This window comes from Aedes aegypti, chromosome 2, assembly GCF_002204515.2.
Source record: "Aedes aegypti strain LVP_AGWG chromosome 2, AaegL5.0 Primary Assembly, whole genome shotgun sequence".
NCBI lineage: Eukaryota > Metazoa > Arthropoda > Insecta > Diptera > Culicidae > Aedes > Aedes aegypti.
In genome coordinates, this window is record NC_035108.1 from 64339710 (window position 1) to 64628067 (window position 288358).

The 288358-nt window shown below is 36.7% G+C and overlaps 4 protein-coding genes across 18 annotated transcripts; 2 read left to right on the plus strand and 2 right to left on the minus strand.

Moving 5' to 3' along the window:
* Positions 1-50998: 50998 nt before the first annotated feature.
* Positions 50999-81350, minus strand: LOC5566358 (leucine-rich melanocyte differentiation-associated protein). Of its 5 annotated transcripts, none has more exons than XM_011494721.2 (4): positions 80860-81350; positions 61385-61483; positions 61179-61322; positions 50999-51691 (listed from the first exon to the last, which is right to left on the minus strand). In XM_011494721.2, the coding sequence occupies exons 1-4, from the start codon at positions 80883-80885 to the stop codon at positions 51193-51195; spliced, it is 768 nt and encodes a 255-aa protein (XP_011493023.2). In that variant the 5' UTR covers positions 80886-81350; the 3' UTR covers positions 50999-51192. The 5 variants fall into 5 exon arrangements, with proteins under 5 accessions (XP_011493023.2, XP_011493024.2, XP_021696746.1 ...); XM_011494722.2 differs by lacking the exon at positions 80860-81350 and adding an exon at positions 80646-80817; XM_021841054.1 differs by lacking the exon at positions 80860-81350 and adding an exon at positions 80646-80775 and having other exon boundaries at positions 61179-61313.
* Positions 81351-100847: 19497 nt separating this feature from the next.
* LOC5566343 (SAC3 domain-containing protein 1) lies at positions 100848-106063 on the plus strand. Its single transcript, XM_001650689.2, has 4 exons — positions 100848-101116; positions 104546-104725; positions 104782-105634; positions 105823-106063. The coding sequence occupies exons 1-4, from the start codon at positions 101058-101060 to the stop codon at positions 105907-105909; spliced, it is 1179 nt and encodes a 392-aa protein (XP_001650739.2). The 5' UTR covers positions 100848-101057; the 3' UTR covers positions 105910-106063.
* Positions 106064-118232: 12169 nt separating this feature from the next.
* On the minus strand, positions 118233-236160 carry LOC5566344 (carbonic anhydrase 1). 11 transcript variants are annotated; one of them, XM_021841067.1, is made up of 7 exons: positions 235751-236160; positions 222905-223158; positions 165489-165536; positions 148518-148682; positions 139735-139873; positions 138708-139041; positions 118233-119032 (listed from the first exon to the last, which is right to left on the minus strand). In XM_021841067.1, the coding sequence occupies exons 2-7, from the start codon at positions 222957-222959 to the stop codon at positions 118721-118723; spliced, it is 1053 nt and encodes a 350-aa protein (XP_021696759.1). In that variant the 5' UTR covers positions 222960-223158; positions 235751-236160; the 3' UTR covers positions 118233-118720. The 11 variants fall into 11 exon arrangements, with proteins under 11 accessions (XP_021696759.1, XP_021696757.1, XP_021696750.1 ...); XM_021841065.1 differs by having other exon boundaries at positions 222905-223176; XM_021841058.1 differs by having other exon boundaries at positions 222905-223249.
* Positions 172305-173252, plus strand: LOC110675608. The gene is made up of 4 exons (XM_021841069.1): positions 172305-172504; positions 172562-172653; positions 172719-172872; positions 172960-173252. The coding sequence occupies exons 1-4, from the start codon at positions 172369-172371 to the stop codon at positions 173109-173111; spliced, it is 534 nt and encodes a 177-aa protein (XP_021696761.1). The 5' UTR covers positions 172305-172368; the 3' UTR covers positions 173112-173252.
* Positions 236161-288358: the final 52198 nt, after the last annotated feature.

Below are 288358 nucleotides of genomic sequence, written 5' to 3' on the forward strand. Positions count from 1 at the left end.
CATGTTATGAGAATACACCATGACCAAAAGTCATGGAATCATGAAGCATTTTACCGTAACGCTTCATTTTCATTTTTACCGTACGTTACGTTTTCAATTTTTAGCGAAGAAAAATGGCAATTAAAATTCTCAAATCATGAAGCATGCATGCTGGAACCATGAATAAAATTCATGGAAACATAAGCACTATTCATGGATTTAGTCATCTGTCATTTATGATTCCTATTTTTGATACGAAAAGTGGAAATTTCGGTCATGAAATCATGAAGCAGGATCTAATATCATGAACACAGGTCATGAAAACATAAGCACTTTTCATGTATTCAGATGCCTGTCATTTATGATTCCAATTTTGGTGCTGAAAAGTGGCAAGTTGAGTCATGAAATCATGAAGCAGGATCCCTGAATCATGAACTCAGTTCATGAAAACGAAACATTATACAGTGGCCCAATTTCATATTCGTACAGGATACTGTTTTCACAGCAAGTTAGTAAAAAACTATTAAATGATGTAATGAGTTTAAAACACTTTATCCACATTGAAGGTAATAGGTGTCATCTATTGTTTGGCAATCACAAAATGTTTCCGTTTACATTCATCTTTGGATTAATGGAAAAGTATTGAATTTATGTCTAAAATTCACCCAATTTCATATTCGTACACCTACCAAAATTCAAACGTACAAACTTCAAAACTAAAATTAAAAGCTACATTTGATTGCTGAAGTGATTTATTATGATGTTCCGATGAGTGAAGTACAGTTGGACAATTTATTAGCGGACATATATAAAATTTAGGTAAAATTATGAGAAATTTCGGTTCTCCAATTATTTTTGCAATAAAATCCAATAATTCGAACAATAATGTTCATTATTGTCGTTGGATCCAAACTATTAATTATTACATGTAATTTGCAATTGGATAACATGGACAAATTGATGTGAAGATTTGCGAAAAAGTTACACGTCTTCTCAGTGAGAATCGAACTCACTACTCCCCGATCTCTAGTTGGGGCGCGTTACCACTACGCCATGAGAGGACTCATGAGCGCAGAAGTTAACCTGAATTCGATTTCAGCTCAATAATCACGTGGTCCTTTTTCGCAAAGTGCACCTCTTTCGGAAGAATTAGATGCCCATCCAAACACAACGCTTTCTATATATATCCAATGCCTAGCCCGAGAGCGCATTGTTTTTTAGGTATAGGAATAGCACACTACACTAGCCAGCAACTGCGCTGGCTGAGGTTTCTATTGTGTGGGCTTCCAATGGAACTCGGCCGGTTGGCCGTAAACCACGATTCATAATTAAAAACAAGTATTAATTATATTCGTGAGCTCTGATAGAAATTTAGTTGAAATGTATACAGCTTACAGGAATCATAAACAGCTTTTTCCCTTTTGAGTTCTAAAAATGTTGTCGCATAACTTCAAAACTGATATTTTAAATCAATGTACACCAAATTTTCATTCTAAACAACAGGTAAAGGTCAATTTTGAACTTGTCTGTAAAAAGAATTTGAACTACGAACTTCGTTTTACAATAAAGTACCCTACGCTGTACAAACCTCCACATAATTGATGTTATCGCAATATTCAATTATCTTTGAATGAATATTCATATTATATTTTGAATACCCAAGTAACCAACAAGCACTTAAACTAGCATCCATTCAGCACTATAGGTGTCCTTACAGCAACGCATTAAATCCTTATTAAACATATAGCTGCCATTAGTGCTTTGTCAATGCAGGTTTTGGCGAAATAACGTGCTGTTTTAATGCTACACCTTCAGGAACGTTGCACTCGATTGTCAAAAAAGTGTAACGCCTCCGAGAAGGAAGAACCAAAACAAAAATATTTTTCATCTCCTCACACTTCTTACCGTTGCTGACGCCGATACTTCTGAACTGTATTTTTTTGGCTACTCTGTCTTTAATTGCGATTCGAAACCATGACCCGTTGAGATATCGACATCCGATGGCAATGTATCACGCTGCAGGAGCTGCTGTATAGGATTTTATGCTGCGCAATAATATTATGGCCTACTTAAGGTACGTTTTATTTACATGAAATAATTTTGGTTGTGTACCTATGCGCAAACTATTTCGAGAGGGATTCGCGATAAGGGCCTATCTGACAAATCAATAACAATGAGAAAATAACCAATGAAATTTTTATGTGCAATTTTTAATCCCAATTGGAGAAAATATACTCCAACTTTAACTATTTCACTTTAATACACATTTCATAAACCTAGTTCCAAAATCCCCATCAATACCACACACATCTCCTTCAATTTTCCTAGCTATTTCGTAATAAAAAAAATATTATAAAGTTTCGCCTTAAACGCACTCAAGAATGCCAGTATCGCCCAATGTTATGAGCCTGTAATCGATATTATTTTCAGTGTCGCCTATTACTTTTACGCCGTGTTTTCATCAAGGGAGGTACTGGCGGCTCTTTATTGCTACCCCAACATGTCGCTGGTTCTAAAATGTAAACAAACATACAAAATAACGACCACTCAATGGTGGAGGCGTAATCAATTTTCTCGAAAACATCTATTTTGGGAATTTGGTGGAATTTTCTGATTAAATTGTCAACAGCGCACTGCAGTAGCACGTAGTGAATAACTGCTTGCAAACAATTTCTTTCAAGCGCATTGGTTACCTGTAATTCAGCAAATGATGATTTTTACTTTTCCTCGTTAAGCCTTAAAACTGGTTCTGGACTTAGGTTGGCGGTTTTTCAATTTTACTCCCAGTTGACAGCCGCCCTCCACCCTTGGTTTTCATTCTGGTTTCAATTAAGCCCGCCATGTACGCCTTGTTTATGTTTTGTTTGCAGTGTCGCCGTTTACTCTCGCCGTGTTTTGATTTCGATTTCAGATGCGCCCATCACTTTGATAAACAAAAACACAGGCGTAATCAATACAGTGTGTGGTTTTGTATGAGGTGAAGTTTCGTCTTCTACAAATTTGCGTTTTTTGAATAGTTAAATTGTCGAAAGGGGAAAAGTTCAAGTGCAGTGAATAGACAATCGAGCTACAATTTCACCGCTATAGTTACCTAAATTGTGTACATTTTGTCAGTTTCGCCTAGTTCGCGAATCTTTCTAGATTTATGTCTCAATTTCCTTATACACCCTTGAGTCATTTTAAATCGAAACTAAATGGTAATTTATCATATCGGGTGTTGAATAATTTTGTTTCCCCGTAGCTGTAACATCGGTTTATTGCATATTTTTATCTTTGTGATATCTGTTATCCTATACCTCTTCCTATTGCAATTAAAGAATGGCTAATTGTGCTGGCGTATTTCGTCATGACGGTCATCTTTCTCCTTCACTCGATAGCATCGGTTCAATAAATTGTCAAAGCAGCCCACACAAACGAAGAAGGCTAAGTAATGCCGTAAGAGAGGGGGAGAGACAAAGGATGTTGTCTTTTCAATAACATATCATCTGTACTCCTCTTTCATGACATTAACACAGCAGTAGAGAAGCATTTTGATTGCTCTGTTTCGAAAACATCCCGTGCATTTTTAGTGCTTATTAATAACCGAGAGGTTTTAAAAAGCACTGCTTCTGTCCATTAAAGGCAGCTAAGCAATCCAACTTCTTTATTAGGGCAAGCAGCAGTAAAAATGCTAAAAGCAGTCTACTGCGCGGCTTATTTTAATGCTTATTGGTTACCTGGGTATTTGCACCCTATTTTGCAATTTATTGATTTTATAAGAAAAATACAAAAAAACTTGAATTAGCAGATAGCATTGATATACTTTTTATTAGAATATATCCTTCTGTTTTCATCATTTTAAAAAGCGTTTGTGTTGCGGTGATGGCAATAATATTTATTCTATAAATCTCTGTAATCATGTTTGGTAGTGAAATGAAAATTAAAAATAATAATTATGCAATGATTTGATGGGATCATTAACTATGGATTTTGTATATCCATTTAGGAGCCAAACTGAGAAAAATTGACAAAAATTTTTGGTTTTGGATTTATTATAAATTTCCAAAAGTATAAGTTGTCGATGTCTACTCCTAGCTACTCTAAAACTGATTATAATTTTTTGAAACTTGTGCAATATTCGCAGTAACCATTCTTAAGGACGTGATGTTAGAAAAAATTAGGTCGAACAATAGACTTACCGAATTTTTTAGCAAAAAAATGGGAAAAGTCGAATTTTTCCTCAATTTACCTAAATTTCAAATATGTCCGCTTATACATTTTCCAAATGTACTCTACTACATCTAAATAACACAACGAAAAACTTAAGCAATCATCTAGTCCATTAAAAATTAGTTTCGAGTCTTTTTTGTTAGGTGTACGAATATGGAATTGAGTCAATTATAGACACAAACTCAATACTTTTCCATTATTCTAAAGATTTTAGCAAATGAATATAGTTTGTCATTGCCAAACAATAAATGACACCTATGACCTTCGTTATTGATAAAGTATATCGAAGTCCATGCACCATTTAATAGTTTTATACCAACTTGATATAGAAACAGTGCCCCGTACGAAAATGAAATTGAGTCACTGTACGTCAATTTAGAACTCAGTTTATGTTTGCCATTGGTAAACAAATAAGGCCGGAGCAAATCTTAAAATCTTCTTTTGTCACCTTCCACCAAATTGTGTCAAGGGGGGGGGACAAAAAATAATAAAATGGAAATTCAGGAAAAGTCATCATTTTTCAATTCATATATCCGTCAAATCAAAATGTTTGAATAATAAACACGACATTTTTTTATTCTTAACATCGATCGCATAACATTTTTCATAAAACGGCTTTCAAATTGTACTCTAGCTATTAACAATTTTAAGAAGACTGCGAAAATGTTGCACTTATATGCAACTTGAAATCATATTTAGATTATTTCAATTTAATCCAACATGTATGTAATATTCCTGGTCTTTGCGTTATGGAAATTTCCTTGACTTTCCTGGGCGTTAAAGGTCATCGTACCTGCCACATGATATTCGAATGCGAAAATGGCAACTTTGGCACTGAAAGCTCTCAGTTAATAACTGTGGAAGTGCTCCATAAGAACACTAAGCTGAGAAGCAGGCTCTGTTCCAGTGGGGACGTAATGCCAAGAAGAAGAAGAATCCATGTAAATCATAAAAAAAATCTATTTTCATAAGCCACACTGTTACAGTAAAACAAACAAATTGAGGACTTGTAATCGAATAACACATGTTATCTCATGTAAAACAGTAAAGACGAAAAACCAAACTAGCAAAAAACACGGAAAATAATGAAAATCAACACTGAAAATAAGATAATTTATTTATTTTCCCCTTCTGACTTTTCGAAAATTTTGAAGGGGGAGGGAGACACAAGTAAAATTTCAAATTTGTTCCGGCCTAATATTAAGATTAAAATTGTTACTGCTTTTGTGCCGATAGTTTCGTAATAAACCGTGAAAACATTCCACAAATGTCAACCTAACTAGTGTGACATCTTTAGCAGGAACGCGAACATTCGGTGGTTAGGTTTGTTTGTACGGAAAATGTTGTTTCGAGCATCAATTGAATTGGTAAATGGTCCCTGGGCTGGTGGATTGCATGAGTCATGGAACACTCCTTAACAACTCTGCGGATGTCGAAAGTAGAACGGGATCATCCGGCTGCCGAAGGCCTTTTGTGACCTGCTCTGTTCTAGGACGTGAGGTATGCATCACTTCCGAACAGTTAAAATCGCCGACGAGCTTGTCAATCACAATCTTCGCTCAAAGTCAAACATTGCCCGATTCTGCAAAGTCAGGACTAAGTAAGTACATTGATTGTGTCGTGAAACAATGTGGGAACTCACGAGAATTTCACCAAGAATGTCATCGATATGATGACAAGGTTCCGAAGAATTTAAACTTTTTCAAAACAAAACTTTGTTTATAATTTCACTAGAAAAGATCACCGATCGCCATGAGACACGTTGACTAAGGTGCAGAAAGTGACAGTTAGATTTGTGTAACACCCTGTGCATAAGAATTCTTGCATAATAGTCAGACGATTTCATGACTTTTAGTCATGATACCATGAAACATAAAGTTTTTTCCGTGTACATAGATAGATGATTGATGCACACACATAGATGAGATCTTTCAGAAATATTTTAAGTTAATATTGAGCAGTTCATGCAGTTAAAGGCAATTATGGAATTTCAGTTTTATCATAAGGAACTCCTGGTTAAATTCTAAAAACAAGTCCTTTGTAATTCCTTAGAAGAATTTAAGAATAAATTTCCGACGAATTCTTTAATATGATGCATAAGACAATTCATAAAGATGTTACTAGAAAATCTCTTTCAAAAGCAGAACAATCCGTGGGAGAGTTTCCAAGGAAATGTTTCTGAGCGAGTACCTGTTGAGATCACGATGGTATTCTAGGAGAATTTTCGGGGGGATTTGAGGAACTTGATCAGTTTTTGGAGGAATCTCGAAACCAATTCTTCAAGAATTTCTTGGAGAACTCACTGAAACAAATCATATAAAACTTTCTAAAGAAATTTCCGAAATAAGAAGGATTTCTCTCCACATAGAATCCTTGAAGAAACTTAAGCAAAACAGCAGTATTCTCGAATAAATACTCGGAGATTTGTGCAAACATTTATAATGAAATTGGTAGAGCTATAATGAGAAGGTTGTTTTCAGCTTTTTAAACGAATACTTGTACGATTTTTTAGAGAAAACATCTAGAGCATACCACGAATTATTGCTGGAAAATTTCATGAAAAATTGCTGGCATAATTTATGAAACATCTATATAGTAAAGAAAAACTGTTAGAGAATCCAGAACTCATTGGAAAGAGTTCTTGGACATATTCTGGAGAAATTCTTAAAGCAATATTTTAACCATTTCTTGATGGAACTCAATGAGAATTTTCCGACAAATTTCCTCAAGGAATCCTCAAGACGGGAATCCGATCATTCAATACTGATCAAATGTTCCTACGAACTCTTGGAGGAATCTCTTAAATCACTTTGGAAAAAATATGGTGGAATTTTTGAAACCATTTCTGAAGAAAATCTCAGAAGTTTTCATACATGAATATTAGGAGGATTACCTAGTGTATTTTTTGGGAGATCTCTGTTGGAATTATTTGAGCCATATGTTATAAGTGTTATACTAGGGCGGTTCAAAATTTGAAAAAATGTTTGCAAATGCAATCTCCCAAATGCTCCTTACTATCTTTACCATAAAAATAGTGTTCTGTGAAATTTTTAGCTCTCTAGGTGGGATTTAAACGTGTCCCAAAGACAATATAGGTTTGTATGGAAATTACCATGGAGAAATTTTGAGATATGTTCCAAACACGGTAGTTCTGTAATATTAATACAAACTTATTATCCCTTATTGAAACTCGTTCTTCAAACCATAATGAAGAAATTTGCTGAAGAGAGAAATTCAATCCGAAGGATAGCAGAAGAGATATCCATGAGTTTGTTTGCTATTTTTTAGCTTCATATGGGATTATCTTCCAATGCTCTTTCAGCTACATTAATAAGATAACAAGATTTGTTCGGAAAAAAAAAGGAAAAAAAAAACAGCAAGTCAAATTGTCCCATAATGAAAAGTAATCGCATATCAGTCCCACTATAGATTTCCGCACCGTGTAAAACAAAATTGAACCGTGTTTTGATAATCTTTATATTTTTCTCGAAAAGGTAGCATAGTGAAAAGCAAATTGTGAAAGTTTTATTAAGATTTGAACATGTTCCAATCCTCTGGAATTTCTTGAATATTCGTATGGAAAACGAGTTTGAAAACTTCACAGCCCATTTTCTCAATGCCTACTTTTTACAGATGGGACTGACTTGCGATTCACGGCAGTATAGCCCTGCAAACATGTAAAAAAATCCCAAACAAAATTAGCTCAAAAGGGATTTGTTTCTTCAGCAACATCCTTCATTAAGGTTTGAAGAATGAGTTTTCAATATGGGATGATATGTTTCTACTTACATTACAGTACTAGAGTGTTTGGAACATTTCTCTAAATTTCTCCATTGTAATTTCCATATAAACCTATATTGTCTTTGGGCCACCTTTAAATCACCACCTAGAAAGCTGAAAATTTCACAGAACACTATTTTTATAGTAAGGATGGTAAGGAGCATATGGAAGGTGTAAGGTGAGACTAGTCAAATGAGGTGACAATTGTCAATTCGCTCCCATTTGATTAACATCAGTTGTCTTACGTCACTTTTGACTCACACGCAACGCAGAATAATCACAAATAATTATTGAAGAATAGAAAACTTAACTGAGTAGCAGGCGTGGTTCCAGCGGGAGCGTGAATGTCACAAAGATTTAGAAAAATTATGTTTACAAATGTTCAGCAATGACAAAATATTAGTTTTAACATTGGGCTTATAGCTCACTCGATATAGATTCATAACTGTATTCAGTTATATTAAACGTTTGCATAGCTCTGATTTAGTATTAGTTGGTGATTGAATCTTGAAGACTATTTAGTTCATACATCATGTTAATAATAAAAGTTTGAAAAATAGTTGGGAACAAAAAAAAGTTACGTTATATCGAGGTATGACTGTACTTGTAAAGATTTTAATTTGTACGCAAAACATAACTGTTAGCTGTTGGACATGCCGATATAACGTCGATTTTAAGTCCTACGTTGAAGTAGGAACAATATTTTGATCTAAATGCTGAATACTGTGTTCATTCTGTCTCGTATTCCATACACCTTGATTCAAATTCCGAACAGTACGAATAAATCGTATTCAAATAAATAATTTTGAAAATAATTTATCTTAGCAAGTATTACTGACCTCGAACTTGAGGATCACAATTACGCCACATTAAAACTGAATTTCAATTGACTGCCATTTCCTGGAAATTTGGTGATATATTTCAGTGAAACATTTCAACCAAACCGCTTAACAAAAACCGAGTGTTCGGAATATGAGTCTGTTCGGAATTTGAGACAGAACTGTATGTGGCCTTTTCATGATTCTGGGTGAATCCACACGTTTGTCTCATATTCCGCACATTTTCATTCGAATTCCGGACAGCTCTCGAAAATCATAATTAGAAAACTCAAATAATTGATGGAACGCACAAAGCATTTATAGAGACGTCTAAGGCAGGCGGGCATTCTAAATTTGAACCTTGTTATTTACGTGACCATGGAAACAAGTGAATTCGGCACCGCGCAAACGTCAAATTCACTTGTTTCCATGGTCACGTAAATTACACGGTTAAAATTTAGAATGCCCGCCTGCCTTAGACGTCTCTATAAATGCTTTGTGAGTTTCATCAATTATTTGTGTTATCTAATTATGATTTTCGAGAACCCCTGGTCACCTAAATAACACGGCACTGCTCAAACGTCAATGAGTGAACTCGTTCGGGTTCACTAATTTGACGTTTGAGCGGTGCCGAATTCACTGGTTGCTATGGACCAATGCACGAGTTCACTAATTTGACTTTTGAGCGGTGCCGAATTCACTCGTTGCCATGGTCACATAAATAACACGGCACCGCTCAAACGTCAAATGATGAACTCGTGCATAGGTCCATTGCCCAGTACAACCTACTATGATCAGAATTTTTCAAATATGGCTAAGGACGGCTTTGTGCAAATTGATGAAAAAAAGTTTTGAAATTACTCCTCAAATAACCTTTCATGAAATTGCAAAAACAGTTTGAACGCGACTTGGTGCAGAATTCGTATTTTACAGCACTCGTCATTGACGGATTTCACGCCAACTCGACAAAGGGATTGGCAGCACCCCTTCAGAATTCAATGAAACTTTCTGGGTGTGAAGACTATGTGAAACTAAGATACTTTACATACTTTGTTTTTTCAAAATCGATCTAGACTAACATTTGGAAAGGATCAAAGTTTTTTTTAACTTTTTTTATAAACCCGTATAACTCAAAAACGGTAAGACCTACAAAAAAGTGTATGGAGGACTGTCGTGAAATTTCCTGACGTTTTAGAAAAAAATATTAAAAAAATAAGAACACATTTTCTACACTGAAAAAAAATATTCAAAACTTTAAAGTCGATTTAAAAAAAAACGGCCACTTCAGATTTTGATCATCCTTAAGCAAAAAGTTTCGTAATTAAATTTACTAAAAGTCGTCCATACATTGCAAATTGGGCATATTTTAGAGAAAAAAGTATTTCTAACATCGAATTTTTTAAGTCCAAAATGAATTTTTTATTTAATTTTCATTTCGCTTTAAATAGTCTAGTCTGATCATATTTTCAAGTGATAAATGAGTTTTAATCACAAAATAGATTATATTTGTTTTATTGGGAGTAGTTAAAAGAAATAAAACCAAATTATACAGTTTTTTTGATTAAATTCAATTGATCTCGCACCATACCGCTTTTGAGAAAATCAACTCCTTCTAAAAATCCGATGGGTTTTTTATGGTTGGAAAGATATCACAATAATATTTAATTTCTTATATGGTCAAAGCCAATTTTAACAGGTGTCTGGAAATATTATGCTTATGAAAAAGTCGTGGTTTGTTTTTATTTTTATTATTGCTATATATCCTAAAACGTAGTATCTGCACATGAATATTTACATTATTTTTGGGCTTTACTGAATAAATTGAATATTTTTGGTTCATCCTCTGAATTGGTATACCGTTTGGCTGCAATTTGTGTATCACTAATAGGCATAAAACAATGATATTTTTGGGTTCCAGGGACAGTTTTAACCTTATCAAACAATTCCACCAATTCCTCTGACATTTTGACATATTGTTCATTAGATTTATAACAGAAATTTAATATGGTGATACATGTATCAGTTTGTTTCACTGCCCAGTCGAATAGTTCTCGCGGAGTTGCGATTGTGTTTCCATAGTATTTTGCAAGACTTGCTCTTTTTGCCATTCGCTTGAGCGTGCCACCAATAGCGTCACAGGGGCCTTTGCCGTGGGATGTGGCAAAAAGTGCCACTCTGCTTCCAATCCAGCTGGCATTTTTTTTTTTATTTTTATAATGAGCTGCAGCTCCATCTGACTTAAAAATAACTTTTGATTTGTTCAACAAAATTTACCAATTTTGAAATAAATAGCTGAACTGCTACTGTGTCATGGGTCTGATATTATAATAAAACTAACATTTTCCAATTTATTATCTTTTTATGGTAAATCTAGAATTGGTGTATCACTGCTTGGGAAGTATTCCAGTGATATCCTTGAGCAGCGTTATAATTTTCAGAAAAGTTGCTAATTACCAGTATTTAACCTTCGTCCTTGACGCTTTTTTGTTTCGTAGAAAAGAAGACTGTTATTTTCAAATAAAATCATGAGTTATGAGCTTATCAACTTTTTTTAGGTAGATAACAATACAAACATATTCATTATTTCTTATTCATCTGGCGTTTAAGGCAGGTACGTTTAGTAAGTTTTTTTTTCACAACACTTTTTTTAGTTCTAGTTCTAGTTCTCTTTAATTTAATGGGATATGGATAAGGTTGTTACTTTTCAATGTTTGCAATACTGTTGTGATACCTTTCGAACCATAAAAATCCGTCGGATTGTTAGACGGAGTTGATTTCCTCATAGGCAGAGGCGAAGTCCATTGATTGCCTTCATTTTTAAAACATAATCAGTGTTGATAGACTCGCACTCAAATGTCAATCAATACGCTCTCCCGAGAGAGCAAACTCATTAGAGATCTGTTTCGCAAATCTCACGCTTGAGTTTTTGATGCAAAATCAACTCAATCAACTCAAACCTTAAAAAATGATTCAGTCGCAAAACCCGGCCAAAACTCGTGAAACCCGAATATTGTTGTTTACGTTAGAAAAGATTACTATAATTTTACCAGACTAACAAGAAATTATTGCCGTGTGTGAGTGAACTGTGGAAATACGAGACAATGAGTCAAAAAGGTGAGTCAACTCATCCGCGATTTTTTGAGTGCTGAGTTGCGTGATTGACAACTCACGCATGAATAATCTCAAGCGTGAGTTGTGAGAAATTGAGTTTTTCACAACACTGAACATAATCACTGTATAAATCCATTTTTTAACTATTCTCAATAAAAAATACAATTTATTTTCTGATTCAAACTCATTTATCACTTGAAAACACGATCATATTTGACAGTTTAAAACAAAATCTTTGAAAAAAAAAATTCAAAACTTTTTTCTCTAAAATATGCCCAGTTTGCAATGTATGGACGACTTTTAGTAAATTTAATTACGAAACTTGTTGCTTAAGGACGATCAAAATCTGAAATGGCCGTTTTTTTAAATCGACTTTAAAGTTTTGAATATTTTTTTTTTCAGTGTAGAAAATGTGTTTTGATTTTTTTCAATATTTTTTCTCCAACTTCAGGAAATTTCACGACATTCCCCCATACAACACTTTTTTGTAGGTCTCGCCGTTTTCGAGTTATACGGGTTTATAAAAAAAAAGTTTAAATTAACTTTTTTTTTTTTCTATCTTTATTAACGAGAGTTTTAGCCCTGGGCTAGTTCATCTCGGGACCAACGGCTTTACTTCCCTTCCGAAGGAAGTCGTCACTGAATTTTTTAGTGACTATCTCGGGGATGGGATTCGATCCCAGGTCCTCGGCGTGAGAGGCGTGTGTTCTAACCCCTACACCAGGTCCGTCCCAAAAAAAAAAAAAAAAAAAAAACTTTTGGACTTAAAAAATTCGATGTTAGAAAATTTTTTTTCTTTAAAATATGCCCAATTTGCAATGTATGGACGACTTTTAGTAAATTTAATTGCGAAACTTTTTGCTTAAGGACGATCAAAATCTGAAATGGCCGTTTTTTTTTAAATCGACTTTAAAGTTTTGAATATTTTTTTTCAGTGTAGAAAATGCGTTTTTATTTTTTCAATATTTTTCTCTAAAACGTCAGGAAATTTCACGACAGTCCCCCATACAACACTTTTTAGTAGGTCTTACCGTTTTCGAGTTATACGGGTTTATAAAAAAAGTAAAAAAAAAACTTTGACCCTTTCCAAATGTTAGTCTAGATCGATTTTGAAAAAACAAAGTACGCAAAGTATCTTAGTTTCACATACTTTTGACATCCAGATAGTTTCATTGAATTCTGAAGGGGTGCTGCCAATCGCGTGTCGAGTTGGCGTGAAATCCGTCCATTATTATCCAAATCGGCAAGCTTCGTTGGATAAACGTACGACTCATGCTGTAAAAATCTTCATTCTGCACCTTGTTGCGTGAACAACTGTTTCAATACAGTTCTTATTACCTGGACAATGCTTCATTTTTTACTATTAAATCTCATTATTAACTGCTCACTAAGAAAAAAATCATTTGAATTTACCTCATATATGCCCGACATATTCAAGCAAGTAAAATGTTGTTAATTTAAGGCAAAAATTACGGAATTCTCCGTCACATTGAATTTAATATTATTCTGATCACATTAATTTTCAGTCACATAAGACAGTTCACATTAATGACGTATCCTTAAGTGCAACTAATATTAATTTTACATCATTTCATTTTTCACATAAAGTATTTTGTTGATCATGAAATTTACTTCTTGTATGATATTAGTTTTGAAAAAAGCATTTTTTAGTAGTTAAAGTTTCTAAACATCATTGTTTATATGCGCGACCATCATAACAAGCGAACACAAAATTTATTATCATCTCAAAAAGTTTGTTTCAGCTTTTGAAAAGAATAAGAGCGTGATTGTTGCGAAGTGGCAACCCCGCCAGGGCAAAATTCGACACCCGAGCGAACTGATGACGAACTGCTGCTTCGGCACGGTCAAAAGGAGTAAAACAATAGTTCTCGAATGGTGATGTGGCGCATCGTTTAGTGCAAATTTACAATTATTCTATGCCAGATTGGAATTACAAACATTGAATTCGATACCGATATTAAGTACGCAGATGCCGATGAGTTATCTATGAAGATTATCTGACACTTGTTCTTAAATTCAAGCTCGTAGTCATAGTTAAGGATTAGATACAGATATCTAACCTATGTTCAGGTTAAAACAGCTTGTCATTCTCACAAGAGTAAGCCCTTAGGACTTCCAATCAGATAAAATAACTAAACCATATCATTCCTTGATAGTTTGACCTCACAATTACCGTTGACGATTCGTATTGTTTGGGAACATTTGATTGGTACTATTCCCGCACTGAAATTGTAAGTCAATTTACTGTTCAATTATCCATGCACTAATTCTCTTGAAATAAACTATTTTAGCTTAAAGCCTACGCTACAAAGAATCAGCGGCGTTTCACTAGTTCCCCAACAGTTATTTTATTAGGTTGTTAATGTATCAATAACTGACTTAATTTAAATTAAACAATATTTCGAACCTTTCTCCTCCGCATCTTTTGAATCTATACATCGACAGTCATTTTATTAACATGACAGAGTTACATGTTCTATCATTCAAATTAGGGTAGAATCATAAACATAACATCCTTCTAATAAGCTCAAATATACACTTACATATTTATGGAACATATTCAATGCATAAATTGTGATTTTCTTTCTTATTCTTTCTTTTTTTACTATTCATGAGCTGATAAAAAGTTAAGGTTTCTGAGAAAATAGAGTTTAGTTCAGGCGTAAATTTTTGAAGTTTCTCAAACAATGATTTCCATGAGATTCATGTCTCACATGAGTTCTGCAATTGATATATACCAGAAAAATACGGGTTTAACGTAAACGATTCCGTAGTCAAAATTTTCATAAATGTATTAAATTTTACAAAATTGACGAATTAATTCAAAGAATACAGAACTTTCATAGAAAATTGCATACATTGGTGCGTATTCCGCGCTTGACGGGATTTTTAATTTAAAAATAACTCAACAACTAAATGACTTGTAAGAGTTTGGCTTTCATATTTGGCGTCAGGGCTCATGATTTTAGTAAGTAATATCATTTGCAATATTATCGATCATTGTTTGCATGGATGATCGATGTTACCCCATATAAGCTCAACAAAAAATAACATAAAACTTGTTTTAAACATACTTAAAACTCTCAGTGAACTCAATATGGTATTTAGTCACAAGCAGTGGGTGCCTGTACTTGTTTTAAAAATTTAAAATGCAATTCCAACTGAAAATTTTAACAACAGTCCGAAAAACTGATCAATGTTACCGCGAATTACGGGACTTTCTATTATTTTGAACACCTCAATAAATGTAGGAATTTCAAAATATTCATTTTTTACATTTAACTGGGGAGCGTGCACATTACCTATAACTGCAACCAAAATAAAAAAAATGTGTAAGTTTACTTACTCTTCTCCAAGTATGAATAATATGTTTGATTGCTTTAACCTTATAATCTGAACTTTCACGAACAACCACTTTAATAGATTAACTGAGATAAATTTTCCGATGCTATCCGTTACAATAATTTGACATCACTAGTTTCTTCGGCTTATGCTGGGCTCTTTACATACCACTCATATGGCTCCTATTCGCGCGGTGCCTTTCATATACGCTAGGCTGACTGCCGTTGTTCCCAGCACGTACGAAAGAGAGCAGGCAAAGCCAAAGGCGCAGCGAGAAAATTCTAGATCATTCGAAAATGTTCAAGCATAATGCATATTAGTGGTTGCATCGAAACAGGCGTGGATGCTATGGATAATAAATTTAATGTGTGACTACAAAATTAGGAATGCTAACTATAGAATAAATAGTTCGCGTATTTCCAACAGTTATGAACCACAGATGTGAGTGAATTGAATATCAACAGGTTGTCTTCCATATAAGATTCCCCAGATAATGTCTTTTCCGATAGGACATTTTTCTTTCTAACTAGAACTCATTTTATTTCCAATAAATGATTTAACACCTTATTACATTCCATTTCCGTAGCAGTTCAGAATGTTTGCAAGTGAACAAAATTTATCTGTTTATGAGATAAAAAAACTCCTGTTTTTTTAACTTAATCTAATTTAACCTAAAGCACTTATCATGAGGATCGAAAACCAATTTGCTTTGCTGAAAATTATTTGTATTTTTTTTTTTCGAAATGTTCCTCAATGTTTCAACATGGCATATATCTATTATGGAATAAATTAGTTTATACCCGATAAATAGGTACAAAATTAGCGTGAAAATATCTTGAATTAACTGTAAAGCTTTCTTCGTCGTATTATAACAGCTAGCCCATATTGGAAAAGCACACAAAAGCAAGATTTCTTGTAAGTTTATCTCTACAAGTCAAATTCCGAATTCCAAATTCGAAATGACTTGAAATATCTCAAAGTGGCTTAAAATAAGTGAAATGTCTCAATATTGAATTAAAAGGCTGAAACTGTTTTACAACAATGTTAAAAATAGCTTAAAATGGCTTTCATTTGAACTATAGCCCTTTTTGGCGAATCAACACATTTGTACTGTAAATTTTCTTTTTCTTTTGAAACGGCTCATTCAGAACCGGAATAACTTAAATTTTCTATCCGTTTTTTTTATAGTCATTAAGTTATATAAATACCTAATGAAAAGTACAGCTCATTTTGTAACGTAAACACTTAGCAAAAAGAATTTCCGAAAGGGATAACGTAAACAAGAAGAATTAAAGACATTGAAAATCGTCAAAATATAGTTAATATACACTATATTGTACGGCTTGGACGCAAAAACTGCAACGAATTGCATGAGAGTTTTCGGAAATTCCACTTTATCGAAGACTGATCGCAAGTCTACTATGTAGATACACATACAGTCAAGTTTCCATTCGATATTCCGTATCTCGATATTAAGTTAGAGAACCATAGTAAAAGTTGTTTTCATGGATAACTCGATGGTCCCTTGAAACGCAGTTGCATTGGTTTTGTGTTCTCTAACTCGATGGTCCCTACAATATCGAGTTATGGAGAGTTGACTGTATAAAGAAAAAGAGATCGGTTATGATACACAGAACGATCGTGGTGATGTTCGATATGATCTTGAGTAAATTTTTTATTAGCAAATTTCTAGCCACTTATCACTGATTTTATACAAAAAAAACTCTTGGCACGAGCTAGAAATTGCCTCCGTAACCCATTTGTTTACCTGTTGATTCTTCTACTTTATATGTTCTGATTCTTCGGTCTTCCGATTATCATACTAACATTTTCTAATGCGTCAACGTCACACGATGTCGCATACGCCTGTAGAATGTCCAACAGCGCCCGCTAACCAATATTACACGCGTTTGAGCGGTTGCGTTTCATTCCGGTTGCGGCTGGAGCTAGCTGGCCATATTCTAAAGATTGATGCGCAATTGCGTTACTTGATGTACCATACCAACTCACACCCTTTTGTATGGGTCGAATTCCACTTGCAAATTTTCACTGTATTGTTCGACAAGTGCTAAAAGCTATTCACGTACGGATGTGTAAACACTGGATGGGCTATAGAGTGTGTATGACTGTCGCCCGGCGAATTAGCAGCACTGAGAATGTCAATTGTTTGATTGGAGCGATTATGGATGACGTACGCTGTAGTGGGATGAGTCGGGTTATTCTTGAACGATCCGTGATCTAAAGGTTGTTTTAAATTTACATCAAGATAATCACATCAATCTAGCTCGATTTATGTAATTCCTCCACGAGTATCAGACATCGTAAGCTCGTGTTCTTTATTGGAGAATGGCGATACTTTAGTTTGTGATCACTAAAAGTCCTCGATCGTGCGCTTGTCATGCCGATGAACTGACTGTATCGGTTCTCTAGCCGACCAGAAGCTCGATTTCACCTTCCAAGTCTTGGTTGGTTGGTCGGTTATTCAAGAGACACGGCTTTGCAGCTTTAACAGACATATACAGTGACTCATATTCAAATTGATACAAGAAAATTTTTTCACATCAAGTCGATTGAAATCTGTCAAATAATAAATCGACCTTGAAATACTTCATCAATAATTGAGCTTGTATGCTAATTTTTTTTGCAAAATTGTCTGTAGAATTTAGTTTTTAGGTGCTAACAAATACGAATCAACGAAGTTGATAATACTTTCGTAACGGACGTTGGGGGTGGAAATGTGCTCAAAAAGCCTATGTCTAATTTGGTTGTTGGATAACTCTCGTTATTCGATAAGAAACATCCTATCCCGTATAGAATTATGGTCGTGGGTAAAGAATTTGCAAATGTTGAAAATATTTGAAATTTGTTTATTTTTTATGGATCTATCAACATATGAAAATTAAACTATTGACCCCATCGAGGGGTGACATTGGGTCAAAAAAACTAAAATCATTCCGCATTTTTCCACAACTGAGCAGAAGACTCGTCCTCTTTCCAAGATTGATACTACCGTTTAGTCTCATATTCGGAACGCTATTACGACTTTGCATAATTCAGAGCAGGAAAGTAGGCCGTTTCATGCCAGATTGGCGTGATGAAAACAGCCTATTACAATGAGAAATTGCATGAAAGTTATTACACAACTGGAATGAGTTACGTTATGATGAAAAAGATGACAAATATGACCTTCGTTATTGATGAAGAAGGTATTTCAATGATGCTTCAATAGTTTTGCACCAAATTGATATAAAGCCAGTACACTGTACGATTTTAAATTTGAGTCACTGTAGATATGACCGCCGACGATGCGGTATTGTTTATCGTGGAGCAACGGATATGGTTCAACGGTAATTCAATGCCAAGGTTACCTCATCCGTGCGCCCATGGTTACGTGCTTTGCGCCAAGATGGTTTGGTGCTCCATCGTAAAACGGAAAGAAACCTCGAAACAGTCACGTGTTTCGACGAAGGAACTTGTTTGCCTGTTTTAGAACTCGGGTATGCTTGCAGATATGATAATAAGATTCGCAGCTGAAGTGACGATTATTCAATTGACATAAGAAACGATGCTAATGTACTTCTAAGGCTGCGTCCATAAATGAAGTAGCATTTTTTGGTAAATTCTTGACACTTCCGCATATGTTCGATATCTAATACATGGTTTGTCACAACATCGTACACTCCTCCCCTCTCTCAAATGCCACGTCATTTATGAACGAAGCAAGTAGTTGACTATCTAATGCGACTACAAGGATGGTCCATGATCATTACTGAGCAAAAGTATAAAATATTTTCATTTATTTATTTAACATCTAAACAGATAACACTGAATCAACAATTTCATGCCACAATACTTGGTTCGTGGCCATCTCTCCACGCCTTCTTGTACCAACCGGATCCGAACCGAACACCATCTTGGCAGGGTTGCTGTTCGGCATTCTTGCAACATACCCTGCCCATCGTATCCTTACAGCTTTGGCCACCTTCTGGATACTGGGTTCGCCGTAGAGTTAGGCGAGCTCGTGGTTCATCCTTCGCTGCTACACGCCGTTCTCCTACACGCCGCCGAAGATCGTCCTTATCACTCGGCGTTCGAAAACCCTAAAAGCTTGCAAGTCCTCCTCAAGCATAGTCTACGTCTCATGCCCATAGAGGACTACCGGTCTTATGAGCGTTTTGTACATCGTACATTTGGTGCGGGGGTGAATCTTTCTTGACCGCAGTTTCTACTGGAGCCCGTAGTAGGCACGACTTCCGCTGATGATGCGCATTCGTATTTCGCGACTAACGTTGTTGTCAGCCGTCAACAAGGATCCGAGGTAGACGAACTCGTACACCACCTCGAAGGTATCTCCGTCTATCGTAACACTGCTTCCTAGGCGGACCCTGTCGCGCTCAGTTCCGCCAACCAGCATGTACTTTATTTTCGACGCATTCACCATTAGCCCAACTTTTGTTGCTTCGCGCTTTAGGTGGGTGAACAAATCTGCCACCGTTTTAAATTTTCTACCAATAATATCCATGTCGTCCGCGAAGCAAACAATTTGTCCGACTGTTAAGTCCGGCTCTCCGCATGACACCTCCAAGCGCAATATTGAACAACAGGCACGAAAGTCCGTCGCCCTGTCGTACTTCCCGCTGAAACTCAAACGAACTGGAATGTTCGCTCGAGATCTTCACGCAGTTAAATTATCATTTTTTCTGTGGTATCGCATTACCTGATAGTTGCTCTAGATTAGTAATTCCCAACCCAAGTAACACAGCTTGTTATATAATAGTTTAAAATTAACATTTCATACTTATTCGGTTGTATTTTTTTAGTATTATTTATTTAATATCGTACACCTATATAGCTGAAAAAGCGCAAAAAATGGCGGCTTATATAACATCTCGAAGATTTTGCAAGATCGTTTCAATGGAGGATTCATAAACGTATTATCAACATAATGTAAGCAACATTGAATCAGAAATCATTATAAGTTATAATCAAGTTATTTGGCAGCTATTTGCGCTTGCGAAAAACTTGTATAACTCATCGGCATTTTTTAGTTGAAATCAAGCAGATCACAAGTGATATAACTTGTAAAATGCAGTTATATCACCATCTCATCAATATATAATTCAGTGAGTTGTATTGGTTGAAATATAGTTATTTGCAAGTGATTTAACCCACAAAATACTCTTGTATTACAAACATATCATTTGACAATACAATTTTATACAAAGTGCAGAGTCTCATAGAAAACTGACAAATGAACTTTATGCCTAAAATAATATGGCTACATTGACCCGATAAATTATTCACAAGTGGTGAAATAAATTACCACAATTGTTTTTCCTATAAATAATTCATTACCATGTATTTCATTCCATACCAGTAGTTATATTTTCATTGCGGTGAAAGATTTATCGTGAAACTGCTAATTATATTTCACTAAAATTCATGCGCCGGTAATGCAAATGAAAGACGATACATAGAAACAACAAAGATTCTATGCGAAGTATACAGTGCGTTCATAAATTGATGAAATGGCTAACGATTTAAGCAGAAGCTTGTGATGAAATCTTAAAATAATTTAAAAGTAATACATATATGAAAAAATATATTTAAATAATTTACAATAATCGGCCACATTGATTCTGACTCATACTATTGGTCCATTTTAAATATCACATATTTTCACCGCATCACCAAATTGAATGAAGATCTCCAACCAATAATATTCATCTCTGAAATTATGATTATTTCATAATCTTGGCCGGTACTGTGATCTATACGGCTTGCAGTTCAACAACAATAGTGGGTTTTGAAAATATTTGTAATATACGTTTAAAATACACCTTTAGAGCATACTCACAACTTGCTCTCAAATAAGCTATTATTTTGTTCTGCGATTACTAATATAACACAAAAATAACTTCATTACAGCTTCTTGTTTTAGCAAATCAAAATCTATCTAAACGTCAAAATATTAGTTAAATTAAAATGACGGGCGTACTAGCACAGTATAGTCTATAATTTGTTTAAAATTATATTCAAAGCAATTGTTTGAAACTTTAACGATTGGAATAAGCAAGCCATTAAATCAATGAAGACACAGGTATTTCATGTCTGGAGCCGAAATAAAACGATCAAGATTGTATGGATAAACGCGAATCGCCTGTTCCGATGGCTCTGAAAAAAATGCATTCATCGATCACCGAGCAAAGGTCAGTAGTGTATATTCTATCTCGATTTTAGTCTGACTATGACCAGGTATTCGCGTAAACGAACATACTTCTGTTATACTTCTCCAATCAGGATCTTGGATTTGACATGCATGCAAATTTGTGAGCCTCTAGCAGAGCTGACCACACAATAAAACTCCTGCAGAGATTTGAGTGTTTCAAAAATATTCATTTTATAGAGCTTGTACCAGCTTCTTCCTCGCAAAATACAGATAAAATTATCAGAAGTAGGGGGCCTTCACTGATGTTTGAACGTAGTTGGAAAAAAAACATTTTAAATACCTGTTTTGAACTTAAATTTTGTCATTGTTTACTGAAGAGGTTTTAATATTGATGAAGTTATATTAACGTTAATATAGCAATAAAAATACCTAAGAACCGTGTTAAATTGCGATCTAATATTTTGTCAAAACATGTTTTTCAAAAACTATTTTTTTGCTTTTATATTACACATGCTGTTATAGATTTCACCAATAGAGCTCTTATATAACAAGCTCTAACACTGCGGTTGATGAAGAAGTATTTGGTGTTACTTGGGAAAGTGGTTCCCTGGGGCGATTTTCAGGCTCAAGGGGGCGAAAATTTGTAAAATAGAATTTGGGGGCCGAAAAATTCAGAAAGGGGGCGAAAAGGCTAACACGGGAGCATTTGAAAATAATTACTCATAATTATTTTAGGACACACATCTGAAGGTTGATCAATTCTAAACTTAACTAATTCCAGGAACATTTTACCTTGGATCGATATATCTTCAATCAGGGTCGTTTTAAAATTACGATAGACTACACTTGATAAATGTCAAACAAGTGCATTCAGGTTTTTTAATTTTATGTGAGCTTTAAGAATGTTCGGTATTTTAAATTTTCACAAGGTCAGATGATTAGTCACAGATAACATTTAAAACACAACATATTTTGGATGAACAAAACATGTATCTGAGAATTTTTAGAACTTTTTGCAAATACCCAATATTTTATAGAAGGATTTTTTCATGTGGAAAATTTGAGGTTAGGAAGCTAATATTTCTTTCGTTGGCATCCAGCTTTTTTTACAGAAAAAAAGAAGATTCGCTTACACTCTTTCTTATCATTTATCATGGTACAAATCATTTTAGAGACTTATTTTTCTTGGTGTTATATTCTTTTTATATATTGCATTGAAATATGAGATGAAAAACACTCTCGATTGTCATATATTTGTTCAGTGTTTTTGGAATGAATGAAAAATCGTTCCCAGAAACGTCAAGCATATATTATTCACAATTTCTGAAAATTATTGCAGTAATTTTATAAATAAAAGATAAATCCGCATGTAACCACCATTTACAAATCATCTCCCAACTACGTCACAAGTAGGCGACTATGCATATATTAGATTCAAATAGTTTAAACTGGGCTGAACCTGTATCAAAAACTGATTCAGTAGCCTGTAATGCACGCAAAATATTGTTAAAATGGCTATTTTTTTTTTGAATTTCTTTATTAGTATCATTTTCAACATTACATTCATTTCTTATATCTAGGTGTTCTGTGTTATTAGACAACACTATCATCCTAATTTGGTAAAACAAATTTAAGATTTAATTAACATTTTGTTAATAACATATTACATTTCATTTGCCGTAGAAGTTCAGTTTTTTTTACAGGTGAGTTGATTTCACCTGCTTATAAGAGAAAAAAAACGTTTTTAATATACTTAACCTAACTTAACCTAAACATACAACGCATTAATCGTGGCAAAAGAAGATTGTAACGATTTTTGCCTTAAATTATTAATGATTGTATTTGACATTTGTTCCAATGTTTCAACATTGGATATTCTATGTAACTCATTGGTACTATACCAGGGAGGAAGCCTCAGAATCATTTTCAAAATTTTATTTCGAGTTCTCTGCAGAGCTTTCTTCCTGGTATTACAACAGCTAGTCCATATTGGTACAGCATACAACATGGCTGGCCTGAAAATTTGTTTGAATATCAAAAGCTTGTTCTTAAGACAAAGTTTTGATTTTCTATTAATAAGGGGATAGAGACATTTTACATATTTATTACATTTGGTTTGAATGCCCTCAATGTGATTTTTGAAAGTTAAATTCTTATCTAGCATGAGCCCTAGATATTTAACTTCATCTGACCAATTTATTGGAACCCCTCTCATCGTGACAACATGTCTACTTGAAGGTTTCAAATAAAGAGCTTTTGGTTTATGTTAAAAATGGCTTTTATAAATTGCATTCTAGTAAATCATTCTCATACATCAAGGTTACTGATACTCGCCTCGTGCGACTCGAAATCGCTTGCCGCTTATGAACGCGTTCGGAAAAACGAGAGCAAAGCATTATTCCCGAATGAATGAACCGATAGCATCGTCGGGAGGCTTGTGAGAGTCTTCTGCGGAGAGAGTGCCACTCAGTCTGGCTCGATTCTAACAACTCTTCGGGGAATGTTGCGATCGGGGAAGAGTGCAAGCAGCAATGAAAGCTCACTGCGAGTTTTGACTAACGCTCGCCGCGAGTCGTTGGGGACCGGCTCGTAGGATCTAGGAAAGAAAAATTGTTGCTGCCGTGGAATGAAGGATAACGCGTTGCGCATGTTGCGTGTGGGTAGAAATGCTGGTTTGTGATTAAACGTGCGGGATTACGCCTAGTCGGATTTGGTGTCTTCACCGCATTTGTTCAACATGAGATGACAAATAAGTACGGTGAGGAAACCAAACCGATGCGATCCCGCAATTTTATCAACTCCGCACGCTATGTCTAAACCGTTCGATTATAAAAATCGAACCTACATCGGTTTTTTTCTCACTAGAGCACAGTGTTTGAGTTGTATTTTCATAATCAAAAGGTTTTAAAATATTCTACTGGTGTTTTTTTTTTCACTTTTTAGTGATTTTTCATGCTAAAACCCATGGAAATCCCGTCTTTAGACGCATTTCAGCCCATACAAAATGAATGGAAACAAATTTACCGATAGGTTATTTTGAAACCTTCCTATCGTGAAAATATAGACCAAATACTGATCTCTAAAGAGAAAAAATTCGATGTACATGAGATTTTTAAAATCGTCTGACTCAGACATAGCGTGCTCCGCACTCTATAATATTATAATGTTAGCCTCTAAAACTCCAATTTGTTCAGCAGGTTCTGCTAAACAAATGTCTGAATTTAATCAGTGCACAGCACACCGTTTCAACGATGTAGCGGAGAGAAGTCAGCATTATGTTAAACCAGTATGAGGCATACTGAGTCCTACTTTTCACAGCAATCTTTTATTAGTCACACATCGGATTATTTTCTCGCTAGAGATCAATATATGGGCCATATTTTCATGATCGGAAGAAATAAAAAATTCTATCGGTGAAATGCGTCAAAATGGGTATTTTCTTGATTATAAGTATGAAAAATGAATAAATAGGGGGTAGGAGGGGGTACCAATGTGAACCATGCACCGTAGCAACCTCGATAGCAATCATGATGACTCTTTCTTGACCAGCGTTTTGAGACTCCTACACTGCACTATGGCATTTGTTACAAATTTCAATTTCAATTTCTATTATATTTTCATTTAACAATATTTCCTCCCTTATTGTTTGATCATTTTACACTCAGGATAAACAGTAGCGCAGCCAGGATTTTATTCCAAGGCCGTGTTATTGGAAGATTGAAAAGGACAGCAAGTTTTGTGGAATATATCTCGCTTCACATAAAGTCGTTTGGCATACGACCATTTGGCATAAGGTCGTTTGGCATAATGGTCGTTTTTCATAATGAGTTATTAAATAACCACCAGATCAAAACATAATATTTTACTTATTTAAAAATTATTTGATCGGTGTTCAGACAGACTGGACTAAGTGTTCTTTAAAGGTTTCAGGAAAACATACCCCAGGCAAGTGAAATATCTAAATATTTGCATCATTTGCAGTGATAATGGATCTTACTTATTTGATGACACATATTTATCGGAAGAACATCGTAAAAATCAGAATTGATGAAGCCATGCACGGGGCCCATATAGCCGTAGCGGTAAACGCGCAGCTATTCAGCATGACCATGCTGAGGGTCGTGGGTTCAAATCCCGCTGGTCGAGGATCTTTTCGTAAAGGGAATTTTCTCGATTCCCAGGGCATAGAGTATCTTCGTACCTGCCACACGATATACACATGCAAAAATGGTCAATCGGCAAAGAAAGCTCTCAGTTAATAACTGTGGAAGTGCTCATAAGAACACTAATCTGAGAAGCAGGCTTTGTCTCAGTTGAATGTAACACCAGAAAGAAGAAGAAGATGAACGTATCTTTAGAAGGCCAAAATACACAGCGCAACAAAATTGACATTTTTGGCGTGTCTCAAGGATCAAATTATGTGTCTCTAGATTTGAGATTGCTGCATCTGATGCCGTTCTCAGAAATGTTCCAGCACATCACAATGTTATGCTATAGGTCGCCAAAGTTGTATAAAACACTGTTTTTATTGATGTTTACATGAAATTTAAAATAAGATTTTTAGTGATCTTTTCCACCAAGCACTCCAGATATAACTTTACCTTTCGTTCCAGATTTAATTTGGTTGAAATTGCACGATTAAATAAATAAAAAACGATTTTTCGACATGCCGTCTTCATACAAAACTATTAGTTTCTCTCATATTGCAAAATACAATACTTTTCAAAACCATCAAAAACTAACTTTTGAGTATCGAAAATATTATGAACTTTGTTGATAAGTATTGTCATACACATCAAATTGAAGTTCTGTGACAAATTAAAGCAAATAAATTGTCATACAAGCTGAAAAACTTGCATACAAGTTGGCCGAAATAGTCAAATTTCACATTTTCAACCATCAGTATCTTAAAAAGTAGACGTACTATGATATTTTTGAAAACGGCCATGGATGTAGCAACCCTAAATTTAGTTAATAGCGGTATTTTGGTGCTTGAGACAAAAACGTGTTCCGCAGTGATATCATCTAGGCGTGTCTATCTGAACTCCGACCATTTATGCTGCACTTTCAATAACTAACACACTTTTGACGATATTGACACCTACGCATACATTTCTGACGAGATTCCAAGCGTGGTTTATTTTCAGAGATTTGTCGAGCACAAGTCGGTACCAACAAATGCCGAGCTCCACATAGATAATGATTTAACTTTACCAAATTGAAAATACATAAACACTACCAATGTTTAAAACAGTTCACTATAAATGCAAAATTTTATGAAAGCTTTGACGGTCAGGATTTTTCCGTGTCGTTTTTATTTATTTTTTGCTTTCTAGCCTTGAATGAAATTATAGACCAGCAATATTAAAAAGATGAAAATTAACAACAAAGCTTAACTAAATATTAGGTATTTTACAACAAAGAACAGTCTGTGTTTGACAGAAGGCAAAATATATAATTTAAACAGTAAAAGACGGACCGCCAAAAATATTGCAACATAAAGAAACTTAAAACATCGAATGTGATGTATAAAACCATTGGAGTAGCTGAAGTTATTGGTTTCTTTCATTTAGTTTGTTTTGCTAATAAACTGGACAGGTAAATTTGTTAGACTGTCACCATTATTAGAAAGTTAAATAAAGACCACAATTTATGCATAATGCATTGGGAAATCCAACAATCGACTGTGCTTCGAGTAATTATCCAAAGAAAAAATCGGTTAAGTCTTTTCGATCACTACAGTTACGATATACGAATACAATACTGAATGTGATAAAAGAAGGAATGTGTGTAATTAAAATATTTAACAAAATCCGACCATAATGTTTGCAGCATAACAGCTCGAGAGAACAATTTATGTTTGTTTGAAATAAAAAAAAATCAGATTAAAACCTTCCATAGCTATAATTACGAGGACAGTTTACACGTAGAAAAATAGTTAACCTAAATTTTGAGTTTACGTTACCCAAAATTAAGTATATCGATGATACTTAAACCTAAAATTCTCTTTCTTCCAATAGGGATACTTTGGCCCAGTAAGCCAAATTTGAGCAAAACAAACTTTTTTCAAGCTTGGGTTGTAAAAACTCAATTTTGCGGTAAATTAACACAAAATTGAGAATATTTTTCTAATGGAATTAAAGGCTACCTAGTTGGGACCTTGGAAAGTTAGCCAAAACTGAGTAATTGGGCTTAACTACGGAATTGCGTTGGAACAACCCAAAATTGAGTTGAGTCCTATCTCCGTGCATACGAAATAAGCCGAAGCATACCTCAGATAATTTTAGAGAATAGGATTGTGAGATAAGGTATCTTTTTTGTACCAATTCATTCCAAAATAAGCCTGAAATCGTCAGTGGAGTTCAAGAGAAACGTTGAAATGAATTCCACCTTAAAAACTGTTTTTTTTAGACTCTTTACGCCAAACGACTATTATGAAAAATGACCTTTATTTCAATATGCTTCATGGCATATGGCCTTATGCCAAACGACATCAGGCCAAATGACTTACCACCAATTTTGAGAATGTACTCTATATCTAGGGAATACAGTAAACCGAGCGGTTTTGATCTTGGCAAGAAAAACGGCGGTAACGAATGTAATGTATGTAATTCGACGGTATCGGTTGTTCAAATCAATATAAGTTGGCGTGAGAGGCGTGTGTTCTAACCACTATATCAGGTCCGTCCCCTTACCACCCCACATTGTCACTGCTATAAGTGTATAAATAAACCAATTTTTGTGGAACTGTTGCTGAATAAAAATTTTCAAAACGGAAACGAATTCACTTGGCGTTTTATTTCCCGGTCCTTCTATCTTCAAGGTATAACAAAATTTACCATGAAATGTGTTGTTCTGTGATAAAAATTTCATCCCAATTTTCTACTAACAAATTTACAGCTTATCATACAGACATCATTTGGTTGACTTCTTATTTAACGCCTCAAACCTATAACCATTTGAACGACCAGCCGCATCGCAGTGAACGCTCGTCGCGAGTGGTAAATTGCACTCCTGACAAACGGAACTCTTCCATAAGGAGTCATCGGGTAGATCGGTCATAGTAAAAATCATGCAATAACGAGCAGCACGCTGAGTGACGCATGTTCGGTTCGCCAACGGCGGTAACTCAAAGAGCAGCGGGAGAATGTGAAGGAAGCAAAAAACAGAATGATGGTTTCCCTTTCGCGAGAGAGAAGCTCTTGCGTACGAAAAGAGAACTGCTACCTTGTAGTACTTCTCCATCTCCGACGATGGAGCAACACAGCGATTTTCGCTTCGTTGTGATGATACGCAACCTTCATGAGTCATACTTTCACTACAAATTTTCTCAATTTTCGAAAACTATTGTAAAAGTTTTGTGAAAACTATTGATTCAAAAGCTACAGATACATTAAATGTTGACATAAAAAATGCACCAAGACACAATGTGTGATGTAGTAGAAAAACTACGCGTCGTAGCATCTTGGTGTCTTCAGCCCATTTGTTCATTGCGTAGTAATGACCAAATGCGCTGAAGATACCGAATGGATACTTTTCCTCTTGGTGTCAAAATTCAACCTATCTGTAACATTGAACCAATAGTTTTCATACAACTTTTTCAATAGTTATTAAAAATTGAGGTAATTTGTAGTTCATTACAGAAAAAAAATGAGAAAAATCTATTGAGAAGTTGACCATTTTGTATGGGAAAACGGCTTTGGTGCATTTTATATGTTAGTGTACATGTATCATGATTCTGTGGATATTTTTTTGACGTACAGTACTTAATTACATAAAATATTGAAATCACATATCAGGGTGGCGATTTCAGATAAATGTTGGCCTCAAGGGAACGAAAATTGAAAAAGTTTGGGAAGCACTGCTCTAGATGTTTCTAAATGCGGTTCGCAATATTAACAGTGAAAGCAGAACAAAAACAAACAAAGCAGTAATGTTTCCTAGCAAAGCTATCGTGGTCAGGGGTATTCAATTGACATTTTTATTTTCGACGTTCGTTTGATCCTTCGTGTTGTGCATGTTTAAGGAAAGCGTTGTCGAATATCAGTGAAAACGTGTCGACTACCGTGATTGCTTACAACACTGGTCGTGGGTTCGAATAGTAGAAGCATTAACCTAAGAATGCTAATGTCGCTGCTGTTTAGGGTTACCAGACGTACTCTTTTAAGAGTACAAGTACTCTTTTTTGCATTAGAAATTTGTGTACTATTCTTTTTTGCTAAACGGGCTCAAGTGTACTCTTTTTCAGTTATTACTCGATAATCGTCAAATCAAATAACCTGTTGAAGAAACCATATCAACCTTTTTTCCCAGGATAATACAGATAACACTGCGGAACACGTTTTTGTCTCCAGCATTAAAATACCTTCTTCTTCTTCTTTCTGGCGTTACGTCCCAACTGGGACAAAGCCTGCTTCTCAGATTAGTGTTCTTATGAGCACTTCCACAATTATTAACTGAGAGCTTTCTTTGCCGATTGACCATTTTTGCATGTGTATATCGTGTGGCAGGTACGAAGATACTCTTTGCCCTGGGAATCGAGAAAATTTCCTTTACGAAAAGATCCTCGACCAGTGGGATTTGAACCCACGACCCTCAGCATGGTCATGCTGAAAAGCTGCGCGTTTAACGCTACGGCTATCTGGGCCCCATTAAAATATCTCTATTTACTTAATTGAGGGTTGCTGAATCCATCGCTGTTTACAGAAATATCATAGCACGTCTCGTTTTTGAGATATTGATTGTTGAAAATGCAAAAATTTACTATTTCAGCCAATTTGCATGCAAGTTTGCCAGCTTGTATAGCAATTTATTTACTTAATTTGCCACAGAATTCAAACTTTATGTGTATAACAATACTTATCATCAAAGTTTATTACATTTTCGATACGGAAAAGTTATTTTTTGATGGTTCAGAAAAGTATTGTATTTTGCCATATAAGAGAAACGAAGAATTTTCAGGGTGTCTACTCATTTACAGAAATGAAATTCCCTGAGATTTCCAGGTTTTAAAAAATAATTCCAGGATGAGCAAATCCCTCAAAATACCCAAATAGTCAATTTTAGTTGTCAAAAAACTTTTTTTAAGTAAAAAGTATCCTTGAAAATAAATTTATTGAACAATAAATTTCAAAGTATTTTTCGCTTAAAAAATCAATTATCGGTTTTGTTTTTAGTATATACAGGAAAAAGGCGATTTTTATTTAAGGTAAAGATGAATCGAAGCCAAACCTCAAATTTTCAAGAGCACGAATCTGGAGAACCAAACATCCGTTTAAGCTGAAAACATAATCGATTGGTCACTAGCTGGTAGTGACCAATCGATTAAGTTTTCAGCTCAAACGGGTGTTTGGTTCTCCAGATTCGTGCCTTTGAAAATTTGAAGTTTGGCTTTGATTCATTTCCACCTTAACTGCCACGAAAATCAAGAATGTTTACAAATGATCTGAAAGTGCCTTAAATCATCAGTCATAAAAAATAGTCTATTCGATTTAAAGGAAAAATATTATTTCCCTTAAAATGGGATTCAGGATTTCTGGAGAGCGTTTCGGTATTTTTTTCTTTGGGGAAATCTGGGTTAGTAGTATGACCGTGTTACAAATAAAAGCTTTATAGACCTAAGGCCCTGTTTGGAATTTCTTATGACAATACGACAAGTATAACAGCTCGATTTAGTGTAGATTTTTTTCACATATTACTCCGCAGATCTCTTCATGAGTTTGTTTTGAGATTTGTCACGAACTTACTTAGTAATTGTTCCATGAATCTTGTTTTATATATCTTCAATAATTCAATCTGGATTTATTCCAAGGATAATCACATCAGGAATCATCCATCCAAAAGAATATTCCATTGATTTCCCTAGGATTTCCCTAGCAATCCCGTTCAGAGCATCTTCAAGAATGCAAAATTCCTTTTTTTTTTAAACATTCCTTAAAGAAGTCTTTAAATATTTTTTCATCCAGTGAAACATAAAGAAATTTTTTTAGATGTTTTGGAGAAAAAAATAAAAAAATCTGCGATGAATTTCGAAAGAAAATCCTAGAGTAACCTCAGATGAAGCTTATGTGAGTTCTAAGTACTCCTTGAAGAATTCCTACGAGCGTGTCTGGAAGACCTCCTAATTTATTGATAAAATTCATCCTAAAACATTTAAAACATAAATTAGAATCTTCAAATAATGTCCTACAAGACGTTTTGAAGCAATTCGGACCGAATCCCTGTATATTGACTAAAATTTTTAATAATCCATGGATATTTTATTTGAAAAATTATTAGAGAAGTGTTTGAACCGCAGCTACAATATTTTGATGATATGCTGGAGACATTCCAAGATAAGTTTCTGGAGCAACTTAATCCTATGTCAAATTTATCGAGGAATTCTTCGAGAAGTTTATAATAGCTATCATCGAACAATGCCTGAAGGATTTTTGGAGCAATTCCTGAGAGTAATAGTGGATGAATATTTGAAAAAATCCTTATGAAAATGCCTGGAATAAATGAAAAAAAACGACTTAGGAATTATTTTAGGATTTTGTAGGAAAATGTCGGAACATTTTTTTTTTTTTTCAAAAACTCTGGAACGAACTTTTGAGGAAGCGTTAGAGTTCTCTAGAATTTTTGGACCAAATTCTGAAGAAATGCCTCTAAGCATCCATTGAAATCGCTGGTAGTATCTGGGGAGACAGTTCTGAAAGTATTCAAGAAGAAATCACTGGAAAACTACTAGAATTACTAGAATGACTGAAGCATTCCTCGCGAGATCCAAGAACTTGTGGATTAGTCGCCTAAAAGCCTAATGGTTATAATATAATTTTGCATCAGAATTCACTGCAAGCAGATTAAAAAAGGATTTTAGAGATAATTTTTATTAAAATAGACTTTAGAGACCATAACCAAAAATAGAGACTTGCACAGTAATCTAGACTCTAAAAAAAATTTGCTTACTTGAGAAATGTAATATTTTTCGTGTCTATTGTAATTTTTGATCTTCCCTTACAAAGTTTATTATTTTGGTATAATAGACAAAAAAACATTTTTGTAATTTTTTTTGATTTTTTTCAACTTATCAACTGCTTATGAACGACACCTAATTGGAGCTGTACTTGCCTTTACCAATTTGGTAATCTTAAGTGTCCTTGTCTAAATAAGTTTTACGCTGATTAATGAAAAATCGTTGAAAAGACTGAACATGTCAACTAGCGTTTTTATAGCGGCGCAGCCGAAAATTTTTTAAATTGAGGACATTTTTTGTCACAAAAACGACATTTTATACCATCTATTACTGTTCCAAAATAATTTCCCTGAGTGGAGCCAAAATTCCCTGAGAATTCCAGGTTTTTCCAGGTTGAATAAAATTCCCTGATAATTCCAGGTTTTTCCAGGTAGTAGACACCCTGATTTTGTATGAAGACTGCAAGCATGTTCAAAGATCGGTTTAATCTAAATTTAATCGTGAAATTTCAACCAAAATATATCCAAAACGAAAGTTAATTCCTCTTTTGCATGCTTGGTGGATAAGATCACAAAAAAGTTAGATGAAATATACTTCAAATTTTAGGTGAACATCAATAAAACCAATGTTTTATACAACTTTGGCGACCTGTAGCTAAAAATTGTGACGTGCTGGGAAATTTCTGAGAACGGCATCAGATTCAGCAACCCCAAATCTACTAGAGACACATAATTTGATCCTTGAGACACGCGAAAATGTCATTCAACCTACTAATTATTTTCAATTAAAAAAAAAATCAGTCAAAATTCAAAATCACTTTGTTTCGAATAATGAAATCTTATTGAAGCAACTTTTTTTGTCATCCACTTTTTATAGAAACGTCATTTTGGCGATGCAATTTTTGATGAACAAAGATGTGGGAATGAATAGGTTTGAAGTGTAGTATGGAAGTATAAAAATAAACTATTAAATCAATCAAGTTTCTAAGTTCCATAATGTTTTAAAAAGTCCTTAATAAAACTTAAATCGAAAACAATGCTTGAGGTTCTTTTTACAGGTTTCACTCATCTTAGTTCTCCTGGTTCCTTCAAAAACTCAAATTGTTCTACATTTTCATAAGAATTTTTTCAACAAACCTCATTTGAAAGACAATAATATTAAAAAATCGAACGACTTGTGGTATAGTGAATATAATTAAAAAAAAATTGATAGACAAAATCGATTCACTTAGAGTCAATGTTCAAAATAGTAAGAGAGTATGGCATGAGAAAAATAAGAGTTAAATTTCGTAAAATATTTGATGAAAAGTTGAGAATAGTGTCTCCCTGAAAAACTTAATTTTAATTGAAATGTAGGAAAAGTGACTGTGATTAAAGGCCCAAACGCAATGATAGCGGAACGGCAACGGAAAGCGGAACCGGTTCGCCAGCATGAACTATAGAATGTTTGTCGACTCAGACTTGGTTCACTTTCGTTCGTTCAGGACGGTGTGTTTCATGCTTGCGAACCGGTTCCGCTTTCCGTTGCCGTTCCGCTATCATTGCGTTTGGGCCTTAAGAACCAAACATTTTTTTGCATCAAAAATGTCGAAATTATTTATTAGTAGTACATTTAAAATTTTTCAAGGTAGGCTAAGTGTACTCTTAAGTACTCTTTTACAGAGTTGAAAAAATGTACTCTTTTCAGTGAGAGCAAATATGGTAACCCTACTGCTGTTCGTGTTACCAACATCTAGTTTGCCACGAACTGACAGCGTGAGTACCGGGCCTCGAAGTGTCAGATTAATTTTAAAAACCAAAACAACGTCATGGTATTGAACAAACTATGAAAAAAGATAATTTAAGGATATAAAAATTAAAATCAGTTTTGCGACAACTATGCTACTAGCGTTCTACTACTAATATTTCTAAGGTTCGAATCCCACCGGTCGAGGATCTTCTCGGGTTGGAAATTTTCTCGACTTCCCAGGGCATAGAGTATCTTCGTACCTGCCACACGATATACACATGCAAAAATGGTCATTGGCATAGAAAGCTATCGGTTAATAACTGTGGAAGTGCTCATAAGAACACTAAGCTGAGAAGCAGGCTCTGTCCCAATGGGGACGTAATGCCAGAAAGAAGAGCTCAAATTTTGGGGGGACACTCAGAATTTGATCTAGAATCGAATGCGCGGTGTGGAGCAACAACGACATCGACACGACATTTACCTTTCGAATGATCGGTATCTGTAATTGCGTATGATTCAGTGAAAAGAAATGAGCTGCGGCAGAGTATGTCTAATCATGGTTTCCCGACGAAACTAATTGGGATGATACGTGCTACAGTGGATGGTTCGAAATCAAGATGAGGTCAGTGAAAGAGGCGTTCTAGCCTTTGAAGAGGAAGACAGCGAGGATAGGTCTTACTGTTAATTCTACCAAAACGAAATACATGTTTGCAGGAAGAGAGAGGTGGTGGTGTAGGTACTGAGGTAGTATTTGCTGGGGATGTGTTTGAAGTTGTTGAAGAATTTGTTTATCTTGGAACACTTGTGACATATGACATGGACGTTTCCCGCGAAGTGAAAAGACGTGTTGCGACTGCGAATAGGACCTTTCATGAACTACGCAACCACTTAGGTCCCGAAACTTGCAAACGGAAATAAAATTCACCCTGTATAAAACGTTGATTCTTCCGGTGGTTCTCTACGGGTATGAAGCATGGTCGTTGAAAAGGCAGACCAGAAAGCTTTCGAGCGTGAAGTGTTGCGGAAAATACTCGGTGAGAAGCTGGCGGTGTGGCACAGACGCATGAATTACGAGTTTTATCAAGCGTATAGACGCTGGTTTTACAAAATGAAATAGGACCTGGCGACCCTAAACATTCGGGGCAACTGGAGAAGTACCATCGTCGGGTACAACATAATCCAAAAAATCACAGTAAGTAGTGGAAAGATTAATATTAAATTACAATGTAGTATTCCTTGAACTTACCTTCTTCTTCTTTCTGGCGTTACGTCCCTACTGGGACAGAGCCTGCTTCTCAGCATAGTGTTCTTATGAGCACTTCCACAGTTATTAACTGAGAGCTTACTATGCCAATGACCATTTTTGCATGCGTAGATCGTGTGGCAGGTACGATGATACTTTATGCCCTAAGAAGTTCCATTTTCCAAGAATTTCCAACCTCGATCGGTGGGATCCGACCCACGACCCTCGGCTTGGTCTTGCTGAATAGCTGCGCGTTTATCGCTACGGCTATCTGGGCCCCACATTTACCTTCTTCTACCATAAAAATCTTGATTCTTGGAGCTGTTAGTTTATTTTTAATAAAAAATTAGAAAAAAAAAGCTTGAAATTGTCATTTCAAGGTTTCATAGAAAGTCCCCAGACAAGCAGAAGTCGCATAACAGTTTACGAAAAAAAGTCGTTTATTCACACAGTTTTCATCACACCCGCATTACATGCTGGATGATATTGTTTGATATATATTGATCGATGAATTTCCTCGCATAAAACGCTGTTTTGTGAGTTCATATGTACATCTCCTTTCGTACCGTATAATCGAACAAATCATGTCGGATCAATTCGTAGCAGCTGTCAAATCAACATTGTTATCATAAATTTAGTCGCATAAGAGTACAGACTGGTTCGCAATATAATTTACACATTCGCATTGCATGTTATTTTTCATCATATATTATATCGCCTCCACTTTTGTAGGTAAAAGGCCTTTTTGCAACATCATATACGTGAAACTTTGCGCAATACATCGCATAACGCATTCTGGTTGTCTGGTGGATGAACACTATTTTGAAATCCCATCTTCATGACCATCATGTCAATTGTTAATGGAAAACTCTAGAAAACTTAAGTGGAGCGGAAGACAATTCTCTTGAGTTGTTCTTATTGCCTAACAATTCCAGTTTGTTTGGTCTAATGTCACCACCTCGAAGGGGAGAGAATGGTCATTTTTCATACATATGCTATTCAAAGGAAAATAAACAAATTTCAATTATTTGCTCAGCATTTGCAAATGCATCAACCATGAACATATCCTCTTTTTGCGCAGAACATTTCAGGTCAAATTGCGAAAGTTGTTTGAAAATAAATCTTACCCTCAATGACGGTATCGTTCAAGACCGACGAAGATAAAGCTTTTTAAACATAAGAGAACCTGGTCTAATTCCGACCCTGTTCTAATTTGGACCACCAAGCATTTCACAATACTGGGGCTACGGTAAATATCGTGGGTACCGATTTTCTACCCACCATCTCATTTGTTCTGTTTGATTTTTATATTAGTTTGTTGTTTTGAAGCGCTCTAGTGTACTGTCGGTTAGATTTATTCCCAAGATCCTGTAAGTGACAATATTTCTCCAATCTTTCTGTGTCATTTTATAATCGAATCTCCCAAGCCTAAGCTTTCATCTGACCATATTGTTCTGATATCCGTACCTTTTGATATGGTTCAATACGGTCTTCTTGATTTCCAACTAGCACTCAGTCTATTCCAAAAACTCAACCCCGGGAAAGTTTTTTGACTATTTAGAAAACAACAGAAGTTGTAATATTTATCAATGATATCTTTGTTTCTGTTGCGGTCAAGAAAAAGTTTTCTAAAAATGCAAGAAATACGGTTGACATCCAAAATATAAAGGAATCAATAATTTAGTTACTTGAAAAGCACATCCATCAATACCACAGTCAAGCTGTCTCCAAAATATTTTGACAATACGATACAAAAAAAAAACATTTACAAGTGCTGAGAACATTACAGTCAACTTACACGATATTCAGTATTTTTGTTCCCTAGCTGGAAATGATGCGTAGTCCCATCAATATAGCGTACTTTGACCCCTAAATTTAAGTCGATACCTCTCCACCTTTATATCCCGAGACTCGATGCTGTCTGCTCCAGTTTCCCATATGCGTTCACCTGTTTAACCCGATATTTTCATGCAAAGTTTCGGTGTGTTGTATGTTCAAAGTTCAAATGACTTTTGTCGAACGTGTTTTGTCAAAATAACAAGAAGCTCCATAATTTTAAAAACACGTGCTTTTTTATCTCGATGTCTCCCATACATATCGAAATTGAGTTGGGGAGAGTTGACTGTACCCAATTTTGAACCAGTTACGGGTTTCACTGACTTTTTGTTTAATGAAATTCTCATTCTACTTAATATGTTCTCACTCGAATTAAATTGGAATCTATCTCGCACTGAATTTATGTTCATGCTTTACTTACAGAAGAATTTCAATAAGCTTTGGTACCAAACAAGTCGGAGTTGTATTTTATTACTATCAGTATATTCTATTCTATTCTAACCGCTTGCACAGCCTATATCGAAAAGCATCCTGGAAATATCAGAATTTCTTCTGGTATTTTCTTTAATATTTGCAACACATCGGTAATGTAATACAAATATTAAAATGGCTAGGCCCATTTTACAGACTTGGTGTTAGCGTTAGCGTTAGCGTAGTTACGGTATACTTCGTAGATTGGACACTAGCAACATTCACGTTTCCTTTGATAACCTCATCTAGACTGCTTTCAGGAACAAGGCAGGGGAGTAAGCCTTGACCCAGTCTTGGACAATATTGCCAAAATTATGAATATTGCTATTCCCGGCCACGCCCATCTTTACCGTAACTTGGGATAGGGGAAGGAAATGTTGATGTAGCACTTACTTAATGAGAGGCCACCGACTCAGCGACACCCTAATAAGTGCTACGGAGTTGAAGGTTGGGAGCGGTATATGGTCAAGGATTCGCCAGAAAAGCCAGCGATGGACCCAGAACATTTGTAGTTTCAATGTTTTTAATTTAATATTTTGAATGCCGGCAATCAAAAGTGAATTCATTTGTTTATTACTCATATTGATTATTATGTTTCGTTTTGTACTGACCGATGTACCATTTCTGGATTGTGATAATTTATATTTGAGTTTCTGCTCACAAAAAATAAGCAGAACCGATCCCTACATGGTCATCGGATTTTTTAAACAATACATGAAATTATGCTGCGCTCATAATACTTAGAAAAAATAAATAAAAAAAAAATATAAAAAAACACAAAGCAACCACGACGCACTGCTCGCTTTGTAGCAACCGACCGACCGGAACCGGAACCGAACAAAAATATCGAACTTTGTAATCAATCGCAATTAACGTTTGAAAAACGAGAGCACATGAACAGTTACGGGGCAACGGATCTGCTGAATTCTTTAAAACAAAGAACACAATACTCGTTAAACACATAAAAAAATCGGTTCTATGAGCCGCAAAGAGTAGAGAGCTTATTCTCTTCTCTATGCTAACCCCATTTTACAGACTTGGTGTTGAAGATAAATTAAAAACTGAAGGCGATGAAATTATTCACTTATGAATAACATGATAGACGACACTTTTTAAATTTTATGAAGGATGAATCGAAGACGGCCGTACCAACCGTTTCATTTTAAGGAATAGGTGAAATCGTTGGGAGAGGCTTTGCTAAGAATGTTAGTGCACACTCCATTGTTGTATGTTTTCCCTTCCTGGGATGGGACATAGGTATTTAGGCCTCATGTCCTGGCTCTAGAGTCTTGGCTTAAGCGCCATTACTTGCTCTCTGAAATGAAAAGGAAACTATCCCATTCCCGTTATGCAATATATGGTATGGAAAATACAGGGACCTGGGTTAGCATTCAAACATAGACAGAAACACAAAATTCAAGCTTACCATGAAGAATGAACTAGAATAATAGTACTCTGACTAGAACAAACCAGGGATTGAATCCTGAGAAAATTGAGAGAATCTCTCACGTATCGCTCTCTGTAACTATCATAACATGCTGCACATTATGAGAGACTGATTATCGTATACTGCTACAACTTTGATCAGATTGGGGGGACAGTAGTGCATGATAAAACCCCTCTAAACATGCTCCAAGCCTGGGGGACACTATTGCTATTGGAAGTTCGTGGATTGTTTATCGTGCCAGTAAAGAAAAACACCTATTCCCAACGGTAAACAAGCGAGAAAAATGGATTTTATCATCGCTCTCTCTTTGGGGCTCTCGCTCACTGCTTCCATTTATCAGACTTGTTACACCTTGCGATACAATGACGATCGTGGACCGCAACAGATGGGATGCTTTTTCTTTGCTTGCTTTGATCGTGCTTCATACTCAAATGAGAGCAAATTCTGCAAAGCCTGGAACAAACTACAGCCTCAGCAGTGAAATTTATATCGGCATAGTGCCTTTTTGAAAACATCCCATTCGATTTTAGTAACATTTGGGTTTTGCACCGTGCCAAAATGGAAAGGTTTTCCAAAATTTCTTGATTTCGGCATTTATTATCTACAATTTCTATAACTTGGTCAACGTTAATGTCGTAGGATGATTATCTTATTCAATTTACAATTACTGGTTTGGTAATAATGCTCAACAAAAAAGATCGTTCAATTTTAGAACGATTAGTTTTGTAAAACATGAAACTTTTCTATGTGTTACCAAATCTAACGGAAAACCTACGAAAATAATTAAATTGAACTATCTCACCAAATTTATGTTTAACGTCTTCACTATAAACGCAAATCCAAACATTTCCCCTCTATGAAGGTAGGAGGGCACTTGCTTCAACTCTCGTAAATCAAGATAACCTGCTTCCAAGTCCTGGTTCCAGATTCTCTCATCTCTTCAATTTACTACAACCGGAAATCTCCACTCAAAAGGAAAATCGTTCAACTTCACTTCCACTAGTCACTAGTTCGTCATTGTTAGAAAAATAAGGCATTTCGGCCAAAACTCGAATATATCAGGCGAAATAAAATATTCAAACACAAAATATATGACAGCCACACTTTTTTAATATCCATCCGCGTTCACAGATTGCTGCGATCAGTTGTGCTTTATTACTAACTACCTGGGAGGGAGGCACAGACACTACACACGAAATATGAACCAACACTTTTCCAAACTGCAAGATAATTTCCAGCTCATCAACGACAACCAAGGCAGGCTTGAGAAAAATCGCTTGTTTTCTTTTGTTGTGTACCTTCGATCTTTCTGGACAAACTTGTGATAATGGCCAGTTTTCTGTGCATTTTATTTTCATTTTTATTGGAAAAGAGTTAAAAGATGCGTGTTTCAATAGTTTATATTCAATCAAAATAAAAGGTGCTATCGTGACATTGCTTTTGGATGAGCAGGGTTTGATTTTCAACCGATTGTTGTCAACTTTGATAAAATGCAAAAATATGTTCAGATGAATTACGCGCTTTTCCCATGTTTGTCTACTCCTTAAGATCTGGGCTCACAGTGACAGTTCGTAACAGCGAAATCTCGGCTTACCATGATGTACAGTCACCCCACAGTTATGGATCAACTAAGGGTCATTTTTCAGAATAAACTACAATTAAAAAACATGATGAAGCTGTACAGAACAAAATTTCCTCCCTGGCACTGCCGAATATAGTTGTTTCTGAGAATACACCTCAAAATATCCGGTTATTTACGAAAAAGTGTCGATTTCAATAGAAATTGCAAACGATGTCCACCCCACAGATGTGGATCAGTGGGAGAGGAGGATCTGTATTATGGATCAAATCGACTCATATTATGGATCAAAACACTATAACAGCAATTTATCTGCGAGATAAACGAATGGTGTGATAGTGAAAGCATACGTTTTGGCGTTTGTTTCGGAATCGTCTTATCTTTGATTCATAACTGTGGTATGAGTTTCAATGTCCCACAGTTATGAATCAACGCATCTGGGAATACGCTTGACATTTTATTTCATACGGACGGAAAAAATATGAATAAGCATATTAAAATTGATTGTGATGCTGTACAGATTTATGGTTCACGTAGGTAAAATGTGTTCTGCGTAATTGCAACTCTATTTGATGAGATATTCCCGTTTTAATCCAAATCTGATCCATATCTGTGTGCTATCCATAACTGTGGGGTGACTGTACAGAAATTTTGTATTGGTTTCTCCCTCCCAGCTAACTACTATAACAAAAAACGATAAACTATAGGGTGGTCCGAAACAGAACATGGGGGTCCGAATTGGAACCGGGTTGGTCTAATTCGGACCTTCTGGATAATTTTGTTCAATCATGTCTAGTCATTTCCTGGTAGGAGATATCATTAGAAGCATTAGCTTTAGAATACTAATGTCGCAAATGTTCGTGTGACCAACATCTAGTTTGCCACGCTCTGACAGCTTGACTACCGGGTCTGTAAGTGTCAAATAAATTTTTCGAACCAAAATAAAACATTCTCTGCATCATGGCACTAAACAAACCATCAAAAATATCAATTAAAAGTACTAATAAAATAATTCATTTGCGGCAAGAGCGCCACTAGCGTTCTACTACTTATATTTCCATTGAGATATCACAAACTCTCTGAGAGAAAAGTGTGCGCGCTGAATTAGGCGTCCACGGATACATAAATCTTTTCACGTCGTTCATCGTGGTGAAAAGATATGGCCAAAAAACTGATACAAGACACGGTGTGCTGGAACACACATATTATCGAACTTGCATGAACCTCCGATCTTTTTTCTCTAAAAGTTAGCCTTGATAGTCAAAAAAGCTTGCGGAATATTTAAAAAATCTTTCATCGGCTAAAAATTGATAAAAATCGATTTTTGTATTTTTACCCTCCTCCCATATATGAGTTCATAGGAGAATATTAGAATTACACTAATTTTGATGCATTGCAATAGCTCAAAGACTTATTGGATATACCTTGAAGACGAATCGATTGAAAATCGTTTCAAATTGAGCATAATTTCAACCGACATTCACACAATGTGACCAGCCCATGGTGGTATGCCGTTTATTAACGACATCGCATTTTTACATAAATTTATTAAGGTAAGCATACTAAAATTTATCAAATTTCCATCAATGTTTCCTATTCTACTGAATAATTGAAATCATTGGAGTTCGTTATTGAACATGAAGCTTTCTTAAGATAACAGACAATTGTATTAAAATACACAGCCATACAATTATATAGGGCAATGTACTGTTTTAATTTTGTATGGCATGTTCACTCTAGCTGGTCTTGTTATTCACATTTGTTTTGATTGAAAGATGGAGGGAGATTTTACGCAAACCTGTATACGATGTGTCTGCATCCAAAACTAGAACGCATGCAAATTTTCTAAAAAAATCGTTACATATACATGATAGTCTTATATTTCTTGTATGAGTAACAATATTATAGAATATTTGTAAAGTTGTCATGCAGATTTATATTGAAATCTTGCAGCCGCTTGTTGGGTGCGTTTGCTAAAACCTCACATCATTAATATATTCTTAGTTACATTCACACTCTTAAAACTAAATACATACCATAAAACGGGGTAACTTTGATAGTTTTTTGAAAGAAAATCTAAATATATTTTTTTTTGTAAGACAAGCACTGGTATGTTAGTTATCGATTGCACATGAAAGATTGCATTACGGGTCAATAATCGAAAGTCAGTTTTTGGTAATGGGGTAACATTGATAATGAATAGATAAGCACATGAAAATCCACAACAAACTATTGTTCGACATCATTACAGTTCGAATTGGATTGGAGAATGTTAATAGAGAAACTGGATTAGATTTTATTAATTAAAGTACATAATTTATTGAACAAAAAACACCTCTAAAAGTGTTTTCAGTCAAAACAAATATGAAAAACACCATTATAAGTTGATAATAATGGGTATAAAATTATATCTCTGAATAGATATCTATCGATAATCATGTTTCGACATTGAAGAATTCACCGTAAATCAATCGTTTTTGGAACATGAATGAGTATAAATCGAATGAATCCCGTGATGTTCATGAGGCGTTGCATACCTCTAGGCTTTTTACTCTCGATTGGCACGAAAACAGCTCCGAGGTGAAGTGTCACACTGATACTCCTTACTTTCGAATTCGTTTTGCTTAACTGAATAACATATTTTTTGTTATTTTGTTTAGTACGTTGCGGATCCTGCACTATCAAAGTTACCCGCATTATCAAATATACCTCGTTTTACGATACTAAAATTTATGTGTCCATGTTGGTTATTGAAATTGTTGTGTCTATTTCGCAAAATGTGCCCTCCATAAGTGCAAAGTCGTGAATAAAAGTGCTGGATTACGTTGGACCGATTTGTCATCTTCGCCACATTTATAATTCATTTCATGACAAATAATTGGAGGGATGACATAATGTCGATCCGAAGTAATCCAGCCCTTTTATTCAAAATCAGGCACTTCAAACCCCAAATATCATGTGCGCATAGCATATGAGTAGATTAGTGACTGCACAAAACTTCATGTTAAAAGTGAACCCTCTTTCAAGACTTTTGCGCGTATAAGCACATGAATACAGCCTATACCACCATATGTATCCATTCCTGGGAATTCCTATTCTGATTAAAAAACTATGCCATGTACGTAAAATATTTCTGATTTGATTTATAAAGAAGAATACAAATCGTTCGTATGAGCTATTCTGAAATGAAAAGTGAAATTTCCATTATATAAAATACGGTATACCATCATGGGCTGGTCATATTGTGTGAGTGTATTGAGGAAATGATGCTTAATTTAAATTACTAAGAATTCATCCATGTTAACCCGTATAGGCCTGAGTGAAAGCAAAAAAATTAAAACCCTCACCGCTCAGCGAATTCTTAATGGATTCAAATGATTTTTTGTCAATATACTGGCACACATATCTAGTTTCTAGAAGTGGACAGAAAAACGCGGAAATATTCCTGTGGTCGGAGTTATTCCGGTGGATCACTGGGTCAGGTCGGGTGAGAAGGGTACTGTGCGTTTGTGCCCCTGGAAGTAGGCAAATTTCTAGTCACAGATTTTTGCCGGAATTGGTTATAATGTGGCCACTACATGACGGAATTTTAAGAAAATTGCATCAGTGTAAACCTTTTGAGAAACGTTTGAATTGGATAACTATGAGTATTGCATTTGATTAATCCTACAAATGACCATTTTCGCGTCCCGGGACGCCTCAAACTTACGATCAAGTAGCCAATTTGTATCTGAACATCTGTGCCATGCTTATGGGAATGCATTTTAGTGCACAATTATGTTTGATTTCTACTTTTCGAGAATTGAAACGAATTAGTATCCAACAAATCTATAGCCGGTTCTTCCAGGCATTAAGTCCGAATGGCCACAGCTGGTATATTTTAAACGGTGCAAAACTCTTCATTTATAATGTTGAATGTCAGATCTTAATGATTTATGCAAATTAAAATGATTGTCATTGCAAATAAATAAAGGTTACTTGGCATGTCCCAAAAAATAGCCCTTTTTACCCGACTTGACCCAGTGACCCACCGGAATAACTCCGGCCACAGGAATATTTCCGAGTTCCTTTGGCCACTTCTAGAAACTAGATATTTGGGCCAGTGAACTGACAAAAAATCCGTTGAGAATTCTCTGAGCGGTGAGGGTTTCCGAATTTTTGCTTTCACTCAGGCCTATACGGGTTAAAGATATGTTAAATTGATCATTAAGCCGTTAAAAGTCATCATATAAGTGTAACTTTAATATTATCCTATGAATTCATATATGGGAGAAGGATAAAAATACAAAAATCGACTTTTTTCAATTTTTTGCCGATGAAAGATTTTTTAATATTCCGAAAGCTTTTTTTGACTATCAAGGGTAACTTTTAGTGAAAAAAGATCGGAGGTTCATGCAAGTTCGATAATATGTGTGTTTCAGCACACCGTGCAACATTTTCAATTCGGACCATGTTCCCCTACTTAAAACATGAAAACAAAAAAAAACAATAAGGGTATTTAGTCACGAGCACATTTTTTTATTACACATCAATGCTTCCAGTGGACGATTTGCCCTTTGAAGGAAGCACCACACTAGACAACGGACTAGCATGCAATGCCCAGTGGCACAGTCGAAATACGTTCCTGACGCAAAATTTTCCGGACTGAAGCGGGAATCGAACCCTCACTCCTTGACAAGATGTGGCTAAATGCTTGGTAACACTAACCGTACGGCCACGAAGCCCACAATTACGCAATGAGGGTGGAATAAAAAGGTACTCCAATCTACATTTTTGTTTCTCAATTGGTATTCTGCTCAGAGGATTCGATTACATTAACCTTCCTAATGCATTAAGAAAAAGTTACACATTATGCATTAAGGGTCAAAAATGACCCATGACTTTGAAACGCTCTCAAAAATCCATTTCTTAACCGATTTTGGTTCTTTTAGCTTTAACTAAAGTAAATTTTTTCCTGGGATTCTTCCAGGAGTTTCTCTCAGAAATCCTCCAAGATCTGTTCCAGGAGTTCTTTCAGGAAAGCTGTGGAATTTCTCCAGATAATTTTAAAGAGATTTTTTCTGGTATTCTATCAGAGATTCCTCTAGGAAATCAAGGATTCTTGCAGGGAATCTTCAAGGTAACATATTTTTTATGAAGGGCTTGTTAGAGTATGTTAATGTTCATATCTTCAAGGTTTCCCCCAGGAATTTCTCTAAGAGTTACACTAGGACATTTTGTTTCAATGGTTACTCAAGATATTTATCTAGTGATTTCTTCAGAATTTTCTCTGATGATTCCTCCACGGAAACATACAAAGATATCTCCAAGTAGTCCTCTTAAGATGCTTCCCGGAATTATTCCGAAAATTTCTTCTTGGATTCCTCCCTGGATTACTCCAGGGATTCTACCAGGAATTTTTACAGGTGTTTCTCAACTTACAAATTCCTCAAGAATTTCTTGGAGGAATTCTCCCAAAGTTACCACAAGGAAAATCGCGACATGAATTTCATTCATTTATTTAGTTAACATCTACACAGATAACACTGAATCAACAATTTCACGCCACAATACTCGGTTCGTGGCCGCATCTCTCCATCCTCGGTTCTGCCCCACGCTCGCCAAATCGATACGCACTTGATCCGCCCACCTAGCTCGCTGCGCTCCACGCCTTCTTGTACCAACCGGATCCGAGGCGAACACCATCTTTGCAGGGTTGCTGTCCGGCATTCTTGCAACATGCCCTGCCCATCGTATCCTTCCAGCTTTGGCCACCTTCTGGATACTGGGTTCGCCGTAGAGTTGGGCGAGCTCGTGGTTCATCCTTCGCCGCCACACACCGTTCTCGTGCACACCGCCGAAGATCGTCCTAAGCACCCGACGTTCGAAGACTCGCGTCTTCGCGACATGAATTATTTTAAAAATTTCTCCAGACTAACTGGGACTCGTTCTGAACCACCAACAGGGATTCCTCTAAGAGTTCTTCTTTGAATTCCTTCAGTGATTCTCCTATGAATTCCTGCAGGAATTTAGTCATACATTATGCTAAGAACTACTTCAGGGATTACTTTACGAAAATCTCAACAAATATTCCTCCAGTAAATGCTCTACATTGATTTTTTTTTTTTTTGGTAAATCTCTCTATGGAATCCTCCAAAGATTTCTTTTGGGATTTCTTGAAGAATTATTCCAGGGATTTCTCCAGAAGAGTCAAAACAGGGGCTACAGGGTTTTTTCCTGGGATTTCTCTAAAAATTCTACCAGCATTCGTCTTGGGACACCTCCAAGGATTCTCCAAAAATCGTCCAGAAGCCCTTTAGAAATTCCTACAGGAGTATCTCCAGAGGCTCATCTAGGGATTTCTCTAGTAAAACCTCTACAGCGATTCATGCAGGGATTTCTTCAGCTTTTTCATCAGGAATATCACAAAGGATTGCTTTAAAAAAATTCTTTATGATTTCCTCTACAAATTGTCCAAGGATAGGCTGGTAGACAATCAACTGCACATTTAAGTCTGGTTTGCTACTGACAAGAAAAGGAATCGCCTATCTCGATGCGTGGAAAATTTCTTCCCAGAAATGGTCCAGAAAATCACATTTTTCTGATCGCAGTACGAAGTTGAGAAGTAATGTCAATTCAAATGGGACTCTCTGTAGGAAATTTCTTGACCCATTCAGTCAAGGAATTTCTTTACTTTTCTTGAGCGAAACAGCATACTTAGCTTTATAATGAAATATGCTTTTCGTCTACGCAGTCTTTATTATAAAAAAAGCCGGTAAAAAAAAATAAACAGCGGAGCCAAAAGGCATATTTTATGTTCCAGGGATTTTTTCATGAATTCCTCTAGAGAATTCTTCTAATAATCTCTCGATTGGCTCTTGCAAGAATTATTTCAGACATTTTTCCAGGAAATCAACCGGGGATTCTTCAAGGGATTACTCTATTTTTTTCTAGAATTACAACGCATTTATCCGCATCGACCAAGGAGTGCGGGTTCAATTCCCGCTTCAGTTAGGAAAACTTTTCGTCAGGAACGTGTTTCGATTGTGAATTTTTTTTTAAGGTTTCTTCAGGGATTGCTCTAGGAATCTTTTCAGGACCTCATCTAAGATTTTTCTTTCAAACATCTTCTTAAAAAAAAGGAGTTCCTAGAGGAATCTTTGAAAAAATCGCAGATGAAATTTAGGATGAATTATTATTCATTTTGATGAAATCTCTGGAGGAATTCATGGGTAAATCTATGTTGGAATTTATAGAGGATTCTCGAAGAATTGCCCGGAGGAGTTTTTGGAGGCCCAGAACGAGGCTCTAATGAAATTTGAAGGGTAATTACTGGAAGATTACCTGAAAAAATCCTTAGGAGAATTCATGTAGCGATTTCCTGGATGTATGCCTGAGGGAATTCCTAGAGTAAACTTTTGAGGAATCCCTATAGGAATTCAAGAAGTTTTTTTTATTGTAGAATCCCTAGATGAATTTCTCCAGGAGAATTTTGGGAGCGATCGTTGTATTGTAACTTGGAGGAAGCCTTAAAGACATCACTGCATAAATCCTTGTAGAAATATTCCTGGAGGAATGCTTAGAAGAGTCCCCGACCAGATAGAAGGAACAAGATTATAACAGTTTTGCGCTTATATGATTTTCTTATAAGACCAGTTGTTTTAAAAACATATACCGTTAGAAGTTGGAATAACAAATTTAACGCAAAATAAATATAGAATATGACAAATTCTATTAAAATTATACCAATATGATTACAGAACGTGTTACCGACCAGTCACAACAAAACAAACATAATTGCAAAAATTTATCTGGAGGAATCACTGGAGACATTCCCGCAGTAAGTCTTAGCAAAATCCCTGTACAAATATCCCTGCAGAAATTCCTGGAATAATCCTTGGAAAAATCCCTGGAGGAACTTCTGGCAATAGTCCTGATGGAATTGCTGGTATTTCTGGAGTTCTATCGGAAACGGTCTGGTAGCGAACAAAATTTGTTTCTTGGAGAAATCTCAGGGCATATTGTGGAACCCATGGAAAAATCGCTGTAAGGATTACTGTAGAGATTATCTTGGATCTTATGGCTCCTGCACATAAGGCTGCAGCACGTGCACAGTATGCAACCAGTAGATTACAACAAAATTGTATCACAATTATATCAAGATTAGTTACAAATATAAAATTTTATTTCATTTTTGTTCATGCACGTTGAATAGTAACTATGTCCTTACATAATTAAAACAAAATCAGTTATAATAACAAAGGCTATTTAAAATTTGTTTAAATTTATAACATAATTATAAAACAAATCGTGATAAAAAAAATCTGAGGGAAGTTACATATACATGTGCACTTTTATTCATGTAAAAACATTACAAATTTTGTTATAATTAAGTTATGAATAATGACAAACAGAGTTATATTTTTGTTTGATTTGAAACATAATAAGTTACATTTTTGTTTAAATTATATTATATTTTGTTTCAATTTTGTTTAGTATTAAGGAAATTGTATTGTATTTTTTGTTATTTTATCTACTACCGACCATTGGATTACAACAATATTGTAGCACGATTATATCAAGATTTATTACATATACCAAATTTTGTTTCATTTTTGAATTCATGGAAGAAATTTAAACATAATTGAAACAAAACCAGTTATATTAACAAAAGCTGCTTCAAATTTGTTACTAGTTAGAACATACTTACATACATACATACATACTTTTTTTAGAAAAAAACGCGCTAACGGAATAACAAAAGCTCTTTCAACTCTGTTGTAATCCAGTGGTCAGGTTACTCTAGCTTTTACTGTATACCTCCCTTATTCTCTGGTCCGTTCAAAATTCAGTTATGCTGAGTTGACTGTATAATATTTTTTTTCTAATTTGGCCGTAACGGAAATGATATTCTAATATAATATTTTTATGTTTGGGAAGCCCAGCGGTAAACACGCAGCTTCTCAGCTAGACCAAACTGAGGGGCATGGGTTCGATTCCCACCGGACGAGGATCTTTCTGGGTTGGAAATTTTTTCGACTTCCCACCCAGGCATACAATATCATCGTGCTTGCCAAGCGATATACATAGGCAAAACTAGTCAGATGGCAAACCTCTCCGTTAATAAATGCTGAGAAGCAGGCTCTGTTCCACTAGGTGCGTAACACCAGGTATATGGCATGGTGTCCATTAACATCTGGATGAAAAATCATGTATTTTGAGCCGTCGCATGATGGTACTATATGATGGTCTGAAAATGTCCACATCACACCCTAGCGGAACCGGTTCCGGAATACTCCGAAATATCGGCCAAATCTAAATGTTGGTCCTCTTGGTGCTCTTGTAAATCGGAATGAAAAACCATGAAATTTGAACCGTCATTATATACATGTGTATGAACTGCTGAATATGATATACGCCAGTTTCTTCTGAAACAGGTTCCAGGTTCCCTTGTGCCCTTGTGTCCAGAATGGCCATATTGACACACAATTTCCAGGGTTCCATTCTTGAGTTCCATATCTTTCATATAAAGCTAAAAGAACGGAAATCGGTTCAAAAATGGATTTTTGAGAGCGTTTTAAAGCCATGGGTCATTTTTGACCCTTAATGCATAATGTGTCACTTTTTTTGTAGCGCCGCTCCTAGAGGTCGCTGAAAGCTTCTTTTAGCACGAAAATGTTCATTTTCAAAAGTTAGGAAAAGTCAGAAAATTTCAGATTTATATCACTTTTCTCTACAAAGTTACAGCTTATTTACCGTACCGATTGGCCAAAAATGACCCCAATGCACAAGGAAGGTTAAAAAGAATTACGTCCTCACTGGTACAGGGCCTGATTCTCAGCTTAGTGTACAATGAGCACTTCCATTGTTATAAAATGAGAGCTTTCTTTGCCAAAGTTGCCATTTTCGCATTCGTATATCGTATGGCAAGTACAATGATACTCTATGCCTAGGGAAGTCAAGGAAATTTCCTTTACGAAAAGATCCTGGACCGACTGCGAATCGAATCCAGAGACCTTCAGCTTGGCTTTGCACAGTAGCCGTGGCCTCTATTCACTCTGCTAAGGAAGGCCCCAAAATAATCCGTTGACTCGTTCTAAAGCCATTTCGAAAGATCCATTTTTATCCATATGTATAGATTATTCGAACTTTTAAGATATGCTCATCTATCTTACTGCAGAAAAACTTCTACTTTGAAAAATCCACAATCCAGCCAAAACTTTCAGAATCCTTCGATATGTCCAGGCTATTTTTCTAATTTTTACCTCAAGCTCCTAGGCAACTCATGAGATGGGCGTTTTCTTCAAACGGAAATAAACGAACAAACTCAGCTTACAAATAACATCGTTCACATTTGTACTTAAAATTCGAGAAAATTAGAGATTTATCTCATCATAACTCAACAAATATATACACGTATACAAAGATACCAGCAGTCTCAAACTTAAGTCTAATATTTGAAATAAAACGTTTCAGTCGCATTCGCGAAACTTTGGTCACACCGCATCGACTTCCGGTCACCAGCCTCAGGAATCCGATTCGTTCTCCTTTCGATGCTGCAGTTCCTGTTCCTTCTTCCGCTGGCGTCGCTGCGAAGCCTTCCGGCTCATCTGCTGTCCCCGACCGACGCTCTCGAAGATGTTGAACGGCGTCTGCCCGATGTTGTAGGTGTGTTTGTACTGCTTGGCTTGGACCCGCTGGGCGGAAGTTACTTCCGCGTCGTCAAGATGGGTCAACTGAGGCAGAATACTGATCACCATCATCCGGTAGTCGTTGTGTTCTAGGGTGGAGTTCCCGTTGAAGGACGAAGTTGCTCCAGGGTTACCCATGAGGGAGAGGTACCGGAGTGATGGGCAACAATCGCGAATCCGGTAGACCCACTTCTGGACGTTGTCGATTTCGCAGTGGTTGAGCCACAGCAGCGAGAGGTTCGGTAAGGATGGAAGGGTTTTCTCGTCCGGCTGGGGGTTCTTGTCCAGGATAAGGGTGTTCAGTTGGCGGAAGTGACTCAGGAAGGAGAGGTCTCTGGGGGAGAAAAACGGAAAATTCAGAATTGATTAGTTATGGAGTAAGTGTGGAAAAAAAGAATTTAATTATATTATAGTTGAGTATGTGTATGTAACTACACAGAAGCTGAGAATAGAGCTGAAAAAAATACCTGTGAAATATCACATTAAGGATATTTAAGCCAAATGGTACGAATATGTAATAGTAGTTTCGCAACAAGTTGCAGAATAATGATTTTTACAGCACGGGTTGTTAATTTAGATAATAACATTTTTTTGCAATTCCGTGAAAGACCACTTGAGGGTATCAGGAATCACATTGGAATTCATTCACCATTATTTTGCAATTTCTAAAAATTAGTAGGTAATGATTCATTACGCAACTAAAAACAGTTGCGTAATGAAAAAGCGTTACGTAATAACCATTACGCAACTAATTTCAGTTGCGTAATGATTATTACGACACTGCAGAATTCAGTGCAGGAGAGTAGGCCGTTTCATGAAAGATTCTTGTAATGAAAAAAAGCCTTTTGCGATGATAAATTGCAAAAAATGTCTTTATCCATTCATTGATAGAAGATCAAAACTTTCTCTTAGGAACAAGCTTTTGATCTTCAGAGAAATTTTCAGGCCAACCTTGTTGTATGATGTACCAATATGGAGCTGTTATAATACCAGGATGAAAGCTCTGCAGAGGATTCAATATAAAATTTAGAAAATGATTCTGTAGCTCCCTCCCTGGTTTAGTACTAATGAGATACATGGAATATCCAATGTTGAAAATTGCGCTTCTATGCTTCAGGAATAATGGCATTTTTTTATTTACCACTCAAAAATGTTGTTCTATTTTATAAAATTACGGCCAAATTATACAAGAATAATGAAAAAAAATCTTCAACCTCCCGTCATAGAATACTACCATGATGTTATTGCACCCCTATAATCCATGATGTGTGGCAAATTTTCGGCCCATCTCCACTCATTGAGTTAAATCATCTAATGAAAATTACGACCCTTCAATTTAGGAATTATAACCCTTTTCCGCCAGCTTCCTCTTTTAAATTAATCATAAAACAGGAATTTCGCCCTTGTGATTCTTGAATTCGGTATTTTTTTCTATACAGTACTCAAACTTCTCCGCCCACCTCCTCAATGAACGATGTCATGAAAATTGCGCACCATAGGGCACCACATCTCAAGAATCGTTTCAATTGTATCATTCACATTTAATAAGGGTTCTATCATATAATGAAAACTGCACGCGCATCGTTTAGTTTTAGTGTCAATTTTTCCGCTCACCTATTCTTATTGAATAGTAAAGTATCATGAAAATTCATAAGGGTACAATTCTATAATAACGGTTCTTTAACCAAACTAAAATAACGCTCTTATGATCCAGGAATTATTACAATTTTCCGCCCCCTAGGGGCGCAATTTTCCTCTCATGAAGTTATACAATTAAAAACTGAGCAGAAAAATTGTGATAATTCCTAGATCATTATTTTAGTTGGGTCAGGATTTCTGATGATTTATTTCACTCACTTCTCAAAAGGGTACTCTCTTCTAATGAAAATTGTACTCCGTTAAGTACAAAACACAATACTGTCATGTAATGAGAAAAGCAATTATGAAGTTTTTTCCGCCCACTTTCTTTATAAACTTGTATCATATGATGAAAATCGCTCCAGCATGATTCTCTATTCATGACCTTTTATTTTATTTCACATACAATGTGGTTCATAGGCGCGCCTTTTGAGAAGTGAGTGGTTTAAAAAAGTTTTTTTTCCTCCATTAAATTTATTTAAAACAAATCATGTTACTTAAGTTGCGCTCAAATAATCCAGCAATCATGGCGATATTATCGCCCACTTTCTTATTAAGTAATATCATGAAATGAGATTTGCGCTCCTATGATTCGGAAATTAGGACGAATTTCTACATCTCCTCCCCTTATTGAAAATAACGAAGTTAAACCTTTTTTTCCGCCCACCTCAAGGAGTAATTTCATATTGTAAAATTTGCATACCATTAATTCAGGGATAATGACAAATTTTATCATCCAGTGCTCCCTTGTGATTAACAAAATCTATCATCTAATGAAAACTGCGCCTCTATGATCCCATCTAATCTAAAGAGAAGTGCCAACTTCATATCCAGGTATTATGAGAATTTTTCTGTTAACCTAATTTAATGAAAATTGCGCCCTATGCTTCAGGAGCAATAGTATTTGTTTCAATTCAATACTCAAAAACGTTCTGCTATCATATGAATTTTGTCCCAATTAAACACGAACTACATGAGAAAATTCTACTGCCTCCTTTTATGAAGCTCTACCATGTTGAAAATTTCGCACATATCGTTCGTGAATTGTAACAATTTTTCCGCCTATCTCTACTCACTGAGTAATATCAACCAATTAGATTTAAGGCCTTTGATTCACCAATTATAACTTTTTTCCACCCACTTGCTCAATTATATGATTGAATTTCAATCATATGATGGAAATTGCACCCTTATGATACTGGAATTCTGACACCTTTTTTATTCACTACTCAAAAGTGTTCGCTCAGAGAGTATAATCGTACGATACGCCATACGATATACGAATGCAAAAATGGCAACTTTGGCAAAGAAAGCTCTCGGTTAATAATTGTGGAAGTGCTCATAAGAACACTAAGCTGAGAAGCAGGCTCTGTCCCTTAAGTGAGGACTTAACGCCAAGAAGAAGAAAAAGAGATAAATAAGAAGAAGAAGATTTCAAGTCTATTGAATATATCTTCGAGATATTTTGTGGAATACCTATAAATAAATGAGAAATGGTAATGATAAATGGTATAGAACTGAATTCGGGTTTTCATTGAAGTCTATTGTTGCTTTAAGTCATCCAAAGACATCCTGGATATGTAGGTCTGAAGGAGATTTCTTATGCACCGTACAATTTATTTTTATTTTCATACAAAAAATCTTATCATGGGCGTTGAAAAATCCCAAAAATTGTCTTACATGATTAATGAACAGCCCCTAATTATATGCCTATGCTTAACGTTAGATATTTCAGTTCCGAACGTGGTTCCACGCATGTTTGGCAAGATTTGTTAGTTCCAAGCTATCAGCTATCAAGCTTTGTCAAATGTGAAAATATTTAGCCAGCGTTGAATCTACAGGCTAACATCGATTGCTTCTCTGAAAATATTTCTGCATTCGTTGTTGCCTCTGTATCAATCCCTGGTAACTATTTGCCAACGTGTACTGATAGCTTCAGGCAGTAGCGCAACCAGGATTTGATTCTTAAAAGATTTTTGCAAATTTTAAGATGCTTTTTAAGAAGATATTTTTTTTATAAAAGTAAACTTGGGTTAAAGAATGAGGGGTCAGAGCCAGTGTTGCGATGGATCTTCTTCGTGAACAATGATCGACGCATCTTCGCGATCCAACATTCGCCAAAATTCATTTTTCATTTTTGCGTCATGAAAAGCATAGGCCAGGAGAAGTGGATGAACTTGTCATTCATTTTTCTGTCAAATCTCATACAAAAACTACTTTTTCTCTGACAGAAATTCACTCTAGGTGAACCACTTCCCCTGGCCTATCGCAAAAAGCGAACGGATGCAACGCCGAAGAAGCAAAATGAACACACCGATAAGTGGTTCGTGAAGCCTTTCCACTCGCAGGATTCATTTATCCACGCGCTGTTCATTCTCGTTTTTCATTGCAAGGTTGCTTCTTCTCATAAAGTCAAGCAAACACTTCACGCTGAGCCAGCTCCACGCAGCGCATGTGTTAAAATTACACAGAATGAGACAACCAATGCAGAACTGGCTCACTGAGCGAAAATTCTGTGTAGGTCGCACTCATTTTGTGAGTTGCCGACGTGTTGACCTTCGGCTGTGCGGGGATCGATGGAAACGGAACTGTCAATGATCTCCCGCGTGGCAGCAAACAGTTGTCCGTTGGTAAGATGGGAAGTTTTATGAGATGTTTTCTAGCGAAAAGCCGGAAGATGGTCGCAAATGCGAAAGTTTTTTCCCCATTTGCTTCCGCTTCGGCTACTCAAATAAAAATAAATCCGAAAAACATTTAAATTGGAATGTTTTTTTTTTAATGTTTTCAGAAGCAAAACAAAAATGGAAGCGAATTCCGTATTCGGGATCATGCACAAATTACGTCACGCTCCGAGGGGGGGGGGGAGGGGGTCAAGCCAAGCGTGACAAGCCTTACAAAAATTTCGGAGGACTCATACAAGAAAACGTGACAAAGGGGGGGAGGGGGTCAAAAAAGTTGAAATTTAGCGTGACATAATTTGTGTACCATCCCTTCCAAGCGTTCCTCCTTTCTGCGCACTCATTCAGTTTTTTATACACAAAACTGTGTACAGCCCCTTTGCACAGAATTTGTGCTGCACGAAAAGAGGTCAATTTTGTGCGCTCGGCACTCATTTTTGAGCGGAGCAAGTTTAGCGTGATTATTAAGAGCCCGGACATATGGGAAGGAATCCCTGTCATGGCAGTGAAAATGGCTTCCTCACATATACAAACACATTTCCGGAAGTCCACATTATTTCTCAAAATATTTCACTTACCTACACTAAGTTCACTCCCAAATTGCTAACGAGACATCAGAACACTATTACCTTACGATTTCCGTAGGTTTAACACTAGTAGCTGGTAGAAATTTCATGAACCGTGCTAATTTTCAACACGGACGTTAAACTTTGCTACAATTGTTTACACTTATTCGCCTGCGAACGAAGAACACTTTTCGTCGAATTTTACACAGTTTACTTTCACTACTTGTTAATAAAAGAACAATTTCTGTTTGATTTTTGATGAAAATAACTTAAGATTTCACCAAACCGTGCTAAAAACAATCACTTAATCACAGCATTTCGCTTTTTTATTTTTCTAATTTTACGCCGGCTGCTCGCTTGCAGGGCTGTCAGATACGGTGATAGTTACGTATGACATCAAGCAATCTTAATTAGGTGAAGGGGAAAAGACTCAAATTGAAGTAGCAATTACTGGCAACAACGTCTTATCAATTATAATTTTACTATTACCAACAAATAGGAGAATATTTTTTGTGTACCACTACTTTTATACAGTTATTAGTGGATTCAAAGGAGTTTCACCTTAAGATGATCGAAACGAATATTTTCCTGCTCTTCGCGAAGAGCATTCTATCTCTTATCCTATTAACAATTTAGGGGTGCCGCATGCGTCTTGAAGGTGAATTTTCAAGCTCTAGGTTGAGTATTTATGAAAAATCAAGAAAACTACTTTTAACAAAAATTTGTATCGATTTCACACAAATTTGATATTTAGGGGGGTCTGTAGGCTTGAGGTTACGCTTCCGCTTCATAAGCGGAAGGTCATGGGTTCGATTCCCAGCCCCTCCACAAAAAAACCCGTCCAGCCACCAGAAGACGCCTCACGGAGGACCGTGCTTTGGGGAGCACATCCATCCTCCGTCAGTATCAGATGGTGACTGAGACAAACTGACTCTCTTCGCAGTCAGCTAGCCTCACTAATAGCAGAGCTCTCTCCTACCTGCTCGGTGTGAGAGTAAAAAGAGTAGGAGAGAGTGAAACTAGATGTAAATATAGATAAGTTGAAAATAGATCTGTATCGATAAAGAAGCTACAGATCAACTGAGTCCGGCACAGTAGTGGCCACGAGTACGGAGTGCCTATAAAAAAAAAAAAAAATATATATATATATATATATATATATATATATATATATATATATATATATATATATATATATATATATATATATATATATATATATATATATATATATATATATATATATATATATATATATATATTCAACAAAGTTTTCATAAATTTAGTTTTTAAGATAATGGTGCTGAAAATTTCAAAATTGGTTAGAAATGACCGAAGTTATGGTGACTTCACTGAAGGCCATTTTTTTATAACTTGAAAATTTACCTTCAAGACGCTTGCCCCTCTCTAAATCTCAATATTTTTGGTTCAAATTTTGAGGTTTCTCTTCTAATATGAATCGAATTCATACGAGTACAAGAATTTTTGGTTTTGAGAGGTTTTGAAAAATAAGCCGCACACTAATAAACAGTAGTGAGTAGCGAATAGGGACATGCATGTAACCCATTCAAACGCAACTCTGAAATTCAAGTAATCCGATAATCGAGTTTTTTGCAGAGCACAATGTTATGAATCAATTAACCATGACGTCACGCTGCAACTTCTAGGCTGGATTCGCACTTGCTGCAAGACCATGACATGGCAATTTTTACAGCCGAAATGCTGCCATAGTGAGATTGAATACAAAAAATATTCGATAAAATAAATGAAAACGAAATTAGGCAGCGTCCATTTATGACATAACGTTAGAATGTGCAATTTTCGACCATTCCCCTCTCCGCAACGGTCTTTGAATGAAAAAAAAAATGTGTTTGAGCCGCAACGTTTGAGCCTACTCCCCCTACCCCTAGAGCGTTACGTAATTTGTGGACGGTGTCTTTGTCTGCATAAATTTAGTGGCGTTGTGTATTCAATTTGACTTTCTGCTCTTCTATTTATAACTGCAATTCTGTTCTCAGTGTAGTCTGTATTTTTCTGCATTGGCCCTTTCAACGAGTAGAACATAATGAGTGACGTTTAATTTCAGGATTTGTCAACAAAAACGAAATGTTACCAATACATAAATTAGTTTTTGCACAGTTTTGGATTGCCGAAGTGAACATTTTTGTTGCCGACAATGGACCGATGCACGAGTTCACTAATTTGACGTTTGAGCGGTGCCGAATTCACTAGTTTCCATGACGACATAAATAACACGGCACCGCTAAAACGTCAAATAGTGAACCCGTGCATAGGTCCATAGTAATTGCATTGCCGATAAAAGAACAAGTGCCTCGTGACTTTGGTGAGGAAAAATAGAAGATTAAGAGAATAAAATAGTGTTTTGTGTATAATAATTAACAAATGAAGAGTGCTCAAGTGTAGTTAAGGTGTCTGCTGCTAATTGTTGTGCTCTATTGTTGCGTAAAATTGCCCTCTTAAAAGTTCAGCTGCTTAGGTGGCCGACAATACTTAAGTTCCCCTACGTTCCATTTCATTTTCAAGAGTTTGATGCTTCTTCATTACGTAAATATGATAACATATCTTAAATATCCGCGAAAAAATGATGTTGAGCATATTAGGTCTTTGAGAAGTGTAAACAACCAATTGTATTTCCAAAAATATAGAAAATCAGCTTTTTGTCGTAAAATTTGGTGTCCGACAAACTAGCCTCGTTGTAAATGAAGGTTCACTATAGACCGATGCACGAGTTCACTAATTTGACGTTTGAGCGGTGCCGAATTCACTGGTTGCTATTGTCACATAAATAACACGGCACCGCTAAAACGTCAAATAGTGAACTCGTGCATTGGTCCATTCTGCCAATGGATCAATGCACGAGTTCATTATTTGACGTTTGAGCGGTGCCGTGTTATTTATGTGGCCATAGTAACTAGTGAATTTGGCACCGCTCAAACGTCAAATTAATGAACACGTGCATCGGTCCATAACTGCATGTTTGTAACATTCGACAAAAGTAGGCATTGAGTAAATGGAATACCAAGTGTGCATTTTATGGCATTATGAAAGAAAACTAAAATTTCTAAAAATTACTGGGAAGTCAAAAGTGCTTATTTGAGACTGATATTTTATACAACTCATCTTGCATACTAGATGAATAGTCAGAAAATATTTCTATAGAAATTTTATTGCTATTACATTACGAGGCTCATTTAAAATCTCGATGTGACTGTTATGCGGTTATAATTACCAATGTGACAAAACAACCTGGTATTTTTTTTCGAATTTTCTAGAACAATTTCATAGATTTCAGTAAGTTGCTTGAAAGTATTTATCATTTGATGACTCTCCATGGTATTAACTCCATTTTGAGAAAAATGTCGAATGTGACTGTTATGCAGATGACTGCTAATGGATCCTTTTAAGCTTAAAAAGTGGTGGAATTCTCCTTGGAAACATTTCTACAACACCGTGGAATTTTTTCTAAGGGAGGGGCATATTGCCAGGTTTGTTTTGAAATGTCAAGATTTGGACCGTTTACAAAAAATGTATTGTACCCTTGTTAGAAGCTACTTGGCAAGAGAAAGTTGCATGCAAAGTTTGACCAACTAAATAATCAAAACCTTGACGTCAAAAACTACAGCAGTTATGCATTTGCTACTGCGATAGAGCAGTTTTTCCTTAAGGGGGGCGTATTATACCTGTTTACCCTACTGATGTTTCCTTCTGATCGGGTCTTTATTCTTAGTTAATTTCGAGGGATAGACGCTTGGAATCCAATAATTTACTTGGACCTCGCAAACATCTTACTGCGCTCAAGCTTTAGCCTCATGGAAAATCTGTTATGATATAGGGTTTCGTTCTACTTCGTCGTAAGAGCTACTGTTCGTCGTATCAAACTTAAAATGTTCCACTACGGCAGATATTCCAACTAACCTGCAACATAGATTCATTTTCCAAATGTAATTTTGTGAAAGCTTTCATGATTCGTCCACTTGTACACCAAAAATGCAATGAAACTACTGTATTTCGATAAATAACTTCAGTTCAATTATCCACTTTACACTTTTTCACCGAAATCGCATGGACGAACACGATTTGAGAGAAATGCTTAGCGATCGACATCAGTCACACCACTTTCCAACACAAGTTTCTTTCCGCCCCCGTGGGTGACTTACTTCGCCGGGCACTTATTTTCACTATGGAAATCCTTCGTACTTCTTCACTGAAGGATTTCATTCCAATCACACGCCGTAAAACTTTAATAAATCGCCAAATTTTACGAAATTTCCTCAACCGCCGCGTATAATTGAGAATGTAAACAAAGTTCAATCCGTCGTACTGAGAAAAAAAAGCTTGTGTGCATCAATGTGTGCGCGACGCTCGACGTAAAAATATGATTCCTTTGATTGTGTTGTTTTCGCTGTACTGTGAGCAAATGCCATAATTGTACGGTCAAAAGCAATTGTGTTCATATGTTTGGGCTGAATTTTGATGACGAACAATTAATTTTAAAGGAAATTAGTATATTCCATCATGCTGAAGAAATGGAGGGAGATACCCGTAGATCTATATATTATAGTAAAACATTTTATTATAGCGTTGATATGTTGTGTTTTAACCACTCAATACACACAGTGAGCCGTAAGTTGTGAAACGAATCTGGAAACTGATTGCGACGGAGTTGAAAACGATACGACGGATTGAGAATTCGATAAGATGCATTTTCTTTGCATTATTTCCAAAAACAGATCAAGATTTATCAACATGTTATTGTACAATGCTAAAGCCGTTTTAGGAAAGAATTGTTTGGCATCGGTTTGTATCAGCATCATTCACTGCAATACTGGGAAAATTGCAGTTCTCACTGATCAATGATTAATACGATGGATACTAGCACATCACCCTATGTCAACGCAAAACAATCAACTCGACTTACTTGATATCGTTGTAGCTCAGATCCAGAATGGTCGTCGTCTTGGAAAATTTCTCCGCGATTTTGCGCGGAATCTTCGACAGCTTCTCGTACGCCAACGATAGACGCTCCCCACTTCCGTCCGAATCCGGATATTGGCTGGAATTACTAAAATGGATTAAAAATAATTCACACACTTTCACGTATAGAAGTTTTGCGTGGAAACTTACCTCATATTGCTCTTGATCGACATCGAGTCCGATGACCAGTCGTAGTTCAGATACAGCTCATCGTCGTCGTCTACGTGCGAGTAGTTCTCGATGAAAAATCTACGGACGGAATGAAAAGAGGTTCGTTAGCTCATTGACAAGAGAGGCAGAGGCGATACGCTCAAGTAACGTCGTAATTTGTAATTATTGATTCGTGCATGGGTTCAGTGCATTTCAAAACCATCGGTGGCGATAAGGTAATGGCCGTGAATGCATCTCGGCCGAACAAGATGACGATCGTATGGAGACTTGAGTACGGTCTTCAGGCACTGAGAGAGAGAAAAGGAACGTTCGAGCACAAAGTTCCTCGGACGTTCGCAGTTACAATTTCCAGAGAAATGTTTGACTAGTAAACACAAACAGGAACGAGCAAACTAACTAATGGGGACATCTGGAAACAGTGAACTTTGTGGTACATGTGGTTGATTCGAACTAATGAACTACTAAACTATTGATAATTACATCATTTTCTTCCGCAGTACTACACCCACTCAAATCAACGTTCTTGACTAATCCCTAAGGAAAACTTCTCCGTTGTCCAAAACTCTTTTTCAAAAAGATCGACGACGACTTCCGACCGGACTCGAGGACAAAATGCGACTGCGAAACCTCCAGCTAGTGTATGGACTAACAGACTTCACCATCTCAGAAGATGTGACACAGATAGCGCGCTATCAGTCAGTCGCCACATTCTCGACTCGACAGCCGGCAGCCCGCTAGCGCTGTGTGAAATTGGCGACGCTTCCCCGAGAAGAACACGCATGATCACCTTTCGGGGTGTCACTTGAGTAAGGGTATGCGAAATACCGAATGATTCCGTCAAAAACGCTTCGAAACGAAATTCCGCGGAATTCCACGGAACTCGCACAGGCGAAATTTGTATTTTGCTATTTCGTTTCGTTTCGCCAAATTTTTAAAATATTTCCACGGAAAATTGAAAACAAACGGAATAAAACGGAATTTCTCGAAATTCGAGTTTAATTTCGAACAAAAAAGAGCAAAGCGTTCGCTTCTACTCCTAGCAGCTACAGTCAAAAATGGGTCCGTATTATGGATCAAATCGACTCATATCATGGATCAGAACACTATAACAGCAAATTATCTGCGAGGCAAACGAATGGTGTGCTAGTGAAAGCATACGTTTTGGCGTTTCTTTAGGAATCGTCTTATCTTAGATTCATAACTGTGGTATGGGTTTCAATGCCCCACAAATATGAATCAACGCTTCTAGGCATATGTATGACATTTTATTTCCTACGAATGGAACAAATGTGTTTAAGCATGTTTTTGTTGATTGCGATGCTGTATAGATTTATGGTTCGCGTAGGTAAAATGGGTTCTGCGTAATTGCTACTCCATTTGATGAGATATTCTCCGTTTAATCCAAATTTGATCCATATCTGTGTGCTATCCATAACTGTGGGATGACTGTAGTATTGATTGGTCCGCAGGATATGATAAACTGCACTGCCGTTGTAAAGTTTCCAAAAACGCCCATTTGCCCTAAATTAATCGCGGCGAATAGCCCAGGAAAGCAACAACTGCGTTTGATGAACTACCGCAATGTTATCTTCCATAAGAATGAAGAGAGCAAAACCACGGTTTCCTCCGGGGAACATCGCTTGTCCTTTTGATCAAATCCATTAATATATCGCAAAAAATGTTTGTACACAAATGTCAAAAAAAGCTGCGGAGCGTGAGTCCCTGATGCTCTGGATTTGCTCAGGTGGTGCAGATTATTGATGCGCGCATTAGTTCTCTCTCTTGCTTTCCCGCTATGACGTCACTTTTAACTCTGCATAAGAACAGCGGAAGAATAGAAGAGAAAACTAATAGCACGCATCAATGAGTTAAGGCTCTTCGCGATTTTGTTGTTGTGTCATAAAACACTACATGTAGCAACGAAATCGCAGCGATTGTTTGTCGCTGTCGCCGTAAAAAATCGCGTTGATTTGGGTGATCCAAAGCCAAACCTCAAATCTTCAAGAGCACAAATCTAAAGAACCAGACGACCATTCAAGCTGAAAATTCTATCGATTGGTTACTCGATGGCCAATCGATCAAGTGTTCAGCTTGAACCGCTCTCGGGTTCGTTAGATTTGTGCTTTTGAAATTCTGAGGTATGCCTTCGATTTATATTCACCTTAAACAAGGAAGATGCATACATTATTTTATATCGAAAAATGAATCTAGGTTTGTTCACGCTATACCACACCACCAACTCCTCTCTCATCTTATAACGTGGCATAATTTCCTCACGACCCCCAATTAAAAAAAAATGCGAATATTGATAATATATCGTTACAAGTATTGGAAGCCAAATGCCGCAAGGCAAAGGTCTTAACCTTTTCAATACCGACATCAAGTTTCAAAATTCTTTAGTTTCGCCGTCTTTCGATCGATTATGATGATTTGTTTTAGTAAAAATCACAAATCAGTTATTTATTTGATTCATGCATTGCAAGCACCATCAAAATTAATTCCGGATTTAGATTCAAGTTTGGTGGGGTACATAGGGTATTTCACAATAAAAGCGCAACAATTTTTTTCGATTTTCGCACATTTAGATCTCGAGAAAAAATAAATAAGTCAAACATTAAATTTAGCTCATTGAAAGACGTATTTTCTGAACGAACATGGGTGAACTTGTCAATCTTATTTGCGGTTCCTCTATGCTATGTAGTCCAGATTCAAAAATTTTGTTTCGAAATTTTCAAATATTTTTTAAAATACTCTCGAGGCTCAAAATTCAGTGAAAATGTGATTTTGTAGTCAGTTTTAAACAAAGAACCTGAAAATGAGATAATATCAACAATGCTTAATTCTTCCAGAAATCGTCCAGAAATTCCTTCACAGATTTTGGAAAAGGATCATTTCTCCAGTATTTGCTCTACAAAATAATAGAAATACCTTCAGTATTTTCTACAAGGTTTACTCCAAAAGTTTGCATTCATCCAAATTTGATCCCTCCAAGGATTAATTCACAGTTTATGCAAGGCTTTTCCAGAAAAAATATTAGGAACTTCTAAATTAACCCCAACAGGCAATCCTGGTTAAGTTGCTGTCGCAATATCTCTTGAAGTTTATTACTTTTGCAGTTCTTTTAAATTTATCTTGATTGATTTCTTAGGTATGTGTTGATGGATTTTTTAAATTTAATTTAATTCAATACTCCAGCAAATACTAAAGCAAATATTCCAGTGATTCCTCTGTTCTACTTATTTTTCTTCTTCTTTCTTGCGTTGTGTTCCAACTGGGACAGAGTCTGCTTCTCAGTTTAGTGTTTTCATGATCACTTATCGACTTGTGTCCCCAATCACATTCATTCAAGTCACAAAGCATAAAGTACATCAAAAAAATGAATATCATTACTCCATGTTTTATGGTATATATTAGCATAACATCACATCCACATGATTAAAAAAGTTGTAAGGCGTTTCTAAAAATCAAATAATTTTGGACTCCTCTCAATATTTTTGAGATTGTTTTGAATGTTTGTAACTGCTTTTCGACCCACTTCTTAGTTGTTACATTTAAATTAAACCTACTCATTTCCTTGTGTGAGTGTCAGATATGTTGAAATGAAGATTTCAAAAAACAGAAAAGAGTTTTACCAAAATATGTAAGGGTTCCGCTGAGCAACGCTAAGGTTTCCATATGGTAGAGGATTTAAAAAGACGTTTTATGCCTATTGTCGAATTTCCAGCTTTTGACAAGAAAAAAAAACTTTAACGTGTATTCCGCGAAACAAATTAAAAAAATTCGTTTCGTTTCGGAAAATTCCGTGAGATATTTGATTTCGTATCGAGTTACACGAAACATTTTTAAATTTCGTTTCGTTTCGTCATTATCAGCGCAAGATATTCCGCGTATCGTTTCGTTTCGTATCGACATGGAAAAAATCCATATCGCATACCCTTACACTTGAGAAGTCGCTCGTTCCAACGGCTGAATATGTTGGCCATCGCTCATCTCTATGAAGGCGCCTTGGCACATCGTTACTCTGCTTTAATTGGGTGCGTCGTTGATGATGCGTACGTGTTTCGCGCAGAGAGCCTGGATGAGTGACATGGGCGTAGTCAGAGGGGGACAGGGAGCATACGCCTATCAGCACGACATCAGAATTTCCACAAGGAAGTTCTTAAAAGAATTTCTTCATAGATTTTTCATGAAGATTCTTCAAGAATTTATCTATTAATCCCATCGAAAACTCTTCCAGAGATATTTTCGAAGATACCTCAAATAATTTTATCAGGATATCTTGTACGCAATCCTTCAGATAATACCTACAAGAGCATGATTGACCGCCCGCAGTTGCTACTCTGTAATCGCAAGAACAGCTATACTTACACAGGGAACCATCAGATGCTACTCAGGATCAGTAGCATCTTCAATGTGTAAGTACTGGTGCTCTCATTATTATTACAAACAATAATGGCTGCTTCCGAATGCAGGTCAATTTGGAGATGCGAGGGAAATGTTGACGTGTTACTTGCTTTACGGAAGCCAAGAAGTCTTCTGCACTTCCACAAGAAAACACTGGGAGTTTGGATATGACTCAAACTTTTGCCCCACTATGAGCCATAAAGTATTTCTGAAAAAAAAATACACCTCAAAGCGTCCTTATGGTAGGCCTAGAAAAAATTGCGTTTAATTCATGAATCAACTTTTGAGCTAGCTCGAAACCCCACCCCCACCCCTGATGGAAATCTTAGCAACGCCCATGAGTCTGGAAGAGTGACGACACCGGAGCAAACTTCTGAGCTTATCTTATCTGTCGTTCAGATTTGTCAGCAATTAAGCCGAGATTTTCACCGAAAGTGCGAATTAATATGAATGACGGGTAGCGCACCCGGCTATGCAGCCAGCCGCCGCCCGTCACCATGCGGATTGCGCTTTCACAAATTATCAGCTTGGGGCCGTTTGTTAAAATGCAATTAAGCAATCATCAAATGTTTCCCGAAGCCATTAACCTTCTGTGTCGGAGCATGCGCTAATGTCTTTTTGAATTTGGCTATCAAAAGCTGTGCGGTTTTATGGGTTTGTTTTCTAGCAAGGTTTTAGGTTCTAGATCTTGGGACAAACAATGATTCATGAAACTATGTTTCGAAGCGTTCCAATGATGGTAGCCTTGAAATGTAATGGAAGAATGTTGACTATTTGACAAAGTAGACTTAAGATTAGGACTAAAAATAGATTAGACTTGCTTTGAAAACAAAAAGACCAGTCAGTCAGCAAATATAGTTTTTCGTTTCTGGAAATTATGTTATAAATTTTAAGTGCTCTGGTGCTCGGATTCTTATCATTCGCATCGCTAAAAATTTCTTCAAATCTACGAGTAGGTGCAAAATTTTGCAATAATATAATGATGCTTGGTCAAAACCAGAATCATTTGAAGGCAACTCCTCTATAGGAATGAAATATGTTTCTGAATTTAATGTTCTATGGATACATTCACAGTTATTAGCTGAGAGCTTTTTTGTCAAAGTTACCATTTTCGCATTCGTACATCGTGTGTTGCCTCACAATGACACTCTATGCCCAGGGAAGTAAGGAAATTTCATTACGAAAAGATCCTAGAGCGACCGGGAATTGAACCCAGGTACCTTCAGCATCGCTTTTCATTGCTGTAAACGCGGACAAGTAAAAATGTTTTGCAAGAGCATACATTACAAAATGTTTCTTAATTATGTTAAAAGCACTCAACATTAAGTTCTTCCGATGGGATGTCTTATGAAGTTTTTAAAAAGTTTGGTGTTATTTGATCCCCGTTTGAACACATTTACTTAGGTTAGGGTAACCGAAATCGGAAAAATGTAATTACATTTTATTTTTAAACAATCTACCATCCGATGGATTTCCAGCTCTGACACTGTTTTGCGCAAAAACGAAATCCTTCAATCTAAACCAGAATTTTTATTCTCAATCAATTTTTATTTTGATTTTCTGAAGCCCTAATATAACATTTCGATTTTTTCATCATTATTCGTAATATAAAATGCGCGTCATTTTCCTTGTGTGCTTCATCGAGCACTGCATGAGCTTTTTGAAGATCAAGCTTGCACATGACATTGCATGAAGTTTACTTGAATGTTGTATGCAAGAAAATACTAAGTGTGCTATGATCTGGGAATAAGGCATTTTAAATAAATCTCACTGCCATAATCTGGAAACGTGACGTAAACTTTTGAGCAGATTTGAGAATTTAACCTCCAGAATGATTATTGAGCAAAAGTTTTTGTAACTTCATAATAGATAGTTACTTCGTTCATATTACGAACATTACTTCTGCAGATATATGCCAAATAAGCCGCTTGAAATGCCGCTTACGTCACTCCGTCAGATAACGGAAGTTCAGCTGTTCCAGTCGTAGGAGACCAAGTACAAAACATGAAAAAAACAAGGTGCAGAATTATGATTTTTATTCACAACATTTTTTTTTGTAATTTCGTTAAGGGCAATTTAAAGCTATCAAATATTATTTTAAGCTGCGTTCACTATTGTCTAACAATTTCTGAAAATAGGGTTTTTGAAGGGTGCTGAGATTATTTCATTTTCAGATTCTCCATTTAAAATTGATACCGAGACCATTTTTTTGATAGATAACAAGTCCCGGTACTAATTTAAAAATCATTTCTAAATTTGATTTATGAAATTTTGTAGAAAATCATTGGCTCTAGGCAACATGACATTGACAAATTGTAAACTGTTCGTTCAGACAATCTACACGGATAACATCGGAAATACTAATTAGAGTATGATCTATTATTTCTTAAACATTTTACTCTTTTAATCATCGAGATACTTACAAATCAAGCATCAATCTATGATATTTAGTATTTTTTGATGATTACCCAGGATTTATTTTTTGCTGTGCTTATGTGGTGGAAAACTCTTTCCTTGGGACTTATTCAAAATGTATTCTCGTTTTGATCGGTTATCTAAACTCTTTCTAACGAAATTACATCGCGTATTTCAGAATATCTTCAGCATTTTTACGACTGCTCAAGTTTTCGATCCAAGTGCAGTTTAAGTTTGTCTATCGCATTTATATTGGAACATCATTATGTCGACCGTTTTGAGATATTGTAGAGGAGCTCCATCCCGTTGGCAGGAAGTCGGAAGGATCTGCAAAAAGAATGTTGATTGTGACCAAAGCAGAACAAATGCATAGTTTGCAAGAAAAAATACTCATGGAGAGCAAATACAAACAAACCTAGATACAATTCGAGAGGGATTCGCGATAAGGGCCTATCTGACAAATCAACAACAATGAAAAAATAATCAATGAAATTCTCATGTGCAATTTTAAATCCCAATTGGAGAAAATATACTCAAACTTTTACCTTTTCACTTTAATACACATTTCATAAACCTAGTTTTAAAATTCTCATCAATACTAAACACATCTCCTACAATTCCCCTAGCTTATTCACACTCAAAAAATCTTTAAAGGTTTCGCCTAAAACGTACTCGAGAATGCCAGTATCGCCCAATGTTATGAGCCTGTAATCGATATTATTTTCAGTGTCGCCTATTACTTTTGCGCCGTGTTTACATTCCGGTTTCAATTAAGCCCGCCATGTACGCCTTGTTTATTTTTTGTTTGCAGTGTCGCCGTTTACTCTCGCCGTGTTTTGATTTCGATTTCAGATGCGCCCATCACTTTGATAAACAAAAACACAGGCGTAATTAATAAAGTGTGTGGATTTGCATGAGGTGAAGTTTCGTCTTCTACAAATTTGCGTTTTTGAATAGTTAAATTATCGATAGGGGAAAAGTTCAAGTGCAGTGAATAGACAATCAAGCTACAATTTCAACGCTATATTTTCTTAAATTGTGTACATTTTGTCAGTTTTGCCTAGTTCGCAAATCTTTCTAGAATTTGAATAAACATTAATGCGTTACTCGCAAAATACTTAGTTTTACTATGTCCTTGTTTTTGTTATGGATTTTGTTTGCAGCAATCAAATAAAATGGCTTATTTTATCAATTGTAAAGGATTTAAGAATATTAATCATTAGAGAGATAAATTCCGAAAAAGCATCTACCAATATAAAATCCATTTATACTAGTCAAGCTTAATTGGCTGAAATGCATCGCAATGAATAGAGCAAATATTGTTTTAGAATTCAAGTTATTTAGTATATTATTTTCTTATAAGTCATTCTTTGAGACGTTTTGAATCATATTTATGTTTTCCGTTGAAACGTCCTGGTGGACCCATTTATTTAAGTTTTTTCAATCGCCAAATTTGGAAGGGGCTCATTCAGCAATAACACTGGTGTCTATACAACATGCTTTTTAATTTGTGCATGTAAAATTAAAACCTGTAGGTGGAGAAGAATTTATTTAATCTGCTGGTAACATCAACCATGGAAACCGAGTAAAAACATGCCCAGAGAGAGACGTGAACGTCATGACTAACAAAAATGTGATCAGGGTCATTCATATGTCAAGCTAGTTTTTTGGACAATAACAATGAGCGGCCCGTAAGACTACGTCATTCGAACGTTTCGTAAAATAGCTCATAGGCCTTCTCATGTGACAGGTCCGTCTATGCATTTGTTTTCATTGGAAGAGGACTGGCGCAAACACGAGGCTGTCATTTCCGTAGAAAAACTTTCAGAAAGCTCACCGATTAGTTGATTTGGAACTTGTGACTAGGCCTATAGCCTACATTGCTATTCGTAAACAAAATGTGCACGATAAACCAAAACCACTCAGATTAATGGCAAAATGTGGGCTGTCATTATGAGCCTCTGTACGTACCATAAATTCTTTTGTTCTCATGACTTTTACTGTGCGCCGTGTGTTGGTGCTGTCTCGCTCTTTCTCACGGGCAACTTGAAAACAGAGCGCACAGTAAAAGTCAAACGTTTTATAGCATGCACAAGCTCATGTTATCCGTCTTTCAAATTATTTGTTTGTGATTTCTCGCGATTGGGGGGACAAACATTCAAAAATATATTGTTAAGCACAGAAAACGTAAAGCTTCTGTCATTAATTCCTCAATAGAACAGAGCAACCTTAGTGTCCAATGAGCATTTCCACAGCTATAAACTGAGAGCTTTCTTTGCCAAAGTTGTCATTTTCGCATTCATATATCGTGTGGCAAGTACGATGATATTCTATGCCCAGGGAAGTCAAGAAAATTTCCAGTACGAAAAATTCCTGGATCGACCGAAAAACCTTTCAGCATGGCTTTGCTTTTTATCCACTCGACTGAAGAAAACCTGAAGCTATCATGTGGAAAAAATGATTCATTTTTGAATAATTGAATAATGTTATTGTTGGGTAGTACTTGATTACACAGACAAAGAGCGGACTCGCTTGAAAAATATTGCTGCAGCACTCAGCTAGATATTGAATCACTCTTAAAAGTTAGCATCACCTCAAAACAGGAACATTCATGATGCTATATCTCGAGATGCTGATGATCTATAATGATGCGCTCTTCGGCAAAGTTAAAGGAAAATTCAAAAAGGAAATAATTTGGTTCGCAATTTTGCCGCTAGGTGGTGCTATCAAGCATAAAGAAATGAGCATCTATCCCATCATCTAGATAAGACAGAAAGTTCGAGTCTACCACAAATTTGTTTATGTTTGTGGTCAAGGTCATCCGAAATGCAAACAGTTTGATTCGAATTTTTTTCACTAGGTACCACTAGTAAGCATTTATGTAGAGATATGGAACATCCAGTTTTGGAGGGTTGATCATACCTAAATCTCGTGATTTTAATAAGATAGAATGTTGATTAAAAAGTTATTGGCTTTTGGAAGTGATCAAGGAGAGAATCATATCATATCCAAGTGATTCATGTCGGATGCACTGCATATTCAAGTGATGCAGGTCTTAATAACTTTCACCTCCTTTCAGACTCCTTTTTCTATCTTATCAGGGTCAGAAGATATAATTCGCTTGAAATCCTTAATTTTATTTGCCCACTAGTGACACTAAGCGGATTTTTTAATTTAAAGGTCTGCTCTCTACATGTCTTGACATCCTGAGCAACTTTGCCAAAGACTCGAGCTTTTTTCCTCATGTGGATCAAATAAGGAACTTGCTTTAAATATTAATTTTCCCATGCTTACTGTCTGTATTCCGAATGTCTTTGACTTCAAAACAACTTTGTCGAAGACTTGAACTCTAAATCTCATCTGGTTCATTAGTTATGTGCCTATTTCGTATGCTCACTAGCGCCACCTCACGGTAAAATTTAAAATTGAATTGTTCAACTCCCGTATATCCTTAAATTTCTAAACAACTTTGCCGAAGACTCGAACTTTCTATCTCGTATGATTCAAGCATATTAATAGAACATGCTTAAAATGTTCAATTTTACATGCATACTAGCACAACCTAGCGGCAAAATTGTAAACCAAACTGTTTTTCTTCCGAATGTCTTTAACTTTATCAACAACTTTGCCGAAGACTTGAACTTTCTTTCTCATGTTGATCACATGATAGAACTAGTTTGGAATGCTCATTTTTACATGCATACTAGCACAACCTAGCGGTAAAATTGCGATGCAAACTGTTCGCCTTCCGGATGCCCTTGATTCACGGAACAACTTAGCTGAAGATCACTAAGCAAGCGTCCATTTATTCTTCTTCTTCTTTCTGGCGTAACGTCTCCACTGGGACAGACCCTGCTACTCAGCCTAGCGTTCTTATGAGCACTTCCACAGTTATTAACTGAGAGCTTACTATGCCAATGACCATTTTTGCATGCGTATATCGTGTGGCAGGTACGAAGATACTCTATGCCCTGGGAAGTCGAGAAAATTTCCAACCCGAAAAGATCCTCGACTGGTGGGATTCGAACCCACGACCCTCAGCTTGGTCTTGCTGAATAGCTGCGCGTTTACCACTACGGCTATCTGGGCCCCGTCCATTTATTACGTAACGCTAAAATTGGATATTTTTTACCACCTCCCACCAACTCCCGTAACGCTTTTTGTGTGGAAAAATTGCAAAATTTTATATGAACCGTAACGCTTGAGTCATCTTCCTCCTCCCCCTAGAGCGTTACGTAACTTGTGGATGCCGCCTAAGACAAACAAACTCATATTCCAAACACTCGGATTTTGCATGGCGATCTGGTCAGAATATTTCATTGAAATATGTCTACAAGTTGACAGAGAATGGCAGCTCAATTTCAACGACTGTTAATCAATTTTATACCTTGGAATATGTAATGATTCTCTTCTTTAAGCTAGCAAAACCTAGAGTATCTGTGAACAAGAGTGACGCCATGTTCCAGTTTGAGCAAGTCTCTTTCACGATTAGAATGCGGATCATGAAAGGCTGTGAATTAAAAGTGAGTTTATTTGAAGGGCCCAAACGCAGAAGGATGTAAATGACATTTTGGTCGTTTTTCAGTTGAGTTTATTAAAAAAAACTGCGAGGATGGATAATGTTCGGCTGGATGTTTGATCTTTAGTTTGTTGACGGATTTTGCGATGAACGCACGCAAAAAAAGTATCTTGCGAAATTGAGCCGGCGAGTGTGGGTTATAACATACGGATTATAGAGATTTGTCTGTATCGCGATTTACTGTGGTGTCATGTTCGGAATTGTATCAAAAGAGAGTGATAAAAATGAAATAAATCATTGTCTGATCACATTTAATCTGGCGCTCAACCTAGAAGCACGTTATCTTATTTACTTTCCAAACCCGGAATAGTTTTATCGTGAATTAACTCAAACTATTGTAAAAACTTAAAAAAATATATATCTTCCTCTAATATGTTTCATATAATAAATAATATTGTTTAATTAATAGACCATACTGTTTGCCTTTACAACCAGTGAGATTGTTTCTAACTTACTGACCTATTTCTTGATATAGATGAACAGCAAACAATCTGTATATTTGCACAGTTTTTTTTGCATCGAAGTGACCGGCCAATCTTTAAAGTTTTCACGAGAAACTGAAGATTCTTGAGAAATATTTCATCACGCAGAAACGCCTTCATGTAGCTATTTTAATGGAATTTCTTCAACAATTCTGGAAACAAAAATCTTCCTGAAAATCTTCATAATCTGTTATGAATATTGCTATGAATTTCTATGCCACATTACATAAGTATGAAATTGATCAAATTATTTTTCAGGAACTAACTAAGAACAACTTCCAAAAATTTTGTATGACAATTCTTGAGAGTGTGTGTAGTGTGCAATCCGAGTACAGATCTCGCATACTCTGAGATAACGCCCTAAAAGCCATTGGTAGCCACGTGTGTAGCTCGTTGTTTCTGAGCAAATAAAAGAATAAGCATCCAAACCAACATCACGGGTAGGTAGATAATGATCCTTTCTTCCACATAGTGTTGTTAAATAACATGAAAATCCATTCAAATGCTCAGAAACAACGAGCTACACACATGGTTACCAATGGCTTTTAGGGCGAGATCAGAAGTTATGCGAGAGATGATAAATTAATCAATGATCAGTTATTGTCAATTTAGATACACGAGATGTTAGCACTGGTTGGAAATAGCGCCCTAGTCTATGACAAAACGAAACGCTTCAACGTCATTCCGAATGAACGGTAGACTCGGGCAGAAGAGCTTTACGAATTGAAGCACGGTTCAATGCTCGCATAAGTGTGCGTGAAGTATGTGAATGGAAAGTCAGAATTAGAAAAGCTTCGCTACGACGGAGATGATTAGAGCAGGAAAGCTAGAACGGCTGTGTGTCAGAGCAGGATGGTGATAAAACTCGGATTGGGTTCAAAGAAAAATATGCTTGACACATGATTCATTCTGTTGACGATTTTATCGGCAAACGGATGTGTATGAAAAAAAGACAGTTTTGATTTCGGACGGTCTAAATTACAAGGTTTACTACATGGCGCGGTTCGGTAAGGATTTGTTGATAACATAGCTGTCCAAGTGTAACTGAGTTTAACAGTGTTTAATATAGTAAAAACAAGGCAATTTTGAATGAGGATGGAATGTAAATAAAATCAGAAAAGTTGTGATTTGTAAAACGCATATGAATTGGAATCATTGCTTCAAAGGCAGAACGAGTGGGTATCTGCTCCAGAATTGGATACAAATTAAGCAAGAAAAAGCTGTTATTACAGTAATTAATGCAGGACGACTGGGTTCCTTGCTAAAAAAGCAGAACGAGTGGGTATCTGCTTCTGAGAAATGATTGAAATGGAATTTGCAGGACGACTGGGTTCCTTGCCTCAAACGCAGAACGTGTGGGTATCTGCGGTGATTTTTTAACAAATATACTATGCACAGAATATGAGCAGAGCAAATAGAGGAAGATTTTGATAACGTTAGACAATTGGAAGCTGGCCACATCCAATGTTGTCTACAAAAACCTTATATTGTACCAGTGTTGATGTTTTTTAAGTACCAAGAGTTGAAGTTTTTGTGAGTAATAACATAAGTTCATCAAATAATGGAGATCAATTTAATGTCTTCACAGACAAATGGATGCTGACCATTATTACCTGGTAAATGTTTTGAATGGTGTTATAAATGAAATAAAAATCATATATTCATTTTTCATAAATCTATTCATTTGTTATTTTAAATGTCAGTTTTATATGAACAATATAATGAAATTCTAACTACAGAAATATTCCTCGACCAGAGATCGTTGAACTCTGACTACAATCAACATTATTCAGATTTGCTATAACGCTCAAAATGATATTTTGCAATAACAGAGCGAATTTCTTTTCTACCTTGAAGTGCTGTCAGTTAACATACAAACAGAAACTAATAAACTTCAAGTATTGTCTCTTCAAATACTTCTGAACAGTAAATGATTTTTACATATAACTGGACAACATCCGCAACTGTGAAAGATTTTTTTAAGAAATTTTGGTTGGTGGATTATTTCTTTGATATCAAATAGCACATGGTGAAACATTGTTATAGATTATGTCAAAAGTTAGCAAGAACGAGAGTAATTTTAATTTAGCAATTCATGTTCCCTAATTGTGCATAATTTGGTTGTAACGAAAAGGGAAAAAGAGTTTTTTTTTATTATTAATAAGTGTATGGTGGATTTTGTTTAAAGAAAGTTTACTAATGTTATTGGATTAAATGGAAACGTGCTGAAGTGTAAAGAACAGAAATCTCAAGAAACTGTTGACGTAGTAGATCTCATATTTTATGCGAAATATCTCAAAAAAAGCATGTTTTGCTGATTGATGTGCTTATCTTATGATCACGTGAGAAATTTGTTTCAGTTTGAGTGTGCGGAACTGGTTTGCATGTAACATTGAACGATTAACACAAGGAAACAAATTATTTCACAAACAAATCCGAAACTTAATACTAACTGGCTACTTTGAAATTCTATGAACTAGAAAGCTAATCAAATGGAGCTTCAAAATTATGATGTTTTGGTAAAATAAGGGCAGAGAAAGAGTTTTTGTGTTTCGAAAGATACAACTCGTATTATGTCGAAAAATAGTTTAACTGTAAGGTGGTAAAAAATGAATATAATATAGTAGCTAACAAATTTTACTCCCCTATACGATTTACTAAAAGATTTTTTTACGATTAAAATTATATAAATTCTTTTAGATGTAAATTCGGAGATTTCATGGAAAGACTTAAAATTGACAAAAATACCATGGAAAGAGTAGAGAAGGGGACGAATGTAGTGTGCAATCCGAGTACAGATGATAAATTAATCAATGATCAGTTATTGTCAATTTAAATACACGAGATGTTAGCACTGGTTGGAAATAGCGCCCTAGTCTATGACAAAACGAAACGCTTCAACGTCATTCCGAATGAACGGTAGACTCGGGCAGAAGAGCTTTACGAATTGAAGCACGGTTCAATGCTCGCATAAGTGTGCGTGAAGTATGTGAATGGAAAGTCAGAATTAGAAAAGCTTCGCTACGACGGAGATGATTAGAGCAGGAAAGCTAGAACGGCTGTGTGTCAGAGCAGGATGGTGATAAAACTCGGATTGGGTTCAAAGAAAAATATGCTTGACACATGATTCATTCTGTTGACGATTTTATCGGCAAACGGATGTGTATGAAAAAAAGACAGTTTTGATTTCGGACGGTCTAAATTACAAGGTTTACTACAGTGTGCTGTGAGAGTTCTATATAAATTGCTCTGAAAATCGTCAAAATATTCAATAATTCTTTATTAATACCAAAAGCGATCGCACGTTCAAAAATCGCTTGCACCATTAAACTCGTGCTATGTATAACACGATGCGACTGGTCTTAGTTTAATCGATTACTTCTTTCAGAGATTTTTCAAGATTCTCTTGATAATTCCACATGGATGTTCCAAAAACTTTTCAAGAATTACTTCAAGGAATGCTCGCGGGAATAGTGCTAAAAGGATATGTCATATAGAATTGTCCCATTAGTTTTTCTAATGGTTGGTGAAGTTTTTGTCATTATTCTTACAGTGAGTTTACCATGATTTTCTCTAATAAGATATTCTCAAGAATTCATCAAACGAGCCAAACCTATTGGGGGTCATGCACAAACCATGTCACACTTCATTAGGCAAGACAAAACCATCGAAACCCTTATCGTGTCTTCCATTCTCTATAAGAATGAGTGCGACCTTGATCCAGTTTGTATGTAAATCGAACAGATGATAAATAATTGATTTCATTTCTTAAGCTTTCTGCGAATCTTTGTTTTTTTATGAATCTTTCGATTGTCCTACCCAGGTATTTTTGCGCGTAGTATGTACATGTCCTATCTGTCCAACCCACTTCCCGCGCCACTGGAAATGACAGTTTGTCACTGTTCCAATTATGAGATTGACGCCACTCTTATTCAGAGTGTCTTATTTCTCATGTATACCTGAATGAGCTAGTGTGCCATGCGATATTTCATATCGCAGCTCGCAGATTATGTGAGACACGAGATGCGGATACGTACAAAATATATCTTAGTGAGCGAGTCTCACGAGACATCTCGTGAGGCTCGTCACATGCGCTTACTAGGAATACTTTTATGCAGTTATGTTTGCCTACTACAATATCCCCAAGGAAGCATACGACTTCGGTCTATGCCTATGCTTCTTCGGTGGCCAGCCAAAGTTTTTCAATTCAAATTCTAGAATGTCAACCGCGTTGAACCACGTCAGTTCTTTGAAAGTGCCTACGGCAGATTGATCCATAGTTTAATCCCTTTTCCTTGCTTCTGAAAGCTTTGCCTGCGAGGCTCAAATGCACTGTCACATTGAGATTTTCTCATGAGACGGCGCATGAGCCAGTGCAGATGTGATCGTTTGAGCTAGTACATTGCTACATGAGATCTAAAAAAATGTGTCTCACCATAGCACGTGCTCAAGCGCGCGATTATTTTTGTGCGCTCATGGCAAGCTGATCTCAAGCTCTTGATATAAAGCGCGTATACATGATGTCTGCTCTTATTCTAATCTAGGGATGTTCCGATACTTCCGATATATCGGAATTTTGATATTTTGCTTTCGATATTCGATATTTTGGTATCGATATTTTCTATTCAATATATCGGTGATATCGATATTTCCTTCCGATATATCGTAAACCAATATATAGAAAACAATTGTAGCGTTTTAGCATTAGCACTAGCAAAAACGTTAAGCATTTGAAGGTGGTACAGCCCTAGGCCGCTATATGAGGGTTGCCTCCTTCTTTTCAGTTATCATAGACAAATATTTGAGATAAATCTGTCTCTTAGAAGAATTTGACGCATCCTTCAGCAGTCGGGAATTATCTTCGCGGTCTTAGCCATGTTCTTGCGAAAGCCGAGGGATAGGAAATGATAATTGACCGGATACTCATTTACACCCAGCAGAAAAATCGCTGGAATGTTTCTCAAAATCTGCGTACATAAAAATTATTAAACGATCTGACATTCTCTGAAAGCTTGCATGAAAGTTGCAGAGAACTCTACATGCTCTAAGTGAAAAAAATGTAGGGTTTTCTCTAAATATCATGTATTTCTTGTTTAAATATAAGATATAAATTAGATTTGGAGAAACCCCAAAGCAGCTTCCTTTCGAATTGTACTAGAATGTACGTTAACAGAATATATTTATGTAAATGTCAGTCAAAACAGCAATAATTTTGAGCAATCAAAGTTTTTTTTGTCGAATTTAAGGAAACTAAATGGCAGGTCACTAAGTGGTATGGGAATCTTGCTCCATTCAAATATATCATATGATATTCCGATATATCGATATTTTGAATCAATATATCGGTGGTATCGATACCTTGTTTCGATAACCGTATCGAATTTAATATCGATACTTCGCAGTATCGGAACGTCCCTATTCAAATCCACTCTGCTAAGACCAACTCAAATAAATTTATTTGCCGAATTCACGCGTAGGGTAAGTGTTCCCTTAGTTATTGGTGTTCCTATAGTTGCGGTAGTGCCGTTTTCACTGATTTTATTACATTAGCCACAGAACCGACACTGCCAATCGACGTATTGGCTTGTTGACACACGGAATAGTTGAAAAGAGCGTTCAAATTGCTTAAAAACTAATGAAATATCGCTAAAATTACTGAAATTGTTCTTGCTTGTACCAATAGTTGCGGTAAAGTGTTCCTATAATGGAGGATCCCATAGGAAAACCACGGATACCGCAACTATAGGAACACAAATTAAAAATTTACCGCAACTAAAGGAACAGGGTACCAATAATGGAGGTATTATTTTTCACTGACATGGCGTGGATTACTGCGATGAAATATTTTTTTTTCATTAAGTCAATGGTGGTTACTTCCCGTTACAACATTAACATGTACATAAATTGAGCTTCTTCAATTTAGGTGGTTACATGAAGTTCAGTAGTGCTTAGTACCTCCACTAATGGTACATCTACCCTACTTTCCAAAACATGTTATCTAACATTGAGAGGCTCTCTATTTTTACTTTTTTTTATTAAATAGAAGAGCCACATTAATTTCTTCCGTTGCGGTTTTGTAGGAAACATTAGCCAAGGACATTGTCTTTCGATCTGTGTTGAAAAACTGTCCAAAGTGTTATTTGTCATAGGTCCTTTAGTAAAGTTACGCGAGAATTATTCATTTGAATAAGATTCATTCGAGCTTGTCGGAATTTGAATCATACTGTTCGGAATATGAGACAGAATGAGCACAGTGTTGCTGAACTACAGGAACTGCATTGCATTATAGGAGTGTGTTTTTGTATATAAATATTATACCAAAGTCGTGGAAAAGACATGATGAAGGGTTAATATACCAACATTGATGATGTATTGGAATTTCTAGTGTTATTTCTAAATTGATTCAAGCTTTCAACGGAACTACTATCTTAAATTTTAGGAGAAGTACCGAACGAATTTCTGACAAACTTATTTTTTTTTTATTCGTTTGAAAACGTCTCTAACTTATCTTCCGGAGGAGTTTCGTTGAGTTTTTTTTATTTAGAGAGTAGGTAAAAGATTCCTTCTATAGTTGAAAAATATTTTAGAAAATTCACTAACAATTCATTCAACAGTCAGTCAGAAATTTCAATCCAGAGTCGTTTCCTATATTTTGCCAGATTGTCCTCCAAAATTGTTTCCCAGTGAAATTTTCACATGTTTAATTGGAAATGTCGATGAAATATTCATCTTCCAGAAAGTTACCCCAGAATCACTATCCTTTTTGACACTTTAATTTCCACATAATTTTATGTTAGTCTCTTGAACAACGAAGATCTATTTGTTGCTGTTTTTGAAGCCTGTAGTTGCTTTATCATGAGATCATAAAAAATATGACTTAAGTAACCAGTAGTGACTTTAGTGACACCATATCGACCAGGTCGAAAAAAGTGACCAAGTCATCAAGAGGTGACTCGCTACCAGTCCTGCATTTCGTGTGAAATTTTTCCCTTACAATAAGAATAAGAAGCTTTCCAGTATTTAAATCAGAACGCTATGTTCCTAATTGCGCATCATTATCTGTAAAACCAATATATTTAACTTTATGAAAACGTTAAATTTTCGAAGTTTTTCATTTTACTCAACCAAGACTGTGTTTTACTGTAGTATTGAAGGAAACAATTGAAAATGGAGATCTGATGCTTTTGTTCAAAACAAAAACTTTTGTTTAAAGACGTTAGAGAAAACGATTCTCCAAGTTGATTTTTCTTACAAAATTCTATGTGAAGAAGATGAAATAAATAGATTTTTTTTCAACCGGCTAGAATAAACTTCAAATTTCTGCTTAAACCTCGGATTGAATATCACACATTAATCACACCTCTTTCCCCAACATTCTTCAACTAGTGATGATTCCATGAAATCTGCACAGTCACAGCAATGCACTAGATAGCTATTATCCATAATAATATATGTTTGCAAAGTTTCTCCAGAAAATTATCACAGTCCGTTACTTTCACGTACTCTAAAGTAATCTTCACTTCTCCAACTGCACCCAACAATGTGCCCAACTCCCGCTCGCACTGAACACTTACTTGGCATTGTAGGCAATGGTGTGCATTGCTTTGGCGCGCCTCTTCCTATTGGCTCTGTAAACGAGCTTGTAGAGGTGAATCGAGTGATCCCTGTAGAGCGGAATTTTGGCGGCTTTTGTTTTCACTGGGGTCCCAAAAAAATTGTTGAGAGCTTTCCTTTCCCGAACAGGAGTCGGAGCTTACTTTCCAAAGCCAATCACGCTTCAAAGGCTCAAGACGTGTCCAGAAAGATCGGCTCGAATTCCACCGGCAGAACAATGAGCATCACTTTCCCAAACGAGTAGCACAAACACTGACCGGCTTTTGATGAACTTTCCGACACAAAATTGCGCTTTTCGCAGGAAGAAATTGCGCGCTCTCAATCGCCAAACTGTACTGTGCACTCACTTCCAAGAGAGATTGAGTGAAACTTAGAATATCGTCCCAACTAGTCTAACTGAAACGATCGACTGTATCCTCCCGTAGGTACGGAGATTCTGAACGACGTGACCGCAAGCAACGTTCTCTTCTACCTCGAGCAGTTGCACAGAAACTCTCGTATGGGAGGGGAAGGACGAAGAAACAACGCGCGCCGATAGATAGATTCCAGAACAACCGGCGAGCTATCAACTTTGTAACTGATAGTGCGCAAATGGCGTCTCTGTAGGCCCGCAGAAACCTCAGCACAGCTCGAGGACGGATGGGGAGTAAAAATATTAAAAGCAAAATCGTTGAAAGTAAAAAAAAAACAATCGATTGTTTTCATTACGGCATGTTACGCTACAAACCGGGTGGAAATCAATACGGATTTAGCAGTGGCGGTCGAATTAGGAAGAACAATTTGTGATAGAGTTTCAAGTGGCATGGTCGCCCTGTATAACATGCAGGGGGTGGTTTATCGTAAAGTGACCAGACGTCCCGCGCTGAAAAGTGTCCCGTAATTAACTCGTGGAAATGTCCCTCATTTCTAGTAAAGTTATTATTTATGCCTATTTTATTATCTTTATCTTTTATACTGATTTTATTGAATTAGCTATAGAACCGTCACTGCCAATCGACGAATGTTGATACACGAAATAGTTTGAAAACATAATTTAAATTGCTTTAAAACTAATGAAACACGACCAAAATTGCTAGAGCTTGTCTCTCTTGTACCAACAGTTGCGGTAAAGGGTTCCTATAATGGAGGGTTCCATTAGAATATCACAACTAAAGGAACAGTGTACCAATATTGGAAGTATTATTTTCCATGCTACTGTGATGAAATTATTTTTCTCGTTACTGCCTTTAACATCAAAAATGTGTACCGTTTTGTCTCAAATTCCAGAAATGACTCATATTTCAAACACTTTACTTTTAATAGCGGTTTTTTCAAGAAAACCACTCAAATTTATTCACAGGATTCTTCTATAATGTATGTCCGGGTATGGTAGTCTAATGGCAACTGCTTCTGCCCAGACAACCAGAAGTCGCACAAGATTTCACGCAATAACTCGTTTATTCATACAAATTACATCATACCTGCAAAACATGGTGCTTGAACTCGTCTGATTGCTGAGTTTTCTCGCATAAAATGCTATTTTCTGAGTTCATTTGTACATTTTGTATCGTCCCGTACACTCGTACAAAGTAAGTCGAATCAATCCGTCAGCTGTCAAATCAACATTTTGTTATCATACGTTTAGACGCATAAGATCACAGACTTGTGCGGATAAAAAATTATGCACTCGCATTGTATGCCAATTTTTATTACAAAATATATGCACGTATATCGCCTCCACTTTTATACGTAGAAGGCCTTTTCGCGACGCCTCTTACGTGGAATTTTGCACATGCAAACCTCGCATAACGCAAAAGGTGATTTGGTTGAACGAAAATGTTGATTACATGGGCGCTTTATGAGCAGAAGGTCATGAGTTCAATCTCAGGCCCGTCCTATGGTTCATCGTAATTTGTAGTTGAATGATTCACTTGCTGCTATCTTCTACCCTTAAGCTATCACACCTAATGTATTCGTTGATAGCAATCGCTTGAACCAGAGATGGACAAGAAACCGTTTCTCTACGCTTCCATTCTTCCATTCCAAAGGCGTACTTTTCCTTACCAAAAGCAAGCTTCTCTCCATAAAATTACCTTATCCCTATTCTTTCTTAACTTGCCATCTCAATTTGTAAAATAAAATAATTATTTTATGAAATTCCGTGAAATTCACACATGTAATAGTAGTTTACGCTAAAAGTGGTACAATGCACGAGTTGAACATATATCCAACGGTGCTTGCCGAATATGATAATTACGGCTAGTGCTGTTAACATCGAGTTCTGTAATGAGCTGCATATAACATTTTTTTGCAATTTCTCAAAAGACTACATGAGGATATAAAAAATTCACCATTATTTGGAAATTTTTAAAAATCGCCGTTATTATGGAACTACATAACTCAGTGAAGGAAAGCAGGCCATTTCACGACAGGTTAACTTGATGAAAACTAGCCTGTTAAGATGAGAAATAGCAAAAAAGAATACTTTCACTTTAAACATGCATTTCTTTTTTAATTATGGGAACTCGACAAAGCCGGGAAATTTTGGTTTTACCGCTTAGGTCACCCAAAAATAAAAAATAAAGAATTTTACCGAAAGGAATGTTAGGGTGTAATTATTGTTGCTGCTAGAGACCAAGAATACCTCTGTATCTTGACTATCACCACGGGAAAGGTGTCACCTTTGTTCGGTGATGCGGTCCATAGTTAAAGAGGAAAAATACCACTTTTAGTTGAAACTATTTTTGCATTTTGTCTCACGGTGGAAAGATATTTCAAGATAGAAAATAATAAATATACGTCGACATCTCAAATGTTCGCATTTTTGTATGGGCCAAACTATAAATGTGTAATCATAAGCATGAAACTAGCTCACCAGTTGGTAATCCATCCTCGACTGAACACGAACATCTTTTCACACTCGCACAACGTGAACTGCACACGCTGGACCTTGATTCCATCACTCGATCCACAGGAACATGGAACAGAATCAAGGGACCACACACTACTCCACTGCCCAGCAAATCGCGCGCAAACGGAGAAAAAAGGAAACTGACGACACGAGAAAAAAATCAAGAACACTTTTGCTTGGGCTTCCCCAAAGAACTCGCTCATTCCATATTGTCCCTATACATGGCATTAAGTTCCCTTAGTGAAATCAATTAAAATTAATATTTAAGTGAATCATACGGAAAAAAGTCTTTTGGAGAAAAAATACCTTTGATATTTAAATAATTTGAATAAATTTCTCTAAGAAGCCTGCTCCGGATTATCCTCCCAAGATTCTGTGATAATCTTACTGAGAATCCTATAAAAAAGGCGCATGATTCCATCAGTCCATTATTGTCCTTTGAAATCCCGGTTTTTTATGGAAAACTATCTCACAATTCTGTCTGAACCTTATTGAGATTTGGGATTGTTCATATATTTCATTACGCTAAAAAATGGCTATTTTGGACACCCACTCACCCTCTCGTGACGCTTTTTGTATTGATAGTCTACTATTTTTGTAAGAGCCGTAACAACATTCGGATACCCGGAAGCATTATGAAATTTATGAATGGGCCGTTTATGTATTAATCATACTCTAAATTATGTAATAATTATGTCCAAAATCTGTCCATAGATTGCACGGACTTTGTAATTGATTATTATACGCCCCTCATGAAATAAGTTAATTTAATAGAATCATTAAAACAGTAGTAATAGTCATTTCATCAGGCTGTGAAAGGGTGTGAAACGTCAAACGTTCACATCCAAGAGGCTGTGTAGATGCGCAACAAGTTGTTGTTTTACAGCTTACTGCTGTATGTTCGCTGTATAACTGACGACAAAGCACTTCCTTATTATATATTGAGCAGCATAACAAATCGTATTGTATAGAAGCAGCCGGATTAATAAAGGTGACTATTATTCCACATCATTAGGTTGCTATCTTTTACGATGTTGAGTTACAGCTTAGTGAAAGCAGCAAAAGCGATAACTGACGAAATTTATTTAGCTAGGATTTGTAGCTGCAAAACGTTTGCGTTACAGTTGTATTAACGCTGATCGTTTTATTTTTAACAGCTTTCATTTTACAGCACGAAGCAAATAATCTTGCCTTATAGCGCAAAAATTGTTAGTTGGGTTGTTTCGACTTTTCGTAGCTTCGAGACTGCCCACAAATTCATAACTGTCACATATGAAAAAAGTAGGCATGGAAAAATAATGCTCAAAGCTTTAAGTTTGCTTTTTCATACAAATGTTCATAATTTTCTAGTACATTTCTGTATTCTATATTCATTATGCACATCCGCACAGATCAGCATAAAATATAAGTTTGAATATAATTCAAGTTTTCCAGTTGCTAGTTGGACTCAAAGTTCAGATAGGGTAACGGTCGTATTTTGGACCCCCTAAGGAAGTGATTTTAGTTTTTTGTCCCAATTAATTAATTGCACAGCGTAACCAAGTCCAAGAACATGCCAAAATGTAGAGAAAAACTTGCTCTATGCGATAAAGATGCCCATACCGTCATGTAGGATCCAAAAAACGTCGAAAATAATTGAATAGACCATTTCCGTCAGATCTAACCCCCAGTTTTTGTATTTTTCTTCGAAAGATAATCATTTTTAATGAATATTAACGCTTTCAGATTTTGTTTATATGCACTCCCGATTTCCTTACAATTTTTTGAAAACATGGATACTCACCACATTTTGAAAAATAATTCGAGATGCGGCACAGTTTGTTCAACCCTATGGGTATCAGCGTGGTGATTTTTCAACAGTTTTTCGATTCCACCCCTGCATTGGGATGCTTGTTTACATTTGCAAACGTCAAATCAGGTGCGCGCTCAAACTAACCGTGATCCTGGTCAGGGCGCCCCAAACAGGAGCGCCGCCGAAACTACGCATACAAACGTTTTTAAACCAGGTTGGAACTGGCGCAACCCGTTCTGAATCACAGTTCCAACTCCAACCCGATTCAAGTCTTCCTTTAGGAAAATTTATTTTCCTCCACAGATACAAAATTCAAAACCATCCCCTAACAACAAATCTCTCATCCACCCACCAGTTACGGTACCGCTAGTGCTATTAGAGCCTATTTTTTACTATTCATGCCGACAAATACCTTAATCTATCTGTTGGCTGTTGATCCGGAAGATTTCCGCCTTGATGCAGCAACAGCCGCGCAAGGAAATTTTGAGCGGATGTTGCTGCCTCTAGGCGGGAATCTTCCGGCATATTCAATCCCTTCAATCCTCGTCGGCACAAAGCAGAGAGATCAGGCATCTGTCGACTACAATCCTTGCGTTACAGAACCGTGTAGTGTTCGCCGGGTGCGGTCATAACCGGCCAAAGCGGTGAAGGTGGTTTCCGCGGTGATTACGGAGACTTCAGGAGCCGTGAAGGAAGGAGGGAGCGAAACCGCAACGGAGCCCATTATGATGAATGAAAACATAAACAAAAATCATCTGGTCATGCCAGCTGATCGTAAATTCACCACAACGTGGTGGCAATACCATAGGGGAAAAAGGGGTCTGCATTTTTTCGAGGTGAAACAAATTGTAGGGTACCGAGGGGTGCACTAACGTGCCGCAAGTTTTTCATTGTTTTCTTACGGTTAAAGGCTCCAAAACATATCGGTTCCTTAGGAAAGTTTGTTCAGTAAAATGACAGAAAGCATATAAGCCAATAAAATTTTTTCACGGAAATGGTCTATTGTGATACACTGTTTTTCATTATTTTAGACATACCAATACACTTTGGGCCCCCAAAGTATATATTTTGGACACTCGGCATTTTTTATCGTTTGGCGACAATGTCCACGACAATGGTTGAATAATATCCCAAGTAACCATGGAGCATTATATAATTGCATATATAATGCAACTGCATTGCCGTAAGCCTACCATTAAAGTAGTTTAAAAGTGGAAAAGGGCACTTTTACAGTTAAATTAATGCAAAAAGGACGATAAAGCAATGAAGCAACTTATAAAGTAATATTAATGCAACAGTACATGAGCATGAGCATGAGCATGATTGACCGCCTGCAGTTGCTACTCCGTTATTGCAAGAACAGCTGTACTCACACAGGGAACCAACAGACACTCCTCGCGATCAGTAGCATCCTCAATGTGTAAGTACTGGTGCTCTCATTATTATAACAAACAATACCAGCGCCGGCTGCGTCCCAATGCAGGTCAATTTGGGAATGGGAGGGAAATGTTGACGTGTTACTTGCTTTACAGAAGCCGAGGAGTCCTCTGCACTTCCACAAGAAAACACTGGGAGTTTGGATATGGGAAAGGATTCGTTTTGGTAAACGATAAATATATAATTCGAAATGAATACGTGAGCATATACACGAATGACCGACACTGATAGTGCGGTTACTACGCAAACCGGACACGATATTGATTTCGTTGCTCGCTCGACAGGAGCATACAACAGGTTCAACGTATCAAACTTTACTGACGCGTTATTTTTGTTTTACTCCGGCACACTTCGATTTTTCTTCCGCGAAATGCAAAACGTACCCAATGGATCCGGATTCCGTCGCTCGCCCACGGATCCAACACTACACTTAAACAAGCGTTGCAGTAATGAGAACCATGAACGTATTTTTAAATTTACTATTCCAACCACGATTGAGCTATCATGAACGCTTTTTATTTGCGTTTTGTTCCCTCTCAATCCAACCACGTCGATAGCCGAGCGGCTAGCGTACGCGCTTGGCAATCGCCAGATCCTCGGTTCGATTCTGGTCTGCTGCAAGTTTTTAACTATGATATAGTAATTTTTACTATACAAATGGTGTCATGGTAAAATTGAATGCACAAAATATTCTAAATAAATGCGAATTTAGTCTGCACAAATCAAGTGGCGTTGTGTATTTAATTTAACCCTCTGATATAGTATTTTCAACCGCAACGCTGTTCTCAGTGTACTGACGTGTTTGTTTTTCTTTTTTTGACGTAGGACTACGTCTTTGTTTTCTATATTGGGGTGCACTTTGAAAGTACGGAAAATGAGACATGTAACGAAATTAGGGGTGATTTTGAACGTTAATAACTCAGTTGTTTATGAACCAATTATAACGATTTTAGTATCATTCGATCAGAAATGTATCTACGCATCGTAAGTAATATATCCGATAAGTGAATTTTGTTGTTTAACTATTAAAAATTTGATAAATGTTGACCCCTTTCTTATCCAACCAATCACGTTCGAGCATTTTTCGACGGTATCGCTTCCCACTATAAAAGCAAGCGTGTCCCTGCTTCTTCTCTCAGTCTTCTTTTTGTGGTCGGACTGTGAACACGATCGGGCGAGTCATTCTCGCTTTGCTTTTGCAGCCGCGTCACAGTCCAATTTGTGTCGTCGGAAGAGGAAGACGCAAGATTGATTAGCAGCGGCGATGACGATGGCTTGGGCGCTTCTCCGAGCGGCGAACTACTGCCGCTCGGAGAAGCGTCCAAGCCATCGCCATCACCGCCGCAAATTTCTCCGCGCTCCCAGATTTCGACTCGAGATCGGTGGTCAAGAAGCAAGCCCGTTAGGAACCAGAAAACCAGAAGCCCCCAGAGTTGCTGATCCGAGGAGATGCTGCCAATCGAACGTCGGACTGGTGAAATCGCTCAACATTTCAAGAGTGAGCATCGTTTCCGGATTTCGACTTGTTCCAGGGAATCCACAACCCGTTGCTGTTGTGCGCCATCCACGTCACGAAGCATTCAGCTGGTTTGTCGTATAAGCAAATTCCCCGTTTTACCATGGCAATCAACTGATAACATCCCGTAGTTCTATTTATCTGTGACCGTATCGAGGCTAAGAAAGCCATCGGCCCTTGTCAGGGCCATCAAATTTGTGGAAAAGAGTTGAAGGAATAATATTTCCGACCTTATTACATCTTATATTCCTCAATTAATCTCGCAGATTAGTACAAAATTTTATTTGTTATGAATAATTGATGGCAGGACAATTTGAGACTATTCGTGGACGCTGCTGCAGTGCCGTCGGGGTGAGTGCTCAACATTTCACAACGATTGTAAACTAAAGTGGAATTTCTGACAGTGTCTTTGATTTGCCATATTTTATGAGAACACTTCGATTACGAAAATGATCACATGTAACAAAATTGCGACATGTTTAGAATGCTTTTGAAAAGAAATTCCCATTGAATAATTTTCATAATTTTGGCACCCATGGATCAGAAATTTACCTTCATATTAACGAAAACTATTGATTATCAATAGCGAACTATTGAATATTTAGTAAATGCCAACCCTTTCATTCATGTTCGATCAATTTTCATGCATTATCATTTTCCGCAATTTTCAAGTAATTCTTAGCCCAACACATTATTGGCACATACCCATTTTCCAGATTGGTCGACTAGAAGAGAAGAGCACGAATGGAAGGAGCATAATCTGCTATTCTAAGGGTATATAGCATGCTTCCTTCGTTAGATTCGGTTTCATTCCATTTCTACTTCCGAGCTGGCAAGAGCTCCTCCGATCCTGTGCAGCGACATCCGCACCTGCTGACCTTACCAAATACCAGAAGCCCCCAGAGTTGCTGATCCAAAGAGAAAAAAGCAGCGAATCAAGCGTCAGACTTATGAAATTGCTCAAGATTTCAAGAGTGAGCATCGTTTCCAGATTTCGCCTTGTGCCCGGTGATCCACTACCCGTTGCTGTTGTGTGCCATCCACGGACCATGGCAATCAACTGATAACATCCCGTAGTGCTATTTATCTGTGACCGCATCGAGGCTAAGAAAGCCATCAGCCCTTGTCAGGGCCATCAAATTTGTGGAAAAGAGTTGAAAGAATAATATTTCCGACCTTATTACATCTTATATTCCTCAATCAATCTCACAGCAGTTTCGTACAAAATTTAATTTGTCATGAATAATTGATGGCACGACAATTTGAGACTATTCGTGAACGCTGCTGCTGTGCCGTCGGGGTGAGTGCTCAACATTTCACAACGATTGTAAACTAGAGTGGCATTTCCAACAGTGTCTTTGATTTGCCATATTTTATGGGAGCATTTCGATTATGAAAATTATCACATGTAACAAAATTGCGACATATTTAGAATGGTTTTCAAGAGAAATTCTGATTGGACAATTTTCATCATTTTGGCACCCATTAATCAGAAACTCACCTTCATACTAAAGAAAACTATTGAATATCAATAGCTAACTAGAGAATATTTAGTAAATGTCAAGCATACCAACTATTCATGCTTGATCAATTTCTCACGCATTATCATTTTTCGCAATTTTCAAGTAATTCTAAGCCCAACACATTATTAGCACATACCCATTTTCCAGATTGGTCGACTAGAAGAGAAGAGCACGAATGGGAAGAGCATCATCTGCTAATCTAAGTGTTTAAAACATGCTTCCTTCGCCGGATTCAGTTTCATTCCATTTTCGCTTTCGAGCTGTCAAGAGCTCCTCCGAACCTGCCTAGCGAGGAGCACCTCGTAGCCAGGAGCCTGCTGAGCTGTTGATCAGCATCTGGTTTATGAGATTTTGGCTCGTGATAAACTCATCTGTGGTGCAGTCAAGAATCAAGCCTGTTAGGCATCATTACTACTATTATTAGACAAATCGAACGTCCGGCTTGTGGTATCGCTCAAGATTTCAAACTTAAGCTACGTTTTCAGATTTCGACTTCAGCCGTGTGATCTAATACCTATTGCTGATGTGTGCCATCCACACCACGAAACATTCAACTGGTTCGTCATATAAGCAGAGAACTTATACAAATTTCTACACTTGCGTTGGGGATTCTTCGTTTAACCATGGCAATCAACTGATAACATCATGTAGTACGATTCATCTATGACAGCATCCGAGCTAACAAAGCCTTTGGCTCTTATCAGGGCCACCAAATGTGTGTAAGAGAGTTAACAGAGTAATATTTCCGACTTTATTTATCACATTGCCAAGCAATGAATAATAATTCTCTCAAACTATAAGATCAACAAAGCGATGACTGAAGCTTTCATTATAATCCTCGAATAACTTCCTATATACACATTGCTGTTAAATATTCTTTAATAAGAATTACTTAGATTTTGCTTCAGCATGCTGAACAAGCCTCAATCACTACTGTTCTTTCCAATGCTACCATATATTTCATAGGAAGTTACTAATATAATTTCAAAATGATCATACAACCTGAAGTGAAATTTCACATTTTCATAGATAAATATGACGAATTCATCGGATAAAGGTAATGTATATTTGGGACATGATTAAACGTACACTTGGCTGCAAATCGTTATATGCATAAATATTTACGAAAGCTTCGAGCACTGAAAACAATATGAAGTCAAAACGAGCAACAAGAACGACATCAAATTCAGTTAAATTAGCCATCGTGGTCCTACGTCACCAGTTCGTACAACCCCATAGGGATGTACCCTTATACTTTTTTTTCACCGGCACACTTCAATTTTTCTTCCGCGAAACGCAAACCGGAGACAATGAATCCGGATTCCGTCGCTCCCCCACAAGGAGCATGCAACAGATTTAACGGATCCAACACTACTCCGTAATATTAATGCAGCAGTACAATTTATAAAGTGATGTTAGTGCATTGATACATTTGTAATGTAGGGTTAATGCTTTATTGCTTGACAGCTCTTGAAATTTGTTGAATAAAAGCAATGTTGCATCAATGGTCTTGATATGCAGTAGAATACGTGCAATGTTATAATGCTTGTGGTTGTGGTTGGGATGCTTGCCCATAGTCTAATCATTTGATTGACAATGGAAAACCGAAGAAATTCTACGCTTTTAGTTCAGAAATACGAAACAAGTTTTTGTTTACAGTTGGAAAAATTCTGACGGTTGCATGGATTAACCAATTAAGATAATTTAATTTCAAATAAAATAAACACATTTTCTATGTACAAATGATGTAAGTGCGGAATAGTCCTATCTTTCCAGATGGCATGCAAATGGAGTTGGTCTTTCGATTTAATCTGGGAAATTTGCAGGAAAATGGCCCAGGGGGTCCAAAATATATTAGTTACCCTAGACACTGTTATACCTTTATTTTGCAATATGGGACTACACCAACTTCATATTTTTCCACAACATTTTCAAACAAAGTATGTTAATTTTTATATGCATAGTAAAGCATAACCTAAAACATGAATGTTGCAACGAAAAAAGGTGTTGATTCGAAAATCAATATGGGCTATGAAATTTTGTACCGCTTTGAAGCGAAACTTATCTGATAACTTTAGCTTAAGGGGAAACGGAAATACATACCAGTGCTTTCATCACTATCGCTCATACAGTTTTTTTTTGTTAATTTACGTTTGTTTTCATGCACATATATGGAACACCAAAATAAACGTGAATTCAAACGACCAACCTCTTATTTTGAAATTGAATGCACTTCGAATTAACATTATCTTGTAACTTTTTGTTTTAACCAAAAACAATGACGCTACATGATGATGTAATCATTCATGGTTTGATTTATTTTTACGGTAGTCATCATCAATTCACATTATATTGAAATTTAAATATTTTTATCTGTGAATGAAATAAAAAAACACATCAACTGGTTTATTATCTAGTAATTCTTAAAAAAAAAATGCAAAATGTTCCTAAAGATGTTCTTTCTGAAAAAAAAATCTATTTTACAATCATCCAAGGCGTGCAGTTCAAAAAGAGCCTGGAAAATATACCCCAGCTTCATAAACCATGAAGCATGATAACAGCATTATATATGTACATAAATGGAGCAGTCATTTGATGCCTCACTGCTCTATATACGCACATAATGCCAATATATTGCTGGAAATGGCGAAATAGCCCGCCATTATTATGCTAAGATGTAATCATGCTTTTCTGTATCACTAATGCCAATATTTTTCACGTTCAGTCAAGCAGCTGGTACAAGAGTTGAAATGAACGAATAATGTTATAATAAATGAATTTCAAATAATAAGAAAATATAAAACGAAATGGTTCAGAGTATCTCTCTGTATTATACATTCATTACTCTTGACGTTTTTATCTTTATTACAATTGCTACATTTTGAGCTTAGATATGTAATGATGAAAATTACTCATTTTCGTCTCGAACCATTAACATCAGTGATATTGGAAAAGGTCCTCAATTTTTTTTAATCTACATTTTATTAAACAACACGACAAAGCTTGTCCTTGTTACTACTTCGGCAAATTTTCTCGCTCAAATAACGGCTTAGTCATATATCAACTTTAAATTTCAAAATAAGTCAAAATTAATAAGTCCTTAACACTCTTGATCATGTTTGACGTTCACTTCGCAGGCGAATTTCAACTGCACGGAGAAAACCAAGAACCCATATTTGAGTATTTTTTAACTTATTTTTGAGTTATTTTTCTCTTCCTATTTCATTCGTTCCGTCTATTGTTGTCAGAGAGCGAAGAGCAAAACAACCCAAAACCCGAACCTTTGTGCGTTACCTCGAATTCGAGTAAGTGGCATAGTACTGGAAGTTGAGTAATTTGATCTGCCGATTGAGTAAAATGAAGTTAGCCAGTAGGTACTTTTTCACATGGCTGCAAATGAAAACAACTTCTACCCCATCAACTCAAAATTAACCCCCCGAATCGAGTGGAAGTTCACTTTTGAGTACTTCATTTACTCCGTGTGGGGTTTTACTTCTTACACAGTGGTAACACTGGAGTTGTTCCTACCTGACATTTCGGCAGGGACACGGAAAACAAAATATACTCAAAATTTGAGTTTAAACAAAGGTGTGTGAAAAAACGGAAAAAAAAATCTTATTATTACTGTTTTCAATGTATTCGAATCCTCTGAGCAGAATCTCAGTAGAGAAACAAAAAAGTAGTTTGGAGTACCTTGTACTTTTTGATTCCGCTCTAATTGCTTATCTTTGACAGATACGCGTATTTCCACCACAGTGAGGATCCGCTCGTTGGGGGTTCGCTACAAGGAATGACTCGATTGTTGAATGCTTGCTGGTTGGAAAATAATCCAACAAAAAAGCACTCGCATGTCAAGATGTCAAACTGACTTTGACGTCTAAGTACCCCGCATTGAAGTCTCCATATATAGAACAAATGTGTATGTATATGTGCGTTTCGTGACGTTTTGCGCTCCAGATGCGTTAGTCTGGAGCATTTCCACCTGCTGTCGGTCGTTCCAATCAACAGGTCGGATTCGCTAGATGGAAGGCAGTCGTGCTCCAACCGGCGAATCCCCGCTGTACCACTTGTAGCCTTCTTAAGCGTCAGCTACTCGTATCCCAATCTCCACCCCAAAATATTTTTTTTTTCTAGAGCTTAACCTACGAAAAACACTAGAAAATTGAGTAAACACGTGTTTCTGGACTGAACTTAAGCGTTTGGTACTGAAATCTAAACAGAGCTTTAAACCCCTTCTATAAACGTCCTGCTCCTTTGTCCCTTCGGCCACAAAAGATGAATATGAGCCTATGCATGCTATAAAATGTTTGACTTTTACTGTGCGCGCTGTTTTCAAGTTGACTGAGAGAAAGAGAACGAGACAGCACCAGCATACGCACTGTAAAAGTCGAAAGAACAATAGAATTTATGGCACGTGCAGGGTTGGGGGAAAAAGATGCCAATTTAAGCCATAATTTTTCCACAACAAAAATTTTGCCATTAGAATTGTTTCACGAGCGACGTTCAGCAATAAAGTCTTCAATGCCAAAATAAATTGTCTTATTGCAAGTCTATTCTCTTAAATCAGTTTGAAGCAAGCAGTGCAAAGGTAAAAAGGTAATAATGAAAGATTATTTACCAAGCCTATTTTAACAGAAGCACAAAAATATCGATTTCTTATGCAAATAACGAAGAAAGTGAATGTTTATACGACTTTAAATGATGATAGCAATTACACCACATGCTTCACCTAGGCAATCATTCGATAAACAAAAAAATGGGACCTCTTTTGAGTTTTAATCCATGTGTTTAATACATTTCAATAATAACTGCTCTATGTATTGCTGTGTACGTTTGAAATGCAAATATCAAATGCGGGAACACCAAACGCGGTAAGATTTTCAACAAGGAAGGCGAAGTCAAAATTTAATTTTCTTGGCTAGGTTGGCGGTGATATGCTTCATGGTTGCTAAGTATACTTTGTGTTACCGCATTTGAAGCTCAATTAGACTGGATTTGCACGTCAGACGCAAACAGCAATATGTTACTGATTGCTAGGAAATAGTACAATTTGTCTTCTTTATTGTCCAAAAACGAGCATTTCAACTAAAAATGTTAAAAATTTATTCGGATCCATTAGAGAATTGTAGTCCAATAACAACTTTATGGATACATTTTTCACCAACTTGAAAAGCTCCAACAGGCATGGCATAGTATGACAAATATTCATCAAATTTTTAAGATCTAAAAAAATCAACCTAGAAATGGAACTTATTATACGCATATTTGTTACTATGCGGTACATTCATATTAAAAGCCTCATAATTCATTGCTACGTACTGCCTTTCTTCAGTAGCAACTTGTTTCGACCACCACTGTTACATTTCACTCGTCGTTCTGTTGCTATTCCGAGTATTTTTTCTCCCAGCCTCTAGTTGACTTACTTCACTGAAATGCGATTACGTTTGAAGACCTCCTTCCAATGGTGCAATGTATGCTTCCTCGACTTGTTTTCCAGTATACAAGCACGGAAAGTGTAGTAGTTGGTTGGTTGGTTCAAGTTTACGTTCTTGCTGCTGATGAACTTGCAAATTTGATACTGAACCGAACGAAACAAGATCTACACGGTCGGATTGAGTCATCGTCAACTAACTTCGCAGTTTGCCGCAAGAACGATACCTGCTCTCTATAGGATTGAAAAGATGCATTCGGCTGTTATCTCAGAATAGTTTATCAGGCGTAATCAGACTCAATCTCAACAAAAGCGAAACTGTTTGCCTGTGTTAGAAATTTGCACCAGCAAACAAATCCGTAGACGATCGCCAAATCTTGCAAAGTTCGTGAAATGATCCCGACTCACGTGAAGTCATGAAGATTAGTCCTTATCGCGTTTCAGAGAAGAACAAGAACCGGCAACATGAGTTTCTAGATCACTATGCTTCAATGTTGTGTAATGCCTCTCTGTAGCCAAGTGACCAATTTTTCCGTTATCAGTTTTTTTTTTTTTTTGGGAGCGTGTCTTGTTTGAGAAACGTCATCATCCTGGACAAATCTAGAGGTGCAACGAATCAGGTCACCGAACTTAGCAAAATTAATATTCTCATGCAAAGGTTTTCACAATTTTGAGGCTCATTTATTTCATTATAAACATTTTGAATGTTGCAATTTCCAGTATTTAGTATTGCAACACTGGGAACCTTGCGTTGATATACAAACATGGCATAGGAAGACTTTAAAAGCCACTGACTGTTTGTCGCTATGCAAAATCTGCAATTAATTTTGAAAATGCTAGCTCGTGTGTAATTTTCCATTTGAAGATAAGACCATCGGCTTCTTGTGGATGTTTGTAAACAATAATCCCGTTTTAGGACGACCTTATGACTTCGTTAATTTTAAATTGATTGAACTGATTTGTTGTATACAAAGTGGTCCTTTCTATATTCATTTGTGTAGCTACATTGTGTAGGTATCGCCGAATAATTATTATTTCTCAATTGAATTCGAAGTACGATCAAAGCAAGCGATGAAAAACATCACATCAGTATCGTTTCATAATTGGCAATGGTCACAAGTGGTAACAAGCTTGATAAGTAACAGCAAAAATAAAACCCGTTTTTCTCGCTCATTTACCATTGGGGGTAGCTTGGTGTTTTAGTTAACTGACATGACAAACAATTGCCTGACACCCTTTAGCATTAACTAACCATAAACCACCCCCCCTCCTCCTGGTTTGGAGCTTGCTTAGATAGTTTCTCATGCACTGCTATCCCCCCGACATCATCAGGGCTGTAGCGGAAAGATGATAAACAGACTCTCATAATGTGTTGCAGATCATGATAAGTGCAGAGCGATAAGTGAGAGATACTCTCATTTTTCTCATAATTCAACCCAGGCGTAGCTAGAACTTTTTTTTCTGCAGGAGGCCTAGGAGGAGGGGGGAGAGCTATAAAATTCTTGTTTCAAAGAAAGAATGTCAATAATAAATGCAACAATCATGATTTCATAAATATCGTAGTTTGCATAGATTTGTATTGCAAAAATTGTTTAGTGTATGTGCCTCATATCGCTCAGATAGCATCATTGATATTAGCAATTTCCAATTATCACAATTGAAAAATATTCATTATTTGTCTAATCCACTAGGAAAGTCCTTCAAAAATTCTTCCAAAGAAGTCACGAAGCATTCTCCTTGTTATTCTTCCACCACTTTTTTAGTTATTCAACTATTTGTTGTTAAGAGATTCCTCTGAGAATTCCTACGAGGATTTCATCATATTTAATTTTTGTAATGTAATTTTCCATTGCTTTCTCATAGGTTTCATTTACCAATTTTCACTTATTCCAAAAGAAAATTATGCCCGGGAGTAGTAGTTTTTGATCAACAGCTTTTTCCATTAGCTTTTAAACGCTTTCTGATCTTACCCGAAAATTACACTAACTAAGATGGAAGATAGAAGATAGAAGATAGAAGATAGAAGATAGAAGATAGAAGATAGAAGATAGAAATAGAAGATAGAAGATAGAAGATAGAAGATAGAAGATAGAAGATAGAAGATAGAAGATAGAAGATAGAAGATAGAAGATAGAAGATAGAAGATAGAAGATAGAAGATAGAAGATAGAAGATAGAGATAGAAGATAGAAGATAGAAGATAGAAGATAGAAGATAGAAGATAGAAGATAGAAGATAGAAGATAGAAGATAGAAGATAGAAGATAGAAGATAGAAGATAGAAGATAGAAGATAGAAGATAGAAGATAGAAGATAGAAGATAGAAGATAGAAGATAGAAGATAGAAGATAGAAGATAGAAGATAGAAGATAGAAGATAGAAGATAGAAGATAGAAGATAGAAGATAGAAGATAGAAGATAGAAGATAGAAGATAGAAGATGAAGATGGAAGATAGAAGATAGAAGATAGAAGAGAGAAGATAGAAGAAGAGGATAGAAGATAGAAGATAGAAGATGGAAGATAGAAGATAGAAGATAGAAGATAGAAGATAGAAGATAGAAGATAGAAGATAGAAGATAGAAGATAGAAGATAGAAGATAGAAGATAGAAGATAGAAGATAGAAGATAGAAGATAGAATAGAAGATAGAAGATAGAAGATAGAAGATAGAAGATAGAAGATAGAAGATAGAAGATAGAATAGAAGATAGAAGATAGAAAGATAGAAGATAGAAGATAGAAGATAGAAGATAGAAGATAGAAGATAGAAGATAGAAGATAGAAGATAGAAGATAGAAGATAGAAGATAGAAGATAGAAGATAGAAGATAGAAGATAGAAGATAGAAGATAGAAGATAGAAGATAGAGATAGAAGATAGAAGATAGAAGATAGAAGATAGAAGATAGAAGATAGAAGATAGAAGATAGAAGATAGAAGATAGAAGATAGAAGATAGAAGATAGTAGAAGATAGAAGATAGAAGATAGAAGATAGAAGATAGAAGATAGAAGATAGAAGATAGAAGATAGAAGATAGAAGATAGAAGATAGAAGATAGAAGATAGAAGATAGAAGATAGAAGATAGAAGATAGAAGATAGAGGATAGAGGATAGACGATAGAAGATAGAATATAGAAACACGACTGAAATCGATATTTCTATATATTGAAATTTCGATCATCTACAAACCTGTTGTTGAAGAAAACAAACTTGTCTACGACTTTTGAAAATTTATGAATATTTTTTTTTAGAAAAGAAGCAGAATTCTTTTAGGTCGGAAATAAGTGCTTTTTCCCTATGATTAGAAAACCATAAAACTCAATCATAGTGAACGCAAGATGAATGATTGTTCGCTTGATTATTATCGGATTATTATGATATCTCATTGAACGAACAATTTACAATGGGAAAACCTCACTGTTGAACTGAATTGAGTTACCGTTAAGTCACCAGACACCGTACGGCCTCCATTCACCGTGCACATATATAAATTCCTACAGAATATTCATACTATTTTCACAAATTATTCTTTTGTCAGCAAAATAAGATAAACCTGATGAAATGAAGTAGTTTTTGTCACAAAGCATTTTGAAAACCTAGTTTATGTAGTCAAAATCATGTGAGTTCTGTTTGATAATGAGATTTTTCAACAATCTTAGTAAAAACGCCAAAAATTCACATTTTTCATTTTAACGTTAGAGTATGAAACTTTTCAAAATTTCAACTAGTTTTTACTGTGGATACTATTAGTAAGATGTATTACGTCGTATGAGCAATGATATTTTATGCAAATTACAATTAGCACGGTGTATGGATCCTTTTCAATTTATAGAGTTCCTATCATCGTGCATTAGAGTAAAAGACATGAAATTATTCAGTAACATTAGATTTATTGTTATGTCGTCATTAAACTACTTCTTATTTAGTTTTTTAAGTGAATATGGAATGGTTTGGACAATGCAGTCAAACCTCATATAACGATTTTAATGAAAAAAATTAATTTAACCAATTTTTAAACTTTCTATGGTTTTTATTTTAAATGAAGCTTCAAATACTCTTAAAAATGAGTGCGCACACCACTAGCAACCAGCAACATAGTTGCTCCATCAACAACGTTTCTTCAAGATACAAAATTTAATCATGACGAAAACTTTACGCACGGTGAATGGTGCACTAGTGTGCACGGTAAATGGTGACATAGAACGGTCGTACGAGGTGACCTTAACATGACATTTTCAAACATAATTTTTGAGTATTTTTCGTTATGCATCTCTAGTTTTAGATTTTTCCCTGAATTGTAATATAAACGCTTCAAATTATTTGGAAAAGTTATATAATTTTTTGAAGTGCATTTTTTTCTTAAATGCACGGTGAATGGTAGCTTGACGGTAAATTTGCGCAAAATCTGCTCGTGCCACTCATTTAAATGACAAATTTATAAAAAAAAAAATGTGTACACCACGGTTCTTGATGAATCAAAGAAAATGAACTGTCGAAATTTATTATGAGCTAGACGCAAACGCGGGCGATATTCTCTGATTTTGTGTTACTTTCATACCTTTTCGCGTAATATAATTTTAGAGTGTTGAATCTGAGTAGCAATTTATTAGCATGCTTGTAACGGTACAACTGAGAGACGAACTACCAGATGTCGCCTAGCGCGGCCAAAAGATTCGACTGAAATGTTAATAGCTTCGTAAATTAATACTTGAAGCAAAGCCGAAATAAAGATGTTCATGGCCTTTTTAGTTGACCACAAATTTTATGGTGCGTGAGGTAATAGAGTATAATCTAGAATACCGTGATAAGTGTACTGTGCTTTGTCTAACTCGGGTACTTCTAGTAGTAACAAGGTATCACATGTAGTACTAGGAGTGGTACCCATTCTTAGCCCGATTATTTCGTCTTTGTTTGCAATGAATGCAGCAATATAAAGGCTTAGATAGGGCAATACTTCAGTGAACATTTTTCTATGTTGTAGCTTAATTTTGTGCGTAAACTTTGTTTTCCACATAAACACTTCAATAAATTCAGTTGAATTTTAACGTTTAATACATTCAATTTATGTTGTCTAAATGGGGAGCTCGTCCAAACGAATGTACACAAATTCTAAACCATCAGCAGTAGGACGTTAAGGACAATCTTTTCTTAATAATTGCGTTGTTTAATAATGTGAAATTTTTTGGAATGCTCATATCATAAATTTTCCTAGGATTTATCTCGAATAAGAAAGTAGTCGAAGATTTTCACAAACATTGTATTTGTTTTCTTAAATATTTAATGCATAGTTTCATAAGCAACCCTCTTTCTTTAGATTACGTATTATAATAATGATGTATATAGAGGTGTCACACACAAACAAGCTATCCGCTCGAAGCAGTGGAAGTTAAAAATTAACTTTGCGTTTTCTCTGTATCATACTTCTCCTGTTTCCTCACCTTAATTTTTATTCATCTTGCAAACAAACAGCTGATCAGTGACAGATCCCATCGATTGATTGTAAACAAATTCCTTGCGTGTTCCGGTTGCTTTGGACGAATTTGGTGACTTTCGACCTCGCAACAATTCTTAAAATGGAATCCTTCATCCGTGGAAGTTGCGAATCGATGTGCCCAAAAGCCGAAATAGAAATGTGAGTATTATTTTTATTAATTGATGGGTTTTTTATGTCTGTGATGGGTCAAAAATGTAGAGTGAACGTTTGTTTTGGTGTTTTTGTGAAGAAGACTGTTCAAGTTCATATTACACTGGTTTACAAATTTGGTGATCACTCCTCAGTTATGAAGAAATGTTCTTAGACGTCAAACGCTGAGTTGAGTAACGTATACTTATGGAATTTAGTTACATCCACATAAATTAATATAAATTAGAATACAACCAGGCTTGATAGAAATTCCTCTGCGATGCAAAGAGGAGGCGATTTTGCCGTTTTTCTGAGGAGAAAAAAATAAACTCAAAATTTTCAACACAGATCCTCAAACGATTCGAGTGAGAGTGCAGAAAAATGCGAGGATTTTTTCAGGCACTCTCTCTCTCTCGTTGCGATGCTCACCATCACTCACACTTCAAACAAACTCTCGAGTCTGCCGCCCGACCAGACAGTCCTCGGGGAGTTGTGAGAGCACCCTTTTTTGATGGAATTTTACTCGTTTTTTTTTTGTGCTGCATCTTCCTCGCTCATTTTTCGTTGCCTCTCTGCTTAGCATTTTTTCGCTCCCTCGCAAAGAGGCAAAGGCAGCACGCTGCTCTAGAGTAAGTCACCGAACTCTGATGATGTTGAGGAGAATTATCAAGCCTGAATACAACTAAGGGATTTCTGATTTTCCATGACAAGCTTCATTTTTATCCCAAATAGCGGGTCATATTAACGTTCAACGCTCCGTCATTAAAATCATTGTCATCATCGAAACTTCAAAACTAAAAATATTTCGATGAAAATGTGTTCACTGTGTTTCGGTTGGATAATATTATGCGTTGCAAGAAAAATTTTGATTCCTGGAAAATCCAGAACGATTCACCTGAACATTTTCCACGAAAGCCATCGTAGTGACCCCTGTTTTTGCATAATTTGCACTTTAGACTTTGAGTAGTTTCTGTCACGTGCAACGAAATAAATGCTGCGAATACCTCTGTTAAGAGATTTGGAAAATAAACTGTTCAATCTAATTCAAATTGACCAGATGATCAGAAACCAGATCAGTAATTCAATGTCTGGATCGACAGTTACTCAATAATCAATTCAAACAAAATAGTATATTTATGTAGGTATGCTGCTTGCCTTCCATACCCTTTTAGAGGCACTACTCAGAACATATTTTTGACGCTTTCACAAATTGATTAACGTTGTAAAGAATTTGGGATCAGATTTCAATGGCCTTGAAATCAAAACTGAAATGGCAATCAGGGGTCTACAAGAAAAATCTTCCGTGATTGTCTCATCATTATGTTTACTTGCTGAGAAAAAAAAAACTGCAGTGTTACTGAGGTTCATTTGCTCTATGCGGAGATTGTTCGCTGCGCGTTATTTCCGCGAAGGAATCCAAATGTTTAAATTTCCCCGCAATAGAGTACAGTGAACACATTTTCCTGTTAATTTTATTGATTTTGAACGAAAAAACTGATTTTGAAAATTTTGAAATCAATGACGGATCCTGCCCCCTTAAGTCTTTACAACGTTGTCCTTTCGACGTTTTGTAATGTGAATCTTCCTTAAAGATTTTTCTATGGAGCGATAACTATGGGTTGATTGTAAGACACCAGTTTTAAATACTTATGTCTAATAGAAAATCGACTGTATAATTCGATATAATATGATTTTGTGCTTTTTATTGACAAATATTGGCTAACGTTTGAACGGGAATTGAGTAATGTTTACGGGATTAAACGATTGTCGGTTTTCGTCCAACTTTTTTTTTTAAATTTAATTTGAAGTTTCGTTGAGCATCTTATCCAGCTTTCATGATTAATAATTTTGAACCTTTTCGGAGCATCGGGAGAAAATTATAACTAATTGGACATGAGCCTATTAAAGAGCTTCAAAGTTTACAACAAGTTCCTCGTGAGAATCTTAAGGTAACACAAGTCTCTCTAAGCTATGCTTTCGTCTCATTCTATTACAGGCAGTGTTGTAAGCAATCAGGGTAGTTGACACGTTTTCGCTGATATTCGGCAGCGCTTCCCTTAAAAATTCTCAACACGAGCGATCAAACTAATGTCGAAAAGAAAAATGTCAATTGATTGCCACTGACTTCGATAGCTTTGTTAGAAAGCGTTATGTTTTTGTTTGTTTATGTTTTGCTTTCACTGTATGTGTGTTACATTCGACATAACAGGCAAGATCAAACTATTCATGTTTTTTATGATCCGATGTCTGAATTCTACGCAAAATTTATGATTTATGCAAATATCATCGTGTCATACGACCAGGTCCGTCCCACTCGGGCTCAGATTGGGTACCACTTCTAGTACTGCATTTGGTCCCTCGGTAGTGCAAAAGGTACCCAAGTTTGACAGATCGCAGTACACTTTCCTCGGCATTCTAGATTACCTTATGAGCCATACAATTTTGGGCAACTGCAAGGGGCATGGGGGTCTTTAATTTGTCTTTGATACGACATTCAATTGACACTTTTTTGTGTTTGTCGACGTTCATTCTAATGCTCGTGCTATGACTGCTGACCATGGCTATGAAATGAACGTAGTGCAAAGTGTCGAATGTTTACAGCACTGATTACAGGTCGGACTCGATTATCCTGAAACTCGATTATCCGGGGACTCGATTATCCGGGATTCGATTATCCGGAATTTGTTATTTGATGTTCTTTTTTTTAATTTTTATGCATAAATCTGAAATAATTTAGTAGTGCATTATACAATATGAATGGTTTTGCAGTTTAGAACGTATTTGAGAAAAAAAGGGTTTAAAAAAGTGGAGTTTTGTGTATGCCGGTCAAAATTTTTATTTTTTGTAAAGACCCCTAAAAAGTGGAGTTTTGTGTATGCCGGTCAAAATTTTTATTTTTTGTAAAGACCCCTACTGTTCCTAGACAAAATTCTGGCTACGCCACCACATCATATAAATATAATAACGAAAAAAGATAATATCAAAGTTCTTTTGTCAAAGATTGTATTTGTTTTTCTTAGTGATTTGATTATCCGGAGTGAAAAACAATCGATACTCCGGATAATCGAGTCCGACCTGTAATAATCATTAGAACTTTGAAGATGCAGATCTTGTGTATGAGTGGACAACTTAAGCTGGATATTAGAGAGATAAATGAAAAACAAAGAGAACCATATGATCTAAACATTTTCTTGCTGTATACTGCTCTACGTTTATGTTTTTAAACAAGAAAAGAAGCGTCAATATTCCAAGAAGTTGTTGGGCGATCCAAAACGTCCGTAAACGTGTTTTGATTCAACCTAATTTTTTAAATATCTGAACCTTAAACCACTGACAACGCTTGTAGACTTTCTGGCATGTATTCCAGGATTTATACTCACCTATGTACATTTTAAACGAAACTTCCTTCAGCTACTTATCCGCAGACATTTCTTACAGGCGAACTCGGGAGAAAATGCTTCACTTCTACGAGTTGAAACCCGGCAGTCGGACGGAACCAGTGGAACGGTTGGTCGTGAAGGAATTTGCTCGATCGGCTGCGGGAGTCAGACGTCCCAAGCATTGGGAGATACGGACAGTGGCCGCTTTGAAACGCACCGTGGAGTATCTGCTGACTGAGTGAGATGATTTTGATCAAACGTTTTACAGCATATTTTAAGTTTAGTTACTTTCAGAATTGTGCAAGACGATCGTCGATCGTACAACTTCCGGTACGAGTTCATCTTCGATCGACTGAGAGCAGTTCGGCAGGAAGTAGTCATGCAGAACCTATCAGCGAAAGACACTCTGGACATTCTGGAACCGATTGTTTGCTTCTTATCATACAGTGCCTACCAGTTATGTGAATCTCACATAAGTGAATTTGACCCACAAATTTGCAATACTCACCTGCAGGAATGTCTCAAAAAGGTCCTCCGTTCTTACGATGAACTGGAACAGGAGTCACCTTCCTACAACCAGAATCGTAGAATTCGAATGGAAGCCCTTTACCTAGCTTTTAACTTAGGAAGCAGTGAGGCCCTGACTCGAGGAATCAACCTTCCCAAACACATTCGGAAGCGTCTTTCCTTGCAACTGTCCATGAACATCGAATACCTGCGGCATAACTATCATCGGGTGCTCATATCTCTTCAAAAGCTCCCCCCTCTGGAAGCTGCTCTGGCCGCCCTGAAAATCCCAACTATTCGCCAACAGTTGCTGCTCCGGTTCTCGTCCGCATTTCAGAGCAAGGTTCTGTCCGTTCCACTCGAGTGGATCGGTCACGTTCTGATGTATCAACGGCGAGAGCACCCCTCACTGATCGAAGACTGCCAATACTACAACCTTCAGCTGGTTCACGTTGATAAACCTCCACCGGATCAATCGACCGTAGCGAACTCCCCTCCCACGGAAACTCCCAAAGATTCTTGGTGGGATGATAGCGACGACGAAGGAAAGGATCGCAAGCTGTCAACTGCCATCAGCAGCGTGCTCACTGGGCGATCGGTGAAATTTGAGAAGGCCCGATTCGATTCCAGCAAACCGGTGGTAAGTCTAATGTGTCCGTTCCCTAGTAGATTCAGTCCAAGTCGCGAATCGTAACCGTGCACAGCTACGGACGGACCGATTGACTAACGGCGCCCGAGTCCCTTCTTATTATCTTACAAATTGCTTGCTTCAATTGATTAATTCAATCTCGTTAAATCTGCGTTTTCTTTTCTCGGGCAATCGTGCAGGTTCAACCGCGGCGGGTGGAGTTTGTCGATCGGAAACTGAGTGCGGTGACGTCGATTCCGGCGCTGTTGATGGACGGGAAGTGTTAGGTTTGGGACTGAAGAGAAGCATGAAACAACTCTCACCATGTGATATACTGGAAACTGGAAAAGATCTCACTCCAAGTGCAGTTTTAGTTTGCATGATCGCAAGAGATGAATCACTAACGATATAAGTTTTAAAATACATCATAAGTACAGAATACTCGACCAGAATTTAAATTAAGAAAGAAATTATAATTAGATTTTGTGAAGTTGAGTGGGGTTTTGGAAATGAGCATGATAAGCATACAACAGTTTTCATTTTCAAAATAAGGTAAGTAAAACATGACATAAATACATAGAATTTTATGATTGGGTAAACAAAATAATAAACTACCATATTATTGTAATTTATAATGAACGAGATTGATCTTCATTTAGATTTGAACCATTTTTATTCTTTGAAATTTGATATATGGTGAGCTTTTAGTTTTGATGGATATAATGCACTAGTGCACAATTTAAGCTAAATAGGAATGTTCAGTATAAAAAATATGTCGTTCCGTGAATTACACTAAATGATTCACTTCAATTGAAATTTTAGGGAAAACATCAGAGGGGTTTGTGACGTTATCTACGCCATATTATTTGTTGCATGTTGATAGTTTCCGATTTCAATTCCGTGACGATCCATGATTTCTTCATAATGTAGATATTCTTGACTTTTCAGATTTTATATGCCATCGTAGCCACAAATAGGCAGCCGAATCCTATTCTTGGCACTTTTGATCCACTACGGCAGTAAGGACTGTTCATTTTATAAAGTGGACACCTTGTTTATGCTATATCTTTTTATATATTGATAAAATCGTAATCGGTTTTCTGTGCATCAGTCAACTATTATTCTACAAGTCATGAAAATATAAAAACTTACAAAATGCTTTTGATTGAAGAACTAAGGAGTCGTCCATAAATGACGTAGCATTTTAGGGGGGAGGGGGGTATTAACGAATTTGTGACGATGTGTGACGAGGGGGAGGAAGGGGTCCCAACTAGTGGACGTAGCTTTTTGAATCATGTCGGTAAAAATAGTAGCGCTAAAAAAATCATTGACAAACTGTTTTTATAACTTTTTTTGTTTGAGTTTTTAAACGGGTTTCAATATGGGTTTCAGCTTCGAAAAAAAAAGGCAGTGACATTATTTTTACATCATCTGAAAGCTTTTTATCTTGGTTTTGTAGGAAAAATATGAAAACTAAGAAAACTCATATTTTTGTATTTATTATCGCTTGTGCCACTATAGGTACACATGTGCCTATTGTAGCACTATTTCTCATTTCTGTTCCTATAGTGGACCTAGCTTCACGGCGTAGGCAAAATACAAATAAGAGTCGTGTTTTTACAAAACTTTTTTATTTTTATTTTAAAGAATGGATCAAAACCTTCCGATTGATATAACAAAGTTCTTAATTCATCAATTAGTTTGTTTAATAAAAACATAGTTTCTCTTAGTAGTGCTACTATAGGAACAATTGGTTTACTATAGGTGCAAGCAGGGATGAGAAATGTACTGTAGCAAACATTTACCACCACGACATTCACATTTTTCTACACGACCATCAAAATTCAAAGCAATCCATGACCGTTCAAAACAAAAAAAAAATCACGGCTCTTCAAAACTGTAATCTTTTTCTTCGCAACGCTTTTTCAAACCCGAATGCGAAATGACTCGAGCACAGTGGTGACGCAATTTTTCCAGTTTTCGGGGTTTTGCATTTTTGCGCGATAAAGGCAGCATGAAATTGAACTTGTTTATATGTATCGCAACGGAATGATTGTGCTCTTGCTGTTAGAACTAATAGATTTCAATTAGTTGAAAACACAAGCGAAATATTAGCGATTGAATTATTTAACATTTTTTTCAATCATTCACCTCGAGATGGCTGCCCGAAAACGGTCATAGTGGAGAGACAAAAACAGTCAAGCAGTGTGTGAACCGTTGGCAGCGCAACACTTGATGGTATTGATGCTGCTGATGCTTTGTGTTTTGGTTGACTGGCAAAATCGATGAACTGTGGCAAATTGTGATCACAGTTCTCAAGCCTGGGTGCAAGGGAGCTCCAATTTTAAGCAAAATTATTTATTTCGATCATTTTTTGATCAATATTGAGCTGTGTATAAATGGTACTTAGAATAATGACTCCTGAGTTATATGTCAAAAATTTTTGCAGAGATTTATAGCAAAACGGCCCTAAAAAGGCACTAGTGCGACTATAGGGGACTGTCTACTAAGGGAAAATCGACCCTTTGCAATCAAATTCATGTTAGACAGCTTTGAAAACAAATGTGAATATGATATGATACTCGTGTCTAAATTTATCAATTAATGAACAAACAATTTAAAGTTATAAAATAATGTATCATCAACATGAAAAACAATATTTTTCATTTGTTATCAAGACATAGAATAAACCGTTTTAGTGTTATACTTGTTTTCTGTTGGAGCTTTATTTCTTCAAAAGAACAAAATATGCTTATTTAGGTTAATATCAATATTATCACAGTAAAACAAGTTATGGGCCTCGTGGCCGTGCGGTTAGTGTCGAGAGGCATTTAAGTGCATCGTGTCATGGGGTGTGGGTTCGATTCCCACTTCAGCCATTGAAACTTTTCGTCAGGAATGATTCTCGGCTGTGCCACTGGAGCATGCTTGTCCGTTGTCTAGTGTTAAGTTACAGTCTGTGCAGCTAAATGGCTGAAGACGGTGTCCGTGTCTGTATGTAATTAGTTGACAATGTGTTCAACGTCGTAGAAGATCTCCGCCCAAGCAACTCATCAATTTGTGTTGTTATATCATCGTTCTTGCTGGAATAGCCTGGAGAATAATGAAGATATCAAATTCGAGTATGGCCCTTTTGCCCTATCAATTATCTGAATCACTCAATTTTCACATTGTTACTTCATTTTTAGCTGTAAACTTGTTTTATGTTTCCATGCTATCAACAGCAAAAGTACTACAAATTAAATTTAACCTATGTGAAACTGGAAAGCAAAATTATGTTACTTAAACAGGAAATAAGTTAATAAGTTTGTGTGTTTAAAGCTGTTTTCCAAATGACTTTTGACTGGGAAGTGCCTGGTTGGTGGTTAAAACTCATGCCTCTAACGCCGAGAACCTGGAATCGAATCCCATTCCCGAGATAGTTACTCATGACGAAAAGGTTATCTTAAATATCGTAATAAAGATAGAAAAAAAAACTTTTGAGCGGCTCGATATACCAAACATTTATTCGTCAGATTATCCTGACGTTTCAGTCAGAGTAATTATAAAATTTCTGAATTTCATTGTTTCCTTTTAGCTCAATGAGTTACATGCATGGCCTGGTTCGCTACTCACCGCATAGTAACGCACTGCGCTAGTGTCTATGCACGAAAAATCGCTAAAAGGTTACGCGAAAAATATGTGTATATAGCGAAATGCATCTAACGAATTATTTCTCAAAATTGCGAACGATTTTAGAAAAAATATTCGGTAACGGTTGTACGTAATGATAATGACTATGATAATCACGCCTACCAAATATTTTTTCGATAAATGCTTTCATTTACGAGAAATTTGAAGTTTGATGCCTTTCCCCATGCAAAATTAAACGAGAAAACTTCTGCTGATCAACTGTGGGCAAGAGCAAGGCAGGTAATCCATTGTTGAGGAAAACAAATAAAAAAAATTATGGAGGAGGGGGGGGGGGGGTGCTTGATATGCTACGTATCAGCATTTGTGATGAAATGCTACGAGAGGGGAGGGGGTTGTTAAAAATCAGTGAAAAAATGCTACATCATTTATGGACGACCCTTAAATAGTTTTTCCAAAGACTCCTAAGAAAATCTGTTTGTTAAGTTAAGCATTATTTTTCGCATGAAAAAAAAATCCTAATTACTATGAACTTGTTGTGGGCTTCGTAGCCGTGCGGTTAGTGCCACCGAGGCATTTAGCCGCATCGTGCTAAGGAGTGTGGGCTCGATTCCCGCCTCATGCCGAAAAACTTTTCGACAGGAATGTTTTCCGACTGTGCCACTGGGCGTTGCATGCTAGTCCGTTGTCTAGTGTGGTGCTTCCTTCAAAGGGCAAATCGTCCAGTGGAAGCATTAACGTGTAGTGTCTTTTTTTTACTTTTCAGATATTCGACCAATGCTTTGAAACGATTCCTCTGAGAATTATTACGGGAGTTTCGTCATGAATTATTTATTTTCGTACTTTTCAGTGCTTTCTCCAAGAACCCTCTTAGGGGCTGTCTATTAACCACGTGATCATTTTTTCTTTAATTTTCATACCCCACCCTTCCCCTCATGGTCATTTGTCCATATTTGCCTTGAGATTTCCACGAAAAATCATTCCCAGACTTTCTGATCTCACCAGAAAATTTCTCGATGAATCTCTATCGAATCGCTTAAAAAAATCTCTAGAAGCATTCGGCCAGAGGATGCATAAGAAATTCTTTAAATCATTTCTCCTGAAAAGTCCTCTGCGTACTTATTCCACATAAATTCCAACTGGATGTTCAAAGTACCCTCCAGTTGCTCATTAATAATTTGTTTAGGATTTTAAGGAATTACTGAGGATTTATCCAAAATATAGTACAACAAATTCTAGGAGTCCCACCAAAAATGTCTTCAAGATCACCAAACAAGGATTCATTCCACGAATTCTTCAGAGAATTGACCAACAGTTTTTCCAACTTTGTTTTTGAAGTTTTTTCTAAAGTTTCTTCACAGGATTGTTTGAAAAAATCGCAGCAACAATCATCCAGACTTCCCGCAAAAAAAAATGACTCTTCCAGTTGTTATTTTAAGGATTCCTCGTAATATTTCACAAAAATTTCATGAGCAATTAAAAATAATTCAATTGGGAAAATGTTTTTCATGATTTCTCAAAGAAGTTCTCCGCAAATCAATATGTCTTTTTTCACAGATAATTATTTTTTTGAATTACAGTTGAGATGTGGAGCTCGATATCGAAAGGACCAGCGAGATAGGGAGAGATCGAGACAAAGAACATTTTTCTAATGAATACTAGATTGAAAATCACTCCGTTACCGAAAATAATAAATAAACGAAAGTCATTTCGTGTTCGCAAATTGTTTTGGATCACTCACACCTTTGATAATGGGCATATCGATATACGGAGAGACAATCGGGAGTGAAAATCACATCGAGATAGGGAGATATCGAGATGAGGAGTATATCGAGATATGAAGAGTGAAAATGTATGCAGAATGAAGCGGCCGAAGAAATCTTGCGAAACATTACTAAAGGACCTATGTACAAATGAGAGGCTCTCTTTGTTTACTTTCTCTTTTGTCAATAACTAAATCACATTAACCTCTTCTGTTGTGTTTTTTGTATGAAACGCTAGTCAAGGAAATTGTCTTTCGATCTGCAGTGAAAAACTTACCTAAAGCTTTAGTATTCCACTGTTATAATCGAAAGAGAACGAGAGAGAAGAGAATCTCTCATTTGTACGTAGGTCCATCGATATAGGGATCATCGACTTAGGGAGAGATATCGAGATGTAGAACATCGAGATGGGGAAAGTTGACTGTATTTAATATCAAGGAACAACATCTCGCACCCCTTCAAAACTCTCTCGAAGATATATTTTTTCATTTTTTTTTCAAAAATGCCTAACTATGAAATGGTTAAAAAATTCTAACATTCTTATAAAGTTCCTAGCAGACTCCACTTTTTTAAAGAAATTATTTACCAGATTCACTAAGATTTTGCAATTCATTCTTGAACTTCTCAAAAAATATCTCCCAAAATTCCATCAAGTATTCTTATAGGTTCTAGAAATAACCCCCTTTTTTGCGAATAGGAGTCTCACGATTCTTTCGCAAATCACATTTAAAAACTTATCCACTCTCCATTTTTTGGTTCAAAAACTACTCCAAGATTGCTTCGTAAATTCCTCTACGATTCATTTCATGCCAGATTTCTATAGAAATTCATACAAAGAAAAGTTTGAAAGAACTTTGTTGATATGTTTTTGAATAATTGCAGCTTAAATATAATTCGGAAAAATACTTAATTCCTATTGTAAAATTCTAGAATTTAAACTCATAATTTCTGAAACATAATGACAATGTACCTCACAGAAAAGCTAAATTGGTTGTTGTAGGGTTTTCTACAAATATTCTTGTTTGTTTTTCTACATCTTTTGTAATAGAAAATGATCGGTGTTGAAATGGATGAAATTTTTACTGAAAGTATTGGTAACTAAAATCTTATATAATATTTTGTATGAACTATGGTACTATGGATCTATGGTGAACATATTGATTTAGAAACCTTTTTTTTCCTACCTCTATACATTCAAAACAAACTTTTTTGAAGGGTGTATTATCGGCTTTTTTGTAGTACTGAAGGATTTCAACGCGAAAATGTAACATTTCAATGAATTTAAATCTAAGTGGAAACTTTTGCATTACTTCGAAAATTTGTTTAGGAATTCATAATGGACTTTCAGGAATTATGAACTATACGTATAAGAATTCTGTAATTTTTCGAAACTCCTATAATTTACCTTTTTTAGATTTTTGAATATGCTGCCTTTTGGAGTATGGAAAGATTTTTGTACGAAGTTTTTCGAAGCGTCATGCGAAGGAAGGAGAAACAACAAAATGTTGAAGCAGGTAGAACAATAGATGAGCAATGGTACAATGAAAGATAATTTGCATTTTTTTTTCATAGAGGTAAATTACAGGATAGTTAAAACATCCCTAATGAATTTACAAAATAAATTTCCCATGATGTTCCATCAGAATCTTCCTTAGGAAATATCCTTGAAATCTATCCTTTCTTGACATCTGGTTTTCTGGAATTCTGCCAGAAAGCCTCTAGAAACTCCGCCCTCGTATCGCACAATAATTCAAACCAAGAATATGGATTCTGCCAAAAATTGGTAAATTATTTCCAAAGAAATGTTTTAAGGAAGATCAATACCAATTTCTTTATGAATATCTTAATAAACTCTTACATCCTTCTCTGTTATTTTGCTACATGTGTCTCCATAGATCCCTTTATCGCCTTGGTGATTTTGAAAAAAAGTTTTCCTGGGGTTTTTCAACAAAGTTCATCTGAAAATTCGAAGGCGAGAGAAATTCCAAAAATAATTTTCTTTTAAATTCTTGAATAATCGGAGAAAGCATTGAAAGCAATATTTCTAGGAAAAAAAAAATGAATTGACGCGATTTTTTTATGTATTTTAGAAATTGATGAACTTCGCGAAAGAATTTGTAATCAAACTTTTGAGAAGACTATTTAAGGAATTCACAAAAGAATTTCTTGTAGAACTTTCATATATATTATACTGCCCAGAATCGCAAGTCAGTCCCATCTGTAAAATGTAGGTATGGCGAAAATGGGCTGTGAAGTTTCCAAACTCGTTTTCCATACGAGTATTCAAAAAATTACAGAGGATTGGAACACATTCAAATCTTATTGAAACTTTCACAATTTGCTCTCCACTACGATATATTTCCGAGAAAAATATAAAGATAAAACACGGTTCATTTTTGTGTTACACGGTGTGGGAATCTGTAGTGGGACTGATGTACGGTTACTTTTCATTATGGGACTATTTGATTTGCTGTTTTCCCCCAATTTTCCCGACCAACTCATGTAATCTTATTATTGCAGCTGAAAGAACATTGGAAGATATGTTAAAACTGAACTCAACTCAAATTAGATGAACATATTCCGGAATCAATTTGCTTATAAAAACAAAAGACATAGAATGAATGGATGTCCATCAAGAGGAATTTGCTTAGCAAGTATGAACAAGTTCCACAATATTAATTGACTAATTTCCAATAAATTTGCAAAAGTTCTGAAGCCTCTCTTCAATATTTCTTGAAAAATTTGTTTATACTAAAATTCTATAAAGAATATCGAAATGGTTGTTGAAAAATGTTGCTACAAGTCTTTTGAAAATAAATCGAATATTTTTATAAATATTCAGTTTTTCTCGGAAAAATATACTTTAAGCAATAAATTTGGTGGCGTTGCGTATTCAATTTGACTCTCTGCTATTCTATTTATAACTGCAATTCTGTTCTCAGTGTAGTCTGTATTTTTCTGCATTGGCCCTTTCAACGAGTAGAACATAATGAGTGACGTTTAATTTCAGGATTTGTCAACAAATACGAAATGTTACCAATGCATAAACTAGTTTTTGCGCAGTTTTGGATTGCCGCAGTGAACATTTTTGTTGCCGACAATAGTAAATGCATTGCCGATAGAAGAACAAGTGCCTCGTGACTTTGGTTAGGAAAAATAGAAGATTAAGAGAATAAAATAGTGTTTTGTGTATAATAATTAACAAATGAAGAGTGCTCTGCTGCTAATTGTTGTGCTCTATTGTGGCGTAAAATTGCCCTCTTAAAAGTTCAGCTGCTTAGGCTGCCGACAATACGTAAGTTTCCCTACATTTATTCATACGAAAACACTATGGTCGATTTCGTTACATTGTTTCACACCAGGTTCTGTCATTCGACTGATGGCCATGCCGAAATGTTTTGAAAATCGAGTCTCATTTTAGACAAAAAATCCCGCTATGTAGTACTGTCTGAGTCTTTTTTGGCGTTAACTACGTCTTACGGCAATATATTGGGTGTCAATTGAAAATCTAAAATGTTGCGACCGTCACGAAATTAAAGGGTCTATTTTGTAGTTCGAGCGAAATCATGTGACTCGTCTGAAGTCATTGTCGATCAAAGTAAGCATGCATATTTTAGATGTCACCCGTCGACTCCCATAGTAATCCAGTCACATAGAGTGACAACTGTCGATAAACTCGAGTGACAGAGCCAAGTCGAGCGAAATTTTTGGTCGACAGTGACTCTAGTCGAGTCGTTTTTGATCGACTCGATTTATAAAATAGGGCCCTAAGTAAGATTTTGAATACTAATAATTCAGCCGTTTACCGGTAGATTTTCAATACTTTTCCACCAATCGTTCGGCAATTATTACAACATTTTACTCAAATTAAGAAAACTTTTGATTTTTGACGATAGACTGTCGAAAATTGTGAAAATGTCGACCCCTTTCTTACGCAACCAAACACGTTCAAACGTGTGGGTTGGGAAGTAACATCGTTAGGACACCCAGCCACCCCCTCCAGCGTTATGAAATTGGTGAATGGGCCCTAATGTTGCGACCGTTACGATATTATGTAAAAGTTTGAACTAAAGGAAGGCTGTAACTATGACAATCGACCAAAATTCAAATGCAGAAAATCACTTGACTTAGTTAACGTCAGGCGGTCGTGTCTTGTACACAACCCCCTCTGATTTTTTCAATATTTTTTTCCGGACATTATACGAGTTGAGGTTATAACATATAAATTAAAATGTATGGATTTCTTTAGTGAATTCATCACCGTACACCTCGAGCAGGGTATCTTCCGAAAACATGAGAAATTAGAATGCACTGAACATGTTGCTTTAAGCTTATCATTATTATACGGATTATTCAGAAAATACGAATTTTTGGAATCAAATTTCCAGGATATTAACGCTTTTTGTACCATGGTATTTTTTGCAACGGAGATGTCTAAATGTTGCGCTTATTGCATACAACAATAAGCTACTTAGCTCTAACAGCAACCATTCAATCGTCAGCCGGACGGTCAAGCTGTCGGTTCACTGAAGTCAGAACCGCCACGCTGATGCTGTGTAAGACAAGCGAGGTATTTTCACTGGAGAAGTACAAAATAAAATAACAAGATAATTGTTAATAAAAAGAGTAATGACATTGATAACATTGATTCTGAAGATTTTGCTTCATGTTAAATAGTTTTATTTTTTTTTCTTTTCTGGGAGGTCCTTGATGATTTTGAAAAGGGTCAGGCCACCATGCCTTTCCCCCCTGTTCCTACGCAAATGGAAGAAATTTGTTATCATGTTCAACTTCGTAAGTGAATTTAATGTTTTTGTGAGCATTATTAATTGTTTCTAATGTCTGGGGTAAGATATGCCCAACTAACATTTAGTGCAAATGTAAACATTCTCCAGGCCTTCTTTATACGGCTTTATGCTGAGTAAAGGCGCTGTACATACAAACGAAAGCTTCTATGCGATCCTTTTACCAACAAATCTGGCGAATCTACTCAGCTACTTTTAAGCTGTGTTGGCAGCTCTTATTCATATCGATCATTGCTCTATCTCGACAGTTAATCGACAAGTAGCTGTGTCACATCTTCGGAAGGCGCTTTCTCAACCATATCGCAACTGTTCAATAATTATTATACAGCTTCGCTGTATTATCGATTAAATATAATATTTTCAAGCTGTTTCACAGCTTCCGTATCTGAATTTAATGTTCCCAACGTTACCTGCCACCGCTTGGAATCGAACTCACGATCTCTGCATCCACAAGTCTCGACGCTGTCCTTGTTGCCACCACAGTCTATATCGGTAGGCAAAGAAAACACACCGTTTTGTTCTACATCGAAAACGGTTCACACAATATTTATAATGATCGTAAAAAATGTCATGGCCACGCTTACACCACTTCATCAGGCTGTAAAAGGGTGCGAAACGTCAAACACAATGTTTACATCCAACAAGCTGAGTAGATGTGCCACAAGTTGTTGTTTTACAGCTTACTGCTGTATGCTCGCTGTATAACTGACGATAAAGCGCTTCTTAAATATATATTGAGCAGCATAACAAATCATATTGTATAGAAGCAGCCGGATTGATGATGGCGAGTTTTATTCCACATCATTAGGTTACTATCTTTTACGGTGTTGAGTTACAGCTTAGTGAAAGCAGCAAAAGCGATAACTGACGAAATTTATTCAGCTAAGATTTGTAGTTGCAAAACGTTTGCGTTACAGCTGTATTAACGCTAATCGTTCTATTTTTGACAGCTTTCATTTTTTGCTGCGTTCGCTGCTTCAATTCAACTGTTATACAGCACAAAGCAAATAATCTTGGCTTATAGCGCTAAAATTGTTAGTTGGGTGTTCTTTGATTACACTGGAAACATCATCAACGTATCTCCACCAGATTTCATGGAGCTGGTTTTTATCTTCTAAACGTTTATCTGAATTTGCCGTAAAACTTTTCCAAGTGGTCTTAAAAATGGAGGCAAACTTTTGAATAATTGAAAATTTCCCATTGTGTGAAAATTGGCATAAAATTATTTTAGATATGTTTTGAAGGTGAACAGTAGGCCGTCCCTTATTTTTAGATAATGCGAAATGTTATAATTTCGTCATTGTTAAGTGCTCGTTTTGGTGAGAAAAAATCAAGTAAAAATTTGAAGTCCTTACGTGGACCCTATGTGGTCCCCCAACGACCCTAAAGATAGTAGGTGTATGTGACCCCCGTGCGCCAAATCGAGCTCGCTGCTCTAGTGTACGCAAGATAGGGATGAAAAGCCACTATTAACAAATTGATAATTAGCATTGAATTTTAAGTAAAATAATAGTTTATACTGTGTATATCTTCATAACACTGCACGCTGATTTAAAATTCAGAATTGCAATGGGATCGTTCATATATTACGTACCGCAACAGGGGGAAGGAGGGGGTCTTCCGTAATGTTACGGTCCGTAAAAAAAAATAATTTTTTCATACAAAGCTGTTTCGTGGGGGAGGGAGGGGGACTAAAATTGGCTATTTTTGCGCTACGTCATGTTTGAATCGTCCCAAAAGAAAACAAACTTCTATGCTGATTATTATCGCGCGCAGGATAATTTGTTACTGGTGGCTTTTCGTATTTATGCTGCGTGCACTAGAGCAGCGAGCTCAATTTTGCGCAAGGGGTCATCTACACCTAATACCTTCAGGGCCGTTGGGGGACCACTTAGCGTCCACGTAAGGACTTCAAATTTTGACCTGATTTTTTTCTTACCAAAACGAGCACTTTACAATGACGAACTTATAACATTTCGCATTTTCGAAAAATTTGAGACAATAAGAGTGAACAGTTTTTGTGATTTTTTTTATAAATTCTAATGTCTTATCAAATTGCACTATATCGCATGAGGGCATGTTGCTCTATGTTTTTCCATTCAAGAGTTATTTCTCATCTAAAATTTTGTAATTTTAATTAAGATTTGCGAAGTTTGTTTATGAAATGCTCTGAATTTCCAAAATTGAAGTTACTTTCATGCTGCGGGGAAAGTTTCAGGTCAATCGGAGCACTTGAAAGCGAGATTTAAGTCTCGAAATTTGACCAATTTGTATAAAAAAACGGTCACTGTGTACTTCATTCTGTTCAGCCTGTGCTGCTTTTGGCTGAAGGCGGTATGAATTGTCTTTGAGTATCGAACAAATTCGGGGATGAAGGAGCGTGCTATTTCAAAACGTCTATGGTATGCAACATTTGGGATCACAAGTCTTTTTATTTGGATTTTTTTAACATCTAGCTACCTTATCTTAAATTAGCTTTTTATGTTTTTGGTGCTGTCAATGTCCCTTACTTATTACACATGTAGTTCTGAATAAGTTAGATTTTAGTTTTTACACATTTAACTACTTTCAGTATTATTATGTGTGACGCATTTCTTACCTAATTTCCATGTATTTTTCTAGTCAAATTTTCAAATTCATGTTTAACGAGGACGAAATGATGTGAGTTGACTGAATAAATCTCTCCCTGTGTTTGGTCCATGACTATTTTAGGTGGTTAAATATGAAATCTACATCGAAATACTGAATAGATTAGACGGTCCAATTTGGCGAATTTGTTACCATCCGATGATCAACATCGTTCTTACACACTCAACTATAATTTCGCTACAATTTCAGTTGCTCTCGTTTTTGAAACCTTGCAATGAGGAGACTTCCCAACTGCTCTCTAGCCCTAAAATCTAATCCCTACCGTAGGAACTAAAAACCATGGCCATGGCTGCGGTGGCCAGCACCAACCAGCTGACTCCCATCGAAGCCATTGCTCCACTGTCCTTCCCATTCTTCCTTCCGCTGGTACGCTCCTTCTTGGGTTCATCGATGGCATTCTGCTCGACTTCACTTGGCGGCTCCTCGGGTTGTCCCAGGTCAACATCCTTCACGATTTCATCCGTATTGTAGAGCACCACTCGATCGCCCAGCGGTTGAATCGGTCGGAAATTGTGGGTCAGTGGGTGACCTTCCTCGTCGTCAAGTGCGCGGAATGCCTCAATCTGGTGAATGTTGTCGTCGTCGTCGTCGTCGTCATTGGCGTCATTGAGGTTCGATTCGAGGAAAAGTGGAAAATAGAAAAATGTTTTAAAACAAGGCTTAATGGATTATATACGCGATAAATTATGGTGCTCTTCTGCTCGTGTGATGTTTGTCACCGTGAATGATGGGTGGTGCAGTGAATGGATGAGTTTTACAGGGCGGTTTACTGCAAAAGTGACTGAAGTAGTTCATAGACTTGGGTAGGAGAGACTGGATAGACTTTATCCCACTCTATTATCGCGGAATCTTAAACAAATTCTTAGTAACTTGAATACCAAAGACAATGTCAGAGCTGGAAATCCATCAGATGGTTTTAACCTGGGAGGGAGAAACCGATACGAAATTTCTGTACGTCATAGTGAGCCGAGATTCTGGTGTCACGAACTGTCACTGTGAGCCCGGATCTCAAACAATGGACAAACTTGGAAAAAGTGCGTAATTGATCGAAACTTTTTTTGGCATTTCATCAAATGTGACAAAAAATTGATTGATAAGATATTCATACCTATTCAAAAGTAATGTCAAGATAGCACCTCTTATTCTGATTGAATATAAAGTACTTAAATACGCATTATTTTACTTTTTCTAATAAAAACGAAAATGAAATGCATAGAAAACTTTGGCCCTTTTTCAATGTTTGTCCGAAAAGGTGAAAGGTACACAACAAGATAAAACTAGCGATTTTCATCAAGTCTGCCTTGATTGTCGTTGGCAAGCTGGAGCAAGATTCTAGATTCTAGATACCGTTTTGATTCATATTACGGACAGCTTCAAATTCCGGACACTCTCGTTTGTATGGGAAACATTTCACACGAAATGTTTCAATTTTCGCCGTCCAAAAGTTCTCATTTTCGAGGCTTGTTTTATTAGGTTTTTTCCATAAATATCATTGCAAATTTATAATGCCCAAGTACCTTAGACGTCTCTTAAGTGGTTGAACAATTTCAATTGATGATTTGACAGTTCCATTAATGATTATCATGAGCTGTCCGTAATTCGAATCAAAGCGTCCGGAATATGAGGCAAAAGTGAGGGAGCGTCCGGAATAAGAATCATGAAAAGGCCACACGGATTCTATACCATTACCCGGAATACCATTACCCGGAATGCAATTTACCGGAATACCACTTACCGGAATGTACCATTACCCGGAAAAACCATTTACCGGAATGCACCATTACCCGGTAAACCAAGTCTACCATTTGCGACGACCTTTTTCAGTACATTTGTATACAATATTTATTCTCTTTCATTGATGCCCAGCACAAATTATGTAACGCTAACCATGGACATTCTTGACTCCCTCGGTTTCCATAAACACTATTTCAAAAAACATCTTCAAACAGCTATGGACCAAATATGTTTTTTTTCTTGCCGGCGTTACGACTCAACTGGGACAAAGCTATTCTAGTAGCATTTCTCCAGTTGATAGCTGGAAGCCTATGTCAATCGACCACTTTTGTATTCGTTCATAGTTTGACAAGTATGTAAGTACTCTAGCTCTGAAACGTCGTCAAATTTGCCAACCAGGAAAATGATTTTGAACCGGCGGTATTTAATTCTACCAACCTCAGCTTGATCTTTATGAATAGCTTCACTTTGCCGCAACGAATATTACGATACCAAAATTTAATTGCACATGTCATTTATTTGTGATTTAATTTAAAAAAAAATTGCCCGATAGGGTGCAGAGCTACATGGGCGCTTCCATGATTCACTTTGGCATGGGAGGTTTTTCTCGGCAGAATTATCTGAAATTTTGCAAAAAAGGCACTACAGTACGACGCACATTGTGGCCAAATATGAACTAAGAAGCTTTAGAAAAACCCCACTGCCGAAGTGAATCAAAAGTGTCAAGAATAGGATCCGGCTCGCTATAGATCGAAAAACTATGTCTTCAAATTTAGGCTATACAAGTAAACATTAAAGGCAAGGATAAAAATAATGAAAAGAATTATTATTGTTATGTATATATGATGTCAAATATTAACGAGATCAATATAAATCGAAAAAATCGTCTCTCAATTAGCATTGGAGTAAATGGAACATCCCAGCATTTGAAAATGTTTGAATATATGATGGTTTCCTTAGTCCCTTCAGTTTAGAATATAATTTAAATATTGTATCAAAAAAAAAAAAACACTAATCTTGCAAGGGAAGTGACATACAACAGTGCAATTCTCATTTTAGCTTTGAGGCTCCCCCAAATCAACACGATTTTTTAAGCGACTTTGACGAAAAATCGACGTGATTTCGTTGTTGAGTCGATGCAAACACTCTTATATGTGACCATCTAGACCGACACGACGAAAATCGCTGCGAAATTGCGTCGCTGTGGGTTGGACACGCTCATCAAACTGTGAATGCAGCGCAAAGGAAACCTAAGAACTAAAGAAACTAAGAGTGCCTTAGTGATCGAGAGTAGGGACACTATACGCCATTGTGACACCATTATGGATTCCAAAATATTGAACCTCAATAGATCTACTTTTCCTTTGAAATTCCTTGATCGTGCTATTTTTTTTTCTTTTTGACAATGACACGGACACCGTCTTCAGCCATTTAGCTGCACAGACTGTAGTAACTTAACACTAGACAACGGACAAGCATGCTCCAGTGGCACAGCCATGAAACATTCCTGACGAAAAGTTTCAATGGCTGAAGCGGGAATCGAACCCGTACCCCATGCCACGATGCGATTAAATGCCTGACGACACTAACCGCACGGCCACGAAGCCCACCACTACGAATTTCATAACTCTGAATGTTTGTACCCCGAATCCAGGATAATATACTAGAAAGAATAGTAAGCAATCATAAGAAGAAGATATTTGGTTATTTTCGACTAAACACATTTTACCAAAAATGCCGAGATCGGTGGAACTCGAAAGAACCGCCAACCAAATAAAGAAGGGTGAATATCAGATGACCCGAAATGAGTCATTCTAGAAAAAAGGATATACGGAGGATTTGCATTCGGTTAATTGACGTTTACAGAAACGAAATTCGGTGAATTGACACTCGGCGAAAAGTAGCACAACCAATCGTGTTAAAAATTCTAACCATTGCTTATTAATTAACATTTGGATACTTGGAGAACCGACAGTCGAATGTCAAAAGTAGAGTTACATAATTGTAGCTAAATTTAGGACAAAAAACACAAGCTGCAAAGATAAGTTGAAAGAACAGCTTATTTTTAAAAGAAGGGTGAATCATCTATGAATTGCAAATATATAAAGATGGTGCATATTGACATGATGACAAGTACGAAGATATCCTCTTCTCTCGAAGACTCATCTTCGATGCTTACGTATTTTGAAGGTAGAACATTCCCTGTCCTGTCCAAATACCGACCTGAAGGACCGTAAAACGGTTAAAAGAACGTTAATAAAAAAGGCGAGAAATAGAGAAATAATTTTCCGGTAAATGGTCCTTCCGGGTAATGGTTTTCCGGTAAATGGTTCATTCCGGTAAATGGTTTTCCGGGTAATGGTCTTCCGGTAAATTGCATTCCGGGTAATGGTTTTCCGGGTAATGTCGGAGAACCGGCCACACGTTTTGATTTATTTAAAATTATTCAAGTTGCGGACGCGTATTTTTTACCCACCATCCGAAAGTTAAGGGCTTCCGACGCTCGATAACGCTAAAAAATCATACAGAATGATTTATTTTGTATGGTCCAAGCTGGGTTATACTTCACTGAGGCCTTAAGTGTCCGTAATATGAATCAAAACGGTACCTTGAGCTGGAGTTTTCTTGCAGTTTGAAAAAAAATCATGTCATATTTCGTGTGTAGTATCGGTGCCTCACTCCCAGGTTTTAACAATGATATTTTAGGAGCAGTTTGTTTGAATTAATTATCCAATTAAAACTCGACCGATGCTTTTCGAACGGCTTACAAAAATCTTAATAATGTTGCGTATTTTTTAAAAAATCGCTCCGAAGAACCTAAACCTGAACAAGTCTTGTTTAACATTTGATCTCGCCATTGGTAACCGAGCGTGTAGTTTGTTGCTTTTAGGGAAATGAATAAATCAAGATAAAAACTATCACCACTGGGAGATAGAAGTCGATCTCTTCTTCATCGGAGCAGTGTTGAATAACTTGTTCACCCATTCGTTTGCTCAGTAACAATCAGCTACATACTTGGTATCGATGGCTTATAGGACGAGATAATAAATTATGGGAGAAGTGGGAAGAAGTTCAATACATAGTATTTAGTGAATAATTTTGAGCAATTTTTATGTTTTTGAATAGTCCCTTTTACCAATGTGCGTAACGAATTGCTCAGTTTTAGATACACATACGTTGAATGTATAAATTTAGACAAAGAAAGAAAAAGGAACATTGCCAATAAATTTGAGGAAGATTATAGCAGACGATGAAGAAATAATTGAAGGAAAGGGAATCTGGTATAATCTGCACCCTTGAGGAAAAACGGTGCTGTTTTAAGGTAATTGCGAAATATTTTGTAAAATCGTTTTCGTTCCTTTCAAATTACCATACTTCATGCTCTCCATAAGTCGATATTTCTATAAATCGATGTCTTTACTAGTCGATGTCACGTGTGAGACAAATTTCCCTCCATTACTCAATATCTATCTAAAAATTCTTTTTGTTCAAGGAAACATGGACCACTTCTGGTTTGGAAGTGAATAAAGATTAGCAAGTTGCAATGAAGGTTGAAAATTGAAAGATTGATCTAGGATTATTTGTGTCGGTATGTTCTATACCTTGATAATTCCATAAGTCGATAAATCTTTGAGTATCGAGTTATGAAGAGTCGACTGTATTCATGGAAACCCCAAAAAGTCACTTTGCCCTGGAGGTGAATACCCAAGTAACGTTAGTAGCTGAACAAAAGTTTATTAAATTGGAATAAGCTTAATAGTGATTGGTTCAGCTTTTGTCCAACAAAAATGTTTGTTGTGTATTACTTTAGATACCCGAACCATTTCGTGTTATCTGAAAAATATTAATTGAAACAAAAATTTATAGAAAGTTCCATCATACATAAGACCTGAAAGAAAATGAAGTGAGAAAGTCTATAATAATAAGAAAAATATACCCCTTCATTTTGAGGTCTAAGGGATATAAGAATAAAAAAATTACATTTAATAAACCCTTCCATTAGTATACAGCCATACCATGAAAAACCGATCTAGTGGGTCACCGAATTCCGTGAAAATTTGCTATTTTGTTCCTTATACGAAATAAGGATACACGTATTTTTGGATTTTTTGATTAGGATGGCCATTTCCGAAATAGGGTGACCAAAAAAATCGCGATTTTGCCAAATTTTTATTTTTTTAAAAATTATAACTTTTGAAACGTTTGACCAATTTTCAATCTTTTTAAACGAAATGAAGGCTAAAGATTTTGACTTTTCAGGAAAAATATAAAATTTCACAAAAAATGTGTTTTACACATGAAATAACTCAATAGTTTCCGTTTTTTCGTGTTTTGAAGGCCTCGGGACCAAAGGGGCTATTGCTGTTCTCTCTTAAAAGTTCAGAAAATTTTACGTTTAATGTCAAATTTTCAGCGATGTATGTTTTTTAGTTTTTGAGATATATTTTTTTGAAAATAAAAAATCAGTCATTTTTCATCGGCACACAATCTCAGCGCATTAGATTTTTAATGTTTAAAAATATTCATAACTTTTGAACAGCTCAACCGATTTCCAATTTATTTTTATGGAATGAAAGCTTAAGATTTCAACTTTTAAGAAAAAAAAATATAAAAAAATAGAAAACTTTGAAATAATTTTTTTTTACATTAAACTAGGTACCGTAAAACGGGGTAACTTTGATAGTTTTTTCGAAGAAAACTTGAATATTTATGCATGCTGTTTCAAAGAATAATAATTTATATTTTTAAAACAAGTACTGGCATCCTAGCTATCGATTGCAGTCGATAGATTTCTAAAAGATTTATTATGAATGGATATATAATTTTTCATATAATCGAAAGTTGGTTTTCTGTTTTGGGGTAACTTTGATAATGGAGTATGAATCGAACAAAACTGAATGAATAGCGAACATTTGTAGGGCATTGGCGTTTAACGTTATATGAAAATTTCTGACTTAGATTACAAAAATGGTCCCAGTTTGTGGAATTGCTATTCGCTAAGAGATTTGAGACCGTATTCATGTTCTATGATAACTAGGCTGTCAAAGATAAGTGGCCAACTATTCAAAACTACATCAAATAGTGATCGTAGAACAGATTGTTTGTAAGCGTTTCGAAAATGCTAAAATTGTGTCAATTTTTAATATTCGTATAAAAAGCCTCAAATGTACTTGATTCCAATGAAAATAGCTTTGACATGAAGTGTCATACTAATACTCTTTTCGTTTGCATTTGTTTTGCTAAACTGTTTAACAGAAACTTCGTTATTTCGTTTAATATGTTGTGGGTCTCGCACTATCAAAGTTACCCGCATTATCAAAGTTACCCCGTTTTACGGTATATGAAAATTTCTAAAAAAAACTAGAAATTTTTATATTTTTTCACGTTTAAACATATTTTTATCAGATTTTTCAATTTAGTCTGAAAAGTTGAAATTTTAAGCTTTCATTCCGTAAAAAAGATTGGAAATCAGTTAAGCTGTTCAAAAGTTATGATTTTTTTCAAATAAAAAATCTAATGCGCTGAGACCTACAGTGTGTGACAATGAAAAATGGCTGATTTTTTATTTTCAAAAAAATATATCTCAAAAACTAAAAAACATACATCGCTGAAAATTTGACAGTAGACGTAAAATTTTCTGAACTTTCAAGAAAATATGAGAACAGCAACAGCCCTTTTGGCCCCGAGGCCTTCAAAACACGAAAAAACGGAAACTATTGAGTTTTTTCATGTGTAAAACACATTTTTTGTGAAATTTTATATGTTTTCTGAAAAGTCAATACTTTTAGCCTTCATTTCGTCCAAAAAGATTGAAAATCGGTCAAACGGTTCAAAAGTTATAATTTTTTTAAAATTAAAAATTTTGCAAAATCACGATTTTTCTGCTCATCCTATTTCAGTAATGGTCACCCTAATAAAAAAATCCAAAAATACGTGTATCCTTATTTCGTATAAGGAACAAAATAGCAAATTTTCACGGAATTCGGTGACCCACTAGATCGGTTTTTCATGGAATGGCTGTACAGTGGGATTCCGTTTTTGGTATGCTTCGTTTTTGGCATGCTCCATTTTTGGCACCCCCCCATTTTGGCAACAAAATGGATCCGTTTTTGGCAACATTGTTGAATACCATTAAAATTTGCCCTCTTTTGTAAATACAGTACTGACCCGATTTTTTCAGCCCCCGATTTTGTCAGCTTTTTGACCCGATTTTGTCAGCCTATTTTAAATTTGTCAAAACATTGTTATCGTCATGTTTTATCACGTTTACATCAAAATTGATGATGATGTTTGATGTCATGCACGCACGGGCGTAGCCACACAGAAAGAAAAATCCATGTAAATTTCAGCGTTTAATCGTGCACATAAAGGAAATGCCAGATTTGTCGCAAATTTTCATGACCCATCGTGTAAAATTATATCAACATCATGTACATTTATGCCAATTGTCGTGAAATTGGTTAGAGTCCATGCTAGATTACACGATGTATAGTGGGAAATCACATGATGTTATTAGAGTTTTATACGACGTGCCATGTAAATTTGCAACATTTCTGACATTCCCTTCATGTGCATGATTTTACGCTGAAATTTACATGGATTTTTCTTTCTGTGCAGAGAGGGCAATGACAATGCCTTTTATTAAGTGTTAAAAATCGATTTTACCAATATAAGAGAGGGAGCACCTGATAAAAAAAAACTGGATACGTCCTTGTCCATCGCCCTCTTCAAAGTCCATGTAACCATTGAACACGTCAAAATTTGAAAAACAGGAACAAAATAAAATGACCCGATTTTGTCAGGTTCCCTATTTTGTCAGCCTAAAATTCATCGAAAGGCTGACAAAATCGGGTCCTTACTGTATTATCATATCTGTTGCTTTAGTCATTTGAATAGCAGGTCAACAACACATGGATTTCATTGCAGAGCTCTATTTTCGTGGATATTTCCCCCAATAATCCAACTACTAAGAGCTCCAGTACGCGCTTATTGACTTCGAGATGGTCATTGGTCATGCATTTGCAATGACGTTTCATGAGGCCATTTATCTCCACCAGTATCTCAACTAGAGACCAATCTCTCTTTTAAGCATTCATACTAAGTGACCAGCCCACTTGAATCTGCCAGTAGGTGATACACCTAAAAAAAATCTCCAGATTTTGAACAGCTTGTTTGAACAAAGCACAAGATCTTTCTAGCGCACTTTGCAAAAAAAGGACCACGTGATTATGGAGTTGAAATCGAATTCAGAATTCAGGTTAACTTCTGCGTCCATGAATCCTCTCGTGGCGTAGGGGTAACGCGCCCTAACTAGAGATCAGGGAGTCGTGAGTCGATTCTCACCGAGAAGACGTGTAACTTTTTCGCAAAACTTCACATCAATTTGTCCATTTTAATTCAATTGCAAAGCATATGTTATGTTTAGCTTTTCGGTAGTTGTTATAAGAAGCTTGTTTGTATCCTACAAAGTTACGAGTTACGGATCATGAGATGTAGTTTTTTATGTTTGCTTTTTTTGACTGCAATCAATCATTCATTATGAAATGCTTTACTTTATCAGAAACATAAATTAAGGGAGCAAATTTTAATCTACCGACTTATAGTCAAATTTTATGCTGAAGCCTAGAAGATAAACTGAATTTCCATGTTCAATAAATAGAAGAAAAAAAAACTCATTTGTAATACCCAGCGCTTTTGTCTTGTAATTACGTCTTTGTAAGAATACAGTAATATATTTTTTTCGTATTTTTTCACAGTTTCAAGAAAATGACCAGTTTTTGAATAAAGGTCACTTATGCGATTATTGATTTACTTGGCCCATTCATACAAAAAGTGTATATAAAGCTTTTCAAAAATCATTGAAGTAAAATTATGTAGAACGTTTGCCACAATGACCATTACGGGGCTATAGATTCATAGTACAACCCTACGGAAATCTGCTTCGAAGTAAACCGTTCCGAAGTATCGATGCCATATGATCCATAAGGATGATGTAATAATATTCTGATGATGTTTTCAAAATCAATAGTTGAAAAATTAAATTTAAAATATGGGTTCCGTTTTTGGCAACTGAAAATTTCGACTTTGTTGCCAAAAACGGAATCCCACTGTATATGACTTCATAAGAGGATCAATTGTCACCTACCTTTTCTAAACTCTTCATTAGACATGCCATTGGAAGAACAGACAGAGACACGTTAAAATGCTTCCAGTAGACTGATTTATCTTTTGGAGAGAGCATCACATAATGCTCAATGTCAAATTTGAAAAACGTTAATGACTTAAAGTTTCATAGATAGAAACTGGAATCGAACCCACACTCCTTTGATGGATGCGGCCACGTAACCCATAATCTTGAGTACTTGCAATGCAATTTAAAACCATTTCGTAATGTATTATCTTGCAAAACATGTTTTGCAAGGTCTAAACATCTAGGACCGAATCTTGAATTATTAAATGGCCACGATGCGGGGACTAGTAGACCAGTTAGATTGAAATAGAATTTTGGAATAAATGCGGTTAGTTGGTCTTAAAATCCTTGAGTGAGACATCCCCCTGCCCCTCCCCTTTCTTAAAGTAACGGAAAAGCGTGTATACGGGGGGTTCAAAATTGGTCTCAATTGGATATCACAACATCCAAATGAGCCAATAGGTTGAAGTCTCCAGCAAATCAAGGGCTATTTGGTGATGAAAAATCTAATTGATAATCCATCCGGTAGGTGGCGCTTGTGACACATTTTATTCAATCATCCGTATCTCAAAATCTATATCAGCTAGAAGCTTGGAGTCTTCGGCAAAGCTGATCAGCAGATCAGCAGGCTATCTGGCGAAGCAGAGTCTGATTGGGAATTCATCCACTTGGTGGCACCAATAAATAGAATCTTCGATCTCCTCTCCAACAGGATCCTTATTAGCTAACATCAACCTTCTATGTTTTAGGCAAGCAGATTGAAGGCTATCTGGAGGTGAAAAATCTAATTGAGAATTTATCCGGTAGGTGGCACTAGTGATAAATTTTCGTTAATTGTCTGTATCTCAAAATTCTCATTAGTTAGAAAGTTAGTGTCTTCGACAAAGTTGTTTTGCAGGTTGAGAGTTATCTGGCGGCGAAGAGTCCTCTAGATGGCGCTTCCTCGAGCAGGAACTAAAACCACACACATATCTGTACATACCGTATTTTTTTTAAAAAGACAATTTACACCGTCTTCAGCCAAAGGCTGCACAGACTGAACAATCACGAACATTAGGCAACGAACAACACAGAACACCCAGTAGCCCAGTAATGAATTTTTCGATTGACGAAAGGTTTCCACCGACTGGAGCGGAAATCGAACCCACGCTTCGTGGCACAATACGCCTAAACGACTGACGCCGCTAACCACAAGGCCACGAAGCCCACCAAGGGTAGCATACAGTCACCCCACGCAGTTGAATCACCCACAATTTATGAATCAGCTGACTTCAAAGGACGAAATTATTATCAAACTTGTCACAAAACATCACAGAATTATTCTTACTGATAAAAAACTATGTGTAAAAATAATTCTGTGATGTTTTGTGACAAGTTTGATAATAATTTTGTCTTTTGAAATCAGCTGATTCATAAATTGTGGGTGATTCAACTGAGTGGGGTCACTGTATCTTAATAATTGTTCTATAGTTCAAGTAGTATTATGAAAATTCATCATGTATACTTAATGTATTGCAATTCCTGGTCCAAACTGATAGTGTAAGTCTTTCATAGCTCATTCAGGTAGTAAGTATTGAAAATTATCTGGTATTATTGGTAGTATCTGGCTTGATATTATGCCGCAAGTTTTCTTTAATTATCTTAAGATCCATATCAGCTAGAAAGTTGGCGTCTTCGGCAAAGCTGTTTAGCAGATCAGGGGCTACCTTGCGTTGAAGAGTCTGATTGGGAATTCATCTGCCAAGTGGCGCTAGTAAAAGGAAATATTCAATCTTCTCTACCGCAAAACCCTTATCAGCTATAATATTGGTGTCTTCGGCAAAGATATTCAGAAGACTAAGGATTATCTAGAAGTTAAAAATCTAATTGAGAATTTATCCACTAGGTGGTGCTAGTGATAAATTTTATTCAATTATCTGTATCTCATGATCGTTCTCAGCTTGAAGATTGGTGTCTTTGACCAAACCGTTCTACTAGATGACGCTAAGGGGCTGTCCATTAATTATGTAAGGGTTTATGGGGGGAGGGGGGTTTGAGATTTCTTACGCGCCATACGATTTATTTTTAATGTTCATACAAAAAATCTTACCATGGGGGGAGGGGGGGTTGAAAAACCCTAAAAATTGTCTTACGTAATTAATGGATCGCCCCTAATAACATTTGTTGTACTTTAAAATCCTTATTAGCTTATCAACGACTATCTTACCATCAAAAATCTGATTGAACATTAGGCCGTCTCTTATTTTTCAAAAATGTGAAATGTTATAAGTTCGTCATTGTAAAGTGCTCGTTTTGGTAAGAAAAAAATCAGGTAAAATTTTGAAGTCCCTAAGTGGACGCTAAGTGGTCCACCAAAAGCCTTAAAGGTATCAAGTGTACATGACCCCCGTGCGCAAATCGAGCTCGCTGCTCTAGTGCACGCTTCGTGAGTACGAAAAGCCACTAGTAGTAAGTTACCCTGCGCGCGTTGATAGTGAGTATAGAAGTTTGTTTTCTTTGTAGTTGAGTGGTTCCACAGAAAATGACGACTTTTTTCCCAAATTTCATTTTTATATTTTTTGATTTGGAAGAAATTTTGCACATGCTTTCTTTATGCCCAAAATGCCTTTTTGCATCATCGGCTCGCCATTTTGACTCTAGCCTTACTTTTGAGAAGGGCCTAAGAAAAAAAATCCTTGATAATTTTCAAAAAAATATAACTTAGAAACGGTTTGTCCGATCAGTTTGGTGCCTTCCGCAAAGTTTTAGGTTATTGTTGGGACTATCTGGAAAAAATATACACTGTAAAAATTTTTTTGTAATTTTTTTTTCTCAAAAATCGTATTATTGATTTTTTTTATTTTTTTATATGTTAAAGAAGACACTGTGCAAAGTGGGTCAAGATGGAGAAATCATGGACAAAAAAGTTATGATTTTTTGAAAATAGGTGAATTTGTTGAAAATGGTCATAATAAACTTTTTAAATATTTTTCAACTCGATTTTATGAAAGTACGCAAAATTTACAGCAAAAAAGGTACACGGAAAAATCAGGCTAACTTTTACCGTTTTAAAGATACAGCGTTTTTAATACAAAATTATGATATAATTTTCAATTTTCGATCATTATAATGTAACTTATAAACGGTTTGTCCGACCAGTTTGGTGCCTTCCGCAAAGTTTTAGGTTATTGTTGGGACTATCTAAAAAATATATACACTGTAAAAAAAATGTTGTAATTTTTTATATATCGAAGATAAAGCTTAAAAATCAATTTTCTCAAAAATCGTAATTTTGATTTTTTTTATGTTGAAGCAGACAAAAAATGAAGTCTTTGCACAGTGGGTCAAGATGGAGAAATCATCGGGTCGAAAAGCATTCAAAAAGTTTATTCAGACCATATTGAAAAATCAACCTTTTTTTAAAAAATCATAACTTTTTTGTCCATGATTGTAAATTTTATGTCAGCGTGTACTGTTATAAAGATGTACATAGTATAAAATATTATTTTTAATAGTTAATTCTGGTCAATTTGTCAAATCGGGTAAAAATAACCTCTTTTTCCTTTATTGTTAACATTTACCCAACTACGTGGTACTGGCCAAATTAAAACTTTGTTTTAAACAATGAGAATCTATTGAACAAAGCAAGTTGATATTACATTCATAATTACAAAGGAAATAAACTTTTATCAATGCGCGCAAGAGAATGTGTAACTATTGTTTTTTATACCTATGTAGCGCGTACTAGAGCAGCGAGCTTGATTTGCGCACGGGGATCATGTACACTTGATACCTTTAAGGCCTTTGGGGGACCACTTAGGGTCCTGATTTACCTGTTTTTTTTCTTACCAAAACGAGCAGTTTACAATAACGAACTTATAACATTTCACATTTTCGAAAAATAAGGAATGGCCTATTGAGCATCCAACCGCTAGGTGACGCTAGTATCAAATTATATATTGAAACTTTTGCTACATGTTATTATGTTTCTTGGTCTTCGGCAATATTCTTCATCGTAAAAATACCTATCGAGGTCTGTGTTCAGAATTTTTATAGAGGTCAATGGGCGACCACTGGCGATTTTTCTTTGCAAAAGTAAGTTTTCCCATAGTAAATCCCATACAAACTTTGAACGGCTGGCGCTAAAATATAGTTTCTCCGATCGAGCTGAAATTTTGCACAGTTTTTATGGGACCTAAATGCAATCCAAAAAGTGGACTGGAGCGAGAATCTAAATTTTGTCCCACACTAGTGTGCATACGACGTTTTTCTTCAAGTCGAGTCTAGTACGCGACACTGAAGACGGCCTTACAGTTGAGGTCGAAATACTCGTATCTGTCAAAGGATACCCGGGAAATGGCAACTTTATTTCCCGTTTTCGGGAAGTCAAATCCCGGGAAAATTGGAAACTCTAGCTGGAACCTCTGTTTGGTTGTCAAGATTTCTGCTGCTAAAGATCTGAGGAATGGTCTCGATTCATCTCTAACTTAAAATGATGTTGAAGCATTTAGTATGCCTACTTGCAAAACATAAAGTTACCATAGACTTTTGAAAATTATCGTTGATGTTTTTTTGGAATGTAAACTTGTACAATGTTAAAAAAAAATAATGTTTGGATAAAAGGCAGTTCGCCGAGGGCGCCATGAGATCGTGCTACGGCTCTGCGAACAAAAGATTTTCTATACGAAAAAAGAAAATTTCATCGCGCATCACAACATAGCTGCTTATTGTGGGGTTGGTGGTCTGATGGCTACCGCTTCTGCTTCATATGTAGAAGGTCATGGGTTCAATCCCAGGCCCGTCCCTTTCCTCGTACTTTGTAGTTGTATATCTCTCACTTGCTTCTATCTTCCATTCTAAATATATCACACTCAAACTATATGTTCATAGCAAACGCTAGAACCAGAGACGGACAAGAAACCGTTTCCCTAACGCTTCCTACTTCCACGCGCACGCCTTACTTACGCCTGATACATAGGCAGTCTGCTAACCACAAAAGCAAACCTCTCTGCCATGCCTTTCCCCCAATCCATACACTCCCGCATGAACTGACGTGGATGCAGTGGAATATACGGTCTACGTGGGAGTCAGTTCAATGCATCATCAATTCCTCCCCCTTCCCCTCATTGGTCTGCATTCTGACGTGGCAGGTGCCATTGTTGCCTTAAAATAGAAGATCACCAGCACTTATACACTGAGGATGCCTGTTAGTCCCAAGCAGTCATTCGGTTGGTTCCTTGTGTAAGTGCAGCTGATCTGGCGATACTGGAGTGCATCCACGGGCGGCCAATCAAGCTCAAGCTCAAGCTCAAGCTCACAACATAGCTGCTTATTGGGCGCCTATCTTAGGGACCCGAGCGCAAAAGGGAGTAAGTGATATTTTGGTCGATTTTGAGGTAAAGATACTAAAAATTTTCTGTGTTCAAGTCTTCCAACTTTATTTTCATTTATTTTTTTTGTCCGCAAAAAACATAATTCGTAAAAAAAAGTTTTGACTTCCATACAATTAGTACTCAATGGAGATTTTCTGAGAAAACCTCAAAGTCAACTTTCTCAAAACTAGGTTTTTGAAACTAAGGTTGTTTTATATATTTTGGATAGAGCGTCATTTACAGCAAATTCAAATGGAATTGGCCAAATCATATACGCGTCACGGTCTGTCCAAAATACTTTGATCACCCTACACCCCTTTGATGGATTTTACCAGGAAATGCGTGAGAGAGATTACCAAATTAATGCTCCTGTCGAAATTCGCTTCGACTAGCGTTTTACCGGACTGATAGGGGGATTTTTCGAATCTGTAAGCTCCAGAGAAATTTGTATTTACGGCTCTTTTATTGAGAGTTTACAAATTCCCTGCATGAAATAACACATAGTTTAAGAATGGAATTGTTAATAACTCGATTTAGTTGTAGTACAAATAGTTTTAGATTCACTGATTCAGGCAATGAAATCTACATTAGAATAGTGAATAGTCAACTTACGTATAGTTTCCCTATCGTATTTTAGTTGCGATGATTGGGTCAACCTTGTTGGTTTTTGGTGGGTAAGCTATAATAATCCATTATTTAGTTATTAAGTTTTAAGAAGAAATTCTATAGATTTGCATAGCTTACCAGATTCGATACAAGATTAGATATAGGTTAACAGTCTCGGTGTGCTGATTACGTAAGTTCGTGTCGTCAATAGTCTTAGTCTAAATAGCATTAATTTATCAGCAGTTTGTATAAGTTCATAATTCATAGGATTACCTTTCAATTTCATATAGTTCACTAAGATTTATAAAAAAATTTAGCTAGTAAACTATGTAGTAACCGAACTTCAATGAATCCTACGCTCATCCCGCGCAAAAGGACTGAACGACCACTACTCACAAAATTACTTTTATGACTGAATGTCTAGTCCAACTCTCGACCGCAAGCCAACCCGATAAACTCCTTTTCTCTTTCTCGCACCTATCATTTGGATTATCTTTCATTCTATCTACCATTCCCTCATGCCGTTCGCGGGCATCATTCGTATGCAGAACGATATGTTAACACACACAACCATAGTCCCTCATCGTCATCCTTCATTTTATTCCTGTCGAAGAGCTTTTCTGACACTCTTGTAAACTTTCAGCTACCAAACTGTACACGCTCAAGGAATTTCAACAACTTATACAGCTCATTCACTACAAACTAGATTGTAAACTTTCAATAACGTGGTAATTCACCTCTTTCGTGTTTTGTTTTAATTCTTACTCGCGCTTGTGACAGGCGGTAGCTCTGTCACTCCAATCCAGTGTCTCCAGAATAGCAACGGTATAGCTGAAACTGAGGCAGAAACACAATGGGCGCGCACTGTTTAAATAGGACAGTTCACAGCTCCTCTTCACATATACAAGTAAAAGAAGATCCGTAAACCATCGCAGAGATGGAGCTAGCGATTGAAAAAAAAATCTTGTCAAGAAAAATGAAGCAACATATATGAACAATTACGAAAATTTCCAATTTTAGCGTTATGTAATTAAGACTCAAGAATCCATCATTCAATCATCAGCAATTATCAAAAATGAAAAACCGTTTTTTGTTCAAATATCCTCATGAGAATCTATCACTGCAAAACCAATAGCAAATACAATGCACATTGGGCCAGACCGCAAAACTAGGAGGAAAAAATTATTTCGACTATGAAGATAATAATTCTTTAGAACAAAAGTGTCTTCAGCAAAGTTGGTACATATGATGAGGGCTAGATTTTAAAATTAAGTGACATTAGGGTGGTCCAACAAAATACGGAAATATTTTTGCCAACTTTTATGCTTTTCAAGTTAGCGTTTTGAAGTGTTCTAGGAAGTTGTTCTTTGTTTAATTTTGAACAACTTTTCCGAAGACGCCAACCTACTGTAGCCCTTGCTATGGCGTTTTCAATGATGCAGGGTAGGGTGGTCCATGAAAAATTGATGTTTTGCCCTTAACTTTTTTATTTCAAATTCTATCAAAATTACTTCTTCTAGAAAATTTTAGAACTAGTTGAAACGCGCAATTAAGTGATTCTATTCATTCGTTTATGAGATATGACCATTTTTATTAAAAAAACTCATATTTTTCAAACGTCAATATCTCAAAAAGGGAGAAAAACGGGGATGAAATTTGTGCAGGATCTGAAAGGTATGACTTAGGGGTTTAAATGGTATATTGTATTTCTGGAGGATATTGGAGGATTTACAGTATAATTTTGATGTGAAAACAAACATTTTTCACTGAAAATTCATGATTTTAGCTGAAGTATTGATGTGTGCTGTTAAAAACAAAGTCAAAACCATCGGAAATCTTCTTAATCGAATTTTTTTTATTTTTCTCTAAAAAATATAAACCTTTTGTAGTAAAGGTAGATCGCAACTTTGTATTCACGACAGTTGATTAAATGCATCAGTAATAATATGGTTAAAATGTATTCGATAGAATATATAGTTATAGCTTCTACAAGCATTTATACATGCTGTTCAATAAAGCTGAACGTTTATTTTTTTGTAATGTAAACTGATCCAAGCTCAAGCTCATGCTTATCAATTGTGAAATAATTGTTATACAAAACCAAAGACCATTGCCTATTGCATAGTCTAAATTTTTATTTTTAAATTAAATATAATCACTTTCAACCATACACAGCCTGCTCATTGGAAATGTACAACGAATCGAAACATTTTTTCGTTAATACAGTCTCTCTTCTCGTTGTTCTACATCTCGAAATCTCTCCCTATGTCGATGAATGCTACGGTCCCTTCATTCTGCATACGATTTCTTCCATATCTCGATATCCTCCTTATCTCGATATGTGTTCCTGATGATTTGATGTTCCCAATTTCCTCTCCATATGTCGATATGAATATTATCAAAGGTTACTAGACCAAATTTAAGCGATTCAGAACAATTTGGATACTCGAAATGAAATTTGTTTGTTTATGTTTTTCCTAGTAACAAAGTGATTTTCAATCTAGTGTTCATTAAATTAATGTTCTATGTCTTGATCTCTCTCTATCTCGATGGTCCCTTCGATATTGAGATGTGGAGAGGCGACTGTAATTTAAAACATAAATCAATCAGACTCATACTCCGAACAAGCGGATTTTGTAAGGCGTGTTGGTTGAAATATTTCACTGATATATGTCATCAAATTCCCAGGAATTTGCAGTCAATTGCAATCCAAATTTAATGTGTTTGAAACTATTTTATAGTTATAGTTATGACGTTCTAGCTCGATGTCAGATAAACCAGCTGCGATTAATTAATTTGCAAAATTATTTATATGAATAGGTTTATTCGTGCTGTTCGAAATTTTATTCACAGTGATTGAAATATGTGGCAGAATAATCCCAGTGTTCGGCAATGGAAACAAAATGTTGTTCCGTACTTATGCGAAAAACTTTAAATAAAAAGTGAAATATTAAAAATTTTATCATCAATTCAGGTTAAATTTCACGGTTCACTGCTAAATTGTGCAAAGAATTTTAATATTTCATAAATATCGGCTGATTTTTTCCCATTATTGCATTTCAAGTCAGCGTAAGCTGCAAGTGTTCGGAATATGAATCTAAACAGAAATTAGTATAGTATGCTGAAAAATATTCATTTGAACAGATTTCAACGCAAATCATGTTCAGGATTTTGCCGTAATGTTCAATATTTCAACTAAAATCATGAATTTTCAGTAAAACAAGCTCGTTTTCACATTGAAATTACACTGTAAATCCTCCAATATCCTCCAGGAATACACTATACCGTTTGAACCCCTAAGCTATACCTTTCAGATCCTGCGCAAATTTCATCCCCGTTTTTCCCCCTTTTTGAGATATTGACGTTTGGAAAATATGATTTTTTTTTGAATAAAAATGGTCATATCTCATAAACGAATGAATAGAATCACTCAATTCTTGCACCAAAATGTGCATTTCAACTAGTTCTAAAATTTTGTAGAAGAAGTAATTTTGATAGAATTTGATATAAAAAAGTTAAGGGCAAAATATCGATTTTTCATGGACCACCCTACCCTGCATAATTGAAAACGCCATAGCAAGGGCTACAGTAGACTTACAAGGTTGGCGTCTTCGGCAAAGTTGTTCAAAATTAAACAAAGAACAACTTCCTAGAACACTTCAAAGCGCTAACTTGAAAAGCAAAAAAGTTGGCAAAAATATTTCCGTATTTTTTTGAATCACCCTAATGTCACTTAATGTCAAAATGTTGTCCTCATCATATGTACCAATTTTGCTGAAGACACTTTTGTTCTAAAATATCATCTTCATAGTCAAAATAATTTTTTCCTCCTAATTTTGCGGTCTGGCCCAATGTGCAATGTAATGATAGATTTTCATATAAAATGCTTCGGTTTTAAGTAAAAAAACTGCTTTTGAAAATTTGTAAAACGATGATTGTTATTTTCCTCTTAATGTACGCTGCCTAATGCACCCAAACATAAGTTGATAGATATGGGACAATTTTGCAAAATGCGCATCATTTTCTCAGCGCACGGAAATATTATCTTTTCCTCTGACCCACACCATGCTTCGAAGAATGTCTGCAACAAGCGCACTCTACGGCTACTAAAAAGGTGATTACTCTGCAGAAACCCAGCAGTAACATTGCGAATGATTTGAAAGATCGTGGATTAAAAATAATTCTTTCGTAGGTTATAAATAAAACGATAAATATAGTCTCGCATTCACTGCATATGCCCAAGCTATTATTCCAAGAGAGATCATGCACGACAAATGGCATTGAAATGGTCATGGTTTGTCTCTTTTGGATGAAAACGATTGAATGAAAACAACTGATCGATATCCAAGTTTTTACCTGTGAATGTGACAGCAGAATCGGCTCCTTAAAATCAATCCACGTGACCACTTCGCTGCAGGGAGGAGTCGTCAGCGATCCATCGTACGTATAGTAGTGCAGCGTATCGTGCGCGATGAGATCCTTCAACGAGGGTGGATTGGTGAAGGTGGTCGACTTGTGAGCGCTGGTAATGTTCCCCAGCAGCGTCACAAACTCTTCGTACCGTGGATTGGCTCGTTCGGACACCTCGTAGAAGAATGCCAGCACCGTCAGGCCGTCCGAGTGTTCCAGAGCCGTTTTGGCGTTTCTGTAGTCCTGCTTGAAGAACACCACGTGCAGTTCCATGGGGAAGCTGTAAAGGGGAATTTGTGATGAGAAGGTGGTCAGGATTTCCATCGAGGGAGTGAACGATAATGTTCATCAATTTCTCACAAAATTGCGCACCTTTCGTATTCTATGTTGTGATTATTCGACACTTTTACATAAAAAAACGTGCGTAATGGAGTCCAAAAAGCGACTTAGATAAACCACTTGACTAGTTAATGGATCCGTTCACGGTTTTTAACGTATTGGAATGAGTGGAAGAGGTTCCTTATTTCCTGTAGAAATTCCTTAAACGTTTTATCTAGCTATAACTTAAAAATTTTTGCAAGCATCAGACTATTTTTTCAATACTCGTCTAATTAATCTTTAAGCGATTATTGAAGATTTTATCTTGAGACTATCGTACATATTTCCTTAATAGATTTACTTTGAGAAGCCCATAGTAGTTTTGCTAGAAATTTCATAATTTTTGTATTGAAAACTTTTGGCGGATTGCTTTTAAAATCCGTTGACGATTCGGATTCTTGACAAAATCTTTGAATGATAATTAGCAGTCACGAAAACATAACTCTCAAAATTATCGGATAAATTTACATGACCCTTTTTCATGAAAAGAAAGGCTGGAAGCAGCCCCCACCTCATCTGCCAGCGAGAGGATGGGAGCTGTCCTCTCTGTCTACGCCCATGAATGTTACTACTTCTAAGTGGAATAAAAACTTACATGTGATTATCGATCATATCCTCGCTGCCGAAGGTATCATTGTCGCCCCAGTGAAAGTGCAGCTGCGAGTACTGGTAAGTTCCATTCAGCGGTCCTCCCGAGATCGTTGGAATATGATCGGACTTCATGGTGACGGCCACTGTTGGAAGCAAAGAGAATTTCGATTACATATTTAGCATCAAGGGAACGTTGAAAAATACCGTCCATCATTTATGGTCTAGCAATCCCGAAAAATGAGAACTGTAATTCATGAATCTTCCTCAAGTAGCAACAAGAGAGTGGGAACCGCGTGCCGTCATATTGGCGCTAATTAGTTAAATATCTGCCAATCTATCAATAACACTTACTGATTCGGCATCAGAGTGTCAAAATTAGAGCCACGGGAATCGTGTAATGGCACACTTTGGGAAGCTCAAACCATGCAAAGTAAACTGACGGGAGATGTGTTTGGGGGATTTCCTTTCATCTAAAAAATCATGTGTCATTAGTGATTCAATGAGCTGATCGACGGTGCAGCTTAAACTGATTGTAAGTGGATCTGTTGACACTATTTCACATTTGGAACGATATCGATACATAATTGAAAAATACGGGAAAACTACTTTTTTCAATTGATAGTTAACATGAATTCCGGATGGAATAGTTTTAGAAATGATTATCACTGGAAATTAACATATCACGTTGAAAAGATTATCGACCATCGTTTCGCTCAATCAGATGGTGGCAATATTTTGCAGTACAATACATTTGTACTGGATGAATCTATATGACCTAATTACATTCCAACCTTTTTTTTATTACCGTTATTCAGCCATTCCAAAACGATCTAGTAGGTCACCGAATTCCTTGAAAATTCGCTATTTTGTTTCTTAAGCCTGATTCGCTGCTGACAAATAATTTCTCGCCCTATCTTGATGCATGGGAAATTTCTGCAAGGAATCGTTCAAGAATGCGCTTTTTTTCTGATCGCAGTACGCAGTTGAAAAGAACTGTCAGTTCAAATGTGAGTCGATGAAGAAAATTTCTGCAAGGAATCGGCGAGAAATTTCTTTAGCGATTCCTTTTCAGGAGCAAATTAGGCTTTATTCGGAATAAAGATACACGTGTTTTACGATTTTTTGATTAGGGTGAACATTTCCGAAATAGGGTGATCAGTAAAATCGCGACTATGCAAAATTTTTATTTAAAAAAAAATTATAACTTTTGAAACGCTAGACCGATTTTCAATTTTCTTGGACGAAATTAAAGCTAAATATTTTGACTTTTCAAGAAAAATATAAAATTTCACAAAACATCTTTTTTACATTAAACAAATCCAAAATGAAAAATTATAAAAGTTTCGTAGAAAACTAGAAATTTTTATATATATTAATGTTATTTTGTTTTGAGTTTTATATTTTATTAGAAAAGCTGAAATCTTAAGCTAACATTCCAAAAAAAAGATTGGAACTCCAGTGTGTGCCGATAAAAAATGTTTGTTATTTTATTTCCAAGAAAATATATCTCAAAAACCAAAAAACAACAATCTCTGAAAATCTGAACTTTTAAGAAAAAAATAGCACAACAATAGCCTCTTTGGTCCCGAGGCCTTCAAAACACGAAAAACGGAAATTTTTGTTTTTTTTCATGTAAAAAACATTTTTGTGAAATTTTATATTTTTTACAAAAAGTCAAAATCTTTAGCTTTCATTTCGTTTAAGAAAATTGAAAATCGGTCAAGCGATTCAACAGTTCTAATTAAAAAAAGAAATAAAAAAATTGCTAAATCGCAGTTTTTCTGGTCACCCTTTTTCGGAAATGGTCACCCTTTAAAAAATACAAAAACACGTGTATCCTTATTTCGGATGAGGAACAAAATAGCAAATTTTCACGGAATTCGGTGACCCACTAGATCGGTTTTTCATGGAATGGCTGTATATATTCTTTAAGGGTTTCAGCCAAATATTTGCTCAAGGAACTCTTTAAGGGGTTTTCGTTTTCCTGCGATTCCGCTATTAATTTCTCCGATATATGTTTTTGGATGTACTCCAGCACTTTTTTCTTGGTACGTCTAATAATGCTCCTGAAAACTGCTCTGCATCAGTGCAAACAATTCTCCAAAAAATCTTACAGATATTCATTGGAATATTTCTAGAGCAAATTATCCACAGATTCCAGGGAAAATTAAATTATTTTTCCAAAGATCTTTCCCGGAAGTACCTCTATAAAATTTCCCAAGATTTAATGAATGATTTTTCATGAATTTCCCAAATAATTCTGTGATTATTCATAGAGCTTTTTCTTGGATTTGTTCCAGGTTATTTCCACTAAGTTTCTTTCATGATAGCTCATAGATAAGTTCCTCTAGTTACTTCACCACTTAGTTACCAAAAAACATTTTCATCATTTGCTCTAGAAATACATTGAAAGATTTTTAGAGATTCCAGAAAGAATTATCAAAAAATTCTTGCCCCACCGGTGGGGCAAAAGTTCGTTTAAGACAATCAATTTTGAAACTGTTATAACTAAAAATTGGTAAATATTTTGACACAAGTTTATTCAGCAAAATTATAGCCAATATGTTGAAGGTTCACTGTATGGTATTTATTTTGTTTCAACTGCTATTGTTTGTCTGGAAACTTAGATAATACCACTAAGGTCGAACTTTTGCCCCACCTTACTCTATCCGTTGGACGATCCGAATTCAGTTCAATTTGGATCATCAAACAGATGTAGAACCGGAACCTAGTTGACTCAGTTATATAGAGATTCAAGTCAGTTCCATAAATGCTGTATAGACGCAATCAGTTATTAGTTTCACAATTTCCAAAACAGTGCTGAAAAGTTATACTTTTCGATACCGTTATCAGTGCTGAAAAGTAGTACTTTTTAGTACTGTTTCTTTTGGTAGGAAAAGGAGGCCGTTACATTGATCTGTTTCATGTTAAAAAAGTAGGCTGTTTCACAACAGAATTGCAAAAATAACATTTTTAGGTATCTCAAGGATCAAATTTGTATCTCAAGTAAATTTCAAGTTGCTGAATCTGATGCCACTTCCAGGTTTAAGTTCCAGCAAGTCACAATTTAGAAATTCAAGTCGCCAAACTGTAATTAAGCACTTTTGTAATCTCATCAAGGTGCTCCAATTATCGTTATTATCAAACAAACATACCTTCCAAATGGCAATCGACAGTTGATTCCTGACGTTGTTCTGCACCTCTGCGCTGAATTTGAAAAAATCTTCAGTCAGAATTTTGATTTACGCCCTTTTGAAGTTTATGTGATAGAAACCACATGATCTATGTCACTTTAACTTGTTTAAACAAACAGATTATAATAAAGTAGTAGTGTTTGATCCTTTGCTCGCGTCACTTGTGCTTGCGGGGGCGGGTGATGTGAGCAGGATCGATCGTGTTGCGCGCCGCTCGAGTAACACGGTGGTATAATGTCGCGTGGTGGAAAACATCATCCATTTACGCAAAATGAACCAATATTAAGCAGGATCCACGCTCACACGCTCACGAACTAACAGCGCTTGAATCTGTGAGCTTCTTGCATTGGAGAAGCAGAACAAAACAAATGGAAGAATAGCGTGATTGCTAGGTGAGCAGAGTCTGCTCACGGTCGTTCTTTATTCGTTCATTGCTATTTTTGTAAATAAATAGGTGTATTATGATTATAATAGATTTAAAGCAAGCTAATGTACGACAGTATTGAGAAAATTTACCAATATATGGTGTTATTGTAGAAATATTACAGGGAATCGGATGTATGAGTGCATGTCAAAATAAAATGATGCGAAGCCCTTTAAAGTATTTGTGTTCGCGCGATCGTGAGCAATGAAATCAAGAACGCAATCGTACAAAATGAACCACCGATGCGGTAGCATTTTTCTTTAGTGCATGAATAGACTCTGTTCGCCGTTTTGCACCATTGATCAAAGGTGACTCCCAGATCTTTACCTTATCCCACTAACCCAATATCCTTCCCATGACAACTGTGGAGATGCAGAAGACTCTTCGGTCTCTAGTAACAATGGTTGTCTAACTAACATTCCTTCTCTTCCCCCCGGTGACCGTAAGGACGTGGCCGGCGCCTTTATTGACTTTAAATTTTTGAGCTCTTGATTCGTGCACATTGAGGATGGTAAGCTAATCTCAAGCCTCATTCATTAAATCTCTGTGCAACTTCAATTGCTCTGGTCAATAACGGAGTAGCAACTACAAATTGTACGGTCATCTATGCTCATGCTCATGTTCATTAAACAAACAGATTATAATAAAATTTTGTAGTTTTATTTTTTTATCTGGTTTTAGATATTGAAAAACCAGGAGTCTGTGCATAGCGCTGTTTCATAGACCTGTCAGCGCTATAATGTCGTAAAAACATCGAAAGTAGACGGTTCAAATAATTTGCGCGCAGTTGTTAATTACAACTTGTAAAAATATGTGTAAGAATAAGTAGGGTGGATCAGAATAGAATAAATTGAAGTAAAGTAGAATTGAATAGAATAGAGCCGACTAGAATAGAAAAGAATTGAATAGAATACAGTTATATAATATAAATACAGATATGTAATGTTCGAGTGTTTCGATCAACTTTGATACAGTCATTGTTCAGCTTTATTGATTTGTATATTTCATCAATTGTAGTTTGGCCCTTTTCTAACGTCAGTTTAGACAATATGTATACGCGTAAATTTTATTCAACTTGCTATATTGAATAAAATAAGTACAACCGGAAAGGTGTAATGTTTATGTATGCTCCTAACCGTTGATTATAGCTGGAACGGAATTCACCATGCAACATTCTTTTCATACACTTCAAAAGGGCGTATCAAAATGTCCTGTCCAAGAATTATTCGTACATATTTTAATGCTTTGGAAAATTTTCTAAAATCACTATTAGGCGATAGATTGGTAGATATCATTTTTCGTGTATTGGCTGATCAGTAATAACTAAACATAGCATTGGCCCTTTTCAAATGTTGGTCTAGATAAATTCTAGAAAAAAAAGGATTTTTTGCAATTACGTTGTATATGAGCCTACTTTTCATTCGCCCAGGCCTCATCTGACAACATGAGAAACAACTGTGGGTAAAATATGGCAGACAATTGCATGTAAATTCGGCGTATTACCTGTCCCGAATGTAGTTCAAATGTGATACCGATGGAAGAGTAAAAACTTGTGACAGTCCTGTGTGAACAGTATCATAGCCTACGTGATTGAAAACTCGAACCTACACGTGGATGTTTGTCCATGTGGGTTGTCTTCTGTTTCTAGAAATAATCCAACTAGAACAGCATTTTGGGTAATGGCAAAAAATGTTGTATGCAACGCGTTATAAAACTCGATTTTTTCAGCACTCATCGTATTTATCCAACTCGGCAAGCCTCGTTGGATGAATGTGCAACTCGTGCTGAAAAAATAATCATTTTTCAACTTGTTGCATAAATAACTGTTTCAATATCTAAAACCAGATAGAAAAAAAATTCAAACTACAAAATTGTATTATAATCTGTTTGTTTAAACAAGCTAAAGTGACATACATCATGTGATTTCTATCATATAAATTTCAAAAGGGCGTAACTCAAAATTCTGAATAGGGATATTTTTTAAATTCGGCGCAGAGGTGCAGAACAACATAAAAAATGAACTGCCGACTGCCGTTTGGATGGTATGTTTTGTTTGATAATAACGGTAATTGGAACACCGTGCCCATCCAACAAACATGCAACATATAACTTCAACTCCCACGTAGAATTGCACGATTAGATTTAGGTGAAATCGACATTTTTTTAACATGCTTACAGTCTCCATACATTGTTATTAGTTTCCACTAATTAGACCATTGAGTTAGGAAGGCATCAAGTTTTAGAACACAAAACCAGTAAACCAGTATCTAAGGAGCATCGTGGTAGCCATGAAAACCAACATTTACTATGGTTCTAAAACTTGATATCGAGATACAAAATATCGAGTGAGGAAGAGTTGAGTGTACTCAAAAAAATAACTTTTGAGCATCGAAAGTACTTTAAAATTTGTTGAAAAGTATTCTTCAACACATGAATCTTGAGTTCTGTGGCAAATCAATCAAATAAATCGCCATACAAGCTGGTACAGGGTGTCCGCAAGTTATCCGAACAGCAAAATATGCGAAAGATGAGCTCACAATAAAAACAGTAGAAAAATCAATGTCCGTGTACCTGTATCAATACATCTATATGTTAACACAAAATAGAATTCTGAATAATTTCTAAATAATTGTTTCTTGTTGAAATAGGCAAAGTTAAATATTTCGGAGACGATTTTCCTTAGGGCCGCTAGTCATATTGGCGATAATTTTTCCCAAAATTTTAAAAATAGACGAATCCGAATGTCTTATTATTATTTGAAGTAACCTACAGGTCATTGGCTTCAAGTTAGGCTGGAAAAAGGAATTTATATGGTTCAAATCCAGTGAATTCTATGGACATTTCTTTCCCGCCTTGAAGCTCGAAAAATGGTTATTTCTAAGACCACTCAACTTATTTAGCTTGGTTTCACAAATATTTTAAATCGGAAATGTGTCAAACTTACTGCTTAAGAATATAATAGGTCAATGTATTGAACCATGCAAGAATACTTAATTTATTCCGCTTGATTGCATAGAGCTATGCCTTCAAAGATTGTACGGATAATTTGCGGACACCCTGTAGACTTGCATGCAAGTTGGTTGAAATTGTCGATTCCAAATATATTAACAACTTTACGAGCTATGATATTTTCAAAAAATGGTAATGTATTCAGTAACCCAAAATAAGTAAATAGTGGTATTTTGGACCTTGAGACAAACATTGTTCCGCGGGTGCAATGTTTAATTAAAAATATTACTATACTGAGTTTGGTAACCATTACATTTGATTTGACGTCTTACAGTAGTTTCAGATCGAATTGCGAACCTATGACAAACAGTGTTGCCAGCGATCAAATGATTTGTTCATACTATAAGGGGCCGTCCATAAATGACGTAGCATTTTTTCACTGATTTTTTACACCCCCCTCCCCCCTCGTAGCATTTCGTCACAAATCCTGGTACTCCCCCTGGAAAATACGTAGCATATCAAGCACCCGCCCCCCCCCCCCTATATATTTTTTATTTGTTTTCCTTAGAGGCTGGGTTGAAACAAAAAATTGGAATTGAGAAGTTCAATACAAAGTTTGATATTAATTACTGACTGAAATGTAAGGATGCTCGTTACTGTCGAGTTAGGGTCCAATATATTTTATAATATATTGAACAAAAATTTCGGTATATTAGAGGATTGTTTTTTTTTAATTATTCGTTGTTAGGAAATAGATTTTAATAAAGATGATCAAGAAAATATATTAATTTGAACAGAATCATCGTTAATATTATCCAATTTCAAATCATTCTAGCAAACAGTGGCCAGATACATAAAAGATTACACTTGAAATATTTGGAATGTTTAGAAAATTTTAGCGATTATTATACAAAAACAATCATCTCTATTTATATTTCAGTTGAATTTCATTATCGTTTCCATACTGAAATAATCTTACACAACCTATAATTAAACAGTTAAACAATAAAAATTCTTCAAATTACCGAGTTATTAAGAAAATTTAATGATAGGGCAATTTTGATAACATTCGAATCTATTATCCTCATCAATATTAAGGCTATTCCAGCAAGAGCATTGATATATTAAAACAAACGATGAGTTGATTTGGTGGAGATCTCCTGCAACAATGAAGGCATAATTCACGGAATAAATATCTTTGTAATATTTGCCACGAATAGCATGTATTATTTTCTTGAAGAAATAAAGCCCCAACAGAAAATATGGATAATACTAAAACGGCTGACTTTATGTCATGTTAACAAATGGCAAAAAAATGTACTCCAAGTAGTAAGAGCATTGATCAATTTAATTAACTTTTATTTTGTTTATTTATAAATTTATTAATCATAATTTCAAAATCCAAGTTTATAAGTAAAAAAAGAAGTTTGATAAAAAAATTATTGTATGCATTTTTTTTTTCAGCGCTTTTCTTTTTACGGACTTGATTCATAATGCTACGTCCACTAGCTAGGACCCCTCCCTTCCCCTCGTCACACTTCGTCACAAATTCGTAAATACCCCCCTCCCCCCTAAAAAGCTACGTCATTTATGGACGACCCCTAAAAGCTTTTACCATTATCTTTGAACATTGAAGTTCATTACAAAGGTTGGGGTTCCAATTTATTATGATTGATTTAAATTAAAGGGAACAGTGTTGCCAAAAAACGACATATAAATTAACCATTTACAGCAAAACGTCTTCAAGTTTCTGGAACAACATGACCGCCTGATTCGACCCTTGTTCTTCTTCTTTCTGGCATTACGTCCCAACTTGGACAAATGCTGCTTCTCAACTGAGCTTTCTTTGGCGATAGACCATTTTTGCATTTGCATATCGTGTGGCAGGTACGAAGATACTCTATGCCCTGGGAATCGAGAAAATTTTCTTTACGAAAAGATCCTCGACCAGCGGGATTTGAACCCACGACCCTCATCATGGTCATGTTGAATAGCTGCGCGTTTACCACTACGGCTATCTGGGCCCCCTTGGGCATATATTGATTATTCATATAAACGGTTGTTAAACCGAATTCCGGTTTAAAAAAAGAAGTTGAAGTGTAATTATAGTTGACCACCAGATTTGCAGGTAAATCACAAACTAAGCTAAGAAGGTGGTTTCTTATTTCAATAAACATCACTCATCACATCTTTCATCACAAGAATACTGCTAACACTCACCGGTATGTCCATTATTTGTCAGATTGGTTTGCTGCGGCGGCACGTCGAACCCATCGAAGATCAGCGGCGGAAGGTTCACTTTCTTCACGTCCAGCGAGTTGATGTTGATTGGACTCTGATGCTTTCCGGTACAGCTGTTGTACTGTTCGCCCCAATGGGATGGACCTACGTAGAAGGGTGTGAATTGAACAGATCAATAAACCGATTGCAATAACGTGATGGAGGCGATGAGCAACATGAATGACGGACACATTAACAGGCATTTAAAGAAAGGGAAAACTCTGTGATTTGTCTTAAAGATGCCAATAAAAAAATCCGACATAAGAAATACAGTTGACTCTCCTTAACTCGATAGTCAAGGCACCATCGACATATAGAATTATCGAGTTATAGAATACCGACGCATACAATCCCAAATTTGAAGGAACAAATGTGCATTTCCAATAAATACAAGATCACTTCTGTTGGAAGGCAATATTATATTGTTGACAGTATTTAACAAACAATAATTTGGAAACTTTTTTTTTTCGAATATTGACAAATCACCCTTATTTTAATGATAATATATTTTTTATGTTAATGTTTTTTCCAACATTTTATGCAATTTGCAGGTATTCATTCACCTCCAAACAAGAACTAGTGCAAGTTCCTCCGAATAAGAAGAATTTTAAAATACATATCGAGTTTTGGAGAGAATTTTTTTCAACTAGTGGAGATATCAAGTTATACAAATATCGACTTATGAAGAGCACAATGTGTGGAAATTTGAACGGACCGAAAAATCTTTCGAGTTATAGAATATCGAGTTGTGGAGAGTCGACTGTAGTTTGAAAATTTTCAGCAATTACAAGTTACAAGTAAATCGATAAAAATAGACAATTATAAATTGGAATCCAGGAAAAAGAAGATAGATTATTTCCTACAGGAAGTTGTAAATTTATATGAATAAATATGGAATGGTAATAAATCTTCGATCTATTTAGGGGAATACCTATGAGTAGATGAAAAACCGAATTGAGTACTATACCATTTAATTCCACTAGAGTGTGTATCTTTTGACAGATACGCGTATTTCAACTGTAAGGCCGTCTTCAATGTCGTGTACTAGACTCGATTCTAGTCGTACTAAACTCGGTTTTTTATCTACTCGATAGAATGGTGTTTGTATGTCACGCAATGGGCTCTCGGATTTTGAAAATTCTTTTTTCGAATTATTTTATCAACTGGTTTTGGATAAACTAGTGATGGTTATCCTTTTCCTAAGGCATGGCAATATTTCCCCCCTACACATATTCAAAGCTTGGGATTCCTAAATAGGTGCGATCAAACTGTATTTGTGACGTCGGAAGGAGAGCATCAGCAGACGCGTTCGGATTGTTCAATCGAGATCACGCTGTACATTTGCGAGCTGGATAGATCTGGACGAGAATCAATATACACTGGCAATCATTAGCGTTGACGACGGGCTTGAAATCCAGCCAGGATAAATATACCAATTACGAACTCGTGTTTGCATTCGAGTTTAGTCAAATCATGAATCTGTATAATGTAATGCTTTTCTTGAGATATGAATCATTACTTTTGTTAGAAATCTTGCCATGCATTATAAAGAGATTAATCTTTTAAATTCTGTGATATTCTTGTTTTAATTTCCCACCAGTAAATGACAATAAATTTATTTAAATTTTCACACAGAAGTACACACATAGAAATTCTGTAGAACCCTGAAAAAAGAACCGCTTTTCTGCTAAACTGAATTTAAGAGTTAAATAACAGTGCCTTCAGCACCGTTTATCAACATTTCATTTTTTACATATTTGCTCAAAAATGCAACGACTTAAACATTTATGCAAAAAAATAGTTCAGTATAAAACTTAAACTCAAACAGAACCTCACAATAAAAATTGTTACTAAGAGGCAAAACTACAATACGAACTAATTCTCCCACGACATCATACGTGTCAAATTGTCAATTTGGACCATTGTGCAATGGTTAGCGTTAGCGTTAGCGTAGTTACGGTATACTTCGTAGATTGGATACTAGCAACATTCATGTTTCTTTTTAATAATCTCATCCTGACTACTTTCAGGAACAAGGCAGGGGAGTATACCTTGTTCAAATCATAAACAAGAATACTAAAAGCATGAATATCACTATTCCCGGCCACGCCCATCTTTACCGTAACTTGGGATAGGGGAAGGAAATGTTGATGTAGCACTTACTTAATGAGAGGCCACCGACTCAGCGACACCCTCATAAGTCATTCCTCACCGATCACTCGTCAGAGTCGGACGTGTTGCTTTTTGCGCGAGAGTTAAAACAGTGTATTCTTTTTTTCTCCCTAGTGAGTTTTTTTTTGTACGGGTAATAAATCCCACCGGTAGCGTATCACAAAGCATCGATCGTTAGTGGAGGAAGTAGCTGGTTATAGCAAAGCTATAATCAGACTATACCACCATTGGATCCGCGGTGCAAACATTTTGCCAACAACGCCACATCAAATCACCCCGTCATCGGCATCATCGGCGCAGTGCAGTCACACCTAAAGTGATCACCCGCAGTCAACCCAACAAAGCACCGTACTTTCGAAGGGCGAGCAGATACGGACAGCAAACAATCGGTGTACCTATCGGCCGTGCAGCCAGGCATTGTGTAGGACGGAAAGTAAGAGGCGGCAAGGTCATCGAATAGTACTGCTGAGTGTTGGTAATTATTTTGATCCGCTCTCTCTCTCTCTTCGCCGCTCTCCCGTTGTTCAGTGGTCCACAAACTACAGTGGTCCCCAATTTTTTTTTTTTTTTTTGCTTTTTTTTTTGTGCTATTTTTTTTCCCGTTGTTTAAGTAGCACTACTGAATTTAATTCGACGTAGGACTACGCTTAAGTTTTTTTTTTTTATTATAATTTTTTTTTGTATATATTTTTTTTCTCCTTAAGTGTTTTTTTCGCAAATATTTTTTTTTTTTTTTTTGAGACAACACTGTTATTTTTTTATTTTTTTTTTTTTTTTTAGTTTGTAGTCAATTTATAAGTTGTAATACAGTAACTTCTTTGCTCCAAATTGGAAAAGTGAATAATTCGTTTAGTTAATCACGAGCTAACAGCCTCCTTATTGTGGCTGTGCAATGGAGCCGCATGATTCAGGCGGGGGTTCGCCGGAGTACCTAATTTCATCAGATGATGAAGTTACTGCAGGTCAGGCCCGTAAGCAATCATTACAAACCCAATCTGTTGAGATCATGGAGACCAACCAAGCGCCCGTAGACACTGGCTTTCCCCTTGATGTCCTTTTTGCTGATGAAACTGATGAAACTCGGCACCCGTCTCAAACCCCAACGGATGACAAATGTAGTCGACCTGTTTTTTCAAACGAACCCCTCTCATTCCCTTCTACCAGCCTATCTCCTAACTCAGCGAACCCCCGCCCAAAAGCTTATCCACCCGGATCTAAGGGTCCCTTTCTGGTTTTCTTTCGGCCCAAAGCTAATGGAAAACCATTGAATAAACTTCAAATCGAGAAAGATCTGGCAAAATGGTTTCACGGCATCCTGGAGATAGACTCACCCAGCCGTGATAAGTTGCGAGTCACAGTCAGTGATCGCGACCAGGCGAACAAGATTGCCTCTTTTGAGCTCTTTTCGCTTGAGTACAAGGTCTATATACCAAGTCACGTGGTAGAATGCTATGGTGTGATCACAGAACACAATTTAACTCGTGCTGACATCATGTCCGGAGCTGGTGGATTTAAAAATCGTGCCGTTCCACTTGTTCCGGTGTTGGAAGTTAGTCAAATGAACAAAGCTTTCCCTGACGGCTCAAAAAAGCCGTCAAATTCCTTTCGGGTAACTTTCGCCGGATCAGCTCTACCAAGTGTACTAGTGATAGGTCGTCTTCGTTTACCTGTTCGTCTCTATGTACCGACGGTAATGCACTGCGAAAAGTGTCAGCAGTTGGGCCACACTGCACTTTACTGTAGCAACAAACCACGTTGTAGCAAATGCGGTGATCAACATGCTGGTGGTTCCTGCAATACGGAACCAAAGTGTATCTCTTGTGGCCAGGCTCCTCACGAGCTTACCGCATGCCCGAAGTACTTAGAGCGGGAGAAACATACAATCAATTCTTTGAAGCAACGGTCGAAGCGATCTTATGCTGAAATGCTAAAAAAAATCGCTCCGACGGTTGTTCCATCGACCCATTCTATTATCAGCAAAAACATCTTCACATCCCTGCCGGATCAAGGCTCTGACACTGAGGGGGAAGAAGAGTATACCGTCATTGAGACAGGAACGAAAAGGAAGCGAGCTGTTGCAAAACGGCACTCGCAACAGCATGCTTCACATAACGTTCCTGTTGGTCAACAAAATCATCCAACCCCTCTGGCTAAATCAAGAAGTGGCGGAAACACCAAAAAGGCTTCACCTCCTGGTTTTAAGTTCTCATCAGAAGACTTTCCGTCGCTTCCAGGAACATCTAAAACCCCAGTTGTTCCAATTTCTCGCCCAGAAAATCAACAAACTCGTCAGCAGGAGCATGTTAATGCTACTGGAAAACTGACTCTTTCTGGGTTAGTGGATTTCATCTTCGAAATGTTAGAAGTCTCCCCCGCTACAAGAAATGTTATAAATATGGCACTTTCTTTGGTAAAACCTTTCTTGAAGCAACTGACTTCAAAATGGCCGATCCTTGAATCTTTCATATCTTTCGATGGATAATCAATCCAATGAGGTCAGGGATATGATCGAAGTGCTACAGTGGAATTGCAGAAGCATTCTAAAAAATATTGAGGCGTTTAAATTTTTAGTTCATAGCACAAGCTGTGATATATTTGCACTTTGTGAAACATGGCTTACTTCGGATAAAGATATCACTTTCCACGATTTTAATATTATTCGTTTGGATCGAGGGGATGGTTATGGAGGGGTGCTCTTGGGGATCAACAAGCTCCACTCCTTTTATAGAATCGACTTTCCCTCGATGACAAGCATTGAAGTAGTTGCATGTCATATTACAGTCCGAGGTAAAGGCTTCAGCGTAGCTAGCGTATACATTCCGCCAAACGCTAGAATGTCTCGCAAAGATCTTGCTGCTATATGCGAAGCTATGCCTGCGCCATGGTTGCTCCTAGGAGATTTTAATTCTCACGGTACAGCCTGGGGGTCACCGAGGGATGACAACCGCGCAACCTTAATATATGACCTCTGTGACTATTTCAATTTGACTATTTTAAACACTGGGGAAGCAACACGAATTAAACCTCCAGATCCTCCGAGCATGTTAGACCTCTCAATCTGTTCGAATTCACTATCATTGGATTGCATGTGGAAAGTTATTCAAGATCCCCACGGTAGTGATCACCTGCCTATCAGAATCTCAATTACCAATAACTCGCGTCAGACACACCAGATCGATGTTGCCTATGACCTTACGAAGCATATCGACTGGAAACTTTATGCCGAAACGATTTCAGTAGGTGTACAATCGGCTTGTACACTTCCTCCGCAGGAAGAATACCAGTTTTGGTCCGCGTTGATCATAAACAGTGCTCTACAAGCGCAGCGTAAACCGGTCCCGGGGTCTTCGGTACGAAGACGATCTCCTACTCCGTGGTGGGATGATGAATGCACTAGAGTCTATCACGAACGATCCATCGCGTTTAAAGATTACAGAAAACGCGGCACGCGGGATAATTTCGAGCGGTATTCTTTTCTTGATCGCAAGTTCAAGAATCTCGTGAAGGCGAAAAAACGCGGATATTGGAGAAATTTTGTCAACGGGCTATCACGAGAAACCTCGATGCGAACCCTTTGGACGGTTGGCCGAAGAATGCGGAACGCGGTACCGGTAAATGAAGATCGCGAAAACTCTTCTCGATGGATATTCGATTTCGCGAAGAAAGTTTGCCCGGATTCCGTCCAAGTGCAACCGATAATTCGTGACTATCCACTTGAACGAAACGAAATGGACCTACCCTTTTCGATGGCAGAATTCTCACTTGCTCTCCTTTCATGTAACAATTCTGCCCCAGGATTGGATAGGATTAAGTTCAACTTGCTCAAAAACCTCCCAGACGTCGCGAAGAGGCACCTGTTGAACTTATTCAATGTTTTCTTGGAGAGCAATATTGTTCCGGATGATTGGAGACAAGTGAGAGTTATTGCTATCCAAAAGCCAGGAAAGCCTGCATCGGACCACAACTCGTACCGTCCAATTGCGATGTTGTCGTGTCTCCGAAAGTTGTTAGAGAAGATGATTCTCTTTCGACTGGACAAATGGGTTGAATCGAATGGCCTTCTTTCAGATACGCAATTTGGTTTCCGCAGAGGCAAGGGAACGAACGACTGTCTTGCGCTGCTTTCTACAGAAATTCAACTGGCCTACGCTCGAAAGGAACAAATGGGTTCAGTTTTCTTGGATATTAAGGGGGCTTTTGATGCAGTTTGCGTAGATGTCCTTTCAGACAAACTCCACCAATGTGGTCTTTCCCCGATTCTTAATAACTATTTGTATAACTTGTTGTCTGAGAAACACATGAATTTCTCTCATGGAACCTCAACAACTTCACGAATTAGTTACATGGGTCTCCCCCAGGGCTCGTGCTTAAGCCCCCTCCTTTACAACTTTTACGTTAGAGATATCGATGATTGTCTCATGGGAAATTGCTCGCTAAGACAGCTTGCGGATGACGCCGTTGTTTCTGTTACAGGACCAGAGGCGGACGATCTGCAAGGACCATTGCAAGAGACTCTGGACAATTTGTCCACTTGGGCTGTAAAGCTGGGTATCGAATTCTCTCCGGAGAAAACTGAGTTGGTTGTCTTTTCTAGGAAGCGTGATCCTGCAGAGATCGAGCTTCAATTCATGGGTAAGGAACTCACTCAAAGCCTTTCACATATGTATCTAGGGGTCTGGTTCGACTCTAAATGCACCTGGGGAAAGCACATCAAGTATCTGTACCAGAAGTGCCAGCAACGAATCAACTTCATGCGTACACTCACAGGAACATGGTGGGGAGCCCATCCGGAAGATCTGATAAAGCTTTATCGAACAACGATTCTGTCGGTTCTTGAATACGGTAGTTTTTGTTTTCAATCCGCCGCGAATACACACATCCTGAAGCTACAGCGTATCCAATACCGCTGTCTCCGGGTAGCACTAGGGTGCATGAACTCGACTCATACCATGAGTTTAGAGGTATTAGCAGGAGTAATGCCTTTATCAGATCGTTTCGTGGAATTGTCGTTGAGGTTCCTCATTCGCTGTGAAGTGTCAAACCCATTGGTAATTGAGAATTTTGAAAAGCTAATCGAACGTAATCCTCAAACAAGATTTATGACTCTGTACTATTCGTACATGACTCTGGAGGTTAACCCTTCTTCGAATGTTTCCAATCGTTGTTGTTTCCCAGCCTCCATGAATAACACTGTAGTTTTTGATCTGTCCATGAGGCAAGACATCCGTGGAATGCCAGATCTGCTTCGCTCGGAGCACATACCAAAAATTTTTGCGAGCAAATTTGGTCATGTTAGTTGCGATAAAAGGTTTTACACCGACGGGTCAAAAACAAATGATTCCACTGGTTTTGGTGTATTTAATGAGGTTCATAGCGCCGCCCATAAACTTCAACACCCTTGTTCCGTATATGTCGCAGAATTAGCGGCTATACATTACGCATTAGAGCGAATTGCCTCTCTTCCCTCTGATCAATACTTCATTTTTACTGATAGCCTCAGTTCCATAGAGGCTATTCGTTCAATGAGGCCGGTAAAGCACTCTCCGTATTTCCTTAGTGAAATACGAACTATTCTGAGTGCTTTATCGAATCAATCATATACTATCACTTTGGCTTGGGTCCCCTCTCATTGCTCGATTCCGGGCAATGAGAAAGCGGACTCGCTCGCCAAAGTGGGCGCTATGGAAGGTGACATTTATGACAGACAAATCGCCTTCAATGAATTTTTTACAATTGCTCGTCAGCACTCTTTGATCAGTTGGCAACAAAAATGGGATGCAGGAGACATGGGCAGATGGTTACATTCCATTCTCCCGCAGGTATCGAAGAAACCGTGGTTTAATGACTTGGACATAAGCCGAGATTTTATCAAGGTAATGTGTCGTCTTATGTCCAATCACTATTCACTAGGCTCGCATCTCTATAGAATAGGGCTCATAGACAGCAATCACTGCAGCTGTGGTGCAGGCTATCAAGATGCCAATCATGTGGTTTGGGATTGCCCTGAACACGGTGTTGCCAGATCCAAATTACGTGTATCCCTCAGGGCCCAAGGGAAACCAGAAAAGGAAGACATTAGAGATGTGTTGGGTAGACTTGACCTAGAGTATATGAAGCTTGTGTATGTTTTTATCAAGCAAGCTGAAATTAGTGTTTAATTTCTTGTCTTGTCGTTCCACTTGTCCACCTTGTGTCCCCTTTGAAAATTGTTTTTCTTCTGCATCGTTACAGGTTGTACAGTCCACCCATCGTTAGGCCAGCAGCAAATACGCCTCAACTTCATGCTGCTGACTGCCAACGCCAAGCCCTATTACCCTATCCCTTCCTATATATGATTGTTACCCCTAACCTCGACCAAACCGCGAGTTTTACGGTTCCCCAAAGCTAACACTATACTTAAGAAGCAAGCTTGAAATTGTAAATATATTTCAAAAAATTCGGCTCCGTAATGCCTAATGGCGCATGAGCCTATTAAATAAATGATTAAATAAAAAAAAAAAAAAAAAAAACCCTCATAAGTTCTACGGAGTTGGAGGTTGGGAAAAGGTAATTTGGACCATTGTGCAATGGTTGTCTCACAAACATACTTTCCCATTCCCAATGAGACAGGCGTCATTATTGATCTTGATTTGAACCCTTGATTTGTGCATAATTAGAATAGTTCGTAAGTCAAAGCTTCATTTATAAGCTCTTTGTAATTTTGATTATTCTGCTTCATCATGGAATAGCAACTACAAAGGATGGAGCTTAGACAACATAAATATATAAATTACTGTATTATCCAGCAAGTCCAACAAGATGATTGAATATTGGTTAAGTTCTATGAATGATCATTCAATTTTCAAGGTATCCATTATTCACAGTGAAAACCATAATCTATAAAACCGTGCTCAATTATCAATTTCCCCTTTATTTAACCACACAGTTAGCACTGTGGGAAAATCTGTTGACCAACATGCTATCCATCACAGGCCCACATTTACCGTCGGGAGTTCTCCCCCAAGTTGACGTCCATAAGTCACAAACAGTCACAGCATTTAATAATTCAATCATTGTTGGCAGGAATTCCAGGCGACAACAATATGCACCATCACCGTGTCCACCTATTTGACAACGATAGCCGCTACAAAGTTCCATTCGGTCGAAAAGGGGGGCTGGTTGCGGTGGAGTGATATACAAATCTGTAAATCATAAATACTCCGGTCGTTGAAACGGTGGTGGTCACGCAATGTTTAGTCACGAAACCCACCAGAAGGGTAAATAGTCTGAAAAATGTGTATCGTTTATTATAGTGGTTCAAATATTGGGTGACAGGTATTAGTGATATTTGCTCACTGGATTTCTCCTCAGACGATTCATCAATTAGTACTGAACTATTAATGAATGGGAATGAGCTTTCATTGGATACTTATAGGAAATTATGTCGCCCACGCACATGACCCTGCCATTGATGGCCATATGTCGACTAGCGTTTGCACTTGTAGTTCACGAATGTTACCACTTATGGTGGCCAGTAAGTATCCAACAACTACTCGTTCCGTTCGCAAACGTTCCCACAATGCACTATGATCCAGAGAGTAGATTTACGCGGAGAGATGCATTTAGAACTTTAGATTGAAACTTTTGACGAAAACTGTCTTCGTCAAAAGTTTGTTGTTTGTATTAGTTAGGTTACTCAAAATAGGTTGAACATAGAACACTTTCATAGAAATTATGCTAAACATGCTTCACCAAAACTGTAAACCATTCAATTTCAAAAAACTTTGGCAAAAAAAGTTTTCTTAAATTTATCGATTAAGAGCTCTTTTCCTATGCTTACGTCTTCTTCTCATTGGCATTGCGTCCTCACTGGGACAGAGCCTGCTTCTCAGCGTAGTGTTCTTATGAGCACTTCCACAGTTATTAACTGAGAGCTTTCTTTGCCAAATTTGCCATTTTTGCATTCGTATATCGTGTGGCATGTACGATGATACTCTATGCCCATGGAAGTCAAGGAAAATTCCATAACGAAAAGATCCTGGACCGACCGGGAATCGAGCCCAGACACCTTCAGCATGGCTTTGCTTTGAAGCCGCGGACTCTAACCACTCGGCTTAGGAAGGCCCTATGTTCACATACGGTTTCCAATTCTAATGTCTCATCAAAGTAGTCTATTAAACACTATTAGAGCTTTGAAAAATACGTTAGGCAGCTTACATTTATCACTTCACGCTAGAATTGGCAATTTTCGACTCTTCCCCTCCTTCGTAACGCTTGTACGATAAAATTAAAAAATAAATGTATGAGCCGTAACGCCCACTTCATACTCCGCATAGATAGTTACGTAATTTGTGGACGGCACCTAATACGGCGATAGAAGGAATTAGCAATCTTTCTCCGTACAAAAGTTGTTGTTGTTTTTCGTGCAAAAACAAGCCTACTTTAGTAATGAATAGGGTAGGTGTACCAGTTATGGACATAATGGTTCCCTATTGCGCCATTCGTGATAATTTGATTATTTTCAATTTTTTAATCATTCTGTGTTTGATATCAAATAAATCTTGATGTTACAACATTCAAAAATATTCAAAATGAGAAAGTTTTCGAGAAAACACATATGGCCAAATAGGGAACCAATATAGCCATAACTGGTACACTTTCCCTATATCTGATTGGGGCAAACATAAAAAATATCTTTCGACGGTATTCGGAGGACAAACTTAAAACTTTTTAAAATCCAATATGTTTTCATGGAGAACAGTGAACTTTTTTCAAGACTATAGCTTTATTCGATAATCGAGGAAGGATTTTCAGTCATTTTTAATATTATATAAAAAAAGGATATCATTTTCATGAAAAGATCAAATTAACAAATAAATAAACATATTTTTATTTGTTCGGTTGCAAAATCAAAACATTTTGGATATCATTATGGAATTCGTGTGTCGATTCGTACAACCAAAAAATTGATAATTTTTTTTTTTCTAAATTTTAGATCAGAGGTCGCAAAACCTCATCCGACCAAAAGAGGAAGATTTGATTTTGCTATTGTATTGTTTATTTCAGGGATGAGAAAAGTACTGGAGCAAACATTTACCGCCTCTACATTTACATCTTTCTACACCACCATCAAAATCCAAAGCAAACCATGACCGTTCAAAACAAAATATTGTCACGGCTCTTCAAAACTGTAATCTTCTTCTTCCTAACGTTTTTCAACCCCGAATGCGAAATGACTCGAGCACAGTGGTGACACGCTTTTTGCGGTTTTCGGGGTTTTGCATTTTTGCTCAATAAAGGCAGCATGAAATTGAACTTGTTTATATGTATCACAATGGAATGAGTGTGCTCTTTCTGTTAGAGCTAATAGATTTCAATTAAGTGAAAATACAAGCGAAATATTAACGATTGAATGTTTTAACACTTTTTTCAATCATTCACCTTGGAATGGCTGCCCGAAAACGGTCATAGTGGAGAGAAAAAAAACAGTGGTATTGATGCTGCTGCCGCTTTGTATTTTGGTTGACTGGCAGAATCGAAGAACTGTCGTGAATAGTGGTCACAGTTCGCAAGCCTAGTTTATTTATTATTTATCTGGTTTTACATCAATTGAGAAGTGCTTGATCCGTCGAATCTGTTGCATGCTCCTTTGTGGGTGAGCAACGGAATCCAGATTGTATTTCGTTCGTTTAGCAATCGCATGATCATGGTATTGCTCGTTCGTGTGTATGCTCACGTATTGATTTCAAATAACATATTTATCGTTTACCAAAACGACTTCTTTCCCATATCCAAGCTCTCAATGTTTTCTTGTGGAAGTGCAGAGGACTCCTCGGCTTCTGTAAAGCAAGTAACACCTCAACATTTCCATACCATCCCCAAATTGACCTGCATTCCGACGCAGCCGGCGCCGGTATTGTTTGTTATAACAATAAGAGCACCAGTAGTTACACATTGAGTCTGCTACTGATTCTGAGTAGCGTCTGTTGATTCTCTGTGTAAGTACAGCTGTTCTTGCAGTAACGGAGTAGCAACTGCGGGCGGTCAATTATGCTCATGCTCATGCTCATTTATTTGGTTTTACATCAATTAACCTGATAAAACCTCGCCAATAACGTTTCGACAATTCACTCGGTTCATGGCCGCTTCGCTCCGTACTCGTCTGTGACCCACGCTCCGCTGTTGCACCTGGTCAATCCACCTAGCTCGCTGCGCCACATGCCTCCTTGTTCCGACCGGATTCGTAGCCCGTAGAGGACTACCGGTCTTAAGAGCTTTTTGTACATCGTGCATTTGGTGCGGGGGTGAATCTTTCTTGACCGCAGTTTCTTCTGAAGCCCATAGTAGGCACGACTTCCATTGATGATATGCCTTCGTATTTCCTGACTAACATTGTTGTCAGCCGTCAGCAAAGATCCGAGGTAGACGAACTCGTCCACCACCTCAAAGGTATCCCCGTCTATCGTGACATTATTTCCTAGCCATAGTTCTGCCTACCAGCATGCACTTTATTCGCAATGCATGAACCATTAGCCCGACTCTTGTTGCTTCGCATTTCAGGCGGGTGAACAAATCTGCAGAACAAATGTTCTCACAATAATATCCATGTCGTCGGCAATTAAACAAATTGTCCGGATCTCGTAAAAATCGTGCCTCGACGATTAAGTCTGGCTCTCCGTATGACATCTTCAAGCGCAAAATTTAACAACAGGCACGAAAGTCCATCGCCCTGTCGTAGTTCCCAGCGAGACTCGAACAAACTGGAGTGTTCGCCCGAGATCTTCACGCAGTTTTGCACACCGTCCATCGTTGCTCTAGTCAATCTTGTGAGCTTCCCGGGAAGTTGTTCTAGAAGCTCTATACGGTCAATACTGTCGTATGTCGCCTTTAAATTGATGAACAAATGGTGCATAGGGAGCTGGTACTCACTGCATTTCTGGAGCATTTGCCGAACGGAAAAGATCTGGTTTGTTGTCGAACAGCCGTCGATGAAATCTGCTTGACGACTTCCCACGAACTCGTTTGCTATAGGTGATAGACGACGGAAGAGAATCTGGGATAGCACTTTGTAGGCGGCGTTTAGGATAGTGATTGCACGATAATTTTCTCACTCCATTTTGATGCCCTTTTTGTAGACGCCTTGCTTCCACTCCTACAGTAGCTGTTCCGATTTTCAGATTCTGATTATCAGCCGATGCAGACAAGCGGCCAACCTGTCGGGGCCCACCTTGATGAGTTCGACTCCGATACCATTCTTGTCAGCAATCTTGTTGTTTTGAGCTGTCGAATGGCATCCTTAATTTCACCTATCGTGGAAGCTGGTTGATTTCCAAAGTCCACTGTGCTGACGAAGCCATCGCCTTCGCTGTCCTGACCTTATGTGTCTGTGTTCTCTGCGTCATTCAGGTGTTCACCGTAGTGCTGCTTCCACCTTTCGATTACCTCGCGACCTTCCGTGAAAATACCTCCATTCTTATCCCGGCACATTTCAGCTCGCGGCACGAAGTCTTTGTGGGATGGGTTGAACTTCTGATAGAACTTTCGCGTTTCTTGAGAACGGTATAGCAACTCCATTTCTTGGCATTCCACTTCTTCCAAGCGGTGCTTTTTGTTCCGGAATAGGCGGATTTTCTGTTTCCGCTTCAGTTTGCATCGTTCCACGTTTTGCCGCGTACCATGCTGCAGCATTGCAGCCCGCGCTGTATCCTTCTCCTCCAAAACCTCCTGGCACTCCTCGTCGGACCAATCGTTTCTTGATCTACGTTCAACATATCCGACAATGCTTTCGGTAGCGTCGTTAATGGCCGATTTGACTGTCTTCCAGCAGTCCACAAGAGAGGCCCTATCGAGCTCGTCCTCATCCGGCAACGCTGCCTCAAAGTGCTGTTCGTACGAATTGGCGACATCCAGTCGCGCTAATTTGTACCGATGCGGACGTCGGTACAGTACATCGTTGATAACGGATAGTTTTGGGCGCAATTTCACCATCACCAGGTAGTGATCGGAGTCAATGTTAGCGCCACGATAGGTTCTGTGACAAATGACTAGCTCAGGCAGCTCTACTTTTGTCTCAGGGTCGGCAATTCACTTCTGGGGTAAACTCACCACGAAATCCCAAGCCAAATTGAATGAAACAGAAGAAGAGACGAAATACAGGAGCTCTTAAACAGAATTAAAGTAATGAAAATAAATAATGTTCATCTCAACTATTTATTCAGAACAAAACACATAGGGAGAAAAGGAAAGGATATTGATGCGGCCGATAGTTGCGTTAGGGCCCTTAGACACATGCGCAGAATGCAGAGGTTTGTGGTCACACCTGGTCCTTTGCCAGGGTGAGTGGTGGCGGTTATTTGCTGCACCGGAGCAGCCGGCACCGATGGTAAAACTAAGGTGACCTGGTTGGAGGGCATTCTTAACGGATGGTTGATTACTTCTGGCTTCCGCGGTCGGACGTAGACCTCATCGGCAGCAGTACGATGGGTAAGAGCAAACCCTTTAGGCCACACCGCACCAGAGCCACTGAACGTTCGTTCTAACCAGGCCCGAATTCGTTGTGGATGTTACCGATACTTGTTTCCGGCCCCGGTCGTGCGGAGCGTTGATCTTTCGTATCCCTTATCGTGCGGGTCATGCGTGCTTGTAATCCCAAGGGGTCGTTACGCAGCAGTCGATCCGACGAGGCGTTCAAGGTCATAAGGCCCATATTCTGGATAATCCGGATAATGTACCGCTGATGGAGGAACTAGGAGATCCCCCCTAGCCCCAAACACGTGGTCCGTTAATTTGGAGGTGGTTTAGCAAGTTTGAGGCCTCTGCTAATTGGTGTACTGGAATGCCGCTTGTGAATTCGCTCGCGAGGCTATTGGCTATCGGCACACTTTTCCCGGTGGCCTAAAGCTGATGGGTTCATACTATGCCGTAACTTGGAAAGGTTCACGCTGTTCAACTGGCATCTTACTTTCGTCGTGGTCACACATCAACTCCCGACTTAGTCGGTCTTTCGTCGGCTTCTCCTAGCTCTGGTCCCTTCTATTGACGTCGGTTTCCCATCACCCCGAATGACATTACCCCAAATTCCAATATCATGGGGAAATGTCATCAATATCATCATGGCAAGATAATTGTAAATTCGGGGAAATAGCATTCGGGGTGATGGAATTCGGGGTGATGGCATTCAGGGAAAAGGAATTCGGGGTCAAAATATAATAAAATCACTACTCATCTATAAATAACAGAAACATTGAGTAACATCAAATGAATCCGCAATCCAAATAAACTTCATCAAATAAACATGTTCATCTAACCTAAACTTCACAAAAACTACTCAGATAGTAGTCTTGAAATACTTCACAGTAAGATTAAATAGTGTGATTCAAAAACATGTACATGCATCAGATGGTAAAAGTTCGAGCGTATATCTCCGAATATGCTTTATTGATCTAATTTTGTATGAATAATGAGCAAAATAGGACACAAAGGTGAAAATTGGACTTTTTTTTGAATCTGCATAAAACGATACTGCCACTAAGCAATTTTTCGTGATTTTTTATGGAAATAGGTATATGACAACATTTTGAACCAGTGGCTTCTTGAAGTTGCTGGTTTAGTCCGTTCTTGCCCACTGTGCAGTGGTTTCTAAGCCTTGATCAATCGATTCATGACCAACCATTGCCCCTACAGATGTGGTTGTCGGGAGGACAGGAATGGTCGAATTAACGACACTTTGCAACTGTACACCATCCATGAAGGTACAATTATTTAATTAATATCAATTCCTGTGAAGGCCATTCTGGATAATGGTGACAATATTAATACAATGAACCTTTCTATGCCCAATGGTGTGCAACGGATGCACAGATCTGGAAATGGACCAATTTGTTCAAATTGATAGCATGTTGCCACTGTCATTCTGGGTGCATTGTTGATTGTACTCTAATTTGATGATGACTTCATCGTAGTGCCTAGCTATAGATCACAATGCATCGAATGGATAAATAAACAACTTTGTTCGGGCTATAAGTATCTTCATTATTGTTGCTAATGCGAAGCTGTTCAAATAATCAAAGATTTGAGTTTCCAGATTTGTAAATATGATTCGTGCAGAATTGTTACTAGAAACGTCACCTTTAAATCTCCACGGTATACAACGGAAGGTGATTTTGGAGGCCTTCCTTAGCCGAATGGTTAGAGTCCGCGGCTACCAAGCAAAGCCATGCTGAAGGTGTCTGGATTCAATTCCTAGTCGGTCCAGGATCTTTTCGTAAGGAAAATTTTCTTCACTTTCCTGTGCATAGAGTATAATCGTACTTGTCACACGATATACGAATGCAAAAATGGCAACTTTGGCAAAGACAGTTCTCAGTTAATAACAGTGGGAGTGCTCATAAGCTGAGAAGCAGGCTCTGTCCCAGTGAGAACGTGATGCCAAGAAAAAGAAGAAGATTTTAGAGGTGTTGTGTGGATACGAACCGGCACAGTATATGGAACAGATATGGAAAAGTTGTTGTTTCCTTTCAAATCGATAAACGAAAGAAAGAGCTGTTTGTATTTATGCTGTTTATGTCGACTTTAAAACGTAAGCTGCGTTTTTCAATGCTAGTTTCAGATATTAAAAAAAAAATTGTTTCATTTATATGCTTCCACCAGATATATGGTGTAACGTCCTAATGGAGACAAAGTCTGCTTCTCAAGAAGAAGCAGATACTAGATATCAACCAAAACAAAACAAATAATAGTAGCAAAATAAATTAAACTCACCTTTTTCTCCATCGTATCCAAAATCTTGACACCGTCCGTCATGTATAACTGGAAAGATAAAAAGGAAGAGTATTATTATATTAGGGCGTTTTATTTTGTTTCATCTTCGATGAATCTATTGCGCAAGAATGAGTTTGCGATATGCAAAATTTTTATGTATGTGCTAGCGAAACGAATCGATACGATGAAGTTTGTTCATTGGAAATGGTAACATAAAGCGTGGTCCTTCGCAAATCCTAGGATAATATGATAAAATGAATTCATGTGGATAAATATTTGAAACTAAAGCTTGAAAACTTCCACAACAAAGGAAAAAAATTGATCAAGGATTTGAATTCAATAATTATTAATTCATGGATGTTCTCAAACTTGTCTTCAAATCTGCTTAAGCAAGATACTTAGAAATCGTAGAGAAGATAAATTTTCACGATTTTTGCAGAGTCCAGTGTCTGTATATTTCAATATACAATCAACAACGCCGACCCTCAGTAGAATCCACCATAGTTGATTTCTTCTTTGTGTGAATGTTGCTTGCACAATACATGCATGAATCTGGTGGAACGTGCAGTAGCTTATGCATGCTATAAAACGTTTGACTTTCACTTTGCGCCCTGTTTTCAAGTTGCCCGTGAGAGAGCGAGACAGCACCAACAAAAGAACAAAAGAATTTATGGCACGCACCGAGGCTCATTCAGTTTGTCAATTACTTTTTCTACACTGATTCTCATCCACCTCCTGCAATTTGCCCAGTATTGCAGTGAATGATGCTGATACAAACCAATGCCAAACATTTTTTTTTTTTAATAAAAACGGCTTTAGCAGTGTGCAATAAGATTTTGCTAAATCTGGATCAATTTTTGGAAATAATGCAAAGAAAATGTATCTTGCCTAATTCTCAATTCGCATCGTTTTCGTTTCTGTCGCAATTAGTTTCCAGATCCGTCTCACAACTTACGGCTCACTGTGATATAGTGAGTGGTCAAAACGCAACATATCAACGCTATAATACAATGTTTCACTAGAATATATTGATCTACGGGCATCTACCTCCATTCCTTGACCATGATGGAATATACTGATTTCCTTTAAAATTCATTGTTCGCCATCAAAATTCAGCCCAAACATAAAAACACAATCCCTTTTGACCGAACAATTAAGCATTTGCTCACAGTGCAGCGAAAAAAACAAAATCAAAGGAACCGTATTTTTACGTCGAGCATTGCGCACACATTGATGCGCACAAGCTTTTTTTTTCAGTACGACGGATTGAACTTTGTTTACGTTCTCAATTTTACGCGGTCGTTGAGGAAATTTCATAAAATTTCGTAAATTTTAGAACTTTTACGGCGTGCAATTGGAATGAAATCCTTCAGTGAAGAAGTACGAAGGTTTTTCGTAGTGAAAATAAATGGCCGGCGAAGTAAGTCACATAGGGGCCGGGAAGAAACTTGTATCAAAAAGTGGTGTGACTGGTGTCGATCGTTAAGGCTAAGTAGCCCGTCATTTGTTTCTTGGCAATAATAATGACTTTTCAGTTTGCATTTCAGAGTGATAAAACCCAGTCTTGATAGTTTATGTTAACTTGAAAAAGTATCACTGTACGCGCTAACATGCTTAGAGTATGCTGATAATTTTTCAGCTGTGTGAGTGCAAATCATACTGATTTTCTTTGATTTGAAATCGTGAGATGAATCATCAACGACACATACAAATTTCAATGACGGCCTACTTCACCTTAACGTTCAACGCTCCGTAAGTCTGATTTGATCATCAATGACTATAATGTTGTTGTATTAGTGTGTCTGAAAAATGTACGGTTTAATGTGTATGTGAAAGGAAAGTATCCGAAAAACATTTGCTTTACTTTTCGTAAATCGTGGTTTGGTAGAGAGTATTGAAATTTTATACGATACAATTTAGGTCATATCTTCATTTCTTTTTTTTTTGAGTAAACTGAATTAAGCTTTTTAAGATCACTTAAAATGGGTGAAATTATATTTAAAATAGCGGGCGCGATTCATTCATGAATACTTTGTGCTCAGAATAAAAGTAAGAAATGCCGATTGGTATGCAAATTGACCTTTTTCGGTATGCTGTAAGTTCGTTTCCTCATGTATTTTTTTCTAATGAAATTTCGACAGATAACTACATGAAATCACTTGAAACATGTGTGCCTGTAATTGGTTTAAGTAAATGATGCAAGCTATTTTTGAATGAAAGTTATTCAATTACAAGAAATTTATTCAGAATGTTGTTTTATCAATCGAACCACTAGTTGTTTCTTTCGTGCTATATTGTTTTATAAAATCCAAGTTTGATGGCTCTAATTTTTGCATATAATATTTCGTTTGATCTGTCTATGGAAAACTTGAATTGTCCTCAGGTGCGGGTTCCAGAACACAAAAATAAGCGATCACGGAAAACTTATTTTTTCCCGCGGTCTGTTACAGCAGAAGAAACACAATGGAAACGCAGTTCTACCTGTTTTCAGAATCTTCTGAAATCCATCTGCAGTAATTTTTGTTTACGTTATCACCGGAGATCTGTAACCTACATAACTAACCATGAATAATTCTCACACACAAGCTAATTGATTTGATTCTTCAAGATGCATAGCAGATCCTCGAGATTTTAACTACCGTCGATGCGGGTGACAATGGGTCTAGGGGGTGAGATTGGGTCAAAACGGAAAAATATGTTTTGTGAAATATTTCAGCTAATAACGCTGATATTACTAAAATTAATAAATCCTATGTTGGGGAACATATTATTACACATAATTCATAACAATATACATTTTTAGAAATAGTCGTTTATGTTTGCTTCATCAATAAACTCGCATGTTGAAACTAGATAAAATTTACAACATAAAATTTCTCCTGTACAAAGTATCACGCATGTACTCCAGCCTCTATCGTTGTATTAGTAGAATGTTGAAAGTCTTTTTATTACACATCACAGGTATTTTCCGGAATCTGTTTGATTTTCCCACAAAAAAATCATTTTTTTCGGTACGATGCCTAAAACATTGAAAATGGGGGTGAGATTGGGTCAAGCAAGAACGATAGTAAATGAAATTCCAAGTCCACTTTTTTGACATTTTACGGTGCCGGGTGTTCTCTTTTTTCATTAAGATGTGTTTATTCTTTCTATATACAGCATCTCTGAAAAATCAAACAAGTCTACTAGAGTATTTCGTGCATTGAATAACAATACAATGCGTTTTGACAACTTCTCAAACCAGCAATTGTGTTTCGTGCGCAGCAACATCGTAATTTTTTTTTATCAAAAGGGTGTTTTTTTCTAAATTTAATTATCTATCAGTGTTTTCATATTATAGAAACATCTCACGGAAGTACAAATCAGTTGGATCGCTGAAATACTGGGATTATGACGTCAACTTCTGCCTGAAATTTATTGATCGTGGAATTTTGCACCGAAATTTAACTATTTGCGAAGGTTTAAAATAACCACTGTTTCAGTACACCTTTGGGGAAACTGAATGGGCTTTATAGCAATGGGGATGAGACTTTGAAGACAATTTGAGGGAAAACCAAGAAAATTTATGTAAACTTGACAATAAATGTTGGGTTTACATATTTTTTCTCATAGCTCTTCAATTTTCTGTATAATTTTTCTTTTAAGTGGGTTTATCATACTTGTGAAACATCTTAGATATCTTTTTGTCTTGTTTGCATCGTTTTTTATCAATATTTTTCAGTTGTGAATGGATTTGAAATCATATTCTCAAAAACAAGTTACTTTAATTACAGTGACCCAATGTCACCCCCTCTATGGGGTGAGATTGGGTCATTTTTCATTCACTTGTGGTGCCGCTGTGAATAAATATTTGTCTTTAGTTTTTTGAACAGTTGTTAATGTACCATCAAAGTACATACACACCAAATTTGAAGTTTATTGGAGTTAAATTGCGATAGTTATTCAAAAAATAAATCGCACATATCCCTTTTTGACCCATTGTCACCCCCAACGACGGTACTGGAAGATTTTTATACCATTCTAGTGCCAGCCAGAATGAGTCATGCTAAGTCTTGTGATTGGTTTGTTTACAGACCGATAGGAGGAAATTGGGATTTTAAATACCTGTCTGTACAACGTAACAAAAGAAAGATTTTTCACTATCGGCATAGTGCAAAGATCATAAAATAAATGAAAAAGGTTTGCAAACGTCATTTCACGACATTTTCACTGTTTGTTTTTGGAAATTGTATGTTAACTTCTTGCATTTAGAGGAAGAGATAGATAAATAGTTCTGGCAGCCATGTTTTGATGATGCCACCCCGAATCGTGTTTTCCATGGTGTGTGTTCGGAATGCAGTGCGAGTATATTTCTAGAAAGATTCGCGAATCAGGCGAAACTGACAAAATGTACACAATTTAAGAAAATATAGCGTTGAAATTGTAGCTCGATTGTCTATTCACTGCACTTGAACTTTTCCCCTATCGATAATTTAACTATTCAAAAAAAGGCAAATTTGTAGAAGACGAAACTTCACCTCATGCCAAACCACACACTTTATTGATTACGCCTGTGTTTTTGTTTATCAATGTGATATGCGCCCATCAGCTGAAATCGAAATCAAAACACGGCGACACTGCAAACAAAAAATAAACAAGGCGTACATGGCGGGCTTAATTGAAACCAGAATGTAAACATGGCGCAAAAGTAATAGGCAACACTGAAAATAATATCGATTACAGGCTCATAACATTGGGCGATACCGGCATCCTTGAGTGCGTTTAAGGTGAAACCTTATAATATTTTTTTAGTACGAAATAGCTAGGGAAATTGTAGGAGATGTGTGTGGTATTGATGAGGATTTTAAAACTAGGTTTATGAAATGTGTATTAAAGTGGAAAGGTTAAAGCTTGAGTATATTTTCTCCAATTGGGACTAAAAATTGCACATGAGAATTTCATTGGTTATTTTCTCATTGTTATTGATTTGTCAGATAGGCCCTTATTGCGAATCCCTCTCGATTTCTGTACAAGTCGAACATGAAATGCGATTGTTTTTATTAGCACATTTTGCTTGATGCGCAAGTTGTTTAGTAAGTTGCGATGTATAACGCATAGACAATATCAATATCAAGTTTGTTCCATAGTTTCATGTTTTGAAAAGCAGTTTTCTCAGATGTTTTGGGTATTAAGCGGAATATTTAAATTAAATATGAAAGTAATGTGTGTTCTCCGGGAGTTGAAGTGATTTTCCTGACATGAAAGGCTGAAAAATTGGGGTAAATGTGTTTGAAATTCTTCACTGCTGGTGTCTTGTGCATGTTTTTGTTATTGCAAGAACATCTGTAGATGGTATAAGTGAGAAATGTGATTGTCAACCCGAACACCATATTCCCAGATTATAGGAATTTAAATCAGTTTTGTAAGTAAAAATGTACTCCTCATGAAATGATTATTTTCGAGTAATCCGGTGAACATTGGCAAATGCAGGTAAGTTGTGAAATAAAACAGTGTCAGTCTGAAATTACAATGAAAATCGATGCTCACTAACTCTAAACCAAATAATCATCGATACCACAAGGATTCATGACGGATCGTGCCCCTTAAGAATTTCTCCCAAATTGACGAATAATAGCGCTTACGACGAAGTAGAACGAAACCCTACCCCAGGAAAACACCTGCCAATTGCAAAAGTTGTACTTTTTTCTTAATGTGAAACTCCTTTGAATCCACTAATAACTGTATAAAAGTAGTGGTACACAAAAAATATTCTCCTATTTGTTGATAATAGTGAAATTACAATTGATTACACGTTGTTGCCAGTAATCGCTACTTCAATTTGAGTTTTTTCCCATTCGACTAAACAAGATTGCTTGATGTCATACGTAACCATCAACATATCTGACAGCCCTGCAAGCGAGCAGCCGGCGTAAAATTAGAAAAATAAAAAAAAAGCGAAATGTGTTGATCAAGTGATTGTTTTTAGCACGGTTTGGTGAGATTGTAAGTAGTTTTTATCAGAAATCAACCAGTAATTGTTCTTCAATTAAGAAGTATTGAAAGTAAACTGTGTTGGAGGTTCTACGTTTAGCGAAAGTGGTAAAATTCGGCGAAAAGTGTTCTTCGTTCGCAGGCGTATAAGTGTAAGCAATTGTAGCAAAGTTAACCGTCCGTGTTGAAAATTAACACGGTTCATGGAATTTCCACCAGCTACTAGTATTAAAATTACAGAAATTGTAAGCTAATAGTGTTCTAATGTCTCGTTAGCAATATGGGAGTGGATTTAGTGCTGGTAAGTGAAATATTTTGAGAAATAATGCGGACTTCCTGAAATGTGTTTGTATATGTGAGGAAGCCATCTTCACAGCCAAGACAGGGATTCCTTCCTATATGTCCTTAAAAGACCATCATGATCCATCAATTATGGAGGCATCACATTACCGTTTTCTTACACCAATAATATAAAATTCATTTGCAATTTTGCATATTCAATTCTAAATGTCGGTGCCTTTAGGTGAAATTGAATATTGAAATGACACAAACAGTGAGTGTCACTGAATATGTGCGTGTGTTGCACTCACTCTCTTTCTTGTCGCATTTGCTCTCTTACTCAGATTGGCTTCGTGCTAGCGGAATTTGTTTTTGTTCATTTTCGCACTGATCGGAAATCATTCAGCTGATTATTTACGACTCTGGCAGAGTCATATCTTATCAAGATCCTTTGTGTACGATTACTGGGCGTTATTATTTTGCATCCTCAATTGAGCTTATGAATGCAATCATTTCTCAAAGCTCAAATTTCTTAGACCAGTGTATACTGATAACATCATGATTGTTGCAATCACATCAATCTATCAAGTCAATCGCCAACTTTTGCAGTTCGTTCTAAGCTTCCAGTGCGATGGATTTGTATCTGCGGCGTTATATTTTGTATCACGGCTTCGCCATTGGCTTTGGAGCCTTCGTCGTATCAATTTTAACCATATATCTGTACGTGAAAGAAGATGTGCACGTATATTTTTCGCAGCTGTCGTTTTGTACTTGCATATGCAGTATTTTTTATTATTTTAACCTACATAAACGTTCCATTTCAGACACTTGGGTATACTGGATTGGAACCTGGGCATGGCTACTGGGAGCTTTGTGGATTTTGGCAGGCGCTAGCTTCCTGTTTGGAATTTTAAAGGTGCACAAGTCTAGTTTGAAAACATTTCATACCTCGTATTAATCTTTATATTACTCCATGTTTAGAAGAGAAAATCAGCCCTTCTTCCACTGCTGTTTCTGCTTGGAATCCATTTGCTGGCGGTTCTCTTTGGGGACGTGTTGTTAGTGCTGGACCTCTCATATATGAACTGGAACTTCAGCCCATTTCTGAACGTGTCCCAGTTTGCGAGCATTATTTGTAATATGAATGAGAAATCGTTGTCGGATTTCATTTAGTGATACAGTAACTGGATGATTTATTGGTGACGTGTCTGTTCTGTTGCAGATGTAATACTCCATGTGGGATTCACAATCGTGGTGCTTGGAAAGCTGATCGATGAGGATTCTCGGAAATCCAACTGGACGGGAACGAGTCTGCAGGTTTGCGGTCAACCTACTACTGTAAGCGATGAGTCGGAATTTGTAGTGATTTCTTAGATGATTTGTAGTGATTCTTATGGTAGTTGAACCAGCTATTGCCTAAAAAAATATGTAAATTAAATATTTGTGCAAATTGAATGCTTATCCACTCTTTTGCCTATTGTAATAAATTGCAATTAAGCGTAAATGAATCGTAAATAAGCGAAGTTAACTCAGATTTGGCGCCGTCCATAAATAACGTAACGCTCTGGACGAAGGGGAGAACGCTCAAGCGTCACGTCTCATACAAAATAAATGTTCATACATAAAGCATTACGGACGGGAGGAGAGCGATACGTAATAAATTGACGCTGCCTTTTGAAGTTTTCGGGTACTGATTTCAGTCTAAAAGACAGAGAAATTCTGTTTAGCGCAATGCACTACAGTTCCAAATCCGTTTCCTAAGCAACTGTTAAATTGTCACTTTTCACATTACTGATTGATTTCAGGGAGAAGCTGAGCATGAGCATGAACATGATTGACCGCCCGCAGTTGCTACTCTGTTGTTGCAAGAACAGCTGTACCATCAGACGCTACTCAGCATCAGTAGCATCCTCAATGTGTATGTATGTACTGGTGCTCTCATTATTAAACAAACAATAACGGCGCCTGCTGCATCCGAATGCAGATCAATTTGGAGATGGGAGGGAAATGTTGACGTGTTATTTGCTTTATGGAAGCGGAGGTGTCCTCTGCACTTCATAATAAATAACTGGGAGTTTAGAATAGGGAAAGGATTTGTTATGGCCTTTCACAGATCTAGAGGACCTGACATCCGTTCGCGTTGAAAATTATATAAGATCGATAGGTTACATGCTTGTGATGATCAATCCATCAAATGTTTAGCTCAGAGCACTGTTAGGTTCTCTAGACTAGTGTTCTTGAAAATTTGAGGTTTAGCTCCGAGGTTTTATACAGTGTTGTGAAAAACTCAATTTCTCACAACTCACGCTTGAGATTTTTCATGCGTGAGTTGTCAATCACGCAACTCAGCTATCAAAAAATCGTGGTTGAGTTGGCTCACATTTTTCACTCATTGTCTCGTATTTCCACAGTTTACTCACAAACGGCAATAATTTCTTGTTAGTCTGGTAAAATTATAGTATTCCTTTCTAACGTAAACAACAACATTCGGGTTTCATGAGTTTTGGCCGGGTTTTGCGACTGAATTATTTTTTACGGTTTGAGTTGATTGAGTTGATTTTGCATCAAAATATCAAGCGTGAGATTTGCGTAGCAGATCTCTAATGAGTTTGCTCTCACGGGAGAGCGTATTGATTGACATTTGAGTGCGAGTCTATCAACACTGGTTTTATAACCATCTTAAACCTTATTGAAACTAGCAGATCTCGGTTTTTTCCGGTTGCCAAGACAAAGAAAAAAATAGACTAGATTATAGAAAAGCGTAAACTTTTCAGATTTCTCAGGTTTATCGCAGGTATGACAGAAACGTTTGATGTTTTTTTACACCTGTTTTCTAATATTGCTCATAGTTCCTGGTACTGGGAGTAAAAAATTTCTGCAGTAAACATTGAATCACTCAAAGTGGCACAAAAGAGTCCGTCCCCTTCATTTGTTCAATCATTCAATTCAAACATTGCCACCCGCTACTATCGGCATTGACTCACACCTAATGGCGTGGTGGGAAAATTGCGAAAACTACTGGAAAGTTATGAATTATTGATCACCGTGTGACCACCACCGACCTAACGACGGAGTTAATATGGCATTTTTCACACAACCCAGCAGTGTGCATCGCGCTGCAAATGCATTGAACCCTTCCAGGTTCTGCTGATTTGCACCACACACGACTCGATCGGAAAGAAATAGCAAATCTAAAGCAAGCACATACCAGAATAAACTATAATACCTCGACTAATTTTCCACTTGCTATTATATGGATAGGAATGAAGGCCAAATTATGGTATCATAACAGAATCAGCTACTGATAAGCTATCCTTCTTGATTTCTTGCGATAAATAATAAGTGAATGATGATAAGTGAAATTCTGTAAAATAAATGAGAGCACGTTTCGTTGTTGAGTATCAACTGTTCTGTTACTGATTTGATTTCAATACCTATCCAATAACATAATTACTGCCTGTCTACGGCTTCTTGTCCCATGCTCTATGTAAACCTAATGGACCACGGGACAATTATGCATAGAACGGCATAATAGCTTTTGTAGTGTTTTTCCGATGTTTTGTTATGCTTTCAGTATTAATTTGCTTCAGTTTATTATTACAGTTAACTCTCCCTTACTCGATATTCCGTATCTCGATATCGAGTTAGAGAACCATAGTAAAAGTTGGTTTTCATGGCTAACTCGATGGTCCCTTGAAACGCAGTTGCACTGCTTTTGTGTTCTGTAACTCGATACCTCCCTAACTCGATGGTCCCTTCAATATCGAGTAAGGGAGAGATGACTGTATTCAGGTTTTATTCATGCATATTTATGGTATTAATTTCTGGTATTCTGCCTCATATCCCCACTTTATGAAAAATATATTACAGTATGCTAGCATTTAATTTCAATACCTTTATTTGGTATTCGTTTGTCATCCCTTTCTGCTCGGGCTAACACACATGCGATTCTATGCACATACAGCTGGGCACGATCGTGTATATTTGCTGATCCATATTTGAGTGGCGAAATGGGTTTTGATTACCCTAGTCCACGTGAAGGAAGCAGCCCCAGCGGGGATTTCTTGTGGAGCTGATGCAAGTCGCAAATATCAGTAAATTGCCTTTTTGCAAATAGCTGACCAGTGCAGAGGTAGTCATTGGCGTTACGGTCACTGGCTTGGTGCTTGACTTAATGATTGCAAATCGGAACGAATGATTGATTACAGAACTGTGGTTTTGCTGGATTGAATGTTTCATCACTTCACAGACAATAACTAAATGATCAACATAGCTATTCGATCTAGAAATGGCCGGTTTTTAAACTCAATAAGTTGGCAGTCTTATCGACATTTTGCGATTAGTGGTTACCATAATAAGAGAAATGCATAGTGAGAATCTATTCCCTATTGTAGTATAACAACAGCGTAATTTCAGCGATCGATGTATATTCTATCGCTTTTCAATTAGATTGTTATGTAAAAGACAATTAATTTTCTTTACATCCAGTTGCATATAATAACATGATTTCCATCACATTCACCAAACTTTTCCGTCAGATTTAAAAAAACTTAATTTAGGCTTAGCTTCATAAGCTTGTATGCAATATTTTGTGCAAGAAATTAACTCGTGTAAAATTAAGTAAAATCTAATATAAATTGACAGGTTCTTATATTAACGTTAGGTGTGAATTTTAGAATGTTTATGTGTTATCACAGTCAAAAACATATGCCTAAATAAATTATTATCGGAAGAGAACATAAATGAAGAGATATCAATCAACATAGTGCGAGAGTTCAAAGTTTTGTTCGAAAGTGTAATATTCGTTCAAACAATCACCATGACGCATGCTTCCATTTTTACTGCATAAGTCGTACATTTGTCCAACGAGGCTTGCCTAGTTGGATGATTACGACGAGTGCTGTAAAATCGAGTTCTGCAACGAAGTGCGTACAACATTTTTTACAATTTCGAAGGAAATTACTTGAGGGTATTAGAAATAACATCGGGATACATTCACCATTATTTCGCAATTTCTGAAAGGTATTATGTGTAGATGACCCCGTGCACCAAATCGAGCTCGCTGTTCTAGTGTACGCAACATGAGTGCGAAAAGGCACTAGTAATCATTTGATAATCAGCATATAATTTTAAGTTAAATAATATTTTATACTGCGGATATCTTCATAACACTGCACGCTGACATAAAATTCATAACTACAAAGGAATCGTTCAAATATCCCGTAACGCAACAAGGGGAGGGTGGGGGTCTTCCGAAGTGTTACGGCACATACAAAAAAAATTAGGTTTTTCATACATAAGCTGTTACGTAAGGGAGGGAGGGGGTCTAAAATTGGCAAATTTTGTGTAACGTAATATTTGAATCATTTCACAGAAAACAAACTTCTATGCTGATTATCAACGTGCGCAGGACAATATGTTACTGGTGGCTTTTCGTACTCATACTGCGTGCACTAGAGCAGCGAGCTCGATTATGCGCACGGGGTCATCTACGCCTAATACCTTCAGAGCCGTTGGGGGACCACTTAGCGTTCACGTAGGGACTTCAAATTTTTACCTGATTTTTTTTTCTAACCAAAACGAGCACTTTACAATGACGAACTTATAACATTTCGCATTTTCAAAATATAAGGGACGGCCTACTGCATACCCAAGTAACATTTTTAGTTTTTTCATTTACTACAAGCTGTTGTTACCACCATATCGTTAAAACTCATTTTAGAACTTATTAGTGTTAACAGCTTTAATAAACCTTTGATAAAACTCCGTTAAACCTGAAAAGGCCCACACTACAGGAGGTTGTTAAGACTATATCTTAAAACCGTTTCTGAACTTCTTAGTTTTGTATTGTATCAATACATCTGCCCTTGTAGTATATTATAAAACATCCATAAGAGCTATTATAAAGTTTTATTAAGCTCAAATAGCGATAATTAATCTCTTGCGATATCCTAAAACACGGAATAAAACTATTGCTAAGAGCTTATGATCCATCAAATATCAGACAATAAGTTGTTTATAAATCTGAACCTTTCTAAAACTATTGAAACCATCAAGATGTCTGCCGACTAATAATAATAAATTAAAATAATCAATTTTTGCTTGGCAGTTAATTTCCTTACAATCACGTGAAATTCATGCCAAAGAAAATTAACTGGTGAAATGACATAAAATTTTTCGATTTACAACAACGCGCCACAATTTTGACATCATAATTGCCTATCTAATACTCCATTCCATTCCATTTTCAGAATGATTTCATGCTCGTATCAATCGAAAAATGAAAATTTCCCATACATAATGTAATTATGAACCCAAAACGGCGGCAATAAAAATGGATTCCATCTATTTAAATCTTACTGGTCTTGTTTGGGACGGTTTCAGATCAATTGGTGTTAATTCCGTTCAATATAATCATCAACAAGTGCTTTTGATCTTAAAAAACTTACGCAAAGTCCTTCACTGGCTAAAATATTCTTAAATCATATTATTTATTCTGCACTAAAACTTATTGGTTTTTTGGGAGCATGGACTTAAACTTAATAGACTCAGGAAAGCCAGTGCTGTCAAAAAGGTAAACAGATCGGAAGTGCAAGCCGGTGATGCAATTTAATTAACTCAATGCGTTTCGTTGTGTGTCCAATTGTGTTTCTACTATAATATTTTATTGTTAGGCTGGAGCCCGTGGTTAATCGGTTGAACGAATGCAGAAAACGGTAAGTGGTTGAAGTGCCGGAAAAATGGAAGTTTTTTCCATGTTACTCAGCTGTTGTATGCAGCATACTTATCCCACTAGAACGGGAAGCTTGAGCAATCACGGAAAAAATGCTACACACGGTAGTTAGATAATTCTACGAGAAGGATATATGTAATTTATATTTTCGTGTCCTGATTCACTCATAATTGTCTACTTTATCATAATAATGAAATTGATAATCACAAGCAGACCGCATTCCACAGCATCGGAAAGTTGAGTTTTAAGAAGTCATTAACATGATTTAGTGCAGTCCTACGGGTTTTATCGTTGGCTTGTGTAAGACAAACCGGATGAAGTTTTAAGTATAGGTTTTAATAGACACTACACAGCTCCTTGAAAATGCAATTTGTTACCAACAATTCTGACCGGCAAATAAGTTTTAACATAAACACTTGTAGATATGTAGGGCGCGGTAAATGGCTGGGCATAGCGTACCATTGGTACCTCGCGTACCTGAAGGAATAAAATAGACCCCTTTGTACGGTCCTTAGCCTCTTGCCCAGCAACTCCTATCCCTACCTCCTCGTGGTACTGGCCGGGGTACGAGTAACCTTGGGGAAGATCGGGTAACCAACCCCCGGTGGGAACTTTGGTCGTATGCTGACAGGGAAGGGGGGGGGTTCGCTTTTGCTTTTGCTTCTGCAAACCTTGAGCGTCTGTACTCCATGTTAGGAGCGGCTCACCACAGCGTCTGTTCCCCATGTCAGGGGCGGCTGATCATCGTCCGAGTGCCAGAGAAGGACTCTAAGCTAAACTGCGCACTGTGGCCCTCCGAACATTTAGGGGGAATGGTCCTCCGGGAATCTAGGGGGTTGGTGTCAGGCCCTGCAAGCCAACCGTAAAAACACATCAGCACAGGAACGTCAACGAGAGAATACGGACCGGAACAATCGGCAAAGACCACAGCGACGAAAATGGACTAGCGATTGGAAACTCGGTACGTGGAACTGCAAATCTCTCAACTTCATTGGAAGTACTCGCATACTCTCCGATGTACTGAAGACCCGCGATTTCGACATCGTAGCGCTGCAGGAGGTGTGCTGGACAGGATGTCCATTGGTGCATTGGTGCGAACGTTTAGAGGTAATCATGCCATCTACCAGAGCTGCGGCAACACGCGCGAGCTGGGAACAGCTTTCATAGTGATGGGTGATATGCAAAGGCGCGTGATCGGGTGGTGGCCGATCAATGAACGAATGTGCAAGTTAAGAATCAAAGGCCGATTCTTTAACTTCAGCATAATCAACGTGCATAGCCCACACTCCGGAAGCACTGATGATGAAGGACGCATTTTACGCGCAGCTTGAACGCGAGTACGACCGCTGCCCAAGCCACGACGTCAAGATCATCATAGGAGATTTGAACGCTCAGGTTGGCCAGGAAGAGGAGTTCAGACCGACGATTGGAAAGTTCAGCGCCCACCGGCTGACGAACGAGAACGGCCTACGACTGATAGATTTTGCCGCCTCCAAGAACATGGCCATTCGTAGCACCTATTTCCAGCACAGCCTCCCGTATCGGTACACCTGGAGATCACCTCAGCAGACAGAATCGCAAATCGACCACGTTTTGATCGATGGACGGCACTTCTCCGACATAACCGACGTCAGAACCTATCGTGGCGCCAACATTGACTCCGACCACTACCTGGTGATGGTGAAACTGCGCCCAAAACTATCCGTCATCAACAATGTACGGTACCGACGCCCGCCCCGGTACAATCTCGAGCGGCTGAAACAACCGGATGTCGCCAATGCGTACGCGCAGCATCTTGAGGCAGCGTTGCCGGATGAGGGCGAGCTCGATAGGGCCCCTCTTGAGGACTGCTGGAGGACAGTCAAAGCAGCCATTAACGACGCTACCGAAAGCATTGTCGGATATGTGGAACGGAGCTCAAGAAACGATTGGTTCGACGAGGAGTGCCAGGAGGTTGTAGAGGAGAAGAATGCAGCGCGGGCTGCAATGCTGCAGCATGGTACGCGGCAAAACGTGGAACGATACAGACTGAAGCGGAAACAGCAAACCGGCCTATTCTGGGATAAAAAACGCCGCCTGAAAGAGGTGGAATGCCAAGAGATGGAGTTGCTGTACCGTTCTCAAGAAACGCGGAAGTTCTATCAGAACCCAGACAACCAAAATGTACGCATAACGATATCACCTGGAGGCTTTGTATGTGCAAAATTTCACTTATAAGATGTCGCGAAAAGGCTTTCTACGTACAAAAGTGGAGGCGATATGCGTGCATATATTATGTGATGAATAATAACATACAATGCGAGTGCTTAAATATTCCACCGAACTAACCTGTGATCTTATGCGACTTAACTTATGATAACAAATGTTGATTTGACAGCTGCTACGAATTGATTCGACTTACTTTGTACAAGTGTTCGAGGCGAAACAAAATGTGCAAATGAACTCAGAAAAAAAGTGTTTTATGCGAGGAAACTCATCAATTTGACGAGTTTATTCACGGTGTTTTGCGAGTTTGATATAATTAGTATGAATAAACGAGTTATAACGTGAACTTTCATGCGATTTTTGGTTGTCTGGGAAGCTCAACACATCCCGCAAAGGCTTCGTGCCGCGAGCTGAGATGTGCCGGGATAAGTATGGGAGCATCTTGACGGACGGACGCGAGGTGATCGAAAGGTGGAAGCAGCACTACGATGAACACCTGAATGGCGCAGGGAACACAGGCACAGAAGGTCAGGACAGCGAAGGCGATGGCTACGTCAGCACAGCGGACAGCGGAAATCAACCAGCTCCCACGATGGGGGAAGTTAAGGATGCCATTCAACAGCTCAAGAACAACAAAGCCGCTGGCAAGGATGGTATCGGAGCCGAACTCATCAAGATGGGCCCGGACAGGTTGGCCGCTTGTCTGCATCGGCTGATAGTCAGAATCTGGGAAACGGAACAGCTACCGGAGGAGTGGAAGCAAGGCGTTATATGCCCTATATACAAAAAGGGCGACAAACTGGAGTGTGAAAATTATCGTGCAATCACCATCCTGAACGCCGCCTATAAAGTGCTATCCCCGATTCTCTTCCGTCGTCTATCACCTATAGCAAACGAGTTCGTGGGAAGTTATCAAGCAGGTTTCATCGACGGCCGCTCGACAACGGACCAGATCTTTTCCGTGCGGCAAATCCTCCAGAAATGCCGTGAGTACCAGGTCCCTACGCACCATTTGTTCATCGATTTCAAGGCGGCATACGATAGTATCGACCGCATAGAGCTATGGAAAATCATGGACGAGAACAGCTTTCCCGGGAAGCTCACAAGATTGATCAGAGCAACGATGGACGGTGTGCAAAACTGCGTGAAGATCTCGGGCAAACACTCCAGTTCGTTCGAGTCTCGGCTCCAGAAGAAACTGCTGTCAAGAAAGATTCACCCCCGCACCAAATGCACGATGTACAAAACGCTCATAAGACCGGTAGTCCTCTATGGGCATGAGGCGTGGACTATGCTCGAGGAGGACTTGCAAGCTCTTGGGGTTTTCGAACGCCGAGTGCTAAGGACGATCTTCGGCGGCGTGCAGGAGAACGGCGTGTGGCGGCGAAGGATGAACCACGAGCTCGCTCAACTCTACGGCGAACCCAGTATCGTGAAGGTAGCTAAAGCCGGAAGGATACGCTGGGCAGGGCATGTTGCAAGAATGCCGGACAACAACCCTGTAAAGATGGTGTTCGCCACGAATCCGGTCGGAACAAGAAGGCGTGGGGCGCAGCGAGCTAGGTGGATTGACCAGGTACACCAGGACCTGGAGAGTGTGGGTCACAGTCGAGGATGGAGAGAAGCGGCCATGAACCGAGGGAATTGGCGAAATATTGTTGGCGTGGCTTTATCAAGATAATTGATGTAAAGCCAAATAAGTAAGTATGTACTTGTAGATATATACAAAGCATTCTAAAGAGGTTTTAACTGAAAAAAACGTTTAACTTTTTTCATTGCTTCATTAAATCTGTTAGGATTAAATGCATCTATAATAAAACCTCAATAAATAACATCTAAGACTAGAAAGCATTGAAATTGTTACTTGGGTAGGTTCGGGCACTTTGAATCTCCTGCGTGCCCCAATTGTGCTGGTGTGGACGAAACAACGAAGTATGTCGTGTTCGATTGCCCGCGTTCCATTGTTGTGGGAGATCGCATGGTTGCTGCATACGGATGGGACACGTCCTCCGACAATAGGATAATTCAGAGAACGTGTGCGGATGCTGAGTGTTGGAATACAGTTATTACGGAAGGCTGTCATTCGCAATATGCTAGAATTGCAGCGCCCATGGCGCGCCGACCAAGAGTTGGCTGCAGAGGATTAGCCCTGCCAAGGCTGGTTCCTTGTAACATTGTTTAAGTCAGCTAGGAGAAGCAATTTGACCATGGGCGTAGCCAGAAGGGGGCAGGGAGGGCAAGTTCCGACGAAAAAAAAATCAACTAGTTTGCTACATAGGTAAACATGTTTTTGGATTTTTTAAAGTTCGTCTTCAGAATTCATATTCCGATAAGACATAACTTCACATATTCAACGGGATTTTTTTCTGGGATTCCTCTATGTTTTCCCCAACATTTTAGAATGTACAGTGTGTCCGCAAATTATCCGTACAGACTTTGAAGGCATGGCTCTATGCAATTAAGCGGAATAATTTCAGTATTCGTGCATGGTATAATAATTTGACCTATTATTTTCTTTAGCAGTAAGTTTCACACATTTCTTATTTCATATATTTGTTATACCAAGACAAAAGTGTTGGAAGGTCTTAGTGAGAGCCGGTTTTCGAGCTTTTTGACGGAAGAAAAAAGTCCATAGAACTCACAGGATTTGAACTGATTCATTTTATATCTCCAGCCATACTTGAAGCCAAGAAACTGTAGATTACTTCAAACAGTAATAGAAAATTTGGAATAATCTATTTCAGATTTTAGGGAGAAAACATATCTAAAATGACTAGCGGCCCTCAGGAATAACGTCTCCCAAAAATTAAAATTTGCCTATCTCAGAAAGAAGCAATTATTTCTAAATTATTTGAAATTCTATTTTGTGTCAACACATGGATGTATTAAAGAAGGTACACGGTCATTGATTTTTCATCGTTTTAAATGTGAGATCATCTTTCCCATATTTTGTTGTTCGGATAATTTACGAACACCCTGTACAAGATATTTAGAAAATGTTTTTTTTATTTCTATGATTTATTCCAGAGATTTTTCTGGAGAGTAGCTCTAATTTCTCTATCAAGTCTTAAGCTATGTCTCAAGATATATTTCTAAATTTTCTTGGTTTTGCATTTCTATTGAATGTTCACAAATATTTCACTAAGAATTTCTCTCAAGATATCTCCGCAACTTCATCTGTGGTTTCTTGACAAAACTATTTTTTATAATACAAGTATATACGTCATGAATTGTTTCAGTAATTCTATCAATAAAAAAACAGGAAAGTTTGTTGGGATTTTTTCACGTTTATCTTTGATGAAAACTTCGACGATTTTTTATACATGTTTAAAGAAATTTGTCATGCATTTCGTCTAGAAGTTGATCAGAAATTACAACCGTAATCACGCTTCAGGAATTATATTTTTTTAACAATCACTTCAAGATTCTTGTTAAAATATTTTTTTCTCGGATGTCCATAACAATCTTTCAAGATACTGATCCTTATAACTTATTCAAAAATCAATATTCTTATCTTTATTTCCTGGAAATCCTAGTTTCTAGCATTTTGAAAAATACTCCAAGGAGTTTTCCAGAAATTTGAGTTAAGTAGTTCAAAGATATTATCTCAGCAATTTCTACAGAAATGCTGATTGGGTTTCTCGAAGGATTTTTTTAATTCTTCAGGATTAAGAAGGAACGCTTAGGAACTTTTTTTTTCTATCTTTATTAACGAGATTTTTAGCCCTAGGCTAGTTCATCTCGGGACCAACGGCTTTACTTCCCTTCCGAAGGAAGTCGTCACAGAATTTTTTTGTGACTATCTAGGGGATGGGATTCGATCCCAGGTCCTCGGTGTGAGAGGCATGTGTTCTAACCACTACACCAGGTCCATCCCCCACTTAGGAACTTATACTATATATTTTCCCAAGCATTCCTTCTTGGATCAATCTAGAGAATTACCCAAGGTATGGTATAAATGTGTAATAATTGATCTGGTAAGAATTTCTCCAGGAATGTCTCTTGGATTTCATTAAAAATTTTGCATATATATAATATAGAAATTTTCCTTGGAGTTACTTGAAGTGTTTTTTTTTTAATTTCTCAAAACAAAAATTCATAGAGAAAATTCCAAAATTTGTATATTTCCAAGAGAATCAAAAATTTACCCATTTGTTTCGAAAGAATTCCTGACGTATTTTTTAGAAGAAATTTAGAAACTTCTCGATTGATATTTCAGAAATTCGCTTGAAAATTAATATACAAATCTCTGGATAAAACTTTGGATGATTTTTTTAAACTGTGCTCAAAAGAATGCGAGAAAAGAAGTTTGGATTTTCTCAAGAAATTCACAGGGAAGCTTTTTTCAGTACCATCTGAACTTTGGTAATCCAAGAGTATATCTTGATGGTGGGAGTGGTTGTTGGTATTATTTCTGAAATACCAGAAATTCGTAAAAGAATTTCTAATGAAATATTAAGAAAATGGTTTTCTCAAAGACATTCATGAAAGAACTTTTGGGGAATTCCATAGATTTATTTCATTGAAAATCTTTGATAAAATTCCACCATAAAGTTAATGGAAGAATTTTGGAACAGAAAAATACTGGGAGCAATATCTAAACAAATATCTTGACGAATCCCAAGAAGAAATTATTCAATTAATTTTGAATTGATTTTAATAACAATTCCTAAATAAATTGTGAGTTTAACTCCTGAAGGAATTTAATAGCAAATAATCGAAGGAATCTGTTCAGAAATTGAACGTATTCATAGACAAACACTCTTAGGAATCGAAAGGGAGTAGTCTACGGAAAAAATTGAGCTACAAGTATTACAATAAAATTCATGTACTTATGTTTTGTGTTTGATGTTTTATACAGAATACATAATCGGGGAAAAACCTTAAATCATATCCCGAAGAAATCTATTATCAAACGTTCGAACTTTTTGCAATATGGAGCCTTCCAAACTGTTAATAGGCATGTTACTCAGAGATTAAATTGAACCAAGAAGGGTTTCAAGCTCCACACTGCTAACTGTAAGTGTAAAAGAAGGATGGATGTCCTCCATAGTTCAACGCATAAAGGGTGCTGAGATAGTGTTTAATGATCGTTTTTGTGTAAAATTTGTGAATGAACTTTCATGAGCCCTTGCCCCTCCCTGACAAAAACCCTGGATACACCCATGACTTTGCCTAGGCTATTTTTGCTACACACGCTAAACTTCATCCGCTCAAAAATGAGTGCCGAGTACACAAAATCATGCACGAGTCATGCAAAGGGGGCTGTTCACAGTTTTGTGCAAACGGTGGTAAACAAACCGAATGAGTGAAATGCGCACAAAGGAGGAACGTTTGGAATGCGGAATACGCTTCCATTTTTGTTTTTGCTTCTGAAAACATTGAAAATACATTCAAAATTTAAAGTTTTCAAAGATTTTTTCATTCGAATAGCCAAAGCGGAAGGAAATGGCGAAAAAACTTCCGCATTTGCGACCATCTTCAGCCTTTTCGCTGGAAAAAATCCCAGAAAATACCCCATCTTACCAACGGCCAACTGTTTGCTGCCACGCGGGAGATGACTGACAGTTCCATTTCCAGGATTTTTGTGCAGAGCCCCATTGTTTGCCAAGGATACCCGAGCAGAAGGAAATGACTACTGAATAACAAATTGAGGTAGTCCATACCAGATAATTTCCAATACCGTAAAATCGGGTGAAATTGATCATCGTATCACAAGATTTTATTTATTCGTAATGGAGCACAAATATCAACGTAAGCTACAGTAAATGAACGTTGCTTGTCGTAACTATTGTAGAATTGTGTGTTGTGAAGTTTTTTTGCGTTAAAGAATGTTTATTACTATGAAAATAACGTAAAATTTCAAAATCATGGATGGTGCAGTATTGACAAACAGCTATGAACTTCTATTGATAAGCAAGCATTTGAACATGGTATAAACCTGAAATTTTGTGAGGATGCTTGAGATATATCCCCAAACCAGATTTCATCACCAAAACTCGTACCAATTAGCTCGTATGGTTGAAATAATTGAATTTCTATTAGATATCATTGAATTCCTTAGGAAATTGCATACATTTAGGCGTTTTCCGCGTAATTCTTGATATATAACTATTCGTTATTTATATAAATATTGCATTGTTAAGAATTTTACAAGCATATTCGGATTCGGGGAGCTCCAATTTATCATATAGAGTTGTTTTGGAAACTTAAAATAATGGCATTGACAAGTGATCAATTTCACCCCGAAATGAGATCCTCCGATTTTTTATTTTAGAGGTATTTGTTAACACTAAAATGACATTTATTAGAAAATTTCGGTACATGAGTCGATGAGGCTCACCTTCGTACTTGTTTTCCTGCATTTAGTTGTTTGGCATTGTTAACATTATAGAAAACAGACTAGAAAAACCGTGAAAATAGATCAATTTCACCCGAAATTACGGTACCTACAACCTGAATGAGGTATGAATGAGCCCTGCATAAGAGGTAAAATACCTCAAATAATACCTTCTGCATATTCTACAAATACCAAGCTGATAATTAGATTAGGTATTGTAATGCCTAAATAATACTTGATGGATTTTCATATAAAAGTGATTTTTTTCAATAATAGTTCAATACCTCCAGCAGTCCCCGATACATATCGAATACCAAAATGAAGTATTTTTAATTGTTTCAAACATTTTTTCAAATACCATTATTATACCAAAAATGGGGTATTGACAATTGAACAATACCTTATTATGGTATGATACCATAATATGGTATGCATAGGTTATTGCGAGTTATTCTTGCCTCCTCGGGTAAGCACAGCATTCATTTGAAATCATAATGTTTTTATAAGCTTAACCTGACAGTCATAAGTTAAACAAGTTTTCAACTAAATTCCCACCCAGTCCATAGTCAAAACATTTTTATTAATTTTTGTCTTCATTGCCCATAGTGAAAAAGTTAGATACAAAATCGTAATGAGCAAAGTTTAATGTTGTTTTAGCGTTAGCACTATAAGATACCGGTTTAATAGCCTACATGTGAAATTAATGGCGTGTTGTTGTTTGAGTAATCCACAGTAAAAAAAAGAACATAAAACAATGCTCTGTCATTGTGTGAATGTTTAGTTTAGTCGGTTGTGATAGGTACAACGTGGAAGTCTAGAATTTAGATTATTTCGATTCAAAATTGAACAAAGTTTATTGAAAAGATATTTTCAGATTGAATGACTACTTTGCGAAGGGAGAATTGATCTTGTCAGTTAAGGTGAAACAGTATGGAATAAATTTCTAAGATTGCACTTAAACTTCAAAGGCACAAATCCCGCCAAAAAAGCATTCAACAACAGTAAATTTCTTATTTTGGCTTTGTTTACTAGCAGAACGCTTAAATTAAGAATATCAGAAATGTTTGGCAACTATTTCTCCAGTTTAGTGCCTTTGAAATCGTGAGTAGGGGCACAAGTCGGCCATTGTGACGGCCATCTTCGTATTCCAAGATGTTTCACCTTAAGGCCATATGAAACCGCAATATTGTTTCATTTATGAAATTTTTCACTCGACGATCACAACATTGGGCTTGAAAAATATGGAACCAAGCCGTTTCTGCACACTTCTAGCTTGTTTTTTAGTTACAATTGTGGGTTTAAATTTAAAAAAACGTTTTTACTTTCAAATCTTCTCCATCGGAGCAATGTTTCAGAGATTTTATAGCTCTAGATAGAAGCAAAAAACAGAACAATACACTTTTAACATTCAAAGAATGAAATAACATTGCAATGATCACATGACTTTCATTTCTCCCGTTAACCCAATTTTTGAAACACCCAACAACTGCCTGTTCCACGATCGGTAGATTGCAATCGTGCTAATAAAACTTTTACGATCTTCGTCTGAATTCAGTCAACCACCACCATCGAGTGACAGAATTATAAATCAACGTCTATTGTACTTAAACATATACCTATCCCACTACCGGTCGTTTATTATTATTCCATCAAGAAAAGAATGAGACGAACGATTCCCGAGAACAAACCACCCAGACCACGAATGGATCCCAACTGTGTTCCATTTGATGACAGTTTGCATGCATTCATCAAAAAGATGTCGATTCATCGGACAATTCGTTTTTTTTTTTTGCGGTCCCGACAACTATTTTACGAGTTTGATGGCGGTAAGCCAATCGTGATAGGGGAAATTTTGGCTGACTGGCGACAAAGTCACCGACGCAGTTGATGATTTGCATTGCGAATAGGTGGCGGATATCTAAGATTCCATCGCAATTATCGAAATGTTTTGAGTAAACTAAAATGAACGTAGCCAGGCAAGCGATCTTAAATGTCACGAATTTCACGCAAACTGGTTATTACACCCAAACTTCTTATAACAAACATTCCATCTACTTGATTTGTTACAAATAACTGTACAAAAGTATGAAGAAATTCTAGAAGGAGTTTTTAGAGGTATATCTGAACTATATTTTTTTATTAATCAAAGGTTGTATTTGTATCAAAGATATAAAATACCAGGAAAAGGATTTTTTGTGAGATTCTTGAACAAGCTCATTGAAATATCTATAAATCCCGAATAGTAATTTTTCAAAGGATTTCTTAAGGAATAACTAAATATAATGAGATATCTAACTGCATGGCTCTGATGTGTCTTCTTCTTCTTATCGTGGAATTACGTACTCACTGGGACAGAGCCTGCTTCTCAGCTTAGTGTTCAATGGACACTTCCACAGTTATTAACTGAGAGCTTTCTTTGCCAAAGTTGTAATTTTCGCAGTCGTATATCGTGTAGCAGGTATGATGATATTCTATGCCCTGGGAAGTCAAGGAATTTTATATTACGGAAAGATCCTGGACCGACCGGGAATCGAGCCCAGACACCTTCAGCATAGCTTTGCTTTGTATTCACGGATTCTAACCACTCGGCTAAGGAAGGCTCTGAAGTGTCCCGAACCTAGCTACGTCCAAGGAAACTAATGATAGCCTTCATATTCCTGTGATGCTCCTTCTAAGTATCTGCGGATGTGATGCCATTTGTCATACCGCTGGACATAACAATGGCCGCAATCAACTAACGACTGGAAAGCCGACCGACATAATTGCACGTGTACCGTTGTTGACACGTATGAGGCGGGATCATTTCCCCGTTTGTACCTTTCGCGATGTAACCACCTACCGTCACGTAAAATATTGGTAGATAGAAGCGCATGCTTGGGGAGCCAACACTTGAGAATTCGAGATTGATTTCTTTATTCTTCTAAACAAAAGCGATGCAGCAGCAGCAGCACATGGGAATGTGCCAGTACCATGCCCCTACCCTACCTCTATCGCAGAGGTTCCCAAACTTTCATATAGGGGAAGTGTACCAGTTATGGCCATAGTGGTTCCCTATTTGGCCATACGGGAAATTTCGATAACTTTCACATTTTAAATCTTTTTGAATGTTCAAACATCAAGATACATCTTTAATCTTACTAATACAACATACAAAATCTTTCAAAATGTGAAAACATTCAAGCTATCTCGTATGGCGAAATAGAGAACCACTATGTCCATAACTGATACACCTACCCTATCATAGTAGCCTTGGATTTTTTTTCGAGCGGGATCTAAATCCATACACCTAAGAAATGAATCTAAAGCCGTCACCTTCATTCAAAACGTCTACTATTTGCATGGAGTGTACGGATTTTCGCCCTTTTAAAGATAGAAACAACATGACAATAACTTGTCATTGAACGCCATATATTGTATTTTCTTGAAGAGACTATCATTTTTATCTTGAAATTCTTGATAAGTTATATCTTTGTTTGATGTTTTATATCTTGAGTAATATTTTTGTTTAAATTATAACATTGTATGTTTCAACTTTTTTATGAAATTGGAATTTCGTTATATTTTAATCAAGCAAAATTATAACATATATTGTTAGAAAAAAAAAAAAACATGCGAACTGAGTAACATCTGTTAGAAACCTTTTGTTGCAATCCACTGGTCGGGTGGGGCACAGTTTGGGAATTGCTGCTTAGTCCACCGACTGTGAAGAAGATTGGCGCGGCCGGCAGTGACACAAAGACCCGACGACAAGACAACGACACGGGCCGCTATGATCGAGTGTTTCCTCCTCAATCATGTTCTGCTGTCTGTCTGTCGAGTGGGTTAGCGCTTTAGCTACACAAAAGATGCATGCGGTGAATATGCGTTTACCTAGAATTGCAATCGCCATCCGCCCTTAGCAGATATCTTGCTCACTCTCAAGTGCAATGTCAATGCTGTGAAGAGTGTCAGCTGTAGAAAGGTTCAACATACTGAACAAGTGCATCTTGTTCTTGGTATTGCACAATAATTTGAAGTGGACTATGAGTTGCGAAATAAATGAGAGGCGATTGCATAACCATGTGTGACGGCCGGAATTGATAACAGAGTCCTTTTGTCCAGCAATCAATTTCCCTCTGCAGTAAGAATTTACCCGAACAGCGCTGATATCAATATCTTATCAAAACAATAACATAAGAGAGCTTGTCTTGTTTTTAAATCCGGAGACTTTTAGAGCGAAATCCGGACAACTGTGTTATAATATGAAATATTTGTATAATTTAGCTTTGATTTATAGTTCAAATAATAATTATCAAATTATAATAAAATTTCAATATTTAATAGATACAGGGCTTGTATTTGCATGTATTGGAAAGAAAAGAATGTAGAGAATATGAGTGTGTTGAATACCTGTACTGACGGTTGACTTGCTTGAAGTAAACTACATGCGGCTTGAGTTGTAATAATGAAATAAATGCTAAATTTACTCTCCATTCAATCGATGTCTAATAACACATAACGCTTTGTATGATCACCATTTAAGTTTTATTTTATTTTCTCCTTCACAAACTTCACTTTTACTACTTAAAATTGAGCATTTCATGTGATGTCCGGATTTGAAATTACTGGCTCGTAGTCCCGGACAGTCTCTTCACACACCATAAAACACTTATTTTCATCGAAATTCACAATGATGATGGCACCGAATCCCACCGGTCGAGGATCTTTTCGGGTTGTAAATTTTCTCGACTTCCCAGGGCATAGAGTATCTTCGTACCTGCCACACGATATACACATGCAAAAATGGTCACCACATTCACGAAAAACTGAAAATGAAAAAGTTAGATCAAAATAACTGATTTTTGGGTTAAGTTAAAACTTTCAAAACCAATTTACTTAACACAAATTAGATCAAGAGCTTAGTTAGATCAAGAGTTAGATCAAATGAAGAGTTAGATCAAAAGTTTATTCGACAAAGTTGTTCATAATATCATTTTCTAAAAGTTTGCAGAAGAGCGCAGCCACAAATTTCATCAAACAAAACAGTTTGATTCAACATTTTAACTTAAATAAGGGCCACCCTATACAACTTTTTTCTTAAAAAATGCAAAACTTAATTACGAATAACTTCTCTGAAGACATTGAACGTCTAAAATCGACGAGAATAGAGAAAACACTTTTTTTTGACTACAAAGATAGTTCACTACACAAAATTTTACGTGGACAACCATTTTTTTAGAATTCTGAAATTTTAAACTTTTGCGGCTAAAAAGTCTTTCTTTCCACTTTCTTTTCCACATAGGGTAGATGTACTAATAGTGGAGGTACTAAGTACGATTGAACTTCATTTAACCGCCTAAATTCAAGAAGCGCAATTATTGTACTTGTTAATGTTGTAACGGGAGGTAACGACCATTGATTTAATGAGAAAAACGATTTGATCGCAGTAATCCATGGCATGTCAGTGAAAAATAATAATTCTAATTTTGATACACTGCTCCTTTAGTTGGGCGATTTTTACTTCAGCAAAGTTTTAATTCTTTTTGTTCTCAACAACTTTGCTGATCATACTTGATATTTTTGACTTCGTTTTCACGGTTAATTTTTGAAATTTAACTTATTATACCATAAATATCAGTTTTTTTGTACATTTCTATGCTCAATGTGCAATTTACGAACATGACATATTCTACAACATTTTATATATTACAAAAATACACAAATTTGCCGAATATACCAAAGCTGTTAAATCGTCACATCCAAAGATATAATGAAATTATGTTAATATTTATATAATTTTTGACCATTTTTCTAAGCAAGTTTCTCCTGAATCGGCACTTTTCGGCAGCCATATTTAGTATACTTTGATGCCTTATTATATCAGATAAAGCCCCATGGCAACAGAATGATCGGGTCTCACAGGGCTTGTTGATTTCAACCATTTTTGACGAGCATGGAAAATAGTTTTTTAACCTTTTGTATACTCACAGTGCAATACTCTGTATTAGTTATATCATAAAATAACATATTAGAAAACACCTTTATCACACTAAAACTGCTCAATTTAAGCATCAAATCGTAGTTGTCGACGATAATTTGGCTTCGGTCACAATGCGTGAAAAGTTTAAGAACAAATAATAATATGGTCGGTGTTCAAACAGACTGAACCAAGTGTTTTTTAATGATTTTTGGAAAACGTTTTCCAGGCATTCAAAATATCAAAATATTTGCATTATTTGTTGTGATGATGGAACTCATCTTTTTGATGATACATCTGTATCAAAATACCATCAGAAAAATAAAAAATGATCGTGTTACCAACATATCTCTATGATACCAAAATTTCATCTGGTCCAGACTGTCTGAACACCGATCATATGTATTTTATGATAAAAATCAAAAAGTAATTGAGAGTAAAACATAATTTAGCCTGTTGAGCACAATTCCTCTCATTTTTAAACCAATTTGTTGTGCCGGCCGAAGTAAACTTGTGTCCGAAATTGCTGGTACATGAGAAACCTACCTAGTAAATTCTCAAAACTAGTATTTATTTTAATAAAACATTGTTTTTGATAGCTTGTTAGTTTATACAGATGTCTTTGACATAGTTGTTAAGATTTGTGATATAAAAAATCCCAAGTTTATTGATTGCACTATGAGCATACAAAAGGTCAAAAACTATCTGATGTCAAAATAAAATTCCATGCTTGTCAAAAAATGGTTGAAATCAATAAGCCCTGTGAGACCCGATCATTCTGTTGCCATGGGGCTTTAACTGATATAATAAGGCACCAAAGTATACTAAATATGGCTGCCGAAAAGTGCCGATTCAGGAGAAACTTGCTTAGAAAAATGGTCGAAAATTATACAAATTTTGACATAATTTCATTATATCTTGGAATGTGATGATTTCACAGCTTTGGTATATTCGGCAAATTTGTGTATTTTTGTAATATATAAAATGTTGTAGAACATGTCATGTTCGTAAATTGCACATTGAGCATAGAAATGGTCAAAAATCTGATATTTATGGTAAAATAGGTTAAATTTAAAAATTTAACCGTGAAAACGAAGTCAAAAATATCAAGTATGTTCAGCAAAGCAATTAAAAATGAAAAGAACTAAAACTTTGCTGAAGAAATGATCGCCCAAAAATTTTACAAAAAAATATTTTTGCTCGGGTGCCCTATTTAGTCTAATTTAAAAATTATTTTTTATTATTACTCGGGATGCTAATTCAAAACAATGTCCCGAAGACACCTATGGGCAAAACACCTCTAAGAGGTTTTGTTCGTCAATTTTCAGTTTCGTCCCACTTTGTACCGCAACTATAGGAACACCCACAACTAAGGAAACGCTTAACCTATTTATAAGACGATTTTCTTCTAAATATTGCATTAAATTATCGATGAATTTTTTTCATTGAAGATTACCTTAGTACCTTAGCATCTCCACTTATCGATATCGACAGGAACAACGTGATGGGGAGAGATTTGTTTAAGTCAGCCAATGTCTCGCGTTAAAAAAACAGCAATAATTCAAAAAAACGACCCTGAAATACGCGTTAATTGCAAAAAACGGCGTAAAATAAGGCTTCATGTTTTCCAAAGTTTCATGAACATACGAAATATAATGCAAAACATTGTTTTGTATGAAAAACATTTTTGACTCAGATTTTTTTCAAGTCGTTTTTAAATTAACACGATTTTTACATCGTTTCTCGAATAGTCGTGGATTAATTGCGTAAAAAACTGCGCAAGCAAAATCCCGCGTTAACAAAATCTCAGTGTACACGAATTATAACTACTACCAGGAAAATAGTAAACCATCAGACGCTATTCAACATTCCTAATTCGTTTTGATTTAAAAAACAACTTGAACTAGTCTAAGACAAGACGTATCAGGTCAAAGAAAAAAGCGAAACTATTTGTTTGTCAAAAAAGACCACTTTTAAATGGTCGTTTTGGCAAATCCCTAATTTCAAATCGCTTAGTTGGATTGCAACAGGGCACATTGTTGCTAGTTTTTAAATAAGAGTTTTTAACGAAAGTTTGGAATTTTTTTGTGAAACCTTTTTGTTTCAACTCTATTTATATTTGATGTTAAGTTCACCGCAAGTTCTCCTGTGCTAAATGAAATTAAAAATCTTAATATACAGCAATATCATGGAATTTGTGTTAATTTTCTCTCAAAATAACGCCGGCTTTTAATATAAAGCTGGTTTTGAAAATAGCTGGCATCCTCTATTGCACTAATTGAATGAAACGTGCAAGAAACAACCAAACTATGAGCCTTATTATTTGAATTTGTTCATGAGATTTGCTTAAAAAGGATACTGGTAGCACTGGTTTTTGCATCGTCAAGGTTATAGAGTGAAAAACAACGGGTCAGTTTTAGTTGAACTATCACGTCCTGTCCTAGGATCTAGTAACCTTCAATATTGGTCATATCAACATACGGTGAGTTAATTAGGAACAAAAAATTAACATGATCACATTTATTTATTTATTTATTGAAACTACTTATAATAGCATAAATAACCGAGTATTGATTTACAAAGTATATTTTACTATTCTAAAACTAACACTAATATACCAATTAATCTGTACTAAAAAATAAGTTAACTGCTCGTTTGAAACGAAGAAAATTTATTTCATATCTGCAATCTCGCGGTAAGTCATTCCAATTTTTGACAGCTCGATGTCCGAATGATTCTTTTAAGTAGTTTGAATGACATCGTGGAACTATTAATGAGGAAGAGCGATATGATCGAGTGTAGCTAAAGAAGTTTTCGAGATAAATTGGAGGATTGTTAAGTATTTTGTGAGTTTGAATACACATTCTCAATTTTAGATGATTTGTGAAGTTGCATCCAAGCAGTGCCTTGCTATAACTTGATATGTGGTCAAATTTTCTTGAGTTATAAGCATATCTAGTGACAGAGTTAAAAGCTAGATTTAGTTTCTTCAAGTTTTTCTTAGAAGTGAGGCCAAATAACACATCGCCATAATCAAATAATTGTATTTTGAGAGATCTAGCTAATTGAACTCTAATATGTTGTGGAGTACAGTATGGCCCATAAAAAAATGCGAAAATTATTTGAACGTGAATATTGCATGCACAAGCGATATTTTTATTGTTTTTTCTAGTGAATGTAATGTCTGATTATTGTAGTATATTCTTACATAATTCCGCTATCCAGGACAATTTTTATCATATTTTTCTTACTGTCCTAAATATTGTAATAAAGCAAAGAAACTCAAAGGTTTTGTCCACCCAAAGCAATAAACAGAGTCTGATTGTCGTATACTCTGGTGATAAACTTTTGACCTTCAAAAACCACACTTTATTGTTGAAAGTTTTAGTTTGTTTGGCATCAGAGGATGGAGGAGTTCTTAGAGAACGTGTTTTTCATGATCACAATGAAATATTTAGCCAAGGTCATATTTTTTAGGGCATTTGCGTCTTATAGGTTTGATTTGCCTTTATTTTATGTTGAAGTTGATTGAAAAATATATACGGAGGCCTATAACAGATTTTTGAGGATGAAATTCGTTCCTTCGGTTAGAGACAACTTATATCATTACCAGCTCATTGGTTTTGAGCAAAACGGAGCCGCTTATCACACTTATATGAAGGTTCAATCAAAGCTCTCCAAAATGAGCCATTTTCTCGAATATATGTTTAAGTCTCCATTTAACCAGGTATGAACCGGTTCTATCATTTGATATGGGCGTATGCTGGAGACAAGGCCTGTGAAGAAGCTGACGTCATCGTTGATTTTATAGAAGCTTTCATCACTCAGATATTGAACTCGACGTCCTCATGATAAAATTTGAAGGTATGCTTCCAATTCCTCTCTGGTAAGGTGAAAGTAACGGATAAAAATCATGTTCAAAGCAAAAAAAAACTGAGTCTAAATAGATTATACAATACAAGTAATGAATAATATTTGTTTTATTCACATTTTCTATGTAAAAACTACCATAAAACATGATGTGAAGATTTTCGCATTTTTTTATGGGCCATACTGTACAATGCCTTAGCAGTACTAAAGAGTGAAGTGCACCGTAAATTTTACCACACACACACAGCATTAACTTGAGCGTTCCAGTTTAAGCTATTGTCCATAAAAAGACCTAGATTTTTGAACACATCGAGATAAATAGGATATGAAGAGAGAGAAATTGTATACTGATATCGAGATGTAGAACATTTATATTTGGAGAGTCGACTGTAATTTATTTAGGAAACTTCACCCAAATATATCCTGAAACTTCTTTTCTTAAGAAATCTTTGCATACTGTCTGTCAGATATTTCATCAGACGATTGTGTTCAATAAAGTTTTGTTTATGATGTTTATGTCAGTTACACTTCATTTACCCCAAGAAACCAGAAAAATATATAAAATTTCGAAACACTTCAAAATGTTGAATGTATGCCAAACACAACATATCGATCGATGTATAATTTGTTAAATTTTAGAGTAATTTCAAGATTCAAAGATACCGCTTTACAACATGACATAAATCTTCTAATGTTGGTTGATGGCAAGTAAATCCCTGATAATGATCATTTTTCCAATAACAATGCATACTATTGTGTTCAAGCATTCCTGCAAAAACTCCCACAGAAAATCTGAAGATAGTTAATATTATAGTAAATAGTTTCTCAACATGGTTTTCCGGCGAAACTAATAAGGCTGAGATGTGCTAAGCTGGATGCTTTGAAATTAAGTGTTAGGATTGCAGACGAGGTGTCAACCTCATTTGTGATGTTAGACGGATTGAAGCAGGGGGAGACGCATTTTCGAATATGCTGTTCAACATTGCACTCGAGGGTGCCTTTAAGAGATCAGGCGTGCAGAAAAACGTCATTTTTAACACACAGTCGCACATGCTCCTTGGCTTTCCGAACGATATCGACCTTATTGGAAGAGGCCTTCGTACCTCTGAAGAGGGAGACAGCGAGGATAGGCCTGACCATTAATATTCCAAGACGTAGTACATGGTTGCAGGTAGAGCTTGGAGGTGTAGGTGCTGAGGTAGTGCTTGAAGTTGTTGAAGAATTTGTTTACCTTGAAACACCTGTGCCATGTTATAATGACGTTTCCCGCGAAGTGAAAAGACATTTGCGTCTGCAGATAAGGCTTTTCACGGACTACGTAAACAGCATACGTTCCACTTCTTATAAACGGAAACAAAAATCGCCCTTTATAAAACATTGATTCTTCCGGTGGCTCTATACGGGCACGAAGCGTGGACGTTATAAGAGGCAGACCGGAAAGCCTTTGGTGTTTTCGAACATAAAGTGCTATTGACAATACTTGGTGGAAAACTAGAAAATGGTGGGTGGCACAGACGCATGCATCACGAGTCATATCAAGTGTATGAAGATGCGGATATGGTTAAGCGTATGAAGTACGGCAGACTTTAGTAAGCTGAATCACTTGCGAAAATAATATGCAACAGAGAACCAGGTATAGGTAGGCGACATCTTGGAAGACCAAGAATACGCTGACTGTACGCAGTGGAAGAGGACCTGGTGACCTTCTAAACGTTCGGGACAACTGGAAAAGTATCACCCAAGACCGACATTGATTGAGCTAGGCAATAACAATTAGTAACAAAAGGAACAAAAGGAAGAAAAGGCAAGATGTAACCGTAGCGATAAACGCACATCTATTCAGCTAGAACATTGTGAGGGTCATGAGTTCAAATCACGTCGGTAGAGGATCTTTTGGGGTTTGATGTTTTCTAGATTACTCAGGGCATAGAACACTAACCCGATAAGCAGTCTCTGACCCAATAAGGGAGCACAAGTAGAAAATTAGGATCGACCTTATGGATACCGATTTCATTAGTAACATCCTTCGATAGTGCGCTCCAATTTTCTTCAAGTACTCCCGGTAATGACCGATGCAATTACTAAAATTGCCAACGTTTGTCACCATTTGGCCGGCAAAAAGGTTCGCGGCGCAATAACTAACGATGACGCCTACAGGTAACTAAGTATCTACGACTGATAGGCGATAACCAGCCGGTCCGACAATAATAACCAACCGTCAATGTTGTGATCGGGAGGGAAGAAAAACCTCCAAACGGAAAACGTGGCGGCGGCAATGTTGAGCTGTGCATACTGAATAATTGATTAGTTTTTGGATTCACCGTTTGCAATGACAAACAGTCGCAAGCGTCACTCTATCAGGGAGCATTAGCGGCAGCGCCACTATGGGCAGTTTCCATATAGTCTAGCGGCCAAAAGTATTGTTTCCGTGTTATGTCAAACGTATTAGTTTTATTTTTATATACATCTGGTGTTTTGCTTTCGAAAAACAAGTTCCCGAGACATTTTTATGAATAGGATTTATAGTGAAGTAATAGGTTTTGTTACTAATGAAGCATATAATCCACTTTTGCTGTTAGCGTTGTCACGTTTAATGTCACGTCTTGTACACCGAGCCAAAAAAAAATTTTTTCACAAATTATGACTTACGAATTAATCAAATTATGGATTTATTGGGCACTTGATCATTTCGAAAATGGGATCTTAATTTTCATAATTGAGATTCATGAATATTTATTCTGAAAAAATCAAGTATTTGTGTTCAGTGTACTAAAGACGGCCTCGCTGTTGGGGTCGAAATATGCGTATCTGTCAAAAGATACAAACTCTAGTGGAATTAAATGGTATAGTCTTTGATTCGGTTTAATTTGACTTAGTTGTAGTATCTACTATTGAATGGATTGGTGAACAAAAAAATCCTACCAGAATATTTTTTTTTTTTTCTAGAGTTTTGACCACCTGATAGCCCATAGTGCAGCGACGTATGGATCGCTTTGGGTATGTGGGAGGAATGCTTCTTTCCCAGGCTGGAACAATGTCACTGTCAGGGTCAGCTCGGACGATGCCCAGCGGAAACCGTAATGGAATCATGATGCACTCAATGTCCGAGCATTATTACCACAGATGGTGACAGCACTGGACAGCTCCTGAGTTAGTGAAAGCATGCAACATTGAATTCCTACTGTAATTCCACTTGGTATTGCGAATGGTTCTTAGAGTAACCCCACATCAGTGTCATGACATGTGACACATGTCAGTGAAGAGAGAGAGATGTCCTTGTCGGGTCCTGCGAGAAGGACGTTTCGTACGTTCCAGGCTACGTTGGAAAGATGATATGAGTGGTTATATTAATTTGAATACTAATTGTGTTAATAAGGGTAAGTTTAATGGAGGACAACCAGCTGACAGATTGATTGACTGACTTTGACGAACGTTGGTTGATTACCGGGAAAAAAATATTGCGGGTCAGGGAAAACTAGAAAATTAATATTTCCATCACAGTAATGCAGTTGTTATCATACATAGTCTGCAACAATAAATGATAGGGTAATTGAGTCATGAGACATTCCTCGTAGCGTTCCTGGTGCTGGGTCATATTGAGGCTTCCGCCTCAAATATAGTCAGCAACTTGACAATGAAAACATTTGATATTCGCCAAAGGTTTTGGAAAGATTTCAAAATAAAGTAAAGTAGGGCAAAAGTTCAGCATAAACACTGGCTTAGGAATAAAGGAGCCAGCCCCGTCCCCCAGAAATGTGGATGATAAAAAAATATATTTAAAAAAAATAACAAAAAAACGTTAATATAAGTCTAAGGATGATTTTAAACTGTTTCATTTTTATTAGGGTCAGTTTTGGGGAGAAATATTCACAGTTTTTAAAGCTGTAAGCAATACAGTTGGAAATGTCGGTACCAAACAATCTACTGGTGCTATGCCAATATGTTAACTTTGAGTGTTCAAAATGTTATCTTAGCTTAAGTATGAACTACTGAACTACAACTGTACAAGCTGCTGCACGATATAGCATAGCAAATATAGTTGTTTGCTCATAAAACCGTTTGTTCTCGAATAATGTGATTTTTTCAAGGAAAATTGCCGTATTTGGGATTTGAATTCGAAACTTGTAACCAACTGAGTTATTGGGTCACCATGTGGCTCAGTGGCTTATTTGGAAAAGCACTCGTCTAGCATTCAAGAGTCCTGGGTTCGAATCCCATCCGAGCACGTGGATTTTTATCATAATTTCACCCATAACTAATCCATCTTTATCACACGAAATGAGTTAATTAATATAATAACCATGCGGATTGGATTACCGAAAAGCTCAATATATATGTTACTATATTACTTTCCCCAAATTTAAAAAATGGTAGAATAATTTATTCTTAAATCTGCTTTGTTATATGATGATCAATTTCGCCCCAGTGTGTCATATTATTTTTTGATATTTAAACTATTTTTAAGATATGTTAAATATTATTTCATGAACAGTCGATTACATAAATTGATAAAGGTCAATGGAGTAGATACTGATTTTGTCGAAAGTTATTTGACAATATTCGATTTCCGAAGGATAACACAACAACTATTTGTAAAATAGTGATGAATTTGTGAAATGTTCGCAATTTTTTGACATCTCTGTTGAAACAAACAAACAAAAACCGTGGTATAAAAAAACGTTTATATCCTGTAAATTGTTTTCCCAGAACTGTTTTTTTTTTGTATGATGGAAACAATTCTTTTTTAAATGCTTATATCCCATGTTTTCGAAGGATGTTCTGCTGAAGGTGTCCGGTGTTGATGTTTTACTTACAAATTTCCAGACATAATAGTTAGCAAAATAGGCAAAATTACTGAAGATGTTTTATAAACGAAAGGTAGCGGATTCTTTTTTTTGCGGAAAATAAGCAGATCTTTTCAGGGATTTTCAACATTTCTAACTTTCTTCAAATATATGGCGGATATTTAACCTAGTATGAAAAAGTCCAATAAAATGGACCATAGGTTTTTATTCCAATAGTATTATTTTTTTGGTTTTGCTTCAATTTTTATAGTTACTTTACATAAATAAATTTATTACTTAAACTCTAAACTACAATTCTCAAAGAAAATTTATTGTATAAATAAATATAAATTTTTCAAAAATTAATTACCTAGGTTCCCACAGATTTATGGCAAAATTCGATATTCCTTGAAAAGTTTAAGTATAATCAACGGTTCAATTTCTTCCGAATCCTGCCATAATAAAAATCGTTAAGCACAGGGGAGTCAAAATATTAAAATTGACGTCACTCCAATAATCATATTCTTCAAGAAAAATCAAAAGATGGCTTCGAAACTTTTACGACAAAACTTTTGGAAATTAGTAAAATAATATTGAAAGATTTTGTCTTACCTTTAAACGTAAATTCCTGGAAGACAGCCATTCCTTCTATGTCTACTTTTATCCAAAAATTGATTCAGGAACATATTTTCGTATTCAGCTAAAACACTTAATATTTCAAAAGTTAAAAATTTCCCCGCTTTCCCTCCAAAAGTCATTGATTCTGTCAAATCTTACACTGAGATATTTCGCTGAAAGGTTTACTAAAAATTCTTCCATGAATTCTTTCAAATAGTTAAAAAAAAATAGATCACGATTTTTTCGCGAAATTCATTGACAGTCCTTCGAAAAGAATGAAAAACAAAAATCACGAATTGCATCAGACATTCTTCTTTGATTTTTTTATGTAAATGTTGGTTCGAATTTCCGGATTATTCAAAAATTGTCTACGAAAAATGTTTCGAAAAGGCTTTAATTATCTTGTTATCATTCTCTCTAGAGAAAAGTTAACAAATTATTATAATCTTATTTCTCGTTGTTCTGTTGACCATCTGTTGTTTCTACCTGCTTCGACTTTTTGTTGTTTTTTTATGTGAAATTCTTGAGGAACTTCATACAAAAATTTGTCATGTTCCAAAAGGCAGCACTCTATAAACAAAAAAGAAAACTCTATGAGTTTTGGAAATTTGAAGAATTGATATATCTACGTATGAATTCTGATTTCTGAGAGTCCATCAGAAATTTCTCAACAAATCCTCAAAAATTGTAAAAAATTACTTTGTTTGAGTAAAATTTTGCGTTGGAAATGTTACTATAACATTTTTTGCAAGGTTTTCAAAGAAAAAAAACGCCAATATTTTCACGTAAAACTTCATCAAATCGACCATACTATTTTAAATAGTCCTTCCAAAAAGTTAATTTGGAATTTATGCAAGTAGAATAAAAAGGTTTTTCATCAGAATTGTGATATATTTGCAAAACAATATGTTAAATACAAATACAGTTAAAAATCCAACCAACAATTAATGGAAAAATTCAAAAAGACAGAAAAAAAACAGATTTTCTGTAAAAAAAATCATACAAAAACCACTTACGCTTCTTCTTCTGTGAGGCATATTATCTGGAGTTTCGATGAAAAGTATCAGAAATTCTACTTTGAATTGTCGTGAATTTTTCCGAATTAAATTTACGCTGAAATTATTCAACAAATTTAACTATAAGTTCTTCCAATTTGTTTTGTATGAGTTACTATGTGATATGGAAAGTGAAGTGATTCGTAGAGTAATTTGATAAGAAATCCCCTTAAAGTTTATTGGGGTATTTCTGGAGTAGTTTTTGCACTTAAAACCGTGAATAGATAGATTTGTAGATGTGATTTATGAAAGAATCCCGGGATTGACATTCAGAGCCTGAGAGATATGCATTCTGGAATTTTGGAGAGAACTTTTTTGAAAAGTACCAGAATGAATTATTAAATCCTTTAGTAAATCTGTTGACAAACATGTTCGAAAATCCCCAGAAGAATCGTTAGTACTGTTTCACGAAAAAAAATCCCTAGGAAATACTTCAATTAATCTCTCATGATTTTTTTGATACAATCCTAGGGTGACACTCCTGGGAAAAACTACAACTTTATTATCTGGAAAAATCTCTGAACAAATAGCATTTTGAGCATTTTTGTGGAAAAGTTTTCGAAAGAACAGTTGATCGGTGTTCAGACAGACTGAGCCTAGTGGTTTTCAATGGTGTCTGAGAAACGCACCCTAGGCTTTCTAAATATCAACATATTAACATTAGGGTAGATGTACCAATAGTGGAGGTACTAAGCACTATTGGACTTCATGTAACCGCCTAAATTAAAGAAGCGCAATTAATGTACATGTTAATGTTGTAACGGGAAGTAACGACCATTGACTTAATGAGAAAAAAATATTTCATCGCAGTAATCCACGGCATGTCAGTGAAAAATAATACCTCCACTATTGGTACACTGTTCCTTTAGTATAGGAAAAATCCGAATGGATGGAGTCCTTAACGTATCTTTGATATGCCCAAATATTATCTAGTCCAATCTGTTTGAACACCGACCAGTTGATAGTATTCCGCAGAAACCTTATAGAAATATATATTTTTTTATTTTTCCTAGGCATCAAATTGATCTTTAAAGAAATCTTAAGAAACACAAGACTTTCTATATAAAAACAGATAAATCTGTGGAGAACTTCCCTAAAAATATGTATCAAAATGGGATTTTGAACATTTTTTGCTGCGAATTTTTGAAGAAATGCTGAAGAAAAACTTTAGAAAAAAAACTCGAATACAGAATAGCAAAAAATGTTTATCTGAGTTAAACTCTCTAAGAGGAAAAATATCAACATCATGTGCAGCCCATATTCAGCTCTCTTGAAACGTCAAATGCAACCAGCCATTTTTATGGCAGAAAAAGTGAAAAGTATCGTATTCAAAATACTGTTATTTGAATCCTCAATCAGCGGAGCAGTATTTCCAAGTATGCTGATAAATCCAAACTTAAAACTAGTTACTTCTAATATCCGCTACGATTGCTGCCTTCAAATTGCACTCAAAAGGCTATTTATGCTTTGGCGTGATGCAAACGCAATATTGTTTCGCTGAGATGTTCATGTAAGGGTTTGAACAGCTTGCGCTCAGGCTTTGTTTTGCTCATCTTAATCGGATAGATGGAGCCAACTCGTACGCTCACAACAATTATGAGTCAGCATTCGATGTGCATTGTATAATCCGTGGCTGAGAACGTTGCTCTAGCCAAATGCACATCTTTCATATTGCTTACTGCGAAGCTCGGCGAACACATCATCATTGCTTTTGGAATGAACTGAGGTTGCTCCGTCAACACAAGAGCATGGTTTCGCTTTCCTCTTTACCCTTTTGCTGCAAAGAGACAATAAAGAGCTGCCTAAAAAGGCTCTTCTCCGAACTGAAAAATGGGAAAACGCTTTTCCCTGAACTGAAAAAGGGGAAAAACAATATCTTTCTTTTTGGAGCACTGAGCGGCCGTGAATCGCAAGTCAGTCTCATCTGTAAAAAGTGGGCATTGAGAAAATAGACTGTGAAGTTTTCAAACTCGTATTCTATACGAATATTCTTTTTAAAAGACACGGACACCGTCTTCAGCCATTTAGCTGTACAGACTGTAACTTAACACTAGACAACGGACAAGCATGCTCCAATGGTACCCGAGAAACATTCCTGATGAAAAGTTTCAATGGCTGCAGCGGGAATTGAACCCATACCTCATGACACGATGTGCTCATTGCCTGACGACACTAACCGCACGGCCACGAAGCCCACATATATAAAAAAATCCAGAGAATTGGAACATGTTCCAAGCTGTATGAAACTTTCACAACTTGCTTTTCACTACGATATATTTCCGATAAAAATATAAAGATGATCAAAACAAGCTACATTGTTGTGTTCCACGGTGCGAAAGTCGGTAGTGGGACTGATATGCGGTTACTTTTCATTATGGGACAATTTGACTTGCTATTTTTTCCTTTTTTACGAACAAATCATATTATTTCATGAGTGCAGCTGAAAGGGCATTGGAAGAGATGTTGAAAAGTAAACTCAACTCAATTTTGATGAAAATGCAGATGGGAGTGACTTGCGATTCACGGCAGTGAGCTTGTCAGGGCCCAGCTAGCCGTAGCGGTAAACGCGCAGCTATTCAGCAAGACCAAGCTGAGGGTCGTGGGTTCGAATCCCACCGGTCGAGGATCTTTTCGGGTTGGAAATTTTCTCGACTTCCCAGGGCATAGAGTATCTTCGTACCTGCCACACGATATACACATGCAAAAATGGTCATTGGCATAGTAAGCTCTCAGTTAATAACTGTGGAAGTGCTCATAAGAACACTAAGCTGAGAAGCAGGCTCTGTCCCAGTGGGGACGTAACGCCAGAAAGAAGAAGAAGCTTGTCAAAACAAACTCTTCACAACTGTGGGAATGAAAATAAGCAAATATAAACGTGTAAACTCTTCATTCTGCAGAGTACGGACGCTCAGTTTGTGTGTGGGTAAAATCGCTTCTCTTTTGTAGTTGATCGTTGAAAGGAGAAGAGAGATGGTAAACCAATAGCAAGGAAGAAGCTTGCTTGCGCTTAATGTAAACACAGAGTGGAATAAGAAAAAAAACAGCAATCGCAGAAAAAGAAGACCGTCTTCGTAAGTATCGTCTCAGTTGTTTAGGGATCGTTCAAATATTACGTAACGCAACAGGGGGAGGGAGGGGGTCATACATAGTGTTACGGTCCATACACAAATTTGAAATGTTTCATACAAATGTTGTTACGTGGGGGAGGGAGGGGGTCTAAAATTGGCAAATGTTGCGTTACGTAATATTTGAATGAACCCTTATGAACTCTCTGAAGAATTTGTGGAAAAAAATACCGTCAAACGGGGCTTCTTTTGACATTATTTCCACATTCTTTAACTTTGAGGATTTGTAACTCTTAGAATTATGGATATATGTTGATAATTTTTGCCTATATTCAAGTTGTATATGTACATAACAAATGTGCAAAATATGAGGCAAATGCATCAAGAAATAACAAAAATGCTTGAACAGCGAAAAAAGTGTGTCCTTCAAAACAAAAAAGGGGCTACTTTGGACATTTTCACAATTTGCTAATGAAATGATTTTTCCTTATAACTTTCAAACTGATTCAATAAATTGTCGTCCACTGTGATGTTATGGAACGTTTTTCATTGATAAACTTAATGTAGAAAATTCCAAAGCTAGAATCAATTACACATATATGTATAACAAATTTCAACGAAATATGCCATTCACTATTATCAGTTTGCAGTATGAAACTTAAATTTTCATCTTCCTCTTAAATTTAACTATCAGTTACGAATGCTCGATTTTCAAGTTGACATAAACGAACGACGTAACTACTAGGTACTGCGATGATAAATGAGTTATGTACAAAAACTCTTTTTTTCTGTTCTTACTGTTATATGAACGATATGTTGAAGAATCACATTAATACCGGTAACTAATTTAATACCAGTAAGCAATTTTCATTAAAAACGCAATCTATGAAGTAAAGTTTAGCAAGATCGTAAAGAAGTAAGTTTGCTTTTGTAATATGCTTTTAGCTTCTTAGCAGTTTAGAGCTGGCTCAAGAGTATTTTAATTTAGGCATTTGAAGGATGCAACTGTTCTGTACTACAAATTCATGTAAATTATGACGAAAAATAGTTTTTTAGAGATCATGTTGTGAATTTGGCATTGGTACGTATTGAAATATATGTGTTTTATGTCTATTCACGTTTACAAACATTTATTTTATTTTTTTAAGTTGTAATATACACAAATCAAAACATTATGATAAAATAAAAGTCGCAAAAATAAGACCTTTGATCAATTATTTTAATAAAACAACAATTTTAAGCAAAACAAATCACAAGATTTTCATGAAACATGACGATTCGATAGTTTTGTGATGCTCCCAATAAGTTTCCACGACATGGGTAAAATTCAAACAATGTTTGTATAGCCAATGTTTTATACCTTGTGAATATTTATTCGGGCTTTTTTGAAATGTTTTCTTGTTTATCCTGTTATTGTTGATGTTGTTCCAAGAAAAAATCATGTCTAGTGGTAGAGCATATATTAATTAATAAAAGTGCTGAAGACACAAAATTGCTCAGACTAATATTTACGCTGCTAATAAATACAAAAGGTGAGTGTCCAAAGTAGCCCCTGGAATCAAAAGTAGCCCCGTCCGACGGTATATTATTTTTGGTAAGAACTACAGGAAAAATCTATAATAAATCTTCGAGCTGTTTAGTAGAATACCTATAAGTAGATGAAAAACCCGAATTTAGTACTATACCATTTAATTCCACTAAAGTTTGTATCCTTTGACAGATACGCGTATTTCGACCTCAACTTTAAGGCCGTTTTCAGTGTCGTGTACTAGACTCGACTGTGTAAAATCTGTTTATTAAAAACTATTAATCCTGATAACTAATAACGATTTTTCGTTGGAATCCCGGGAAGAGCTGAGTGAGAATTGATCAATGTGTACTTGGAGAATGCACTGGAAAAGTACGGAAGTAACTCATAGATTAATCGCTTTGGGAATTATCAGAGGAATTTCTTAAAAGCATATGGTCGAAACCTTAAAAATTGGTAAAAGAATCCCTAGGGATATTCTATTGGAGTTTAATGTAAACATTCTTGAAGAATTATTCAACTGGATTAGACAAAGAATGAATATTTACCGATGTGAAAATTGATATTTACAAAAACCACTGATGTGCAGCCATACGAGACAAAATCACAAATAAAATCAATGCAAACAACGAAATTTGTGAAAATCGTGATTATTGCGACCGACATGACTTTTATGAAACTAGAATTAGATTGCCCCCCCTAGTCCCCCTCCTGAAAAAATCCTAGCTATACCAATGACTATAAGTGTAATAATCAATATAAGTGTTTATAGAAAAGACTACGTGTAAATTTTAGTATTTTTTTAGTGTGTAGTTCTGTTAAGTTACAAATTTTGCCAATTTTTTTCCATGTTTGACCATCTCTCTCCATGTCAATTTTGTGACGATTCTCTATTCATAACCAACTTATCCAACATGCAACATTTGCATGAACTTAATGCTGTAATGGTATTATCTTTACGTTACGTTTGCCCCACTTTCTGGTTCCCCCTATCGAATCCAGTTCTAATGAACATCTAATGACATCTAATGCAGTTTATCAATTATCTCACAATCACAACGTCACTGTCTCACATATAAGCGAGTTCTCACCTACATCGCCGATCGACGGACAGAAGGCATTCCTTGGGGTTCACATCGGTGTCCGTAGCTGGATCGAGAGATAGAAATGTTCCCGTAGCTATTTGTAAGTCAACGCTGGGCAAATGGTTTTATGTCTCATTCTTAGATGTACATCAGGTACATTAAAGGGTGTCCTAGATCAAGTTGCATCACAGAAAGAAACGCAGTAGAAAACTATTATGTTTTAATTACGTCTTGGGTAAAACATACGAATCACTTACCCTAAACGCTTTCACGACACGTTTGTATTCCTGATCACTTATAGAACATCCATTCTGACCGCATTTCTTTTTCCCCTCGATACTCAGAGTTTTAAAGTAACGTTTGATTACACGATTTCGAGTTGTTTTCCTATGTTCCAATGATTGAATTGAAGATTTCCCGCAAAATCAATTCGCACGGTTAGTTTTCATCTGACGACAATTTTTCCAATTTTCGAAAAACTGACAGCAATATAAATATAGTGTAAGCAAATACACTCTAAATTACTTCTACATTCTTCTAGAATAAATACCTAATGGGTAATTTTCTACAGCGTGTTTATTTCGTGATGCAATCAGAGTGCGACACCCTGTACATCGCTGTAGAAATATAGATCACCCTTTTCAGCAGAATTGCATTCATTAGCTCGCTGCATGCGTCAAGCAGGACGTAGTAAACCTGGATTGTTGAGCAGTCAATGAATGAACAAATCAGCTGATTACACCGTACTTTGTATCCCGTTTGCCCCGTATCTAAAACAAGGAAATTGCTTCTGGCACTGATGAGCATTATTGCAGCTGACCAGATGAAAATTTTTCTCTGGTTCGCTCGTTTGCGCGATTCCATGTGTGAACCTGATAGGGCCGTCGAAGTTTGAAATTACATTCCGGAAGACCGGCTCTGCCACACAATTGCGATTTGTTCTCGGAGCCGGACTTTGAATGCTAGCCCAGAGTAACCTCTATGTATGACAACAAATTGGCGGAAAATGCCCATAAATTTTAACGTACTTATCTCCGGCTCGCGGTTCACTCACGTGCCATTGACCAAGACCTGTACGACGACTACACTGTTGATTCCCGCAGGGGCACTGGAAATTGAATATTTATCCACGTCGCCCTGCGTCGAATCGCCAACAGGGGAAGGCGACTGGTCGAGTGTTTCCAAGTCGCTTATTGTGCGGTGTACGAAAAGCAATTTTCCTAACGACTTCTTGAATGACGAAAATACAGAACACACTGAGGTAGCGATCGCGCGGATACTGATTGCGACAATTCATAGCACGGGTTTTGATATGCAAAGCATATTCGTGGATACGAGGGGAGGAGTTTCCCACACACGACATATCGTGTTAGAGATGACGGAAGACGTTGAAGTTGGTTGGAGACAGGAAACAGAACAATGATGATCAATACATGCGAGGGGAAATTAGAATATATGATTTAATGTCCATTTGTGGAAGAAGCTATACTGTGACATTGTAGGATCACGAGCCAAATATGAGTTTAGTTCCAGCAGATGAGCTAAGAAGCGCTCATTAGCTGGTTCGTATCAGGTATCAGAATGCCAGCTCAGGTGACATTGACTCATTGTTCCTGTGATGGAAATTTTCTCATTTGCCATTTAATGCCTTTTTCTGTCATTGAAGAAGGCATGCTCATCATTATTTCAGGACCAATCAAAAGCAAGTAAATAAGAAGCCGAATTTGCTGCAATACCAATAGCTTTATTTACTTTAACGACTGTTCATTTAATAAAGGTTTCCTGTGTATGATATATTTTTATTTATTATTTATTAATAAAATTGTAATCGAGTTTCTGTGCATTGTTCAGCTACTATTCTACAATGTTATCAAAATTAACGGTCTAACAAAATGCTTATACCTAGTTGAAGAAATTGTTTATTTTCCAAACGCATAATTGGTATTCGTATATTTGTAGCCTTTACTATTCTACTACCTCCAATAATATTTTACCAATCTCTGATACCAGGTCACTCTAGTGACTCTAGGTTTCTTCATCGAATAATTAACATTTGGCAGTAGGTACTTCCAAAAATAGAAAGCAAACTTCACTGATTCAGAATTAACGTGTGAAATCAATTACTTCACATTGTAAGTGTGAATCCTACTCACATAACACACAATCATTACATTGCCATTCGAGTTCTTCTCGATTCCCAAACCACCCGCTATAAGTACCATAGCATCTAACCCATCCATGGCGGAAATTGCATTGCAAACCGTGAACAAACAGCACATGCGAAACCTCAGGCCCATCATTTTCTCTCACTCACCCTCGCTTGCTTCCATTCATCACCACGATTCTGTCATACGTAACCACATGCAACTCACAGTCGCCAAAAAAGTGTTGAACGAATCCGCATTTGCTCAATTTGTGACCATTACGGCATGTGCTACCGGCGACGACGACAGCATGGTGTGGCGTGGCGAAGCGGTGCACTTACTGGTCTACTGACTGACTAGGCTTGAGTCTACCTAAACATACCTACATCAAACCCACGAAAGTAACTACTGTCGGTCAGTAGGTATGTAGCGACGAGAAGAGTACACCCGACAATGCTGGTTGCGTTTCACACACGTTCGGTTCGGTGTTGATTAATCCAATCAATTATTCGAAACACTTGACGAACGGCGTCACTTGACGACGAGCACATGAAGAGTTCAACCGCCGGACGACCGTCAACCGTACATCATCGGAGTGATCAATGATAGTGTGAGCAAGGGGATAGTTGGGAGTGAAATTTATGATCTAGTATCATGATTTGGACGGATGTTCTTAGAAGACGACGTTTTCAAAGAAATTCCGTTTCAGTACTCTCGTACTCTTATGCTGTACAAAAAATCTTCCTACTGACGGATGTTTCGAAACTAACCGAAAGCTATAAAACAGTACTTCTCAGTGCTACAAAAACAAGTTTATTTTTAACACCTGTCAAACCTTGTTAGAAGTCGTGCTATGGACGTGAATAGGAAGCAGGGGAACCATGTCCCATTCCTGATGGAGATCATTAGTTCGATTATCAATCTTGAAGGATTGACATGCGTTTTTTTAATTCTACTATGCATAATACAGGTCGGACTCGATTATCCGGAGTATCGAGTTTTTTTCACTCCGGATACTCGAATCACTAAGAAAAAAAATATCTTTGATAAAAAAAAACTTATACATTATCTTTTTTCGTTATTTTATTTATATGATGCGGTGGTGTAGCCAGATTTTTTTTCTAGGCACAGTAGGGGTTTCTACAAGAAAAACATTTTTTTTTACCAGCATACACAAAAAACACTTTTTCTTCTTAAACACGTTCTAAACAGCAAAACCATTCATATTGTATATTGCAATACCAAATTATCTCAGATTTATGCATAAAAATTGAAAAACAAGAACATCAAAAAATAGATTCTGGATAATCGAATCCCGGATAATCGAGTCTCCTGATAAACGAGTCCGACCTGTACAAGCATTTGATTGTAACTTGAACATGACTGAAATATTGCTTTCATTGGTCAAATGCATCTCATTCATACCATGTATTCACAATAAATAAAATGCGTAATCGGACGTTCTTAAAATTACTTATTCTACATTAGGAGAATATTTTTTAAGAAAAAAATTAACGAGTTTCAAAAGTTTTGTTTCTATATATTGCACTATGATCCAAAAATCAGTTTTACGCGGAAAGAGTTTTAGAATGAAACAGTAGACAAAAACGGTCTTCTACAACGTTGTTTATATTGATTAGGCCCTTTGTGTAGTGTCATCAACTTTTCAAGAAGAAGACTGTTGATATTTCAAAAGTTATTGATGTTTTGTGATAAAAATTTTCTTTTTTTAAAGGCATTTTATTAGAGTAACTAATATAACACATATGCAGTTTTTTTTATATAATATACAATTTTATTTGGCCTTTTGAATACCATCAGAAGATATTTTTTGAGTTTGCTCCGATCAGATATATTCCCAATCAAAGTAGGCTTGTTTCTGTTTAGCTTAGCTTAGATTAGACTAAGACTTAGCTTAGATTGACCAAAGTCAGTGAAGATGTACAAAGAATCAACTGAAAGTTTGGCTGGGATTGTAGATAACCTTCGTCAGTGTGCATAATTCAGAGTCTCTATTTATACAGGGTCAATAACAGCGCGGGTCACGTCCTTGCAGTCAGGTGAAATTGAGGGAAGGAATGTTAGTGCGTAACCTTAGCTATATGGAGACCGTGTTTGCCTCTGCATCTCCACAAAAGTTACTGGTAGGGATTTTTGTTAATGGGTAGGATCGTTGGGTCACAGGATTCACTTTGATAAGTGATTACACCATGAAAAACAATTAGTTGTGATGATATAAACATGTTTGTAAATATTATGCGTGGCGCAAAAAAAATCTCGCGCCAGCGATCTTAAAAAACGTTTGTAGATCGTTGCAGTTACTTCAAATCGTTTTGGTGTCTTCTGCGCGATCATGCCTTGGACAATCAGGAACAATTGCGCAGAAGACACCATGTTGATTTGAAGTAGCTGCGGAGATCTACAAGCATTTGAAGAAGTTTTCAAGATCGCCGTCGCGATAAATAATCGCGTAATGCACAGTATAATACTTCCAATTGATATGAAGAATTTCCAAGTATAAGAAAATAATTTCGACACTTGTAGTGACAAACTTTGAAAGATTGTTGAACAAATAGCTGGACCATCACAGAAAACTCTTGTGCCGTCACTGCCGACGTTCAAAGTTCGTTGAATGAAGTGAACCTTCTGCAAGTCTACGCTTCTAATGTCGAATCATTCAAAGTCTTTTTATTAATTACAAAAACGAAGCTAAAAAGAAATGGATGTGTTTAGAAAAATAAATAAATGTGTTTGAAACATGAATAATTTATGAATAGGAGTATGCCGACACTCACAGTCACGAACTGTTCATAGTTTGTAGAAAAGTCATATGTGTCATAGTCACATGTGAGAATTAAAAGTGCAGTCATACATATTTACAGATGATTGTACCCCGTTTGGCATAAAGTCGTTTGGCATAAGGTCGTTTGGCATAAAGCCGTTTGGCATAAAGTCGTTTGGCATAATGGTCGTTTGGCATAATGGTCGTTTGACATAATGGTCGTTTGGCATAATGATTGACTTGAAATAAATATCGGCATTTTTTAAGCTTTTACCGAGATCAGCACCACCGAGCCCACAGCAAAAAAAATTTGGTAGGTTCTAAACGAGCGTGGTGTTCGTTCAGAGATTATCCGAGCTAAGAATTTCAAAACTGGTTGTGATATTATAGAGCATCTATATAAATAAAAATGGATTGGTGTTTGTATGTCACGAAATAACTTGAGAACAGGACATCCGATTTGCACAATTCTTTCACTGTTGTCTTCTTGAAGGGCTCCGACGTGTTCGTGTGACAAAAAAGTTTAGGGAAGTTATCGGAAAATTTGGTAAAACGGGGGAGTACTAATATGTCATTTTGTATAGAAGATATCATGACATTTTTCAATAGCCTACTTGATGACTTGATGGCAAGACGAAGTTTGCCGGGACCACTAGTTACTAAATAAAACTCGTGACGGGTCTCTACATCTCATAACATAGAGTACCCTTGAGCTTGTTGCGATATACATATTTGAAAAGAGTAAATTGGCAAGGAAAGTTCGCAGTTAATCATCAAGGGAACGCTCATAGAATATTTCGCTGCATATCAAGCTCTGTCCCAGTTTGGACGTAACACTCGCTGAAAATTACTTGATAAAGGAATGATTTTTTTTTTGCAAAATATCAAAAGCTCTAATCAAAAGATCTTATAATGCGACTTTATGCAAAATAGCCTTTATACGAAAGCAGATTATTTTTCGTTTAAAAACTCTAACGCAAAAAAAATCTTTTCACAGCACAGCTCAAATGAACAACACATCTTTAAAAGAAAATATTTGTGGCAAAACTTTTCAACGTTCAATATAAATTCTAATTTTGGAAGTGTACTTCAAAAACACCGTCTATTATCGAGAAAAGGGAAAATTTGTGATTGAAATAATATATTTTCCAGCATATCTCGTAAGTAGATCACGCTTTTGCCCCAATAAAAGTATATATTGAATAATGGCAGGTTCTGAAATAATTGTAATTCTAACAACACATGTTGGCAAGAATTGATAATAAAAATGGTTCACAATTAGCTTAACTAAATAATAAAATTTATAACAGTATACACATAAAGAACAGCCTATTTTTAAAAGAAGGCAAAATTTACAATTAAACCAATACAAGAATTGACGCCAAAAATTATTGCGGCAATGACTGGTTCCCCGAAAAGTGGTGACGAGAAAGAACGATAAACAGTCAAAAGAAGGAAGTATTCTGTCATTCTCGGCTATACACACGTTGGCAAAAATGCTGAAGACGGTAAAACTCAAAAGAACCGCCAATTAAATAAAGAAGGGTGCATATTAGATGGTCAGTTCGTTCACCCCCCTGAAATGTATATAGTTACGACAATTATGGGTGCTAAAAATTTTCCGGGGGAGTGGGCTAGTCGAGGAAACGGGATATTCGGGAAATGGCATTCGGGGAAACGACATTCGGGGAAAATAGCACAACCCATCAAAGTAACTGCAGTAATCGATTTCTCTTTTCGCTGATAATTTGAACAGATCAATGTTATCGATTGCCGCCCTTTTGTCAGTTGTATACAAAAATACTTAAAAAATATAGCTCCAAAGAACAGCCTATGCATAAAAGAAGGAGAAATTTATTGAAATTTAAAATCAACAGTTTTCATACCTATAACAATGGTTACATCATATTTAGGAAAAAAATAGAACAATTAATAGAAGGGTAAATTTGTGCTAAATATATAAAAATCTTCAGTGCAAAAATTTGTTCCAATAGCGAAACTCAAAAGAAGAATTAATGTATGAAAGAAGGGTAATTTCTGGATAAATAATAAAATACTATTGGCAATAACTTTCCTAATGTGCTTAAATTTATTCAAGAGCGAATGATTGTTGAATAGAGTGCCATTTTGTATCAATTGACTCCAAAACAAGCCTTGTGTCATCAGAAAGATTCAATAGAAACGTAAAAACGAAAATTGAGAAATTCTTGGTTTCAGACTCATTATGCCAAACGACTATTATGCCAAACGATCATTATGCCAAACAACCATTATGCCAAACGACTTTATGCCAAACGACCATTATGCCAAACGAATTTATGCCAAACGGCTTTATGCCAAACGATTTTGTGCCAAATGACCTACCACCTTACAGATTTGATATAAAAACATGAAACAAGCTCACCAATTAATCCTTCATCTTTGACTGAGCAGCCACAATACTCTTTCAGCTTCACTTACAGCATACAGACTCCGAAACAAACAAAGAAAAAAAAAACAAAATCAAACCGGACGCTCAAAGCGAACTCAAGCGCTCGGTCCTTCGTACCGCACTCCCAGAAATTTGCGCGCAAAAGAGAGGCCAAAACCAAACCGATTCGTTTGCTCGAGCTCTTTCGAAGCACTGCCCGGCAAATCGCGCGCAAATCGAGGGAAAAAAAAACAAAGCACAAATCCTACTCGTTTGTCCGGGTCCTTTCGACGCACGCCAATCAAAGTAGGCTTGTTTTTGCAAGAACAATAACTCCCAAACCGATAGAGATGATAAGTTCTATCACCCACCCAATTACGCTTTGTTTTGAAGCTCTTAAAGTGGTTCATAGATTACTTTGATGAGATATAAGAATTGAAAACGCTTGGTTATTCTTGAACCATCCTATGTCAAAACAGGAAAATAGCTCTAAATTGGTCGATTTGAGAGCTACCAAAAACTTTTGGCAAAGTTGCTTGAAAGCAGATAATATACAACTTTGCTGAAGCATGTATACTATAATTTCTTCAAATAAGAAAGTTAGAAATACCATTTCTATGAAAATGTTGACCACCCTAATATTCTATGACACCAAACAATGGGACTAATTAATACAAACAACTTTGTAGAAGACTGTTTTTGATTAATACTATTCTAAAGCAACGTATAAAACTGCTTTCTTAACCACTGTGCATTGTTCCCAACATATTTATTTTGAATTTTGAAACCTTATTTTTCAGTTAATAAAAATCTGAAAATAAAATCTCCTAATTGGATCTACCTCTCAGTCTAAATGGAAATTATCAAGTATGAAAAACTATCAGATAGCGCCACAGTAGTCTTGTGTGTTTGGCAGAATAGCTATGCTGTCAAAATGTTAAATCTCATATACGGTGGCGCCGCTGTTTTGATGAGTGACCTTCGATGATTCATTCAGTTAAAAGGCGGCATCCATTTATTACGTAACGCTAAATATGGAAATTTTCGAACCCTTCCCCCCCCCCCGTCCGTAACGCTTTTTGTATGAAAAATTTCAATTTTTTGTATGAGCCGTAACGCTTGAGCCTACTCCCCCCCTCCCCCTAGAGCGTTACGTAATTTATGGATGGCGCCAAAGTCATGATAATAATTTCGAAAATTCTGGAGTGGTTGAGAATGAGAGAACTATTATCAGAACAAAAAATACGAAAGTCTCTGGCCTAAGCATCTAGCTATAGGGGATTGCACCCCACACGGGAAAAAATCTGATTCCAAAATCATGATTTATGCAAATCAATGGTTTCTGGAGTCATAATCATGATTCCCTCAAAAGCATAACATCCAAAGTGACAACACTAAATGGGATGCATTGCATCATTTCATTCGTTTCGATCACCCTCATTTCAACATGATAAACTGGTAGTGTGGTATGATACGGGACTCTCTATCCGTAGGTTCTTGGTTCGAACCTTGCTCTAGCTTTTTTATTTTTTTATGTTGTCGATCATAAACGGATACGTGACTCCGTTTGTTCCGGGCAGTCCGCAACAAAAACATAACGCGTGTTTTGCGTTACGGCAATCTGACTCATGATATCATGAGTCCAAATCATGGTGTACTTTCATAAGTTGAAAACACTCTGAAATCATGATATTATGAGTCATATTCTTCTTTTTAGATTCTGATTTCTACCCGTGCACGGTTGCTAAGGTAAAAATATGAAAGTGTTTGACGTTTCGTGCCTTTGTTGTTTACGGTTTTTTTTTATTCTCATTTGCTTAACCTATGGGCCTCTGCACAAAAAACTTCCTTTCTCTTTCACTCCACTATAAAATTTTTAAACAACAAGGCCAGTTAAAGTCCAATTCCCATGCAAAATCAAAACAATGCAGAGCCCCTTTGAGAGTTTTTTTCGCCAGCTTGAGCAACCAGAGCGAATAAGTGCAGAGTACAGAGTCCATCTGCTTATTCTACTTTATCGATTGACTCTATTTGTGGATCTAATCCAACGTTGCGCCTCGTCACGCTTATCATCGCCAGTATGTGAAAGAGCACATGAGGTTGCATATCAGTCTAGAGAGAAATCCATTGTTCCTTGCCGTTGGTCGATCGCGCTATCCGAGTTCAATAGAGCAAGTTCGCAGTCCGCTTTCAGACAACCAAAGTGTTAGACGGGTGGAGCTCTGTCGTTTTCATGCGGACTGACGAAGTTTTTTTTTTGTGCTTGGGGGCTGGGAATCAAACCCATGACCATTCGCTTATGGAGCGAACGTTTACGGTTCAGACTTGAAAAATTTCTGTTCGCGTTTGTGGAGCAGCATACTATGCATTGAACTCTTATGCAAATTTTATCCAACCATGGATGAGAACCGGCCGGATCAAGACCGTCCACAAGATTTGTCCATCTCCCGCCTATTGCGTTCCTTGGCCGGATATCTCAAGACTTTGACCTGTTAGAAGAGTACGTCTTCGAGAGGGTTATACACGACAGTAATCGTTTGCTTTCGGGATATGTCATGGTAAAAAGTCGACTACTACGTAGCGATAGTGTACAATACCACTTCCGTAATCTGAACGACATAAAAACAACAGTTGTTCTTGCGTGAATACTTCCGGCAATTGAGGGATGTTTCGAAATCTAAACGATACAAAATATTCCTACAAAGAGTCTCATGATGGGAACCTACAAAGTTCCATATTAGTCAGATTTTTTGAAGTAGGCCCTTGGTACCAAATGAGTGAAAAACGCTAAGCATATAAATGTTTAGTACTATGAAAATAAAATATCGGTAAGATAAATTATAAATACGAAATACTTAAAAAGTCTTACATAAAATGTAGATGATGAGATTGAATTTTGACTGAATCGTTCAATCAATCAAGTCCAAAATTAAAATTGTTCCAGTTAAAATCAACACCAACCATGCACGCTAAGACAACTTGCATACGCTTTGTAAATGCCCTTGGACAGAAATCTTGCAAAGACCACAGCAAAAATACGTTGATAATCCATCCACTTGGGCTGGCAATTAAGATCGGGGAATTTTGTAATTAGGATCCGGGAAAACATAATTATTATTAAACTGTGTAAATTTTGGTCAATATTATTGTAAAATCTAAGCTCTTAGTGACAATTGCAATATTACAACAAATTCTGTGAATTTGGGTCAAAGTTATTGTAAATTCTAAACTCTTAGTGAAAATTGGCAACAAATAGAAAAGAGTACAGTAAAAAAAGGAAATATAAAAAATTTCGGTTGAATTTTAGATGTTTCTGATAAAATAGTAGTTTCAGTTCCCTGATGGTAAAATAACAAAAAAAAAAATTATAAATTACCGAGTACCTTCGTATTTTCAAGATCATTCCAGGATACGAAGAACTGTCATTCTGATAGTATCTTTCCATGTAGCTATGAAAGTTTGCTGTTTATCAATCCAAAAAGAGTTTGATGGTTTTCTTTAGCGAATAGGAGAATTTTTATTAAAACTAAATGCACATTCAATTGTATTACTACTAACTATAAAATAACGTTTTTCATTATTTCAATTAAAAATCATTTTGTAATAGATAATTCATTGAATTTTGTTTAACCTTTTTTTACTTCTTGGAGGGGCTGGGACAATTTTCCCCTTGACGAACCCCTCCCCCCCAAATCCGGGCCTGGGTATGATGCAGCTGAAGAATATCTCAGATTCTTCATAAAATGGAATCAAAACTTCTGCAAGAAAGTTGTTCAGAGTTAGCAGATCTCCTTCGATGGAACCCGTGAAGTTCCAAATTCGTGAACCTTGTATTTTCAGAGGAATCCAAAAGAGAATTATTGAAGAAATACCTGAAAGACTTCCAAATTATGGAACTAATCCAGAAACAAATTCTACAGGAATTCTTGAGGAATTGCATTTAGGGATACCTATATCTATCACTAGAAGAACTGAAAGTATTTAAGGAAAATGTCTTGAACAAATACCAGTAGGAATTTCCGAAGGTATCTGTGGAAGTTTTTGTGTATCCCTATGGAAATTCTTAAGAAATCCTTGGAGAATTTCCGGAAAGAATGCTTTTTTACAGGAATTGGATTTTTTTTTTGAATCTTAGGGAAACTATTGAAGGAATCTACTGAGAAATTTTGAAGGAATCCCAGATGAAATTCATCGAGAGTCCCTTAGAGGAAACTCCTCAAGTGATCCCTGGAGTAACTCTTCAATGAGTCCCTGAGAAAACTCGTGAGTTGATCCCTTTGGGATATTTCTGACAAAAATCTCTGCGGGAGTTCTTGAAGGAATCACTAAAGAATTTCATTAAGTGGGATTTCTGAACGAATCGGTGGTTCAGGGCTGGAAAGTGTCATTGTAAATAGCGAGTGTCGTGCGACTTTTACAAAGACGCTTCTCTCATTATCATCGGACGGCGAGACAATGACAGAGATTTTTTTTTTTCAAAATCCCCTTCATTTTTCCGTCATTACGGCTTGTGACGGAACCGTAAACTTGATCATTTTGAGTCCATTTTCTTCTATGATTGTTAATTATATAGCTGGAATCATGAAAGGATATCCACTTAACTTATCAAACATATTTACTTCCCGAAATTCTGAAAAATGAGATAGAAATTTTAATAGCAAACCAACATTAAAATTGCTCTCATGAGAGCCCCATTATTGCGACGTGACGAAGTGAGCACATGAAATATAGCTTCGTCTAGTGACAGTGAGAAGACTCGTTTCGTCAGTGTCGCAAGTCGGTCATGGAACTTTACAGCCCTGCGCTGGTTATATATTTGAAATCTCGAGAAGCATCCCTGATGGAATCCATAGGGGCATTTTTGAAAGAAACCCTGGAGAAATTTCTTGAAATATCAGTAAACGAATGCGCGGTGGAATTCCTAGAAGATTTGTTGCATGAATTCCTAAAAGAACTCTCAAAGTAATACGTGAAAACATCCCTAGTGAAATTCTTGAATAGTCTTCAAAATTCTGTAACGAGTAGTATCCCCCACCGAGCAGGAGCACTGCCTCTCGGTGGTGGGCAATAAAACAGTATAGTAGAAGAAAGTCGTCGTTATTCGTCTGCCCCTTCGGGACCCTTACACAACGTAGAGCCTGGTCAACCCTGGACGAAACATTGACGAATTTCTTTAGGTACCATGCCATGCCAAAGGGAAACTCGGGGATAATCGTTGAATTCATGGAAAACCCCAAAAAAGCATTCTTCAAAAAATGCTTAGAAAATTTCCCTGGGCAATTCTGAAAGAATACTTGGAGCTACTCCCAAAGAAATTTCTTGAGGAACCAAGAAAGGTATTCCTAGAGAAAAGGCGGTTTTCTCAAAAAACAATTTCTAAAGGGATCCCCCGACCTTGGACTTCAGACGTAAAATCAGAGAAGGATAGAATGTTTCGAATTGGCTGAACAGAAGGAATGAAAAAATTTTCCGACAGAAAGGTTTTGATGTTAGTCTCATGAGGATTGTGATAAGAGTTTTAAGAGAGTTCAGAATATCCTTCTGATAGGATTTTAATGAGAGTTCTGACAGAATTCTCAAGAGATTTTGATGAGAACTTGCGAGGCCTCAGATGTGAATCCTGCAAAGAATCCTATGTGAATTCTGAAATTGTTTTGGTGTGATTCCTGCGAGTATTCTGACTAGAATCATAAATAAGTTCTGATGACATTTTCCAGATGAATTCGATGTGAATCCTGTGAAGAATCTTATGTGAATTCAGCAAGAAATTACATGAGAATCTTGAGAGAACACTGATAAGAATTCTTTGAGGATTCTGAGAGGTCCCTGAGAGGATGCATCATAAAATTTCTAGGATTCTCATCCTTCCTTTCAGAATGCTAAATAGAACCAAAATTTCATACATAGATTATTGGAACTTTCTTACCAAATCTGAGTTGTAGCTAAATGGTCGAATGTATCCAATACACTCAAATTTAGCTTCCAATAGTTTTACAAGAACATGATAATGAGAAAAGAAAGGTGTGAGTAGAGTTTATAAACCTACATCTTAATTTCGATTAATGTTCTTAGAAGTTAACATTTTCAGTGAAATTCCACTTCATTACAAAGACTTTTCCCCTCGTGGAAGAATTCAGGCGACAGATGTTGCACAGGTTTTCACCTTTAGCTACACGTCTAGTGTATTAGTAGTTTACTCGGTTAAACGTGGCTAATTTAGTTTTGGACCAGGGCCAAATCTATTTAGCGCAAATAAACGATAAACTCAAAACGGCAACCGCCGAAGGCCAAGCGGGTACGATTTTTATTTAATTGTTCAAATTGTACTTGGTGTCCAAAGTCAGCCATCCGTTGGTTGGTTGGTGTCGAGTGATTCAACGATAAGTATTCAGTTCTTCAGCGGCTGATTTACAACAGATAGTCGACGACTTGTCCAACATCAATTAACACTCCAAATTACCACCCGACTAAATTTGATTTCTCCGCCCTCGGAACTCAACACGATCCGAGAGATCAACAACGCTCTCCATAGATCTTCATCCAACCCCAACAGGAGACACGACATTCAGAGAGTGATAAATTGAAAAATTACCTGATAATATCACAATTGATGCTATTAGCATAAAACAGCTACCTCTGCTCCTCATGTCTGCCCCGACCGTCTGCTCTTCTGGCACTAGCTTTGAGTTTCCGAATCCGCTTCTAGCCGCTTGGATATGGCTCGTTGCTCCGGATTTGCGTTAGTTGATCGCCGCCGTCCACTTCTCGCACTGTTATCAATTTGGCGTTTTCGCAGTTTTCGTTTTCGGACACTCGCGTTCTATGCAGCGAGTAACAGCTAGACACCTAAATAGGTACTCAGGGCTTCCGTTTTTCACGCGTTCGCAACAATCAAATCACTTGGCACACAATAAATATAACTCGCGGAATGGTGAGGCTAATATAATGTGGAAACATTTATCATTAGATCAAACCGAAAGTTTAGTTTTATTAGGATCGCGACTGTGGTCCAATTTTGGTCGTTGTCGAGCTGTGGTCTGTTACGTGTCTTTTCCTAACGGGATGAAACAGTCGATCACGTTGTACAGCCTACTGTGATATTCAAAACTATTCTATTTTTTGTAAACAACATTTTGTTACAAACATTTTGAAGAGTCAATTTATTCGTAAACAAATTTTAATTGACATATAGGTCATAATTAGAGATATTAGAATATCTCTAACTATGAACTATTTTTCATTTTTTGCTTTGGAGTACTTTCTTAAAATGTGCAGTACATATAGCAGTACAGTCACCGGCCAAATAAAGTGGCTTGTAATCGCGAAAATAAGCAAAAATCGTTCATGCATACGGAAAATTCTTCCGGTAAAACATATGTACACCATATTTAACATTTGATCTCTGTGATACGAACCAAAGCATTTTGTTATTTTTGAGTAAAATTTGAATTTTTCGAAGACGAAACAAAAATATCTTAAAATTATATGTCATACTTAAGTGCAAACTTGGCAATATTGTACTCACATTCAACATGTTGGTTGGTTTTATTTTAGCTATACATCATTCTATATGAATCAAATCACTCGTATAAAATGCATGAAAAAGATATACACGTACCAAAGTAGAAACCGTTCCGCACTTCGCTCGACATTTTAAGACTTTCCGTGGTCAGCAATACAATGCCATAAAAATTCGATGAAAATAAAAAAAAATCCTTCTGGTTTCGAACCCAGAACCTCAGGATTCAAGGAATAGATACTGTATCACTACACCACGAAGTATGCGTTTAGTTTCCTACGCAGCGAACTTGCTTTGATATTCTTCGAATCCCACCGTCAGAAGATGCCAAACTAGGATGGCAAGTTTTGGCTAAGTTACTGTGATTGGATTCCACGCTATTCAACATCGGTATTATGAGACATGTGTTATATGCACCCTATTAGAAATTCTTTGTGTGTTTTGATGATAAAACCCTCAAAAAAACGTGATCTTATTCAGCCAGAAAATTATTTAAATACAGATATTCGTTAGTCCAAGTCAATTAGAACTGATGGCAAACACATCTTTTCTTCTTCTTCTTGGCATTAACATCCTGGGATAGAGCCTGCTTCTCAGCTTAGCTGTGGCAGGTACGATTATACTCTATGCCGACCGGGCATCGAACCCATAAACCTTAAGCATGGCTTTGCTTTGTTGCCGCAGAATCTAACCAATCGGCTAAGGAAGGCCCCATAAAATCGACAGTTTGTATTGAAAAAACTTCAAAACCAGAACTCTCGGAGCTTTTTTTTCAGAAGCGCAATTGACTGTGAGCTTCAAGAATCACTTTAGCTTCATTTACTCGCGAGCACGACAGATGTGGGTAAATCAACACTCTGATACTCGCGAGCATTTTATTTTGATCTGGTTCAGCAGACATGTTCGCCACTTTTCAGCTCGTTCAAGAATAACAATCAAACTGTTTCAAAGCAATAATAAACATTTTTAGTAATCACAGCAAGAAACTTTTTATTCTTTAAAAAATACATAGTTTACCTTTCATTATTTTTCTATCATAGTAGTTTCTTTGTTCTCTCTTGAGGGATTCGAAGAACGTATTTAAGATTATTTTCCAAAAACTCCAGTAATTTTGCAACCGAATCTCTTCAATAACCCCCCCAATCCATCAGTCATTTTTAAAAGGATTTCAGAAAGAAAATCTTCCATAAGCCAAGGACAAAAAACACCAAATATAATGAAGCTAAGAATAATCTTTCAGTACACCGTGTCCAATATATTCTCATACACTTTTTCTTTTCTTTGGTATAACTTTACTGAATGTAGGATAATCCAATGTTGTAGTATTTTATTGTAGTCTGGTAGTATTATACTAACGTAGAATAGCTTGAATTATGAATAAGAAAAAATAATTGCTATGATAAGTGATGAAATGTCCATTGAAGTCGTGTTTTGCACTTAAAATGAATGTTTGTTTTGGTCTGGTTTACAAAGTGAAAATCAGAGCATTCACAAAATAGTTTCAGAAACTTTAAGTTAATCATATTGCGTTTTGAATAGATAAATATTCATAAAATTTGATAAATATATGTGCGATAACTGCAGATTGAAATTGGGCTCTGCCTATGAGCGTGCCGCTGGAAATATTTTTCGTAAATTCTTAAGTTGATAAAATAAGTTTATAATTGAAATATTTCCAAAATATTTCCTGTAGTGAATCAGTATTATAACCACTTTCAAAAAATATTATCACCAATGATGTCAGTTAAACAAGCGCAAAGTAATGTTATCTCGAATTTGTATGAGAATATACTGGACACGGTGTAGTTCTTCTTAGGACAACTAAATTACAATAATTGCGGACAAATGTTTGAAATTCTCCCAGGAATCTTTTCGAAGATTCTTCAAATATCCTAGAGGAATCATCGAAAGATTCTACCTTCACTTTTACTAAGGACATCTCCAAGCGTGTCTTAGCTTTTGAGACATGGCTTTCTTAATTGTGCTGCTTTTCCCCGAATGTCATTTCCCCGAATGTCATTTCCCCGAACGCCAGTTCCCCGAAAGACCCTGTTCCCCGAATTCCATATCCCCGAATGACCCGTTTCCCCGGAAAATGATGCAGTTGGAAAAGGTGCCGAAATTTTCTTCAGTGGTAGGTGACGAACTCCAAAGAATGATAAGCGATCAAAAGAAGGAGATACTTGGTCATTCTGGTCTAAACACGTACTGCGAAAGATGACAAGGACCACAGAATTTCACCAAGGGGGGTGCATATCAGATGACCGGTTCATTCACCACCCTGAAATGTTATAAAGTTATGACAATTATGAGTGCCAGAAACTAATCGGGGAAATAGACTATTCGGGGAAACGGGATATTCGGGGTACTGGCTTTTGGGGAACTGACGTTCGGGGAAACGACATTCGGGGAAAAGCAGCACAACCGGCTTTCACAAGAAATTCCAACATGGATTTTTCTAAGCATTCTGTCTTGCATTTTTACAAAAAGTTATTATAGAGATTCGTACAGGAATTTTCCGAGAATATTGCTTGTTGTTTTCCAAGAATTTCAATCAATTTTACATTTATGGATTTTTCTAGGAATTACTCGAGACATTACATCTATGAACCCCTATCAGTATTTTTTCAGCGGATTTTCAACGACTCACCAGATATTTTTCCAATACTTTCTCCTTAAACTATTTCTTGAAACTCTTAAGAACCCTTCAATTGTTTCCGCGAATAATTGTTAAAGGGATTTCAAAAAAACTTTCCCTAATTTTTTTTAAGCTTTTTTTTATTTTAAAATATAATTTGTGCAGAAGTTATATCTTAGATGTTCCTACAAATATATTGTCTTGGTTTGTTTTATGATTAACACAAACATTTTGGCAGAAACTTATTCGAGTCTGTCGATTTTCATAGGAAATTATGTTCATATTTTTGAGTTCAACCAGAAGCTCTTTGAAAGGGTGGATTAAAAATAGCTCCAGAGAGGAATTCCTCAAAATATTTCTGATTGGATCCTGTAAAATGTTACTTCAGAAACAACTGCAAACATTTCTATGGTAATTCTTAAAGAAATTCCGGGGGACATTTATCGAAGGATTTTTGCGCCGAATTGATAAATTCTCGAATGAATCGTTAAGGGTTTTTATTAATCTAGAAGAAGAAGTTGCAGGGAGAATACAAGAAGGAAACCTTTGGATGCATTTTCATTAAGAAACCTATCAAATCTTAGGGAATGTCTCGTTAATGAATTTATTATCAATAATAGTAGTAATAATAAAACGATAAGAAACTTATGGTGGATTCCATGGCATAGTGTAAGGAGAATTTGCTGAAGTGATGCCACAACACATATCCTGAGGATATCTCAAGACAAGTATTAAAGGCATAAAAACCCATGTTTTTACTGAACATGTCATTCTACTATCTTTTGAACCAACCGAGTTATTCATAAATTACTCTTTTTTCAATGGGCAGTTTAGCCTCTAGTACCTGCTTTCGATGCATAATGCTGAACATTGCTACTCTCTATCTCCTAAAGTAATGAAGTAAAGGGACGATTACGTTTTTATAAGACTTATTTGTTTGATAGTAAAAGCACATTAAAAGACTAATAGATTTTCTGCGCCATTTACACTTGAACAAGGTGTTGGGGCCTAAGCTACCCCTTAAAAAGAGTAACTTATGGATCACCTTATTATCACGTTGCACGTTCAGCAGAAACACGACTTTTTATAAGACAAACAATTTCGCAAAAATTTCGAAAAAATATATGAAAAAAATATTGTTTCAAGGGGCCATTCACGCGATTTTCTTCGCTTGTCCAGTATAAAAGTTTAATTCTCCTGTGTTCTCTTCTCCAGTTTTTTTTTCTGTGTTTTGTCCCCTGTATGTTGGATTGAGGATCCTGGCCATCCGGCAGACGAATACCGGCAAGAAATTGGTACCAACGCCACTACATGTTCATCGCGATACCACGATATACCTCCCGGATGTGCTGCAGAAAACCCTAAACCCAATCCTCACCATGTCCTTCCTTCCAAAAATTGTGACCATTAACCTCAAGTTGTCACGAGTACCCTGGCTCCATCCCATACTAATCTTAGTACAAAAAAGTGAATGATTTGTAAACAATACAAAAAATGAATTTCGGCTCCGTAAAGCGTTAAACGCGATTGAGCCTCAAATAAATGAAATAGAAAAAAAGGGGCCATTCACATACCACAGCATACATCTCATAAAGCATATAACATACAAAAAGTGTGTCTTTGACAAAGTTGTTTTAAATGGTCGCTTCTACAACATTGTCAAAGACGCCATATGTCTATATGAATGTAATGAAAAAATAGTTTTTCATCTCACTGCTGGGTGTGTCGATCACAATTTTTCTTTTCATCAACAGATGGGCTTTAATATGCCAATAAACTTCTCCGAACAAACTCAATCGCTAAAACCAGCGGTTTGGCACTTATGAATAAAATTGACGAATTATTACTGAAAAATTAACCAAGGCATCTAAAATCCAATTTCAAACTTTAAAAGGCTCGGAAAAGATGTCATTGAAATGTATCAGAAATCGATCAATCTTTTAATTGAAATTTGTCAAAGATTTTGTAATTAGGCTCTTGGAAGGAATCAACCATCTATTTCATCAGGAATTAACTATTATTAAAGAAAATAAATGCCAGCAATCACAAAAAATTTATTGAGACCTGATGTTTACTTATAAATTCAAACATCTTGTCAAAGATTGTCAAGGATAGTAATACAGTCAACTCTCCCTAACTCGATATTGAAGGAACTATCGAGTAAGGAAGGTATCAAAATACAGAACAAATACTTTTCATTTTTTTGTAAATTTAACTAAATACATTCAAAATAGTTATTTTAACGGGAAAAACAGTAGAATTTTGATATTCACCTGCTTTACACCTTTTGAACAGTCAACAAAAATATAAAGTTTTATCTCCCAGAAATCCTTAATTTTACTGTGAACATAATCAAAACTTTCAAATTTTTGGAATTTATTAACATTTGGAAGTAATTTGAAACTTTTAATGGAAATCTTGAGTAAGCATGATAAACTCATACAGATCGCATCGAGTTAGAGAGGTATAGACTTACAGAGATCAAAGTATGCTGAATTAAGGGACCGCGCATTCTCTTGAGTTGGGGGAAATATCGAGGTACAGAATATCGAGTAAGAGACAGTTGACTGTAGTAAAAATTTGCAATGAATAATAGCAAAATTAAAATTGAATTGTTTTTTATGTAGGATGCATTGGAAATTTTAAAGTCGGTTTCGGACGTAGGTTTTTTTTTTGAATGCCCATGGTATTTTGAAATGGAAATGACGGAGAAACGCGGTTCTCCGACATTACCCGAAAACCATTACCCGAAATGCAATATACCGGAAGACCATTTACCGGAAAATTATGTTTCTACAATACTGATTTTTTTATTAATGACCCTTTGACCGTCATTCAGGTCAGTATGTTGATCGAACATTTTTGGATTGACTACCAAAGATAATGGACAGGGGAGATCCTTCCTTTGAAATACCTAAGCATCAAAGATAAGTCTAAGATATCTAGATATATGATCTTGTTAATATGCGCCATCTTCAAATATCTGCATAACATAGATGGTTCCTTCAACTTATCTCTGCAGCTGGGGCTTATGCAGCGAGACCCTTTTCCTCGAATGACCCATTTTGGGTCATCTGATATTCACATTTCCTTATTTGGTTGGCTTTTTCGAGTTCCACCGATGTCGGCATTTTTGGCAATATTTTAAGACGAAAATGACCAAATATCTTCTTCTTATGTTTGCTTATTGTTATTTTTAATTTCTCGCTCTGGTACTGAATTTGGTGTACAGACATTCAGAGATATGACATTTGGAGAAAAATAGTACAATCAAGTGAATTCAAGGGAAACGTAGATCTATAGAGATGCTAAGTATATCTCGGAATCCAAAGATGGACGTCACAATGTCGAATCGTATCCCTATTCTCGATTACCATGGAACTAAACTAATTTCTGATTTTTAAGCTTTCTTCAAATTACAAAGCTAAACTGAGAATTACAATTTTGTATGTCACTTACCTCGAAAAATTAGTGTTTTTTCATTTATTGATACAGTAATAAAATTGAGTTCTTGACTGTTTTAACTTAAGGAAATAAAAGAACCATCATAACCCCAAAATTCTCTTAACTCAAATTGCAAAAATCCTTGTTTGATAGGTGATTTTTTTCCGAATTATATTGACCTCGATACTATTTTGCATCACATATGTATACCAAAACCAATTCTTCTCATTTATTGTATTCTTGCCTGTAATGTTTCAGCCTGAATTTTAGGACATAGTTTTCCAATCCCAAGCAGACGATTTGTTTCTAATTGAATCACAAACAAATTACACGTTTTATCCGATTTTGGTATCGTGATATTTGTTCATAATTCAGGGCAAACATATACGTAGCAGTAACGGGTAGCTATACAGCAAGATCAAGCTGGTGAAACTAAATACCGCCGGATCATAATTATTACTGGCTGGCATGTTCCCAGACTTTCTAGAGCTTAGAGTACTGACATATTTGTCAAACTATAAACCAATGTAAAAACGGTCAGTTGACATAGGCTCTTACCTAATAACTGTAAAAAAGCTACTAGAACTCTAAGCTGAGAAAGCTTTGTCCTAGGTGAGTCGTAACACAAGCAAGAAGAACAACGACTCTATGACACTATTTCGAACGCCACTATCCCGAATGCCACTACCCCGAACGCCATTATCCCGAAAGCCATTACCCCGAATGGGTCATTACCCCGAACTCCATTACCCCGAACTCCATTACCCCGAATGCATAACATTTTGAGACTTATTCTATAGTTACAGAGTGGGGAGATAATTATACAATTCCTTATGAGTATTTAACGAGTTTGGCAATATTTCTAATATTTGAAGATGAAAAGTAGCAAATTATTTTTAGATACTAAGTTTTGTTTGAATTTGTTCTTTAATTATGGTGAGATTCAGCCACATTGCAATGCTCTGAAGAACAGCCTATTTCGAAAAGAAGGGTGAATTTATTATGAAAAGAATAGCTATAATATGCACACAATCAGGATGTAGTAAAGTCTCTTCTTAGACGTCGAAACCCACTTTCTTTACTCATTTTTGTAGGTGTCGGGCTACTAGTGTTAAGAACTTCTTAAAAATTTTGTTTCGTAAACGATGGTAGTGGAAGATCACCCTGAGATAGTCGCTACAAGTGTTGTTCTATGGAACCCGCTTAAAGACCAACCTGATAGACAACCATTCCGCTATAGCAAGGAAACTTTAATACACTTGTACATGTTAGAAAACCGGCGGCCTCTGATTGTCGCTACAGTGAAAACTTTCATTGGTATGTGGGATCATTCATATGAATTGCAATGAGATAACAACAAAACAATTTTTTTTCTGATTCAAGACAATGAAGAAATTATGATGGCAGAAAAGTGGTGAGCAAATCCATAAGAGACCTGTCTTTAATAAGAGACCTGTGTTTTAATAAAAGAAAATAAAAAAGTGAAATTTTTTAATTAGAATTATAGCAAGATTCACTTTAGTGAATACCTTCAGGATATATTCATTTAAAAAAGCTTTTCTGCATGGAAACATTAGTGATTAGCTTATCCAACGAAAACTTGAAAGAACAGCCTATTTAAGAAATAAGGACAAATTTCTGGTGAGATGTTTGCAGCTATGACGAGAATGATCACTATGACAACGTTATGCTATGACACAACCTATTTTCATAAGAAAGAAAAATATTTGTTTATAAATAAAAATTAAATATGAACATCACCAAGAAGTCCAAATACTGGTGATCGCACAGCTGTTCAGCAAGACCATATTGGGGGTTATGAGTTCAAATTCTTCCGGTGACGGTTTTATGGATTTAACATTTCCTTGACGTTCCTGGGCATAGAGGCACATGTAAAAGAATGGTAAATTGACAAGGACAGCTCTCAGTCAATACAAGGCTTATTTTATTAAAGGCCCATTCACAAATTTCGTAACGCTGAAGGGGGTAAACATTTTGTGGTGGTTTTCTTCAAAACGTTACAGTCCAAACACAATACATAGAATTTCAATACAAAAAATGGTACGAGGGGGTGGGTAGGTGTCAAAAATTGGCAATTATTTACGTAATGAAATTTTTTAATAAACCCTTGAACTACGAAAGTGCCCACTGAGCTGATTAACAGCCTAATTCGGGGTAGTGGCGTTCGGGATAGTGGCATTCAGGGTAGTGACCCATACGGAGTAGTGGCGTTTGGGGTAATGGGAGGGAGCCAGAACAACATACACTCCCGTGCATAAGTTTGGGTTCACCCCCTAAAAAACATGCAAAAGTGTTCAGTCCATATCTCTGTGATTACACGTCCATTTGAAACTCTCTAAGCCGCATTCGAAAGGCAGTGAGTTATTTTTACTTCGTATCTATTGTTCCAAAAACATTATTTGAACTTTTTTATACTCAATTTTTACTTTAAGGTGTGACATTTTTCAAAAAACACACTGAAAAAACATATCTAATTTGCTCAGCATTGGATCGACTAAAATTTTAAAACAAGGTGTCATTAGAATCGTAATCTTATATTCTTTGAAGGGCACTCACGAAATTTTTGCGGAAAAATCTGAAAAGTATTCAAAATCAATGAAACAGTCAGTCAATTCATCGTGCAAAAGTTTGGGTTCACCCCTCAGTATGGTGTTCGTGCAAAAGTTTGGGTTCACCCAAACCAAAAAAAAAAACCAAAAATGGTGCGTTCCGGTAAGTGGTCTTCCGTTAAATTGCATTCCAGGTAATGATACATAATCAGAAATGCAAGAAATTTAAAAGAAAAATTGAAAAATTAATATAAAATTTCTATCACCTGCTTTGATTTTGAAGTTTACTGAATACAAATGCAATTATTGATCAATTAAAAAAAAACTCTCTGTCCAATGTTGTAAAAATTCAAATGCAATACTTCGTTTAAAAATTAACTTTGATTTGGTTAGCACGTTACGCCAGAAAGAAGACGAAGAATATGAGATGATGTCTTTTCACTTCTATGTGAAATCATGAAATTCAAGCCGTTATGCAATGACGGTAGAAGAGGTATTAAAATTGACCATTTGAAACCCTCTCGGAACGTATAATCAAGTATCCGAAAAAGGTAAGAACCACTTTATAAATCATGTCATGATACTACACCACTAAATTTGGTTGAAAAATCATGATTTTTGCATGTGCATGTCATTCTTAAAGCGTCTGTTGGACCCCGCTACCGTAACCGATATCCGGTGACTATGTTTCCAAAATGACCACAAACTGAAACAAGTAATATATTCTATCAAATGGATGCATGTTACATTATTTTTTTCAATTGTTGATGAGGGTTCTTGTACCGTTGATTCATATTACGGACACTTAAGGCCTCAGTGAAGTATAACCCAGCTTGGACCATACAAAATAAATCATTCTGTATGATTTTTTAACGTTATCGAGCGTCGGAAGCCCTTAACTTTCGGATGGTGGGTGAAGAATACGCGTCCGCAACTTGAATAATTTAAAATAAATCAAAACGTGTGGCCTTTTCATGATTCTTATTCCGGACGCTCCCTCACTTTTGCCTCATATTTCGGACGCTTTGATTCGAATTACGGACAGCTCATGATAATCATTAATGGAACAGTCAAATCATCAATTGAAATCGTTCAACCACTTAAGAGACGTCTAAGGTAGTTGGGCATTATAAATTTGCAATGATATTCATGGAAAAAACCTAATAAAACGAGCCTCGAAAATGAGAACTTTTGGATGGCGAAAATTGAAACATTTCGTGTGAAATGTTTCCCATACAAACGAGAGTGTCCGGAATTTGAAGCTGTCCGTAATATGAATCAAAACGGTACTTTTCTCATAATTTGCATTTCAAAATACCCCATGTATTCCAACAAACTTGAATCTAAATCTGGAACCACAATCGTTTTCATAAATTTGTTTGCATGCGCCAAGAATAAAACTAATTTGTGATTAATAATAATAAATCTTCGAGATGTTTAGTGGAATACCTATAAGTAGATGAAAAACCGAATTTAGTACTATATCATTTAATTCCACTAGAGTTTGCATCTATTGACAGATACGCGTATTTCGACCTCAACTGTAAGGCCGTCTTCAGTGTCGTGTATTAGAAGTCGAATCTAGTACATGACACTGAACACGGCCTTACAGTTCAGGTAGAAATACGCGTATCTGTCAATAGATACAAATTATAGTGGAATTAAATGGTATAGTACTAAATTCGGTTTTTTATCTACTTGTGATCAATACTGAAAATTCCATCATAATTGATTTATTGATGTCCGAACTAAAGAATTTTGAAACTTCGATATCAGCACCCAGCACTGAAAAGGAATACATCAAGAGTCTTTACATAAATGCACACACAATATAATCTTGGAAGTAATACAGCACGAATCTTCTATAACATCTGTCAAGGGTCTTAAAACAATTTCACCAAAATCTTCAATGTGCAAGGAGTTTTAAGATAATTTTTGTAATCGGAATCCCCTGCAAACGTAGTCGGGATATAATAATAATTATGCTTGCCGAGAAACATCCCTGAACCGTTTTGTGAATTAAATACTGATTTTACCGAAAGTTATGCAATAAATTTGCTAAGGATCTTCGAATAAATCTGCTAGGAATCTACTCCGCAAGACACTCGCGCCATTGAATTGGTCAATAATGAAATTCCAATAGGGTCGGTGTGCCCTTAGTGGACAGTCCCCTATAGTCGCACTAGTGGCTTTTTACGGCCGTTTTGCTATAAATCTTTTCAAAATATTTTTTGACATGAAGATCAGGAGCTATTAATCTAAGTACCATTTATACACAGCTTGATTTTTTTCAAAAAATGATCGAAATAATTAGTTTTGCTTAAAATTTGAGCTCCCTTGCGCCTATAGTTAACCTATTGTTCCTATAGTAGCACTACTGAGAGAAACTATTTTTTATTATACAAAATAATTGATGAAATAAGAACTTTTTTACATCAAACGAAAGCTTTTGATCCACACTGTGTAGGAAAAATATAAAAGTTTTGTAAAAATACGATTTTGATAAGTATTTTTCCAAAGCCGTGATGCTAGTGCTACTATAGGAACAGCAATTAGAAATAGTGCTACTACAGGCACATGTATTCCTATAGTGGCACACGCGATAATAAATACAAACATTTGAGTTTTCGTAGTTTTCATATTTTTCCCACAAAACCAAGATAAAAAGCTTTCAGATGATGTAAAAATAATGACGCTAGCGTTATTTTTCGATTTTCTATGATTTTTTGTTCTAAGCTATGCGGCTATTGGTACATCGACCCTATTATTTTTTTCTTATAAAAAATGTTTTCCTGCATATAGATATTGTTCAAGATCGTATACAATGTATTACTGTTATTTAAGCACATTTTCCGGACATCAGAAGATACAATATTATCTACGATATGATTTTGTCTCCTGATTTAGAATGCGACTGCACTTGCCAATCAATGAATTCTATCTAACCCAGCTCGAACAACGACCAACGGACTGCAAAAAAAAAATGCAAACGTTCATTAACAGCCATAATCAATAAAAATCCAATTATTCTTCATTATCAAGGTTCCCCTCTCTAATCACACATAACCCTTTGATGCGAGCAATGCCGGCCACCGACCATTCCAAGAGCCAGCCTTTTTTAATCGTGCGAACCTTCAACCGATCTAACCCACACTTTTCACTTTCACTTGCACTTTTTTCCACCCACCAAACGGGGGAACTTTCTGACTTACTGACTGAGTGCCTGCCGATGACGAGCATCAGCAGAAATGGTACCCTAACACATACCAATCAACCGAACTGACCACCGCGATTTACACCTCATTAACAATTCACTTTGGTTCACTTCCTTCTTTTGCTCGTTGCCAACTCCAGAACCGCGAAGAAGAAATTTTCCACACCGTTTTTCCAGAGAACTTCGGAAAAAAACCTTGTTCTTGAAGAAGAGAAGGCACCGCCGTTCGCGATCACGTCCAACCGTAGACTGAGCGATGTTCTTCCTCGAGCGACATTTGATAAAGGGCGATAGAACCCCGCGACCGCGACTTGCAACGCTAGAACACTTATCTTCCCCCGCAGAATGCGCTGAACGAACGAACCGAACCGAACGTCTACGGATTCTAGCAGAACGTCCGAACCAGCTGATGTCCCACAGAATAGCACTCCAGCCGCGCGCGGTGACAGAATGACCAACACTGAAGGTAACCAACGGCCGCCGCCAAAACCCCTTCAACGACAACCGCAAGCTGTGTGCTCGAGTGACCGACCGGGTAAACGAGCGAGTAACTGGTCCTATTACGACTGCACACGGTCGATCCCCGAGTGGTGTGGTGCATAAGATCCTAACAATGGTTCTGAAACTTATTGTTGCTCTCAGTTGGATTATGGATTGATTGAACAAACTTCATATATTTTTTCAATTCTTAATTGTTTCTTAATCATTCCAAACATCACATTCATTTCTTATAAAAAAGCTTTCTTTGTGAGGCAATACTAAATTTAAACATACAACATTTCATTTGCCGTAGTAGTTCAGAATGTTTACGGTTGAGTTGGTATCACCTGCTTATATGAGAAAAAAAAAAACGCTTTCAATTTACTTAACCTAACTCAAAATGAATGTATTACGATTTTGTCCAAAACTATATTTTTCTTACATTTGTTCCAATATTTCAACATTGGATATGTATATGTATGTAGTTCATTAGTACTATACCAGGGAGGGAGCTTCGAAATCATTTTCAAAATTTTATTTTGAATCCTCTGCAGAGCTTTCTTCCTGGTATTATAACAGCAAGTCCATATTGGTACAGCATACAACATGGCTGGCCTGAAAATTTGTTTGAATATCAAAAGCTTGTTCCTAAGACAAAGTTTTGATTTTCTATTGATAAGTGGATAGAGACATTTTACATATTTATTACACTTGGCTTGAATGCCCTCAATGTGATTTTTGAAAGTTAAATTCTTATCTAGCATGAGCCCTAGATACTTAACTTCATCTGACCAATTTATTGGAACCCCTCTAATCGTGACAACATGTCTACTTGAAGGTTTCAAATAAAGAGCTTTTGGTTTATGTGGGAATACTATTAGTTGAGTTTTGGAAGCATTAGGAGAAATCTTCCATTTTTGCAAGTATGAAGAAAAAACATCCAAACTTTTTTGGAATCGACTACAGATGACAGATGACATCTTCGTCCTTTGCCGGAGAGGCCTGTGTCATCCGCAAACAAAGATTTTTGACATCCCTGAGGTAACTCAGGTAAGTCAGAGGTGAAAATATTGTATAATATGGGTCCCAAAATGCTGCCTTGAGGAACACCAGCTCTCACAGGAAGTCTCTCAGATCTGGAGTTCTGATAATTAACCAGAAGTGTACGATTTGACAGATAACTTTGAATTATTCTAACAATGTATGTTGGAAAATTAAAGTTTTTTAATTTTACGATCAAACCTTCATGCCAAACACTGTCGAATGTTTTTTTCTATGTCTAGAAGAGCAAGACCAGTAGAATAGCCTTCAGATTTGTTGGAACGGATCAAATTTGTTACACGTAAAAGTTGATGAGTGGTCGAATGTCCATGGCGGAATCCGAACTATTCATTGGCAAAAATTGAATTTTCGTTGATGTGGACCATCATTCTGTTCAAAATGACCTTTTCAAAAAGTTTACTGATGGAGGAAAGCAAACTGATTGGACGATACCTTGAAGCTTCTGCAGGATTTTTGTCTGGTTTTAAAATTGGAACAACCTTAGCATTTTTCCATTTGTCATTAAAATTTACCAACTGAAAACATTTGTTAAATATATCAACTAAGATTGATAAGCTACTTTCTGGAAGTTTCTTGATGAGGATGTCAAAAATTTCATCATCGCCAGGAGCTTTAATTTTTTGTGAATTTTTTTAATAATAGTTCTCACTTCTTCCAAATCAGTTTCCCAGGAATTTTTGAAAACGTTCCCCTGATTGAGAATATTTTCGAAGTCCTGAGTAACTTGATTGTCTATTGGACTGGTAAGTCCTTAATTAAAATTGTGCGCACTTTCAAACTGCACAACAAGTTTTTGAGCTTTTTCACAATTGGTTAGTAATAATTTGTTTTCCTCTTTCAATGCCGGTATTGGCTACTGAGGTTTTTTCAAAATTTTAGATAATTTCCAAAAGGGCTTAGAGCCAGGGTCCATTTGAGAAATTTTATTTTCAAAATTTTTGTTTCTTAATTGTGAAAATCGTTTCTTGATTGCTTTGTGCAAATCCTGTGATATAATTGCCATAGCAGGATCGCGAGTGCGTTGAAATTGCCTTCTTACGTTTTTAAGACGGATCAAGAGTTAAAGATCATCGTCTATAATCACGGATTCAAATATAACTTAACATTTTTGAATTGCAATGCTCCTGGCTTCAACAATGGAATTTGTTAAAGTTTCAAGAACATTGTCAATATCAAGTTTTGTTTGTAAAGAAATGTTAACATCAAGAAAAGAGCCAATATAAGTTTTATATATGATTCACACAGTTGAAAACCGGAATTTTCGACATGGTGCGCTTGGTAGTCCATTAGATCCGCTGTCCAGCGCACTATGCCCGACGTTAGGTTCAACCCATAGATTTTGAGAAAAATCGATTGTCGCGTGTCAATGATTACGTCTTTCAACTGGAGTCGCGATATATTCCAGTCAGCTCGAAAATAATTAAAAGTGGAGCTAATAGGATTGAGAATCGCTTCATAGGATATTTGAAAAGTAACAGGGACATGATCAAAATCAAAATCACATGAGTAACTAATTGGCTACAAAGATAACTAGAGTCGGTTAAGACCAAATCAATCGTATAAGGGTTTCTAGAAGAGAAAAAACACGTAGGGCTATCAGGGTATTGAAATAAGAAATATCCTTAAGAGCACTCATTAAATAAAATTCTGCCGTTGGAATTACTTTGCGAATTATTCCATGACCGATGTGTGGCAATAAAGTCATCAATGACAAACAATGTTGACTTATTGCGAGTCAATTTTTGCAAGTCAGTTTGGAGCAAATTAACTTGCTGCCCAGTGCATTGAAAAGGCAAATATGGACTATTCCAAGCGCCTCACTATTCGAGCGCAAACTGTAGTTCACACTTTTCACCCGCTTCGCGCCAAAGCACGCCGGTCCCCGAAGGCAAGGCAGTCGTTTTCCGTGGTTGAAGCGGTAATAGAATAATAGCATCACCACACCATGTAGGTATGAAGGTAGCCACAGCCAGCCATGCTAAAGAGTCGCGATCGGACGACGATGGCGAAGAAGGTGTTGTCGAACATCCACCGTGGAGAGAGCGCAATGCTGCGACAGTGGGTGGTGCGATGGGAGGTTTGTTTGCTTGCCGTCTCTTTTCGTTGCATTCCGACGCCTTGTCGGGCGAAAGTTCGCTCTCGCGAAAAACACCGGCAAATGGGGCGTCTCTCGCGGTTGAGAGGATCCACTGTCACGTTCAAATTATTTTAAACAGCGAGAAGCAATGTACACAAAAGGCTTTTTATTTCCATTTCTCCACCACTCAAATATACAAGTGACAGGTAAATAATATTTTTTTCGGACGCCCTCCTGAAATCCGGAACATCTTCGATATCAGGTTGCCAATTATTAGGAACAATGGAAATTCGCAGAAAAACTTCTGAATTTTCACGACAGGCCGATGCGAACAAACCAAAATATCACGCCTTTGTCTCGGTTTTATAATTTTGTGACTTTATTCACAATGTTCAAATTTGACGGCATTTCATCAACAGATTAATTCTAGCAAATAACAAAAAGAAATGATTGCCTTTTCAATGCAAAAAGATTATAAGCGTGAGTTGTGGTAATTGCCAAATAGATTCTTAAGTTTTGAATGATTTCACGGCACTTTGTAGGACTTCCTTATTTTCACGTCACAAGGTAAATTTCCATTGTCCCTACCAATCCTCTACTAGAGTATTGTCATTCATGTTCAAACTAGTCCAAATTTGCCGTAGAATGCTTCTAGTTGCTTCCAGTTCAATCTTTTTGTTTCAACGAACTTTACAACTTTCTCAAAAATTTGCATTTCCTCTGTAGATAAGTAAATTTGAAGTCACATATGTTTCTGGGAATGGGCGGCAATGTAGCCACTTTATCAAAGAATTGTTATAAAAACGGGTTCCGTGTCATTTGGCCGAATGCCATTTGGCCGAAATAGGAAATAATAGTGAATTACAGTTAGCATGTTATTGACATAGTGACATTCGAAGCTGAATTTCAAAGAACTTATTCAACTTATTTTTAAAGAAGGTTAATCATCATTGATATACACATAGGGGCATAATGAATACCCGGGGCGAAATGGACACCCCCTCAATCTCTGAGAATATGCAAACTTCATAAAAAGTTCATACCTTGCATGAAATCTGTATTGCATTTGAAATGTTTGACGGTAAAAAAGTTTATGTTTTGCTTTAATTGTCCTTTGAATTTTGACATCTTCAACATGGCTTTGCGTTGTAGCCGCGGACTCTAACCACTCGACTAAGGAAGGCCCCTGCTCTATGCTCTCGAAAGTTGGAAATACCCATAGCAAGATCGCGAATGCGTTGAACGGAGGGGGTTGGAGAATCCCCAAACAGATCCTTCACCGGCGCGTTTATTGCTACGAACATCAGGGCTCTTGTAAGCCGTTCAGTTCTAATAGTATAACTACAAAAAAAAACAAGATCTGCGAAAAATTATTTTTGGTGGCTTCCGGGAAATGGTTCATTCCGGAAAATGGTTTTCCGGGAATTTTCATACAATCTTTTTTACTTTCAAAATTGATCAAAATTCAGCCTACTATTTTTAACATAAAAGTTACTTGTGGGAGAAAGAAATTTTCTTTGGGATCGAGAACGAAGGTTATATCAAGAATTTAACAATTTCGCTTCAGACGAAGGTTATGCAACTTTTCCATAGAATAACTCATTTCCCGGCTATTAGGAAAGTTTTTGGCGCTTATAATCTCTAGATGCCAAACGAATCGAGTAAAAGTTAATCTCCACGATATTGCATTACCGGTATTTACTTTTCAGAATTTAATTACATTCGGGGCACCATGTCTTTGGGACCACCGACGTTCGGAAAATTACTTTTTATTCAATAATTTTAAAATAACATCAATGTAAACACATGCATTTTTTGTAAAGCTTTCTGTGGAAAATTTTCCGTTCTACGGTAGTCGTCACGATCTACAGCAGCTGTCAAAGTTCTACTGCAGAATCATTGTACCCTGAGAGGGAGAAACCGATACAAAATTTCTCTACGTCAAAGTGAGCCGAAATTTTGCTGTCACGAACTGTCACTGTGAGCCCGGATGTTAAACAATGGACAAACATGATAAAAGCGCGTAATTAATCAAAGCATAATTTTGCATTCCATCAAAGGTGACAAAAATCCAATAAAAATCAATTCACCCACATTTCAAAGTAACGTCACGTGAGCACCTTTTATTCTGATTGAATGTAATGTATTAGAATACGCATCTTTTGACTGTTTTAAAAAAAAGTTTATAAATGCGTAGAAAACTGTGGCCCTTTTTCATGTTTGTCCAGAAAGATCAACGATGCACAACAAATGAAAACTTGCGATTTTCACCAAGCCTACCTTGATTGTCGTTGGCAAACCGGAGTTATCTTGCAGTTTAAAAAAACTTTGTATCAAATTTCGTGTGTAGTATCTGTGCCACCCTCCCAGATTGTACCGTTGAACAAGAACATCTAATCCAATCAAAGCATGCTAGTAGAGCCCAAAGCATTGAAAAACAGCCGAAAACAACAGTCACCAGCATGGTTTCTAAGGTATCATCGTAGCCGATCGATGATGCTTTGTGAAAATCAGTAATGTGACAACTGCGGTAGCTTTCTGTTCAACCGTAGAGCGGAAAGTTATCTCTCAAATTGCAATACAAAAAATAAATATACAATTGACTATATAAAATGGAAACTTTTAAGATATTCCCTTTTTTAAATATTCTTGTATTCAAATTCTGTAAATTTTGTTGCCTCAAGCCTCAAAGAATAGGGCAAACGCTCCCATAGTGGAGGTAGTTCCAATAGTGGAGGTACAGTCATCTCTCCCTTACTCGATATTGAAGGGACCATCGAGTTAGGAAGGTATCGAGTTACAGAACGCAAAACCAATGCAACTGCGGTCCAAGCGACCATCGAGTTAGCCATGAAAACCAACTTTTACTATGGTTCTCTAACTCGATATCGAGATACGGAGTATCGAGCAAGGGAGAGTTAACTGTAGTGTGTTTTGGCATGTTTCGCGCTAAAAAAAGATTATGTGATATTTTTCTATTATGTACGATGCGAAAATGATACAAACAATCGAATAATGTTCATAAAATTTAACCGTAAAGGAACCATTCTTAAAACATACCTCCACTAAAGGAACATTGTTTCCATTATTGGTATGGAAATTTCAAATGAATCGTGATTTTTAAGCATTTGAATGATAGAAGGATTTAAGATCTATCGAATGATACGTTAAAATCATATATTCCATGATTTTAAGGTCAAACATCTCGGAATCTAAAGATGGCCGTCACAATGGCCGACTTGTGCCCCTACTCACGTTTTCAAAGGCACTTAACTGGAGAATTAGTTGGCAAACGTTTCTGATCTTTTTATTTTAAGCTTTCTGTTAGTGCACAAAGCCAAAATAAAACGTTCACTGTTGTTGGATGCTTTCTTCGCTAGATTTGTGCCTTTGAAGTTTCAGTGCAATCTTAGAAGTTGATTCCAAACTGTGTCACCTTAACACCAGCAGTTAGCAGTTTTCCCCTAGGTGCACCACTAATGGTACACTTGCCCTATCTCAGGAAAAATTTAATAAATACGGAAAATACTGCAAAATAATGAATACTACTGAAACATTATTTTGATGATAGAACTGCAAATATGTTTAATGGGAATTTCAAGATTCTGACCAAAACACCAATGCACCCATTGAATATAGAAGTACCTTACTAGTTTCATATTATTTATAAAATCGACGAAAACGTCACACACTGTAGCGGACGCTGAAATACGTGATCGAAATTGCTTTGACCTTGAAAACACGATTTTCATACAACAGTAACTTCGGGAGAGTTTTTTCATGAAAGTGTCAGATTGGTGATTAATCCAATTGAAAACAAAATTTTTCTTTTTCGTATTTATGAATTTAAAAATAAACATTGCTCGAAAAAGTTATAGGTAATACTGAAAGAAACAACTTTACTTTACTTGTATGCACATCTATAGATTATGGGTGCACGACGTTAGGCATAAGGACGTTAGGGGCCGTCCATAAATGACGTAGCATATTTTCACTGATTTTTTACACCCCCCTCCCTCCTCGTAGCATTTCGTCACAATAGCTGGTACTCCCCCCTGGAAAACACGTAGCATATCAAGCACCCCCCCCCCCTATATATTTTTTATTTGTTTTCCTTAGTGACGGGGTTGAAACAAAAAATTGGAATTGAGAAGTTCAATACAAAGTTTGATATTAATTACTGACTGAAATGTAAGGATAATCTAATCTAACAGTTTGATATACAGTAGCGCTCAAAAGTAATTTGGAAAAGTTTTAAATAAACATTTTCCTTGGTTTTGGTTTCCAGTTTCATATAGGCTAAATTATATTACTTTTACTGTTCTTACTATAAAAAACAAGTTTACTATAAAATATGTGAAGAAAAATTTTTGATTGGATTGATGAAGCTTGTTACTGTCGAGTTAGGGTTCAATATATTTTATAATATATTGAACAAAAGTTTCGTTATATTAAAGGATTGTTTTTTTTTTTAATTATTCGTTGTTAGGAAATAGATGTCAATAAAAATGATCAAGAAAATATATTAATTTGAAAAGAATCATCGTTAATATTATCCAATTTCAAATCATTTTAGCAAACAGTGGCCAGATACATAAAAGATTACACTTGAAATATTTGGAATGTTCAGAAAATTTTAGCGATTATTATGCAAACATAATACTCTCTATTTATATTTGAGTTGAATTTCTTTATCGTTTCCATACTGAAATAATCTTACACAACCTATAATTGAACAGTTAAATAAGAAAAATTCTTCAAATTACCGAGTTATTAAGAAAATTTAATGATAGGGCAATTTTGATAACATTCGAATCTATTATCCTCATCAATATTCAGGCTATTCCAGCAAGAGCATTGATATATCAAAACAAATGATGAGTTGATTTGGTGGAGATCTCCTGCAACATTGAAGGCATAATTCACGGAATAAATATCTTTGTAATATTTGCCAAGAATGGCATGTTAGAAAATAATTTCTGGAAGAAATAAAGCCCCAACAGAAAATATGGATAATACTAAAACGGCTGACTTTATGTCATGTTAACAAATGGCAAAAAAAATGTACTCCAAGTAGTTAGAACATTTATTTTTAATCAATTTATTAAACTTTTATTTTGTTTATTTATAAATTTATTAACCATTATTTTATAACCCAAGTTTATAAGTAAAAAAAGAAGTTTGAAAGAAAATAATTGATTCCTAAAATTTTTAATAAAATCTTGTTTTTATTTAATAACACGAAAGAGCATGTTACTGCAACTACTTTAGCAAATTTTCCCGCTCAAATAACGGCTATATCATGTTTAAACTTTAATTTGAAAATTGGGTCCATAAATGAACCTTGACACTTTTGATCATATTTGACGTTCGCTTAGTCGACAAAAACACCACAGGGGTTTTAGTTTTAACACCGGGGTTGTTCCTATCTGGCATTTCGGAAGGGACACGGAAAACAAAATACACCCAAAATTTGAGTTTAAGACAAGGGGTGTGACAAAATCTAAAAAAAAACATAAAAAATGTTTTTTGGACTTAAACCAACGGGAAACATTAGAAAATTGAGTAAACATGTGTTTTTGACCTAAACTTCAGCGTTTGGCACTAAAATTGGGACAGGGCTTTAGGACCCTATTGTGTGCCTTATTTTTCAGCGCCTTTCTTTTTACGGACTTGATTCAAAATGCTACGTCCACTAGCTTGGACCCCTCCCTCCCCCTCGTCACACTTCGTCACAAATTCGTAAATACCCCCCTCCCCCCTAAAAAGCTACGTCATGTATGGACGACCCCTTAGGTATAAGTACAATAGGCATAAATACGAGAGGCATGATGGACGTTTGGCCTAATGGATGTTTGGCATAATGGACGACAGGCATAATTCCCAACCAAAAATTGAAATTGTTTGTGCGAAAAGTGAGCTGACTTTTCTGGTAATTGTGGAGGATCCAAAGACTAAAAGTGTGTTCTTTAAAATACGATTACCCTGCAGCCGTTCCATAGTTGTGAATCCTTTGAGGTCTATTGATTAAATTATAAGCATGAAAATGCTGTTAATTGCCTTTACTATCTTTGTGGTAACTTTTGAGATCATAGAGTAAAACCCAGCTGAATGTTTTAATCAGAAAATGTTTATTCTCTCAAGACAAACTTATTCAAAAAATTATGTCACTATTGCTCTTAGTACTTGCATCATACATTTTCCCTTATTTGAATCAAAGGCTATGCTTTATACGGTTGTGCTACTTTTCCCCGAATGTCGGTTCCCCGAATGTCGTTTCCCCGAATGCCAGTTCCCCGAATGCCAGTTCCCCGAATATCCCGTTTCCCCGAATAACCCACTTCCCCGAAAAGTTTTTGGAACTCATAATTGTCATATATTTATACATTTCAGGGTGGTGAACGTACTGGTCATCTAATATGCACCCTTCTTTATTTTGTTGGCGGTTCTTACGAGTTTTACCGTCCTCACCATTTTTGGTAACATGTGTATAGCCCCGAAAATGACCAAATACCTCCTTCTTTTGATTGCTTATCGTTCTTTCTATTCACCACCTTGCCATTGAAAACTATTCCAGCACCTATTTGAACTGCTACACTTTTCGGGGAACGGGTCATTCGGGAAAATGGCATTCGGGGAAACGGGTCATTCGGAGAACTGGCATTCGGGGAAAAGTAGCACAATCGCTTTATACTTATACGGTCAGTTTAATGACTGTGAGAAAGGGACCTTCTTCCAATAATATGCTGTTTTGTGGATTCTTGCTGTTTAAATAGTTATTGAAATTTTAGATGTAAATATTTCCAGAAACAAAAATGCTGAATACTATGCTAATTTTAAATTTGAGCTTGACTGAAATTAAATTTTACTTTTCAAACTCGACAAATTCCAAATATTTTCAAAACGCTTTCGGCAATGCTTTCATATGTGACTGATCAAAATTGTTTGAAAACCATCGAAAATTGTTGGCAGAAGAGGCAAAGGAACTGTTTTTAACACATTAAATTGATGAGCAGACTCGGAGAAAAAATGTAACATCTTTATCAGAGACGCTTTTATTGGCGTCACTCTACCAGAATATTATTGTTGAAAAAAATGTCACCTACTATATCATTTTTGACTTGACTCTAGATTGTTGTCCTCAGGTTAATCATTTGCATTATAAGTACTAATAATTATATGGAAGATTTCCCTTCTTTAGAATTAACGCAATTATGTAAGAGAAATATTACAAAAAATGTCATATACTCACCAAAATAAACATCTCTAGAAATAAATAACACTTGCACATCACAATTAAAATGGATACTTACAAAAATGGATTGAACTGGACCTTAGAATGATAACAATGATCCTGATAACAATCTTCTTCCATAGCTTGCAATGAAGGATTCATTGTCAAATTGAATAACACCGGATATAGTAACTTTATGAGCTGTTACATCTCAAGGACACCCACCCACACCCATCAACGTAATGGAATTTGTAAATAGACCCGAACAATTTTCGATATGAGAAGAGTTTTGAATGATACACACGCAAGTTATTTTATGCCAAACGTCCATTATGCCTAATGTATTTATGCCTTACGTCCATTTTGTCTAACATACTTATTCCTAACGTCATTATGCCTAATGAGGTATACTCATTAATTATCATGTACACTTTCGGCGTTTTTTGTGGAACGCCCGTAAAAATTTCCTTTTTTTTTGTCATAACTTTGTCTGATGATTTTGTACAATTTTCATTTCTTATAGTGCTATTTGTTACTCGTGAAAACGCATAACTTTCTCGAAGAGAGTATATTTTTATATCTCATAGTTTTCGAATCATTGAAGGTTTTATGTAAAATTTTGCACCTGGGACACGGTTATATGAATCAATTAGATTCTCTCTCCAGTCCACTTTTTGGAATGCATTTAGGTCCCATAACAACTGTGCAAAATTTCAGTTCGATCGATGAAACTATATTTACGTGCCAGCCGTTCAAAGTTTGTATGGGATTTACTATGGGAAAACATACTTTTGCAAAGAAAAATCGCCAGAGGTCGCCCATTGACCTCTATAAAAATTCTGAATACAGACTTCGATAGATAATTTTACGATGAACAACATTACTGAAGACCGCAAAGCAATCCGATGCTTGTGAAAAAAGTTATTCAGCATAGACTATTCGAAAATTTTGCCCGATGTTGTTATTATTGTTATTCCTTTACGTGTTAATCAACGTCGCCTTGCCAATAGGTTTTCATTGAATAACTTTGTTCACAAGTGTCGGATTGTTTCGCGGTCTTCGGCAATATTCTTCATCGTAAGAATACCTATTGTGGTCTGTGTTCAGAATTTTTATAGAGGTCAATGGGCGACCTCTAGCGATTTCTCTTTGCAAAAGTAAGTTTTCCCATAGTAAATCCCATACAAACTTTGAGCAGCCGGCGCTAAAATATAGTTTCTCCGATCGAGCTGAAATTTTGCACAGTTGTTATGGGACCTAAATGCAATCCAAAAAGTGGACTGGAGCGAGAATCTAAATTTTGTCCCACATTATTGTGCATGTTTCCGCAGTCTGAATCATGAAAATGCAAACGTTGCAAATTTTATATATCCAAAACAAGTACTGCCACCCGTAGCTCGCGGCTATATACTGAATTTGGTTTTTAGAAAGATTTAAGCATGTTAAAAAAATGTTTTAAGCGATTTTTGATTAAGGCGAAGTAGGCCATCATTGAAATTTGTACTGGGCATCGATGATTGTGACTAATTCGTCTAACGATTGTGGATTGAAGAAAATCACTTAGTTGTGCACTGAGATAGCTGAAAAAGTATCAGCATACTTTCTGCATGTAATCGCACGTTAAGTTAAAATGGGGTAACATTGATCACCTATGTAAACAACATTCGGTAATATTGGAAATGTCGAAAATAACTTAAATCATGGCCCCTGAAAGCGAATATGAAGGCCAAACACTTACAAGTCATTTATTTTTTGAGTTATTTTAAAATTAAAAACACCACGGAATACGCCTAAAGGTAGGCAATTTCTTAGGAAATTTTACATTCTTAACAGAAATTCGGCAATGTTGCCTAATTTTGCATAGTTTTGATAGTTTTGCAAAGGAATCGTTTTCGGCGATGTCATTTTTAGTTCGAACCACATTTTCTTTGCACATATCGTTTGCAGAACTTATGTGAGACATGAATCTTCGGTATTGTCATCCTTAACCATTCAAATCATTGTTTCGAAAAGTTGCCAAATGTACGCATAAGGTAGACGCAATCTTCTCAAAAATCTTCACTTTTATTAGCTCATGAATATGAGAAAGAGAAGCACCATTCATGATTTATAAATGTTCCATCAATAAATGATAATGCGAACTTTTTACGAGATGAGTCATTCCGATCAATTTTACCCCGCTGATCAATGATATCCCGGATTACGGTACCCTTAAATAGCTTGTCTTGAATATATGAACGTGACTCTTGGACCTCCTAAAATCATTCTCAATGAACTTTACTAAGGAGGTTGATGTGGTTACCATTGCCAGTATTCAGAGAACATGCGAGAATCTTTATTACTGGACGAAAATCCTTGTTTGAAATGCATTTGTTGTTAATAAATCCCCGATTTTTTCGTAGTTTCCAGGGGCAATATAATAGCAGAGCGAAGATGAGACTTGGTTTCTGATGCATGGTCAAATATCAGTACTTTTGTTTCTTGTTTTGATTCCTCAGAAAAATCTGAAAAAATATATATAGTTAAAAAGGTCCCGCAATTTGGATCCTACACAGATAATTAACTCAACGAAAGCGTGCCCCTCATCAATCATAATAGAATCATTATCTGCAAGTTACTTGCAATTCCTTGTTACATAATTATGCATGACACTACCATGAAGTATGTAGAAAAATGTGTTGTTTAAGGTTCTCAAAACTATTCTTGATTTTAATTTATTTAATCTACCAGGGTATCCAAGTTTTGAAAGGTATTGCATTGATTCAAAATATGTCCGAGTAGATCCAATAGATTCAATAGGTTCCAATGTAAGTAAACTAAGCGTAGCATAGTGTAGACTGACTGCACATGCCTATTACTGCTACATGCTTCGCGATTGACCAGAGTATCACCAACTCAATAGAAATAATCAACTTGAAGATCAGCTAAGAGCGGACATCCTTTTTTCACTGGGAAATGTGGACTTCAACGACACTAAGTTGAGAAACAGACTCTGTTCCAGTAGGATAATGCCAAAAAGGAAAAGAAAAGTATGAAATGAGCCTAATAACTTGCATGAAATGTTGTATTTTGAAGCTAAACAGACGAGCGAAAAGAAAGCTTCTCATGTGGGCGATAAGGTAGCTTTTCGTGCATACAGCATTTCACCACAATGCTTATTATGACCACACCACTATTCACCATATTTTTCACCTCAACGTCACTAGGTTTGAACATTATTGACAGAAACAAATATTCAGCCTTGTCTAGCCACGTGGATGGGTTTTTTTTTTGTTCATAGCCCTTTAGTATTTACATAAAAGTTTTTGTAGTTTTGGTCTGAAGTCTTAGAACATGATGACATTCTTTTTTTCATATAGAAATATATATATACAAAAAGTATAAGAGACAAAGGCTGAACAGAAGTGGCATCATTCATATCCTTGTTGAAAATCTTATAAAATCAATTCGTCTTTCAGAACAAATCGAAGCAAAATACAGAATATTATTTTTGTTGATCTGTTTATAATACTCCATATTCTAAGTACCACCTATATTCTATTATGTACTGTTTGACTTTTCCACCGATGTACAAAACTCACCCGGTCCACGAATTGTGACACTCTAAGGGGACACGCTTCCGTATGCTCTCCATGTGTGCTGATCCCCAGTGTCACAATTTTTGGGCAGAATAAATTTAGTACATCGGTGGATAATTCAATAATTATATTACGGTGATTTTTTGATTAGCTGATCTAATGGGCTGTATTGACCAAAGCGAATTTCAATGCAAAATAAGGTTCCTGCTCAGTTCCGATATTTTCAATATACAGTAACAGTATGGATTGAACACCGAAAACCCATATGGCTTGTCATATACTTTTTACAAATATTTTCGCTTATCGTTTATAGATAATAATTAATTTCAAGTACAATGATTACACTTTTACGGGTCACTCACTATCATGGGCCCTTTCCATTTGAATTGCATGCCGAATAGAGTGATTAATAATCGTAACCCATAATTTGACCAGTGAAGTTTTGTAGGATAAGTTTTTCTTAAGAAGTTTAAGGCTAAGACGTCCGTCATTTGTTTTGGCAACTATATTGGCATAGCAGCTCACAATTTCAAAGTAATAAATATCAGTCCTCATAGATCATATTGATTCGGAAAAGTATCACTATATGCGCTGTTATGCAGAAAGTATGCTGATACTTTTTCAGATAAAACAGTGCCAACAAATACCAACTGAGTTTCTTTAATTCGAAATTGTGACATAATTTAGCAATGTTGTTCAATCATCAACATCACGTACAAATTCCAATGACGGCCTACTTCGCCTTAAAGCTTTTTTACTAAATTGTCATAAGGTGAAACTACTTATTAAACTTTAACACTTTACTTTTTGCAAAAAATAAAATACTAAAATCATTAGTGAGGCGAGCAAATACCTTTAAACTCTAATATGTGTTGCTTATACTTGACAGATAGGCCTATTTCGTCTGCGACTTACAGACTTCTTCAGTGTCAATTAGTAGTTAATACTCTAATAATCCCTCCCCTAAATTTAATATAAAAAAGTGTAGTCATAAGGAGGTCTGTTCGAGTGCTGTGTTACATTGACGGACCCCTCGGTCCAAGAATCCTTATCGAGGAAGAAATGTTACACCTAAGGACGAGAACATCGAGTGATCGCTCATTCAACCCACATTGGTCCCAAAGCCATATCTAGGAAGACAAAAATGATTGCGCCAAAACCGTCAATTTTAGATATATGGTGTCTTCGGCAAAGTTTCTCCATATTTTTCAGACATTTTTTTCAGAGATGTGAAATTAGGGTGGCCCACATGGTTTACGAGATCAGCACATAAACTTTTTTGCTGACGCATTTAGGACTACAAAATGTTCTACAATGTTTTAGAACAACCGATTTGGAGCAACTTTACCGAAGAACTCAAATTTCTATCTCTTATGGTTCGCGAGTTATGATTTTTTTTAACAAAAAAGTTAGGGTGGTACTGAAAAATCAGTTTTTTCTTGATAACTTTTTATACGATAATTTCTCGCAAAAACTTTGTTCCAAGTACTTTTAGAACTTTTGATTGCGCAACTTTTTGCCGAAAAAACTACTGTTCTATCTCTTATGGTTACAGAGTTATCAGAAATTTTCTTCGAAAAAATGGTTGTTTTCAAATGCCGATATCTCCAAAAGGCGCAAACAGATTTTCAATCTTTTGTCGGCATTAGAAAGATTATTTCTTTCTCTGTTTATGGTGAAAAAACTGTGAGGACGTTTTTTGTTTGAAAAAATTGACAAAATTTTGAAAATGATATGTTTTTCAACCGAAAATTGTCCATAACTTGAAAAATATTCGAGATAGCTCTTTGGGGCCTTCAGCAAAAATGTGGAAAATTGAAAGTTCTGATAGTGCTTCATACAAAGTATTCATAAAAAATTATTGCTTTAAGATATATTCACCATTAACCGAATTTTGTATGGTAAAGAAAGCGAAAAAAGATATATTTGCTGGAACAACTGGAATAACTGTATGTAAAGTCATTTAAAATTGAAAGTATATGTAATGAAATAAGATCGATCACAGTAAGCGAAATTTTTGAAGTTAGGGAAAGTTAGTTGCTGAAGCAGAGTTTTAACAGTGATCCATGGAACATTAATCCATAAACGATGTCTTGTTATTTCACGCGACATAATGTTTGTCCAGCTAACTTATGCCGTGGTTGATTATAAATTGCTACCGCTTCGGCTTACTAAGCAGAAGGTCATGCGTTCAATACCGGTTCTGTTTATTATATTATCAACCCCAAAAGATAACAAAACGTATACTTTGAAGAATTCCTTCAAATTACCAAAACCTTACTTCCCGTGATATCCTCCCATAGAAATATAGAAGTATCTGCAATTATTCTATCTGCGCATTCAACTTATCCCATTCAATGCAATCAAATCCAATAAAACTGCCACAACGAATTAGTCAGGGCAGCATTCGCCTGTTGAAGAATGCATGAATCTTGAACAAGAGCCAGATATTTGGGATTTATATCTGTCTAAGGTTACGAACCAGAAGGTGGGCCTTGATCACTTGAAAACTGCTTCAGCAACTATTTTTCCTTTTTTCAACTCCTTAGATTCCGCTTACTATGATCGATATCAATACATGTGTATTCAATTTTAAATGACATACATACAGTTATTTCGATTGTTGTAGCGAATATCTCTTATTTTGCTTTCTTTACCATATAAAATTCGGTTTATGGTGAATATACGTGTAAGCGTTGATTTTTATGAATACCTTGTATGAAGCACTATCAGAATTTTCAATTTTGCACATTTTTGCTGAAGTCACCAAAGAGCTATCTCGTATATTTTTCAAGTTATAGACAATTTTCGGTTAAAAACATATCATTTTCAACATTTTGTCAATCTTTTCAAACAAAAAACGTCCTCACAGGTTTTTCACCATAAACAGAGAAAGAAATAATCTTTCTAATGCCGACAAAAGATTGAAAATCCGTTTGCGCCTTTCGGAGATATCGGCATTTGAAAACAACTATTTTTTCGAAGAAAATTTCTGATAACTCTGTAACCATAGGAGATAGAACAGTAGTTTCTTCGGCAAAAAGTTGCGCAATCAAAAGTTCTAAAAGTGCTCGGAACAAAGTTTTTGCGAGAAATTATCGTATAAAAAGTTATCAAGAAAAAACTGATTTTGCAGTACCACCCTAACTTTTTTGTTAAAAAAAATCATAACTTGCGAACCATAAGAGATAGAATTTTGGATTCTTAAGCAAAGTTGCTCCAAATCGGTTGTTCTAAAACATTGTAGAACATTGTGTAGTCCTAAATGCGTCAGCAAAAAAGTTTATGTGCTGATCTCGTAAACCATGTGGGCCACCCTAATTTCACATCTCTGAAAAAAATGTCTGAAAAATATGGAGAAACCTTGCCGAAGACACCATATATCTAAAATTGACGGTTTTGGCGCAATCATTTTTGTCTTCCTAGATATGGCTTTGTGACCAATGTGCAACCGATGGAATAGTACAAAATATGTCAGCATATGGCTCGGACGGAGCCGGCAGGTACGCCATGATACCCAGAACATCTTTATTCAAGGACTTAACCGCTAGGATAAGGAAAGCCACACCATAATAGCGCATGTTTCCCCTTGTTTCCACTTCTCAGTTAAATCTTGTGCCTGTGAGATTCTGACTATGGTCAGGTGCAGACAAAGGTCCAACTTCTTTGAACTTATTACAATTGTTCGTTCTTCTGACATTATCTTTATTCTTCACTGGGCCTTTATCTGCTGCTGTGCCATTCATGTGTCCATCGACACACTAATTCCACTTTTTGAATACTTTGCACCTGTCCTGCAAGATGAATCCTTTCGAATCCATGCATCCATTGTATCCATGTATTATTTTACGTTAGAATGAAATTCTCGCGGAACATTACTAAAGGACCTATGTACAAATGAGAGATTCTCTCCTCTCTCGTTCTCTTTCGATTATAACAGTGGAATACTAATGATTTTGGGAAGTTTTTCACTATAGATCGAAAGTCAATGCTCTTGACTAGCGTTTCATACAAAAATCGCAACAGAAGAGGTTAATGTGACTCAGTTATTAATGAAAGAGAAAGTAAACAAAGAGAGCCTCTCAATGTTAGATAGGTCCTTTAGTAATGTTCCGCGAGAATTCTTTTCAAGAAAACACCAAATAAGACAACGAACTAGTATACAACACCCAATGACACAGTCGGAATAGTTTTCCCGTTTGATGCGGGAATCAAACACATAATCCTTATCACAATGTGCTCCAATATCAAAACCATTAAAGCTTTATAATGTGAACAAGTGTTTGTAATTACATAAACAGAGCTTGTCTAAGTTGTGCTCCCTGCTTGGGTAAACACGTGAATTAAGTAAATGATTCACGTGCCCCAAGCATTTGCCACTGTTCCCTCATTGTCGGGAAATGGTTTCCATGAATTCAGCCGGTAAAGTCGTTTTGCAAAACTGAGATGAAGATTAGACTGGCCCTTAAACAAAAAAGTTGTAAAACTCAACGGGGCACCCCCTAGATATGAGCCTTACGGTAAGAAAAACGCTCTCTCAAAATTTCAACTCAATTGGTTGCTCCACCAGCTGGCGCATTCGATTTGAAGTTTGTATGGGATATTCGTCTCAAATATATTGAAAATTGGTCCTATGTCACTGTTTCGTTCCGTATACTGATTGTTCGCGTTCAAATAAGCCCAGAATGACAAATACACTAGTTGATACCCTAATGAACATAATTGCAGAAGGTTATATCTGGATTTAATCTCATTTTCATTACTCTTTCAGTTGTTGAAAGTTAGGCTTAGATCAGCACTCCCGTACAGTCACTTATATGCATGCGACATGTGCCTCAGCTCGCCCAGTGTCATAGGTGGCTATGATGCGCTTAGTGGCTACCTCCAAGCTATGTTGAAGAAATACAAGCAGTAATGCATGATAAACTTCAGATGGTTAAAACACCAACTTTATCAATTTTGATCATGGTACAATCTTCTACAATATTCTTCGCTATCACATCAAGTAGTGTTTTTGACATTCTGGGTCCAATTGAACGCCATCATCAATTTTCCTGAATCAAACAGTAGATGATGTGCTGTTGCACATATGTTTGAGCTGAAAATCCCATATTAACTTCAATTCAAATGCGCCAGCTCATGGAACGACCAAATGAGCTGAATTTTTCAGAAAGGCTTCCTCTAACCCCAAGAAATAATCCTGGGGGGTGCCCCGTGGAATCATACAATTTTATTTTCCTCCCATACTGAGCTGGGCCAGTCTAATGAAGATGCATAATTCTACTTCATTCTTGTCTAAATATCTACAGCTAAGTGCAAGACAGAAAACAAGAGGAAACTCATTTATACTTCAAAGGATTTGCAACAATGCTAATTGACGGTGAAACAGCTGGATTTTTGCAAAGTCTCGCCGTCAACTTTCAGTTTCCTTATTAATCTATTTGCTGCCAGATTAATAAAGGTGCTTTTTTGTCCTAGGTAGGCATTAAATTGGCATACACATGTGAACAGTCTGTCTGTGAACATTAAGTTTTGCTGCGTGGAAGCTAATCTATGTCTGTTACTAGCTATCCACTTGTTCCTTCGGGCAATTATGTTGAGCATTTCATTACACAAAGAAGCTAACTTAGGGTAACTGGGGGTAAAACGCGCCCCCTAAGGAAGGAAGCGTTTTTATCTATGAAAAACATTAAAATAAGCCTTTTTTTATTCATTATCTCATAGACAAACATGTTTTCTATCAAATAGTAGAAACAGCCATTCATTTTCTTTTTTCTGGAGGTTATAAATCAATTTTTATAAAATGCTTGCTTATCTGCATTTTTATTTTTTGCGGGGTAAAACGAGCCACCTGATCTCGGCGTTAGTCGTTCGCGCGCACGCATGCGCAATCATGCTTGCAAATACGTTGCATACATAAGGGCGTTTGATCAGATGTTATTGTTCGATTATAGTATACATGCTGATACGAAAAATGTGCATTTGTAAGGTTCAAATTGGCACGTAACTACAGCTTGGCATTACGTTTGCTGGAATTTGAATTCAAACGGCTGTTTTGGTGTTATGAAATAGGAGTGGCCGTTTTGCCCCACGAGATGATTAGAGTTTAAGTCCTACAATACGCTTTTAAAGGATAAATTCAACACTTTTTTCGCAAGGAATACGAACTATGGGAGTGCACAAGTCGACTCTCGGTGATAGTTTTAAAGGTTTTGTTGTTCATCGGCCTGAAAAATGGCCTAGAAAATAACACAAAATTACAACGGAAACAGCCAAAAACGTTTTTTCGAGTTTTTCATGATTTTTTCCAGGGAAACACTTAAAAATATATGTAGAGAATCATTTTAATACATTTTCCATTATCTCGGGTGAAAAACAGCGTCCCAAAGCACGTGGTACGTTCGAAACAAGGGTGGCGCGTTTTACCCCAACGGCGCATTTTACACCCAGTTCCCCTACTTCCGTGCGGAGAGGCATAGCAAAAGCTTTCTCCATCGCGTGCTTTTCATCAAAACGAAGGCAACCAGCTGATTACAAAGATGATGACGACGACAACGGCTTAACCGACTAGTAAAGGAACAGCGGTAAGGGTATGCGATATTTTGAATGATTCGGTCAAATAGCGTTCAAAACCAAACCTTGCAGAATTCCAAAGAATCTTTTATGGTGAAATATATGTTTGAGTCAAAATTATGAGAAATCGTGCCGATTAACTCCTGGTTGGATTAAATTATAGTCATGTTTCCATTATGATAGGAGCAATCCTCGCTAAAATCAGAGCGCCATCGGCACACATCGTTAGAATTCCAATGTTATTTCACTGATCGCGAGTATATGCTGTGCAGTAGCTGTGCGGTTAGTGTCACCAGGCATTAAGCCGCATCGTGCTAGGGAGTGTGGGTTCGATTCCCACCTCAGGCCGGTAAACTTTTCGTGAGGACTGTTTTCTGACTGTGCCACTGGGCGTTGCATGCTAGTCCGTTGTCTAGTGTGGTGCTTCCTTCAAAGGGCATAAATGCCCATTGAAAGCATTACCGTGTCAGAGTCTTTTAAAAATATGCTAAAACTGAAGGGTGGTCGTTTCGGTTTTCTCATCGGCCATCTTGAATTTTGTTAGAAAACCCGTTTCTATACATAAGCGCACTATGAACGAGCGTTTAATTCCGATATCAACATCTCAAAGCTGAGAAAAAACCTGGGTAAGATAAGCTACGATTCTACCCCATTACCCCGAATTCCATCACTCCGAATGCTATTCCCCCGAATTTACAATAATCCTGACATGATAACATTGATGACATTTCCCCATGATAGTGGAATTCGGGGTATAGCCATGAGGGGGAAATGGGTCGTTCGGGGATATGGAATTCAGGTAATGGCGTAGAATCTTGCGAGTGCAATCAATGCTACCTACCTTGATACCTTGATGGCTACAGCGTAGCTTCACGCGATTGCCGGGCGTATTGTAGAGCTCCATCTTCGTCGGTCTTGGGCGAAACTTCTCCAGTTGCCCAGAACGTTTAGGGTCGCCAGGTCCTCTTCCACTGCGTACAGCTAGCGTATTCGTGGTCTTCCCCGAAGCCGCTGATCTCTATCTGGTTCCCTGCTGAATATTATTTTCGCAATTCTTTCTTCCGACATTCGTACTAAGTGACCAGCCCAATGAAGTCTGCCGTATTTTACACGCTTGATAATATTCGCATCTTTGTACACTTGATACAACACACCATTTTCAAGTTTCCCACTGAGTATTGTCCGCAGCACTTTAAGCTCGAAAACACCGAGAGCTTTCCGGTCCGACTCTTTCAACGTCCACGCTTCGTGCCCGTAGAGAGCCACCGGAAGAATCAATGTGTTATACAGAGCGAATTTTGTTTCCATTTGCATGCTGCGGGACTTAAGCTGGGTACGTAGTCCGTCAAAGGCCCTGACTCTATCTCTACCTGCAACCATGTACTTCGTTTTGGTAAAATTAATGATCAGGCCTATACTCGCTGTCTCCCTCTTCAGAAGCACGAAGGCCTCTTCCACTGACCTGCGATCGATTCCAATTAGGTCTATATCGTCCGCAAAGTCAAGGAGCATGTGCGACCTTGTGATAATAGTGCCGTTTCTCTGCACGCCAGATCTCCCAATAGCACCCTCGAGTGCAATGTTGAACAGTAAATTCGAAAGTGCGTCTCCCTGCTTCAATCCGTCTAACGTCACTAACGAGGTTGACACCTCGTCTGCGATCCGAACACTTGATTTCGAACCATCCAGCGTAGCACGTATCAGCCTAATTAGTTTCGCCGGAAAACCATTTTCAGACATTATCTGCCAAAGCTCATTTCTTTTCACTGAGTCGTACGCCGCCTTGAAATCAATAAACATAAGGTGAGTCTGCAAGTTATAATCCCGGAATTGATCTAGGATCATTCGCAAGCTAAACATCTGGTCCGTTGTCGAACGGCCCTCACGAAAATCAGCTTGGCATTCGCCGACGAAGGACTCCTCGAGCGGTCTCAGTCTGTTAAACAGGATGCGCGACAGAATTTTGTACGCCGAATTCAGCAGGGTAATTCCTTTGTAATTGGCACACTCCAGTTTGTGCCCTTTCTTGTAGATAGGGCGGATGAGGCCATCCAACCAGCCGGTGGGCAATTCTTCGTCCTCCCATACCTTCAGAAGTACTCGGTAGATTGACTGGTATCGAACTGGGAGGGAGAAACCTGAGACGAGACTCGCGAAGAGGAAAAAAAGCAACGTCATATGCAGCCCAGATTTCGCTGTCAGATGCAGCCAGTTGATTTTGTGGGCGAATATGTGGAGAGTATTGGAATCATTAATAAAAAAATAATTCAGCGAAATATTCCATTTGATTTGCGCTGACGAAACTAATTCGAAACAAGCAAAACATTTGTTATTGCAATGTTTACTGCGTTTGCGGATGTGAAATTTAACTTGAAAAGGTTTTCTGAACTTGGAACGATGCAATCGCAATTCATCTTTGCCATTGAGTTCATGTAAAAGCTTGAACATCTTGCTCACAAATTTGTGTAAACACAGAATCGAAGAAGAAAATCTTAGCAACCGTAGAAAAAGAAGACCGACTTCGCGAGTCTCGTCTCAGGGAGAAACCAATACAAAATTTCTCTACGTCACAGTGAGCCGAGATTTTGCTGTCACGAACTGTCACTGTGAGCCCGGATCTTAAACAATGGACAAACATGATAAAAGCGCGTAATTAGCCTAAGCATATTTTTGCATTTCAACAAAAGTAGCAAAAATCGAATTAGAATCAAATAATGTACATTCAAAAGTAACGTCACGAGGGCACCGTTTATTCTAATTGAATGTAACGTATTGGAATGAGGCTCTTTCTACTGTTTTCATCAAAACTGAAAATTAAACGCATAGAAAACTGTGGCCCTTTTTTAATGTTTGTCCAGAAAGATCGAAGGCATACAACAAATGAAAACTAGCGATTTTCACTAAGCCTGCCTTGATTGTCGTGAGCAAACTGGAGTTATCTTGCAATTTGGAAAACAATTGTATCCAATTTCGTGTGTAGTATCGGTGCCTCCCTCCCAGGTATCGACTGGTATCGACGGTGAGTCCACGGTGTTCAATCAATGCAAACATTAACAGAGATTTTGTTTCGCATAACTTATGATCTCGTCCTAACAGCCATAGGTAACCGATTGTGTAGCTCAATGTTACTGGACCATCGAATGGATGTACACGCTATTTAACAATGCTACGATAAAGAGTAGATACTCCTTAATCTCCCAGTGCTGATAGTTTTTATCTCAATCCACTCATTTGTTAAAAAACACCAAGCTACAAACTTGGTTACCATAGGTTTTTGTTGCGAGATCTTTCATATGGCTAATCTTAAACAGTCGTTTAAAATGAATAATCGATATTTTTAACCATATGCATTGTTGCAAAGTAGGTCGTCATTGGAATTAGTACGCGTCTCTGATGAATGTTCCTAAATCATCACACGATTTCGAAGCAATAAAAATCATTGCACTGATATAGTACGAAAAGCATCAGTATACTGTTTGCATATATGCGCAATGCATGATACTTTTTGCAATCTTTACTTTGCACTAGACCTTAGATTTATTACTTTGGAATTGCGCACTGCAAATTCAAGATAGTTGCCAAAACAAATGAAGAATTACTTAGCCTTAAATTATGTGTACAGATTGCGTTCGGGCAGTGAAATTGAACAGCTGACAAGCAGATTTTGTCCCAATGACGACGTAATGTCAATACGAAAAAGATAAGAGTGTTAAAAAGCTGATTAATTTTTAAACGGAGACCTCGTTATTTAGCATAAAACGTGCTAAGAAGTAGCATAGCTAGGGGGAGTGCGGTGGATGCGGTTTGCACCGGGCCCTGAGCTCCTAGGGGTCCCAAAATCGCAGTGCGGATTTCTCATAGCATTAAAAGATCGACATAGCTAGTAAGAACATGACAATTTTTAGATATAAAAAAGAAAATGAGTATGACAAGTATGAGTTTTGGAGGAGACTTGGATAAGCGATGTATAGCGGCAAAAATGGTTCATTAGATTCTACACGTCGAAATATGAAAAACCTCCAAGCCTTCCGGGTGATGGACTTGTGGTGTGTACCCAGGAGGGGCTCTCAAAGGGTCAATTTTTTACGAATATAATATTATTGAGTCAATTGAAAATTTTCCAAAAAGATTTTTCTCAGTTTTTATTGAGATAGTAATAAACATAATTGACATTAATGTATATTTATAATGTATTTTTATGTCATAGGCGTAACTAGCACGCAATATGGACACCAAAAAAAATTGGGTTTTATTAGAATGGTATACCAAGAAGAAGCCTATCCCGATTGCGCTTATGGCATGGAAAAAATACATCTTAAACATACATCAAAGTCAATTCTGTTCTCTACCATTATAATTAACTCTGAAAAAATATTTTAGTCAAAATTTCACTTAGCTCAATAATATTATATACGTACAAAACTGCCCCTTTTAGAGCTCCTCCTGGCTACACCATTGGCTCATCACCCGAAAGGCTTTGAGGTTTTTCATATTTCGACATGTAGAATCTAACAAAAATAGTCCGGTTGAAAACCCCGTGTAACACCTTGTGAGAATTTTCCCCAGAAAACCACTGAAGGGATTTCTTGGCGTACCCTTGACCAAGGAATCCCATGGTTTTCTCAAGTATTCCTTTACCAATAACTCCAGAGATTCTTTCACGAATTATTTTACTTATTCAAATATACCTCTTGAGATTTATCTGATTTTTTTTTTCTGGTATTCATCTTAGAAGTTTTAATTCCTCAGATAATCCTCTTAGATTCGTCCATTTTTCGTCCAGAGGATTCGTCCATTATTACAAAAAGTTCTTCAAGTAATAAAAGCAGCGATTTCCCAGAAACTCCTAAGCAATTCTACCAGTTTTTTTCAAGAATTATTCTAAGATTTCTTTTATAAGAAGTATCTAAAAAATTCCAAGAATTTAAGAAATTTTGACGGTGTTACAATATTTTTTTTTTAATTGAGATATTTTTTATTAAGGTGTGTTCTACAATTTTCTCTAATATTTATAATAAAATCAAACATTTTATCTTGATTGTCTCCTTGATCTGCATCGAAAACCACAACAACAAAATTTCAAGGATTAGCGCAAAACATGAATTTCGAGAATATGTCCTGCTATTTCACCAAAATTGGGAGCAGGATCATATTTCTGGCACTTGCTCTTCATGCGGTTCCACTTAACAGTACAGTTAATTTCCATTACTAATCTGAATTCAACATACCATTGTATGAAGGGCCAAAATGGGGCATGGTAGACCCAAAGCAGAGACACTTACGCGAAAACCGCGGGAAATAGAGCATCTCCTTCCAACAATATGATCCAACGGAAATTATAATGAAATTTGCAATACCTGTCAAGTTATCCACGGGATGGTTTGTTATAAGAAGGGCGCGTCAAATCCATTACGATTGTTGTCATTGAAACGATAATATAGGGCTCAGAAAATCAAGGTTATTTTCTAGTTCGAAATGAAATATATAAACATCATTCAATGAACAACAATGCATTTGTTTGAAAAAGTCTTATCCCTGGCAAATCGTTCCTTCTGGAACAGAGCCTGCTTATCAGATTTATTTATTATAAAATCAGGATATTAGAATTAGGTATTTTCTTTTATATTGCTTTTTTAACTGAATGTTTTTCGACATATCTTTGAACTCAAGTTTAGTATTGAGGATTTTGCCCTCTAATAGACTCACACCTAAATAATTTTGTCACACCAAAATATTCTCCCACCGTGTTTGCCATATTTTGGATGGCATCGTAGCTAACAAAACCAACAAGTAACGCACATATAACGCATTATGTTGAATTGTACATTGAATGCAAGTTGCGTGCTTCTTTTAAAGTGCCATAGAAACTGACGTGTGAGTATTTATTTTTCCACTTTCAAAATGTGCACGAGAATCTATTCCTCAACAAAACAAACAATAACTTATTTGAAAGATTCTAGCTCCGAAACTGTTGATTTTAAAGAAAAATGTTTCATGAAGAAGTTGTAGTGAATCGTTTGGACTATAAGATAAAAATATACACTGAAAAAACATGTTATTTATTTTCATAAATATTTCTAAAATAAAATTTAAATTTAAAATGCACTAAAACCCCATTTTATTTTTTTTTTAATTTTCACCATAGAATCTTGATAGTAAACAGATGTTTGGGACAAAGTTTCATGATGGAGAAATTTTTAATCAAAATTACCATAAAACAAGAAAAAAGGAAAGGTGAGATCACCATCAGGAAGCTCAGAACAAACTGAGTAAGATAGGCTACAAAAACTAGGTGAGCCATAATAGTCAGTCTATGAAATGAACGATTTTCCAAATCATGTTATACGATTTTGATAAAGAAACAATTGTTCAGTCTTTGGCGTTTTCTTCGAGACGAAAGAATAAGAGTATTAATTTAACCCTCCAGTGACCAAAAGTGAACTGTTGTAGATAAAAATTTAAATTCGATTGGAGATGATATGTTATGCTTGATCTTGTTTTTTGATGAACCGGTTCAATATACCGGTTCACCTTTGAAACGGTAAAATCAATAATTTTTCATTCAGAATATAACCACTGAAGTTTGCTGCTATAATTTGGCAACAGTTTAACCGTTAAATTGAAATGTGTTTCTTTTGTAACCCTTTTATTCAACCAATTCACTTTTGAGCCGGGTAAATCATTTATTTATATATCAGAGAATAATCCGTGAAGTTTAGTGTTAACATTTGATAGCAGATTATTCGTACAACTGTATTGTGTAACTTATTGTACCAGGTCACTTTTTAACCGGTAAAATAAATTATTATTATTTATAAAGATAAGCAGAAAAATATTTTGAAGGAAATTTAGTCGTTCAACTGATATATGTCACATTTTGAATAAATGCATTTTACTGCTTGACAGCATATAAATTAACTCATGCAGTGATTCTTAAAGGCCCAATTGAAATAATAGCGGATCGGCAAACGGAAAGCGGAACCGGTTCATCAGCATGAACTATAACATGCTTGTGGATTCAGTGTTGGTTCACTTTCATTCGTTGTCAGCTCAGTTGAAATGGTGTAGTTCATGCTGGTGAACCGTTTCCACTTTCGATTTACTCAAAATTTAATTTCAATAGAAGGTGCAATATATGGTTAATCTTGTTTCTTGATACACCGATTCAATTTACCGATAAAATCATTTACTTGAATTTAAGAAATAACCGAGACCATTCTCTAGATTTGTGCTTTTCGAGCCTTCGCTTCGATGCATCTTCATGTTAAAGATCAACGGTTCCAGAGCCAGAATTCATCAAATAAATTTTATGCAATAACTTATAAGCCATTTTCAGTATTATGCTTTAGATTATGACTCATGATGATCGATTTTTGTATGAAAACCACTTATTCTTCCTTATTGAAACATGTGCAAAATTTACTGTATTTCAAAGATGGTCGTGTTCTTTTAGTGACCGATTTGACATGGAATATGTGATATACTTTGTCCAGAACACTAATCTGTCCTTCCAAAAATTCATGTAGTTTATAATCACTGTCATAACAAAATAAAACAACTTTATTTGTTAAAATCTAAAAATCGAAAAAAAGAATAAAATCTTATAGCTTTTGTGCCTACTTGAGTATACGTATTAATTAAATTGTTTTGTTTTCGATTTCCAGTACTGCGATTCAGGCAACACTGAGCAAGTGTTAAAATTGATTTCGCATGTCTTATAAAGATGAAAAAATGTATTCTCAAGCCTCACAAAAAATAGAGTAAAAGAAAAAATGAAAACTATATTTCACGGAACAAAATCAAGATTTCGAATCTTTCGAGACAAATATGGTATTTTTGAATTTTTTATTTGTAACGAATTCTACAAAACATTTTCATGAGCAATTTGAATCGACATGGAAAAAAGGTACATATCGCATACCTTTATTCGGCGGTACATAATGAATTGGAACCAAGCGTCTGCGGCTCCCACGGGAAGTATTGGAGGGATTACGACATTATGGGATTTGCGGTGTTATTTAATTAAGCGATGATATCCTTGAAGGATAACGTTTTCTGCACCACAAAGACAATGTCCGGGAATCAACAAGATTTCAACCAGCATGGAAGTCATATTCAAGTGCATCAAACAATTCTGTTGGAATGCTTCGAATCGTACAATTATGACCCGTGTCCCCGATTCTATCATATTCAACTGGCTACTTGTTGCATAACAAGCTTCCCCCGGCTCTTGTAACTCGATGTTCGTGATTCAAATCGTTTCAAAATTGGCAATGCGAGTTGGGTATCATAATCATAAAATCCTTCTCATAATCGTCCGTTGGGACGAAAGCCATACTCAATTCCACTTCTCACCACATGTTCGACCATGCTCCACGCACAAAGGATACGGTGAGGGTGAGTGATTTGCCTATTACAAACTCATTTTCGAAAGAGTATTTACATAACCTTTGATCGGAGGTCTGGGTCGAAATGCGAAATGAATTCCCTAACTCCTCACTCCTATTGCTTTCGAGAGCATACTTCGGGCGATAGTTTGTCAATCAATTGGATCAAGAGAGGGCCTGTCAAAGCCATGAGGTTGTGCTATCGATTAAGACGTATGCCCTTTTTGAATCACGTGGAAGACGTAGGTGTGATTAAAAGTGGGCGGTGGAATGAGAGAAGCCATCCCAACCAGAACCACATAACAAAATTATAACACATTCCTATCAGCAGCAGTTAAAAATAACAGAAGTTGATAAAATTTTGTTATCAAGATGGCTGTGTTCTCAACTTGTTATATTTTTAGTAACACATTTATAACAACATTTGTTATATTTTTGACATCGCATTTATAAGTTTGTTGCAAATAGCATCCGATGTCATAAACAGTAACATATTTTGCAATAATTTTGTTATTTGGTGACAAGCTTGCAACATATTCTGTAATAATTTTGATATAATTGTAACAGAGTTTGTTATATTTTAGGTTAATTTAGTGCAAACTTTGTTAGAATTTTTGTTAGTTTAACTACTAGCGGTACATGTTTTATAACAACTGGTGATATAAATAAAATCATATCAGGGGATCACATTCTGTTATAATCTGGTTTCTTCCGTCTGGTCGGGATGGAATGTCTGTATAAGGTTCCAAGAATATGTAGTAGGATCTATAGAGGGACTTTCCACATTCTTGAGCTAGTAGGGGGAGAATCCGATGTTAACTAAGCACTCGACTATGTTTGTCTATTCAGCTGGTTTTGCGGAAAGTCTTCTGTTGAATCACACGTTCAGTCGCACAGAAACTGAATCTAAATACATATGTACTCAAAAAGTGTTAAAATTATTGAAAATACTCGATTTTTTTTTGTGAATGTCAATCACTTTTGAAAGAACATTCGTATCAGGATTTTTATTTATTTTGACTAAAATGAGAAATCTATGGATAAGATTAGTTTTTGACCCTTTGTTCGCGACGCTTGGAATGTGCAAAGTGCAATGGATTGCGGTAGTAGTGAAAAACTCGTCTGTAGTGAAGCATGCCACTGCGGGGGTGAGCAGAAGAAACGGAATTAATTGTATGTCGTGTCGTTGTTAGCGCAGTTTGGAAGTATCGCGAATCTTTTTTTTACATTCGATCTAACGGCATTCGGCCTAATGATCTGACCCCATTTTCACATTAACAAGATTAACAGATTGAATAGAAAAGGTCAACTTTATTTTCCACAATTAGAAACTTTCTAAGGTAAGGTTTGATTTGAAGGCTCGATTACAGTGACGGAAATCCGTTTTCATTTGAACGGTTTTAAACAATGATTTTTATTGAAGGCTGTTGAGCTTTTGGCATTAAAACGACCTTATTCGTATTGTATACGCGTTCTACTTTTTCATCTTGACTTTCCTGCCACTGAATAAGACTACAAGTGGTAGTCGAATTACGTTTCTTCTTCTTCTTCTTCTTGGCATTGAGTCCTCACTGGGACAAAGCCTGCTTCTCAGCTTGCTGTTCAATGAGCACTTCCAAAGTTATTAACTCTGAGCTTCTTAGTCAAATTTACCATTTTCGCATTCGTATATCGTGTGGGAGCTACGATGATACTCTATGCCCAGAGAAATCAAGAAAATTTCCATTACGAAAAGATCCTGGACTAACCGAGAATCGATCCCAGACACCTTCAGCTGCTTTGTAGGCGCGGACTCTAACCACTCGGCCAAGGAAGGCCCCAGTCGAATTACGCGTATCTGTCAAAAGATAAGTAATTGGACCGGAATTAATAGATACAGTACTCAAATCTACCTCTCTGATTCTCTAAAATGTAATATCGCTAAGCTCTTTAAGCAAATCATGACATACAATCGATGTTTAAACGTAAAAGGGGTTTCTAAATGTTTATTTTTTTGCTGAATCACGTTTTGAAATATGCATAGCTAAAATAATTTGGAAGCTAAGTATTATTATGTGTGATCTCAGTATTTTTTTTTTGCATATGACAAGTTTTTAAAGAATGGCCTACATTATAAAAAGTCTACAGGATTTGAAAATATTTTATGTTGATTTGTTGTTCTTTTTCAGTGGATATGTACACTCCCGTGCAAAAGTTTAGGTTAACCTTCTAAAAAAAAACATAAAAACATCTTCTTCTTTCTGGCATTACGTCCCCACTGGGACAGAGCCTGCTGCTCAGCTTAGTGTTCTTATGAGCACTTCCACAGCTATTAACTGAGAGCTTAATGTGCCAATGACCATTTTTGCATGCGTAGGTATATCGTGTGGCAGGTACGAAGATACTCTATGCCCTGGGAAGTCGAGAAAATTTTCAACCCTAAAAAATCCTCGTGACCAGTGGGATTCGAACCCACGACCCTCAGTTTGGTCTTCCTGAATAGCTATGCGTTTACCGCTTACAAACAAATGAACAAAACATATCTCTGGAATAACACGTCCAATAGAAACTATCAATAGCGCATTCGAAAGGAAATGAGTGAATTACTTTGTAAGTATTTTGACAATAACATTTTATACTTTTTTACATTTTTTTTTACTTGAAATCATGAAATTTTTCGAATATATGTCTTATTTTCTCAGCATTTGATCGACCAAAATTTTATTCCGGTGTAGCATTAGAATCGTAACCTCATAATCTTTGAAGAGCACTTAAAAATGTTTGCTCACTGAGCTTAACTTAGACTGACTACACATATCAATGGTAGCTATTCCGTGATTGACCGAAGTCAGTGAGGATGCACAAAGAATCAACTAGAAGTTCGACTGAGAGTGGCCATAATCTTCTTCAGTGTGCATAATTCAGTGCCTCTATTTATACAGGGTCAAAAACGGCACCGGCCACGTCCTTGCTGTCAGGTGGGATTGGTGGAAGGAATGTTAGTGTGTAACCATTGCATAGAGGTCCAGAAAGCATTTTTACGCGGAAAGATGCATTTAGAGCTTTAGAATGAAACATTAGTCGAAAATGGTATCCCACAAAGTTGTTTGTATTAGATAGGCCCTTTTTATTGTGGTATTGAAATAAGGGTGGCACACGTTTTCATAGAAATGGTGTCACTAACATTCTTATTCGTAGGAATTATGTTATACATGCTTCAGCAAAGTAGTAGACCTTTCAATTTCAAGCAACTTTGCAATGGAAAAAGGTTTTTTTATATCTTTTGAATTGACCGATTTAGAGCGTTTTTCCTACGATGACATAGGGTGGTTCGAGCGAAACTGGTTTCCTGGCTCTAGCGTTTTCAATTCAGTCTATGGAACACTTTTAGAGCTTTGAAAAATGCGTAATTTGGTGAGTAAAAAACTCGCTATCTCCTTCCGTTTGGGAGTTATTGTTGTTTTTCTAACAAAAACATGCCTACTTTGATTGTGAATATCTCTGATTGAGACAAACATAAAAAAATATCTTTTGACGGCATTCAAAAGACAAAATAAAATTGTATTTTATTTAAAAAAAAATATTGATGTGTCATTTACATAACTCAAATGAAATGCCCTAAAAAACACAGGATTTTTAGCAGAAAAACTTCAATAACTTTTGAAAATAGATATCTTCAATATTTTGCATGAAAATTTGCGTTTTGCTAAGTACTAAAAGTCGTTTAAAGACTACTTAGACGAGAAATATGGAATTAGAAAGATAGGGCCTTAAAATAATTTTGAAGATTTTCGTCGTGTACATACGTAAACCGACGAAAACCTTGAGCTTGAGCTTGATTGGCCGCCGTGGATGCTACTCCAGTATCGCCAGATCAGCTGTACTTACACTAGGAACCAACCGAATGACTGCTTGGGACTAACAGACACCCTCAGTGTACTATAAGTGCTGGTGATTTTCTATTTTTAGGCAACAATGGCGCCTGCCACGTCAGAATGCAGACCAATGTGGGGAAGGGGGAGGAAATGATGTTGCACTTGTCCAAGCCCACTATAGACCGCGGAGTCCGACTGCATCTACCCCAGTTCATGCGGAAGTGTATGGATTAGGAGGGAAAGGTATGGCAGAGAGGTTTGCTTTTGTGGTTAGCAGACTGCCTATGTATCAGGCGTAAGGAAAGGTATGCACGTGGAAGAATGGAAGCGTTAGAGAGAAACGGTTTCTCGTCCGTCTCTGGTTCTAGCGTTTGCTATGAACGAATAGTTTTGAGCTCAATTTATTTGTCACCGAACAAACAGAACGCAAGAGTTCATCCGATGATAGGGTTAGTATCGTACATGCAATCTACTTACAGTAGGCATCAGCGTGTGGGGAACGGAGCGCAGTGTATCCCCTTTGTCAGAGGGTCCTATGTCGATTGACCCCTTTGTGTGGATGAACCCAAGCCTAACCAACTCCATGCGGTCAAGAAGCTCAAACCACGCGGGTCAGCTTTCTTCCTTTTGCAGACCTATTCGGACAGATCACTTTTTTCTTTTCCGTTCAATTTCAGGATACGCTTCACACGCAGTTCGGAGGATAGTCCTTTGCACTTTGGCGCACTTTTTCTGTCCACGCGAACAGAACAGTATGTCTCACAGACAATACGATCAATTGATATCACGGTGGCTCACTTTGACCGGCGCAAACTGAGATCAACCGCGATGCGATAGTCGTGTTAATTTGCACTAATCACGACCCGAAACTTATTTCGCGCTACTGCGAACCGACCTTACTACGACACTTCGACCGACGCCAAACTATCCTCGGGTACCAGCTGCTTGGCCGCATACGCGAAAGCTCTCTGGCTGCGTACGCGAAAGCACAAGATATTCGCCCTAAAAACCTGGCGAAAACAACTGACTTTTCTCACGTGGTCTTATATTAGCATTAGTGGTGCAGAGAAGCACGGTTATATCTTTGCATCATAATGGCACGCTATTTCGCCTTTTCTGGCATTATAACAGCATTATATGGGTATATAAAACTGACATGCATCAAATGATTGCCCTATATGCACATATAATGCGACCACTTAATCGCTGTAAGGGTCGATTTCAACCGTAGGGCACCGATATGACCTACGTAGCCGACTGCGAACCCTTGGACCATTTGTTGTTTAGCATCTGCACTAGCCACTCCTCGAGTCCACTCGCCACCTCCTTTGTAGTTCTAAGGCGATGTGGGTGATAGCCGATGAAACGGCATTCCAGCCAAACTCGTCTTCACACATCCTCTGAACCAAATTGTCCGGAGTCGTGACCCGACCGCATGTGGCGAACATGCGGTCACGCATTGTGCGGAAACGCGGGCACACGAACAAAACGTGTTCCGCCGTTTCCTCTAAACCTGCACAAACTGGACATTCGGGAAAACCCAAAGACGTTTGTCCAGTGAAGGAAGATACCACTAAGTTCATATGCTGTAATTGCGGGGCTAACCATAAGTCCAATTTTTGGAATTGCCCTTCACGCAAAATGGTCATTGAGGCTCGTGCCAGGCAGATGAAAGATAATATCCGTTACGATAACGGTCGTTTCCGGAATTTGCCTGGTAGAGTATCGAACAATGCTCATTTTTCAGTTAACGATCGCTTGATCATGAATCATACCCATCAGGAAGATCATAATCATGCTCATTCACAAACTAATTTTAATCCGTCGGGTAGCCGTTCGAATCTTTCAATTTCGAATGTATCTACCCACGGTAAATCCTTTGCCGATATCGTAGCAGGAAATTCGAACTCCTCCCCGGCTCGATCCATGGGTACCGATTCTACTTGTTTCAAATCAAATAGAAAAAACCCTACCGCCACAGGTAACTCCGCATCTTCGTCTACCGGAAATTCTAATGGGAAATCACATGACATGTCTGCCTCTGATTTTAATTTTCTAACTGAACAATTGAATCTAATGATTGATGCAATGTTCAAAGCCACCACTATGACTGAAGCAGTCCAAGTAGGTGTAGAATTTACAAATCAAATTGTTATTGGATTACGTTTTTCTAATGGATCCAAATAATAATTTTAATATTTTAAATTGGAATGCTCGTTCTCTGAATGGTAAAGAGGACGAGCTGTTTAATTTTCTTACGGTTAATAACGTGCATATAGCAGTTATTACCGAAACGTATTTAAAACCTGGATCTAAACTCAAAAGAGATCCTAACTTTTTTGTTTATCGTAATGATCGACTTGATGGGGCATGTGGGGGAGTTGCAATCATCATTCATAGGCGTATAAAACATCAACTGTTTTCATCATTTGAAACTAAAGTTTTTGAAACTTTAGGTGTTTCTGTTGAAACACAGTTTGGTAAATATACTTTCATAGCTGCCTATTTGCCTTTTCAATGCTCTGGGCAGCAAGTTAATTTGCTCCAAACTGACTTGCGAAAATTGACTCGCAATAAGTCAAATTTTTTTGTCATTGGTGACTTTAATGCCAAACATCGGTCATGGAATAATTCTCAAAGTAATTCCAACGGCAGAATTTTATTTGATGAGTGCTCTTCAGGATATTTCTCAATTCAATACCCTGATAGCCCCACATGTTTTTCCTCTTCTAGAAATCCATCTACGATTGATTTGGTCTTAACCGACTCTAGTCGTCTTTGTAGCCAACTGATTACTCATGCTGATTTTGATTCTGATCATGTCCCTGTTACATTTCAAATATCCCAAGAAGCGATTCTCAATCCTATCAGCTCCACTTTTAATTATTTACGAGCCGACTGGAATATATATAAAACGTATGTTGACTCTAATCTTGATGTTAACATATCTTTAGAAACTAAACTTGATATTGACAATGCTCTTGAAACTTTAACAAATTCCATTGTTGAAGCTAGGAGCATTGCAATTCCAAAATGTGAAGTAAAATTTGAATCCGTGATTATAGACGATGATCTTAAACTCTTGATCCGTCTTAAAAACGTGAGGAGAAGGCAATTTCAACGCACTCGCGATCCAGCTATGAAAATTATATGGCAGGATTTGCAGAAAGAAATCAAGAAACGTTTTGCTCATTTAAGAAACAAAAATTTTGAAAATAAAATTTCTCAATTGGACCCTGGCTCAAAGCCCTTTTGGAAATTATCTAAAATCTTGAAAAAACCTCAGAAGCCAATACCGGCATTGAAAGAGGAAAACAAATTATTACTAACAAATTGCGAAAAAAGCTCAAAAACTTGCTATGCAGTTTGAAAGTGCGCACAATTTTAATTTAGGGCTTACTAGTCCAATTGAAAATGAAGTTACTCAGGAGTTCGAAAATATTCTCAATCAAGAGAACGTTTTCGAAAATGCCTGGGAGACTGATTTGGAAGAAGTGAGAACTATTATTAAAAAAATCAAAAACATGAAAGCTCCTGGCGATGATGGAATTTTCTACATCCTCATCAAGAAACTTCCAGAAAGCAGCTTATCATTTTTAGTTGATATATTTATCAAATGTTTTCAATTAGCATATTTTCCTGACAAATGGAAAAATGCTAAGGTTGTTCCAATTTTAAAACCAGACAAAAATCCTGCAGAAGCTTCTAGTTATCGTCCAATCAGTTTGCTTTCCTCCATCAGTAAACTTTTTGAAAAGGTTATTTTGAACAGAATGATGGCCCACATCAACGAAAATTCAATTTTTGCCAATGAACAGTTCGGATTCCGCCATGGACATTCGACCACTCATCAACTTTTACGTGTAACAAATTTGATCCGTTCCAACAAATCTGAAGGCTATTCTACTGGTCTTGCTCTTCTAGACATAGAAAAAGCATTCGACAGTGTTTGGCATGAAGGTTTGATTGTAAAATTAAAAAACTTTAATTTTCCAACATACATTGTTAGAATAATTCAAAGTTATCTGTCAAATCGTACACTTCAGGTTAATTATCAGAACTCCAGATCTGAAAGACTTCCTGTAAGAGCTGGTGTTCCCCAAGGCAGCATTTTGGGACTAATATTATACAATATTTTCACATCTGACTTACCTGAGCTACCTCAGGGATGTCAAAAATCTTTGTTTGCGGATGACACAGGCCTCTCCGCCAAAGGACGAAGCCTGCGTGTCATCTGTAGTCGATTGCAAAAAAGTTTGGATATTTTTTCTTCATACTTGCAAAAATGGAAGATTTCTCCTAATGCTTCCAAAACTCAACTAATAATATTCCCACATAAACCAAAAGCTCTTCATTTGAAACCTTCAAGTAGACATTTTGTCACGATGAGAGGGGTTCCAAAAAATTGGTCAGATGAAGTTAAGTATCTAGGGCTTATGCTAGATAAGAATTTAACTTTCAAAAATCACATTGAGGGCATTCAAGCCAAATGTAATAAATGTGTAAAATGTCTCTATCCCCTTATTAATAGAAAATCAAAACTTTGTCTTAAGAACAAGCTTTTGATATTCAAACAAATTTTCAGGCCAGCCATGTTGTATGCTGTACCAATATGGACTAGCTGTTGTAATACCAGGAAGAAAGCTCTGCAGAGAATTCAAAATAAAATTTTGAAAATGATTCTGAGGCTTCCTCCCTGGTATAGTACCAATGAGTTACAATATCCAATGTTGAAACATTGGAACAAATGTCAAATAAAATAATAAATAATTTCAGGCAAAAATCGTTACAATCTTCTATTGTCACGAATAATGCGTTATATGTTTAGGTTAAGTTAGGTTAAGTATATACAAAACGTTTTTTTTTCTCTTATAAGCAGGTGAAATCAACTCACCTGTAAAAAATCTGAACTGCTACGGCAAATGAAATGTAAGATGTTGTTAACAAAATGTTAACTAAATCTTAAAAGCGCTTCGAAGTGATCGTGCAGTCGCCTGCACTGATCACCGCTTGCTGCACCGACTTTCAGTTGTTGACAACAACCGCCTCAGTTTTGTGGTGAGCCAATTCCAGTTTCCTGGAGCTCATCCACCCTCCACAATTGCGATGTGTATATCGTGTGGCAGGTACGAAGATACTCTATGCCCTGGGAATCGAGAATTTTTTCTTTGGTCATGCTGAATAGCTGCGCGTTTACCGCTACGGCTATCTGGGCCCCTCAAAAAATTCAAAATTTATTTTAGGTAAAAATCGTATTTGTCCTTCTTTCTAATGGATCAAATTACCAACCAAAGGTGACTCCTAGATCCTTTTACTGCCACGCTAATATATTTCCCGTGGTGATTGTAGAGATACAGAGCTATTCTCGGTCGCTAGAAGCAACATATTCAAGTCGCTTGCGCCACCTCTCAATCTAAATACGATTAGCTAAGACTTTTGGGTTTCTCTTTTTATGTGATTAACATTCATAATTCCTGTGATTGGTTTTGAGAACTTCTTTAGGGACTCAATTGTTACAGTTCTTTTGTCCAGTGTGCTTCAAAAGAACTGTAACAATTAAGTACACAATTTTTACTTTTGTCAAAACTGAATAGTCCATCAAACAACAACAAAAAAATACAGTCGAAGCACCAACGATCAACAGATCTGCTGAGCGTTACAGTGACTGAGTAGAATATAGGGTAGTTAAGGGCTTCGACACCATTCTACAATGAAAATTAAAACATCAGAATTATAGTATTTTCTATCAAATCACACAAAACAAAATACGCAGATGATTCTTTGTTCTGTCAGCTTCCCGCTGATGAGATTACCGAGACTAAACAAAAATTTCGCCAGAGATGTCATCAACTTAAATGATTTCGCATCAAAATGCTGCCAATTTGGAGCTGCCGAACAGCTTTGACTGCAGTTCTTACGGGGAGAGCTGCCGACAATAGACAGAAAATTTTAGAGTATGAAATGTTCGAAACGTTGTAATAACGTTCCAAAAAGCTCTTATCAAGTCTGACGGTATGAATCGATAGAGGATTGAGCAGCACTTAAATGTTAACAGACAAACACGAAATGTTCCAGCTTATGTCCCAGAAAATTACAAAAGAAGCGCCGCCTAAGACTAAGACTGCCGAGAAAACGTGAATTCCCCTAGTTGAATTTGAAATTTTAAAACTTTTTCGTACTATAATTAATAATTGTGGAGTAAAACAGATTACCTATAACAACCGTTTATTGCAACCCATCCTTGGAGACCATGATATGTAAAAATATCTTTAGTATTTCATCCCTGTGATAACCGTGCCCTCATATCGCTTTCGGGGGACAGGTCCTAATAACGTTTCTCAATTTTGGATCACTCTCCATTTCTCTCGCTCAGAACCGGCGAAGCGACGCCGACGCCGACGTCAACCACCTCGTCACTGACGATGATGATGATGATGATGATGATGGCAGCATAGAAACATAGCGCTGGCCGCATCCTCAGAGACCATTACACGGCAGCATCACGTCGCTCAGAGCATAACGCGCGCGCCAATCCTTCCCTGTAGGTTGCACTCGGTGGAAAGTATAGATAGCGAAGGAACACGCCAGGATCAGCTTAGTATACATCAATCTCTCGTCCTGTTCGGATCTCTGGGCGGCTCCGGTTTTGTCCTCTAGTGTCGTTGTGATCTAAAGCGAGTGGTTAAATCATAAAAAAGTTAGTCCAATCTGAATCCGCTAATTCAAAGCTAATTCGCGAAGGATAAGAGTGGGAACATTCCTGAAGGGAATTGTGTGAGAAGAGCGTGCGTTTGTGGGAAGCAGTGTTCAACCGGTGAAATTTGTGGTCGGAGTATTATAATTGCAGCTGGTGTTCGCGTAAGGGAGTTGGAGATTTGCATTTTGGTGGTTGGAAAAGTTAAATTGCCGTTAAGTGAGTCGTGGTTGATGGAGTGGGGTTCTGATTTCACAATTACGAACGGATTAACGACACATACACGTGAGCTTTTGGGGATTTGTGGATTCTAAAGTGCTGAATGACTTTGCTTGCCGTACTTCTGGATAAATTTGAAAACCCGCTGGAGTAACAACTTCATCGTACGAACTCGGATTACTGAAATTCTCCATCTGGATCCCTAAAGGGCGGTAAGTAAATTGAAAAATGGATGGCCACATTTGAAAAGCTAAATGCGATTATGGAATGTGAGTGAATAGAGTATTTCCAGACTAAAACGTAAATTGCATAGACGTTTTCTTTTCCGAGTTGAACGAAATTTTGTGCAAGTATCCTTAGCTATCTAATATGACATTTATCTCTTTCTTCTTCTTCTTCTTCTTCTTCTTGGCATTAACGTCCCCACTGGGACAGAGCCTGCTTCTCAGCTTAGTGTTCTTATGAGCACTTCCACAGTTATTAACTGAGAGCTTTCTATGCCAAAGTTGCCATTTTCGCATTCGTATATCGTGTGGCAGGTATGATTATACTCTATGCCCAGGGAAGTCAAGGAAATTTCCATTACGAAAAGATCCTGGACCGACCGGGAATTGAACCCAGACACCTTCAGCATGGCTTTGCTTTGTAGCCGCGGACTCTAACCACTCGGCTAAGGAAGGACCCAATTTATCTCTTTATTTTTCCATAATTTTTTAGAACACGTTTTGGAAAGAGCATATAAGAAAATGCATTTGATCGATACCCGGGTAGAGCAGAATAGCAAAAGAATAACAAAATTTGCTATTAAAATAAAATGTTTGAATAGCAAAATTTGTTGTTTGTTTGTTTGAAATAAGAGATAAAATAACAAAAATAATAACTAAGTTTGTATGGCATAAAAACTAAATAAGAACATATTTTGCCATTGTAATAACAAAATAATAGCAAACATATAGGCAACCGTGAATAACAAAATATGTTATTATTTAGATATTAATAACAAAATAATAACTAAATAAGCTATTCACAAGTAGATCAAAATAATGGTAATTTTAGTTCTTTGACTTTAATATCTTAATTTAGCATAATTAATAAATAAACTTTTTGCTTTCCTGCTAAAAAACTTTTGCTTTTTGAATTTTCAATGAATATCATATGAATAGTAGAATGAGCTATTATGGTAAAATTTGATATTGGTTTGTTCTCATGAATTATTTAAATGAAGCTTTCAAATATCAAAATAATGACATATTTTACTGTGATGGCGATGTTTGTTATTCTTTAGATATTTAATGTTTTTAGTATTTTTTGCACAAATAACAAATTTTACCATGATAGTGTATATTTTGTTATTGATTAGTTTTTACATGACTTTCAAGAATAACATATCAATGGTAAATTTTGCTATGATTGTATGTTTTGCTATTGATGAGATATTTAATGTCATAAATTAATAACATAATAATGGTTAAAGTAGATATGATTGCAAAATTTGTTCTTATTTTACCATTATTTTGTTATTCACCTCTACCCGGGTAGGGTGTCTTCAAAGAAGTTTCAGTAAGGATTTGATATATACCGTGGTTTTTCACCAAGTCACACTCGGTTTTATCACGGTTCCAATTAAGTTTATATTAAAAAAGGTCAAATGAAAAGGTGAAAAGCAATAACAATGAGCATACTTTAATAGAATATATATAACTTTTGAAAAAAAAACCTAGATTTGATGTTTGGATTATGAAGATGATGGATTCATTCACGTTAAGATTTCCTGAAACAGCTACATTTCAAAAAGAAAAAAATGGGATTCATTACTTCTACTGGTAATGGATATGCAGAGCTCCAACCGTGGTTTAATTCACGATTTTTTATTAACTATTTCAGTATTACTATGGAGTCAATCTCAAATTTAATTCATCTGCACGCAAAGAAAGTTGCTGAATTTGATGTTTTACGAAGAACACTACAAATTTCAAACAGATTCAAGAATTACAAGGTGTTTGCATAGTGTTAATATTTAAACGAAAGCTCCCAATCCATGTTGCGAGCATGAAAGTTGTTATCAATCTTTGTGTGTTTTTGCCAAAGGTGACTCTCCCCAACAACCAGTATTCGCCATATTTTTAATTTCGGTTCCTGAATTTACCACCTGCTTTTATTTCTTATGAGAGGTAGCAAATTGAAAAACACCATGGAAAATTAGATTCAAAAGAGCATACATACTAAGTTGAAAAAGTTTTTTTTCCTATTTTTTTTTTTAAGAGTTCTGGAGTTCTGGGTATTTTCAAATGAAATATTAAACACTGCCCATTTCGATTGTAAAACGGTATCTAATTCAGGGTGGTAAATACAGGTACTACATGGAGAATACTAATAAATCCACCTTAGTAAACTTTTGAAAAACAACGAAAATATGATTGCAAATAACACCTTTTTGAATTGCTCTTTGAATAATGTAAGAATATCAAACTTTTAAAAGGACTAACTTCTTTCTTTTTGCCGTTACGACCCAACTGGGACATAGTCTGCTTCTCACCTTAGTGTTCTTAAAATCACTTTCACAGTTATCGTGTGACTGATACGAATATACTCTATGTCCTGAGATGTCCAGAAAATTTCCAACTCGAAAAGATTCTTGACCGTTGGATTTTTAACCCACAACTCTCAGCTTGATCTTGCTGAAAATTTGAGCGTTTACCACTGTGGATATCTGGGCACCATTAATTCAGAGTTTTATTTTTCGTATGCATCATGATCACTAGGAGCCCCGGGATTAAATATCACTTGTACCCAAAAATTTAATCAGCATTATCTCAACAACGGTTCAACTGATATTCAAAATTCTTTCACATATCTCATATCCATATTCCATAGCTTACTACGGTTGGAAAAATGTTCCTAGGGGTGTTCAAATTGTGCTTGGTGTAATTGAACCAATACATTTATTTTCACACACCAAAAAGGCATAGGAAAAGTGTAAAATTTTACCGCAAATGTTTTTATTTAAGGTTTTTCAAACCTGAATGACAAAAAAAAACATTTTTCGAGCATCCCTAACGAGGCAAATTTGTGTAGATTACGGAATTTGTATGCCAAAACCTTTAGTGCTCTTGATATGCATGCTTGAGGGTTGGAAACTTCGAAAAATTATTTTGGAATAAGTTTCACTTTATGCTGATCCCTTTAGATTTGATCTAGATAACTTATAACTTATCTAGATCAGTTTTATCTCTTGAAAGGAATGTTCTAGAAAGATTTCTTTCTGTCATGTTGTTCAATGAGACATTTGACAATTTTCGACAAAATTTGCTTGTAGAATTGCAGAGAACATGCTGGACCTGAAATGTAAATTTTTGGTTACACTCAAAATTTAAATTACTAAAAAAAAACTAAGAAATACTTATTTTATAAACTGTTTGCCGACCTGAATTCAATGCACTGACATGTTCATATGAAGTTTTTTCGACATATGTTTTATTGCAGCAGTCTTAAGAACATCTTTGAGTAGAAATTGTAACTGAAGATAATACTGGAAATTTATTTTGATTAAAAACTTCAAGAAACCTGTTTGTCTATAAATGTGATGTAGTTTTTTCGACACAAACTGGAGTGTACGTGTCCAGTTAAGACTCAAAATTCCTTTCACTAAAAATGTACGAAAAATCCTAAATTTTCCTCCTGCTGGCACGGAAAAAATCCGTTGTCGGATTCATAAACAAAAAGTCATGAATTCATAATATGGTGTTTCATGATATCATGACAAAAAGTAATGAAATCGTGACTATTATGCAAGAATTCGTAAGCTCAGTGCGTTACACAAATCCAACTGTCACTTTTTTCACCTTAGTCAACGTGTCTCATGGCAATCGGTGATGTTTTCTAGTGAAATTATGAAAAAAGGTTTGTTTTTGAAAAAGTTTAAATTCTTCGGAACCTTGTCAGCATATCGATGACATTCTTGACGAAATTCCCGTGAGTTCGCACATGGTTTCACGATAAAATTAATCTGCCGAAGCTGTTGGATGTTCCATAATGTACTTACTTCATCCTGACTATGCAGATCCGGACAATATTTGACTTTGAGCGAAGATTTTGCTTGACAAGCTCGTCGGCGATTTTAACTGTTCGGAAGTTATGCATCCCCCACGTCCTATTACAGATCAGCTCACAATAGGCCTTCGGCTGCCGGATGTTCCAGATCCACTTCCCACATCCGCACATTCGTCAAGGAATGTTCCATTACTTATGCAATCCACCAGCCCAGGGACCATTTGCCAATTCAATTGATGCTCGAAACAAAATTTTGCGTACAAACCTAACCACCGAATGTTCGTGTTGCTGCTAAAGATGTGACACTCGTTAGGTTGACATTTGTGGAATGTTTTCACGGTTTATTACGGAACTACCGGCACAAAAGCAGTAACAATTTAAATGTCAATATTATTTGTTTACCAAAGGCAACTAGAATTGGGATCTTAATTGACATTTAATGTTTGTTTTCATGAAATGCATTCATGATTCAGGGATCCTGCTTCATGATTTCATAGGCCAGGAGAAGTGGATGAACTTGTCATTCATATTCCTGTCCTGTGTTCATGATATCAGATCCTGCTTCATGATTTGAGGATTTCAATGGACATTTTTCTTCGCTAAAAATTGAAAACGTAACGTACAGGTGGCGTTACGGCAAAATACTTCATGATTTCATGACTTTTGGTCATGGTATATTATCAAAACATGAAAACACACCTCCCTCCCGAAATCATGACTCTTTCTCCTCTTTTAGAGTGCCGGATTTTCACCCGTGTGCCTCTAAATAAATTTTCAAAGCAATGGCATGTATTTTTTGCGATGTGAATTCGCTTTTAGAAATTCAGTGCATATGTTTGGGTATAAATAGTAAATTTTGGATGCATTCACAGTTTATTTTGCTGAAAAACTACGGTAATACTTATTTCATTATAACTATTTACTCTTAAGTCGAGTTTCAAAACGATGACATGTACTTTCTCTACATGTTTTGAAGAAACTGTTGTTTGAGAAGATGGATAAGTTGGATTGCACTCTAAACTTCCTTTACTTAAAAACCCAAAAAACTGTTTTTAACCCTTTGGAGCCTGATTTTTTCCAAGAACTATTATGCAGTTTTTTGAACGCCTTTCAATAGTTTTGGTGCTCAAAATGCTAAACATAACAAGAAATGATGACAAATATTTTTTTGGGAGGTGCTAGGTCTTCCAAACTGCTCTTGAGTTCATAACTTGAAGTCTATGCTTGTAATAACAACCTTGTTCATCATACAAGGTGATGAACTGTAATCTACCGTATATTCTGAACCTTCTGAGTGTTCAGCAAATATTATCAGATCATTTCGAATGTTCGAGATTATCTAACTTGTCGGGATGTTCAGTACATAAGATCTACAACGCGATGAGAGTCAGGATTTAGTGGTAATAAATTAATAACCACGAAACGAAGCACTTCCGAAACATGGTGTATTCGACAAAGTTTCCAGTCATAATTAGCGACATCTATTGGGAAGCATCCATAAATTATGTCACGTAAAAATATACTATTTTCAACCCCCCTGCTTTTCACCTTTTGTTTGAGAACAATTTGTGAAAACGTCAGTAGAGTCTAAATGCGTAAACGAGTAGAAACACGTTTTGAATATATGTGTTTGTCGACGAATATTCTTCTTTTTTCTTGGCATATCGTTCCCACTGGGAGGGAGCTGGCTTCTCAGCTTAGTGTTAGTTTAGCACTTCCACATTTATTACCTGAGATCTTTCTCAGCTAATGACCTTTTTGCATGGATATATCGTGTGGCAGGCATGCGCCCATACTCTGTGCCCAAGGAAGTCAAGACTCTTTCCTTTACGAAAAGATCCGGTAATCGTCATACAAATCTCGAGCTCTACTTCTTTTTTGCAATCGTGCAACACGACTATCCGTGTAGAGGCGTCACTACTGTACTGTCAAAGACAAACAGACCAAACACTCTTGAGAAGCTCATGGTACATGCGTTTAACGATGAATTTGAATTTCATTTGACCGACGCGATCGTTCCACCAGAGGCGCTAGTGTTTGACCGCTTTGGCTTTTGATAGTGTACACGTTGCTGAATGATGCGAACAAAACATACAGGCAATTCGTGTAGTAGTGTGCGTGTTAGGCAAACGTCAACTAAAAATCCATCATGGCAGACAGTGCTTCACGCGGTTCTTGCAACAGATGGCAGTGTGGACTATAAGACTATCCATGAGGACACTTCGCGATTGGGTTGACAGCTCAAAGTGCAAGCACAGTGAACACTAAACTTACCGAAATTTCGTTAAGCGTCATCAGTGCTTACCAATCTCCTTTGTTCCCCAAGCGATGATTGTCAAAAATTCATGGTAAATAAAAAAATTTAGCTGATCACAGCTGTCTCATGGATTGCCTTATTGTCAGTTAAGCACTTGGTACACTCTTTGCCAAGGGTGCAAATTTTTCCGCACGCATAAGCTAACACTTCAATGGAAGCTTGCGCAGTGACGACATTATTTATCTCCACCTCTTTCTCTCATCCGGCGTCGCTCCGTATAGCCGAGAGGCTTTAGTAGTTTCACGACACTCTCACCCAAATCTAGTTGAGAGTCTTCCATTGGGCACTTGGTGGCTTAGTTTAGGTGCTAAACGGCTCCATTTTATTCGGCTGGAAAATGCATCGTAGTGCGTTTTTCGTTTCAAACCGTTTCCCAGCCGAATCAAATGAGGCCGTATGGCATGTCACTAATGCACTAATGTTTATACGCGTGGAAAAAGTCAGTCAGAAAGAAAGAAGTAAACAGTTGGGATTTGTATGGCTGTGCAGTAAATTTTCTGTAACTGCAAAGCATCCGTAAATACGAGTAGATAAACATGTTTTCGTTTCTTATGTTTTCATGTCTTTTTGAAGACAGTCGAGGAACTGAAGAAAGTATGGGTTCACATGCAAAAAACGGTTGATTCACAGGTTGTGCAGAATCTTATGGCCGGGGTTGAGGCCAAGGTGCGAGCATTTACGTATGGACTGTAAATAAAATACGAGTAAAATGGTAAAATGGTAAAATGGTTATTCCTGAATCCCTGAAGTTTTGATGGCAATCGGATGAAAACTCGAATTTTGCGAATCAATTTTGTGTGTGGCAATTTCATCGTGGACACCCTTTACTCTATGCCCAAGGCAGTCAAGAATATTTTCATTACGAAAAGATCCGGGACCGACCGGGAATTGAACCCGGAACCCTCAGCATGGTCATGATGAATACCCGCGTCTTTACAGCTTCGGCTATGGGGGCCCTATATAACCTGGTTGATTATATAACTGAACTCTTTTTAGGGAAAAAAAAACTGCCACAAGAGCAGATTTGTAGTTCTGAGCTTCAGGATAGTTTGGAAAAGCTTTTGAGATTCTCAGAGGTCAATAGATTCCGTTTGAGTTGAAAATATTATTATTTGCAGCGTTGCCAGATCTACGGAAATTTCCAAAGATCTACGGAATTGAGCACTTTCTACGGATCCGTAAGATAATTCTACGGAAAATGTATATTTTCTACAGGAAGCTACGGAAATTCTCATTATTCTACGGTAATTTACGGATTTTTCCAACGGAAATCTACGGAATTGCAATGCCGGGGATCTCTCCCCCCGCTTATCACTTTTCGTCTACGGAATGATTTCCAAAGAAATCTGGCATCGCTGAATATTTCTAGCGCAAGCAACTACTGCTGTAAATTTCGAGAATTGAGCTTCGGGATAGTCTGAACGTCGTAGAATATCCCAGGTCATGAAAAGGCATGTAAAGCAGCGTTTTTCTTGACATAATAGGTATGTATTACCAAGTACGAACATCAATTGTATTTACAAAAGGCATTTTAAGCTACTTTTATACTAATTATTCTATTTGTCAGACTTCTGCATGTTCAGGATGTTCTAGGTTGCCAAGCAGGACATTAAGGCATACACCTAAATTTTTTCCCTGAAGGGAAGTATATTTGCAAGGACTTTTCCGAAGACAGTAAATTTTGTTCATTGGTCCTTTTTATGCAGCCATTTTCCGACTGCGGTCATAAATGACCGTGCCGGCCCCAAAGGGAAAACTTTGATCATTTTAGCGAGAAAAGTTACTGGAACAAGGGTAGACCTGAAGTTCTGAACTCCAGGGTAAATTGGAGGGCCTGGAATATCACCAACGTTTCTTGAAATAGCCAATTGGTCTGTGAGAAGGTTCAGTGAACATGGTAGATTATATAACTTTACTCATTTTAGCAAGAAAAAATACTGGAATAAGTGTAGACCTGAAGTTCTGAACTCCAGGGTAATTTGGATCACCTATAATATCCCAAACGTTCCTTGAAACAGCCTGTTGATGCATGAGAAGGTTTAGTGAACAGGAAAGATTTTATAAATTCACTCAGTTTAGCGAGATAAATTTCTGGAATAAGTGTAGCCCTAAAGTTCTGAACTCCAGGGTAATTTGGAGGGCCCGGAATACTCCAAACGTTCTTTAAAACATATTGATACGTGCGAAAGTTCAGTGAACATGGTAGATTATATAACTTCATCCAGTTTAGCAAGAAATACTACTGGAATAAATGTAGACATGAAATTCAGATTTCCAGGGTAATTTGGAGGGCCTGGAATACCTCAAACGTTTCTTGAAGTAACCTTTTGATCCATAAGGTTAGTAAACATTGTAGATTATATAACTTCACTCAGTTTAGCGAGAATAACTACTGGAACATGTGTAGACCTGAAGTTCTGAACTCCAGGGTAATTTGGAGGGCCTGGAATATCCCAAACGTTCCTTGAAATAGCTCTTGAGATTCTCAGAGGTTGGTAGATTCTATTTGAATTTGTAATGTTATTGTGTTTAACCCAAACAATTACTGTTACGGTTGTAGATTTCAAAGAGTGTGCTTCAGGACAGTTTGGACGTCCTAGAACATCCCAGGACATAGCAAAGCAAGTGAAATAGTGTTTTCGTTAAAAAAAAGTAATTCTGTTTTATCTAGCCTGAACATCATTTATGTTCACAAACAGCATTTCACGCTTCGTATGTACTTATAGTTCAATTTTCCAAACTTCAGGATGTTCAGGATGTTCTAGGTTGTCAATTAGGACATAACGGCATATACTTCATATTTTTCTCTGATAAAAGAGTATATTTGGGACAACTCTGCGGAAGACAGTATATACATTTGTTCATTGGTTCTTTTTTACAGCCTTTTTTGTACTGCGGTCATATATGACCGCGCCGGCCCCAAAGGGTTAAATCTGATTTCCAATAAATTAAAACTGAAAACAACTACATATACATGAAGAAGTTCTGTACACATATTTGAGCTAAAGAAGAAATTATTGATTACACTCAGAGTTTCTTATATAAAAAACTAAGCAAACCCATATATTCTACAACTATTTGCCTGTAAATCCGAATTTGAAGAGACAACATGTAGTTTTTTCAACATAAATTTTATTGTAAAAACCATTGAACATTTTTGAGCATGAACATGAGCATGGATGGTCGTACAATTCGTAGTTACTACTCCGTGATTGACCAGAACAATCATCTTTGCACATGGAACCAACAGACGGAGCTTGGGAGTAGCTTACCGTCTTCAGTGTGCAATTCAGAGAATTCCAAACATTTCGAAATCAATAACGGCGCCGGTCACGTTCTTACAGTCATCAGGGAAGGGAAGAAATGTTAGTGTGACATCCATTGCTACTAAAGACCGAGTATGCCATAGTGGGAAGAATTCAGAAGCTACACAATCTGGATTCACCTTGGTAAGTGATGCGATTCATGTAACCTCAATTGAAATAGTCATCTTATGACATAGATGAAGACTAGATATAAAATAAGTCGACACCTATGGTGACGAACCATTCAAAGATTTTGTTATTGGAAAAACAGACATGTATGTTGTATGTTCATCTGTATCTAAAGAAAACATCGACACTAGTATCGAACCGTGCAAACTTGTTTATAAAATTACAAAAACAAAAGTAAAGGTTTGTTTATTTCAATTTGTTATGTAAAATATGAATAAGACACTTGGAGTGACGAATTTATCAATATTTTTGTTCAATAACTGCATAAACGTACCATTAAAACCATTGTGACAAAATATCTGTGCTTAAAAGTATCATTTATTTGAAATAGAAGCATGAAACGAGCTCACCAATTGATTTCCATCGTCGACAGGGCAATCACCAATCACCTTCACTTTCGTCACCAACACTGCCCAGCAAAACGTGAAAACCGAGAAAAACACTCCGGTAGTGAAAGCAAAGACACCGCTTGCTAGGGCTTCCGAAGCACACTCTATTGTAAAAAAAAACCATTGAACATGTTTGAATAGGAATAGTAATAACTGAAAACAACAAAAATTTCTCAACTTTAGAAAATACAAATAACCATGTTTTTCACCTGTTTACCTGTCGATCGAAATTCATTGCTATGAAATGGCATTTGTCAACATAAAATTTATTTATAGAGGTTTATTTAACATGCTAAAGGAATAGACTTTTTATTGCACTTGCAATTTTATTTGACCTGCTTGGAAATGAACACGAGCATGAATATAAATAGAATTTTAAATTCCATTCGAAGTTTCTAGTACTTAAACTCTTAGGATCATTCTTTTTATTTAAGTCAGCTATTTAACATACTAAGTTTTTCAAAAATTTATCTGGACTGTGGTTTGAAAAGGATCGAACTTGTTCACCAGATTTTTTAAATATATTATTCCTTTTTTTCGGAAAATAACTACTCCTACAAAAAAGTTTTGTTTGGATGACTTGTAGATATAGTCGACTCTCCACATATCGATATCGAAGGTACCATCGAGATAGGGAGAGATCGAGACAAAGAACACATTTTTATTGAATACTAGATCGAAAACCACTCCGTTATCAGGAAAATAATAAACAAGCAGTCGTCAATTCGTGATCTCGGACGGTTTTGAATCAATGAAATCGGGTCAAGTAACCTTTGATAATGGGCATACCGACATGTGGAGAGGAAATTGGTAACGAAAATCAACCAGGAACACATCCAGATAGGGAGATATCGAGATGTAGAGGATATCGAAATACGGAGAGTGAAAATGTATGCAGAATGAAGGGACCGAAGAAATAATCGACATAGTGGGAGATATCAAAATATAGAACATCGAGTTGTGGAGAGTCGACTGTAATTATATGACTTTTTGAATAAAAATACTGCAAAAATCATAGTTGTGGTCCACACTGAAACAAAAGATTTTCAAAACTTCAAGCCTATTGAAAAACATTTTTTTAATGACATTGTGTCTTCAGATAGATTTTTTTGTTTACAGCCAGCCCCACACATCACGAGATAAGCACTCTTAATGAATCAAATTTTCTTACAATTTTTTTCCTGTTTTAAATTGAATTGTTTAGCGTTTCATTTGAGAAAAAAAAAAACTAAAAATGTGAAAGTCATAATCATCTCAGAATTGAATGAAGCTTAATAAGCGAGTCATTTTTCTCTACTCGGTTAACTATAAATTATCGAGAGTTTCAGATAAAAAGGACTCATGACGCGTTCCTCGTCACATCATATTCGGAATTGATACCACTCTCTTAGAATACAAAAAAAAATGATATGAAACCTTATCGGAAATATTATTCGATTATTGTTTTGTCTAGTACTAAAAGGAATTGTTTTTGTTTTTATCTTACATGCCATCACTTTTTCTCTCGATAGTCGACAAAACAATAATGGAATAATATTTTCGACATAGTGTTTTTTTTTTGTACTCTAAGAAAGTACTGCCAAGAAGATAATGTGTCGAGAAACGCGCAATGAGCCCTCATAGATGGAATTTTCGATTATTTAAAATAAACTGATTAGACAAAGTTGACTTGCTTATTGAGCTCCATTCAATTCTTGGATGATTGTGACAGGTTTGATTTGGGTTTGAAGGTTAAAAAAATAATTTACATCTAGTTGCCAAAAATGGAACCAATTATTTGATAATTTGATTTAAGAATATCATTATGATCTTTTTATGCCATCCTATGATGACCAGACTTCGGAACGGTCCACTTCAAAGTTGATTTCTGTAGGGAAGAGGTTGTTGGAGAGCAGGTACATCACACACCCTGCAGAGGAGATGTCTTTGGGTTATAATTGTAGAAATAAAACGTAGCGGATAATATTGTAAATATATGTACCCAGACTTGAAATAAAAGAGAGGAGCTGGCTGGTAGCGATATTATTCAGTAGCCTGCAGTATGGAGCAGAAGCCTTGTTTTGTAGTTCGTTTATTTTCAACAGAGGTATGCTATTAATTATTGTATCTATATTGTTAATTATAACAGACGTTTCACATACACATATCGTTTAAAAGCCTTCAATGGTTTCTCACACGCTTTTTGCTTGCTATTTGTATGAATGGACCATGTAAAACCAATAATCGCTAAAATGTTCTTTATTCAAGGACTGA

Coding starts and splice junctions, on each gene's coding strand:
- LOC5566358 (XM_011494722.2), bottom strand. CDS start 80,728: ATGGATAATAGCTATCTAGTGCATTGCTGTGACTGTGCAGATTTCATG. Junction 61,323..61,384: donor TCGATCAAGAGCAATATGAG/GTAAGTTTCCAC, acceptor AATCCATTTTAG/TAATTCCAGCCAATATCCGG. Junction 51,692..61,178: donor CTGAGCTACAACGATATCAA/GTAAGTCGAGTT, acceptor TTTCTCCCCCAG/AGACCTCTCCTTCCTGAGTC.
- LOC110675608 (XM_021841069.1), top strand. CDS start 172,369: ATGGATTTGTATCTGCGGCGTTATATTTTGTATCACGGCTTCGCCATT. Junction 172,654..172,718: donor TCCTGTTTGGAATTTTAAAG/GTGCACAAGTCT, acceptor CTCCATGTTTAG/AAGAGAAAATCAGCCCTTCT. Junction 172,873..172,959: donor CCAGTTTGCGAGCATTATTT/GTAATATGAATG, acceptor GTTCTGTTGCAG/ATGTAATACTCCATGTGGGA.
- LOC5566343 (XM_001650689.2), top strand. CDS start 101,058: ATGGAATCCTTCATCCGTGGAAGTTGCGAATCGATGTGCCCAAAAGCC. Junction 101,117..104,545: donor CCAAAAGCCGAAATAGAAAT/GTGAGTATTATT, acceptor CATTTCTTACAG/GCGAACTCGGGAGAAAATGC. Junction 105,635..105,822: donor TCGATTCCAGCAAACCGGTG/GTAAGTCTAATG, acceptor GCAATCGTGCAG/GTTCAACCGCGGCGGGTGGA.
- LOC5566344 (XM_021841067.1), bottom strand. CDS start 222,959: ATGAGGAGCAGAGGTAGCTGTTTTATGCTAATAGCATCAATTGTGATA. Junction 148,683..165,488: donor TGGATACGATGGAGAAAAAG/GTGAGTTTAATT, acceptor CCTTCTACGTAG/GTCCATCCCATTGGGGCGAA. Junction 139,874..148,517: donor GACAAATAATGGACATACCG/GTGAGTGTTAGC, acceptor TGCTTCCAACAG/TGGCCGTCACCATGAAGTCC.